General features: G+C 39.9%; 5 protein-coding genes across 12 annotated transcripts; 1 reads left to right on the forward strand and 4 right to left on the reverse strand.

The window, feature by feature from the left end:
- Nucleotides 1–45,813: 45,813 nt before the first annotated feature.
- Nucleotides 45,814–89,282, reverse strand: plcl2 (phospholipase C like 2). Of its 2 annotated transcripts, none has more exons than XM_084944290.1 (7): nt 88,956–89,282; nt 88,080–88,553; nt 62,693–65,173; nt 61,392–61,595; nt 57,004–57,079; nt 51,543–51,652; nt 45,814–50,006 (listed from the first exon to the last, which is right to left on the reverse strand). In XM_084944290.1, the coding sequence occupies exons 2-7, from the start codon at nt 88,329–88,331 to the stop codon at nt 49,800–49,802; spliced, it is 3,330 nt and encodes a 1,109-aa protein (XP_084800416.1). In that variant the 5' UTR covers nt 88,332–88,553; nt 88,956–89,282; the 3' UTR covers nt 45,814–49,799. The 2 variants fall into 2 exon arrangements, with proteins under 2 accessions (XP_084800416.1, XP_084800417.1); XM_084944291.1 differs by lacking the exon at nt 88,956–89,282 and adding an exon at nt 88,833–88,911.
- Nucleotides 89,283–92,758: 3,476 nt separating this feature from the next.
- LOC146378313 (cysteine-rich venom protein) lies at nt 92,759–97,503 on the reverse strand. The gene is made up of 7 exons (XM_084945076.1): nt 97,438–97,503; nt 96,531–96,631; nt 95,684–95,774; nt 95,188–95,330; nt 93,552–93,640; nt 93,153–93,235; nt 92,759–93,049 (listed from the first exon to the last, which is right to left on the reverse strand). Exons 1-7 carry the CDS (start codon nt 97,499–97,501, stop codon nt 92,913–92,915), a joined length of 708 nt encoding a protein of 235 aa, XP_084801202.1. The 5' UTR covers nt 97,502–97,503; the 3' UTR covers nt 92,759–92,912.
- A 12,768-nt stretch (nt 97,504–110,271) lies between these two features.
- Nucleotides 110,272–232,046, forward strand: rftn1b (raftlin, lipid raft linker 1b). The gene is made up of 10 exons (XM_084944295.1): nt 110,272–110,972; nt 128,216–128,399; nt 165,086–165,263; nt 175,684–175,792; nt 184,265–184,727; nt 193,153–193,356; nt 205,443–205,561; nt 220,722–220,825; nt 226,008–226,083; nt 226,835–232,046. The coding sequence occupies exons 2-10, from the start codon at nt 128,252–128,254 to the stop codon at nt 227,480–227,482; spliced, it is 2,049 nt and encodes a 682-aa protein (XP_084800421.1). The 5' UTR covers nt 110,272–110,972; nt 128,216–128,251; the 3' UTR covers nt 227,483–232,046.
- A 5,435-nt stretch (nt 232,047–237,481) lies between these two features.
- Nucleotides 237,482–242,314, reverse strand: LOC146378315 (vitelline membrane outer layer protein 1 homolog). The gene is made up of 4 exons (XM_084945081.1): nt 242,047–242,314; nt 241,070–241,182; nt 238,496–238,799; nt 237,482–237,557 (listed from the first exon to the last, which is right to left on the reverse strand). Exons 1-4 carry the CDS (start codon nt 242,257–242,259, stop codon nt 237,555–237,557), a joined length of 633 nt encoding a protein of 210 aa, XP_084801207.1. The 5' UTR covers nt 242,260–242,314; the 3' UTR covers nt 237,482–237,554.
- A 15,303-nt stretch (nt 242,315–257,617) lies between these two features.
- Nucleotides 257,618–270,242, reverse strand: brd2b (bromodomain containing 2b). Of its 7 annotated transcripts, none has more exons than XM_084944304.1 (12): nt 270,104–270,242; nt 267,437–267,725; nt 267,192–267,329; nt 266,089–266,233; nt 265,075–265,238; nt 264,349–264,849; nt 264,017–264,145; nt 263,653–263,886; nt 263,290–263,540; nt 262,783–263,099; nt 260,595–260,720; nt 257,618–259,234 (listed from the first exon to the last, which is right to left on the reverse strand). In XM_084944304.1, exons 1-12 carry the CDS (start codon nt 270,133–270,135, stop codon nt 259,104–259,106), a joined length of 2,457 nt encoding a protein of 818 aa, XP_084800430.1. In that variant the 5' UTR covers nt 270,136–270,242; the 3' UTR covers nt 257,618–259,103. The 7 variants fall into 7 exon arrangements, with proteins under 7 accessions (XP_084800430.1, XP_084800431.1, XP_084800427.1 ...); XM_084944305.1 differs by having other exon boundaries at nt 263,641–263,886; XM_084944301.1 differs by having other exon boundaries at nt 260,595–260,723; nt 263,641–263,886.
- Nucleotides 270,243–277,610: the final 7,368 nt, after the last annotated feature.

The following is a 277,610-nucleotide window of genomic DNA, read 5'->3' on the forward strand; positions in this document are numbered from 1 at the left end:
GGGAGACCAGGCCTCAGCATCACCTGATGTGTTAACACCAGAGGAAGTTTGGAACTATTGTTGAGTCAGCAGAGAGTTGGTGACTTCTACCCACCATGCTCTTTGGCACTCAGTCACCCCATCCTGTAAATTCATGTGGTCTGCCACCTGGCTGTGGTTCCTATGCTTCCACTTTGCAATAATACCACTTATAGTTGATGATGGAATATCTAAGAGGACTGACATTTCACAAACGGACTTGTTGCAGTGGTGAGATTGTATTACAGTACTGTGCTCAAATTCTGTGAGCTTTCTAGAACAGCCCATTCTTTCACATGTTCACCTATTTGTAAAAACAGACTTCATTGCTACATGCTGGATTTTACCTGTGGCAACAGGACTGAAAGGACCTGAATTCTAACTTTAAGAGGTGTGGCCTAATACGTTTACGCACATAGTGAAGTTAGTGGTGTATCAGCAAGAGGAAGCCCTGCATAACAGTGAAGGTCCTTGCGTCTCTAAAACCAACTCTAGCCCTGGCTCCTCCACTGGTGCCTTCCACAAACTTCAGCTGCTGTTGTGTTCATGGTTTCATTCACTGACCGCCTGCCCTTGAGCATAGCTTGTCAAGGGGTTTAGGTCAAAAATCGTGCGTGCGACCGACCGACCGACACAGAGGTCAGCACCACAGTACACTGAGGGAAGGGCACAGGCCGCGTGATTCTGTGGAAAATGATCTGCAGGGAAACTTTGGTCCCAATATTATTGTGGATGTTATTTTTACTTCTTCTGCAATAGTGTTTAGGTAATAATACTGCTTAACGGCAGTTTCATTGCAGAAGGATAAAATACCCTGCAACACTTCAAAAAATATCCAGGGTTAGTTTGTGTCTTGCTGTGTTCATGTATCTCTACTTTGAGCATAAACGTATTTACACAGACTTACTCTTTTTGATTCAGATGAAAGAACCATATATCTGTACTGTACTTGCTGATCTTTTTTAACTTTTGAAACTAATTGTAACTGAAATAAGAAAGGCAGGAAGTCACCTAAGCCACTTGAATACTGATATATCTTGAGGTTAGTGTGACTAGGGTCTGTTCAAAAGCTCAAAGTTACTGTTGGGATAAATAAAACGGTATAGATTTTAGCTGATAAGCAAACAGCATTTAAAGGAGGATTGGCGTTTGTTAGTGGGGTATATTCTGGCCAGTCCTCAGTTTTTAACAGTGTTTGTTAAATAACTGAAGATTCTTTGTATACATCCTTCTCTTCAGGCACAGTTTTAGCTCCTTTAAAAAAAAAAGAAGAAGAAAAAACACAAAACCTGTTGCCTTCTTCTCTGGACTTGAGTTGTTTAGAAAAATTATGGCTCCTCAGCGCCACCCACTCAGGTTAACTGAATCATCCTAATTATTTGGCCTCTTCAGCATCTGCCTGCAAGAAATGTTTATAGCCTGCCAGCAAACTCCAATCTGTCACAGAGACATCGAATACTATGTGGTGTTATGTGTTTATAGTTGTGTGTGATATATGCTGAATAGGCAGAAGAGAATTATGGTTCTTATATAGAATTAGGAGGGGGGGGGTGTTGCATTTCTACCCCCTGTGTTGTCATTCAGACAGTTATGGACCCAAGAATGGCAAAAAGCAGCTGCTCCTCTGACCATAAAGCCCCGAGCCGAGCCCTTAATTGTTCCCGCTCGCACAGGGAATTATTTCCACCCTGGCCCACCCTTGGGAACAGGAGATGAGGAAAGAAGAGGAGACAGTACGGTGGGAGGGGGGCAGGAGGAGATGTGAGGGATGGACAAAATGGCAGTATTGATGGCAAGGTGTGGGCAGATTTTGGCACAGCCATCTGAAGATGTGGGTGGCAGGTTGAGAAGTCTTCCTCTTTCACAGCTCCTACAAAAACCTAAAGACTTGAGACTGAAACTGGGTCATGACTGAAATTGGGGTGCTGTATATGGATTTTGAATGTTGCATGTAGGCTGCTACTTTTCAGCTGCATGTTTTTATATTTAAAAAAGAAACAGTTTATTCAGTACAGTGCCACTGAGATATAGATGAGTCTCCCTGGCCTAGAATAGCTCCGCTATTGGCCAGGTAAAAATGTTTTAAATGGTTCACAGGTTTTATAACATGACACTTTAAACAAATTAATTTCATGATACACCACTAATGCCAACCTAATTACAAGGTACATTATAGGTTCTTAATACATTGCTATTTTTATTCTGAAAGAGTTACATGTCTGTGCAATAATTCTTGCTCTGTGTTGGAGTAGAATGGACTTGAGAAGTCTGAACCTATCCTGCTTATTAAAGATGTAATAATTTTATTTGTTTGATACAACATAAAAGCTCCACACTTACTATTTTCCAACTCACTTCAATCCTTTATTTATATATCACCAAATAACAACAGTTGTGTCAAGGTGCTTGATGTTTTATGGTAAACACTCAATGATACAGAGAAAACTCCAACAATTAGATGACCCACTATGAGCAAGCACTTTGGCAACAGTGGCAAGGAAAAAATCAATTTTAACAGGAAGAAGCTTTTGTCAGAACCAACTAGACACAGTCACTAGTCGGTACACTGTCTTATCACCCATAGCATGCTAGCAGGGCTAGCTTTAAAGCTGAGCAGATGCTGTTCGAGTTTAATGAACACGTATGATGTGTTGCTTCCCGAGCAGACGTAGTTTGTTAAGAAAGAGAGATTGGAAAGGTCACTTGGTGGCTTTAATTTATGGCTGTGCAGTTAATCAAGTTTTAATCTTAATGACAGTTTAATGACAACAATTAAATGAATATGATTGACTGATACTGAATATGCCAATAGAATCCAGAGCAAAAACGAATCAAATGCTCCCTAATTAACCACCTGACCACGTGCCCACATGTGGTCAGGTAGCACAGGTGTTCCTGCACCGCGCAGCTTGAAGTTTCCTGAGTATAACGCTAAATCAAAAGACGGATATAAAACCGATAACAGACTGTCAAAAACAAAAATCAAATGTCTGGGACAGCAGAAGGCGAAGAGCTTGTCTCTTGAAGCGGATCATCATCTGTTGTTTAGAAATACTTTGGATTTAAGCCAAGTAATGTTAACCAAGAAGAAATCATGTGCAAAGTTGAGTTGTGTCTGCGCCGCAAAGCAAGATAGCGACTTATTCAGCCACATGAAAACGCAACAGACTGCGTGTATAATGATTGCATCAAGGCTGCGAAAGAGTGCAGTGGCTGCTGACGTGAACAGCCCAACATCAGCTCAGACGTGCGTGCAAGAGCGCCGGTAGAACACGTCAACGTGTCCATCAAGCTCACAGACACGCTGAAATCGCCGAGGCGGTCTCATTACGTTTGGTCAAAGATGAGCGTCCTGTAAAGACGGTGATTGGCTAAGGCTTTACGACAATTTAGATTTTTCTGTTTTTCAGATTCATTGAATTTAGGTGAATAAGGAGGACCAGCTTTATTTTGATGCAAAGATTTGTACATCGGTAGCAGTAATTCGATCAGCATCGCACAAGATGGTTGTATAAGCAGTACAATATTTCTGTCTTTCAAATCTGAGAATTCAGCTGTACTAAGTAATTTAAGCTATTAATATGGTGTGCTAATTCTAAAAGAGGGACATACCTTCCAGGTTTGAGAAGTGAAGCCAATGCAAAACTGCCTTAAACCTTCATTCTTTCTAATGACCAGACGGGCATGACTCCTCTGGTTCGTTTTCTATGACACAGCAAGCCTTTACCTCCCTTGATACATGCCCTCATTAAACATTTTTCTTTTGCATTTGCAGGCTCAGTCACTAGTTTCAAGTCTTGTTGAATACAACATGACTTTTAGCTTTAACTGTAACATGTGGGCCTACTTTGTTCAAGTTATAATCCACCCCTCGCTCATGAGTCGGTTTATAAAAAGCTGTGACGGTGATGACAAAAATTACTTGAGGTTTCAAAGATGCGACTTTGCAAACCAATAGGTAACGTCACGTTGGCTGCTGCTGCTCTTTGTATTCAATATGTGGTCTCGATGGACTTTTTTAAAATCATATTTCTATCATTCGTGAGTGTAAACCACTCAGTATGTTGTGACTAAAAGAGGAGCCACGGTGCAGCATTTGAGTGCATTGACTGTTACAGTTAAGCTTGTGGTGAATTGCGCACCATGTTTTGTGCGCGTTTCATCTGTATGGTTTGTTATATATGCCATATGCCTCTCTTTTTGCTCAGTGCCGTTGCTCTCGACTTTCTTAAAAACAATCTGCGGTGGGATGAAACAGAAAAGAAAATTATCTTCTCATCTGAGAAACTGAAACCAGAAGTTGTTTAGTGATTGTATTTTTTTCCTTAAAAAGATAAGTCGCTATCAAAAATCAGTCATTGAATTACAACTAATCTATATCCTGCCTACTCCTCTCTCCTGTTCTCGAAAAAGCACACTATGCTCTGACTTGTGGCTCCATCAACTGTAAACATTAGACTATTTTTTTTTTTTAATTGTTGCTATTTTATTATTGTTGTAATTTTAGTGTTACTCAAAAACAGGTCGCGCTTGTAAATGAGACATTGTTTACCTGTATAAATAAAGGTTAATCACAAAAAATAAAAGACGTCGGTACACTATCAGAGGATTTTCTGTCAGTGATGGTGTTACTGCAGTTCAGACTGCAGCTCCATGTTCAGTCCACTACTGCGCATTTATATCTTACACCTTGGTTCAAGCCTTGTGCACCAGAGGCCTCCTCCAGATACCGAGTCACTGTGCATCTGTGTGTTCCTCCCTCTCATCTCTAGAGGTGAGCTCTAGGTTGCTCCACATATTAGTTTGCTTCCCACTTAATGAGGCAGTGGAGCGTGAAGGTCCAAGCAATCCTAAACGCTGCGTTCATTAAACCAATGGTGCTTAATGATGACGGCAAAGGCGCCCGCGACCCGTCAGCTCCTACTGAGGGCGACCATTAGCGTTAGAGCCAGCCAGCTGGGGGGAGACAGTGGCACGGAGGGAGGGAGCTGTCAACTGTCAACACCAGTGTCACAAGGACGTGTTGGCTTCAGTAAATGGCTGCAGCAGAGTCTGTGAACGATGCTGAAACACTGAGAAGTCTTTAGATGATACTGAAAGTTGGGGGATGCATAAAGCTACAGTTAAAGAAAATGTGAATTTTGCCAATGTGGCATTCTTGATTGAAGTGCTTGTAATTTGTGCTTGTAATTTGGAGCAGGGTTGAACCAAAGGCCTCCTACAGATACAGAGTCGCTATGTTAAGTTTAAAGCTGGTAATTTTCAAGGCTGAAAAATGCATTTATATGCTGGTAAAACTGGAATAAGTGTTTGTGTTTGGTTTTTTTTTTTTTTTATAATTTAAACCCAGGTTGTTTTCCATAACTAACAATGATGGGATATGTTATAATTTCAACAGCAAAACCTCACTGGCATGTGATGAGTAACATAATCAAGCACTACGTGTTACTCTGGATGTTTTACAGATAACATCTGTGAATTCTGGCTAGACACTGAGCCTGAAATTAAAGTACCGGTAAAAAGAATATGGTTTTTAACTTGATTTAGGATCAGGATCATACAACCCACATGGTTGTATGATCCTGGAATGTTTACCCAAAGCAGACTTTGTAAAGATTTAGACTGGAAGTTTTCAGACTGTATTGAGCAAACACAAATCTTTGGTGCCCAACTCTGAATTGTAGTGATCAAATGTGCTATGTGGTTGAAGATATGTACGACGGTTGTGTTGTATCTAAATTGACTGGCATGCAAGGTACTAATTATAGTTATATAAGTTTAGTACAAGTGTTTTGTACAAGCATATATTTAATTAAAGGGGTACTAATTACCAGAGTATGTTTTGCACGATACTTTAAAGAACACCCCCATCAAACAGTAAGGCGACGTGAGCTGTAAACCGGGGTATCTTTTTTTTCCAGATTAACAAAAGAGCTCTGTCTTTTCTGCCGTCATGTTCACTAAACCTCTTAATGTTAGCTAGCTCCATTACTACCACAATCAGCTAAAAAACACCAACTCACACAGGTACATAATCTGTTAAATATTCATCGCTGCAGTACGACAAACATTGACTAATTGCATTAGCACTGATGTTGAGCAAAAATATAGCTGCAAAAACAAACTTGGTGAATACAGAACATTGTAACAGGGACTCAGTCAGACGAGACAAGTGAGCAATCGGAAAAGCTTTGATTTTTGCCTTTGTTCAATCACGTCCTTTGCAATGTTTGCTTTTTCTCAACTGTATAAAAAAAAAATACACTTACAGCAGCATACCAACCTAACAGATTTAGTCTTTTTCTTGGCCTATATCATAAGACAACATCAAGATTGTGATATTTATAGAAGCTTTAGCAATAATAGCACCTCATGTCAACCAATACAAGTTGCTATTTGTCTGATATATTGATGTATTTCCCACGGCCCTCTAAAATAACTTGTGACAACCAAACAATCAGACAAAATACTGATATGACTGACTTCATTACTTAAGATAAAAATAGCCACAACCTTTAGGTGAAAGTACTTTGTTGAATAAAAGTTGAAAAGTGTAAAAATGGATGATTGCTGATGCAGTAAACTTAAGACAAAGAGCAGGACAACAAAACTAATGTGTGTTCAACCCCAAATCTTTTGCGGATGCAATACATGATAAAAGTATTGGACCACATCTTCAAAGTTGAGTGTTTTCACTTCCATCACTACAAATGTATAAAAGCAAGCAGCTAGCTATGTAGTCTCTTTTGAGGAATGAGTAGTTCTCAAGAAATCACTGATTTTTTGCATTGTACCATAATAGGATGCCACAGACGAGAAGTTACTGAGCGGCGTGGTGTGTAAGGGTCGCCAACGCCCAGCTGGCTCAATAACTGGAGAGCTCCAAATCTCCTCTAGCATTAACATCAGCACAAAGACTATGCTGGAAGCTTCATGGCATAGGTTTGCGTGGTTGATCAGCTCCTGTAGGTGTAGGTGGTCCAGTACATTCATCCATGAGGTTTCACACAATCAACTGGTCAAACTGAAGCTCGAAACAGGAACTAAAATAAAACAGGATGTCAGTGATAAATCTGATAATTGTGAAAAACTGGACCAGATTCGGATAACCAGTCGCTTTCTCTGGATTAATTTTGATATTATGTGCAGTTGACTTTTATGGTCTCTCAGCCAGTGTACAGAATTATTTACTAGTCCATGTGTTAGGAAATTTAGGGGAAAGGCGAAGGCCAAGGAAGAGCTAATAACATTTTTGAGTGACTTGAGGTATAGTGTGAGATATGGCATGGGTCTCAGTGGAGAAGCACAACATTTGAGCAGCCTTCTAGTTATTGGCAGCTGAGCTTGACGGTGCATCCCACCGCTGTCTTACTTAAAAGATTATAATAATTCTAATAGTAACTTCTTGCAGTAATGTTATGTGTATTATATGTTTGCTGGCAGTGTGTGAGATCATTTGCTGCCCTGTCGATCAAATCAGATACAGCAGTGTCCATTTTAGAGCATTTCAGTAGTTAATATCTTCAACGGGTTGTTGGTTATATTTTTTTATTTTGTGCTTATTTAAACAACAAGTCACGCCTAAACATAACTACTTTACACATGAGAGTCGCTTGAAAAATCTTCCTAGGACACTTATCTTTTTTTAAAGCCTTGAGCCTTTTGTGTTTTTTGTGAAAATGTAATTATTGTAATAAGGCACTTTCTACTTTGTTTACATTCATGATCTGTCTGCCTTCTTACTGCTCCAGACAGAAGTTTAATGCTGAAGTACTCCATCAAAGGTACTTCATGAGGTATTTAACAAAAGGCTTCTGGCAAACAGAAGTCCACTGCTCAGTCCAAAGCTCTGTTCTGCCTTTTGCTTAAAAGTGTGTGCGGCCACTTCAGCACATCAATGATGCAGGCATGCTCACGCGCACGCACACGTACGTGCACACGCGCACACACACAGGCTGCCAGTGATTTCCATGTGGCCCTCAGAGGACACACTAATGTATCCAAATATATTTACAACAGATGTTGCATTTTATTTTTCATGATAAAAACCCATTTCAGAAAATTTACTTCATAATGGGCAAAGCAAGTTTTTCTCTCTCCCTCTCATATTTTTGTCTTCTCTTGAGGTCCCTCCTATTAACAGTGAGGGAAGTGCACCACCTAATGGCTGCAAATGTCTCTTTTGCCAAACTTGCACATTCCAGCATAGAGAATTGAATGATTCATTAATTGTGAGACAGCGTCAGAATAATTTCAGCAGATCAATTCATTGTTTCAATGCTTCAATATTTAAAAGCTCAAAATAGCATTGCACATGTTTTTCCATGAAAGCAGCTGCAGAATAATTTCTTTATTGAAGAACGCAGCTTTTACTAATTGTACATAAAGCAAACGCCATCATTTTAAAAGGGTATTCTCAAAATCGTTCTGTTTTCTACACTTAACTAAGTTTAAATTGAATAAATTCAAAGTTTTGTTTTGTATGCCATTACTTTTTTTGGTGTTTATGCAAATATTATGTCTCTTTACAATGAAAATAAAATGAAAATTGGTAGACTATGAGGGGTCTGTAGAGCTGGAAGCAAAGCAATGGGTACAACTGTGGAGGATAAATGGGGGAGCAGGGGACCTGAGAGGTCTTGAGCAGAAGAAGAGGAGGAGATGAGGAGGATTAGGTGAGGAAGAGGACAAGAGCGCTCTCCCTCTCAGCCAGCCGGATGGGGAGAAAAAGAGTGACGAGAGAGAAGGCAGGAGGAGGAGGCGAGGGCGTAGCAAAATAGCTGGAGAGACTGTAAGTGTGTGTGCGAGGGCTAAGTGAGGCCTTTATAAATGAAAGCAGATGCCTGGCATTATGAACTTGTCGGGTCGCAGATGGGGATGGCGGTGATGGAGCACTTGACTCCCCGGATGGTTATCACTCACTCTCCTCCTGCCTCTCAGCTGCCTTCCTCATGAGTGTAAGAGGGAGAAACAAAAAGAGACGGCAAGAATATCCACAGAGTGAATGAAATAAGAGGACAAGAAGGTGGACTTCTGCACTAAGTGATTAGTGGCCTTCTTTAAATAAAGGCCATGAATACACTATAAAGAGAAAAGCTTCAAGTCTTTTTCCCCCCTCCTTCCTCTTTTTCGTCCTTTGATTGATCTTCATGTCGGTGTGCGGTGATTGATTGGATTGCCTGCAGAACATCATCCCGCTAACTAGTCGCTCCAAGAAGGGTGTTTGTCACTGCCATTGATCTTCTTGTAAATGAAATGTTCCATTTCCAGTGCATTTTATTGTTAAATGCAGTTCATTAGCTACTCTGAGATTTATGGCCGTGTCTCCTCTCTTGGGCTAGAAAAAGAGGAGCTTTGAAAGGGGCGGGAGTGGAAGGGGAGAAGGGTAGAGACAAGTGTTGATGGTATAGAGCTGCTGTGGACTTGATAGATATAGCTCAAGTTTGCCAAGAGATGAGAGATAATGATGGGAAACTGTGCTTCCTGATATAGTGTAGTTACTCTGCTTGTCATCACTGTAGGAACTTCCACGCTGCCCTTTATCAGTACTGTAAGCCCTAACACATGAGTTCTTGGCATTATACCTTACATTTCCTAATGTTATCGGCCTTTTTTTCCACTGGAAAAGATGATGAGATGGAGTTCTATTTTTGATTACTCAGTTGTGTAGTTCTTAAACCAGTGTGGGTGGACATGTTTTGGACTTAAAAGCGTCCACATTTAGCTACTGCCCAGTTCACAAAACACTAAGCTGTGGGGACAACAGGGCCCTACTCTGCAGCCTGGGTGAGGTTACTGGATTCCTTGATTTCTTCATCATATGGGTCTTTTTAAGTCCTGTCCTGGGATCATTTTGTATCAAGGAACCCTACTAGGAAATATGCCATGATAAAAACTTGATTCATTGAGGGGTGGTTGGTTTGGACATTTCTCTGAGATACCTTGGGAATGCCACAATAATCCCCTGTCGAAGAGCTGGAGTCAGTGAGCAGGTACAGTGAGGTCTGTGCAGCCCCTCTTAGACTGCCGCCCTAATGACCTGGACCCAGATAAGTGGTAGAAAGTTGCTGATGCCTGCGCTGTTCTTTGCTGGGGTCTTGTTACTGCTCTCCTCAAATCCCAGAAGAGAGCCATATTGGCAGAATACTGCATATGAAAGTAACAATCTTCTTTTGAGTCAGTAGTGAGTGAAATGATGCAGATGAAGCATGAAAGTCTTTGTCCATGAACCCTGAGGCCCTACAAGGATTAATTTCTGCCTTTTTAAACTATTGGAAAAAAACCTCAGTGAAGTGCTTTTACATTTGAGTAGCCCTAAAATATGTGATTAGTAGCCTGCTTGTTCAGATCCCCTGACCAGTTTCAAATATCTGAGCAGAGAAAGTAAATGAGCAACTCTCCACACTCCCTCAGCAATTATCGCACATGTGCCCTTGTTCAAGGCACTTACACAAAAGCTCAAGGCTCCACTTACTTCAGTGGAGGAGCTGAGTGGCCAGCAGCAGAGAACTGTGGTTGTACTGGGCAGCTCCCATTGGCATCTCTAAAAATGCTAGTCTTTACTGGTCAGGAAAGGCCAACTGTGCTCAAAGCAACATTTGTTCGTAAGTAATCCGCCTGTCTTACCTGTGTAAATCACATAATTGGGCTACAGCACAGAGCACAGTGTTGTTTTCTGCTGAAAAAGGAAGCTTTTACATGCGCTTCACTCCAAACTGTAAACTTGTGATTTGACATAGCCTTGCCTCTGGTTAATCACTGCTTGTTAAGGAGTTTCTGGCACATTAAAGAGCCACACCACACCACTGTTTGCCTGTCAAACAGTGTAAGAGCAGTGCAATTACAAAAGCAAACTTTACTCACACTCCTGGCTCTTAATGAAAAAGAGCTGTGTGTCTGTCTTCTGTAGATACATACATTTATGCACAAACTGCTGATGCTCTGACTCAAGTCTCCTTGCTGTTACATAAAAATGTGACCCAGGAGGTTCTAGATATTTGTATGCTCAGCTTAAATTTAATGCAACATTATCATACAGTGTACCAAAGAATGTGCATGTGTGACTCCCTGCTTACTGTCACCAGTACTCTTAGAGGAACCGTGTGTGTGTGTAAATGGTAAATGGACTGGTTCTTATATAGCGCTTTTCTACTCATCTGAGCACTCAAAGCACTTTACACAACTTGTGCATTCACCCATTCACACAAGCACATCTTTCTAAGTGCTTTATAGCTAACATTCATACTCCGATGGATGCATCGGAGAGCAATTTGGGGTTAGTATCTTGCCCAAGGATATTTGGCATGCAGACTAGGGGAAGCCAGGAATCGAACCACCAACCTTGGGATCAGTAGATGACCTGCTCTACCACCTGAGCTACAGTGTGTCCCCCACTCGCCCCTGTGGGGTGGTCTTTTGTCCTTTGACAGCTTGAGGGGCCTGCGCAGTATCGCAGTTTCTTTGCTGCTCCTGGGACAGAGTTCTGGAGTTCCTGGGATCTGCTGGACCCACTTGCCCAGTTTCATATCTTCTCTAGCTACTCTCTCAGCCCCTGGTATTCCTAGAGATTCTGTGTTTCTTCTTCTTTGTCCACCACTACTATGTCCGGTTGGTTAGTCAACACCAGCTTCTGATCTGGAAGTCTCACAGGTTCTTAGCTTTGTCATTCTCAACCACCAGAGGGGGCATATCCCATTTTCACCTTTTTTCCATGATAAAAAGACGAATCGCCACAAACTCCTGTTTATGAACAACTAGTGCATGTCGACAGTTGGTGCTCCTTACATGTGTTGCAACATATAAATATGTTTCCTTACGTTAGAGCACATGTTGGGACTGCTGTGTTGCACTGAGAATATAACCCCCCCAAACCCAACAGCATGTAAACTGCACACATGTGCTATATATAATGCTTTTGTTGGATTTAATGAACCCATTGTCTGCCATATTGGAGGGCTCTCGACAGCTGCCTGTTTCCAAAGCCCTGAAGTTAAATCAGAACTTTTGGGTCCTGTTTCAGTAAGAGAACCTCATTTAAAATTTCACCAACTGGTAATAATTCAAATAACACAACCGCATTGGAATGGGGCCTTACTGGGCATTTTGTCCTGCTGTTCTATTCATATATTTATGTACATGAGTAATGGTGGTTTTAAAAAAGCATTGCTTATTCAATGTTTCTGTTTTTAGCTCCTGTTTACACAACCCATTTCCCATAAGTCTAAATGACACAGAAACCACAGCTGTGCAGTAAATATTAATGGTAGCTGTTTTTTTTTATGTATGCTAAAAACTGCATTAGTAGTTGTGGATGAAGGTAAATAAAAATACACCAGGAGAGTTGCACCAGGACTTCAGCGATATAGGTGGTCACAATGTTAAACTTGAGACATGAAGGTTTAGAAGAGCAGGGACTGTACAAAGTATCCATTTTAAGACAGACGTGGAGTTATGTTGTTGTTTTTCCAATTCACTGCCTCTGTATATTTTTTATGTCTAGTTGTCCATCACCATCTTGGTCTTTTGAAATCAGATTTGACTAATGAGAGGTGGGATCAGGCTGAGGGACACCACTGATTTGCCAATCACTAGGTAAGCTCACCCTAAAAGATTTTGTTCTATTTCGACACTAATTGGAACCATAAGAACATCATGTTGTCTTAATTGAAGCATAAATTTAGTGATTAAACTGCAGCATACTGTTTACTGAGGTCATGGTTCAATAGAGCAGAGAGGTCATTTTTTTCATGTACATCTTTAGGTCTTGTGCAACCAGATGAGTCACCACCTGCTGGACTTTAGTAAGAACCCTGAAACTATGTCCATCTTTCATGTACAGTTTGTGGTTTAATGAAATATTCATCTTTTTTTCCCCTGTAGAACGCTTAAGACTTATAGTGGACTTTGATTACAATCATTATGTTTTAGCTAATTAATTGATTAAATAGGATTCCAGTAAGACTGTTTTATATAAAACCACAGTAACTACCAGGTCAAGTACGTACTCCTTACTACTTTCAGCAGTGTCACCTTCTTTTACAATTTTAATTGACTGAAAATAAAGGCTCAATTTTGCCTTTTTAATAGGTGTCATTATACACAGTGGGGTAGTCTCTCTTTGCAAGTTGACACCACTAAGGTTAGCCTGGCATTTTCAGTAGATGTGGTACTTTTTGATGGTGGTTGAGAAAACCAGAGGGACTTACAGATCAACCAAAATGGGAACACTACATAATTGTAAGAACAGAACCTCTTTGGAATTGCAGTTTCTGCAAAAGGAAGAGCAGCACTGGTTACTGTATATGCATGCAGCTTATACGACTGTCTCTGAAGTAGAGATGAGCAGAATAAGTCAAAGAACTCTGAAGCTGCAGGGGAAACAGATTGGGATACTGCCATGAAACCCAGGAGACATTATAGATTATATGCATACATTTCCTGAAGCAAAGCTGCTAACAAGCTTTGGAGCCAATACTTTATTCATTACCTTTTCCCCCTTTTAGCTCAGTAAAAAGAAACTATCTGGATCTTTTGGTAAATATCTTGTTCTCTTCACAATTTTTTATCCTGCCTTTCCCACTATACTTACCCGCCTGTTAACGGTAATTAATGCACCATGGGACTGTGTTCATCATTCACGTCAAACCATAAAGAAAACAACTACTAGTAAATTTACTGTTACACCTTATTATCGCCTCATGTTGTCACCTCAACAACAGCGGTAATCCACAAGATTAATGTTTTGTTTAGGCTTGTATAACTACATACTAGTTTTGATTGCTGCCATTTTTCTGCACTGCAGTTAAATCTGAGTGAGAATGATTGTCTTTTTTGCTCGCCCTGCAATAGACTAGCAGGTCAAATAGTATGATATGCTTTGTGACATGTGCTGGCATGTGTGTGTGATGTTCCAGTCCTCTGATCAGAAAACAAGGAAAGTAAACAGCTGAAAAAGATGACTGTTCTGTTTACTTGCTGCAGCACAAGCAGTAAAAATTAGAATTACACAGCACAGGTAGTTCGGGTCTGAGGATGCTCTGCCAATTTCAGTGAGTGGAAAAAGTTTAGGTTAGATATTTGCATCCATCCATTCGCTTCCGCTTATCCTTTTCAGGGTCGCGGGGGGTGCTGGAGCCAATCCCAGCTGTCATGGGGCGAGAGGCGGGGTACACCCTGGACAGGTCGCCAGTCTGTCACAGGGCCAACACACAGGGACAGACAACCATTCACACTCACATTCACTCGCACATTCACACCTAGTGGCAATTTGGATTATCCAATTAACCTACTGCATGTCTTTGGACGGTGGGAGGAAGCCGGAGTACCCGGAGGGAACCCACGCAGACACGGGGAGAACATGCAAACTCCACACAGAAAGACCCCGGCCTGATGGTGGAATTGAACTCAGGACCTTCTTGCTGTGCGGCAACAGTGCTAACCACCGTGCCACCGTGCTGCCCTCAGGTAGCACAGTAGCAAAGCTTTGTGGGAATGTTGACCATCACTGAGGTTAGATATTTATAAAGTATAAATAATTAGTTAAAAACATCTAGCATTTCTAATACTGATTGGTAAGGGTGACAGTGTTTAATCATTTAGTCCTCTAGTGGTGCAGATCTGTGTCCATTTTCCATGATTCGAAACAGTTTTGCCTTACAGTGCAGATCTACAGCCTTATAGAAACTGTCAAAGGTTTGATTGTGCATGATTAGACCATTTGCATCAGTTCACTTTCAGCCCTAGTGAGCTAATGTCTTTGTCACTTTGGAAACTGTTGAAGAAATATCAGAGGCATCTTTTCACACAGTGGTTGTGGATGAAACCCATCCCACAGAAGTTAGACTCTAATGCCTTTCCTGCATTTCCTCCAGTATGGACTTTTTTTTTGATCATTTACCCCAACCAAAAAAAGTCTCTGCTGCTTTGTCATGTAGTTGCCATGCTCCCTTTTAGCTACAGCAAATGCTGTAATTGATGATGATCAAATAAAGATGTTTTCAGACACATAAATATGACACACAGAACCTTGCTAGAGATTGCCAGACAGGGCTGCAAGATTGGAAATGTCAGACGCAGCTGGATTGCACATTAAAGGACTTTGTACAGAGGAGCTGACAGGATAAAGTTCATATAATGGTTGATTTTACCCATGTGAATATAGTACTGATAATTGTCTGGTGCATTTATAGTGAGACAGTAGGAGAGCCTGGCTGTGCTGACTATTCAGCTAAGTGACACAAAGGACATCTAAAACAGTTCTTATGTTGGACAAACAGAAGCAGACACAAGGAACTGCAGATGCACGCAAAAGCAGCTGCATTTCTCATATGGACACAAATTGGACTCTGCAGTATACAGGGAGTGCAGAATTATTAGGCAAATGAGTATTTTGTCCACATCATCCTCTTCATGCATGTTGTCTTACTCCAAGCTGTATAGGCTCGAAAGCCTACTACCAATTAAGCATATTAGGTGATGTGCATCGCTGTAATGAGAAGGGGTGTGGTCTAATGACATCAACACCCTATATCAGGTGTGCATAATTATTAGGCAACGTCCTTTCCTTTGGCAAAATGGGTCAAAAGAAGGACTTGACAGGCTCAGAAAAGTCAAAAATAGTGAGATATCTTGCAGAGGGATGCAGCAGTCTCAAAATTGCAAAGCTTCTGAAGCGTGATCATCGAACAATCAAGCGTTTCATTCAAAATAGTCAACAGGGTCGGAAGAAGCGTGTGGAAAAACCAAGGCGCAAAATAACTGCCCATGAACTGAGAGAAGTCAAGCGTGCAGCTGCCAAGATGCCACTTGCCACCAGTTTGGCCATATTTCAGAGCTGCAACATCACTGGAGTGCCCAAAAGCACAAGGTGTGCAATACTCAGAGACATGGCCAAGGTAAGAAAGGCTGAAAGACGACCACCACTGAACAAGACACACAAGCTGAAACGTCAAGACTGGGCCAAGAAATATCTCAAGACTGATTTTTCTAAGGTTTTATGGACTGATGAAATGAGAGTGAGTCTTGATGGGCCAGATGGATGGGCCCGTGGCTGGATTGGTAAAGGGCAGAGAGCTCCAGTCCGACTCAGACGCCAGCAAGGTGGAGGTGGAGTACTGGTTTGGGCTGGTATCATCAAAGATGAGCTTGTGGGGCCTTTTCGGGTTGAGGATGGAGTCAAGCTCAACTCCCAGTCCTACTGCCAGTTTCTGGAAGACACCTTCTTCAAGCAGTGGTACAGGAAGAAGTCTGCATCCTTCAAGAAAAACATGATTTTCATGCAGGACAATGCTCCATCACACGCGTCCAAGTACTCCACAGCGTGGCTGGCAAGAAAGGGTATAAAAGAAGAAAAACTAATGACATGGCCTCCTTGTTCACCTGATCTGAACCCCATTGAGAACCTGTGGTCCATCATCAAATGTGAGATTTACAAGGAGGGAAAACAGTACACCTCTCTGAACAGTGTCTGGGAGGCTGTGGTTGCTGCTGCACGCAATGTTGATGGTGAACAGATCAAAACACTGACAGAATCCATGGATGGCAGGCTTCTGAGTGTCCTTGCAAAGAAAGGTGGCTATATTGGTCGCTGATTTGTTTTTGTTTTGTTTTTGAATGTCAGAAATGTATATTTGTGAATGTGGAGATGTTATATTGGTTTCACTGGTAAAAATAAATCATTGAAATGGGTATATATTTGTTTTTTGTTAAGTTGCCTAATAATTATGCACAGTAATAGTCACCTGCACACACAGATATCCCCCTAAAATAGCTAAAACTAAAAACAAACTAAAAACTACTTCCAAAAACATTAAGCTTTGATATTAATGAGTTTTTTGGGTTCATTGAGAACATTGTTGTTGTTCAATAATAAAATTATTCCTCAAAAATACAACTTGCCTAATAATTCTGCACTCCCTGTAGAATCAAATATTGTGAGGATACAGAATGAAAGAAACCTCAACAGATTTGTTTCAATATCTCTAACCTAAATGTGTCACAGAATCTGCTGAGTGAATGTTCAGGGGAAAAGGAAGACTTGGAGACCTTGGAGAGGCAGCAATCCTGTGTTTGCTAGTGCTGCTCTTTATACTAAAGCTGTTGATTGCAGTAAGCAACTTTGGCAGGAAACAGATGTCCAGCATTTAAGTTATTTAATTTTTTGAGGTAATAAACGACATGAAACACTCCTGCAGTTTAGTTTCAGTTTATATTTACCAGGTTTTATCAGTAAACATGAGATAAATATGACGTTTTTCAGCTAGGATAGCGTTACATTACACATTTTTACTAGAACTAACAATCCGGTTCATGCAAAATATTTAAAGTTCCTTCCCTTTTGTTCATCATATTGTCTGGAGCAGTCCGTTATTGGGCATTACACTGGCAAAGAAGCACGGAGGCCAAAGCCACTGAATCAGTTTTATCTTCATTAACGGAAATCTTGCTGGTGGTGTCTACAACTCCACTTCCTCCCCGATAACAAATGAGCACACACCGTCACAGTCTAAACCTGCTACCGGTGGCGACGCCAGGAACCCGAGTTGTTTCTCATCCATATTCAATCCCTCTGAATTGGGGATGGTGACATATGGTTGGTACTCGCGCTACATCTCCCCCTCCTCTGTACAAGAGATACAAATTCAGAATTGGATTTAACACTTCAATTCCCCACTGACCAGCAAGGCTGACACAATTACTATGCTGGAGATGCCACACACACACACACTTGCAAACACACACAGACGGGTGTAATCCAATTAGAACACAGCAGTGTTTGTACTGGTGTGTGAGCTGCGGGATGTGTGAGAAAGCCGGTTTGCTAGAAATTCATATTGCAAAAGTTTTTGTGTTGTCTGTGTTATAAATACAAGAAATTTTAATTAGGCTTGAACATGATATTCTTACGAAATTGAATCATTAGGTGATTCATTTCTGCTTTTCAGCAATTTGAACTGCTGAAGTATCACTGAGCAAGACTGCCTGCTGGTTGCAGGGACAGGTACGAGGACCCAAATCTGACCTCTGACCTTTCTCTTGCTTGCATATAAATATTAAAAAGTGAAACGGATCAAATATTTTATGTTTGATCAGCCTCTCACCTCGTCCATCCATCCTAATTCAAGGTCATGGACTGTGAGGGGTCCTAGAGCCTATCCCGGTTGTCATAGGGCGAGAGATAAGTCACACTGGTGATGAGCAATTGGCTGGTCTATTGCAGGGCTAGCACAAAAAGACAATCTCATGTTTAGTCTGCCGTATCATTTTCCGTGACCTAATAGCCTAATAAAGTTTTAAATTGTCAAATTTCTGCTGTTTCTCAGTTACAAGTTGTCCTGATGTGTTGCTCTCTGGTTTTATGGCATTAGCGGGACATGTCTGTCGCTTCCAACTCGTGTTGGGGTGTGTGTCCTGGTGTGGTAAAATCCATAAAATGTCCTTGTTGCATGTGTTGGGAAGAGGCATAGTATTTAGGACAAGGGTGTCCAACCCCAGGTCTCAAGGGCCAGTGTCCTGCAGGTTTTAGATGTGTCCTTGATCCAACACAGCTGATTTAAATGGCTAAATTACCTCCTCAACATGTCTTGAAGTTCTCCAGAGGCCTGATAATGAACTAATCATTTGATTCAGGTGTGTTGATCCAGGGTGAGATCTAAAACCTGCAGGACACCAGCCTTTGAGGCCTGGAGTTCCCCACCCCTGATTTAGTCCCTTAAATCTAACCAGCAAATGATGTTCAAAGTAAAAAGCGAATAGAAATGAAATAAATCAGTAAGTGGGGAAAAGCATGTACAAAACACAGAAGTCAGAACTGGATGCAGGCGTCAGTTTTGTTAGTGTATTGGCTAATAAACCTGTGACTTATACCACCACCACCACCCCTTTCCTCCCATTGCAGACATGGTAGGTCAATCAGCCAGCGCATCAAGGCTCAGGGGTGATGTCTGACAAAGTTACATTATGTGATCTCCCAGAATGAAAATGTGTTGTTTTGATACCTGAGAATATATGGTAATATAAGTCATTTATGTCATTCGGCCTTTTCTTCATTCCCAAAAAACGTTTTAAAAACACTCTGTGTGACTTGACCATTCTTTACTGTAGCTATGCTGTGAACCTGAAGACTGGTGGTTCATGTTTAAGTGGTATGAATGAGGATTCATGTAGGCATCTTCATTAATATTAACTGTATAACTAGTGTTGCATACCAAATCCCAAACTGTGCGCAGTGATATTGTTCAATATGTTTACGTGGCCCACAGAAGATACTTTAGCAATCGTAAGCTGCTCTTGTTTGAGAGTACACTCATTTCAACGCACACCGTGTACCAAAGGGTAGCGATGCATTTCAATACTTTAAAAGTTGCTGACATTAGAGCTCAACCTTTAGTGCTCTCCAACAATACCTAGTTGCATTGCATTGTGGGATATTTAAGCCAGTGTAACATCCAGTGCTTTCATCCTCCAGTTTTCTCCAAAATATAATATTCTAGGTGTGTTCTACTTGGTATATTTAGTTTTTGAGTTGAAGAAAAATCTTCCTCAATATTTTAGTGTAATAACTCACAAGTGAGCAAAAAATGTAGACGATAACTTAGTTTTATGAATATCAAATAGACTTCTCTGATGAAGAAATCTGCTGTTCTTCACCTCTGAAAACACAGCCATGCTCTCAGATATCCCCTCACAGGTAATCAATGGGAGGGTCAATATTGTCTTTGAGTTGATCTTTGGAAGTTAAGGTCATGAGACAACAGCTAACAGGGATCCCAAGAAAAACACACACACAGAATGTGCTGATTTAGGGGACTTTATAGTCTCTGCTGTTTATACTCTGTTCAGTTCATCTCCTGTTAATCCCCATGGTGGCAATTGGTTTACAGGAGAATAGAGCACCAAATCTACCAGCAAAGTGCATTTTGACAAACCTCCCATTGCGCACACAGTTTAATAGCTGACGCTAGATGATCTATATCCAGCATGCTGCTCGTCCAACTCCTGAGTTCAGTTCCCTGCTGAGTGATAAAAACCACGCTTAATTCCTGTCTTAAAAGTCACTGTGGAGCATCGGCGAGGACGCCGTTAAGAAAATCTGCCACCGAGGCATCAGCTTAAGTTTCACAACATTACATCACCTGTCTAATTGATCCGCTTGCTTGAGCTCATTTCATACCTGCATGGAAGTGCTGATGACGGGGGTCTGGTTTCTCCCCCCTGGCTGTATGTGTGCGTGCGTGCATGCGTGTGTGCAGGGCGGCAGGTATTAGCCCTGACAGATCGCACTGTTAATTGCTAATTGTGTTTCTCATTAGGCGCAGGGGTGACAGGTGTTGTTAGAGTGTTGTGAGTTCTTTCGGCGCTCTCCCATGAATTGCACTCGCTCCCTGCGCACCACATTGCCGATCCGCTCACTAATGGTTCCCCCGAGAACTCCCATCAGCCCCTGGGCTCGGTGCAGCGAGGGGTCGGCTTTAGATACTGTGTAGCAGCAACAGCCGCATTGGGAAGTCTCCTAACAGAGGGATTTGTGAACTAGCACTTCCTTTTCTAACAGTCTGGATATTACTGTGCACATATATATTATTGTACATATTACAGTAACCTTAGTGCATTTTTTTCCTTATTTAACTAATAAATGATCAAGAAAGGTATCCTAATCAGACCGTTTTTGCAGATTTTACAGAATATTTTGGTGGGCTGGGTTGGGGCTTTAGATTCAGAATAACAAAATAGCAGAGCGTGTGAAGTGTTCCTGGTCTTATTCAGGTTGAATTTCAGATCATGTTATCGCTTTCGATTTTTCACTTATTTGATTTCTAAAGTGCTGCTGCTTGAATGTTAAGTCAAACTACTTTAGTGGGACGAGAGCATGAGTGACAAAGAGAATCAGGGTCACATCCTCGCCCTGTCTACTTAAGCTTGAGACATGTTTGACGTCCTTAAGACCACATTTACTTCCACAGTACAAGACAGAGAGGATGCTTATGTGATGCATGTTAAATGTGTGGCATTCATATTTAAAACTACACTCAGCCAGTTGAGCTGAGCAGGTCAGTAATTCCACAACTGAGTCATGTACTCACTGGGGACAATGAAATATGAAAATGTGTGCTGTTTTATTGGATGTGGTAATTGCATCTTGGGCCATCAGTGAGGACACAAATTGTGTCTTGGTGAAGGCCTGATATGTATTTTGAGGAAGGATAATGGGCTTCTGGCTCATTTTTGTTAGATTCCTAACGAAAACATTTGCACTTGCTATGCACTCATTTCTACACTCATCACTGGGAAAAAAGAAGACTATTTGGTGCAAAATGAATAAACACTGAGCGGGTTAGATGCATAATTTCTTTGTGAAATCAGAGCCACAAAAATTTGATCTCTTGCTTTTCTTCATTTTGTTTATGTTTTGTTAGATTATTTCAGCAGGGCAGGACACAATTTGCACAATTGAAACGAGAGAGTCCTGGACCACAATTACGAAAAATAAAATAATAATAATAATAATAAAAATAAACTTGTACTTCATGTGCATTGAAACTGTTACTCCTGCTGGCCTCCTTCCCGTTTGAGCTCTTGGGCAAAGATAACATGTCATTTGCAGTATACTCTGTGTGTGCGTGTGCTGGTATGGTAAAATCCATAAAACGTGTTTGTGCTACTGCAACCGTACACATCAGTAAGTCAACAGAAAGGCATACTGGCGTGCTGAGCGAAACCTGAGCGATAGTGTTGCCAAACATGGCACTCCAATGGAAACAGATGATTGCGTTCCTGAAAAGAAGAGTCGGAGGAATTCTGTGGTGTGGATTTTGGCTCTTTAAAGTCCAACAACAGAGTAGCATGCACTGCAAACTGTGTTTCCATAAAGGCAGGAAACAAGACATGCTGCTAGTAAGCACGGTTGAAAATGTCAGATTTAAGTGGCTGACTTAAATAATTGACCCCTGTTAGCAACTCCACTTTCCCAGCTATACACAGAGTGTAGACGGATAGTTGAACAGCTGTTTTGTGGACCTGTGGTCAAGTCTCGCATGTGAGTCATATACAAACCTCAGTGTCCACTTCATCAAGATGTTCCTGAACTTATGCCTTTTCAAGGCACAGGTATTTATTACAGGTGAGAGAATTTTCAAAGGATGCCTTATTAATTTTAACATTGATTAAGCGCATACTTACTACCATTTATTTTTCCTTTTTTTAAAAATTCTATAACTCTGTGACAATCATAAAGGGTTCTGTAGGCCCATTTAAAATATGTGTGTGGGAATAATGGGCACAGTGTACTTTTATAAGTCATACCAAATTATTTTTGTGGTCCATTGGCTTTGGGTTCAAATGTGTTGAATACAAGCCAATAGCTTTAATGGACAGTGCTGTTAGAATCAGAGGCCTGATTTTTATTTGACACTTAAACTGAGATCATTTCTAAGCTGAGAAAAGGTTAAAGCTGTTGTTTATTGTGCTGCATAATTACATTACATTCATTTATTTATTTATGCTATATATTGTGTTTGAGGGCTATTCTAATGCTACTGTGAATTAATTTTAAGTGGCAACAAATCCTATGAAAAGATCAGAACTCTGATACTTTTTCACTTCCCTACCTTGCTTGTGTCAGTGCGTCGAACTTCTTTTTGGTCTTTAGAAACGGGAACTTGATGCAGCTGTTTGGGTGTGGAGTAAAACATGTTTAAAGGATGTAAAGATGAGAGGTTTATAGGTTCCACAGCTCTGTCGTTATTACTCATATTGGTACATTTTAAAATTTCCAAAGTTGTTTTAATCTAATTTCGGGCTTCGTTTTACTTTTACATTTTTGTATTTGTACTTTGGTAAACTTCACCTGCATGTAATAGATATTTAGCTCTGGGGATTGATTATTTATTTATTATTGCTGCACAGATCCCTGTGTACCTGCTTGGCATGCTGCTTTTTCTCTGTAGAGCTTTGTTGTCACTGGCTACTAATTACAGCCTGAGGACTATGCCTCTGGATGGCCAAGTCTGAGTGAGGCGTGTCCCCATGGTTTCACCTGCCTGTCCCTCATTGCTTCTATTAGCTTACTGTTAGCTCCACTTGGCAGCCATTATTAGCCTGGGTATTAACGTCTAGCTGACTCACTGTGATACCTAGATAAGTGCCTGTCACAGCACCCACGTGCATGTTCATTGTTCTTTAGACCTCAGGGGGATTTACTGCAGCTTGGAGCGCTAATAATAATAATTACCCCTCTGAAGACTGTTGGGTCCCTGCCCGTGCAGCCATGTTTACAGTCAACTCCATCTGGGTCTGTGAGCACTTATAAGGCTTTGCTCAGGGGATTTATTGTGAGTAAGTCCTGATCTATGCACCGATGTTGGCCTGTAAAACTAAATAATGACAGTCAAAGTTATCCCATGCCGATTAAGGTGAGGAAACACTGGTGTTGTGAAAACTAAAAATCATATGTGTGTGAAATTACCAGAGTCCTGTCTCCCTGATGCATTCCCTTAATCTTAGCAGACTTTGTGACGGACAGAGTTCATCGACGAAATGTTTTACCACACACTTTTTTTTCTTTCTTTCTTTTTTCAAAAGTAAATTAAACTTTCAAAAAGAAATGCCCTTTACTCAAAGCCATATCAAACATGAACCCCTGTTGGAACTCATATAGTGGTTGAAAAGGCTTGAATTTTTTCTGAGGTATACCAAGAATATTTTTATTGTGTCTTTATCTGTGGGGATGTCTGCACCTGTACAAAACTATACATTTTGTTTGTGTTCTTCTGTAACACTTGAAGATTCTGACTGGTCTGAATGAAATGTTTGATTTTATATCCCTGTGTTATTTATTTGAAATACTACTGTCAATTTAACACGTTTACTACCTTAATATTAACGTTCTGCACCTCTCATTAATCGCTCACCTTCACGTTGCCACTCCTACCTGCACTCTGAGCTCCTCCTCTGTTACTCTCATTTTACCATCTGCTCGCTCCTATCCATGAGCTCACTCAGCCCTAAAAAGTATATAAAGTCAAATCAGTGATTAAGACCAAATATTAAACATTATTTGATGAAACTGAAAAAAAGTTCCAGATCACCCATATGAGATACTCCACTGGCTGTCTATGCAAATAATTTCTTCTGCTGCCGCTTCTTAAGTTTAAAATAAAGCGTTTCTAAATTTTAAATGCGGTCAGTGGTAATGTTCATATTATTGAACTCCTCAGTTCGTTAACTCGCACTCTCCCTTTTGACCTTTGCTAATGTGTCTGTTTCACATGGCTTTCGCTCCACATTTCATCTAACACACACACACACACACCCTGCCAGCTCCCAGTTGGAGGTGACTTGCGATCTCTGGAGATCTTTTTATTTTCCAGCGCACACAGCAGATCTGTCCAGTGCCAATTAGCTTTTTATCAACGCTAACAACTTCACCAACAACCTGTACACTGGGTGACTGACAAGCTGCCAAGCTTTGTTTTTACAGTTAAATCAAGTGGAGAGAATAAAAAATGTCCCAGTTGATTAAATTACGTCTTTCGAGCATGGCCTATTAATAATAATCTCTGTGCCTTCACACTTTTTATTTCAAATCTAAGGACATATGTTCCCCTGTGGTTTTCTTGAGGCTTGAAATTAAGTAGAAACTGAGGTAGAGATGTAAAGATGAAAGGTTTTCTGCCTAATCGGTTTAAAACTTTATTTATAAGACTCACGACCAATAAGTGAGCCACATCAGTATTCTGTTGTCTGTGTTTGTGAGCAGTTCATGCTTACACTCCATGAATGAGCTACATTGGCCAAAATGCTGTCTTGGGAAAAAAAAACAAAAACATGTAGTTTATGTATTTACAGTATTTTGCAATAGTCTTGAGCTCCTTGTCATATTTGGTTTCCAAGGAGCCAGAGTGTCTTGCATTTATTTATTTATCATTATTATTATTATTATTATTATTATTATTATTATTATTATTATTATTATTATTATTAATTGTGTTTTTAATGGGCTTGAGGTAGTTCTCCAGGCTTTCTGAAGGTCTTTACTTTTGACATTGGTTGCTTTTTCACTCATTTTCAACTTGGCAAAGAACCCATTTTAAATGGTGTCTTCAGGCTGTTTGTTACTGACAGCATTTTGGAAAAACACAGTTTGTTCCCATTTATTCAGTTAACTCTACAAAAAGTGGCAAGGATGCAAGGTACAGAATTCTATACTATATGTTTGAGTCGTGACTTTACTTTGGGTTACAAAGTTTGACTTTGTTTATGCTTTATGTTTTCCCTGTGAATTGAATTTTAGACCCAAATATTTCCTCAATTATTTTGCACTCCGTTGATTTTAAAAGTAGTAAAGTTCTGATGGCAGGAAGTTTGCTGGGTAATATGTTACTTTCACTTCCTGATCTTCTCTGTAATTTGTAGAAAATGTGTGTCTAACTGTTGACATTAAGAATGCAATTTGTTTTTCAGTGAGTGTAGAGTAGTTTGCCTGTAGAGCTGCATTATAAATTATGTTTTGTAAGCCAAAGCAAAAAAACAAAAATAAAAATGATGCTCTAAAGGGGAAGGAGTGATGAGAGCGGGATGAATATATCGCAGGGTTTTTGCATTTGAGCAGTAAAATCAGTGACTTTGCTGAGTGAAATTCTGATGTCTTTGTATTTTTTGTGGACTCATACTGTAATATGTGTGGGATATCTAGGAGCTGGTCCATGGCTGGAAATGACTGTTGAATACGCGAAGGAGAAAGAAAAGCGACTAGACTTAAGTTTCTTAAACACCCTTTACTTCACATCTGAGGAGCTCCTTCAGTTCAGTGGAGAGGCCCAGGTATTTAAGCCCTAGCAGGAGTTTTTCCTTAAGAGGGTCACTGACCTACTATTGATCATGTGCCTCATCACATGATCCAAGGTGTGAAAAAGGGTGTGGGTCATTAGCTCTGTCCCAATTCATAGGCCGCATCCCTCAGAGGACCTGGCCTTCGCGGTATATGTGGGCCGGGTCCTTTGAAGACCCAGAAGGCCGGAAGTGCGAGGCTGTGAAGGCTGTCTCGGTGGAGTTTAATAAACTCCGCCGTCTGCTCCGTGTTATCTAAAATATAACAGGACACTGGTGTAAATTCTCGACCATCTAATCAGTTTTCTGTTTGGCGTTTATTCAGCTGTGTGAAAACTATAACTTTAATCTCAGCCAAACCGATTTACTCAGGAACAAACAAAACACTAAGTGACTTATATATCATGTTTTACCTGAGTAGTGAAAGACGACGTGGGTTTGAAAATTATGTTCCGGGAGTCCGGCGTTCTCACCGGCTCTAGTGAGCCCCGACCTCCCATCTGTAACCGGAAGGTCGCCGGTTCGATCTCCGGCCTCTCTGTCCTGGTCGTTGTGTCCTTGGGCAAGACACTTTGCCCTACCGCCTACTGGTGTGAATGCAAGAGTAAATGAATAGTGGCATTGTAAAGCGCTTTGGGTGCCTTGAAAAGCGCTATATAAATCCAATCCATTATTTTGACCCAGAAAGAGTAATATTAAAACTAAGTAGCTGCTGCCATTGTTGGAAACTGGAATTGGCTATGCATTCTGGGATAGGTTTCGAATTGAGAGAGCCTTCGTCACCTGACTCTGACGTAATCGGCCTTCAAATACGACCTCCGAAGGATGCGGCCTATGAATTGGGACCTATGTATTATCAGCAGAGGTTTTGGGTGAGACCTTTGTGAGATCTTGCCTCATCCTATCGTGTGACCTATTGAGATCAACTGACGCAAGATGTGAGTGGGCGTCTGAGACGTGATCTCAAAACTGGATTGTGGGTGTCATCCTCTGTTCAAGGATGGTCCTTCACAGTGGACTTAGATGGCTTATTTCACTGCTCTTTCAAACTATCGGTCTTCTCTGTACAGTTGAGTTACGTATTCAGTCTTGCAATTTCTAGAGCCACCTCAGGCTCTTCTAGAACTTGAGACTGACTTGAGACGTAGGCCTAGAGGCTGTCTTGTAACCACCAGTTGCTAGGAAAAGTTTGTTAGTGTTGAAAAAAGTCTTGATGCTTGCTTCCTCTGGCTGAGGAAGTCACTTGATGAGTGATAAATGTTTCTCCCACTAAAATGCTACATGCAGATGAAGAGAATCAACTTTCCAGGATGTTAACGTAGCACTAAAAAAAGGAACATTTGCAGTGTGTCAGTTTTATATATTACATTAAACTTGCTCCTTACTTGTCAAGGCGCCAACTAACAACTCTACTCCCAGTCTGTTTGTCCTCGTTGTTTAACAGGCTCTACTTCCGTCGGTCACACTCTCGCTGTTGTAAATAATCTGACAGAGCTGACAGTGATTCAGAAACTATTTTCATTTTCAGTTTATTAAATGATGCAGGATTTTTTTTCACTATGCAGAGACTGTAACAGTGACGCTGACACTGATCCTTACATGATCGCCGCTGTCAACCCAGAGAAGGTTCACCACCCACTTAGTGAGCCGTCCTGGAGCCGTGGCTGGTGTGAATGCACCACTTCGATGATGGGATGTGACAGCAGATCCCTGAGCAAGCCTGAAGTGTCCACACACATCTTTATCCCTGTCATACGCATAAAAATGCAGCCACACTGCACCACTGGGCTCACACTGCTGCTTTTGTTCATGCTTATACTGTATCTTTGCTTGTGGCACACAAGCAAAGATACTAAACGCTTGAGGTTTTTAGGTTAAATGAACTTGGCATATGTGTTGTGTGCTAATACAAGAGCAATTCTCAAATACCTGACATGGTGTATCTTTCCAACTGTATGTAAATGATTTAAGACGCAGTCACGCAGGCCTTGAGACTAGTTGATGAACCTTGACAACCTCTGGTCGCAAGAAACAAATGTGTATTCTACAACCAGTTTATGTGATTACTGGGTGTTGCCACAAAATCGGTGTGAAAGAGAGTGCTTCAGCAAAAACCTTGTGATTTGCTTGCTAGCAGATTGCTAAAATCGCTCATATTTTGGATGAAAGATGCGGACTTCTCTGCAAACGCATGCCGTTTTTTTTTTTGTTTGTTTGTTTGTTTTTGTTTGCAACCTGCTAGCAACCAAAGCAATTGCAGGGAGGTTTTCGGTGCAGCGCCATATACCTCATTGTTTCCAGTTTCACCTAGCAACTACCTGCAACCTTCATCAACTACTTGCCAGACGGTTGCGGAATACAGTTTTCCCTAGTAACCAGTATATTAGTATTAGTATATTATATAGTAACCAGGGTATTATTGACCAGCCTACAGGCCTGCAGCCTATTTGGCAGTGACTATCAGAAATCAGTGGGGAACATATATTTCTCCGTTACAACTAGTGGTTGCCAGATGGTCTCATATTGGTTTTTGGGACTTTGCTAATTGGACTTTTGATGACTTTGATGACAGAACTTTAATTGGCAACAAAGCTCATTTTGTTACAGTCAGAGAGAAGAATTATCTTGTTAGACAGAAGTTGCGAGCTGGTTATAGTGTATTGTAGGTGATTTACAGCCACGTTTTTATGATCACACCCAGTTTCAAAACACCAAGATGGTCACAGTGCAAAACACTTAGTTTGAGGCCTTATAATGGATCTAACCAACAAATGACATAGACATAGTTAACAATGATATTAGACAATTTATTGGTCTATCCTTATTATATCATTGTGAACTGCAGCATATACATTTTCATTTATAAAATTTAAGATCAGGCTTAAATTCACGGACAAGATCAGATGTTCGTCTTGAAGCAAAGCTTCTAGTAACCACCAGTGACAAAGCAACTTTAATATTTAGTAAGAATAGTTTTTTTTTAGGCAGCACAGAGCTGCTGGAACATATATGGATAAAACTTGCCAACAGGCACCACTGACTTCACGTAAATATGATGTTTAGGCTGTATGTCTGCTTTACCAGAACAAAAGGAAAAGAAAATTGCATATTGTTCTGTATTCTATTCACTGCTTTATTGCAGCTTTTGTTTTTAGTGCACAGACATAGACAGTCGACACTGTCAGACTCCATCTGTCATCCAAGGATGTCAAATGGAAAACGGCTGAATTACAGTGTATCCTGGAACCATGTCCACCTCTTCCATTTGAGTGAACCTGGGCAGTGATTGTACCATGCCCACTCTTTACACTTAATTATTTAATTGTGGAATTTGGTTCAAAGTGTGTTAGGTGTGCTAACTAGTAATGTTGGGCACTGTATTAAAATACTCTAACAAGACAAGGTCACCTACAAAACTGGAGACTGTAGATGCTTTTGCTTTAAAAAAAAACAACAAAACAAAACACAAAAAACTAACATGTAGTTAGCTTAGCTAGCATGATTTCCAGGATAGCTTGTTAGCTCAGAAGGTTGTTGATTTCTGTGTGCAATCAGATAAAGCCATGTCTTCACTGCACGTCACTCCAAAATCATACACAATAACCCTTTTCAGTGTTAACAAATCAAAAAGGAGCCCCTACCTCGTGCTAGTATTTAAAAATTGCCGTTTAGAAGATTTTAATTTTTTTTAACCAAACTGAAATCTCAAGGAGGTAAACCAGAAATTAGTTGAACAAAAGTCACAGAAAACCGTTGCTCTCAAAATACCAACCACTACTGGACATGGACATTTGACATCATCCCTGCAAAAAGTGGAGTGTGACTGCACCCTCAGTCACCGTCTTTCTTTGTCTTTCTCTTTAAAATGTTTTGTTTCAAATGAAAGCAACTATGTTTACTATGTGCTAAATGGATCTGAAATTATTACCAGTGAGAATGTGAAGCTTTGGAACAATTGTAAGATTTAAAAGATGAGTATCTACAAAACAATGGCTCATTGGGGTTTGTTTTCTTTCTTTAATAAACCTGACTTCAAATGCCATTTATCCCACAAGTCTTCACCTAGCCGAGGACTCCCTCCTCCTCACGCCTCCACCAAACAGCAGTCCATCTAGATTCCACCCTGTCTCCTTCCAGCAAACACTATTTAAACAACCCGGTAAACATGTCTGTCTTCATTCATTACCCTGCTTCTCATCATGATCAAGCCTCCCGATTTAATGAGGCAAATAGATATTTCTGCGGTGATTGTCTCGCTCTCCCACAAAGTATTAAGACTATTAAATGGACACATCTGTTTTTAATTAGGAGCTAAAGTCACCTCGACGCTGCCTTCCATGTTAATGGACTCTGATTCCATCAAACCTGCCTGACAAACAATGCAGTGCAGTGCGGTTAGCAGTAAACAAAGGGCTCTGGGTGGGAAGTAAAAAAAGGACGGAGATACTAACACACAATTCTGGGCAGACAAAGATGCAAAAGATGTTACATCTTTTCAAATATCTATAGACTATTTTTAGAATTGAATTTCAGTAGCTTACTTAAGTGTGGTTGTAAGAGGCCACAGATTTAGTGACGGCACATGTTCCTGATTGTGTCAAATTTGTAAGAAAACAGTCTTACAAATATCAGTCCAGCATCATTGCTATTCTAGCTGTTCAGTTAGAGCCACTCACTGTTAGCTGAATTATATTCATCTGGGTGAGACAGTTATCTTGTGAATAAAGATGCAAATAAGTCCCGTATTTTCTGTTTTATTCATATGAAACTTGATTACGCTGAGCTTTGATGAATTGCAGGTTGTAGCAACAGTCAGTCTCTCAGAGGATCGATGGTTTAAGAGTTTCACACGGTTACCATCAAAAGTTACAAGTCTCACTTCATATATCTTGCCTTTGAGGAGACGGGGGAAGCTTGTATTCATATGCAAAATTTATATTTAAAAAAAAAAAAAAGGCTTCAGCATCCTTCACACCCTGTGAGCCTCCAAGCCTATCAGCTTTTATATACAGCATGCCATAGTCAAGGTTAAGTTCTGACTTATTTTGTTATTTTTCTTTTTTAAAGAAAGCGCCATATGCTCACAGTGCCACAGCAGTGTTTCCTCACGGAGGGCATCTGCGCTGCATTGTGGGAGCGGGTTACTGCATTCCCCCGGCATGTAGGCAGAAAGGAAGTGGGCAGGTGTGATACTCTGGGAGGCAGTTCCCAGCAGAATAAAACATGATTAGATGGAAAACTCAGGAGCATCTTCAGGGGACGGAGAAACAGGCGGCGATTCTGAGCTCCACCTGCCATCTAGTGGAAATGAGATTTACGTGCAAACAGAAATAAACCACACATTATTTTTTCTTCTTATTCCAGATAAATTTATAAAAACTACAATCATGAGAGCAAGCCAGCATTCTTTTTTTTTATTACCAGGAGTAAGCTGTACGTATAGACAACTCTGCTTTGATTTCTAATACAAAAGGTCTTGTGCCTTGCCGTGCTGCAGACCGTTGGCTGGAATGTGCTGACGCTGGCATGTTCTCACCTGGAAACGGCAAACATGAAAAATTAAAACAGGTCATGTCTTTATTTAGAGTAGGAAGTGCTGTGTGGACAGGGTGCAGTTGATGTGCGCAGCTGTGCGTTAAGTGTCTGACTCCCCTGTGACTGCACATGATTTACACTACAATGCTCTCCTCTTACCACCAGGTGGCAGCAGATAACCACGTCAGACTCTTCTTCCCCAGACATCAGTTTCCTGTCTCAGTCTGCATCACAGGAGACGTTCCAGACAGTTAAGGATCGCAATTCTGTTTTTTCTTTTTCTTTTCAGTGAGAAAATACCAGCTTTAGTTTGACTGCAATCTTTATTATGATCATAACTGCGTTATTTGACACATTTTATGCTCCAGTTCTGAATTATTAGTGACCAAAGATTCACAGCCAAAGGGCAAATGTCAGAACTATGCAGCTGTTACGGGTTAGCCACAGTGTCTATATTCACATCTCATTGTCACGAGTAGTTTTTTTGGCACAATACACAGATAATTGTGGATTTTGGACGCAGAGGATCATTTATCTTATGTTAGAACAGTTTTATAGTTGTTTTTATTAAATATTTTCAGTGGTTTGGTTCTTTGGCTCTTTACTGTAGTCATGTTATGTCCTAACTGACACCATTGATTTTGTTAGAAAAAGATATGAGCAGATTAAATCACTTAGAAAGTTTTATGTCATATTTATTTGTCCAAAAGCGGTCTCCAAAGCTCCTCAGGATTGGCAGGTCTGGTGCTGCTGTTACCCTTTTCTTGGATAGTTGCTCAGCATATTCTATGACCTACTTGTCTTTAAGGTTTGCTGTCATGTTTTCTTACAGAGCAGCTACTTCTTATTGCAGTACAGTTCGGCTGTGTTCTATATTTTTGCTTACTGAAGCTAATGTGTGTGTCTACGTGACCGATGCAGCTCCATCTTGTTTAACACTAGGCTGGTTTTTGCTGTCTTCATCGTCCCTCGTGACTGAGTTACACTGGTTAAGAATTCTAGCTGCAAGCAAGGAGGAAGCATGCCAACCTCTGTGTTTGTGTGTAGTCTTTGTGAATGAATCAAAAGATTGGATATATATTAGAAGGTCATGATGCTGATTAGACCATTTATTTTGATTTATAAAAAGAAACAAAAAACAGAAAAACTGAGGCTTCTGACAAAGTAAGAGATAATTAAATAGGATTCAATTACGAGTCCAGTGACTTAATAGCAATTATAGAAAGTCACTGAGGTCATAATTCACATCCATCTCCTTGCAGATGGCATTTACTAAAACTGTTGCACCCTAAGCTTGGTTTTTTTCCTTTGTTTGTTTTTTTCTACTCGGCACAATATTGGAAATGAATACTCCTCCTATATCCCATGACCTCTTGTGCCTGAAGAGTAAATTTAAATAACATAATGTAGGTGTTTACTCAGTGATGACAGCTGGCCAGCATCCAACATGAATGCCTCTGAGAAGCTGTGTTTTGGTCTGGATAAACACAGTCAATGATGGCTCTCTGCTTTTACTGGAGGACAACTGACAACTGACGTGTGTGAAGCAGCTTTGGTAAGAAGCACAGGACACATGTTAGGCCTTCTTTTATTATCATTGTTTATTATATTAAGAAATAGATATTGTACTAGAAGACTCGTGGATTGAAACTAAAGGGAGAATTTGGCAACAGCAAAGATCTTTTAGTAGAAATATAAATTCTGGAGCTTTTTGAAACTTTATTTTGGTGCAAGGTTATTTATCAGTGTTGACTTTTATGATTCTGTATTTACAGTTTTATATCAAGGTGGCTGTTGAAATTCACAATAATATAGATAATGCTTGAAGATATTGCGCCTCGAGGTGTAGCAATGTGGCTGCTTGTGGTAAAAACTTTCTTTAGAAATCTCTAAAAGGGAATAGTTGCTTCACTAGTTCAACATTGTACTGTATGAACCTACCAAGTGACTCATTGTCAGACAATAAACTCCTGATTAAGGCTCCTCGATTACAGCAGTAATTCTAATCTCAGTTACTTAACATGATTATTCATTAAGTTAACAAACATTTATGAATCTTTATCTTTTTTTTCATGAAAAAAGGTGGAACCCCACACTAGGCTGTGCTTTGATCTTTAATGACCCGAGGTTTCCAGGGGGGTGCCAACCAATCTCTAGGCCTGTGTGACCGGGGCCTAATGAGAGGTTAAAGGTCAGGTGTAGCCGTACATTGAGAGGAAAAGATTTGCTTTACATAAGTCAGATAATAATGTGGCACTTTGCAGCAGTGGTTGGCTGACCTGTGCTGATATTCCAATATTCGCTGCTCAGCTGGCTGCTCAGCAGCTAACTAACATCGAGCACAGTTAATGATCACTCTTGGCTGCTTCAGGACCGCAATTTCAAATCCAAAAAACCTCTTTGGCCACCAGCATTCACAAATGGTGACGCACGTTTCCAACAGCAGTAAGTGTTTGTGAACATGACATTAAAATATCAAACATGAAGGAACATGAGCGGCCTTTTATGGGCAAGAACAGGAGCTCCTGCCAGGTATGAGATGCAGTGACGGTCTCCCTCATTGATAAATGGGAATATTTTAATAAGTATAACATGGACTTCAGTTGTTGAGATAAAAGCCGATGGGACTTAGCGATCAGACACACTGTTTGTCAGTTGTGCAAACACAATTTCACGCACTTCCTCTTTTTCTTGCTCTTTAACAAGTGGTTATTGTGCCATGCTGTTTCCCCTCTTTCTCTGATTCCCCTCTCTCTGGTTTTTCCCCTCAAACAATGGATCATAACCGGAACCAGCTGCTTCAGCAATTACATTAATATCTGTCCCAGACTTTATTGGCTTGCCAGCCACTCTAATCAAGTCAAAGGGAACTAGGCTATCCCTCTTCGTAACAGAAAGTTCACCCTCAATCTGCTTTGATTGAGAATGGATGTCATTCCTCTGCCGTTAGTGCTGTAGCGTGCAGTGTTCCTCTTAACCATTACATCCAGGCGATGTGAGTGTGAGTTATGGTATCAGCCCAGAGCAGTGCCGGAGAAGAGCGGCCGAGCTCATATCCTGCCAGTGTGCCTCTGAGCAAGTCAGGCGAGACGCACGCGCCAGTGCCCGCACCATTACATCAGCTACTTTCACTCCATGTATTCTGGCTGCTGCTTTGTGTGAGAAGAAGGAGCCATTATGTGGTATAGTATAGTCGGAGTTTGTTTGGAGAGCTGGCGAGGGGAAGCAGAATTCTGACAGAGCAGTTATGGCATTAGTCCAAACAGAGCTGCACTGTTCAATGGCAAGAACAAGTCGTTATTGTGTCACACTCTGAGAAATACTGTAGGCTGCACTGTGACATTGTCCCCAAGAACGGGTCATTCAACTCCGCTTCCTTCCTGAAACCTCGGCCAGCTTATCATTCCCACTTTTTTTTTTTAGCAGCAGCACTGATCACATACATTACAATTTGTTGGATTTACTTTGAACCAAAGCCTCTGAAGGTTTCTGTTAAAGAAAAGCTGCACAACGTTTTAAAAAATGATATTTGTGTTGATACTTGGTGTTTTTCCACCAAGAAATTTAACTACATGTTGACAACATCTGTGATCAGTCCTTTTGGTGGTAATATGCCATGTAAACACATTATCTTGATTACGTCTTGATGCATTCTCAATCATCCAGGAAAGTAATTCTCCAAGAAGTTGATTCTGTTCATCTGGACGTAGCGTTTTGTGGGAGAAACGTTTCGTCACTCATCCAAGTGACTTCTTCAGTCTCAGCTGACTGCAGGTTTACCCAATCTTATAAACAGTAAATTTGCATAATGACTGAAACCAGCCCACTGAAGGAACAATGGGCTGGGAGGTCAGTGCCTTAATCATAATTATGCAAATTCTCATGACCATTGATCAACAACCACTGACCAAAACCCACTGATCAAAGACCACTGATCAATGGCCATGAGTGCCATTCACAGAGAGTTGGGGAATGGCTGCAATCACAGCATTGTAAGATGGCGAAAGATGTACCCTTAGGCCCCCGTCCTCGATTCAGAGATGGTCTTTCCCTTTTCACATAAATGGCCTCCTTGACTCCGCACTCAAACTAGCATTCCTCCCTGTCCAGGATGTTACATCCTCATCATTGAAAGAGTGTCCACTGGCCTGTAGGTGTAAATAGACTGCAGAGTCCTGGTTTGACGAGGTAGCTCTTTTGTGTTGTGCCATCTGCTTCGCCAGAGGTTGTTTGGTTTCCCCGATGTATAAATCCTGGCAATCCTCCTGGCACTTAACAGCGTACACTATGTTACTCTGTTTGTGTCGAGGGACCCGATCCTTGGGGTGGACCAATTTTTGGCGCAGCGTGTTTTGGGGTTTAAAAGCCACAGAGACCCGGTGTTTAGAAAAAATGCGTCTCAACTGCTCCGATACTCTGTGGATATCTGTAGTTTTTTTCTTTGTTTTGCTCTGACAATCACTCTATAGATGCAGTTTCTTTTATTCATATTGTTTCTAGGGCAGTAACTGTTGCTCAGTATTTATTAACTCCAAGTCCAACAGGATCCGCTCCGCTTGCAGAGTAATTCACAAAAACCAGCGCACAAGTAGAAGGATAAACAACTGCGACGGCCACTTGCGTAGGCAACAGTATAGGCGCTGCACAGATTCAATGCAGGGTTATAAATCAAGCTTAGAAGTGAGAAGGGAAACAGATCAGTCTTACCTCTGTGAATGAAGTTAATCCTTTAAGATGATTAGTTCAGTTTTGTATAAACAGTTTGCTAGGGTTGGGCTAAATATATTTGCAATCAGCAGCTGGCCTTCCACAGAACCATGTCTCTGTTGTTGTGGCCTTTATGGACGTTTCTTTATCTAGAGGCTTCAAGGCATCCTTCATGCGACTGTGGTAGTCATTAGCTTGTGGGCTTTGACTCTAGCATAATTTATAATAAGTATTGTTGTTCTTTGACGTCTATGAGACATTGGGGTTTGCAAACACACCTTAATGAATAATTGTACAACTGTTGGTTCTTGGACTGATGAATGCCAGTAGGAAAATTATAACAGATTACCCAACCCTGCTTGTGCATTATATTAGTAGACGTTTGGCTCAAACCTGAGTACTGTATGCGGATGTTGCATATGTTATCTGGACACGGAACAGCTATTCCATTCTTTGTAAACTAGTTTTCTTAGCAACACAATCCACATCACAGTAGCTGGTTGAAAAATGTTAACACTTCTCAAAAGGGCATCCACACAGGTGAGACGGGCAACACGTGGCAACCAACAGAGCAGGAAATACTGATGAAATCCAGCAACTTGCAGCGATAATTGTCCAAATTAGTAGGGGTGCACCACGCTGACTTTTTCTATTGCCAATCTGATATTGAGATCTTGGCTTCAGAGTTCTGTCCATCCAGAGTACTGCTCTGATGCCAGTGTTAAATTAATATGCTGTATATATTTCTAAGTACAAGGAAGTGTGGTTAGAGTTATGTCACCATAAGTATTAGGGTTGGGTGATTGGATAAATAAATCCGTGTAAATAAATTTTTACACGGGCGATTTATTTATTAATTTGCCCATGAGTAATTTTGCTAATAATGATGGAGCTAATAGAAGCAGTCAACAGGGAAAAAATAATAATATCGCTGTTTTAACAGCACCTTTTTTCATCTGTGAGCAAGTGCACCCTCCTCAGAGTGCGCCCAGATGTTTGTTGATGGAGCTGCAGAAGCTGGTGATAGCCTAGCATACTTAGATGGATGGTGGACACGCTCATGCTCATGCAAGTTAGTTTGAGTGCTTTGCTCGCACTATACGTCTGCACAAGTGGCACACCGCTTTGGTTACATCTATAGGTTTACCTCTTTCATCTGGTTTAAAGCCAAAGAGATCCCAAAGTGGCGACCTTATATATATATATATATATATTTTTTTTATTATTGTCAGAGTTAACGCGCAATCAGCACGACTAACGCAATTTAACAGTTAACTCATCTGAAGCACAGACTGAGTCAAAATCCCTGAAATGTCTCTGTCAACCCATTTCGGGCAGTTTGTTCATTCTGCGCTCCAGATGGGTTGAGTGTGCTAAAAATTTTAATTGTGTTAATCGTGATGACCAGGTTAACGCCACATTAATGCCTTAACGTTAAATTTTTGGGGGAAATTAGTGCATCCATGTTTGGACTTCTGTGTCGTAAACACGCAAATCAGTCTGTGCATGATCACATTGCTCCACACATCAAAAAGTCTGCGCATGCGCGAATATATTGCCCATCGTCGATTATTGGACTGACGATTGTCGGTTGGAAAATTTCTACATATCACCCAACCCTAATAAGTATACTAAAAGTTTCCAGACAAGTGTTAGATTGCACACAACAACAGTGACAGTATCACTGAAAGAAGCTGTGAGAGAAAGAAAATCACCATCGTGTTCACAACATTTTATAAATTCTTTACGTGTGGATGCGGTGTAAATGCTTCCCAGAATCCCTTAGGCCTAACATGTCGATCTTCTTTTCATGCAGAAATGTGAAACATTAGTTTCAAGCCTTTAACATAAGAATATCATCTCCGTTATAAGCAACACAATAACTTAAAGACTATTTTTTTCAGAAAAAACACAAAATATTCCCCCAAATAACACCAAATGTAGATAATTATGAAGCCCTGCTGTGCTGCTTTGATGTTAATAGCATGAAACATTGTTTAGTCAGGCTAAACCTTCAGTGTCAATAAATAAACTTAACTCCTTGCCTTTGGGCATAAAACACTTCATGGTTATACAAGACACCCTGTAAAACTGAGTGCCCTGATGGCTGTTGGTGATATAAATTTTCCTTCCATTAAGTGTCTCCTGAGATAAGTCTGCCAAACAGTATCTCATCGTTCCAGAGGAGAAAAACGGTGTCATTGGCTGCTGCGTTATCCATGGCATCTGCCCAGTTTCTTGTGCATTCCTCACATCTTTTGAAAGAGAAGGCTTGTGCTTCAGCCTTAAGATGAGCACTGAGAGTCTGCATTTAGTGAACCTTTCCTGAACATGGCCTGTATATGCCTCCACGGTCTCTCCTTTAACTGCACCATGGGGCTCATGACTGGGTCATGATCATGGCAATGCTTAATCTACTCTAAAACGCACTAAGTGCTACTGAAGAGCAAACACTTGCCTCCCACAAAGGGGAAAGATGGCGCTCTGGGACAGGCAGTTTAGTGTCGAGCAGAGCATGAAATATTCACTAAGAAAAGATGTGAAGGATGGAAGAAGTAACTGCTGCAGTGTGTGGCGTTCGTGTGTGCCAGGTCTAGATGCCTCGAGGCGAGGAGACTCGAGAGCACAGACAGAAGTACAAATGTAGTGGGAGTCTGCAGTGATTCGCAGGTCATTTGAATGGTCTGATGTCCTCGTTTGAAAGACTGTCGCTCTCTGGACCTAAAAATAACTACAAAATGTCTTTAAAGGAGTTTTAATCTTTTATAGCTACATGACAAAACCACACTATTATTGAATATTCACCAGGAATTTGTGTTGGGTTATCCTTTGTTGTTTATCTCAATAAGCTTGGGTCTATTGATTAAGTGTTTCTGGTGGTCAATACAGGTCAATAAACAGAAGTTGATAAGTTTATTGAGCTTTTAAATTACCACCCAGAAGCATCTCATTTTAAAATGTTTAATTAAAGATGGACAAACAAAACAAAAAAAATAACAAAAAAACAAAAAAACAAAACAAAAAACAAGTTAAGGTCTCTCTTGGAAATGAGATTTTGAATCTCAATGAGATTTTTTTTTACCTGAATAAATAAAGGCCTAATAAAAATGGCAAATTCTGGTTTATTTATTATTATTGTCAGGATAAGGCTCTGAACCACTTTAAACAAACTATGTTTTTCACTGTACCACAACCGAAGAATGAGTTTGAACCACTAAGGATTGAAACATCAAGGCCTCCACCTGGCCAGTCCAGGGCCAGTTTGACTTGGGAGAAACTGCAGGGGGCATATTGCCCCAGACAACAGAGCTCCTGTGATTCACTGTGCTGTGAGCCAACGTTCCCCCAAAACATTTTGGAATGAGTTTGTGACCAGAGCTGAGGAAATCAGCTATATCACTGTCGTATTCATGAGTGAGGCAAAGAGGGAGCCAGAGAGATGGTGTCTCTTAGATGATTTACAAACACCTCGGTGTTCCCACAGAAGTGTTGGAGTGGGTGGCTGGTGAGAGGGAGGCTTGGGAATCTCCTGTTAGACTGTGGATGGATGGATGGATGGATGGATGGATGGATGGATGAGTGCATTCATTGTATTAAATAGGTTTAGCATAAAGTCCATGTTTATCATTCATTTGACTGTAATGTAGCATGCGTCTTCCTGCAACACACTGATCACTTTCAGTCGTGCCTTTCTCATATTTTTGTATATATTTCTCTTGTTTACTAATTATTCCTGCTGTCTACTACCTATATTTTAGTCCAGCACAGTTGGTGTGGAGCACCCAGAATTTCATTGTAGATGTACAATGATAATAAAGGGCTATTCTATTCTAGTCTATTTAGTAGCGAAGGAAATTTTACAATTGGTCTTGTGGCACAGGTGACATCCTATCACTGTACGAGCTCCTGAGAGCAGTCTGCACGCCTAGTTGCTTGATTTTATACACCTCTGACCATGGAAGTGATTGGAACACCTGAATTCAATAATTTGGATGGATGGAGTGAATACTTTTGGCAATATAGTGTATTAGGTTGGGAAGGCTAGCAGTTAGAGTGCAATCCACACACTAGGAGATGCGAGTTACCCCTTGGGACCAATCAAATGACCGAAGAGAGGAAGAGATTTTAGTAGAACAGAAGTTTTTGGGTTTTTTGGTTTAATTAATGCTATGGAAAAATATCCTCATGATAGTTTGTCCTCTGTTTGCTGTGTGGAACCAAAAATGATAAACCGCTGCTGACTCGTAATACCCCCTTAGCTACAGAAAACAGAATAATCAACCCTGAGCTGTAAAACAATTTCTGCATTGATCAGTGATAATATCTAGCAGTTGATATGGGAATAACCATGAGTTGGATTGTTTCGATTAGGTTTTTAAATGAACTCTTTATTTTTGCCAGAGTTGGACAACAGGTCTCTTTTAAATGCTTTTCCAGCCAATAGCTCCAAACCCAAATGTTTATTCTATTGTTTAAAGTCCTAAAGACAAAACAAAACCGTTTGTGCTTGATAAATGATGCAAAAAATCATTAGAATAATTTTGAGTCAGTCAAATAATCAATTAAACGACTGGTCGTTTCAGAGCCACACGCAATATCGGGTCAATAAAAGGACCAGAGTGCACGCACTCTGTCAATAGCAGCATGTTTTATTTTAGCAATGCATCGTGGGTTAAGGAAGGTTTCTGTGACCCATTACTTTGATATTATTTATTATTAAAATATTAGTGGTTAGTGTCAACCAACAGAAGCTATGCAGTAAATTAATAAAGCGGTCCAGAGAAAATTAATCAGGGTCATTTTTGGTAATTTTGTTTCCAGTATTTAAAGTAGGCGCAAAATTATCCAGTTTCAGCTGCCAAGTGTGATAATCATCCGCTTTTGTATCTCAGATACCTTAAAATGTAAAAAAAAAAAAAAAAAACACATTCATCTTTATCCTAAATTAACAACTAAACCCAGTAGTTCAGTTTTAGCTTTAAAACCACTTAACTTTGTTTTTGTATTGATTAATTTTTTCAGACTGAGCCATTTAAATAAACTTTATGGAAATTACCACATGGAGACTTTTTGATTGATGAAGTTGTGAAATCAAAATCAATTAAAGTCACACTGCAAATGCGTCATTGAAGGTTAATCCTGCTAGTATGCAAGAGCTGGACAATAACTCTTGCACTGGCAATTATTCGCTGCCAAGTTCCAGGAAAACAAATATATCAACATAAAAAGACTTCTGGCAGCAGCTGTTTGGATCACAGGGAGTTCTGAACCCAATGGCATTTATTAAACAGTCCAGGAGTAATACATTAGAACCATTACACCACTAGAGTCATGTGAACATTTTTGTATTTTTTGTGTTTTTTATTTTGTCTGTTGGCTGAATAAAACAAGCCGTTATAAAATGTATTTTTATTTTAAAAATGCATTTATTCATTTTTGTGACTATGAATTTCAGATTAAGTATTCTACATCAGCGGTCCCCAACCCCCGGGCCTCGGACCGGTACCGGTCCGTGAGTCGTTTGGTACCGGGCTGCGAGAGTAGAGGCTCAGGTGTGAAATGTATGGTTTTCAGGGTTTTTATTGGTTTTCAGCGTTATTTTGTTATTGTTTTTATCGTTAACTCGGTTTTCCTGGGTCTTTTCACGTGTGTTATGAATAAATCTTCTTTTTTTCGGTACCGGCACTAGTTTTATTTTGTTGTATTTATCCGCGACACCTTAAAGGCCGGTCCGTGAAAATATTGTCGGGCATAAACCAGTCCATGGCGCAAAAAAGGTTGGGGACAAAGTAAGTGCTTGGCTTTCTTGCTCAAAGCCTTTATTAAATACTTTGCTGTTTCAAATGTTATTGAGTACAACATTATGCTGATGTTGTAAATTATGGTAGTTTTAGATGATAAAGCAAGGACACTTTGTGGTTTTTAAACATACAGTTTATTGTCCCTGTCTGCGTCTTACTTGTTACATTTAGTTTGAAAAGGTGAAGCTGGTGATGGTGACACCAATCATTTTGCATCTTCAAAACAGGACTGTGCCAACTAATCAGTAACGTCGTGGTGGTTTATTTAAAATATTAGCGAGATTTTCCCTGGGTTCAGTGGTGCAGAGTCAAGCAGTGTCTTTGTCTTCACCAAGCTGCTACTGAGTGTACTAAAAGTTCCATCCATCCATCTTCCTCCACTTATCTGGGGCCGGGTCGCGGGGGCATGAGCCTAAGCAGAGAAACCCAGACCTCCCTCTCCCCGGCTACTTCCTTCAGCTTGTCCAGGGGAAAACCAAGGCATTCCCAGGCCACCTGAGAGATATAATCTCTCCAGCGTGTCCTGGGTCTGCCCCGGGGCCTCCTCCCGGTGGGACATGCCCGGAACACCAACCCCAGGAGGCGCCCAGGAGGCATCCTTGTCAGATGCCCCCACATCCTCAACTGGCTCCTTTTCATGTGGAGGAGCAGCGGCTCTACTCTGAGCTCCTCCCAGATGGGCAAACCCCTCACCTCATCTCTGAGGGAGAGGCCAGCCACCCTTCGGTGTCCAGTCCAACACCCACCGGCAACTAGTCCAACTTATTGCCGGCTATGCAGGCCAAGCTCCTGCAACGGTTGAACAAGGATCGAATGGCCCATAGCAATGGGCCAGACACCCCATACTCCCAAAGCACCTCCCACAGGACACTCCGAGGGACAAGGTCAAATGCCTTCTCTAGGTCCACAAAACACACGTAGACCGGTTGGGCAAACTCCCATGCACCCTCAAGTATCCTTGAAAAGGTAAAGAGCTGGTCCAGTTTTCCATGACCAGGACGAAAAGTGCATTATTGCTCCTGTGTCTGAGGTTCACCTAACAGACGGACTCTCCTTTCCAGCACCCTGGCATAGACTTTCCCAGGGAGGCTGAGGTGTGTGATCTCCTATAGTTGGAACACCCTCCGGTCCCCCTTCTTGAAGATGGGAACCACCACCCCAGTCTGCCAATCCAGAGGTACCGCCCCTCATCTCCATGCAACATTGTAGAGGCAAGAGGCCAAGACAGCCCTAGAACAAACCTCGTCCACCCCAGGGGCCCTGCCACCACGGAGTTGTTTAACCCCTAGAGATAGACAGGTCGTCACCCTCATCCCCAGACTCTGCTTCTTCCATGGAAGACGTGCCAGTGGGCTTAAGGAGGTCCTTGAAGTATTCCTTCCACCGCCTGAGAGCATTCTCAGCCGAAGTCAGCAGCACCCCACCCGCACTATACAGAGTGCAGGTAGAGCACCTTTTTCCCCTCCAGAGGCAGTCCGAAAGTCTTTTTCCATGGCCTCTCTGAAACTCTTCCCACACCTGAGTTTTTAGCTTCCGCCACTGGCCGAGCCATGTTCCGCTTGGCCTGTCCGGTACCTATCGGCTGCCTCAGAATTCCTAACCAAACCCAATAGGATAGTGTATAAAAAGAAGTTCCACAGTTAAATAATGTCTCCCATCATTTTCTCTTTTCATTATATTTCCACCATACTGTGTGGTTATGTCTTGTGTATTATCTATTATTATCTCTGAATTTTCTTACTCCTGAAAATTCTGTATCCAACAGGCTCTGCTTATAACAACATGGGAATTTAGCCAGTCTTTTCTTTTCCCCATTTTTAGAGTTAAGCTCCACGCTCCAGGCTTAGGGGTCATTCACACCACTCTTCACATTCACACAGGCTTCCCGTGGGGTTTTAAATGTCATCTGACTGCTGACTGACGAGGTGTCAAAGATAAGAATAGTTCGATCTGTTGAGAGGATGGAGGAGGAATCAATAAGCTGAAGAAACAAGTGAGGAAAAAAAGATCATGATACAGAGTGATATAAAAACAGAAGGATTGAGTCTGATGAACTGATGACCTGTACTCCATCTCAGACCTCATCTGCAAAAGGTATCTGGAGTCTATCACAGCACGTCAACGCTGTTTGGCTGCAGTAAACTCCTCCAACGCAAGCAGGAGGGACACGCACTGTTCTGCCAGCGTTGAGCTAGCACAGGATTCAGTGTTGTCTGCTTGGAAAACCCAAACAGAACGCATCTTCGCTGACAGCCTATGCTGCACTGCCTTTTGTTTTATGCCTTGTCCAAACAGCTTCCCACAGAGTTCGCTTGAGTGCCAGCGCACTGCTGTAAACATGCAGATGATGATTTAGCTTCAGACGTTGCACTCAAAACCCATCCGTCTATCCATTCATCTTAACCGCAGTGCTGTTGCTTAACTTCTGGGAAAGTGTGAGCCAGGCTTCGTCTGCTGATTAATTCCAGACGATGTTTAGTGTCATAACCCTCCACCCTTGTATTGTTTGAGAGCCCTCTTCATTGTAAGAAAGCTCTCATAGGAAGTTGATTTACTCGACCACAAAATTTATACGTCAGGACAGCCTCGATTATCACATCGCCACGTTTCAGGTGACGTTTGCTAAATCAAGCTATTTTCTTTTCCAGAAAGGAGTACTTGGATATGTCTTTTTTTTTTTTAGGGTTTCAATTATGATTTGTTATCTAGCACAAAGATAGAAATTACTAGTAAGATTGTAAAACCTGCAGCCTTGACACTATAGAACAATATTTAATGAGTCCCACTGACAGCAGAGCATGGCTCAGAAAGTGCTGATACCCTCGTTTTGAACTCTCTGATGGCTAATAAAAGACATTTTGCTGTATAAACATTCGGGTGACATGCTAACGCTCGTTAAAAAGCTCTTTACAGAAAGCATTAGAGGGCCATTCGGGTCAGTTTCAGTGCTCTTTACACCCATTTAGCTGATTGTCATTGCCTCCACGCATGGTAGATCATTGAGGTTGACCCCCAATAAAAAAGGGAAAAAAACCACAGCTGATTAATAAATTAAATCTTTTTTAGTGACCATGTGTCAAATCGAGTATTGGTTACTTGCTCTTTTCTCAGTTTTTGCAGTTTTCTCAGTTAGGGACTCCAAACATAATACACTCGTGACTCGCTATATAAATAAAGTTTGTTTGGTAGCAACTGCACCGCTGTCTTACCCATAAAATAGGGTCTGCCTTTGCTTGCTACCTGTGCGCGAGCACTTGTGAGCGTGCATGCTGGCGACAGACCCATCCAAAGCAAGCCTAAGCTTTATTTCCCCAGGCTGGCTCTGCTCAGCTCAACACACAGGGAGCTAATCGATACTGATGCATGTGCAAAAAAAAAACCCGGCTGGGGGAGTTGGAACGAGGCATCTCTGCCCTTGAAAATAGTCACATCTTTGTGGACTCACGCACTGTGAACATGATTGATGTGAATATTAAAAGCGAAACTAACCTTAGGAACATTTAGCATTCTTAAGGCTGTAATGTGACTTGGAATAAGAGCAGCAGGAGACTTGGATTTGATTCCTGGATTAGAAACCTGCAGGGAGGGGATGAAAAATAGGTGGAATATTCCTTTAATGCAAGAGGGATTTTCTTATTCTTTGAGAAGGAGCAAATGGGGATTCAGTATGACGCTGGGATGTAAATTACCTAACAGAGCAACCTACATTGGCAAAAATAGGCAGAAGCAGGGCTGACTGGAGTGGGAAGGTCAGTCTGACACGGTGCAGCCTGAAGAAGAGTGGAGGACGGTTGCTGCAGGGAGGCGGGCGAGCTGATCACTGTGCAGTGAGAGAGCAGATGACGGGAAGTAAGTAAACACTGCCTAAGAATGAGGAAGCCATCTCTGCCCCCAGGTTAAAAAGTATCGAGTAAAGTCAAACACATGATCTATCCAACAATGTTTATTGAGTTCATTTTTTTTTTTTATTTGACAGGTAAAGAGACTTGAAATACAGCTGAAATGCTCTCAACAACAACTGTAAATACGCCAACTGGCACAGCACTGACGTCTTGTTGTAGGTTTATGATCTGCAGGAGGTGTGGACAGCATTTAAAAAAAAAAAAAAAGGAAAAAAAAAAAGAAAAAACGCACATTATCATGAGCAACAAGGAAGAATTTGAAAAAGGATGCAGACATTTATGGATGTGTTTGGCTACACTGACAGCTAGCAGTTAAATCATTTTTATTCTGTGGACAAAGATATTGATGTTCAGCTTGTTTGAAAAGGGCTACCACCCTGTTTTAAAAGAAAAATCGTGCCACAACCCAAGTCATGTTTGTTGAGTGTAAAAGACGGGCAGCTGGTGAGCAGAGTCACACAGTTAAACTTTTTAAGGTTTCAGCTTTATCTCTTTAAAATTTCCTAAATCGCAACACCAGCGTCAAAGTCGCACTGACCTAATTTGTACTCTCCTCAGATCATTAAGCTCTCCCCGTAAGGCAACAAGTCAGATACTTGTTTTGAAAATTTTCAAAAAGAGACCTTCTGTGGTCCAACACATTATTGTTGTTATTGTTGGACTCGTGTAGCTTTCAGAATAATCCTCAGCACTGTCCCTCAGTTCATCATCTGTCTGATCTAAACCAGATTCTCTTCATTGGCTGCCCCTCATGAACAAATCATTTAAATACGTGGGTGAGGCTTCTGTGCGCCTCAGGTGACCACGTTAGGGATATCCGCTCTCACCGTTGGATAGCAGGAAGCCCACAGAGGTCACTCACACAAAGGCTGATCTCCATATTTGAAACTGGCCATGTTAAATATGAACATCCACTATTTTTAATGTGTATATATATAAAAGACGAGCATAACCGGCCTCCTTTTAAAGGCTCTGAAATGTCAAGTGCATTTTACATCATTTTCTAGGGTTAATTATTTTATATATACTTATTATTTCAGGCCGCTTTTGTCCGGTAATTAAAAATATCTACTTTACTATTGTGACATTATAAATAGAGATAATATTGGAGGGACAAATGAAAGGCAAGCCGGCGTGTCAATGGAGCAACGTCACAGTAAAGTCATGTTCAAAGACCACACCGTTTTCTCAGTCCCTGCTTGCACTTGCTTTTAGTTAGCAGTAGCGAGGCACAGTTTAATCAAAGGGTAACTGTGGATCGATTGCTGCTCTGTCACCAGGAATGGTTATGAAACTTTTATTACTTTGAAGTCAGTGTCCTTCTCTACCATCTCTTCAGACCTGAGTTTATATTCTTACAAAGGGTTGTCAAAGTGCTGTTAATCACAGACAGAATCTGCTTGAGCTGTATGATACAGCTTTTCGTCAGGTGAGAACTTAAAAGTGGATAAGTGGAGCTGTGATAACTGCAAAATGAAGCATTTCAGGGAAATATCTTTGTGGCGTAAACTGAATCCATAGCCTTTTGTTTCTTCCCATACAAAGTGAGTGCAGCATGTTCTCATACCCGTGCTGTCAAATACTGCCATTCTTATCAAAGCTGCTAATGTCTCAGACACACAAGGAGTCCTGTGGCACCTCTGCCATGGTGCACCGGAGTACTGCAATAACAAGACAGGTTTTACTTTCAACTAAAGGTTTGTGGAGGACATGGTGTTACAAATAAATGCACAGGTTACATTTTCAGTGTGCAGGGCTTTCTAAATATAGCCAGTCAGTATTTAGTATTGAATGAACACAACTACAACTTGTGACTTAACGTGTACTCACAATGGCTTCCCTGCACCTTGGCCAAACATAACTCTCTCCTACCCAGACCTCCCAGGCACCAAGTGCACTTGAGTTTATCTCAGCATCTCAAACATGGAAAGTATAAAAGATGCGGCGAAGCTAATGTGCTTTAAACTCGTGTTCTTTCATGGCCAGCAGGGGAGCGATGACTCTGGGTACAAAAAACCTCTGATGGTAGGGGAATCCCTGGTAAAATACCCCAGACGTAAACGTAAACGCTTCTAATGACGATGGGATCAATCGCTAGCTTTGGGTTGTCTTAAACAAATGGGGAAAGCGCTCGGCTTCATAACAGGATTTTACTAACCAGCGACAAAGTCACGGGGCTGCACCCAGTCTACAATGTGAGTTCCTGTCTCACAAGCTCCCAACACATGAGGTTAGTGATTTCAAGCATGTTGGGGTTTAATTAGGTCACCTTTGTCTGTATAGATTTCATTACTTAACACAGTGATTGTCATGGAGATGGCTGTTATGGACTGTGTAATGGTTGATGATTTGTTGAACACTGGTTTTGACTTTTGGTTGTTTCAGTCTGTTAAAAATGGTAGATGTAATAAGATGAAGGCTCATCCAGCACTTTTTTGGGGGGTCAATAATTTGTTCTATTTAATTCAGTTCTTTTGTTAATTATTTTTATTTGGTGTTGTTTTCAAAACCTTTTTCAAAATTACCTATTTGTAATTTTGAAGAGTACTACTGTGTCCATTTAATATCACTGTGACCTTTGCACCAAGACACTGAGGCCAAAGGTCAACTTGTGCGCATGTCTTCAGCTGTGTCTTAGAGAGTGGCAGTGTTTGAAGCCTTGAGATGAGTCCCTGTAGGATCTATTCAATGATTCTGCTCAGCAAAACCAAGTAATTACAAGAAAACAGACTGATGAGTTTTCTTTTTTTCCCACAGCCAGAACAGATTTCTCATTTGGTTTATTTTGAATATCTGTGGAATTGGTTTGGCTCTTTTTTTTCTTGGAAGAAATCGAATCTTTTTAATATTTATTACAGGTTTCAGCACTCTCGTGTGGGAGGAGCATGCTCCAAAAATAAAAGCCCCAGATATTCCCCAATGAAACGCTAATGTGATTAAAACTGCGAGCTGTTGAGTGCATTAACGTCCAGTCACCGGTTTCTTTCGTGCAGTTGCTGGTTCTGAATTTTGAGACTTTGTTGTTGTTTGCACCAAAGAAACTGTATGAATACATTCTCTTATTCGTCCTTCTGTCTCGATGTGTTGGCGCGCTCCACCGGGAAAACTCGGGTCACTTCTCCTCGTGATAAACCTCGTTACCAGATGTCCACAGACAAATAAAACTTTGTATTTCCACAGACATATTCATACATCTTTTATAAAATTAATCTTGTATTTCCAAGTGTACAATAATAAAATGATGCACTCTGCAGAAAAAAAGGTAACAGAAAACTCCATATATACACACAGTATACTGTTTTGGCAGACAAAAACATGGACAAGTTCAGTATTGTAAACAGCTCTTTACTCCCATTCCCATGTGTTCGTCTACCATTTATTGACTTCTCCCGTCGGCTTGTTGTTCCTCCTGTCCCGTTACATTCATACAGTAAATCCAGAAAATTGTGCTTTAGGAAATCTCTTACAACAATCCGCGGCTTTTTTTCCTTCATATCTTTTCTTAACACCTGTTCTGCTGAGTAGAAGTGCACTGTCTCCAAACAGTAGCTGAATGTCTTAAACAGTCTGGTGGCTGGTAGTTCACTCATCTCTCCTGGTTCAGTCAGGAGAAGAGTTGGGGTTAGAGGAATGGCAGCAAACTTGTGCAGTGGCGTGGAGGATGTAGAGATCTGAGCTTGATGACTGGGAAGGTTTGGTGGCACATGTGCAGAAAATGCTCCATTAGTAATTTACCAGTTATCTAGACTTGAATTAACTTGCAGTGAAACCGTTTGGTGAACTGAGCTCGTGCCTGGAAAAGCAGCGTTTTACTGATGGCAGAAGTTAGAAAGGTTAAAGCTGCGCTTGGGATGCAGGAATGTTTGTGATGGAATGTGAAGAAACACTAGCGTGCACGGAGCAGTGATGTCTGGGTAAAGACACAGACTGGTGAAGGAGCAAAGCTTTGGGTTTTGAGCTCAGGAGGCAGGAACAGAGTGGAGGTCTGAACGTGGGCGTCAGGTCTGCGGGTCTAGTTGTCCTCGTCCGTCAGCTCCTCCTCCGCGACGGCCTTCTCCGGGATGGCCTCAAGGCTGCATCTGCTCTTGGACTCAGAGGAGCCGAAGGAACCGCTCACCGCGCTACCTTTAGTCAGTTTACAGGTGAGCGCGGCATAGTGGATCTGCTTGAGGTTCTCCTGGACTTCGCTTCGGGCATGCTTGAGTAGATCCGCCTGGCCCTGAGAGGTAAACACAGATCACAGAGTCAGACAGCAGCAAGTTGGGTGTCAGGAAAAACTGTAGCTTGTAAAACTTCTTTCAGTTTCATTTGTGCAATGCTAATTCACTACACAAACATCAAGGGGTGTTACACTGTAAAATAAAGAAAACCATACAATATCAAAGAGCACCCCAAATATTTGATGGTATATTATTAGCATATATTTTATATTCTCTATGAACAGCACTTGGGAACAGTGGGGTTAAAGACCTCTAATTGAACCAGGCTAGTTGAACCAGGCTCATGGAGGAAGCTGCAGAGCTGATCGCTCTTACCTCTGTGTTTAGATTAATGTGTTGTAGAGTTGTGTCAGTGTCAGATTTAAGATGTTATTGGCTCCAAAAAGTTTATTACAAATGCTTTGTGAAGGTCACTGACTCACAGTCCATAAACATTCCAGTTTCACTAACACGTCCCACAAAGTGTCCTCGTGCCTCTGCTGTGTAGTGACAAACGTAACGAATCATCCATCCGTCCATCTTTTTAAACGCTTGTCTAATTCAAGGTCACAGAGAGGGTGGAGCTTATCCCAGCTGTCATTGGGCGAGAGTCAGACCCTGAACAGGTCGCAGAGCTGAACACGTCTCCTGTATACTTTCATTTCACTGCAGTTGGTTTTATAAGCACAACATACAATTGAGTTTTTAATGAAATTTGAAATGTTTTTCACACCTAGTTCTACTTGTAACTTTATTTTTCTTAAACATGTATTCACTGCATTAACATTACCCGAACATCTGTGCAGTTCTAACACTGAAAGTCCACAGCAGGCTTAAATAGTTAATTTTAAGTTGGTTAAAACACAAGTTACGTGAGGTTTCTTTTATACTTGAGAGCCTTTATCATTGTGGAACACGTCACTGTTAAAGCAGCATTTATGGCCGATTAGATCATTTTCCTGACCAACGATCAGATTTCCTCCCAGCAGCCGAGACGAGGGGTGTTTCTCTGTTGTCACTTCCTTTAAATGTCAGAGTAGCTGATGTCAAAGCATTGCTGCAATCATCAACGTGCACTTTAGTTCATCTTGTCAGGCTGACTATGATCAAAACTTTGCACTGTAACACCTTATTGATTAACAGTGATCAGCTCTGGTCCTTAATGTTGCTGTGGCAGGGAACACACTCGGTGCTTTTAGCCATAAATCATACAGCTCACTGTAGTGTATCTATTTATTCCTTTCCTTTGTTTCGTTTGTGTACAGTCTACATGCCATTGTAGCAGGATAAAGGTTAAATAAGCTGAGCGTATACAAGCAATCCCTGTGTCCTGAAAATCTCAAGACTCCTAAACACTTGCTTACAGGCACTTTTTTTTTTCCAACTGATGTCATGATGTCAAAAAGGATTAGAAGAAATGTGGCTTAAAGTGAAGTGAGAGGATGAAGCGAGCAGGGCCCATTGTAGGATAAATAAAGGTTATTATGCAAAGCTCCTCTAAGTAATTTGGTGGCATTGGCCTCCATTAATAAAACTGGCTTGACTGAAAATCTCACCTTCAGAATGGTGATGTTCCACGTGAAGCTCTCCACAGCCTTGTGCAGCTTTCTGCCTTTCAAGCCTTCCTTCACAGCCAGGTCGTGGAGGTTCTCGTGAAATTCCATAGCTGCGAGAGAGAAACAGACGAGAATGAGTGTCGAGTCAGTGCGGTGTTGGTTTAGGAAAGAAGAATAGCTGCTGCGAGAGTGGAGTCTGGGATATGCGACTAGCTGCTATGCTATTTGTCACTGTGAGGAAACGCATGCAAGCAAAGACCCCGGCATGTACTGTCGACATTCACATTTCTCCAGCAGCTGAAAACTTCAGTCTGTGGAAGTACAGAGACTCTCCGGAGGTGGGAGAGCATTACTGTCTCCTCACTGCACACATACGAGGTGATAATGGATCGCAGCGGCCACAGTTACATACATACCAGGTCTGGAAAGCAGGTGAGATTGTCCTGTAGCATAAACTCAAGTGCCTGCCATGAAAATATTAACAGTCTTGTGGAAAGCAGATGTGATGGAAAATGTGGTCTGTTTTTCAGCTTTTCATTGACCGCGGAAGGAAAATGTATCCGACTTTTCTTGGGACTGCTTTGTTTTATTAGAATCCACACAGTGTTTATACATAGATTTTCACTGGGATGTCCCTGTCAGCGGGGAGCTGTTTTATGCCTCTTCAGCATCATCAATGGGAAATCTATATCATGCAGTGACTAGTGTGCAAATCCTGGGTAAACCCTCCTAATACAGGGATGCTAAGGGACAGGAGTACAGATAAGGAGAAGGAAAGAAAAAACTGAGGGGAGTGGAACAGTGAGGCGGGATAAAAGAGACCCAGAAACAGAGAGAGTGGGAGACGGACACGACGCTCTTTCACTGTGGATTAGCATCACGGCCTCCAACAGAGGAGGGATTTGTCTCCTGAGGAGCTTTCCCACCTCTTCCCTCCTATTTTTTCCCCTCCTTCCTCTGCATGACTGAGTCTGACTAAGGACATGTTTAAAGTTGACTTTGCTTAGCAGGGCAGCAACAGGAAACTTCAGCCTGAGAACCATAAACCAAAGGCAGACAGAGCAGAGACTCCATGACTGCGTAACATCTCTGCACTGGAAACTACACATACATTTCCGCTTGAATCTCTGATAACAGCTTGAGCCAGTCGTAGTTCCTGTCAGTGCTGTTGCCATGGAAACATGGTGTGCACGAGAGAGAGAGAGAGAGAGAGAGACACAACAACCCCCCCCAACCCCATTTGTGTGAAATCTCCATTATAGGTGTGTGGTGCTGGGCTGTTTTGGAGCCACTCAGCTGAGGATTTGCGTCTGTCACCAGACTTCTGGCATGAATACAACCTCAGGAAGCTGACGGGACTCAGTCAGTTGAGACACATTTGTCATATGTGAAGCAGATGTCACGTCACCGCTCCCAAGTCCCAAGTTGTTTTTTTGTATTTTCCCCACCATTTTTTGCTATAATCGAATGTGAAATGACATCTGTTTAATTCCAGGTCACTACTGTAACTACAGAGCTGCTGCTGCTGCTGTGCACGTGAACCATGACGGTGCTGAAGAAGGTGCACGTCGCACACACACTTAACTTACATTGAAGGTTGCCTAGCAACATTTTATGGAGTCTGGCAGGCAAGAAAGGGGAAAGCTCGTTCTTAGCAAAGCATTTGAGACTCTAATCTCTGAGGTAATGCTGCAAGACGGCAACTGTACAGTAAAGACCGCTTCGAGAAGGCTGAGGCGTAATGTGAAGGATCGCAGCATGACCTGAATTTTTCAATAGGTTCTTTCAGCAAGACGGGATCATATCTACTTATACCACACATGCCACTAAAACCTAATTTTATCAGACATGGAGTACAAATCCAGATTAAGCAATTATCCAGGTCTGGGTCACAGGGGCAGCAGTCTAAGCAGAGACACCTGACCTCCCTCTTCCCACTATATCCAACAGCACTTTCACAGGACACTGAGACGTTCCCAAGCCTGCTAAGAGACACAGAGCCTCCAGGATGTCCTGGAGTGCTCTGGGTAGGACGTGCCAGAAACGCATTGCATAGGTGGTGTCCGGGAGGCGTGAACTACATCTTTCAGTGTGGAGGAGCAGTGGCTCTGCTCTGAGCCCCCCCTCACTGAGCTCTTCGGCCTGTGTCTGTGCCCAGACCCCTTTCAGAGTACACTACTCCCAGCTCGTGGCCACGGGTGAGGATAAAGCGTATATTGATCAGTAAATCTCAACTCATTCTTTACCACAATGGGCCAGTCCCCAGAGATGCTGCAACAATACAATAGCTTCTTGGTCAATTGCACTTTTTTTTCTGTTTATTGTTTAATATTGCTGAAATTAAGCCTTTTGGCTAAGAACTCACACAACTGTACTTGTATACAGTCATGTGTCTGTATGTATAACTGGAGTGATGATAAAATGTTGACTCTATGTAGAAATGTTCAGAAATCTACATCTTAAAGTAGAAAAGCTGACAAGCAGATAATTAGCCAGAAAATGAAAAGAATCAAAATAATGGTTATTATATCCTTAAAATATCCACTGCTCTACAAACGGATGAAAGAAAGCTTGAAGGGACAAGATTGTTTTAGACCGTTTGATTTTTGAGAATCTGTCATTTTATCTTGTAAAATAAACTTTAGCTCTTTGCTTTGTATTCTGCCAAATGTCACAGTGACTCCACTTTGCACTGAATACTGTAATTTTGCACTTGGCATTTAAAAGAACATCTTCTGTGCTGATCATGTTAGTCTGCAGCAGCTTTAGCCATCCAGCTCCCCCAAATGTTAATTGGAACCTAAGTGAGTATCGGGTGAGGGAGGTGACATCCCTGTTTGAGCTACAACCACCTGACTGAGTTCGCCGACATCACCTACGTCCATTTTTTTTCTCTCTCTCTTCTCCTCCTTCGTCTGAGCTGATGTGATGGATTATTCACAGCTTTAATAGCTGCTCCTGCTGAAACATTCTGCTTTCTGTAAAGGGGGAATTGGGTTTATACTGACCCAGTTTCTACTCAACAGACGCACAAAACCATGCTGCATGCACCGCTGGGATAGAATTATGTCAGTTTGGGATGGAAAATAAATCAATGTTCAAGTTCATCAGTTTGCCATCTGTTGTGTCCTAGTTTGCAGTTGTTGGTTGTTTAATTTTCTCCAGTTGATTTTGGATAATCATATATAAATATGCTTTGAGATTTAAGTCCCCATCATGCTTCTCTGGAAGCTTTTGAAATAAAAAAATATGTTTGTCTTCTTAAATTTGTACTCCCGTCTTACTCGTTTGTTTGAGTATTGTTTCATTTAAAGTGTCCTAATATGCCCTTCCACACAGGAGGTTGGCCGCTGCACCCTGCCTACATTTTTGAGGCAGCTCATGGTTTTCACGTGTACTTATATGCTGTTTCATGTCGTTCTGCGTTTCTATTGGTCGAAATGTATTCCACACAGGCCATGCAGTTCAACGCAGCTGAACCAGGAAACGCTCGCATTTGTCAGGTCGGACCGAGGAGCAACTTCTGCAGCCAAAAAAGCGCCAATACCTCCAGTTCCCCTAGTGGCCACTTGAGGCTGGCTTTGAAAAGCAGTCAATTCTTGTCATGCTCTAAATTTGTAAAATGCAAGGAAACAAAAGCGTCTTTGATCTGTACAGTCCCACGTAAAAAATCTCCAACTTTACGGTGTTAAAAAAACATGTTTACAGTCGATCACTGTAGACAGTTTTCCACCCTCAAACAACTCTGAGGGTCCATTTTTTAAAAAAAAAAGTATTCTGGAGGTGGAGGCGTGCCAGCTTATAACATTTAATCGACTAGTGAACTGTTCACATGCCACACTCAGTCTGTGTCTGACTGAGTGTGGCAGTCAATTTAACAATTTAACTGGATCATAATAGCTAGTTATCTGCTATGAGCCAGGCTGCACTAAAGAGGTGAGAGCTCAACAAGAGTGATGCGCCGTTCTTTACCACTAAAATGTGGTTAATTCAAAACTGGTAACCTGCGCAGGCTTACTAGCATATTCAATTATATGATAATAGCCACTTTTTAAATCTCCTCTAAATCAGTAACAAATCAAGATCAAGCATCTGCCCTGGAACACAACAGAACTGATAATGAAATGCAATTTTGTGAGGTAAAAATGATCTAATAATGCCTGGCAGGCATCTTTTTCAGGCTTTTATCTTTTTAACTACTTTACATGGAAGATAAGCAACACAACAGCTGGCACATGTAATCTCACTGTGGTAAGCCGGTAACAGTAACGTCATAGTCTAAATTTGCAAACTGCAGACAAAGAAAAGCCAAAAAAGAGAAAAAAAAGACGCCTTTTGATGTGTACAATGAAGGCCGTACAGATCACAGGGTGTTATTATGGCTGAGGGACACAAACAGGTCATGCATTTAGGACAGAAGCTGTTCTGAATTGTGCATGCTACAGTCCAAATTGGAGCCAAACAGAAAATGCTCTAAATAAAAATTCAAAGGCTTTGGGGGATCTTTCTGATGTCAGTAAGTTCAAGTACATCTTTAGCCCAAAGCCACTGGCTGGTAATTGTTAAGGTCTGGAAGGTGGTTGAAACGAAAAACACCAAAATGCCTTTGATTCACATTGCTTAAAAAGGCACAGTCGTCATCCTCTCTGATGCAGCAAGACAATAGACAATGAATATTTTATAAGTCATCCATCTGAAAGCCAATAAAGCTGAGCTGTGGTAATGATGGTCCATCTCTGCGCCCTTCCATTCTCACTAAGTGTTTCCAGCAGGCTTACTCAATGTTAAATTAGCCCTCTAGACTACTTGGACAGGATTCATTGCGAGAAAGTGCTACAATATGAATCACATTAGCTTCAAAATTAAGAGGTTTTACCCATATTTTTGGTTCACTGCTGTAGCTGCTTCATGAAACAAGAACTGCCCTAAAATAAAAGGCAGTCCTCTTCAATCATTAACACAGACTCAAGAAGAAACGGTGCCTCCAGAGCCCATCTGTGTGCTGCATCTTAAATCCGTCGAAATGTTACAATCGGCTAGCAGGCCAAGACTCCATAAATGCATGGAGCTCTTACTGGTACTGAATGGCGTGTGTGTGGATAGATTGCCATCTATTAACTTCACACAGTCTTCCCCCATTTCACTCGTCACTCAGTCTCGAACCATGTAATTAGAATACAGGACAGAGGCTCTTACAGGTGTGAATTAAACACCTCTATTTGAATGGCAGCTTTTCAAAGAGAAACAGTGACTGGATCACATTAATGAACATGAATCAAATGGTAATTCCACTTATGCAAATAAGAAAATTCTAATTAATTCATATTGACTGATCCCATGTCACCTCTGTGGCTTCAGAGGAGACATGCGGCCACAGGCAAACACTCAGATGCTGATTAATGGTGTCAGGAAATTCTGCCTTTTAAGGGTTTTCCTCCTCTCCTGTGTGACTGTATCTTACCTGCTTTTTGGGTTTGTAGGATTCTCTCGTACACCCCCTCTGAGCTCTCTAGCAGCGTCTTGCTGGTCTGGATTACCTGAAAGCACACAAACATAGTTGCTCACATTTGCCTTTAGTTTCCACATCAGCAAAACTAGCATCCCACAACAAAGCAGGAAGCAGTCTGTCTGCTAGCAGGCAGTTTCTATCCAGGGAGTGCTTAGAAAACAAGTTGTTATTACAGGGGATGTGAGTGGGCCAGGCTGCTAAATTGCATTTTTGAAAGCCAAAATTAGAGGGTAGGAGACACAAGCAATTAGGTTGTTTATTAAAAGTTACTTTTCTTCCCTGAAACACCACCAGTGTCCTGTTTTAAATGAGAAAAATATACATGTGCAAATCTCACTTTGGTTGGAAAGTATTTTTTTCAAAGGAAGTGCTGATAATTAAGGTCATTTCAATTAAAAACATGTCAGTCATTCTCAAGCAGCAACACCATTACTGTGTTCTCTGTGAAGCTGCAGCTGTGACAGATGCTAAGTTTAGCTCCTCTGGTCTTATGCACACCCCTAATTGAGTGCACAAACTCTGCTGACCTGCAGACTGTTGAAACTCTTGTGGCAATCCATTTACATATTAAATGCCAGCGCTGCTTCTTCCTAACAGTGAACAAAAAAAAAAAGAAATAAAGAAATAACGAAAAACATTTTTTTAACACAAGGAAGACGGCAGCAGCATGTTGTTTCAGGAGGTTAATGGTGCATATGTAGGCTGTCAGAGACGGGGGTAAATAAGCATGGAGTAAACAGGGTGCCTGGCAGACCATCTGGATCTTTTGCCACAATTATTTTAGTAATAGCTTAATTTTTTTCATCTGATGGGGATGCTATTTATACCCTAATGTTACTGCGCTTTTGATTTCAATTAAGTGCCTGTAGGTTACTGCTGCGGCATGGTCGTAATTGACTTGTTCACTCCCGGTGTGACTTAAGCATATAGAGGTTGTGCCGTGAAGCCAGGCGGCCCGGCTCAGCTGCCAAGATGGAAATTAAGGAATGATGAACAGTGTTTTATTGCAGAGATCGGCGAGACAAAGCCAAAAACAAGCATCACTGTGGCCCCAACATCAATCTTTGGAGCCTGCCAGCCAGATCCCAGAGAAGAGGAAAATCAGGGAGGCCCGTACAGAGAGGGATAGAGGGGAAAATATATAGTACTTAATCCAACAGAGGCTGTACTTCACTGCTCTGACAGTCTTACTGTAATGACGCAGTCCCACCTCGTCCTTAACTGGTGCTTAATCTGAACAAAACTTTGCACGAATATTATCACACATACACCGTTTATTCACAGTTCTTTGGATTTTCGTGTACATTATCTTCATCTCATCATCATCCTGCAATGCAATATTACGTATTCTGTTTGTGTCTGCTTCGCGTGTCATGTTCAGCATACGCCGACCATACGTTACTTAGCGGACATCAAAATTTCTATTCGCAACTGAATTTTGTTGCTGAGTTACAAAAAATACGTAGGGAGAATTTGAAAAAGTGCGACGGGTCTGGTTTGTATTTAATAAATCTGTCTCTTTAAACAAAATCAAAACTATGGTACATTTAACTACCATATATCTTCCTTCCAGAAGCACATTAGGCTTTTCTCATTTCTCTGTTTGGTGCCTCGCAATCTTCTCTGTCCTCCTGCCTGTGACTCCAAAATCCATCACTGGACACCACATTGAAGGATGCCTTCATTTCTAACATACTTCTCAAGGACAGAGGAGAGAGGAGTAATACTCGAAGATGCACAGAAGCCATTTTACCATCAGAATGTAAAAGGCGCGGCACACAGCTGACCTATACAAACACAGGTGACACGACGACACCACAAACAACTAGATCTTTGCACCATGTTTTGCATCATGTGATCACATATCTGAATCAATAAAATACAGCAGTAGTTGGACTACAACAAAATTTATGTTGCTGCTGTGCCTAATTTATTCTGGATCACTTTAAAATGATGGCTGAGAGGTGAGGATGTCTCATTTTGTTGAATCCACGTTGCCTCGATCCTTCTCTCCTCGCATCTCTGGTAGGAGGGACTAGGATACAAGGAAAGGAATCGAGGGTGTATAATCCATGAAATTAGAGAGCTTTGTTTGTTCCTACCGTTTTAGTCTTTTCAGATGTGTTAATAAGGAAAATATGAAATAATGCCAGCCTTATCCTTTATGAGCATGTCGACAGACTTGTCACGGCCTGAGCTGCTGTTTTTTCTAATGCACTCTAAGAAAATAAGTGAGAACACAGCAGACGTTTTCTAAAGATAAATATGAACGTGCAGCCTTTTTTCCCCCCGAAGCATGACTATGCAGAGTCATTGCCTGATACCGTGCTCAGTATGGGGGACAGACACCATTGCACAAACCCATATGGTGACTCACCATGTTCTTCTACAGGCAGTCATGACTAAGTGACTGTGGCTGTTTGTCTCACTCTGCAGCTGCAGTTGCGGCACTTAGAGCTGCCTCACACACTGTGATTACTTTCCTGATGGGTAAAGAAATTACTGTCTTGGTGGCAGACACAGCAAATCAAACGTCTTTAAAGGCATATTCTAGTAAGGTAAGTGGGTGGACTGCTCCCTATTTGCACACTAAACTGCATCCTCTAAATGTTATGGCCGTCGTTATTATTACCACCCACATTAACAAAGACACAAACGGTCTTTTATTTTCAAGGTGACGTTAGTTTAATGATACATTTCTGCAAACTAAAACTAAAAAGAGAATATATTGTGAACAACAACTTTGATGTATGCGGTTGAACTGCAAATAACAGACATCTTAGCAGAACCATTCTAGAACAAAGTTTATTCCCTAATAAAAGCCTAACATATGGGTTTTGAAGTCCCCTTGGTTCAGTGTTTCAAAGACTTTGTATTTTCTCCATCTACACTCTGTGCCCTTAGTTAATCTGTTGCGAGTACAAACAGAAATCGGACCATATTACCTAAGAGCTCGAGCTGGCATACTACCGAGTCTCTCCAGCTTTTCCTCTTAGCACACAAATGGGCAGCATTGAGACCCACATTCTATTTTTGCCAATCAGGAGCTGAAAGCCTGGCTACTCCCTGCGGTGGATTTTGACACACTACCAGAATTTCTAATTGTACTTATCCATACATTATTTAACATTATTTTAAGGTTGCACTCCCTCTTTTTCTTACGCATATGCACTTGTCAGCTCATCTTTTGCCGCCACACCTTTCTGCTTGCCATCACTTCTGGCACTCTGCTGATGATCAAGGCCTGCAGCTTCACACCACTTAAGCCCTTGATCTTAGTCCCCAAACACCCGTCATTTTCTTCTTTCTTCCTCTCCAACTCAATTTTCCTGGCGCTCCTTCCATCAGGGCCAATTACATAGCTTTCCGTTCTCATGTCTGAATAGAGCAGAGGGGTCACCTTAATCGGTCTGCATCAGAGTCCTTTTCCTATGTTCGTCCTTGAGATGCAAGGTATGAAGCTTTTGCCATTTCCATTTTTTTAGTTTAATGCATAATGTATCATTTGGATAACAAATAATGCAAATGCACAGGTGTGTGTACCCCTTCTTTGAATCCAGAGTTGAACCTAAAGGCAAAAGAGCCAAGAACTGTAGTTTCTCTATTGGCCACATGGGACTAGTTCCAGAGGTAAGCCAGTCTTGTATTAACACGTCCATCTTTCCAGCAGTAAAAATCATATTTACAGCCTGGTTAAAAAAAAAGATTTTGGACTTTCTTTTCTTGAATGTTCATACCTAATCTATGTGTTTATTAAGTTTTCAAATCAGAGACAAAATTGTTTCTCTTGTTGCTGTGCTTTTGCTAGAAAAATCGCTTTTGCCTCCTTGTTCATGTTGTGCCAAGAATCAATGTCAGAGAACATCGTGTTTTAAGGTTAATGGTGTAGCTGGGAATAGCCTCAATGGCATGTTGCATAACTTGTAAACATTGATTTTATTACTTAACAGAACTTCAGCCCTGTTACCTAACCATCTCTGTGTGTCCCCATTAAGTCAGTAAGCCCAGGTATTGATCTGATTGGCGTTGGTTTGCCTGGTTAGATCATCCCTTCCTGTTGATGGCAAAAGCATGCATGAGTGGAATGGGTTGCTGCCAAATCCAAATTAAGTTTTCTTTTCTATGCACTGCAAAAGAACCACGAGTTTGGACAACAAAGACAGAACACACTTAGATCCAGACGACAAGAGATTAAATTATATCTGCTACTTTGTTTCTAGACATTATTTCAGGTCATGGAATTGAATGCCTCTTTCCTCTTTTTATTTACTATAATTTTTGAGATTCAAGAGTTACTACTGTGTAAATAAAGTAAATGAATCGTGCAAAAAATTGCTCACCATGTCATATGTGGTAACGACTTTCTTTAGGACCTCTGGTAGCAGGCCTTGAGGCTCTAAGTTGGGGTACTGGTCATTGAGGTTGAACACCAGAAGGGGGTTATTGTCAGGCCCAGTCAGTCGAGGGGAAAGGGCCAAGATGCACTGCTTCAGGTTAGCCACCGCTGAAAGGCCGCACAGCTCTTTAAAGGACGCTATGGCATTCTGCAGAGAATAGAGAAAGCGTAATTACAGTCGGGCTTGCATGAACTTATGCTGGTTTAAACTGGCATGCCAAGCAAAACATGCATCAAATGGCATAAGCATTACAAAAAGTCTAAAAGGAAAGGAACCTAATATTCCAGCTTTCGAAAATATGCCCTTCATCTGCCCCACAACCGCACAGAACAGCACTTTCTCAAAGGAAACGCCTGGAAGCTCATTCATTACCTGTGGGAACTTTCATTTTGGCTCTTATAAGCCACTCATAAACACTCAATCCTTTTGGACTGACAGCAGGTTCACAGACACACACAGAGACACAAACACCCTAACCTTTCTGTGAAAGGCCAAATTTAAATCCTACATAAACAAGCAGAGGGAAAAACTGGCAGGAGGGCCAAGATGTGTTATAATCACAAGGCCAGTGGCTTGTTATCACACAACGACCGCAATATAAACAACGCTACCAAAATAAAACCTAATACAACGCCTGAAGAAACACAACCTGAGACCATCCACAGTGCAGAGACACTTGAGCAGTGTATTTCCTATGCAGCCCTTTGCATTTCTTTGAAAGCTTGAACAATGACATAAATGCCTCTTTTTCTGAAAATAGGGATCACAGTAAGTATGTCTGGACTGGAGTCCATTAAATACTGTGGGTTAAAGCTAAGCAGTTAAAACAAACAGCTTTATATTGTTTTTCCATCACTGGTACCATTAAAAAATGTGGTCCAGTTTACACAATAGAAGTTATGAATAACTTCTAAAACATGGATCTCACCATTATGTTTGCTCGTTTCTCTCCATTCTTTGACACACATAAGGACTTGGTCAAATCTAATTCAGTCCAGGGTGGTGGTTTTTGTGTTTCCTTTCCAAAGATAAAGTCTTTTAAATTACTTTAGATGTTTTGTATTAAATCTAGTTATAATTAATAGATTATGTTCAGTCTACTGTTCAGACGCGTTCAGACATAAACTTTCCATGCATATCCATGCAGTACAAAATATATCTTGGATGACACTGTTAATTCAGACCCACTCTAGTTAATCACACAAAAAAAGGGTGGGAAAAAAAATCAATACTTCATGCCTTACCTGCATGTTTTCTCTGAGGTCTGTTGCCTCTCTCAGTGGCTGAATGGCTGTTTTGAAGACATCATCCAGAGCTTTGATCAATAGCACCCTCATGCTTGCATACTCTCTACTCCTCTTGCCTTTTCGTACAGACAGCCCCCTTTTGTGAGGTTTTCCGCCTCCTCTTCGATTGGTTATTGCCACATGAACAAACAATAAGGTATGTGGCAGCACTTCCCCTGTCAGAGACTGCAGCGGAACATGGCGGAAACCTGGCTGCAGACACTCAAACGGGATTGTGTATTGACCGATAAACTCATCGCCAATATAGTCGTCATCCAGCACCACAAAGCGCACCATTGCAAGTTCGGGGAGGTTTATCTGAAACTCGAAGCTCTCGTCAAACAGAGGGTTGTCCCCGTTTTGGTTGACCGTTTTAGTCCTTTGCTCAGCGCAGTCGGCGGGAATGCCGTGTATTTCGACATACACGTAGGGATCTACTACGTCTCCTTTGGCACCTGAGCCTTTGGGTTTTGGAAAGTTTTGTCCACTGATAATCTTGATGTGCAAGAGCTGTGGAGAAACACCAGGCACTGAATCTTTAGTGTTGGCGCTGAAATATGAAACCTGCTCCCTCATGATCGCTGGACGCAGCACATAACCACAGTTCCCATTCTGACGGAACCAGCCAATGTTTAAATCCATCATCAGGCCAGGAGTCTGGTAATTCATTGCTACAATCTGACAGCCACACTTCCAGAAATCTTGTGGATTCATGTTGCTGGAGTCAATCCGCATGGGACTAGGGTAAACCCGTGCTAGGAACTTCTTGTTATAGTTAACAAAGTCACCTGGGAATTCACTGGCACAGCGACTGGCAAAGACTTCATTGAAAGAGCACAGCTCCCAATGCTTCTGTTTTTGGAAAGATGTTGGAAAGTCTTTGAACTCCACAGACTTGCACAAAGTCACCAGATCAGAGAGCTCCTTGGACAGCTGAAATTTCTTGAGTGCAACTGTCTGTTGTTCAGCAGTCTCAATGCTCATCCTTTGAGACATCTCTGCCCCCTCATCCTCATCTGTCACCTCACCTTCTGAAGCAGTGCAATTTGTGCCCAACTTCTTACCCTTCAGTAGGATCTTCCCCTTCAGTTCATTAGGAGATGGAAGGTAACAGTCCTCAGGTTTTGGAGGATCTAGGTGGAGCTTGTCTCCAAGGATTTTCTTTAGGTGCTGGAACATGACTCTCTGTTGCTTCAAGGAACAGTGGTTTTCTAAGCACAGTATCAATGGAAACTCAGAGGCAACAAAGGCATATTTGTTAATGACGTCAATGACACTGCGAAAAACTATCTGTGAGGTCATTGTGTGACCAGTGTAAATTACAGGTTCATTATCAGGTCCGTCCCACACATCCAGCTCTACACTGCGGCAGCCCATCTTGAGAGCACGGATATAGCCTGTCACATCAGAGGGGCCTCTGAACTGATCTTCTATCAGGTAGGTGTTGTGTGATGCATTGATGTAGTAGTGGGACAAGGGTTGGTTCATGTCTTGGCAGACTGATTTATGTTCAGGGTCAAATATATGGCACTCTGAGGACATAAGATAGTTAGAGAACCCGTCCAAAGACAGCCAACCTTTGAGCTGGCCCTCTTTTGATGGCTCATATTTCTGAATTACGTCAAAGCTGGTCTCTTCGCTGACTTGTGCCATTCCCTGTTCTGCCTCCAGAAATATCATTAAGTCCTTGGTATCAAGAAATTCTTTATTACTGGAAAACTGAACAAAGAGAAAATATATTTCTGGTCTGGTACAAAGATCGTGAAAGACTTCAATGAACTCCTCTTTTGTCACATCCGGACCTGATTTGTCCTTAACTTTATGCAGCTCCTTGAATTTCAGTTCTATTTTCACATTTTTGAGTCCCGGATTCAACTTTTTGACTAACTGTACAGCAGTGCATATAGAAAGTTGCTTGCTGTTTGTAGTATCCTCCTCATCAAAAAGCTCACCTAACCACGATGAGCGCATGTTGTTCTGACTGCTCTCAATCATATTTAAGGTATGTTTCCCATAGGATATCAGGTACCTCAGCCCTGTGACCCACGTGTTGGCTACATCTGCAGTGTTCGCCACCAAGTCTAGGGACTCATAGTTCTCCCCAAAAATGACAGAGAAAGCACAGTCCTCCGAAATCTGATCATAGGTTCCATTAGTTCTAAAAGTATCTGTGTTTTTGCCTGTCCGAACCTCTTTGATAGATTTTACATCGATTTTAGCCTTGTCTACTTCCTTCTTTGAAGGCTCCCATCTCAAAGACTGCATGTCAGCGTCAAGGAGAAAGTAGCGATGGTAAATGCGCGAATTGGATCGCACTTTTTTGAGCTCAGACCCATCAACCATGGCACTGATGCAATCACTTGCGCTACTAATCTTCTTCTCAGTGGGCATGCTGCTGAATGAGACAGTCTTCTTTCTTTCCTTCCGCTGTTTTCCATCCTGCAGAGAAAAAGAAAAACACTGTGTATCAATAGAATTTTTTTCATTTAAAGTACAGGAAACAACAACAATGAAAATATGACAGTACGCAGTTATAATCAAGGTTTAACTTTAAAGGGGTAAGCCAGTCTAGGCTTACTTAAATCACGTACTAAAAAAGTACTGTTCCATGTGGATGATCATTTTGTTTTTTCCCCAGGTTAATTTTAGAGTCATCAATCCCTCTAGCACAATCTCCACATTTTTTATTTCTTTCCAACTCAAGAAAAATCTAAATACAGCACCCAGCATGCTGCCCACTCTGGCATACTGTTTGCCCAGATAGTCCTCCTTCTTGGTCCAACAGCAGCAACCTTGTTGGTTGACTTAAGGCACCTGTCGCTGTGTATTATACAGATACAACAAGGAATCTCCCTTAGGAGAGCATCGCCCACACAAATCCAGTCATCTACAGCAGTCACACGTCTGACATTTTCAATGAACCCTGCTCTTTCCATCACAGCAGTTTCCTTCAGTACAGCAGCATTTTACACTTGACATTATTGAAGTCATTTCACAATTTTAGAAAAACCCACACCCTTATTAATCATCCTGTGGCAGCATTGTTCAGCTATATGATGTAACTAGACCACGTTGCAATACATTCCAGTAGAAACATCAACCTTTATTTTCTTTTAATCTAACGACTGAATGAGTGAAATGCTATTGTTTTTAGAGGCACAAAGGGATTGGCTACTCATTATTACATCATGTATATAGAGGTCAAGATGCAGCAAAAGCAATGGACAGTCCTGATAGTTCTCCCTGCTGCCGACAGCCCACACTCAGTGAGATTGTTTATTAGTTTGTACAATTAAGATGTCTAAGTAGCTAGAATGATGAGGATGGAAGGCTGAAACAAAATCTTCTCTAACATAAAAACCATCTATACAACCAAGCGTAGTAATAAACATCTTACATAACAGAAATGATCAAGCAAATCTGTCAGTGGGCGCTTCTGAGATGAAACACAGACCGAAACAATTATATAATGTAATTTTTTTTCCAAATTGATTCATCAGCATCTGTGTGTTGGAGTATAAAAAAACAGACACTGACTCTTATCTTGTGCCCCTGTAACGATCATGGATGGACCTTATTTTGCAGTCTGTTGCTTAAGGTCAGTTCTTGCCCTAACCTAAAATGGGAATTCCTTACATAATCCTTCTGATCTGGACAAAAAGGTGGATTTTAGGATAGTCATCAGTAGGCAGTAACCATAATACAGTCAGTATAAGGAGATAAAAATACTGCACACACCCAGTGTGTACCTATTGTAGTGCACACACCCAGTGCACTACAATAGGTATAGATTGCCAAAGCACCCTTGTCTTACCATTTAACGTTTCCTTAGAAAAAAAACTGTTATGCAACAGTCTTTTTTTCAGTCAGGTGATCCACAATATTTTCCATTGCAAGTGCAGCTTCATTTAGCCTTACATGGTGTTCAAAAGACAACATATCATGATCAGATGGGCTATTTATAGCTACATTTATTTGTTTTATAGGGTACATATTAATCTCCATCACTTATCTCTGTTCATCTGTTTCTTTGCCAAGTCAAAGCACAGCACCAGATCAAGCTAGCTACAATTTCCCCGTAATGTTAGCAGTTACAAGAAAGATGGTTATCTTTCTTTCCCTGCTGGCTTTTAGTCAGATTTAAAGGACCTTTATTTGGGATCCGTGGTCAACAATTAAGGGCTGTAACTTCATTAGAGTAGAAAAGTTCCACAGGACCATATGTTAGAAAAGTATGGGTGTAAATATATATCATGAGCAAGACATTATAGCACCAGTAAGTACAAGCTGTATTCAGTACTTATCAACCTTATCTAACCCCTGCTCAGTCTGTTTAACATCACTGTGTGGTAACAAGGACTGTAAGAAAACACAGAAACATTATTTTCTTGGGTAAGCATCCAAAATACATGACCGTGCCACGCTATTAGTCATCCCTTCTTTGAATCCTCTGCAACAGAACAATACACAGCAGGACAATCGAGGTTCAGGTTTTGAGAAATATTCTGCATTAATCCTCATTTCATTATGTTTATTACAGATGGTTTCGTTTTTTTACTTTTATTACTTTATTAATTTTGTTGAGAGAAGGAAAGCTGTGCTGCATTGTTAGGGCACGACAGTAGAACGTAAATGAGATATTAAATGTTTTGTTTGTGCTTCACAATGCTAAGATAATACCCTGGGTATTACCATCAGACACCCTGAAAAGAGAAGTTAATTCTAAGCCTGTATGTATGGTTTCAGTGTATGTTCGATATCAGTGTGTGTGTGTGTGTGTCGACAGCAAGATAGTGGGGGAGAGAACCAAGTAAGACTGCATATGTCCAACTGCTCAAAGATCCCATAGGAGTCTGAATTCCCTAACGGACGGAAAACTGCATTTTTTTTCTGGCTCAGCGAGCAGTTATGAACTGTCTGTGCAACTGAAGACATCACATGGGACCCATTACTCTTTGCTCTACTGTTCTACCTAAATCCTCCACAACAACCATCACCTCAGTCTCACTGCAGCACAAATCACCTTTTAGCTCGGTGCCAGGACAGGCTTAAATATACAGTAACAAAAATTAAGTGAATGAAATGAATTTCATCTGAGTACAAATGTAACAAGCAGCCACAAATGTGCCCCTTTGTGATGGTGCATGGCCCTTATTTACTGCTAATTTATAAAATCACAGTCGTCAACAAGAATTCCTACAGTGTCTCAACTGTTAGGGGTCTTAGAAAGAAAACAGTATATTATATATATACCTTTACACAAAGCCAAACTGATGTACTGGACAGCTGATATTGGCCTCGCTCAGATATGGCCATATCAGGGTATATCGCATTAGATATGCAACAAATATAAACAATGAGGAAAAATTACCCATTTCTTGCAAATAAATAAATAAGAAATTCAAGAGGAACTGTTTTTTGAAGATCGCCCTCCTTTCACAAAGCATTCCCAAATAGTTGTGGCTGATTTGTTACGTGGCAGACTTTGTCCAAACATAAAATGAGGTCTAGTCCAGAGGTCCAAAAAACTACTAACATTTTTGTTAGTAGTCGTCTTCAGATTTCCATGTGTCCTCTGTTTGCATAGCAACATCTAATCTCGTGCCTGGCAGCTCAAAATGCGTTCTTCAGTTTCAGTTGTTTTGCCAGCTTCCAGATAACCAGATAACGGTAAAAGCAAGGGAAAGAAATATTGAATACAAAAATATTTGCATATTTTAGCTGAGCTAAGACTTGTGCAGCGCTAAGGGACTACAAGAGCTACAGAGCTTCCTGACAAACTACCTGATGTAACTCATTGTTACCACCTGGGGGCAATGCTAAAAACTTGTTGGACAACTGGAACAGGCTTGTGCACGCAACGTAAATCAAAGTGCACAAACACCAAAAACAAAACAATCCACTGGGTTTTATTATGTAAAAAATTATTTTAACTAAGAAAAAGAAACATGAGATATTATATTGCAGTTAGACTGATATTAGCTCACTAATACACTATACAACAACAAACAACCACAATCTTCTAGTAATGAGAATTCGGTTTTTTTTAAAAGTAGCAAATAGGGACTTTTTGTTCTCCAGCTGCACTGCTGTCAAATCCCAGGGGAGTTCAGACCTGGTGCAGACCCAGCTGTTTTTCTGTACCATATGGTAAGAGTCTGTTGGTCACATGAAGTGTAAAAGAGGTAACACAAGAGAAATCTAACAGCTCTGCCATTTCCTGAGTGGATATAAATGAAACTTGTGACTAAAACTTGTTTTTCACACGAGTTTTCCATGCTGAAATAAAAAAGGAATATGTATTTAAAAAGGCCAACCTGCTGTATCTTTCCCATACAGTTTAACAGATTCAACTTTCATTTATGCAGGTATTTGTCTTCTGTTTGTTTTTCTGTGCAGTGGTTCAAAATAAGAACTTTTTGGTTGGGTATTTCAACCATCCATTTCTTAATCTCTAAGAGGTTTTGTGTTGTGTAATCTAACTGACATGGAGCGGATTGATCAGCTGTGGCCTTTTTTGTCAGTTTGGTGAAAAGGTGGCAGCCTGCAATAACTGTACTGTCTACTCTTTTAGGGGCAAATAATAATCCATGCCATTGTCCAAAATTGACTCACCAGACAAGGAGATTAGTGGAAGAAGAAAATCTAAAATCCACCAACCAAGCATATCTTTTCATTCAAAATAGTGAATTACCTATTTTCTATCACATATTAATTTGCTACAGCTGTAGATTGGCAAATGATATCCATTCCCATCCCTTCTCTTAGACTAAGTAGAGTTTCAGTTAGATGATTAGGAAAAAGGTCAGGGTTAGAGAACAGACCTTCTTAGGATACAAGAGGGGTAATGTTTAACTCCCACAAAGTGTGAGTAAATCAGGACAGGGTGTCCACCACCTAGCATGTGAGAAGCTAATCAAAACAGTCATAATGAACTATACTAAGAAGCTCTACCCTGTTAACGGGCACTCTGGTTATGCCCTCGACTTATTTAGGTCACAGTCTGACACACATTTTATTTCCATCTTTTATTCCACCTTTATGGCTTCTCCAGCCAAGACATGATTACTAGCCAGTCAAATCAAGGAATATGATGGGGCTGATCAATTATGGAAAAAAAATCTACTTGCAATTATTTTGGCATGTTCTGAGATCAAGATTAATTAACACCATAGCTGGGTGTTTGACACAATCGTGCATTTGTTGAACTTTTAAGGAAAACTGGCATTTTTTATTTGCTTGTCCTTGCCGGGCTTCTCGAAAACAAAGTGTGTGCGAAGGGCTGAACTGGTTTTTACTACTCTTTGTAACCAAAGCTGATCTAAACCTGCCACATCCTGTAGGGGGATGTGTTTGAGGTTTAACGAAGAGCAAAGGCACATAGCTGTCAAAGAAAGATAAAAAGAAGATGCAAAACAACACATGATTACAAAAAAAACAAACAAAATTTGATAATTGTTTTATCTCAATTGTCTTCTTCTTCATAGTTGTTGGATGCTGCAATTATAAATGGATGTAAATTTTGTTTAAGCTCACATCCCTACACCAGGGCGCAAAGCATCCAAAGGAGAGTGACTGCTGTAGAAAGGAAGATTCTTGATTCAGTGCATGAAAGGTCTACTGTGAGCTGAGTAGATCATCTCAGCCTTGGATATAATAAATGTTGAACAGTTAACATTACCAAACTGCTGCCACACAATGAGAGAAAAGACTTCCAAGCATACTAAGTTTATACAGGGATTGGCAGAGCTGTGAAAACAAGTAAAGGACAGATGCTGCTCTAGCACATTAGCAGCTGCTGTGCATACAGATTTTTACGATTACAGCGATGTGGACGGGTCATTGGCACATGGCAGTGGATCTTTAGAGTCAGTTATACTCATCAGCTGGTCCTGGCCAATCAGCTGAAAACCCACCAATTCTAGTCACCAGCCAATCCAGTGGGTGCATCTCAACACAGGGTACTGCGTAGGTCATAACATGTAGTGCAACTAATCAATATGCAACATCAAAAAGCAATTTATAATTTTAAAGTATTAAAAATATTTTTGACCAATGGACTTTTTCCATCTACTAGTCTGCTTGGCTGCTGAGTCAAAAAGTGAATTTGGATACCGTTTAGGACTGTTTTGGTACATACAGCCACTTGCACAAAATAAACATACATAGGCTTTTATGACATCACATTTTGGGTTGAGTTCAGGGCACTGTGCGGGCTACTCACATTCTTCCAAATACCAAAGTCATCTAACCATTGTTTTGTGAACCTTGTTTTTTGTACACATGCAGGTCATGCTGGAATGTCCAAAAATGTCCTGGTAAACTGAAGCATTAAGATCTCTCTTCACTGGAACCAAAAGGGCCAGCACAAACCCAGAAAAACAACCTCATACCACTATCCCTCCTGCTCCAAGCTTTACACTTGGAATGCTGCAGTAAGGCGGATGTTGTTTTTCTAACATTCACCAAATGCAGACTGCATGATTTGTCAATTCACATAACATGTTTCCACTTTTCAAGAGTCTAGTGGCTGCGTGACTTACATCACTCTGTCAAATGTTTGGCAATGCCTGTTGGCCATGATAACCCATCGCCATCAAGCTCCCAGTGCACAGTTTTTATGCTGATGTTAATACCAGAGGCGGCTAGGAGCACTGCGACTCCTCATTCCTCATTAGAACTTGGCAGTGTTTGATTTTATACACCAGTGGCAATGGGACTGAAAGAAACATATGAATTCAGTGATTAAGAGGTGTAGCCTCACTTTTGCCCATATAATGTAGAATTACCCACCATTGTAGCAGAGACCCTTCTTATCTGCCAAATACAAACTACACCAATCAGAAACAGCTGTTAGGTGAAGTGAAAAGCATATTCATCTTGTTACAATGTAATGTTCTACAGCCCACAATCCAAAGGACTTGCTCTCCTGACAATCAACCAAAATGTGCAACAAAATCCACACAGTTAAAATGTTTCCTCAAATTTGACACTTAAGTCTTTTTATGGCAACATTTTCAGCACTGAAAAAGAAGAGGATACAATTAACAAGAAAAAAAAATTGCCTTGGGTGGGCTGAGTTAATTGCTTACCACCATTTTCTTCCAACTGTTCTCTATGGAGCTGTTCCAGGCTTTACATCATCAGCTCTCCAGGCAGAGAGCGAGCCTATCATCTTCTCAATATTAGATTGAGACATTAGTCACAGTTACAATAAATTAATCTGTTAATTCTGTGATATTAATAAGAATCTTTACTTATTAATAGTACAGAAAGTTAATATTCCACAGGGTTGATTCTTTACTAAGTTTTAGACAAAAGCTGTCACATTTTATTAAACTGTGTGAACTGTAAAGAACCGTTGATAGCATTATCTGCAGTGCAATAACATTACAGGGAGTGCAGAATTATTAGGCAAATGAGTATTTTGTCCACATCATCCTCTTCATGCATGTTGTTTTACTCCAAGCTGTATAGGCTCGAAAGCCTACTACCAATTAAGCATATTAGGTGATGTGCATCTCTGTAATGAGAAGGGGTGTGGTCTAATGACATCAACACCGTATATCAGGTGTGCATAATTATTAGGCAACGTCCTTTCCTTTGGCAAAATGGGTCAAAAGAAGGACTTGACAGGCTCGGAAAAGTCAAAAATAGTGAGATATCTTGCAGAGGGATGCAGCAGTCTCAAAATTGCAAAGCTTCTGAAGCGTGATCATCGAACAATCAAGCGTTTCATTCAAAATAGTCAACAGGGTCGCAAGAAGCGTGTGGAAAAACCAAGGCGCAAAATAACTGCCCATGAACTGAGAAAAGTCAAGCGTGCAGCTGCCAAGATGCCACTTGCCACCAGTTTGGCCATATTTCAGAGCTGCAACATCACTGGAGTGCCCAAAAGCACAAGGTGTGCAATACTCAGAGACATGGCCAAGGTAAGAAAGGCTGAAAGACGACCACCACTGAACAAGACACACAAGCTGAAACGTCAAGACTGGGCCAAGAAATATCTCAAGACTGATTTTTCTAAGGTTTTATGGACTGATGAAATGAGAGTGAGTCTTGATGGGCCAGATGGATGGGCCCGTGGCTGGATTGGTAAAGGGCAGAGAGCTCCAGTCCGACTCAGACGCCAGCAAGGTGGAGGTGGAGTACTGGTTTGGGCTGGTATCATCAAAGATGAGCTTGTGGGGCCTTTTCGGGTTGAGGATGGAGTCAAGCTCAACTCCCAGTCCTACTGCCAGTTTCTGGAAGACACCTTCTTCAAGCAGTGGTACAGGAAGAAGTCTGCATCCTTCAAGAAAAACATGATTTTCATGCAGGACAATGCTCCATCACACGCGTCCAAGTAATAATAATGGATTGGATTTATATAGCGCTTTTCAAGGCACCCAAAGCGCTTTACAATACCACTATTCATTCACTCTCGCATTCACACACTGGTGGAGGCAAGCTACGGTTGTAGCCACAGCTGCCCTGGGGCAGACTGACAGAAGCGAGGCTGCCATATCACTGGCCAACACCAGTAGGCGGTAGGTGAAGTGTCTTGCCCAAGGACACAACGACCAGGACAGAGAGTACGGGGATCGAACCGGCGACCTTCTGGTTACAGATGCGCTTCCCAACCCCCTGAGCCACGGTCGCCACAGCGTGGCTGGCTAGAAAGGGTATAAAAGAAGAAAAACTAATGACATGGCCTCCTTGTTCACCTGATCTGAACCCCATTGAGAACCTGTGGTCCATCATCAAATGTGAGATTTACAAGGAGGGAAAACAGTACACCTCTCTGAACAGTGTCTGGGAGGATGTGGTTACTGCTGCACGCAATGTTGATGGTGAACAAATCAAAACACTGACAGAATCCATGGATGGCAGGCTTTTGAGTGTCCTTGCAAAGAAAGGTGGCTATATTGGTCGCTGATTTGTTTTTGTTTTGTTTTTGAATGTCAGAAATGTATATTTGTGAATGTGGAGATGTTATATTGGTTTCACTGGTAAAAATAAATCATTGAAATGGGTATATATTTGTTTTTTGTTAAGTTGCCTAATAATTATGCACAGTAATAGTCACCTGCACACACAGATATCCCCCTAAAATAGCTAAAACTAAAAACAAACTAAAAACTACTTCCAAAAACATTCAGCTTTGATATTAATGAGTTTTTTGGATTCATTGAGAACATGGTTGTTGTTCAATAATAAAATTATTCCTCAAAAATACAACTTGCCTAATAATTCTGCACTCCCTGTAAAAACAACAGTAACAAATATGCCGAAAGGGGCATACTGATCACCTTATCTCATACCCTGACCAATCTTTTGTGACATTGTGAGGGCAGCCTGCGCAATCAATTGAATTACACAACAAGCGCTAGGACATAACACAGGGGTAACTTCTGTTCAATTTCCTGTAAGGCCCTCACAAAAAGTTAATTTGTTATGGTTCTTTTCAAAATGAGATATGGAAGGAAAAAAATGCAAGACTGAGTAATTAGTCAATTTCCTAATTGCTCATCAAAGTGATGACAATAAGCTAGTAATGAATTTAAACCAGTGGAAATCATACTGTAAATGATACCTGTCCTGTAGATATGAGTTGTTTGAAACGAGAAGCAATAGATTTCTTCTTCTTATCATCAAATGCCCTTTTTCTAAGCCTTTACCCATGACCATGTAACCTTCTGCAACTGGTTTCTTGTTATCTTTATAGCTGGTATGAATTTGATGGACCTTGAGAGAAATGTCAGCCATCAACCAAACATAATTGAGTTTTGATTCATTACCAGTAATAGATCTCATTCCAAGGTCACCACAATATTTTCCATCAGTATGTAGGACATTTCTTTAATCCATGAACACTGCTTGCAGCCTTTCATGCTACTCCGAATAAAAAGGGTCAAAGACCCCCTTTCCACAACACAGCACTTCTTTTCTTTTCTACAGTGGTAAAGTGGAATTCACTAGAATTTGGACCTCCTTTCAGAGAGTTAACAACATAGTGGCTTGCAGTCAAAAGGGCAATCAGTACCCTATGGAGGGAAGAGAAGGCCGGGTTAATTCTTATAAGGAAATAATGACTCAGGGTTTCATCTTTGAGGCTTCTCCAGATTTCCGCAGAGAAGTTATGTCTCTTGCCTTGAAAAGAATTTCACCTCCAAACACCCTTTACGCCACAAAGGAAACTCAATACAGAGCTTTACACCTCATGTTTATCATATTTTACAATCTAGGATCTAAAATAATTCTGGTAAAACAGTCAACAGGACCAGTGATGGAAAAATAAACTGGAACTGAGCGTGGGAGTGACACATGCTCAGAGACATTCCTTCGTAGAAGTGGACCTTTCACCCTTCCTCCAGATCTCCTCTATTTGGCAAATATAAAGACTGGGCCATTTGCTACTCCTTTACACTGTATTGTTTATTGCAAAATCATAAGTTTCTTTAATTTACATTTCAAATTCACAATGTTTATAAATGTAAAAATGTGATACTGTTACAATGCAATCACCTAAGCTTCAAGATCTCAGTTGCTTCCAGTCAATATGAAAAATGGTGGCAAGAAGAAGTAGCCATAAATGCATAGGAGGAAACATAGGTACCTGAAGGTACAGTCACTGCAGGTTGCATCGATGTAGTGTGCAGTTGCAGATGTCGGGCTTTCAGAAGGGCTTGTGGTTATGGCTCACTCACAGTGTAGATTTGATGCAGAAGTATGACTACCTCATTAGACCTCACGGAGTAAAATCTTGGGTTATAACATATTGCTTTCTGAGATTCTACTTTGTTAAATAAATAATCTCTGATCCCATCTCAAACTGCTCCTTCCCCATCTCCTTACTTTGTCTGACTCAGCAACCACTCCAAAGAACGCACACATAAACACCACATGTGGTCTGCTGACTTAGTGAATTTTAGAAAGTTCAGTTGCTTCCTTCATTCCAACATGATTCTGAATTTATTACCATTTTATTGCAGCTGTTTCTAGTAAAAAAGAATTCATATGTTGCTCAAACACCTGCTTTAAATTTTCATTGTCAGGGTGCCATCTGACATTCATGTTCTGTATTCATTTAATGTATTGTGTTATTGTCTCATTTACGGTTAATATAAAATGTTCTATGCATAACATTTATGCATGTGTTTTCTGCAGTTTTGCCCTGAGTCACTTTATACATCTGACTGAATTAATTCAAGTAGCTGATTAGGACTGTTGTGCTTACTTTAAGCACAACAATCTGACTGGAAGAGCAGTTAAAAGGCTCTGCTTACACCAGATCAATGCTATATTCTCCCACGTTAAGCTAATTTGCCTGCAAATTCAGTGGGTCTTATTCAGAGACCAATAAACAAACAGTCATCAGCCGGTCACCTCAGACAGCAATAACATCAAACCACTCCCACATACGCGACATAAAGACAGAAGAACAGCCCACATGCCCACATATTATCTTTTCTACAACCAGTCTGGTGGTTTGACAAATACTCCAAAGCAAAACCTAAACTGTTCAGAGATGCCCACACTGATTTTCTTTACTGACACACATTTTTCATTGCCACAAAAAGAAACCTGAACCTCTGACTGCAATAGGCAGATTTCAACTAAAGTAATGATTCCAGAGTATATTATAAAAAAGCTCTAGTCTAGCCCTGTTATTAATGCTGCTTTATAAATATCACATTTAGTTTTTGTTTGTTTATGACCTTTGGATTCCTGGCTGGGTTAAGTGTGGATTAGATGAACAGGACACACGAGGAAGACACTGAAGAGAAAAAAAAGACACCCTTAATTAAATTGATTAAATTAAATATTTTCCAATCACATTTGTTGCCTCAATAACAGGTTTGAAGTCTCACTCTATACAACATAAAATTCATTTTGTCAATTAAGGTCCCCACTATAGTCAGAAAGGAGAAGGCAATGCTCACTGGACAACAGCTTGTAAATGACAAGTTGTTAGCCAAGTAGTGTCCATGATGTTTGTTTTAAAAAGCTAAGACGGCATCCAAGAACAACTGAACTAGTAACTAAACTGTTCAGTCGACCATGCAGCTGATTTTTCTCGATCATTACTTGGCCTTTTTGGAAGCCACCATATATTTTTCTATGCAGGGAAAACATTGTACATGGAGACCGACAAGTCTGCTAGAATACTCAGTTAATCTGCTGCAAATTTTATTGCAGGTAAGACCAACAAAGTTAGCAAGCAAACGAGTGGATTTGCAGTGAACCTTTAGGTGCCAAAGTTGGATGTCAGACCTTCTCGGTACCCCTTTTTGTTTTAAGTACCACAGACAACCCGTTTGTTCGTTCTCTGAAGTCTTGGCAATTGGGGAAAAAAGACAAAAAGAAAAAACAAACAAACACATTTTAACTGACAAATATAAAAAACAACGTAAAGTTAGACTTTTCTGCAGGATATGTAAGGTTTGGGTAGGTAAGCCTTCAGAGGGTTCTCTGCAATTTTATCTGTGGTAGTATTGGCTGTAGGGGAAAAATTCACAAGAAGCTCCACACGAGGCTCCATAAATATATCATTATATACTCTGTGAGGAACTCTCCAGTCAGTTCCTCCAGCTGTAGAATAACTTCAACATAACCGTTCACAACTGCAGAACTGCATGTCAGGTCCAGCATAGCAGCAAGTAAAACTAGCTCGACAAAAATGTTGGAAGTGGGTTGACAGGCCGTTTAAAAAAAATGAATAAATAAATCTTTAAAAGTATTTGATATATGAAGCTAAAAATTCGCAGCAATCATTATTAATTATCCATATTATCATTATCATCATATCATTATATATCCAAACTTTTGACCATACATTTTGAGGCAAATCTGAGATGGTCAAGCAGAAGAGGAAGCAGGAAATGTGGCGAAGCAAAGCAGGGGAAAGACGTGCAGTGAAGCCTGGGATTAACTATGATTTCAGATTGAAAAACTGGCAATTTTCTTTGGCTCTTTACACCACTTATAGACAAGTCTTGCAATGTTACAGCTCCAAGTAGACTGTAAGACTGTGAAACCTTGAGAAATTCTCGCATTATTGATGGCAGGTCAACACTGCATTTCACATTTTGGTAACAACTCCACCAGGCAATATGAAGCAAAACTGTCATGTCAGAATTCAGTATAAAAAAAGACAGACTGAAAGGCAGTGGCACATTCTCAGCATCTGATAAGGCGTCCATGATGAGTCAGCGCAATGCAAGCAAAATTAACACCGTCCGTTAGCTGGAGATTGCATCATATTTCCACCTTCAGGAGTCGTATTACCATCACAACAGCTGAACTGATTCATCCGTGGACTCTCTTAAGGTTGAACAGAAGGCACTGAGAAAAACAAAGACCTGACTAACTTTGTTTCATTTCTAAAATGACTACAAATGGTTAATATGCAGAATCAATCCAACATATTAATGCACTACTTTTCTATTAATGTTATTGTCATACTAACATCAGTAAAATAACTCAAAGTGAAAGTGATCAGAACTCAAGAACAATGTTATTGATAAACACTCCCAGAGAACAGCTGTTAAAGGTCCCTGCCGGCAGGATATTAGTTTGTGATTTTAATCACACAAAGCTTCCCAGTTTATAAAGTCAACATAAACACTAAATGTGATCTAATTACAATAACAGAAGACTCAGTGTAAACAGAGCTGGAGATAATATACACATTAATATCTTCTCACAGTTTATTTTTATGTGAGTATTAAATATTTACTGTGTAGAAGTTACAGTTACCCAAAGCGATCCACGTTAAAAGAACTAATGGGACAACAGAAAATAAAGCATGAAGTCTATAGTAGTGTTGCAAAAACGGTATTCATAATCAATTTATCTGAGGATTTTTTTCATTATTGAATCATTTGAAATTAAATTAATATATTACAGAGACACAGTGCTTTCACTTGACAAAATCAGCCTTGTTTTCCTGAATTAATGAAAAATTATCTCAGAAATTCCAAGAAAACTATCAAATTTTATTACTCCATTTTTTCTGAATGAACAAGACATGTTAAAATCCCAGAAAGCCTCTAATGCCCTGAAACCTTGATTTCATAAGCAATGAAGAGCAAACCCTTAATACACTTAGGGGTAATTCACTCAAAATTCATCCACAGAGTCTACGTGGTGACCAATCATGTTGGCTCAAGAGACAAAAGGCACAAGTATATCCCAATATTTCAAGAGAAAACTATATTTACAAAAAAAAAAAATCATGTGAGCCATCATTAACAATGAAATCAAGCTTTAAAGTCAACATAAGCTCTTTTAGGATTTTAAGATGTCCTGTTAATTCAGATAGCAAGTGGTTTTTTGTTTTGTTTTTTAATGAAAAGCGCCCTCTTACGCTTCCATAGAAATTAAGAAGCCAAGTAGCAGCCAGGTGCAGCTAATCAAATACAATCAGTCAACAGCAAGAGTGACCAGGGGTTTTGGCAGTTTGTTGGTCTGGGGCATTCTGGTGTGTTTTAACACGCTGCCAAAATCTTCCTAGAAGAAGACCTCAGAGCAAATTCACCTCAAGGTCAGAACGTTCAAACTCAAGAGCTCTTCGGGCCTCATGCATGCATGTAAAATGTTAAGGTTAATAACAGTTACAGTTAGAAAAAGACTGACAGAAAATATGGCTCCTTTGCCAGGAGAAAGTCTTTCTCTCTAAAAAGAACATAGCAGCACAGCTTAGCTTGCCTTTAGGTTGCATGTGAGCAAAGTCCAGACCTCATCTCAACTGAAATGAAGAGAGCTGTGCATTAACAAATGTCCACAAAACTTCAGTTTAGTTCTGCCAAACGTGGTTATACAAGCTACTGAGCCATGGGGTGTACTTAATTTTCACAGGACTACATATCATCCTGTGTAAACGTGTTTGTGAAAAATATGCTTGACTGCATATTAAAGTATAAAATTAATGCCATCCATTACAAGGGCATAGAAGGACTTCTGCCGTTAATGTGGTAGAAATGTATTTGATGCCAAGTTTTTTGAGCTACCCCTGAAATAACTTGGTGAAGCAAACAGCATTTGTGTAAATCAGTGACACCCGACCTGGTAAATTAATAGGCAGTGATTCCGGTAAGTGCTTCTGCAAGTTGCCTTGCATACGTAAACACAACGGCTAGATGTGTGACGCACAGCAGGACATCAAGGACAGCTGTCAAAAAACCATCAATAAATTATACAATCAGCTGCCAGCGGCACTAGTTCAGACAAATGGATAAGACTCCAGCACGCACACCGCATTATTCAAGTAACTTTTTGAAGAAGAAGAATAAATTCAGATTGCATTTGAGAAAAATCTCTTCTTGGCAGATTCAGGCTAAATGATGATGGGCCAGTCTGTCGTAACATTTCAGTTGTACATAGTAGCATGCATAATTAAAGTGACAATGCAACAGCAATAACACCACCACTTGCAACATCATATTTAAAAAGGAAATCGTTTCGCCACCCGCTTTACTCAATCATGCCCTAAACAAGACTTCAGACCTTTTGTCTTTCTTTTTTTTCCTAAACTGCAGAATTTAAGGATTATATCAGTTGGTTTCTTGCTCGGGGACTAGTAAGTTTGTTGAGACTCTTTTTCACACTGCATTTCCCTAATTAATTTTCATACTTATTTCTCTCTGGTCGTTTAAAATAGGACAAGCAGTGACTGTACACTTACACATTCCAGTGTGAGTACTCACATGGAGGAATGTATGGCTGTGCATTCAACAGTAATTATATAGCACAGTTAATTAGAGTGTAGAAGGGAAACACCAGTGCTCAAAAGCTATTAATAAACATGGTAAACACTGATGACTGCAGTATGTTACAGCAGGTATAATAAGAGCATCCTTAGTGTATATCTATCGGTATTCGACTCAAGGAAATACTTCCACAACACTACAAGCCAAGTATTCAGAGAATTTACCAGCTAAGACTGACATTGAATGATGCCTCAGTCTTCAAGTTGTATAAAACCTGATCTTGAAATCTTAAAAGGTGTGCATAATGTAGCATGTGCATTGCATACCAGGAACTGAGAAGAAACAGCAGGAGAGTGCTAGTTGATACTGAGCTTATGCCAGCATTAATAAACCAAACAGTAACAATACAAAATATTTAGCTGTCCCTGAGTCACTGAACTGGACTTCTTCCTGTTGGTGTTTTCTGGAGCATTTTTTATGTAATTATCTGTTAAATGGCGTGTGATAACACCAGTATTATCCAATAAGTTGTGTTTCAGTTTTGTGAAGTGAAATTCTAGTATTTTAATAGTCTGGTACTTAATACTAATTACCTGATATTTATGTGTGTGCATTACATCTGTACACTTTATGCTAGCGGTCCCCAACCTTTTTTGTGCTACGGACCGGTTTATGCCTTTAAGGTGTTGCGGATAAATACAACAAAATAAAACCAGTACTGGTACCCAAAAAAGAAGATTTATTCATAACACACGGGAAAAGACCCAGGGAAACCGAGTTAACGATAAAAATGATTTAAAAAAATAACGATAAAAACCCTGAAAACCATACATTTCACACCTGAGCCTCAACTCTCGCCCGATACCAAGCGACTCGTGGCCCGGGGCTCGGGGACTGCTGCTTTATGGTACCTAACCTTAGCTATTATGTTGAGCTCATGGTCAAATATGTTACCTTTTGCCTCCAAAAACCAACATGGCAGAGACCAAAACTGATGGGTGACATCACAGTGGCTACATTCATCTTTTATATACAGTCTGTGCTCATCACTATAGGGAGAAAACTCTCTCCAAACAGTCTGCTTTTACACAACCAACCACTGCTAAAAAACATTCAGTGTTCTGCATCGACGTAATGTAAAGTGTTTGTGTAAATGTAGATCTTTAAAAATGGAAAAGCCCCGCTGCATGAGTTGCCACTGAAACTAAGTCAGCAATCTGATACAATGATGAAGATCACCATGAAGTAACTTGTTTGGACTCACAGCACGGCTGGTCCGCCATAATTAATGCCATATTGTTTTCCCTTTTAACAGAAGGACATCACAGTTTGTGTTCTTCTCATACCAGAGCTGCAAAAAAAACTGTTGTTTATAAAGCAAAGTAATGGAGTGATTCAACTTAATCGAAAGGGTCTGAGGTGGGACATAGGGGTAAGAAAAGTGTAGCTACGAGATGCACTGCCACCCAAAAGCTTCACAGGTGAATGCTTAAAAAAAAAGAAGAAACTGGTCAAAGTAGTAGCCATATCCCAGTAGATAAACTGGGAGCAGCAGAAATAAACTTTTTGTTTTAAATTTCAAGCTGTCAAAGAAGAGTTGTTCTTTAAACAACCGAACGTGCGCGTACATCTGTGAAGACACAACCTTCCAAACCAGGTATACAGAGTATTTTTAAAACAATCACAAGAACCAGTGCCTAAATGTTTTTACAGCACTCAAGCCCAATAAAAAGGGAAAAAAAATGCAGATGAAATGCCCTCAAACATTTTGTTTTGGTGTCATTGAGGGTCTCCTCACTCTTTGTTATATATAAACCACTAGTATGAATTTTATGTCACAATCGTTTAAAGATGAAACCTACCACCACGCCACTGCGTCCACTTCAATATGTAAACCAGGACAGCTACAGATTACTGGATTTTTAACCTTTAAAAAAAAAAAAGGTTCACTGGCTCCATTTTCCAAGTTATTTAGGTTTTTTATAGCACAAAGACACATAACTACAAGTATTACATGTAGCTACAAGTAAGTACATTTTATCTGAAAGTGTTTCTTTTCTCAAATCCCTTCAAACCTTCAGAGGGTTTGAAACATCACTATAAAAATAAACTTCATCTTTCATAAAGAGGATGTGGCCACTGGACAATGAAATCATAACAGTAAAAACTGTTTCCAATTATTAAGAAAAAACCTATAACCTAAAAATAACTGTAATCTCTCCTGCTGCATTATTTTCCACTGCACGAGTGACTTTTTATGTTTTTCCATTGCGTTCAGCTACGGCTAGGCTTTGCAGACTAAATTCATATTGACATTTTATGTTTCAGTATTTTCAACAAAAGCAACTATGCGAAATGTCACAAACAAAACTCTGGTAAATATCTAGATAATATTTAAACAGTTGGTTTCTTTATTAAACAATTGCTGCAATTTTTAACAACTGTATTAGAACAGATTTGTGGTAGAACAATGGTAGTTTACCCAGTGAAGGGTAAACTACCTCGTTTCAGTCTGTGATAGTTTTTTCTTCCTTCCACTCTGGGGCTGTGTGAGGCACAGATCCACTGATCTTACCGATCTTACCAGGTAGAAAGCCAGCCCCAAGCAGAAAGAAGCACTGACCTGCACAGAAACTGAAGGCATGATCAAGTGTTGACATGGTCAGCAGCAAAACCAATTTAAGTTGTCTACAAGAAATAAATAATATAGTTTAAGTATACAATATATGTAGAATATTTTCCCTGCATCAGCATGAGACTCCACTGGAAAAAACAGGAATTTACTTTGCTAAAAATGAGACATGTTTATCTATAGGTTCCTCAATGGGTTCGTTTGTGATACTCTCTGACTTTGATGACAAAATGTGTTAGTTCAGATTAACCAATAAATTCATTGATGCATCAGCTTTTGTCAACATTATGTAAAATAAGGTCCTACCATCTAGCTTCGTATGTCTTAACTTTTATCCATTTAAAAAAAAGAAAAGAAAAAAAAACACATAATCATTTTAAACACGACTACTGTCTTTCTAGAGCAGGGGTAGGCAACTCCAGGCCTCGAGTGCCGGTTTCCTGCAGGTTTTAGATCCCACCCTGGGTTAACACACCTGAATCAAATGATTAGTTCATTAACAGGCCTCTGGAGAACTTCAAGAAATGCTGAGGACTCATTTAGCCCTTTAAATCAGCTGTGATGGATCATGGACACATCTAAAACCTCCAGGACACCGGCACTCGAGGCCTGGAGTTGCCTACCCCTGTTATAGAGCAACACACTGCAAAATTGCACCATTAGCAGGACTGTCATCTGTGTTACTTTTTACCTGAACTGTTTGCAACTTCTCATCACAGTGTAAGGGATGCTGCAGCCCTGATTAGTAACAGGGAGCTGGATAACATCTGAGACACAGATGTTAACTGGTATTATGAAAAACAGGCAAGATCAGTTTAACTAATGGTATCAGAGTTGAAAAATTTAGTTCAGAGGTTGTGAACTCGTAGCTCTGAACCCACATACAACTCTGCCAGCCTGCAACCCCCAATTCATCTACAGGCAAAATGTTCGATGAACATAACTATAAAAATGACAATGCTAAGTTGAGATACCAACAATCATAAACAGCCCACTGAACAGTAGTCAGGTTTGGTAACATTCTATTTTTATTACAAGGTTCAGACATATTTTGTGGCTCCACACGGAATTTTGTTAGTCAAATAAACTTAAAGGTTGCCGACTCTTGGTCTATTCAACGAATCCATCACAGACCTTCCGAGGGTTCCACAAACCCTCACCGGTTCTCTAGAGGTCCTGGCACATGAAAGTTTTCCGTCACTGGGATGATGAGCGACAGTCTGAGCGTAGATTTGGGGTGGAGTATAGCATTATTCAGCAACCACCAAATTAAAAGCTCAACAAATGGTGTAATTTTGTCACCCAAGGACTTTGGCTTGACTCAGTATGTAATTTAGGAAGAACGGCCCCAACCATGCAGCTTTAGATGTGCACTGGCTTGTAACTCTTAACCACACACATGTATACACACCCACACTAATTATGTGAAACAGAAACCTTTCTAGAAGTCAAGTTGTTAAGCACAGAGGTACTACAAGCTGTTACTATGACACCATGGTGGGTGATGTTCCAACCACATCCTCCCATCGCTTCAGAGAAAGAGTTTAACAAGAAGTGATGGTGTGAAACAAGCCGTCTCGTAAACGCTGGCCTGCTCCTTCGCCACCAACATCTCAGTGCATTACTTGATCAGTCATACCTATCAGGAACAAAAACAAATACCTGCAAGAAAGGATTTCCTTGTAGTCAAGGGCACAGCTTGCTGCGTTCTTGATTTACTGGATGTATTCCTCAGGATATTCAGAGAGAGTTTAGTCACCACGCAAGTGGAACAGTGAATGATTAGCATGTTGCAGTTTTATTTTCCATTCACAGACACATTTACGTATGCAACTTAAATTGGGGTTTTTTTTTTTAAATAATTTTAGCTTTAAAAAGGGAAAATTTGGAAGATAAATTCCACTTTAGTTAGCTTTATTGTTAGTGGGGGTTTTCTCTTAATTCTTTAACCCATTGCTGATTAATAATTTCACTTCCTGTATGAACACAAATCTTTTTACCCAACTAACATCTCCTAATGGTGGCCTACTGTGACATATTTTTTGTCTCCGACTTGTCGTAAGTCGTCTCTGCTGCGATTCACTAGATATTTATTCATCTGCGTACTGTGTTGCTAAGGAAATGCCACAAAACCATTTCAAACTGACCTGAGGTACATTTCACATATTTCATTATGCTTTGTCATGAAGGCTACTGTTATACAATCTGATATGGCGGTTATTGAATTTAGGTCATTGAGCATTTAAGAAGGATTTCTCATCTGCATGGATAGCCTGGCACTGCACCATCATGTGGAAATCTCTACACCAGTTAACTAAAATTGGACAGTTGCATGAAGAGCATCGATCTCTGCCTCTTCTTGAACAAAATGTTCTCAGTTCAATCAAAAATATCTTAGAGAAAAAGTCAGAAATCTTTTCATATCTATTACATTTAAATAAACGTGTCTGAATTCAGGGCATTTCTTAACACGTGCCTTCAGATGTCTCGGGAACTAAGACGGACTCTTGCATAGTGAGAGATTACTTGGAATTTTGCACCATTGATTGATGCCGATATTATCCCCATCAATCATCAGGTAACATCAAAGCTCAGCAGCTACAATTTTCCAAGAATTTGCCTCCTTGCTGAACCCGTTGGCAAAAATGTGAGCACCTGAACCCTGCCCTGCATCCAGAGCAGAGGAACTTTCCTCAGGTATAACATCACAGATCGAAAACTGGGTGCTCATTTTGTGTTAATGCACAATTAGGACACAGACTTCACTCAAAAGCACGCTGCTCTCTGATAGGTGCCTCTGAATAAATTCCTCACATGGCTCATGCATTTTAAATCTGGCAGGCCCCTGAGGAAATAAAATCCCTGGTCTAACAGCTAATTTACTGACCTCTAGAAGCCAAACGTAAACACGTATTTTAATTAAAAAAGCACACATTTCTGAGATCTTTTGGGAGCCATTTTGAGTCTCTGCTAGGTTAACGTTTACCAGGCAGACAGTATAAATAATGTGAAGAACAGAGTAGTGAGCAGTTTGTTCAGTCTAGACAGCATCTCCAGTGCAGTCTTGTGACTCACATTGTGACAACAACCGTAGCAGTGGGAAAATTTACATTACAGAGCTGCTGACATTAGCTAAAGAAAATGTCTTGGGGCTTTCGACATAATGTGCAACGTGAGGAAGTGTCATCATCTTTGATACCCTTAAGCAATATTCCCAACATCTACACCCATGAGGTGACTAAACCAAAAGACAAAGCTTTAGACTGAGAACCAAAATCAAATTACGAACCAGCAGATTAGACCTCTGTATGTGTCAAATGTTTAGTATTTGCATACCTCGCAGAAACATGCACACTTGTGCATTTCAGCAGCCATATTAGTATTCAGAATCAGCACCTGGAACATGTCAAGTCTTGCTCGCAGACTCTCGCTGACCACATGGCTCTCTTCCCAGCAGCATTTTCTTGTGTTACCTTCTACATTATAAATACTATGATAACAGTGTGCAGGACTAATCTTAAAATTGGTGCATAGGTGCAGGATTTTTCTGGCAAAAAACATGCCTTAAGGAACCAGTGACGTTTCTCTTTTTTTGGCGGGGGTGGGCGTTCAAAAGTATGTCGATCATACACAGACATTCAGCATGATGAATTTGATTTATGGTGCATAAGTTGCAGATCATTTCTAATCAGACAAATCAGTGGTTGCTTTACAAATGAATTTACAGATAAAATGTGAGAAGTGGTTGAAAATGCAAACCCAGCCTTCTCAAGCCGCTCTTTGCACAGCTTGAGAAGATTGGCTTTGGTATTTTCTGCTCTACAACTCCTTCCAGTTGGAAACTGTGGCAGCGCTGGTAGTTGGAAGTGGACCAGAGGTGCGCAAGGAGACGACTATAAAGAATAGAATGAAGAAATTCAAATCGGGTATGGCTTTTGTTTTCTACGAGTGGAAGTGCAAAACTTTTTGATTACAACAAGCCACGCAAACAATGCAGGAATGTTCTTCTTGTCAGGCGTTGCTCGACATGCATCCTGACTTTGACAGGAGGAAAACACTGGAGGAGCTGACTGTTTTATGATTCGTAATGTTAAAGCAGTCACACACAAAACACCTCTCTGATTGACAGCCTCAGCAGACTGAGGCAAAATGATTTGTTTGTATTTTGGAAAATGAGGTTCAGTGAATTAACTATCAACTTTTTTTGTTGTTGTTGCTGTGTACCACCAGATGTACTGAAAAATATAACAGGATTAGTAATTAGTGATTTTCAGGTAAGTTTGGAAGCGCTTTGGTGCAAGCCCAAATTCACTAGCTGCCAAGCTGAGGCATGTTTGGTTGAAGTAAGTTCAAGATAGTTCATTGTTATAAAGACATGTTTTTAACCTCAAGCAATGAAAGATGCTCCCAAAGTCAGTAAGTGACACTGAGTAACTACTATGATTACAATAATCTGTCTGATCTGCCATAATCAGACAGCACTAGGGAAACATAAAACATTTTTAGTCGTGCATAACATTTTATTAAGAGCACCAGCTACTATCATTACCCTTCCACTCTCTCATCCCCACTTTACCTCAGTCAGCTTTCATTTACGGGTATTTGTCGTTCTCCAATTTAATCTCTGTTATTGCACACATTAGTTTTCCCTCCTAAATTAGCACAGACAGCATATTACTTTGAACCACATGCTTCACCTAAACGTCTGTGTCTTCCCTTCTGGTAACTGTATCGTGGCTCTTCGGGCACAAGTGCTTTAGTAGCCAGAATTTCTTGACATACAAGCTAAAGTCAACAATACACTCTGCTATAGACATTATATTTAAAGTACAGGATGTGCTTCCTATTACTGGCTCCTATTGTGTGAACATTTCACATCAATCATGGTGCACAAAACCAAAGATGTACACAGAAGAGACTGCACAGTAACTTCCAACATCCTGTGTCCTGCGTAGATGTGCAACACACTGGCTCACCAGAATGAATGGTATAACACAGAGGCTTGAACTTCAGTGTTTACCTTGATAATGCTGCTCCTGCGTGGTATTTCAGATTTGGTGTCCAGACCGGCAGAGGTGTTGGCGTTGTCCACCCCGGTTTGGCTGCCAGGTGCGACGAGGGATCCCGAGCCGACCATATTTTCAGATATCCCACAGTCTCCATTCAAGACCGACACTTCGCAATGCGTCTTACCAGCTGCGTTGTCGCTGGGCACGGCAGTATCCTCGGGATTCAATGGAGGCAGGCTGCCGTCCTCTTCAAACTCCGCCATAGGCACTTCGAGCACACACACACGCTCCCTTTCTCTCTCTCACACACACACAAGCTGACGAGCTGCTGGGTAACAAAGCCGTATGTTTCAGCCGTACTCCCAATTTCCTGCCTGGCCTATTGCCTCGATGTAACATTTACACCAAATCACGCCGTATCATCTCTCGGTGCAGATAGCTGACAGGTTCCTACAGAGAGAGGGGTTTTCTCCGTGCATTGTGCTCTGTGGAGAGAAACCACAGCGATTAGCATAATTAGGCAGCATGACAGTAGTAACAACAGCAACGTGAACAGTGGCAGCTTTTGTACAGAAGGCGTTCAGCAGTGCGCTGAAAGCGGATGTTAACTTGCAATCACTACAGGCTGTCATCACAAATGCAGCAAATACAGCCGGTTTTTTCCCATTTATGTGCATGCTTTCTTGTGCATTTCTGCACAAGTTCGCACACACAGCGACTCCATTACGGTCCATTTAACTGTAATAACAATAATAACAACCCACCCACACCAGCGTACCGGTGGTCGTTAAGGTAAATAACGTTAACAGAAACTTATCAGGTCAATTAACGTCTCCACTAAAGTCACGATTAGCTTCATGTGACGCTCGTCGGTTTTGTGTACTTGCCTTTTAAAGCGCCTGGTCCCACACTATCCATGAATGACCCGTCTTCTTTGAGCACAGCACCCTTTGCTGTCTTTCACTACTGTGTGCCGAGCAGCGCTTAGCTTAGCTACAGCTAACTCCACTCGCCTGCTAGCTGTTTGAAGTTAGTTTTCCCAGCCAACTAAAACTCTAAAAAGGAAGGAGAGAAATGCTTCCCCTGATTTTTTTCAGGTCAGACTCCAGCGGTTCTTACGTTTTCTTAAAAGAAAAATGAGAAAAGAAACGAAAACGTTGATTTCCCGTTAAATCACGCGCATACAGTAGTCTCCATGGAACAAAGTTGTGTATGTCTCGTGAACGCGCAGCAGGAGAAACAGGCCGAGCTGTCAATCAAACCCATAGACAAGGGCTGCCAAACATACGGCCCGCGGGCTGGTACCGGTCCGCCACAGGGTCCCGTTTGGTCCACTTGATGGTTTGGCAAAGTGTAAAAATTGCAGAATAAACCTTAATTACTCCTGTTAATCAATAACATGTACCATGCTGTAGTGTTATAAATTACTCTCAGGAAATAAGAAGTAATACCCCTTATTGTAAAGTTATAAAAATGTGGTTTTTTAATGGTTTTTAAGGTTTTTAAAAAATTTGAGCAAAATTTTTAAAAACTTTACCTGTGCCTGAGCTGAATAGTTCTCAAAGTTTTACTTCATGTCCAGAAGAGAATATTTGGACGTGTAATAATATTTACTTATTAAATTATTAAATATAAACAATTACAGAATGTTTTTACTGAGCTTACCCACTTAAGCTGAAATTAGGTTGCACTTTGACTAAAATAAGTTAGAAATCCGTGCTGTAAACTACCAGGAAATATTAGACCCACACACACACATCAATTACTTTCACTTTTCTACATAGCAAACAAGGCTGCATGCCACACACTGTAAAATACCCACATGCCTTTCACATTACTCTCACATAGTTTAAGTGTTTTCTTGCTGACTTATGTCACATAAGTCAAAACAAAAGTACGTGCAAAAAGGCCACAAAACCAACAGCACCACAAAGTCACCAAGAGCATACAGAGAGTAAACTAAGAATGACTGAACAGCATTTCAATTCCAGGTTTGTATAAACTTTTCAGCCATAAATGGATATAAATGTTGGATGTTACCTATCTGTCTGAGGTAAAATAAAGGTTACAACGTATTCCAAGGAGACACAACATACCATGCATGCAGTGCAAACCAACCCAAATCCTCTTTTTATGGTAACATTTGGATGATTGGAACAGAACTTTTATCATCGTTTCAGCCACGATAATCATTATGTTGAATAATTTGTGTCTTACATGGAATGTGGATGACACAGTGTATTTGTGTTTTCATCTTCATCACAGGGAATTAAGACAATGTAAAGTTGGTTTTCCTCACTTTCACAGAAACTCCCTTGTGAGTGAAAGTAGCTGATTATTGTAATAGCACAACGGCCACCTTCATTGGGCAAGTGTTTCGTGTTATGTCATACCCGGGGAACTATGTGCTAGAGTAGGTCCAACCACCTGGGAAGGGGCTCAGTGTGAATTGTAGAAGTGTTTTGGGGTCAAATGCATTTTTCATGCTTACACCTGCTGTGTCGCTTAGGTCATGTCAGAGCAATGAGAAAATGCAATTTTGATAATGTGGTTTAACAGTTAGAGCTCATTTTCACTTATCAAGTGAGAAAATAAACCCTGTAGTTATACTGTTCCAGTCACCATTCATTCTACCTACAACATTTAACAAGGATAATACAAAAAAAACCCACCAAAAAACATAAATAAGTCTTGCTGGTGTAGTTCTGCTTTCTTTTTCTTTTTCTTTAATTTTATTATATATTTCTGTATCATGTTATGTTCTTTTCAAGCATCATCTGTGAATAATGCATAAAAAGAAAGTAAACAACACAAAACAAAATAAAAGTCAACAGGAGCAAGAAGCAAGTGCACACAAAAGATTCTTGGGCAAATGTCATTAATCTCACAGTTTTATTCATCGGTTTCACATACAGGAAGTCCTTGAAGATACAGGAAATAGATGGATAACCAAAATATTGTCAAGCTGCTTTTAGGAAGAGCAAAGACAATGTTCCATGGAAAGCCTTTCTTCAGCAGGGAATGCTGTTTTCTAACAATGACCAGGCAGGGTTGACTCTACACTTACTTTTGAAAGTAAACAGATTAATGCTTTGAAATATAAACTGCTTTCTCTGCATGACTGTAGGACATGTTCTGAATGACTAATGTTGTTGTTGTCCATCTGAGTGGTATTTATGATGAATCAAAAACAGCTCACATTATGTCTAATTTCCTTGTATTTATATGGACGGTGCTCGGAAGATGTACTAATCTGAAAGGTGAAGTAACGGCTCTTACTACATAACAGTCTCATTGCACTATTGCGTCAGATTTCTTGTGAAAATATTCTCACAGTAACTACTCTTCGAAAGAAAATCGGGTTTTAGGAGGGATGATCAAGCGATTTAAAATATTAGTCATGCATAGTCAATACAGACCTTAAATGTAATTCATAGAGCCTAAATTCATATCCTCCTTTACAAAAAGACACGCAGAGTGAGTGATGAGGCTTAACGTTATTTTACATGGTTTAGTAGGCTTTGTTCATAGTCCACTGCCTCAGATGAAAGCAGGCAAAGCGAGTGTTGTGAAATACAAAAGCAGGAGGTGGGGTGAGTTGTACAACAGAGACATCTGCTGACTCATAATGGTACACTGTCTTTTTTTGTGCAGGGCAAAGTTTGTTCTGACTTTATCCTGTGACCATTCGCGTTTGCATTACAAAACACTTATAATAATAATAATAAAAACAAAACGTCTACCCATGCACCCTAACTGCCAGTGCATTTGTGCTCTTTCTCAGCATTCCCATTTACATTGTTATGTTTTAAATATAAAAGAGCATTTTCCTTTTTCAACATGGTCTTTTTGTACAAGTGTGTAAAACAGTTTAGTTGTTGGTGATTTTCCTTCGGCTCTGGTTCGGCTTAAAGCTTTTTTGGTGGTGCCTCCGAACAGTTCTCTGTGGTACCATGTAAGATGCTACCGTTGTCCCCTTGACAAGAGCTACTATTTGTAGTTAACTATTTGTTTTTAACCAATTTTCTCATTAGTATAAGAAACAAAACAGTCGGGTACATTCAGTATTTTTTTAATTAATATTTATTCATACATTTGGAAATTGATTTTTACTGTATCCTTATTATTGAGTGTGTGTTCAGTATTTCATTTAGTTTCTTTGCTTTATTGATTGTTTGTTTAATTGTTTGTTTTAGGTCATCACTAGTTAATGAGAAAAATGTCATTTTTGCAGCTTTTTAAACAATGCTTCTTGATATTGCAGTGTCATCTTTAACCGTGGGAAATTCTCTGCTGACTTTAATTACATTTGACAATAAAAATGAATGTGAAGGCAATAAATGCATATTAATGTAAACTCAATAAATATGTGTATGTAAATATAATAAAGCTCATGATGACTGTTACATATGGGATCAATTTACTGAAGACTGTTCATATTCAGTCATTTAAAGACAGCTGAACTTCAGCATATGCAGAATATGCTATTTTTAATGTACTAATACTTATTGTATCAGTATGTGCTGAGTCAATATTTAAATGCACCATCTGGTGCTGCCAGCATCAGTGGATTAACAATAACACTTTATTTAATGTTTGTTCCGACAAAATACTGCGATTCATTATGACTGTCTGTCCACAATCTGCAAAGTGTCTTTGATTAAAGGTGAAGTGTTAAAAAAATGTCTTCAGACAATAGAACAGATTTGTCTGTATTTATTTTTTTCCATGTTCTCTTTCATATGTCATTGGTATGTTATCTCATGTTACAGACAGAGAGCCAACAAAGAACATGTGAACAGTACTGGGCTGAAGCTCAGTTTGCAGACTCAAGAGTTTAGCCTTTAGCCTATTGGAATGATCTCGGTGGTGCATGTGCATGAAGCAGGGCACCAAGCCTTCACCAGCTCATTACTGCATCCAGTGGTGTTTTTCAAGATTGGACAGTTGATGTAATGGTCTATATATGGACAGGGGTTGTCTAAAAATAAAGTAAAGCAATGATTAGCTCATTGTCTTCATTATCAGCAACACATTTTACCTGCCCAGTAATTAAACACCACATTTGTAATACATTTACTTACTGCAGAGTTTGTCCACACAGTTGTTAGGACAGGAACCACATGGAGATCCAGGTGTGTAAGGCGGACATCGCCTGAAGTTTCCTCTGTTAAATAAAAACAGTTTATTACAATTATTTCAGGCTTAATAATTGTAATTTCGTGTCATTCAGACTCTATTTTTTGTTTTGTCTGAGCACATATGTCTGTATTTACATATATATTCATATTTGTACATGTAAATGCAAGAATGTGTACTTGTATATATCGTTTTTTCTGTATATGTCTGAAATAAAGATAAAGATACAAAGTGTGCTCCACCCTCAAACTTCAATTTGTTTCCATCGCTGTTAAGATTGCTAACAAAGTGACATGTAAAATAAAGCCACTGTAGGCTTTACGGGTGTGAAAGGTGTCACCTACGCGCGATAATAATGACAGCCATAGTAATAGATGTTGTTAGGGCACAGTGTTGCTCCACAGCCAACTTTGTATGAGCTGTTCCATATGACCTGATGAGAAAAACATAAAGCCGTTGGTTTTAGAGATACTCCAGTGTTGAAATAGCTACTGACTGCTCAAATATGAACATAACTCATGTTGTTTGTCCTGTTTTAACATTACTAATTCTTGACTGCCTGGAAACATTTGGGCACTACACTCTGCAAGTTAATTTGTATTTAAAGCACTACATTAGTTTTAGTTAAAAGAGACAAATTTATCTTCCTAAAAACACAGTGCCTGTTTAAAAGTGATTAAACAACTGCTTTTTGAAATATAAAAATTTCATTTTTCTAAATAGGTTTGGATTCTCTTTTTGAAAGCAGGAAGGGCCACTCGTCTTGAACATACAATCCACCATAAAATGAATACTTAGTAATGAGAAAGACACAAACAGAGTCCTTCGTCATGACATCAAAAGCATCCTGCAGCTCAGATAGCAACATTATACTTTTATTCAACAACGATAAAACTAGAAGGAATTTTTGTACTTAATCGTTTGGACTTCTCTTATCACTGTCTGCACTTTCTACTTAATTCTTGTATTTTGCATAATGTGAGCCAGAGTTCTCATGTAGCGCTTCGATCAGCCAGTCATTAGGCAGTAGTTAAGTGCGTCATTTCTGAAGGGGCTGACCTTTGGGATTTTCATCATAACTGTCTGTAGTTTACTCAAAGTGGTGCAAAAATGTTTCTTACAGCATGATAATGCTTCATGGCAAACAGCAAACGTGTCGGATAGACTTTATTAATGTGTCGACCTTAGTGGGTGATTCACAATATAAATGTCTATCTGACAAAGCTGCAGATATCACTATATTATTACCGCATACTATTGTCAGTGTAGACCAAAATCATTAAACAGCTACCAAGAACTGAGGCTACTTGAGAACAAAAGGCATCCCTGGTGTTAAAATGTTCTGTGATGTACTTTCGGGAGTAACTTTTCTTAGATAAGCTTATATTAGTTCAGTTCAAGAATAATATGTTCACTCAGTTGGAGTTGTGTTGTTTGGCCACCTGATCACTGCAAGCCTAAGATTCATGCTCTTTTGGGTATGTATTCACTTTGTTATTGTGTGAATGTTTTGCTGAGCAAAGATCTGTAAGACTGAAGCAAGACAGTAATAAATGGAGAAAACAACAACCCCAAAGATGCTGAAAAGCTGCATGAAATGAACGAAGTCGTTTCATTTGTCATTTGATCCACAGTTAACCCATTAAAGTCTCAATCACTAATCCATTGCCAAAAAAGGTCTAATTGAAAATGTTGTGTTTAAAAATACGTGATATCAATTTGCATATATGAGTTTTAATTTGTATCATATTTGCTACATCAGCCATTCTTTTTGCAATTTATTCCTTTTGATGTACCATGCAACTTATTTCTGTTTTTTGGGGGGGAAATAAATCACACTGATGATGAAGAAGTCTCAAAAACTCACAAAGAGTCATGTAAACAAATTATGATGCACTTGGCTTTAATGGGTTAACAAAAAGAAGCAGCTATCAAACAGGTAAAAGAAAGCAGAAACCTTTCTGTATAAGCTGTTGTTACCTGTGTATAGTGACCAATAGATTTTCCATTGGTGGATCCAGTGGGGTAATTGTAGTGTTCTACCTCACTATGCCACGCATTGATGACATCAGTCCACGACTTAAGAGAAGATGAATAGAACAGATTCTCGCCCAAGTGATATCCTTTTTGACAGTGGGAAACATGGCAGCACTGATTATTTATTAGGATCTACAAATGCAGGCTTTCGTTTTCATGTCACAGTAGATTTAATTTTTAGTAAAACAGGGTTCATTAAAAGCCTATAGATCATTATCTCCTCGTAGATAATATATTCTACTCTGTGTAATTTGTTATTAAAAGAAGGTATTAAGACTGAAGATAAGATAAAGTTCACTGTGATTCTGACCATCAATCACAGGTTTTCTCAGTTCAGAGGGAACCTTTAAATTGAGTCAGATTCAGATATGGAGATGTGGTGCAAGGTAAAAAAAAAAGAAAGAAAGAAACAGAAGGAATAAAGGGAAGAGACATATACCATTGAGCAGGCGGGTGCTGGGTGCTCCATGAGCCAGAATACACTGGTCAACCCAAGCCTGAGCACTGGCTGCTACCTCCTCGCTATAGCTCTATAAAAGAAAAAGAAAAAAAACCCACAATATTTTGAACATACACCAACAATCCCTAAGAAAAAAAAATCATTCTCTGGTTAGATTTGTGCTGAAAAGCAGCCCATTTGTGCCTGGAAAAATTGGTGAACTAAGAATGCAGAGTTAGAAAATACATCCTATTCTAATGCTTCAAATATGAAATGGCTTTAACTGAAGTGCCCTTGCTATTTGACACAAGCCAGTTTGCTATTCTACCAAAAGCTCCAACGCAAACGTGCAATTTTTCTTTTTACTTCTCTGCTAAAGCCTCACACCTCTGCACCCAGCTCGTTTGGCAAGGACATGAAACAGCTTTATTCTCCTGCTTTCAGAACTTCTGGCTTGATTTCCTACACTGAATATGCTTTAATAAAAGAAACATTAATCACATGTGATTAATATATAAATCATATTTTAGACTGATTAAATCTATCCATGAAATAAAATTGTCTAATGTATTTGAATATGTCAAACAGCTTCGATACATTTGCATACAATCTGAGTTGCTTGAATAGAACTGGAAAGAACTGGAGTCACCTCCTTATCATTAAACTATACAGTCCGGATTTTGCAAAGGCTTTTATGATTTACAGGACTGTGGGTGAGGTGCAGTAAACCTCTCCCACTTTATCATTTTTCTCCCTCCTACAGGGAAGGAGGGAAAACAAATGCTGAGGATTGTGAGTAAACACTTGTGGAGCCACATTCACTGTTAGAGTTGAAAGCACGACTGACCATCATCAGCATGTCAGACGCCGAAGGCTGAACCGCTCTCCTGAACGTATTGTGCACGTCTACGATCTCAGCCTGAACCGTTGCATTTTGTGGGCAAACGTCTGCAGGAGCACACACACACACACACACACACACACACACACACACACACACACACACACACAGAGACATTAAAAATCAATGTGTAAACACCGGATTACAGACATAATAAGGAGTGGTATATACTCCCGTGGTTTAATATCCATGATATGACTCACAAACATATCCTGGTTTAATTGCTCTAAAATGACTCGACATACAAAAAGAATACACAGAGAGAACTGGGCCAAATGCATTAATCTTACAGGGAGACTTACTGGCACAGTTTCAGATGATGATTAAAATAAAATACTTTTGCAAACATGCCTAATGCATTTTTCACAGTGCTTACCTGGCTGTGGACACACCATGGAAGGTAGCATTTGAAAATGGAAGGAAAATTCAAGTTAATTTCTCATAAATGAAACAGACTAAAAATGCTAATTCTACTTGTTGTAGCTATTTTAATGCTAGTATTTGTTTGTTTGTTTGTTTTTTATCAGTTTCATTCACTGCTCTGTCAGTGAAGTTTATAGACAATTAACACTATAAAACCTTTGATGAGTCCCAGTGGTCCCCCAAGATATGACTAATAGTGGAGAACTGTATCCTTGTGCATCATTTGTCTTGCATGAAAAACTTAATTCAACAGTACCAAGTGAATGAAAATAAAGAATATTTTAGTCTAAACTCTGCTGAGGACTCACAGAACAAAAAAGAGGTTTTAAATTCTAAAATATACACTTTTCAGCCCATGCAAAATTCTTGCAGTATATGATAACATGGGTCACATTACTGTGTAGTAGAGAAGAAAGCTTTGCACTTCTACTCACCATAACACATGCTGAGTGCACCTGATGCACTGCCACGATGTAAATGAGGAATGCTAGCATTTTCTCTGAGAACAATAAAACAAAACAAAAATCATTTTTTTCTTTTTATCCATGATGCTTTTAAACATTGTTGCCATTTTTAATTTCTGTGTAGTTTTTGTAGCTTGCCATTCATCCATGAAATAAGATATTCCTTCCAATATATATATATTATTATATATTATATTATATATATGTATATTTATATGCTATAGCTTTGGTTATATGATATATAACAAACTATAAAAATGCTTAGATCTTACATACCTGCTCCTAAGTCCTCAGGACGATGAGGTGAGTTGGCACTTTCCTCTGCCTCCTTATATAGATCCACGTCAAGTGCTCAGTACACTGGATATTGTACAAAGACAAGTCTGTCACATTGCATTAAAGGGGCCCTTTCTTCATAAGAGTACACCTGACTGCGAGTAAATGGGGAATTGTTAAGCCTGAGGGTTTAGCGACTACCTGATGTATTGACCTGTGTTTACACAGCATAGAGTGGAACGGTTTCTGAGGTCAAAGCAAATAAGGAATACTGATGGATTAGAAGATAAAGTTGTATGCTTTTATATAAAAAAGGATTACAGTTTTTCTCAGTTTCTTTGGTGCATTTCTCACAACAGAATTGATCTCTGCACCACTACTAAGGCTTTTCACAAAACAATTAGTGCAAACTGCAAAACATGGTGGATAACTTGCAAAAGTGAGTCACTTCATCAAAAAGAAAAGTCAGTTGTTCAAAAGCAAGTCAGTTGCTCAAAATAAGTAGTCAATGCTTCAAAAGCAAGTCCCTTAATCAAAACCGATAATATATTCATCAAAAGCAAGTACTTAAATCAAAGTGTCAGGGCTGTCACAATTACAAGTCATTACACCAGCACCTTTGGTCACAAAAGCAAATGGTTTGAACATGTTCTCATTGTGACGGATGTCTTTGTAGGTGCTTCCCAATGACATGTCAAGTCTGGACAGCATGCATGGCATGTTGAAAACCATAAATTGTAAAGGACAATCAAGACACTTCATATGCACTCTTGATAATATTTAATTGAAACTGTTCACAGCATTGTGCAACTGGGAAAATACAGTAAATCAAACATTTTACAGCAAACATAAACTCACTTAGACAGTAAACCTTACTGCAGTAGTTATGAAACAAAAACAAAAAACCCCCCTGAAAAACAGACACTGCTGCATATCAATCATTGATATCTAGACGCTCCTGTCTGTCTGCCCACATATTTGCATCAACATCACAGCGAATGTCAGCTCTATCGATGCATCGGGGAAAGGATCTTCTGGAGTGTCGAATCCACCCTCTGCAGGACTCTTCTCTTCCTCCAGGAAGAGAAAAACTCCTCAATTGGATTTAGGAATGGAGCGTAAGGAGGAAGAAACTCCATAAGCATCCTGTCGTGTGCTGCAAACCACTGCCTGACTACAGCAGAGTGATGGAAGCTAACATTATCCCAAACCACTACATACATTGTCCGATTGTCACCAGGATCATCCCTTTCATTTTGTGGGATTAGGTCCCTATAAAGAGCGTCCAGAAAAGCCAACAGGTGCTGTGTATTGTATGCACCAATACGAGGAATATGGGTGTGAACGCCATTTTCTGAGATTGCTGCACACATTGTAATATTTCCTCCTCGTTGGCCTGGGACATCAATGGTGGCTCTTTCTCCAATGTGATTTCGTCCACGCCGTCTGCCTTTTGCGAGATTGAATCCCGCTTCGTCAAGATATACAAACGTGTGCAGGGGTTCCCTGGCCTCCAATTCCAGGATACGCTATACAAAGGATGAGAATAAAGAAGCCTGTAATGGTGCATTTGGCACAACAGATTGTACAGTTTGAATTGTAAATAGGATTACAGTAACATGCATAAATGTAAGTGCAGTACATGGCCTAAACGTTTACAGTAAACAGAGGTACATATGCAAACATGTTTTACCTGTACATACTGGTGACGGAGCTCCTTCACTCGATCACTGTTCCGTTCAAATGGTACTTTGTACAATTGCTTCATGGACACTTCATTCCGTCTGAGGACTCTGTCTATGGTGGAAATTGATATTGACTGAATATTTCCGAAGATGGTGTCATCTTCTATGACAGTTCTTTGTATTTCTCTCAGTCTCAAAGCGTTGTTTGCAGCCACCATTGCACAAATTCTTTCCTCTTGCTGCGGAGTCAACAGTGGACCTCTTCCACCTCTTCTAGGTTGTCTGGCAGTCCTTTTTGAGATGCAGATGAAAAAACACAAACATAAATAAGCGCAAACATGCTTACAGTAATTGTTACAGGACTATCATTCAAAACTCCTTTCTTTACAGCATTACTGTATTGTACCACAGCACACTATGCCACACCTGGGCCAAGTCTGCGCTTCAGTTACAGTACGTCTATATGTAAAGATCTATAAGGTCATGTCCGAATGCAAGTCTCCTGTATGACTATGAAAGTGCAGAGCAAATAAATTTGTGCTGAATAACTACATTACAGTATGCTCACCTGTTTTCCCGACGAAATGTCTGAATAATAGAACTTACAGTAGTTCTCCCAACATTTGGCTGCACCCTTCGACCAGCCTCGGCCATTGTGAGGCCATGGTTTATCACATGATCCACAAGTGTTGCCCTGATTTCGTCAGGAACGTGTCTATGTGGTTGGCCTCTTCTTACCCGGTTTTGTCCTCGTTCTCCACCGATCCTCACCCCTCTTCCACAAGGCTGATGTTCCATGTTCTGCAGTTTTGTAGATTCAGTATGCACCTCATGCCAATCCTGTCTGCTGGTTTACATTATATATATACTTGTAGAGTAGGGGATACTGTAACGCGATTCACCTGTGACTGGGTAGAAGAGGCTTTTCATTGGTTGCAAGTAAGAGTAACACACACCAATTTTCATTAGTGTGAGATAAGGTTCACCTGAGAAAAGTAATTTATGGAGATTTTCATGGAAACTCCTTAAAAGTAGGGTTTTCAAAATGGGTGTGCAAATTGTTTGACAAGATGTTCAACAATTTTGAGTGCACTGACACAAGCAATGAAATGAAGACTATTAGTTGTAAGGACAATGACTATTCAGCCGGTACAAGTATAAATAATTGTGACATTCATGATAAAAGCAAGGAGATAGTGATGAATAGCAAGTCAAAAGTGACCATTCTTTAGATATTTGTACTTACTCAACTGCTTCATGTCCAAAGGCATTTGAACATGAAACCGCCACAAGGTTGTGTCAAAACGACTACATGTTGTGGAGGTTGAACTAACTATTGTGCAAAGTTTAATTCTGTTGTGAGAAGTGCACCAAAGCAACTGAGAAAAACTGTAAAGCTGTACAGCTTGGGTGGGCTAAAGAGGTGCCCATAACTTGCACTTGCACAAAATGCAATACATTAAAAGATAAATTCACAACGGCATGCAGGAGTGGGAACCAGCAGATCATTAAGGCAAATTCAGTTGTACAATTCACAATGATATTATTTTAACCCAAAACTACAAGTGACAAAGACTGCTTTTTGTGAAAAAACCCTCTCTAAACTAAAAGTAAGTAAGTTTAAAAAGCTACACTAATCAATTTAAGATCAGATCAGTTTGTCAAACAGAAAAAGCATTTGCAAATGCAGAAAATCACAACATGCAAAGTCCTTTAACTACGTTTTTTTTTTCTCCTAATATTTCTCTGGGGATGAAATCAAGATTTTTTTTTGCAGTTTGTCTGCAAATAAACTGTGTGAAATGAGTAGCTTACACTGTTAGGGACTATACATAGGCAAAGTAGAAATGTTATCTTGGAGCAACATTTACTATATTAACTATTTACAGCATAACACAATCTTTTTTGTCAGTTCTTGATTGCATGTTTGACTGTACAAAAAGCATTATGCTGCTATCACCCTTATGCTTAATGCATTACTTTTCTCTTTGTTATGCAGAACAATGAATTGCTGGACTCAGTAACACTGGTTACTTTTGTCACTGAAACTGGGAGCACTTTTCAAAATGAAGTGTAATGCGTAAGAGAAAATAGGCTTTTTAAACAATTGGGTAAAACTAAGTGGCTGTTGCATGGGTAGAAGACAAACCTACCAAATTCAAGGTCCTGTATGGTAGAACAAGTTGCCTTTTGACTTTTAATATCATCATAAATGCTACATGATGTTAGCATCCTAAGGGGATTAATTAAGACAGGCAGTTTCTAGTAAGACTCACAGTTGATTTTATTTCAGTCTTTAGCAACCTATCATTATTAAAGTCAATAGCCTGTCCAAGGTGCACCCTGGACGGACAATCATTCATACTTACATTCACACCTACAACCATTTAGAATCAGCAGTTAACCTCCTGAGCAAACCTTCCCCATTGTCAGCTGGAATAAAATCCAGCCACCTGCAACCCTAAGTTGAGTAAGAGAATATGGATGTATGACAATGAGATTTATTAGAGTTAAGGTGGCATGACAGCTTACTGCTAACCACCTGGCTTCCCCTGGTGTCTGTGCATGTTTTCCTCATGCAAAAGTAATAATTAATCTTATGAGGTTTACTTTATGATAAATAAAAGTTAAATAAAAGGAAGGAGGATGTAAATGTGTGCATATACATCAAATAAGCCAATCATTCACTGATTTTCGTAACTACTTATCTAATTCAGGATAAGTCCTGGTGTGTTTTTGTGTTCCACAAGAAAAGCTGCTCTCATTTATTAAATTTTTAGTTAGTTAATGCTGACAAAATGTGGGTGTTTAGCATCATTACAGTCCTGTAAATCATCAGTTTGGTGTGGTGATGGTGCTAGAGCCCTGAGATAATCAGTTCAAATCATTGTTTATTTTGTACCAACTTTTGGATACCTTTTAAGAAACAGGTCATTTTTGACAGGTTTGAAAACTGAATGTTACATAGCCTTATATAACAGACGTTTTGTTTGATTAAAAAAAAAAAGTAGAACCTCCCACAGTGTAATACTGCCTTTGAGCCCGGTTGTTTTGCAGCGACTTGCTTTTCGACACAGTCAACAGTCTTTTATTTCTGTGGAGATGTGTGGAACTAGTTCTTGATAAAACTGGCACTGCATTAGCAGTAAAGAGGCACTGGCACTGCAGCATCTTAAGGAGTTGTCCACACATTTCACACAGACAGGAAGACAAAGGGTTTTAAAAAAAAAAAAAAACCCCACTTATAGCAACATAGCTCTCTAACTTTTCAATTACATGTAGTTCTTGTTCTTTTGAGTTTGAGTGCACTTATTGAAGTCACTTTTGACAAATGGGTCTTCCGGATGAATGTAATTTAATATAATGATGGTCCCTACTACATTTCATAGGATTCCATAATAGCTACCCAGATTTTTCACTGAAAAATACAAATGTCAACTCCATGGTGATTCGAAAGGAAAAGCCAAAATCATTCTTCTTTACCTTCACGGTCCTGTGGGTTTTTATACATTTTGTGATAATCCACCTGATGTAAATGTATAAAGCATGAATTAATGTGAATTAATTTAACATCTAATAGTTTCTAATGTTTTTCAGTGTGAACCAAAGTGGTGGACTGACTAAAATTCAGCACTGCCCTTCTGAAAGCTGTGACACCAACGTGGCTTTACGCTTTAAGTAATGAAATCAAGTTTGCTGCAAGTTCAAACAATGATGTAAGCTATCTTTAAAGAGTGAGATATGTGACGTATGGATACCCAGTTATACAAACTGTAAAGCAATTGTTCAGTCAGAAATACAAACTTCACTCAGTTTGCTCTCTGCTGTCAGTGGTGATAAGTATTCATACAATGATGGATTGAATGGGAGTAGTTCTTCCTGTACCACTGGCATTGTGTACATCCAGAAATGCATATATCCTTGAAACATAAGGTCTTCTCATGAAGTAAGAATAAAAGCACACAATTTAAAGTAATAGTAGCTATTACAGAACAGAAGCAGCTGCAGACGGACACCCTGGGCAGAAAACTGACAGCCTAATGAGGTGTGGCTCTGTGGAAATGTGCAGGAAAGGCTCAAGTCTTTCTTGATTTTAGAAGGAGAAAAAAGGCTACTAAATGCTTTCACTCTGCAGAAAAGTCTGTACAGCCAACATGTAAGAAAAGAAAGAAAATCACACAATGATCAGTTTTATTTCTGCATTATACATTTGTAACATGTACATTTGTACATTTTTGACATATCTTACAACAGCCCACTGTGCACTGACTGAATATCTTACTGCAGCCTTCATCCATGTACATGAATATGTTTGTTTTTGAAAAAGATCTCTGGTGAGAGTACTAATGCCTTTTCACTAATCTTAAGCATTTCAATACTTTAGTACATAAACCATGTTATAATTTAGTCATTTAGTACATTTGTCTTATGATATGGCTTCAGGAGTCTTGCAGTCAAAGAAAATGAAATTGTTATCTGCATATCTATATTAAACAAAAGGTCAAATTTGAGTCAAGCTTGTCTGTGCGTGTGTTGCTGGTGTGCTGTCTTTTTTGACAAATTAGGTCAGGTGTATGGTCTGTAAACATAGCTGTGTAAAAGCATACAAAAAGAACAATTACACTATTGACACAAAATCCTTTACTTATCGAGCTAACAGTTTTATTGAGCTAAAGGGCAGAAGATATTTAATGACTACAGACACAATCCCAGAAATACAACTGACACACTGTACAAGCAGGTGAACACAGCCCCCAGATCGTGTGCAATAATATATCAAGAACAAATGCACATTAAGAGCAATCACTCTGACAGAGAGAGCATTTTTGTACCTTTAAAACTGACTTAAACTGTCTGCACAGGAGGCAGTTCTAATGATTTCAGGTTCTTCTGTGGAAAAAGTAGCAGCATAATTTACAGGCTTTTTCCAAAATACTGTTCTGACTCTGGGGGCAAACATATGTAAAATATTGTGAGAACAAAGGCCATACTACTGACTGTGTTACACATGCATTTATACAGTTATGACAAAAACAAAACAAGACAAAAACCCAGCCCATGCTCAGACTGACGGTCAGAGCAGTTAAGTAACGAAGTACAAATACTTTATTACTGTATTAAGTTTTCAGGCATCTGCACTTTACTACCTTTATTTTTTCTGATAACTTTTTACTTTTACTCCCTTTTTTACACAAATATCTGTACTTTCTACTCCTCACATTTGCATGCTTGCTACTTTTGGTTTAATGGTATCAGGTACAGTCTTTACTCTCGGGGTTAAAGTGAGTCAGAGCTGGTACAGCTGTCCCTAAGTTAGTACTTTATCATTTAGCTAGCACTACAGGAGGGGGGGGCATAACGGAAGTAACTTTTTTTTTTTTTTTAGCTGTCAAGTAATTTCAAATGCAGTATTTGTATTAGCTCGTCAATGTTTGTGTGCCTTTGTCGCACAGTGTGTTGCTAGCTAAAGGTCCAGCTGCTGCATTTCACAGGGACAGAAAGGAGTTAGAGCTAAATTCAAACAGAGATGGAGAAAGAAAAGAAAGACAGGACAGGAGAGGAAGAAGAGAGATTATATTTAAAGGTAAGTGCTCAGACACACTTGATATACTGCAGATTTAAAGAGTACATGCAATGCGTTTTTTTAATCACAGATTGGATCAGTGTGTGATGTGTTTTGATAAATTATGTATTTTCATATTGTGAAACATCCTGCAGAACGAAGTATACTAAATTTCTGTCATTTAAATGTTGCATGAAACTACTCTGTAGTTTGTTTGGGATAAAGAGGTTAGCTTGCTGTCCTGTGGTGAATTTATAGTAAAGCAATATGTTGGACTGGTGCACAGTGGCTATGGTCAGTGTTCAGTTACATCATGTGTAGACTAATTTGCATTTAAGATGATTATGCTTAGATTAAGTCACTAAATTCCACCTTTATACCAACTGTATACAGTCTAGTATAAAGACAATATACAGTATACTGTTAGTTTAGCAAATGCAAATCAGCCAAGATAGCTCCTCACACTGCTGACATCTTGTTCAATTAAGTTGTGTAGAGCCACAAAGAGCAGCAGGTCAGCTGATCACAGCCTGTACACTAAGAAAATCTACTGAAGGTCACATTAGAAAAAAAAAAGAACTATTTGTGAGTTGTGAATCTGTTCCTCATGCTGAGCCACTAGAATACAATCTGTTCTCCCACATACCAGATCTCACTTTCACCCCTCACTGTACTCATTTTCCTGTTTCCTGGCAAAGTCCGTCTACAATTTAGATAACAGGAAAAAAAAAATATATCCCTTTCACTGTTTGTGTCCTACATAAAAGATTCAAGCTAAGCACATTCATTAGAATTAGAATTTAGATTCGATTAACATTTATAATCTACAAATTTTATCATTATATGAATATAGCACATGGTTCATTTACCTTTGCATAAAAATAGATGGTATATTACTCCTTTAAGGAGCTCATTTTTACTTTCTACTACTACTTTGCCTACTACTTTCAGTACATTTGGGAGCTTTTAGCCCATAACTTAGCATATCATGGCAGAAAATTTACATCAAATTTTTAATCACCATGCAATACCAAAAAATTCCTAGACCTTTCCTAAGCTTTCTTGTAAGCTTTCTTGTTTCAGGCTGTGTTGAAGAAGACAGGAGTTCATACCAACTATTAACTTTAAAGCTCATGTGTTCATCTTATGTACTGTATTTAAGTTTGCATGGTTTGTAGTGTATTTTATATTTAAATCAATCAGTGGAAGGTCAAGTTAATTTATATAGTAGATTTAACCACGACAGAAACTGACCAAAGTGATGCAAGATGAAATCTCCAAGCACAGAAACAGAAGCATACAGGGAATTCTGCAGCCAGCAATAAAACGTAAAGAACAGTGGTAAACAGGATCCTACTTCTTCAGATCTGGTACATTCATTAAGGTCAGATAACTGTAATCCGAGTTTCTGTTTGGATGCAGGCTTTTCAATGTGAAATTTAAATGGCAAGTTCTGATTTATAATGTTCAGACTGCTGAACACTCAGTGACTGGACTGACACACACACACATACCTTCTGACACCAAGTTACTTTTTGCACAATGCTCAGTCTTTGTCTTTTGCATATTTCTATTGCACTGTTGTGTCTGCACTGTCTTGTGTCTGTACTGTTCTGTTCGGTTTGGTGTTGCACTGTCTTTGTTTTGTTTCTTTGCTATTTTTGCACACTTGCACTTTATGTAGTCCTGTGTTGATTGTCTGTTATATGTCATATGTAGCACCGTGGTCTTGGAGGAACGTTGTCTCGTTTCACTGTGTTCTATACCACTGCACATGGTTGGAATGACAATAAAGCCATTTGACTTGACTAGTGAAATTTAGATGGCAGTGTTAAAAATAAATAAATAACAAAAATTCACTATACAGGGCAGAATTATGCCTAACTATATTTTTAATGTCTTTATACATATACAAAAAAGAAGAGGGCACAATAAAAATCAAGGCCACATTAAAAGCCACGTTTATGTTCTTTACCATTCAACTAAACACAATGCCATCTTACACACCGAACACTAGGGGGCACTGTCACATCTCTATTTACAGAGGATATGGGAAGGCAGTTGATGACCAAAGACAGAACACAAATGAATGAAACCTTGAGTAATAACAATAAATCCAATGATTGAACATTCCTATTATTTTACTGCAAAATGAGGGGACCTATTTATGTTCCTTCATTGATGTGCTTCGCTCTACTCATTTTTCCATCCAATCAGCTGTCTGTCTAAGTCCTCAGCCAGTCATGTAAGACTGATGCTTCCACAAACACAGCTTGCATAAACACTATGCTTGGCTGCTCACCTTTATAACTCGTTTCACTTTGTGTGTCCCATTTCCATCGTCCCACAGTTCTCCAGTGGAAAAAAACATTCTGCAGCATGACCTGTGTGTTCGTTTTAGTCATTAGGGTCAAGATTCCCATGAGTTTCAGACATGCCTAACTGGCACCTAAACAATAAAACCACTAAAGTGTAAGGTCTGAAGATGGCATCATGTAAATGTCATCTTCTGTGTTGTTTTTTTACTTTCTGTTTTTTTAGCTGTTACACTAAGTTAAATCATGTTGACAATTACACCGTGGGTGATCATTAGTGCCATTCAAGTCTCAGTGCCAGTCGGAGCGGCTCCAGCATTTTGGCATCTGTTTGATTTCATTCAGTTAAAACAGCTGGAAAACCAGTCAAATTTATGCCAAAAATTAACAATTAAACTTTCTTTTATGCTGTGATTTCAACTCTAAGCCTCTCTCCAGTGTTTGAAAGATATGATTTACCAGAACAACCCCTCACACCGTTTTACTCTGGAGGTGAAAAATGCCCTTCCAAAATCAGACTCCCATTTCCCAGATTAAGATATGGGTGTTGGCAGTATCTCTGTGTGCTTTCGAGAAGGGAGATTAAAGGGCAAACAAAGGCAGGACATCTCCATTTTTAAGAGAGACATGTCATTAATTTGCAGCCTGGAGGCTGATTTTCTTTGAAACATCTTAGCAATATGATTAGCGCTCCCTAACAAATGAACAAGTAAATCACCTCTCAGGCTAAACGTGACATTGACAAGAGCCCAATGTCATGACCGCACTGTATAGGACTGGGAGCATAGTTTGTTAGATACATTACAGAATATCTAAAAATGACTTCTTACTGTTGTCATAAATTTTTACATTTATTTGACAGCAAACTTTGATTGGTTCTTTCTTTCTAATGAAAGTCTCACTGTATATGCAGATTAATAAAACTAAAGTGTGCAGCATGTTAGCATTTCTGTCAGGCACTATTGTCAGGTGTTGTGAGCTAAATGTTAACTGTGTGCTCACCATGACGGTGCTAACATGTTTGATGTTTAACAGGTTAGTAACAGTGCTTATGATGACTCTCTCTCGGGTTAATGTGTTTTCATTTTGCTGTCTTGGTCTATTCAAACAAATTTATTACAAAGCTGGTATAAAAGAGTTATTTGGATTGTGAACAGTGGTACAGAATCTATCCAACATCCGGTAAAATATTCCACTTTTAACCTGAGCTGTGATTTAACAGACAGGAGACAAGCATGGCTTAAAAACAGCATAATATTTTTTGTCTAATACCCGAGAGCTGCTGTGGAAACAGCTCTCTTTGTCCAAAGCTTTCTCCACAACCTTGAGAAACAAATGCAAAACTCAGTTAAATTAGTGGCCTGTGTAAAAAATCTTCATTCGGCAGGTATTCTGAATCAGTGACCTCAACACCTTGTTCTCGAATTCAACCAAATGTATTTCGCTAAATTGAAAAAATCGCTCTTGTTGTCTCGTCCTCATTCGTTAGTGACAATAACTTCAGCAAAGGTGAACATGTTTTTGTCAGCATTTATATTAAGCTTCAACGTGAACTTTATTAAGTTAGTTATGGTAAGAAAATAAAGCGACAATAATCATACTTATTGTAAGCCTACATATCAAATAGGAATTTTAACACGAATGCACGCCATAAAAATATAACTGACATTATATTTAATCTGATTGTTCTCTCATTAAATTTGCACACTTCTGTTAGTGCGATATGAATGTACTGGTGTAGTGCCTGACTCAACAAGATTGTGTTATCTTAAATTAAACACAGCAAGTTTTGTGCAGACAGGAAATGATGATTGCTACATTAGATGTTTTTTCTTACCCTAGCTAACGGTTCCAACTTGACTTTTATCTAATACTCTATACTTGAAGATGACAATCTTTCACCCCACCCCAAGTTTCACACCACATCTGTCCTCAGGGCTTGATAGAACTGTTAGATAGGTAGTTATAATTTCCTCATTAGTGCTGATAATGTTTCCTCTTAATGCATAAAAACTGTTTAGTAGTTTCTCCCCTTCTGCTACAAAGCCAAGATGATGACCATTGATGGTAAGGATTTTACAGTATTTCACATTCAGCTTTTTGCCAGTTATAAACGTTTAAATAGTGCTGTGTAAACAGCACGCAGCGCTGTGTCAGCGCACTAAAAATAGCAAGTTCAAGTACAGAATTACGCAATTTAAACACCACCGTTGTTTCTAAAATTGCCCTTCCTCAGCGGCTGCTAACTTGGTCATGGAGTTATTGTAGTTGTTAAAACAGGAATATCAGATATTAGAGTGAAGCAGAACTTTAAGACTGCGGTCCAGACAATGAAAGCAATTATCCAAAAGGCTCGATAAAAATCTACACTTGCCTCTCTTTTAGAATAGATTTTGATCTGAATGACACTTCCTGGAAAAATACAGATATTAAATTACAGATTGTTTCTGTCAATAAATGTTTTGCATTGCAGAGGCAATGCTCAGACAGACGGTCCCAGCATGAATCAACAGTGTTGTTGTTGTGGAAATCATGGTTTATGTATCTAAGAGCTCCTGTTTCCCAGACAGGAGTCCAACATACTAGCTAGCTTAAATAATAAATACAGAGCTCTAACGGGTTCTGACCCAGACAAGTGAAATGCTGAGAATCAAACACACACACACACACATCCATATTCAACAAATCAACCATTGCAGCCCTATTTCAGTCAAACTTATCACCAGCTCCCAAAACTCTTCAGTCATTCCCACAGCATGCAGGTTTGAATATATCGACTATGTGGCACAGCATTCGACTGGTTTCCTTCTACTTCCCTCTCCCAACAAAATATTGATCACTTTTTCTGTCTGCCCTCGTCTCTTAAGTCTTTTACTTTCTAAACAACACCCACCACCCTTCCTCCTCCCCCTCCCCCTACTCCTCCCCCCTCTCTCTAACTCTGGTATTTCCCAATGAAGACCCCCCTTCCCGCTTCCCCTCTGTCATTCCCCCTCCCTCTTTCCCTTTCCTCTCCCTCCCATCTCTTCTCCCCCGTCCTCTCCTCAGATGGATTCTTCAGTCAGTCGTGTGGAACTGGTGCGGCTGCCGGAGAGACAGACATTGAGGCAGAGAGGCTGCTCTGAACAGACGCTGGGTCAGAGCGCTCAGTTGCTTCAGACAATCACAGGGGAGCGAGAAAAAGACCCAGGAAAAGAGAGAGAACACTACATAGAAAGATAGGTTGAAAAGGAAAGGAGAGACAGGAGAGGGAGGTAAATATGTGACAGGATGTGGTTTCCCTGTGCTTGCAAAACATTGGTATACAACAGTCATACTTTGAGCATGACCTAAGCACAGTGAGCGTGCAAGTGTGTTTGAGCTCTAATAGGTGGTGAAGAGGAAGACGAAGCAAACCGCTGGAGCTGCTGCTGCTGAACCCACAGAATCAACACTCTTGTTTCTCTGCTGCCTGCCTGCCTGCCTGCCCGGAGGATTGTGGTTCCTTTAAACCAACCAGCTCCGCGGCAGCCTTTGACAGCTTGTCAGACAGGACCTGAACCCATCCTGTGTTTGAGCTTTTCTCCCCCCTCGAAGTAGAATGCGATTCTCTGCAGGAAGCACTGGTCCAGTTGCTGCGTTTGTGTCCAAGCAGTGAACTTTTCAAGGAGATTGTGAAAGAGGTACGTTTGTTTTGTGTTTCCATGCTCCTGAGCATGTGAATGAATTTGAACTTTCAAGCAGATGTGTTACTGTACGCACGCCCGTGTCTCTGGACAGCAGCCACTGTAAACTTGGACTGCATGGTAGCAGTTGTTTACTGCTGAGATTTCATTCATTAGATGTTGCCGCATGCCACAAGTCTGACTTTTGAGCAGTGTATTAAGCAACAAGCTATAAATTTACTGCTGCCAAACACACATGCACTCATTTGAATGCATTCATTCACTATCAGTGCCGGGTAAAAGTATTGTACTAGACATCACCTAATGCTTTTAAAAAGTAATCCATTATGTATCTACTCTGTAAAAAGTACCGTGTCTTGCAAACCATGCTTTACTTTTTCTTTATCTGGCAGTTAACAATATGATGTTAAACTGTACATGACAGATATCGGCACAACTCCCTATCACAACCAGAGAACTTGTCTTTAAATATTTAAGTAATATCACAAAGCTGTTAACAAGGTTACTAAGTTATCAGCCAATAGAACACAGATAAATGTAATTTTAACAGTGATTCTACTGCGGAGGCAGCATTTCCTCTTCTTTGTACACTGGTACAAACCTCTTCACCACTGCTTTTTTTTACCTGTTGAAAATCAAGTTTTGGCTCCTTGGTTGAGTTTGGCACATGATCACCTTGAAAATTGCTGTTGATCCAGTGTTCTAGCTTCATGTTAACACGTTACCTGTTGCAGCTGCTTGTAAACATTTGATGTTTTGTTCACAGAAGTACATAGCTCCTTCTGTCATGCATAGATGTGGTTTGCACCGACCTGACGGTTACACTCATGGTTAGTAAGAAACGTACATCTCCCCCCTCAGAAGTCGTATGACTTCCCCGAAATTATTGTCTCATATCCCTGAGAGTAACTGAGGTCAAGCAACTGTTATGCAAATGTAGATGAAAAGCATGCTTCATCTTTTTCTTTTTAGATAATTAAAAAACTTCTATAATGCAAGTGACACGACTGATTGTCACTGATTTTAGCAATTATGAGTTTGCCAACAAAAGTAATGTGAATGTGTTACATTGCATCCCCACACCTGTTCATTACTCTATTAATAAACCCTTTATTTAAACATTCACATCAATAGGTCATGCTGTTTTCAAGTTGCACTGCATGTATGATGGATGGTACGGAGTTGTGCTGGGAATGCCAACTATCTCAACCAGGATCCAATCACAGACCAAACCCTGACAGTGCCTTCTATAATAGTGAGGAGAAATTCAAGCAAGTGCGTGATTTGTGTGCTACTGTACTGCACTGTGTCAAGGGAGTGGGTTTCCTCATGTGTTGTGTTGTGCAGCATGCGTGCTGGTAAATCCATGTCTGTCAGCACATGTGGATGTTTACATGCCTAGACTATGTGATCCACTACATGCATGTGTGCATGTATGAGAAGAGGCGGTTTAAAGGGAAAAAACAAGCTGAGGGATGGCAGGAGGTAAAGGAAGGGTGGGGGTTGAGGGAAGGGTGGCAGGGTGAAGGAAGATGAGGGCATGAGAGACAGGAAAAGCTGGGGGGGTGAGGAAAAATTGCTGTTTGTGTGTGTGTGTGTGTGTGTGTGTGTGTGTGAGAGAGAGAGAGAGAGAGAGAGACAGAAAGTGAGTGAACTGCTGTTAATTAGTTCCAGCTGGTGAGTTGCGGAACGTCGGGGTGTGTTAACGCTACAGCGATGGTGGGTCAGGAGTTCTCTCCGTCTCAGACTGTCTGTCTCACACACATACACACACACACACACACAAACAGCACTTTTATTGTTGTGATGACCCTCATTGCTGCTATCTTAAAAGCTTTCACCCTCAAACAGCCCTTTAAGTATTTGAAGACCTGCCAAAATATTCCCCTCTGATGCTTTTACAGTAACATTTTAAAGAAATGTGTGCACCCACACACAAAACACATACACACGTTAACACTGACTTAAAGACATTTAAGTCTAAGCCATGATAATTTATTGAGAAAGATCACAAAGTATGTAAACAGAAGGAAACTATAACCACGCAACAGCCATGTGGTCTGTCATCACACTGTGCACATCAAAGTGTATATGTATTAACATGCATTGAACACATGCTGTGCTGCACATGTGAGCATGCATACATACATATGACTTGAGAATATGAACACACATGCAGCGAACACTGTTAACACAAACACACACACAAAGGAAAAAACGTTCTCCAGGTTTTTGGAAATGTGGAAGCGCTTGTGGTTTGGAATTCACCCTGCTGTAATATGACATTGGAAATAGCACAATTTCTTAGGGCAAAAGGTGAAGTAACCACATGTCCAAATGGTTAATTCACTGAAATTACAAGAAAACATTCTCTCCGTACCACTAGTGATAGGAACTGTATATGCAGATAATTCTGGTTTAATTTGTACAAATATCTACATCTAGTCTTTGTACATTAGATATTAATTTGTATTCCTTACACCATTAGAAAACACACACAAAGATTTCTGAAGTTTTGCCACAGTAGCCAGCTTTATAGATTAGTTGCCAGTAATAAAACAATGTATGGCTATGAAAAATCCCTCTGGCTGGTGTTCACCCTCTTGCATGACATTTACGGTGCCTTTGTTTTCTGTCTTAGTACAATTCACACATGCGCACATGTAATCATTCCTCCTGCTCGTATGTCCCCACTCTGTGTTAAAAATGCTTTCTAAAGTTCATTTGAATTTAATATCAGGCTTCAGCAGGTCGAGTTTGTTAATAATGTGCAAATATATACATATAAAACCTCTTCCTTCAACATTTACACCTGCAGCTATGATTGATTATTGTTTTAAAAAAGCCTTTATAAATGATTTATTAACATTTAGAAATGCAAATAACTTGCTAACCTTTGGTGACAGCTTATTAGAGTGTGTCTAATGACTCTTTATTAATGACTTTGACAACATTTATTCTACTGAAATGATTTTTTTTAAATGGCAGATTCATTAACCTTTATTGATGACTTGCTAACATTTATAACGACAGATTTATAACTTTAGTAATGATTTATTATTATTACCTGAAGAAACTGCAAACCTTTTGTACATGAAACTCAAACTTATAACAAAATATAAGAGCCATTTTTATGTCTTTCTTCTACTATAAAATCAATGCTAATTTTGATGTAACACTGATGGAACATTGCTAACTAATGAGGCTAATTATACTCAAGTGGGAATATAAAAGAACATCCCAGTGAAGATGAGAAGTGAAAATGGGAAGGATTCATCACTCTGTGGATGATTGCTTAGGAAAGTTTTTGCTCAACATAAAACTGCAAAGAATTTGGGAATTTCATCATCTGCAGTACATAAAGTCACTTACACAGTTCAGAGAATCGATTGTAGTATCTATATGCTTAAAACCAATACTGAATTGCAGATATCTCTATTTTCTTTTAAATGCAGGCACAACTATAGTGGAAATGACCACACTGGATTAGGAACACATCCGAAACCAGTGTCAATAAACACTACAGTTAAAAATCCACCATGCAAGGAAAAAATATATAAATAAGACTGCAGTCTTTTCTGGGGCACAGCTCACTTTGCCTCAGCTATTAACAATCAATTGATTGTTAAAGCTAAAAGGCTAATGGTAACGTTTGCTGGAAGGGTTAATAATTTAACAGACAACTGTTCAAAAGTGTGGCTGATACACAAGCTTTACTGAGCTCACAAAATTCCTCATAAAATGTCCATTGGTTGTTTTGAATGTCAACTACTGTTTACGTGTTTAGCTGCTAGTGAGGGGAGGGGCTATAAGGCTGCCTGTACCTCGCCTCACTAGCAGCTGAACACATGAACAGTAGCTGCAAATCAGTAACTAATCCGAAAGTAGTTTTTAGTATTACTGGGGATACTGGTGCTCAAGTATTTATAACCTCAGTATCAAGTTTTTTGATTAATGCTTAGTGCAGCGTTAATGCTAATCGATATATACAGGTTTTGGAGCAACAGATTATATAATCCAGTCAATGTATTCTTCTTGTGTTCCAGCAGCATTGCAACAATAGACTACATCAAAACTAGCACAATTGGTATTGCCATTCATCAAATGCTTACGAAGTATTGTTTAAAGAAATGAGTTGCAGTTGTAAGCACGGCTCTGTAGCAGCTTCAAAAATATCTTCAGCAAACATTTGACGTGTTGTTTTTGTACTATTTTTGGTAAAATCAGGTGAACAAATCAGTCTGATATTGTTCATCACTGAACCATTTAAACCTGTTTTCTACAGCACACAGTAGCAGTTATATATTTTTTTCAGATGTTTTTTCATCCTCTCTCTCAGCCAGCAGTTTGTGTATTTCCTAAAGCTGTGTTGATTTTCTTTCGCTCCAGTCTTTTAGCAAACATGTTTTAATCAACTTATGTTTGCTATCTGATCCGGGCACAGTCTATCCCCCTGTGGGGTGTGAAATTTGATTAAGGTAATTGGCAAACGTTGGTTGGTACAAACCATAATGTGCACACTCCTCTGCACTGAGTATGTATGGACAAACAACCACAGACAGAATAAACCATCTATCTATCTATCTATCTATCTATCTATCTATCTATCTATCTATCTATCTATCTATCTATCTATCTATCTATCTATCTATACATATGTACAATTGGATTTGGATTATGAAAAACAGTAAATATTCGCTATGCTTGACGGTGTCTAACAACCTTAATATACATTCAGAAGGAGAAAATGGATACTAGGGGATATTTAATGTATAATTGCAGATATTTTCATGACAATGCGTATTTAGGACTCAAACTGATGTCATTTGTTAAACAAGAATTCATAATTGGCATAATTTTAATTGAATGATTAAACAGTAAACATCATGTGCTGCTAGATAAGGCAGGAGGTTTTGAAGTTCTCATGATGGAATCACACTGCAGGTGTCTGCGTCCTGTTTTGGCTACGACACGACCGCCGGAACTAATTGCGTCCACTGAGCCAATGCCTGTGATTCCACTAGATGCACCGCAGCGCATTTCAGAAACATCCCACAAGCGCTTCTTTGCTCTGCATCACTTATACTAAGCACCAAGGTTATTTTTGATGGAAGCTTCGTCATGCTGCATAGAGCTTATGAAGAGGGTAGGAAGTCAGACAGAGGAATGGTACAATCTGATCAGTTTTTGAAATTAAAAATAAAAAAACAACCGCTATCCAGACTAAATGCTCGACTTCTGAAACACCCCCTTTGTGCTTTGAAGGCAGGCGATTATCAGACAAAACTGTTTTGGAGGTACAATGTCACCGACTCTCTATCAGGGTATTCACAGGGTCAGGAAGTCATCCCAGTGTATTCTCATCCCCAGCTGTAATATAATACTGTTTAAACAGAAACTACCAGCATCTCTGCATTATGCAAATGGTGTTCTTAGACCTCATTGCCCTGATGCATCAGCAGCGATAATATTGGCCACTAAGAGATGAAGAGGCATGGTGGTGAGGCATGGTGGTGGTAGGTTTGTCAGTCAGGGATTTCAGTGTTTTGCACTGCTTTTCTTTATGCTGGTGTTTTTTGTTTTTAATTTTACGCCAGGCTAAGTTAGGATTTGGAACTAAATTACTTGGTTAGATTTAGGAAAGCACACCCGTGCACTGAAAAATGCACTGAAAATGATGAGTTGAGAGTGACAGAACTGCCTCACTCAAGCCTTAACCAGGTGCATTAAGCTCTGACACCAAAGAACTCCTTTTTTCTGTAAATGAGCAAGGCCAGCAGCTCTGGCAATACGGCACTAACTGGTGCACCAGGAATGAGACTAGGCTGGCCATCCTGACTGCTCCTGACAGCCTTTGTTGGAACTCATATCCTTTCTGTCTGAAATGCTCGGTTACAAGATTTTGGGCAAAGATTATTTTCCCTCACTCGGCTGCAATATGACAGTGATCGTGCTTTTGAAGATACAAAGTTATTCAAGCCTCTGGCTTTTTTCTAGACCTGAGACAGCATATTAGGATAAATCCTCCAGGCAAGACGGCAAACACCAGAGAGCCAGTGTTCAGCCAGTTGTGTTGCAGCTTACCCTCAAAGCACAGAAAAAGAAAACAACACCCCTCTTGATATTTCTATAAGGCAAATTGACTTCTGTTGTAATGGGTGGTCAAGAAAATTGCAGCAGTATTGATTGGTTAATGTCCAACACGGACATGTCGATAGGGTGTCTGAAAATCTCAGAACTTAGCTCCGGCTGGCTTTAATAAAAAATTACCTGCCTGGAGCAAGTTCACAGAAAGCAATGAGTCACTCACGGGAAATCTCTTCAAACCCCTCCGTGTTTAAGGAAAAAATAGAAAAGGGGGCAACCAGCAAGTTTTCTCTGTTTAACAGGATATTCTTCTCTCGTTTTTCTTGAAATGACAAGCTTTCTTTCACCATGTTTCTTTGGCTACAGCGCAAAAACAACCAAGACAGGTTTTTGTGCAGGTTGACTTGAAATAATGTTTTGCTTTTCACTTGTGAGAAATGTACAAATCCCACTGTGGATAGATTATGCATGACAAATCAAACTCATGACTGTCAAAGACATGTGGGAGGAGAGGAGGGAAACAGGTGGAAAGAGGAGACTAGGAAACAGGGAATCAGTCCAGGTGATGAGGTGGGCTGAGAGCTTATAGCAGCCAGAACAAGAGAAGAAAGAGAGAATCTGACAATAAAAAAAGCGAGAGGTTGGGACAGATTGGTGCCTATTCTTCTCCTGAGAAGGGAATAGTCATAGAGGGGTTGGTTCCCATGGCAATAGCTCCCTCGATGAATGTGTTTGTGGGGATATGTGTGTGTGTGTGGATGGACTGTAACCGGGCCTTGAGACCATAAGGAGAGGTTGGCCAAGGCTGTAGTAAACCACATAGATGCTATGGGCCTTGAAACGGCTGAGATTCTTGGCTAGACTGCGTTGCTTATTTGACGATTTTCTCTGCCTAAACCCGTTACCCTCTATCTTCCATTTTTACTTTGTGCCGCGCACTTGCCATTATGTATCGTCCTTGGGCATTCAAAGGAAATATAAATTCAATGAGTTGGAAGAAGTAAAATGTCTCTTTTAGTAACCATGGCCATCTTTTTGAGAGTAAGTAAAGGCTTGATTTGGAAACATTTCCAATTTGAAGCTTTTTTGTAAGATTCAGTGTTCTTTGAATGTTACTCATCACTTAAATCAGCTTAATTTTTGAAACCAGTTTGTTCTATCTTCTGCAGCTGTTGTAACACACTGCAGCATCTCCTTAGTTCAGTACTGACGATTTCCATCACTGTTTTTTACCAGTTACTAATTAGAAATGGAGCTGCAAATAAATGTAATGCACCTTCATGATGGTAACTTGTGATTATCTACATCCGTAGTAGTCACCAGTGCTCCCTAAAACTGTTTTTAATAATGTACAATAGTATAACTCACCTTCTCTGTCAAGCTGTGCAGTTTTACCCAGAATAATTTAGAATTTATGGGAAAATAACCCAGAAGTTTCTGGGGATATAACAGAACTTTCCTCTGAATGCAATATATATTGGAGATTGCAGGTCCGCCATAGGGTGCCAGTTTAATGTTATATAAACTCATTCAAATGTAACTAAAGCATTCATAACTGAAATGTAGCTACATAATGCAGTAAAAAAAAGGAATTTCCCTCAGATGCTAGGCAAGATGTTACTACTGTTGGTGCTTTAAGAGAACTACAGTAAAAGAATTACTGACCAAAGAATGAACATAATCAGTACTAAAACATATTAATTTATCTCAAAGTCAGATACCCAGTATCATGGTGAACATAAATATCAACGATCAGCAAAAATATCAACTCGTGCATTATGATCCAACTTTTCACTGTTCATTTTTATGCTTGCTATGATCCAGTTCTGCTTTTACTAACATAGGCTGAAAGACACTGAGATGCTAGCTTGCGAGCCAGATTGTGTTTTTCTCTGCTTGTTTTCATGCATGATTCCCAAAACACTTTTAAAGATGGATGATGTTAAGACCTTTCATAATATACCAATAACGACATTGTGACTTTGCAAACAGTGAAAGAGCAAGTATCAACTTTTGTGGTCATACTAAAATCCCAAAAACTGCAGTTCCTTGATCAGCCACTTGAGGCTTGCTCCAAAAGCGAGTCAATCCCTATAGACCACCATTTTAAAATGCCCAACTTTACAGCATGTAAAGCACTTTTACAGCCTGTTACAGAAACGCGTCTTTGGTTTCCATGTGAATTTTCTCCTCTGCCTCATAATTGGTTAATATTTTTATGTTTAAAAATAATAATAAATTCACCCATTTGGATTTTGCAACGGCTTTTAAATAGGAGGGGCCATGATTGTGGTGACTGAGATGTGTGCTGAGACTGTGTGTGTTGACTGTGGCTCAGTGCTGTCTGCTAGGCCTCATCATCCACCAATTCAAATCGCTAAACCTGACCTCTCAACCGTTTTTGCGTCTTCTGGTTCATATTTAAGTAAAATAATTGGTTACGTTTTATGCCTTACTGTGTGGTGCCGCCCATCCAAAGTGCTTCAGTATCAGTGAGTGTCGAAATGTATACGTGTAGTTCATCGATCTAGTTGCTAGCTTTAGCGCTGCCCTCTCTGGTCAATACAATAAAAACAAGCCAGCATGGCAGAAATGAAACAAGGCTTTAGTATGTGGAGTCAACAAGGAATCTGTGCCACTATGGTGGCTATGTGCGGCTTTTATATACATACTATGGAAAAGGAAACACAGCTTAAAATAAGTGATGCATGCAAGTCCACCTTGTATAGTGCTCTATATACATCTAAGGAAGTATTTTGAAAGCTGAACATTTCAGCAGAGCCTAGTTCTAGCTTTCAGCTTGTCTGTCTGTCTCTTGCTGTGCTTTACGTGGGCTCTGGAACATGATAAAAAGACAAAAACGGGAAGCAAAATTTACTGTTACTGTACACTTTCACTGAACACACAATCTGGTTTCTAAGGCATTGAATGAACACAAATTTACCATAACCATGATACTACAGGGGATCTAAACGCTTTTAACCTGATTCTCTGAATAACCTGGTTACTTAGTGCATGTAAACGCACTTAGTGTAGGTCGTTCTCTTGAAAGGACTGTGTCATTACAAAAGGTCACAGCATTAACATCCTGCCTGAGTGTCCATTGTCTTTTTTCTTTCTTCTTTTCCATCCTCTCTGTTTTCCCACAGTTGAAGATTCAGGGTGGCAAGGGCAAAAGAGGAAAGAAAGGGAAGAGTAGGGGATTTCCAACAAAAGTGTGCAAACCTTCTCAGGCATTTAGCTCATGCTGTCACCCGAAGCAGCAGAAATGAGACAGAAACTCAGAGGGTTAGTGAAGGACGTTTTTGAGGCCGAGTTATTGGAAAAATCAGTTGCTAATCTGGTGATCTCTCCATGAACAAGGCTTTTTGTAAGATTCTGTTCCCAAAAAAACACTCGTGAAAGTCATGTTAAATTTAGGCAACTGGTGCTTTCACAACTAAGTTGTTTAGTTCAATCAATATTACCAGTTTCGACTAGTTCATTTAGACCGATGCCAGCCAGTCACTGGTGGAGACTAGATCCAGGGTCAGAGAGGGTCAGGAAGGGTTTTGGCCTAGCTAGTAAACTCGTGAGTCACATAAGACTGTTGTATAAAAGTAATGCAGAGAAACTGCAGGATTGTGAGATTTTTCAGCAATAGCATGATGGCAAATGTGAATCTGCTGATGGTGAACTGTTACAAAATCATTATTCAAATATGTAGTCTAGCCCGGAAGTATGGTTAATGCGGTAACCATGGTAACACGTACACGTGGCAGCATATGGTAAAGGGGTTTTCCCAAATATACCAAAGACTGGCAGTGACTTAAGTCAGTGTGCTGAGAGTGTATGTCATCAGTTTTTTAACAGATCACCAACTAAAGGTGAGTGAAATTTAACCATCCAGCAGTTATTATTCTATGGTATTCACTGTTTATACATGATGACATAATTATAAATGGGGTCCAGGTGCAGTCTCAGCTAAAAATTGGACGAAATTAATCGACACTTCAAACGTACAACAAAAAGGCGACTCGTGAAAGTCAACCACTTGTGCAAAACCACGCTGAAATTATGACAACAGCAGTTGTTGGTAGTTGAGCAAAAGTCTCTTTGTTTAGCTTAAAGATGTCACACCCACTGAGCTGTACTCACTTTCTTTTTGCTTCCACCTAACAGAGTCAACGCCATTTAAGTGTTTAAGAGTATATCCATCACAATATGTTTTTAAAGCCACAAGCAACCATATTTTAATAAAAGTGTGCAGTGCAAAGTTAAGATAATGTTAGCAAGAACTACAAGTTATTAGTTTTTAGGCTCAACAACTTGGATATAGGGAGTGTCTGAGGATAAGAGACAGAGACACATCATATAGCTTATTCATTTCCAGCCTGAAGACAAAGTTGACAGTTGAGCATGTTCAGGTAAAGCGGTAAATCATTTAATTGGATCAGAGTTGCTAGTGTTAGCATAGTGTATGGCAGAAAGACACAGAAACAGGCTAACAAAGTATTGATTTCTCTTGTAAAGTTGGGCATTTTATCACAGGAGATTGGAACCAGCCTTAAGCGGCCATTCAAGGGGCTGCACTTCCACATTGGTTTGTTCCAACACAGTTTTTTGGACTTTTTGGACAACAAGCAAATGCATTTTTCTTAAGATAAGTCATTACGAGGGGTTGATTGTCAAGAAAACATAGCCATGAGTCACTCAATGCATTTCAGCCAACAACCTGTGCCGTTTTTCCTCATGTGAGGCCGGTCTTGTCCGCTCATTTTCATGGCGGTCTCTCTAACCACTCAGCCTTGTAGAGCTCTTGACAGTACTCCTCACAATACCCATGGATGATACTGGATCAGCAGTACCCATCACCATACACAGTCAAGCGCCCCTTTACTTGTCAGATTGTAAAAGATCAAAAGTCAGAAGAAGCCAAAGAGGGTGAGGGAGACAAAGCGAGAGAGAGAGTGAGAAAAGAAGAGAGTAGGCTTAAAAGGGAGACTACACAGGGAAGAACACACGAACACAGTGTCCTAATTAATGTCTTCTTGCATTAATCCACTCTGAAGCTTCCCATGCTTCTGGGTTTGATCTCAGCAATGTTACTATCAAAGCCTTGTAACACGGTCCTGTAATGTGGGGAAGGTCTCAGTCAGACAGCATTAAGTAACTCATTTGGTATTGTGAAGCCTGTAAGCTGAAGACGGGGTTTTGTGCGATCATCGTCCACACTGATGTGCAATTTCCTAATTATGAAACTGGAATGTGAAGCTTCTCAATCCAATATTTTCATTAACAGAAGATTAATAATGTTCATATTCTGAAGGCTGTTGGGTGTATTGACAAATTTACAAAGACTTATTGTCTTTGTACATTTCAGGAGGCTTTCTGGGCACTTTAGACTATTTCATTGTTTTGGTTTTACAGATAGAAGATTTTCAATTGTTCCATAATGTTCTGAGTACCAAATCCAAGACACATACAAGGATAACAATTAGAATTTGGTAGAAAGTGAGGCTGTTTTCATAAGTAAAAGATTTTGATCTCCACCTTTTAGCGTGTTATCCATTTTTAGTTGACTCTGCAGCGAGAGTACGCCAACAAAGACTTACCCAGTCTACGGGCTACTCTTCAATGAATGCTTCGTAAATGCAGTTTATAGTTTAAAATCCTTCTGCTGAAGTTCTGAATGATCAGGTCCCATCATATCTCAAAAACCTCATATTATACTTAAATGCTCTCAGACGGCAACTTTCTTGTGCCTTCAGCTGTGAGGCGCCTCTTCTGTGGGCTCAACTATCAGTTTGGGAGACAAACATCCTCTCTACATTAGGCCACCATAATCCATTCCTGAATTTTGCTACCACAGACTGAGGCTACTTTTCTGTTCTCTCTTCTAATGTGTTTAACTTTTGTCTGTGTTATATTCTTGCTTTGTGTTTGGCCTGTTTGTTGGTGTTTCTGCCTTCTCTATGCTTCTTATTCCATGCTCTTTCAGCCAACCAAGTGCTTTCTTTCCAGTGCTTTGTCATTTACTGTAGGTTCTCCTTCTAATACTGTGGGGTCTTTACCCTATGACAGTAAGCAAGTAGAATTGACTTTTGAGAAAGACCAAAACAAAGCTAAAAGAACAGTGAAGTTCATGGCTGTAGACTTTCATTTGGTGGCCAGATGTTTAGCTTTTCAGAATCCTTACTATTTCAATAAGTAAATAATAATACTACTAATAATAATTTAATAATAATAATAACAATGTGCAATAATCAAATGCTAAATTTACAGTCATAAAAAATGATAATATGTGCTAGGTGATAATATATCTGTGGAGATTTCAAGCCCTTAAGTGTCTGAAAATCAATTTGTTTAGGTCTAATAATGTGCCAAATCCTAAGAGGCAACAGGCGATGAACTCAAGGGATCAATGTGAGCACAGAAAGAAAGGCAGACCTTTGGACTGAATCATTGTTGTTGATTGACAGATGGGGAAAAAAAGCAGCAGGACAAGGGAAACGTCTCCCCTTATGTTGTCTATCGCATTCAGCACAATACAAAGTGCTATGGGATGTTTTTGTTGTAAGGGCCAAAACTAAGTGCATCACAGCCACAACAAAGCATCTGAATGTCAATCTTGGCTTATGAGAAGGGAATCTTATCGAATAAAACCTCTTATCAAATAAAACCTCAAAATGCCATTAGCAAGAGAAAAAAGATGGAGCAAAATGGCAAAAGGATCGTTGCTAATTCAGCAAAAGGGAAATCAATGGCCCTCTTCCTGTCTTTTTTTTTTCTTTCCCATAACTACCCAGTATCTGTCAGCCCTGTAAAGCATCCCTAACTCTCTGTTTCAGAGGGGGGGGGCAATTTCAGTGCTACAACTGGCCAGAGCTTCAACCTCAGATGAGAGTTTCCTGGCAAGAAAGTGCCTCAAAAATTATAAACAAGTCACATTTCCTCCATTGGTTCAACTCTAAAAATACTCCCATTTGGCTTCACCTCACATTGCCTCCTCTCTGGGCTCAAGGAGCTATGCAAATACGAGTTCCTCCAGTTTTTACTTTGTTTTCCTCTAACACCCCTCCCACAACCCCCCACAACCTATCCCCTTTCCTGACTACTTCTTCTCCATCTCGTGTAGACTACATGACAGAGCCTCGCCTTCCCTCTTGTTGTTCCTTCTCTCTCCAGGGTAGAGGGAGAAATGATAAAAGCTATTTACAAGTAACTGTAGGCAACAGTAGGAATCCAACACTTGAGAAAAAGTTATTTTCTTTTTTTTTTAACTTTGTTTTCTTTGATGGCAGAGTCATTTGTGATGCTGCGCGATGAACTGTAGCACTGTGTAGTGCAGTCCTGAGTGACAATTTAAGGGGAGACTGAAGCGCTTTTAGAGACTTTGACTGTGCCATCTTCTGCAGATTGTGCTTGGCTTTTGTGTTCTTGAAACGGAAGCAAGACACTAGTCCTGCTTGGCACGTGCTGAGTGGGAAACATATAATGCCTCAGTACATAAGAAACATGCTGCAACTATTTAGAAGGCTTCTGAAGCTTTCACTGTACAAAACAAGAGGACAACCCCCCCTCAAACATGGATACTGTTTTCTGGGCTAAAGCTGATTGACCGGTTTCTAAAGATTTCACCTTTATGTCTAAATCTGGTTGAGAGTAAAATGTAATATTTTCAGGATATTAAAAGAGAGTCAATTCAGTATAATTTCAACCGTTCACTAACATCATCCTCTGTACATTCCTCTTGATTACAGGTGTAAAAATGTCTACATTAGTAACATTATCACAGCAGTTTGTATAAGTAAAAACCTGTTTATGCTATTTATCTACTTTCATACACATTTTGTACTCATTATGTGTTGTGTGGGGATCTTTTCTCAACCTTTTGTTCTTGCGTGTTAGGTTAGCTGGTTAGCACCATTTCTTTAGAGCTGGACAGTTTGGGGTCTAAATCTGCTGGACATCTGATATGTTTGCAAAAGTATCGAGGAAAAAAAAGTGTCCTTTCACTTTTCAAGCAAACGTAGGCGTTCAGGGATCCAGTGAAGTCATCCTTAGCGTCTTTGCAGTACGTTTTTGCTGGGTTGGTAGCTGTGTGCTTGTGTTCTGGTATTAGCTATAAATCCATCAGCTTGCGGTCCATTTCTGAGCGCTATTACAAGGCCTGGAGAAATATGACTGTTATACACGTTGAGATTTATAAAGCCCAACAAAGACGTCCATGTCGGTGCCACTGGAAACACTGGCACGACAGCCGTGATGAATCTCACTCTTTCTCTCTCCCTGCTTCCATCTTGTATGCTGATCATCCTTTTTCTATTCAGCCGACTTTAATTGCACGCTCCCTTTTTTCTCCGGACTCTACTTGCCATGCATTACCCGCTGCCCCCCCACCACCCAAACTCCTTTTATGCCAACAATCTCCAACCCGGCCACCCCTGTTTCCTCTTTCTGCCTTGATTGATTCTCACCTTTTCATTCTTGCCGTTCACCTCATTAACAGAGCCCCGTCTGCAGCTGGTTCCTTTTTTTGCCTCCCACTCCTTCCTACGTCGGAACCCCCTGTGCCCCTCCTCACTTCCTGTCCTGTCGTCTCTGAAGCAACGGTCAACTCCGATTCTGCCAAACCCCTTCGATGTGCTGTAATTAGTACAGAGAATAATGGAGTAATAGAGAGGGATCTTCATTAGGCAAGGTGGAATAAGAGGGCGCCACTGCCATCCATCTATCCATCTGTCCATCCATCCATCCGTTCTTGAGTTTAATCAGTGGAACACAATGAAATGTCACCTATTCCCAGATGAAGCCACTGGAGAGAGGCAGTGGTGCTGGCACAAAGCATTTGGGACACGGTGGCATCTGTAGTACTGGCCCTTTAAGGCCTCTCACTCCCTGGTTGTTGCTAATTTGGCCTCCCTAGGAATCAGGTTATAAGAATATTTATTTATTCATGTACAGAGGTTTACCAAACATGCTGTCCTTTATTAGTTATTAGTTTTCCATCTGAAGAATCTTTGTTTTCCTGCACGTGTGTATACATGTCCATGTGCATGTCTGGTCCTTGCTTAGGGATGCTCACTGATATCAATAAGTGTGTTATTTAAACACTTTGGTACACTATCAGGTACTAGTACTACAATGGAGGTTTTCTGTTTCTAAACAGTTGAGATCCTGTGTAAAATGTTAATATAAACTGAATGCAGTGCAAATCTCATAAAGCTGTTTGTTATTCACAAACATTTTTTTTAATGTTGAAACTGAGACATTTGACTATATCATGAAATAGTAAAGCTATATCATATAGAATGGCCACACACTAGGCATTCACTACAGATAAATAATTATCACCTAAAATTAGAATAAAGAATCAGTGATGCACAAGAACTACACATTCTTCACACTGACATGGTTAGAAAATCTATTTGTTATTTAAACAGCTTTATTTTGAACCCTGGCTCGTTGAGGACCTGTGAGACTGTACCTGACCACTTACTTAGGTTTGCCAAAAATCCACAACGTAATCCACAATATTTACCAATGAGATACACAAACCTCTGCGCAGTAATCACTGCTATTGATCCGTGCATTGTAAGAGATCCGTTAAAGTGATTTTGCCCTACTCGGTCATAAAAATCTAAACTAATGCTCCTTTCATATGCATAGCTGACATTATAAGAAGAGCTAATATTATAAAATGCTTTTGCTGCATTATATCAATGCATGATAAGAAATGCCTCACAAGCTTTCTAGGAGAAAATACACAACTCTGTGCTACGTGTTGTCCTTACAGAAACACAATATGGAATTCCCATGTGGCAGACATTCGCTAGAGATAAATAATTATAAACTTCTAATAAAGAATGAGTGATGTACAAGAAGTGGAAAATGTGATCACATATGCACTGATATGGTTAGGAGATTTGTTTGTTATTTAGTCAGCTTTATTCACTTCTGTAGGTCAGCACCCAGGGTTTTGTCCTCTTTACTGTGAAGAGGTTAGTACTCAGTGAAATCTTAACTTTTTGGTAATTTCCCAGATGTAGTAGTCTTAAAATTCTTAAAGTCTTCTTCTTTTGGGTGACCACCACAGTGAATCATCTGCATTTGTTTGGCATTGGCCATTCAAACGTGTGTGATCATTTAAACACATAAAACAAAAGCAATCATAAAATGAGCGGTAAATCAAATTTGTACTACAAATTTATCTAATGTAGCAAAAAAGGTCAATAACTGGACTACCATACGACACTTAACCCCGACCTTCCTGTTTCATTCAGTAGAAAAGACCAAATTACACATCCTTTATTTTTATCTGCTGACATTTTTAAATCTTGAGGAATTTTAAAAAGTTGAGCAGCTTTAATAACTTTTTAATTTCATTGGATCAAAACAGTTACCTCGTCTGCAAATTAATCAATGGAAACAGCCTTATTTTAATAGGGTGGTCAACAATGATGGTGATCAATTGAAACTCACAGCAGAAGTGAACACAACAAAATTATACCCATTTTGATTATAGTAGTAAGAGCCAACATTGTACTTTTGGCTATTTGCAAAGCTTGGAAAGCCAAGTTATGGTTTGTAGCTATATATTGTTATTGTATATTATTGTTTTTGACCACTGGTGCACAAAATCCTGTGCACGGGCATTGTTTTTTTTGGGGTTTTTTTGTTTTTTTTTTGGGGGGGGGGTTACAGTTAGTTTTACAGTTCACATAATTTGCTATTATAATTTTTCAAATAAGCAATAAGTTGCAGTTTAAAATCCATCCATAGTTCCCGTTCAATTTGTTTCCATAGCACAAAACAAAAATTAACCCTCTCTTGCAACTGTAGCTCGGTTAGCGAGATGGAAAACAGAACACTTATATCTTAGAAGTCTTTGAGTCTTTGAGTTATTTGACTTACTTTGAGTAAGTCTTTGAATTATTCTGAACTTGTGAGTGACAGAGACATCACAATGGAATGCTAATTGTTCCCCAGTGATCACAAGAGCCTGTCAGCTGTTAAGAGCTCTACTTTAAATTTGAATAAGTCTTCGCTAGCTTCTTCTTCTTTTTTTTTATAATCAATTTTAAATCATGCTTTTTATTGTTTTTGTTTTTTGCAATGCAATGTCTACTTTTTAGCTCAGCTAAAGAAGCACTTTGTCCATTTTTTTGTAGGGTCTTTGTAAAGAGTGACCTAAAAACTGTGGCGCCATGGGCTGCGGGTTACGCAAGATGAAACCAGTTTCAGAGGAGAACAGTCCAGGGAAGATTTACTCCACCCTGAAGAGACCACAGGTGGAGACCAAGGTGGGCATGGCCTACACATACCGCTACCTGGACTTCCTCATCGGCAAAGACGGTAAGACGGACAACCTTCTTTTAAATGTGTTCAAAGAAACCCTCGATCCTTTTAATTTCAGAAACCACTGCTAGAGTGCAACCCACAATATTTACCACTGAGGTACACAAATCTCTGTGCAACAATCACTGCTATTGATCAGTGTATTGTAACTGATATGTTAATGTGTTTTTTGTGCTGCTGGGCCATAACAATCTAATCTTTCACATGCACAGCTGAAATTATATGACTAGCTCAAAGCTTTTGCTGCATCATATCTCTGCATAGTAAGGGATCAGTGTGCCTCACACATTTTCCAAGGGATTACCTGCAACAAAATACACAATTCTGTGCTCTATGTGTGATTTTCTTTACCTCCAGTACAATTAATCTGTCTAGTCCCCTTCTAAAAATAGTACAATATCAAACAGCCAGTAATAAATAAAATATATTCAGGCACAGAAGAAATCTATCACTCGTGGAATAAAAGCTGTCATTTTCATCAGCATTTTCTTGTAATGACAGAGTGTTAATTAGTGCTTGTTCCCTGTATAGCAACATCCATTATAATTTCTTTTCTGACAATTAGTCAGTCATGCTTTCACGTCATGCTACTGATATAGAACTTTCCAGACCAATCCATGTCAAACTTCCTGCTGGCGACCATCAATTATGGGAGGTAGACTCCAAGCTGCTAGCAGGGGATGCAAACAAAGTAAAAGGTGGCCTGCTGCGGTGATGGACTTTTTTGTTCAAGGTCACAAAGCGGTTTCTCTTCAGCTAGTTTTACTGTGATTTTAGAATGATTCAGCTGCCCTGAATGTCTGTGCTCTCCGACCTGCCTGGTGGGCTGGAAAGAAAGTGGACATGCTAACAATGAAGATTACGCCTAAAGTCAAACTGAGACTGCTTGAGCCATGGAAAGAAATATGGAAATGATTCATTTGTTTTTACAGGGTAGAATCCATATACCGATGCCCACATATTCACATAGATTCAGGCAGAAATCCCCCGCCTCTACTTCCTGTCCTAAATGAAGGTTGGTGCTGTTTCCTGAGATGCAGAGACCAAACTTCATGGTTTGGCTATTACATTGTATGTTTTGTAATGCATGTGAGGAGCACACATCTTCACTTTTGTTACGGCACGAAACGTCTACTAATAAGATGATTTGTGTGAAAACTGCTTGGATTTCAAGTAAGCGGCACAGTATTCTAGGTACAGTATTTTAAATTGAACTAGTTTTAAGCAATGCGATTACACCAGCTGCAGCTGTGGCGAGAGTACTCACACCACATCCATCTTTGACCTATCTGGTTTAACTTAACCTAAGTTAAATCAGATAAAGATAAACATTATAGGGAGTCTAAAGTGCAGGGAATGACGGCACAGGGGTCAGACTAAACCGGTCTTTAAAGTGTGTTAACAGAATCTGTCCACAGGCAGGCAGAAGGACAGAAGGACACATAGACACAATGCCACTACACTCCAAACTGCCTCTGTGGTAGTTCCCACTACAGCAGGTGTCTCCTGAGCTGCATTTTGCTGGCATGAATCACACAGACTCACAAGATAAAGAAAATATGTGCTTAGTTACGGTGGCTGCTAAAAAACACATTTTTACACACTTTGTTCTTCTGTTTGTTTACTTGGTGCAAACATGTATGCACACACACACACACACACACACACACACACACACACACACACACACACACACACAATGTATATATAAATACATATATTGATATATATGTTATGGTCATCTGAGGAGACAGCATTAGTAGTCTGCACGCACACGGACAAGATTTTGGTCCTAATTAAGTGTGCAATACTAATCAAAGCATGCTAACATAACCATTATTCTTCATGCTGTTGTTACAGGAAAGTAATTTTGCTAATGCCCCCCAAAAGCAGAGCTCTCTCCTCTTTTTCAACTGCAAGGCGTACTTTTCATTTTTCAAAGACTCAACTTTGCTTCCAGTTCACTCCCATGACATTTTGCAGCTTGCCCGCAGAATCAAAACAAAGAAACCGCACTGAAGCATACACACACCTAGGGCCGTTTAGAAGACTAATCCCACATTATTATTAGGCTATTAGTCATAACCTGGGTGAAACTTTTAAAAACAGATAAAACATAGGCAAATGGGTATTGTGCTTTCAATGATTAGAATCCAACTGTCGGACTCTGTGTAAACACACTGAGCTCACTGGTTTCTGTGTTGCTGGAAAAGACATTCATTTACAAAGTGTAAACTTACCTGCCGACCTGTAGCTACTGAATAGACAGACGCTGACTCCAGCGTTCAGGTGAAGGTTAATTTAACATTATATCTAGAATTAGGATTAGAATAAGGTCACACGCATAATGGAGGTCATAAAGGTTAAGGTGAGCTAATGGGGAATGAATGTGCGCAGGGACAAGGCTGTGCGTTTGTGTGTATGTGTATGTACTAGGCCAGCGGAGAGTCAGGGTGCTATATATAGCTATCACTCTGTTATTTCTGCCCCTGACAGTTATAGCTAAAATGATTGTGGGAGGTGAGTTTTGGTGGGGGTGGCGGTTGTTGCAGTGGAGGCGGGGGGATGGTACGGGAAGCAGGGAGATGTAGTGTGCAACGTGTTCGTCCTGGCAGTTGATTAGTCTCCATTAGTTTGTCAGGCGGACTGGACTGGATGGATGAAGGAGCCGGGGAATGTGGGCGTCCGGGGGGCAGGGAGGCTTTCTATCCTCCATCATATGGGACCTGACATGAGGGTGGGGCTTGAAGGGGTAGCGGGAGGTGGATGGGTGCCTCCCTTTTGTTGAACTGCGTGCGTTTGTCATTGGTTCATGGCCACATTATTATCTTCAAGTATGCTCTTTAATGATGGGGGTTGGTACTTACTGTAATCAGTTTTGTCTTGCCTTATTGCTCTGTCACTGTCAGTGCGCCTCTGTCTATGTTTCTGCCTTTGTTCATCTCTTAAAATATATGTGTGTGTGTGTGTCTGCCGAGTTGAGCTAGGAACACATTGCATTTGAGAAATAATCCTGGGAGCATGGTCGAGTGTCTGAATCACTTCATGCATCAGCAGATTTTCAGGCTGAAGGGTTAGTGTGTTACTCATGGCTGTAATTACCTTGTAGCATGTATGTAAGTGTAGGCAATGATTCATGTGTCTGGCCTTTTCTCCAGGAAACCTGTAAAATATTTAAGGCAGAGTCAAAGATTATGAATATGAAAATAGTCTCTGGTAGAGCTGTGGGGCAGGGACATAACTATGGATACTTACATTGTCAGCGCCAACAGAACATTTGTTACACTACATCTTTAGGTAATTACACATACTTTTCTTAATTAATCACTTATGACTCTTAAAATCAACTGTCTTTACTGCTCTTAAAAGGTACCCTGTGGAGTTTTCTGATGTGGGTTTCATTCCAACCCAGTATTGTACCAAAGCATGTACCAGCCCCGCTGGTCCTGCAAAGCATGCTGTAGCCTTTTCCACATGTTCAAACCACGGCTAAAGAGCAGATAGTATGAAAGGAAAACGTCTGTTTGTTTTGGGCAGCGGCTACAGCGTGCAGGGGCGGGACACATTGGGCCCACTATGAATTCTCCAGACAATTACCTCGTCTGCATTTTGCACATACTTTCACTTTTTATACAATTACTGGTGAATTACTGTTTTACTGTAACTCCTTACGCTGACCATAATTCTTGGTTTGTGTAATGTATTGATTTGTGAAGCCAGCAACAAATTAAAAAGAAAAAACAATCCATCATCTCAGACTATCTGGAGATCAAACCGTGAACCCTCCAATTAGTGGACAACCCGACCTTCCACCTGAGCCACAGACACACAGACAACAATCTTGTGTTGCAAATGTATCTCTTGTGCAGTAAAAGCACTGATTATGTTTTTTTCATGAAACGCTTTTAAACATTTGTTTAAATCTACGATCGCCGGCTTGTCGGTTTCTCTTCCATGGTTTTGTTGTCTCGTTCCGGCGTTCGGTAGCATGTGACTGCCACTTGTTAATCAGCAGAAGAGTGAGACCATTACAATCAATGTGCACCGCATCTGCTGGATACTCACGCACAAACAAAAGAGATAAACGTTGACTTCAGTGTTACAAGTGGCCAAAACACTTGAACTCATAAGTGATTAAAGCCACAACTGTGCTGCACTGCTCTGTCAAAATAGAACAAAAAAAACACCAACGTGTTTAACCAGGAGTCATTTATTATTTCCTGTTTGACCTCAGTTCACCTTCTTTGTTGCAGTACCTTACTGTGATAGTTTTTAAAGCAGCAGAATCAAGAATTCCGAGAAGTGCGTGCCATTTTTACCTCCCTTTCAGCTCAGTGTTACTGTAACTTTTAAGTGGCACCCTATAATGATCCCCCTGTGAGCGTTCCTCTTGTTATCTTTTGATGTCGGAAGCCGAAACTTTAAACTCAGAGTCAAATTCAGATCGTGCTGGCCTGTGCTTATCTGCTTTATCTCCAGCTGTGGTGTTCTTTTACTGTCACAGTTTACATAAAAGCTGATTTATATGTACTGTGATTTCATTAAATATGGCCTATCATTGTGTTTCACAGCTCTACAATTTTATCCTACTAGAGTAGCTTTGCATTAACAACATGCACCTTGTTTACCCATTAGAACTAAAACAGCTGTCTGAAACAAGTTGTTTTACCTTTGTTTCCTCCTCATATGGGCCGCGTTTCTTCTGATTGGTTGCCCCTCATAAACAACATGTTTGAATAGTAGGTAGTCGGTGGTTCAGTGCCCACAGGCTGTATACATACAGAGACAAGGGGAAGAAAAACTGTGCATTCACTGTTGTAACAGTGTACTTAAAACTGCAGCACAGGCCTCAGGCTGCTCTTAAAAGCTGTTTCAGCCAGTTTTTTCTACTCTTGGCGCTCAGTGACATCATTGAGAGTAGATATCTTTAATATGGTCATCCTACAGTTCTGGCTGTTAGCGTGTAAGCATCACGCACCACATGTTATAACATTTTGCTTGTGAGGGGAGAGCACTACAAAACACTGTGAAAGTCAAGTGGTGATTCAGAAACCATTATCACTGTCTGCGTGAACAAATCTGACATAAGACAAAACCTTTCTTGTGGAATAAATGTGGCAAAGACATCGGCCTCTGTGTCGGTTTTATTTTAACCTCTCTCTTCTCGAATAAGGCCATATGCCCTCATGATGTTGAGTTTACATTACTAATGACTACTGCACTGTGAATAATGTTTATAGTAATTGCTTGCCACGGTGTTAGATCATAGTTTTCTGCAACTCCCGCCCCAATGGCCCCTCAGGCTACTAACTGGCTACCAAATGTATGAAAATAACACCTTCTACTGCAGAAAAACGGTGATGAAAGAAAGAGTAAATCAGTGGAAAGCTGTACGTAATAAAAGCTCAGCACTAAGCATGAGCGTGATGAGTTGCTGCTGCCGCCTCATGTTTCTTTATCATTTTAAAGCATGCATTCAGCTTCACGGTCACTCTGCTGATAGCATTCAATCGCCTCTGAAAGACCTGGCAAAAAAACAAAAACAGAGAGTCTGTTTGATATTGAGATCATGACCCCACGGAGAACTGAGAGAAAGCTCGCGTTAGATGGCGTGGAAAGAAGCCATTTGACTGTGAATACAAGCGAACACACTCAGGGATGCGTGGCACGAATCTGATTTCCCAAAATGTGATTTTTGAAATGTTAAAAACATCAGGAGGAATGAAAGATTGAAAACATGCTCAATATGTTGCAGCTTTGTGGCATGTGGTCGGGAAATACCGGAGAAATAAAGATGTCATCCTTGAAATCAAAACTGGTGAACAGACATAAGACCATACACGCACACACACACACACACACACACAAAGGACTAGACACACCGTTTGATATCATCTCGGGAATGAGACACATCATTTATATGCAAAACCCCTGGAGCCCTGAGTCCCCTTGTTAATATGAGCTGTAGCTGTGGCGGCAGGTGAGTGACACACAGGAGTAGCTCCCTCCCGTCACTCCACTCAGATATAAGACAGAGCTGTGGGAGAGGTCAGCAGGAACGCTGCATGCCGGAGTGGCTTTCCGAGGGGAGATTAGTCCTTGGATGGCGGGGGAGCCTGGATTTATCCCCTGGCTCCCCAGCTTGAGAGGTGGAATTGAATCGCAGCTATTGGAGGGGAGAATGACATTGAAGACAGAATTCACGGTCATCTGGTTTTTACATTATATTTCCATTATATTCCCAGTGCTCAGAGTGTGGCTGTACAGCTGAAATCCAAATTGTAAATTAGATGCAGCCCAAAGTGAATTGAATCGGAAATGTATTTCTGATGGTCTGAGAAATCAAAAGGGGCAAGTGGTGATTATGTTAGGAAAATAGTGAATTTATAATCTGGACCTCCTTAAGAACAGTTCGTCTATCTCACACTGAGAGCTCCTGATGAAGGTATTCGGCGTGATTAGTGGAAAATCGTGGAATCTTCCATGAATCGCCAAACCAAGCAGTGCAAATTCAGGCTTGTGTCACAGCGTCTTCTCTCTTCCTCCATCCATAGTAAGTGGCACACTTAGTGGGTGCTGCTTGTATTGTTTCGAGCCACTCAGGCAGCAAAATGCCAAGCCATCGTTTGCTGAGACAAAGATGTCAGAGCAGCATTTTAGGCGTGTGTGACAGAGCCGGAGCTCAGCAGGTTCCATTCGTTAAGCTTCAAACAGCTGCAACTGCTGACAAAGTTTTCAGCAACAGGAAACGCAGATTTCTGCCTGGTTCCTTCCTCTTTCTTCCCCCACCCCTCACCCTCCCTCCCTGCTCAGCAGTATGTTTAAGATTAGCTTTTCTGGTAATGCTGCATACTCTGTGCAGGCTGCTACGTGTGTTTGAAGGCTTTGTTGTAGTTAACCCAGATCAGCTTCAGGTACATGATGTGTGTGTCTTTTATTTCTCTCCCTCTGCACACACATACACACATTATATATATATATTTATATATATAACATCCCACTCTAAAATATTCTGCACCTGTTTTGAATCAGATTTTTCGAGCCTGCTCACTGAGTGTGTTACAGGTTTCTCAGCTGGCAGTTCTTATTGTGGGAGATGGGAGGGTAGCGAATAAAATGGGAGGTCAGAGGGCCAGAGAATAACAGAAAAAACTAAATGGAAGCAGGTGTACCATGGCAAGTGAGATTTAGAGAGGCATTTTAAAGTTTAAAAAAGCTGCAGAGGCATCTGGATTTTTATTATTATTTTTTAATCTAAAAATCCCAGAAGATTTATGAGATTCCAGTCATAACTGCGCTTTCTAAAAGGCTTGTTATCAAGACTTATCCCAGTGCTATGGCAAAATAACATATCCTGGGGCTCTTTGGGTTTTATTTTTGAGATATTAATTCTGCATGTGGGTGGGGAACCTGTGTGCGTCATCAGATGAGCAAGTGACTGTGAGCGTCTTGAAAAGAGAGGAAATGAGGGGAAGAGATAGAATCTGAGATAGGGACTGTGGGTGGTGTTTGAGGCTCCTATATGTATGTTTGTACATATACACATGTTTTTGGGTGACATATCTGTTCAGAGCCTCTGTGTCTTGGTCCACGTCGGGTTGTCTCGCGTTTAGCTGTGTTTGCACGCGGCACAGTTTTGTCGAGGCTTCCTGTTTATTGCTTCTTCTAACGCGGCCTCTGCTGTTTTCCTGCCTGCCTGACAGACAATACGCCCGAGCGCCCCCTCAAAGCTTTATTGGCTCTTATTGCCCTCTCTCTCAGATCCAATATGCCAGTATTGATTGTGTTGAAATGCAATCAGGGTCTCCACAGCAGAGGAGCAAACAATCTAAATTTAACAAAACACCTCCACTGGTCTCTGGCCTGGCCCTGGTAGCACCTCCCGAAGAGGAACAAATGTATTTATGTGTGTGAAAAAAAATAAAAAGAGGCTCTTTCATGCAGCCACAGCTATTGTTAGACAGTGAGGAGCCTTTGAAGCCACACAAGCAGAATGTACAGGAAGTGACCTTAGCCTTGACCTCACTTCCTGCCTACTGGCAACAACAGAGCGTTGCCCAGGCCAAACATGTTGTTATTCTCTCAGATCTCAGATGATAGGTATTGTATAGATGCTTAGACAAATTAGACAAGTTATCATTGTGAAAAAGTAAAGATATTGGCACTAATGATCTGAAATAAAAAAGGTTGATTTTATCTTAAGGAATGCTTATGCATTTCTCCAGTGGCTGCGAGATGATTTAATGAGCTCAAGAGGTCGGACAATTTTCTCAGCTCATGAAGGAGTCACGTGATCTCTCAGCCAAAGTGAAAACAAACAATCATCAAAATCTGAGTGATGATTTTTCTTCCAGCAGCGAGTATTTGCTCAGTGACATTACAAAGCACGGTCTCACCATTTCTGTTCTTTTTCTTAGGAAAGTGAAAATGCTGCAAACACTGTGAATCACTATGATTTTTCAGCTTTATATTGAAAATCTCAGCTCTCTTCCAGCTGACATAGAAACAGTTTCAAACTTGCTCTTTCAGTTCAACACTGTGTCCTTCACATCAGCTTGGAATGGCTTCAGCTTTAAATAAAGTGTTGAACATTTGTTATTTTCTGTTTAATGCCATGAATTTATTTTGGAAAACAAGCAGCTAACCAAAATTCCGATTTTGAGACAAAAATTACTTATGACATTGACGGGAGCCAGCCTGCTTTTCACTGCCAGCAATCACTGTATTAGAAAAGGTGTCATTTTCTGGTAGCACTTATCTGAAAATGAAATGAAAGTCTTCAGTTTTGTGATAATAGACACTGACAGGAAAACAAAGGTTGTTTTTTTCCTTCTTAGATGAGGTGTAGTGCATGTGCTGGAGCTTTTCCATCAAAACTGGAGATAGCAACACAGCACAGCGTATGTCTGGTGTTGGCTTTGGCATCAAGATAAAATTGCAATTAAGAAGCACCTTCACTTCTTGATGTCTTCAAGAGTACAGAGACTCAAAACAGCCAAATAAAGGTAAATAAACCAATGACTCTAAAAGCATATGTCATTAAAAACAGAAAACAAGAAATAAAGAGGGAAATTATACGACTAAAAAAGAGTAATACAAAGAAAAGAAACCATAAATAAGCATTTATTTTCATATTTTGGCATTTATTGGCACAGTAGTGTATGTAGTGATGAATATATTTATTTATAAATGTATTTTTCATTTTGGTAGTTGTGGCCCTCCATAGAAACAGACATTCATTAATGTATTTAACGACTGTCTGCTGGACGTAGCACAATACTCGTCCCCTCAATCCAACTTCTGGGCTTAGTTTGTGCGAGTGCTGAATCACCCGCATGGATGTAAGACAATGATTTTGACATATCCCGACAGTTCCACTGTAAATGGTTGTGGAAGTCTGTCTCCTTCTGCCAGATGTTTTCCCACTCCCATTAACCAACTTCAGCTAAAACTTCCGTATCTTCTGAAGTCGTCTTGACCCTTCCCAGCGGACGTGTTAGGATTTGGAAAGCAAACGTTTTTCAAAAGCTTGTTTGAAGTTTTTACTCGTTAGAAAGAATTGGCAGAAGCAGTGCATGTTTCTGTAGCACCGCCCCTCTGCGAGACAGTTTACTCTGAAATCAGTTCTCCAGTAAGGCCTTCACTACTCATGACATCAATAAGTGAAAAAAGCAGCTGCTTTATTTAAGTGTATTTGACAAACGGGGCGAGAACTTCACGGAAAATGTTTGCGGAGCAAAGCTGAATTGAATCTTTGCAAAGCAGATGAGAGACGGTGCCGCGAGTTACCTATCTGCGGGTACAGTGCGCTCGCAGGCCTTTAATGTGATTTCACTCTTGCCGGCACGGAGTAACAATTTGCCCAAAGCCACCGTCAAATAGGAATTGAGATGCTTCAGACCTGCTTATGTTTTCAACCCATCACATCAATGGGTGGCATACGTAACAGGGTGCTGATTGGGGTCGACTTGTGTGCACGTTACAGTTTGATTGCGCTCACACCCACATGGGATGCAGGGAGCGATTTGTCGATGTGATGAATTTGCAGTCACGGGAGAGGGACGAGGGGAAAGCAATCAGAGTTCATCATCCCCAGCTGCAACATGGATGTATAATTCTCTGTTCTTCTGTGACTGAGGGCAAAAGCACACTGATTAGGTAGAGTTTACTGTATGATGATATGTGTAAACATGCTGTGCAGACGCTATCACGGGCAGGGGAATGAAGGTTGCGCTCGTCACCTTTGTGCAGTTTTACCTGCGGTAGGTTTACAGCTGAATGTCAGTTGAACGATTTACGATAATATTCTGTATTTTTTTAAATTAAACCTCGGTTTTAAAACCATTTTGTTCAGGTTTTCTGTCCACATGCACCACAGCTGTGAAAATATGTCTCATTATGTTCCTATCAAGCCACAAAATTTATAAAAAAAACTAGAAAAATCAAATAAAGTACTAAGTATGTTGAGTGCAGGCACTGTGTTTGGTTCTTTTGACTCCTAAAAACAGAGCACGACGACTCCATCTTTCTGGACTATGACAATGTAAGGCTGCCATTTGAACGCACTGGCTTTTTGCATCCCTTTTTCAGCCCATTGTTAGAAACACAGACAAAAGACACAGACAGGTGTCAGAGTCACAGTAGGTGGTTAATTATGAAATAGATATCACACGTGTATGCTCGCTCCATCATAATTATGTACGCGTCTCATATTTCATGGATGTCTGGCTCCTCTGGTCCACCATTGTTTGCAGGGATTCAAATGACAGTGGTGGGATGCAGGTTCATATGAGGAGAGGCCACCTGTTGTATGGCAGGGCCCCCATCTGGAGGGAGATTAAGGTGCGGTTGCAGGGGTTGTCTATAATTTGACTTAATTATTTCTGTAGAGACTGGGTGATGGATTAGCACTGTGTTCCTATTAGCATACGCCTGGTCCCTGGTTCCCAATGGCCCTCCAGTGCAGCCCAGTGAAAATCTCAATTGTCTAAAACCATCCATCCATATACCTCCACCTCAAAGTCTGAATGAGGATTAAATGATATATTGTCTAGTTGTTATATAAGGCTGGAATTACCTTTCTTTGGCCTGTAGTGAAGCTTTGATTTGAACTGAAATGTCTCAAGAACTCTTGAATAAATTGGTTCGGACATTCATGGCCATCACAAGATGAATTACAACAACTTCGGCCATATTAAAATCCTCAAAGCTCACAGATACATTCGGTGTTGTTGAGCTGAATTTAGCTGCAGTCCTAGCTGCTACGCATACAGTGATTTAGCTAAAATGTGTGCCACATGCATCAATGAATACTACAATAATGTAATTTGTGAGACAGTTAAATCATAAGCTCTTTTGACACAGCTGCACTAACATGCATGTGCAGGATGAAGTGCCTTCCAGGTTGCCTTTAATAGAAGCTTCTCCATAAACGTCCAACAGATTTGAACTGTCTTTGTTTCTCCTTGCCTCGTGTTGTTCTCCTCCAAGTTTATTTTGCCAGGCTGTGAGGTGCCAGCACTGAATGATGATAGCAGAAGCAAAGCATGATTCAGATAAGATAGATGGCTGTGGCTCAGGTGGCAGAGCAGAGGGGTGTACTAAGAAGCAAGTTTGCTCTGCAACCTCAGATACTGGCTATAAAGTTTCTTTGTAAAACGTTCTTCTTCAGTTCGGTGCACGCTCACATAAAACAGGAATCTGATGCACCTCTTCTGTCACACAAAATTGATCAATCAAGTGCTGCTAAACACAGACTAATAGGTCATGGAGAGTTATGAGGAAAATGAAAACAATATTATGTTAAACTGTAATACATGCAAGAGCGGATCACAGCAAAAAAACATTCTTAATTCTTGATGTATGTATTGTACGTCTCAATGGAGTCTTGGTGCTGCAGTTCTTTCCTAATGTTACGTGTAAAACTGAAAGTCTAAATAAAACTGGGTTATGTGTTGAGGGACAGCATACCTCACTAACCCATTGCTTTTATTTCATAGTCTACCCCTCAGGTTGGGCATAAATGTCTGGGCTTTGAAGTTCCATCCCAGCTCTGCCACATGCCAGTGTTGTAGTGTTCAGTGAACCTCAAGTCTTCTCCACTCAGAGCATCAGATAATGCTGTTCTGTCAGATCCTGTTGGTGTTGCAGAGATGTGGACAAGGGGTCTTTGTCAGTGGTGTCTTAATAATATGGGTGCTGACAGACAATGTTGCTCTTTTAAAGAGCGGCAACGATTGCATTTGGAATACGGAGCTCACAAGTTTGTCAGTCAGCAGGCTGCGGTTCGTGCCCCATTTGGGAGCTTGGTGTTTTATACTTTGTTTTCTACTTTCAGCTGCTGGTTAGGCTTAAACACCGATAAGGAGAAGTAGAAAAAGTTAAGAATTTGGGTTAAACGGCGCCCCTTACATTAGAGCTATACACTAAATTGATGCTTTACTGTGCCTTTAAATTTGGTCCAAAAGACATCATCACAGTCATCCATTCATGACAAAAGGGGAGTGAGACATCGGTCTCACTGTGGCCGGTGCATCACAGCACATCGGCCAGTGGGCATCACTTTATCTCTCTAAGACTTTAGTGGCTTTGACAGAATTTGTATTTGATGCTGTGAGGATTTGAACGGACTGCTGTGTGAATGCTTTGTAGAATAGCAAAGGTGCTGTTTCAGTGCAGACAGTTAACCATTTGTCTTGTCATATATAAGTATAGAATAAGTGTTTAGCATGTTTCATTTTTACCATATGAAAATAAATTCATCTCATTAAATGCCTGCAAACTATGGTGTTCCTATCAGCCTCAACTGTGCTTGTGCTAATTAGCAAGTGCCAGCTTTTTAATATTCAAATCTACAGTAAGCATGGCAGGATAGTGCACAGTCACTGTTACTATGTTAGCTGTGTGAATGTTAGCATTTAGCTCAATAGAAAATGATAGTTATCTAAGTATAGCACCTCACTGAGCCGCTGAAGATGCATCAAGTAGTATCTCATTAGTTGTTAAAGGTTGGATATTGATCAGTGATGGCATTCAAGCTTAATAAATGGATGTTTTCTCCCTGCCAGGAAATTTAATTTACTGAATTTTTATTGTCAGTATAAGCAAATCATGTAACATTTGAAGAATAAGTAACTGTTGTGACAAAGAGAAAAGAAAATTAAGCAAAGTCCACCTTGGCAGTCAAACAGCAATTTGGCTTGCTTGGTGCTGCAGGTTTATCGTGCCAACTTTACAACTCAATTTACTTTGAGAGAGTTACCTGACCTGCATCTTTCTATAATGTAAATCACTTGGCTTTTAACCAGAACCACTTCATCTTTGTATTTCGGTTGGATTATTATACATTAATGTACGGTCTGAAGGCAGATTAAGAATAACAGGAAGAAGACGGGCGTCTCAGGTCGAAAGTCGGTTGAGTGTTTCGAGACTTGGACAGAAAAAAGCTTGGATGCAACTTTAAACTGCTCTGTTCTGCAACAAGCAGGTCACCAGAGCCCTTGTACAGTTTCACAGTCAAGAGCAATATGCAAGCCTGAAACCATTTCACACTTTGTTGTTATTTTTAGACTGACTCCGCGACTTGTAAGTGTGGAACAGACTAACTGTTTTTATGTTCCACTGATGTTATGGCACCTTTTATCTGGTTTTTAGTGGTACTTTTTGTCCATTTCAGGTGTATTTACATTGACCAGTGTTTCCACTCTTCACCCCTCCACTCCAACAGGAAATGATTTCAGTTGTAGTTACTAACCCATGAGCTGCAGTAGAAGCGTAGCTGAGATGTCAGAGGTGAGAGGAAAATGTGACAAGTGCGTTTCTACAGGTGGAAATTCCCAGATGTTTCCCTGAATCAAGATCACAGCACATCCAGCATCAAATTGTGATGTCCCTAAAGCTACCTTTGACACTCCTACTCATACCTGCGGTACTTGTCGCAGCTCTACATTGACACTGAACCTCTCCCAGCCAGGTAGTTTGGACAGGCTTTCTCCTAGCAGAGTATCTGAAGTGACATGTCGGGTTCTTCTCCCGTCAGGGCCTCAGTAGTAATTGAGGAGGCAAAAACAGCTCTTGCTGCAGACATTTCAATGGTTGAGCTGGAGGAATGTCAAGGGCTTGGGGCTTGCTGTAAGAGTGTTTTTTAGTGTGTGTGTGTGTGTGTGTGTGCGTGCGCTCACCAAGTGCTTCATTTTTTCCCCAGTGCCCATCTTTACTCCTGTGTTATGGTGTTACATCAGCAACGTTACTACTATTTATCAGCTGTAGTTAGTTCATAGATAAGATTTAAGACCTGTTCTCCACATATAAATTACGGTATGTGACAGCTTAAATTGTGCAAACAAAATATAAAATAGTAAAAAGTTAACACATGAAAAGCTGCTATAAGATATATTATCATAAGAACAGTGTACACAGAGGCAGTTCAGAATACTTTAAATAATACACTAACAGAAGCAGCAATAAGCAGCAATAAAGTGAAAAGATTAACCAATCAAAATCTTTCAGAAGTCCAGAAAGGGCGACATAAACTTAAGAGAAGAAGAAGCCAAAATGGGTAGTAAAGGTCAAGTTTCAACCTGGAATTAAAAGATGGCCATGATGGGAATGTGGCAAATGTCCTCTGGAAGTTTGTTCCACCTCTAAATGCCACTTCTCTGTGTTTATCTTGCACTCAGGGAGTAGTTCACAGCCCCTCTACCTGGTGACCAGAGAGGCTGAGAGGATTATCTGACAGTTGCCACTGACAGACTTTTAGACAAGCAGCAGGAAAAACAAGGGGCGGTGTGTGTGCATAATGACTACTTATGCATTTTATATGGAACGGTAAATGGACTGCATTTCCATATAGGGCTTTTATTCAAAGCTCTTTACAATTTGCCTCTCATTCAAGAAATTACCACAGGGGGACAGCATGGGTCACATCAGCCGCCAGTATATGAAAAGAAATGGTAAATTGTCCGCTTGCGCATCCCTAGAGTATATTTAAGGACCAAAGATTAAATGTCCCTAAGAGCTAAAAGACTAGAATTACTGCACTGTGGTTGCACGCATCTGCCAACCAGTCAAGTAGCACTTTACATTAATGTCAATTCTGACTCGTATAACATTATCGGTAGTAACCAAAGATTAGCATCGCATGTCTCCTTTTGTTTATGAGTTTGAGCAATGTAATAGAAGTGTTTTGGTAGAACACTATTAAATGCATAGACAGAATATAAAAGACTGAACTGTAAAATTAATGGAGGAGCACTTTAAATCTGCACTGAGATGGCAACTTCTCTCATTAAAAAAAGATGTTTACGTATATATGTAAGCTTATATCTGTATATAAAAATCTATGAGACAACAATGCTACACTCTAATTATCTGTGGCCTTAATAAACATTTTGCTGATGAGTTTGTGGTCTAAGTGACCAGACTTCAATCTTATTGCATGTAGCATGATGTTCATTTTACAATCTTTGGGCCTCATTAGAGTAAAAATGGAGGATAAGGCAGGATGTGCTTCCGAACGGGGCTTTCTTTGACAAGTCGCTGCAGTGTGAGTGTACTACATCCCTCAGGTTTAAAACACCAAGATTGTAACTGCAAAAGTGGAACCTCACAAATCAGTGGTTGACAACACAGCGGCTATGTCCATTGCTCATATCGGTTTCAGAAATTTTTCTATAAAAAATATAACATTTTGGTCATAATTACTACACAGCCAAAACAACGTCTTTCTTTTCTTTTTCCTTCTTGATCTTTGAACCTTGATTCATCCTTTAGTCCAAACTTACCAGTGATTTGGATTCACTAATCATTCAAGACCTCCCCTAAGTATCTTTATTTTAGGAATTTACATACAAAGAAAGAGCAGAACGTGAGGTTTTTAAAACTATTGCGCGATGGAAAAACACCGATTGCTGTAATATTTAGACACTGCTTGGTAGAGTGTTAACGATTACATTCAAAAACCTTTGACTCACAAGCACATGGCGAGATTTTCAAGCATACTGTTGCTTACTGGCCTGAGAAATTTGGGGGTAACCCTACAAATAGTCATTGTGCTGTTCTGCGTGCTGAGACATAATGCTGATGTTGCTTTTAAGATGCAGCTGCAACTTTTGCGACTGCGCACTTCTGATTATAAGCTGTGCAACTTTGATAAATGCCAATGCAGACTGCCATGAAGGAAAACAAGTTTTACCTGAGCAACATGCACCTCTTCACGAAAATTGAAAAATATCGGAGAAGCAAATTGCAACTTTGTAGTAAACATTTTATGCTTTTTATTTCTTTTGGTAATTTTTATTTTTATGTTAAACCTGATTAAACTTTCAAATAATAAGGTCAGGGTATGCAAAATCTTGTCCCTGTGAACCAAAATCTCAGATGTCAGTTTTTTCAATAAACTTTTTAGTTCAGGGACGGTGCCAAGCAGTAGACAGCTGGCTTAATGGGAAGGGAAAGGGAGCTAAACCGAGAAGCTGAACTGAGCATAATAGGTTAACTACCTGGCCTAAGCCAAATGGCAGTTTTTTCTGGTGCAAGCTGCAATTCAAGTGCCATAGTGCACACTGTTTTCTCTATTGTAGACCATTAGGTCAGGTGCTGAGTAGGATAGTAGTGGCTTGTGGTAGAACTTATGGTAGTTGTTAGCTGGAGGGACATCACTCCACCTTGCTGTTTCCTATTTTAAATACAAAGTGCTGTTACTGGCCAGCAGATACAGTTCCAAGTGTAGATGCATTGCTTACTTTTACTTGTAGATGTTTGAATGTTTGCTTTCCCACTGGCAGCATACACACCGACCAGACTCTTACAGGCATAACGGTGAAAAATCCTCAGGAGCATTTTATCATACAAGACAATAAGGAGCTGATTTTCTCCTTACCAGCAGTGAATTAGTTTTTTTTGGGCTGACAGGTGACAACAGCAATAACAACAATTGTTTGCCCTGGTTGCAGCCTTCAGAGTAAATTATGCACCATAATCAGCAGCTCAAAGCATCTAATGGCAGACCCACGGTGCCACCAAAACATCCCAAGCCTGTCAGAGAGCTTAATCATCGCAGAACCTCATGTTTTAAAATTCAAATTTGCAGTCTTTTGCATTGCTAATGGAAGAACCCCCCACACCCCACCCTCACCCCCAATCAAGCCGGGACGTCTTGGCAGAAAATGCTTCAAATGCAATTTGACAGGAGGCTAATGTCAGGGTGTACTGTATGGAAAAAGCCCACAACTTGTAGTTAGCAGAGAACAGGAAGCGAGAGTGGTGTGTGGCGCCTGAGTGGCGCGCTGTTGAGAACGCAGCAGTGGAGCCGTCGTGGACTTTGATCAACAACCTGCTCATTTACCGCAGCTTGTCTCTCAAGCAACGTCTCCAGGCAACTGAGGGCTGTCAGCGGAGGAGGTGGCGTCGTGCGGACAAAACGCACTCTGGAGGCCTCCTGTCAGCCAGAGGATTGGTGATGGAGGCACACTTGAGTTCCTCAGAGAAAGGGAGCGAGAGACGGAGAATAAAAGAGAGCGAAAAGATGCAGACCTTTTTCCTTTTCTATATAGAAACCTTATTACTGGCAGAACAAATTACAGGTAGTTTTCCTCCCATCAAGAGATTCCATGCTTTCTCATTAAGCCGTACAGCGTTCAAGTCATTTAGCGAAGGGAACAGTAGATGAATTTCACTTGGTTTTACCCCCATCTCCAGTAAAAGCTTCTCCTGGCGCTCTGGATACAGAGAAATGCTTATGTATTTAGACATTCGCCCAAATAGCCTTAAATGCTGTGTCTAGACAAAGAAAAAGCAATTGCATTAGCATGTAGCTGGCCATCCAGGCTATTTGTTTTTATGTTTATTTACCCAGAAACCTCTGCTGTGTGCTCTTATCCAGCAGCGCCCTTCACACTCACTTCGTTACGGACATTAAGACCTAGGATTGGTCCAGAACAACTGTAGTCTGGTGCCAGTCAGCAAAACTACCAGGGAAGCTGGCCGTTAAGAACCTTGCTCAAGGGCATCTTAACAGAAAAAAAACATGTCTAGTTTGTTTTCTACTTTGAGATTTTCCTCGCTCCTCCGGCCAAGACTTTGAATTTTTCCCCAGGGCAGATGCTCCACCAATTTTTCATTTACCATTTTCCTCCTGTTTATTCTGTGTGGTTTGATTTTTGAGCACCACAAACCGCAGGAGTCAGGATTTGAAGGAAGAAAAGTGCAGGAGAGTTTTTGCCAGTGTTTGAAATTTCAGCTATTTTTTTTTTTGCATTCACTCTCATGATTAACAGTATATAATCCAAATTTGTCATAATGAACAAGTGTGTTAATTAAAAGCAAAGGTCAAAGGAAAACAACTTGATTTTCATTCCGGGAATGATTTCATTAGAGCAGGAACTCATTTCTCGAATAATGCCAGACTGATATGAGTGATGTGAAAAATCAATAGCTCCCTGAAAACATGATTAACTCCTGTTTGTTTTCAGTGTAATCGTTATGCTTGAACTGGTTTAATAAAGAGCTTCATGGCTTTGGGATTCAGCCCCTAGAAGCAGTTCAGTCCCACATCATTAGCGCATCTATGTCCACTCGCAGCATCTAGGAAGCGAACTATTCTGTTCTGCATGCAGGTGTGATCCCATCAGTTGTGTTACTGTGAGAGTGTGAGGCGGGAGAGCGCAGAAGGTGCAAAAGCACAGACAGAGAGTGCGTCTGGAGTCTAGAAATTCTCTGTAATATAATGTGATTTTATTAGAATAACTGCGCTCCGACATTCAGTATGTGGTCTGCTGATTAGGTGCTTCTGATTGATTCTGCGCACGTGAGCAGAAGCAGCTCAGTGATTAAGTGAGTGGTTAAGGGGCTAATAGCAATACAAAGCAGGTAAGAAAGAATGAGCTGGTAAAAGAATGAACAAGCGAGCGTAAGTAGTGATTCAAATCAGGAACTGTGCTGCCGGGCAGTGTTGCCTCAGGTAGCAAATCCACAGAGTGCGACTGGCTTTGAAGACTTTTCAGATGACAAAACACAACACAGTGGTTTATAATGCTGCGAGGGGGGATTCTACAAATTATTACTGCTCTTTTTTGGCTTCTTTACCAATTCAATGCAGGATTCACTGAATAAATAAATCTGTCTGCAACCACAGACAGACAGACGATCTAAACCTACCACACTGTTTCTCAGGTTTTGGCCTCCAGCTGCACAACAGCAACACTTTTTCACCAAAAAACAGTGTCTGCAGAGTGGAAGCTTCTGGAAATGCAGGCATAACATTTTAGTAAGAAAATTAATTGAGCCTTAGCAATAAATCCAGCATGCTCAGTGTCTATGTGGTAAAAAAGCTAAGACAATAATGAACCTTTTATTGTAATCATCCGTTATATAGTCAATATAGTTTATCACTGGAGATAGGTGCTGTTATTTACTTGCATTTGTGGATGTCTGTATGTCAGCAGCAGTCCTGGAACTGCTGTTTACCAAGTTATGTGAGCTGCAGTTTTATGTCTTTTGGCATGAACAGAAAGATGTTCATGAAAACAGCTACACAATGAGTCCTCTGTATTTAAACACAAAGAGAAGAGAGGTTTATTCAGAGTCAGCAGAGTAACTGGGCTGTACGAATCCATCACGCTGCCATATGTTGTCTGTGATGTGCCGTATTGTTGTTTGTCAAATTAAAGAGGATAAAGGAGATTTACCAAGAACTGTTTAGGTGTTTAAGTGAGGACAGGTGGTCTTTTTAGTAGTTTCAGATGTGGCCGGTTATGTAGAACACAGTCCAAGAGTCCAAACAAGTAACTGAAAACAGGAATGCTGTTGCTGCAGGAATGGTGACAGAACCAGCAGGTTTTAAGTTGTTCAGCACCATACAAAGACAGTTTATGTTGGGCTTTCCTTTGTTTCTGGAACTCTACTGGAGGAATGACGCTAATTTTGCAAAAGTTATTCCCTCATTTGACATATTGATGTTAGTGGAGAGTGATATCTAACAAAGATATTCATCATCCCATTTATTGAGCACCTTGTGGCCTATGGATGAGGAAATTGTGATTGTAGAAGAGACCACCCTCATCAGGATAGAAATTTTTCATCATCATTGAATGAAGGTGATCACTCACAACAACTCTGTATCGATTTGCACTGACTCTGCAAACCCATCCATCCATTTACTTAAGTGCCAGTTAGTATGGCGAGGGGACTGGAGTCTATCCCAGCTCATTTTGCGCAAGCGATGGTACACCCTGCACATGTCTTCCACAAGCAGCCAATTCAGAATCACCAATTAAGCTGCCACACGTGTCTTTGGACTGTGGAAGAAAGGTGGAGCAGCAACTACATGGACGATGCAGACGACACACCAACCCGGTCTGCTCACTACAGGGGTCAAAAGTTCAGATTTTTCCTTTAATTTGTCAACCATCCACATGTAAACCAGTGAGAAGGCGAGAAAGTGAGTGAGTGAGTTAAACTGCAGTCATTAGGTGGAAGGAGCAAGAGCAAGTGTGAGATTATATGTGTGCGCACCATAAGTGAGTAAGCATATAAGTCAAAGGGGAATGAAGTAAATACAGTAAGTTTGTGTGTGTGTGTGTGTGTGTGTGTGTGTGTGTGTGTGTGTGTGTGTGTGTGTGTGTGTGTGAGAGAGAGAGAGAGAGAGAGAGAGAGAGAGAGAGAAAAGAATGAGGGGGAGAGAGGGAGGCACCAGCAGGCCCAGTGACTTTCCCAGTGACTCATTAGGTAGGTAATTAAGGCACAAAGCTTTGGCCCCAGGGCCTGACCGAGCTGCACTCTGAGCTGAGACTGCTAATGACGGCGTCCTGGACGAGAAAGAGAGCGAGAGAAAGAGAGAGAGACATAAGATGGAGAGAGAAACATGGATTAGTCCACACAGCAGGAGCCCTAGCTGCTCCTTACATCCTCACAGACAGAGAGGTGAAAAGGCAGAGGGGTCGATAGTGTTCACACCCTGCAGGGATGTAATGGACAGTAAATCCAACTTAACTCTGTCTCTTTTCGTTTACACAATAATGTACAGTTTACTCTCCTTTGGAGGCCACACAATGAAATGTAACACAGATCTTTAAAGCTGAAAATGTATAAGATCTACATTTTTAAGGATGGCTTTGTTAATTTCTTTATCATGTTTAGTGCTAATTACCAGATGTCAGTGTAAATCAAAGATGGTTCACACAATGAACGTATCTGCTAAACATCTGGAAAGAACAAGCCTGAGACAGTGCTGGAATTATGGGGGAGTCGGGGAAGAGCACACCCCTCAAGAGAGAGCTGAGTTTTCCCTAAAAGCAACTGAATTTCAAGTTGGAGAGCTTTCGAGACAATCAATATGTTCAATTAATAAAGTATCAACAAAATATCAGGATCAGATTTTCATGCAATTTTAAATGTGTCTATGCCACTTTGTCCCTTTCAGTGCAACTAATTTTTTTAATGTCATTAATGAGCGTAACACAATCAGTCTGGACATCTGTGCAGTGTTTTTATGCATCGCAGCTCAGGAGCTGCTTCATGCACCGTTCTGTGTGTCTGTGCATAAGAATGGTGTCAGATTGGCTCTGCTTAAAGACTAAAGTCTACTAAAGCACATCTCCTCAAACAGCTGACAAAAGTATCCCTTCTGTCTATCAGTGCATCCTGAGCCACTGTACTTTGATGAAGTTGAACTCAGCACAATCACAGAAAAAAATAGAGTCAATAAAATATCTTTGTGGGGATTTTTTGTTTTGTTTTTAATTAAACTACTGTCTGAATTTCTCTGTGGTTCATACAGGTTATTAATGATCCATGACTGATGACCTTTTTATTCTTACAAAGCAGTAAACTCTAATAAACTCCAAACTGTCTGCCTTGCCAGAGAAGTTTATAAAATATTGATGCCCACCGACTTCTTTGTTTTTCTTACTACACCAGAATTTTAAACCCTGTGTGGGTGCGATGGTGGTCAGATACTAACCAATGTAAGGCAATGTTTCTGCTTTCTAGTCACAGTGTGGAACTGTGATCGAGCTTAAATATTAAAAACTACCTAAAAAGATTATAGATTTATGATTACATCCTGTGATATTTTAATTTAAGTGACTTCTCCAACTCTTTAGTGTTGGGAAACTGAAGGTAGGTCTTGCAAAGACTATTACAATAACTGCTTAACCTGTTAACTGTGATTTAAGCTTGAAAGCTGAAAATCCAAGAAGCTTACCAAACATCAGCACAATCTTTTTGTACTGTGTCACAAAATTCAAAAATAAGTGAGAAAAACGCACCAAAGGTTTTTAGGCTCACCTTCCACCACCCTCATCTAGTGATAAAATAGTTTCCTAGTGTTTCTTTTAGCTGTGTTTTTATTTTATTTGTAGTAGTTTCCATCACATTCCTCTAAAATATGCATAGCTTGTGACTTTGTGGTTACTTTCAATTTTCCCAATGGGTGCAGCACAGGCGGCAGAAAAGGGTGACAGATTAACCTGCAGTCGACCCATAATGACAGCCTTCGCTGCTTTCTTCACAGAAATAGTTTGGAGCTAGACTTTAAGGCTTTAAGTGTTTCCTGCAATTCACTTCAATTTTTTATAGTGCCAGTTCACAACAACAACAGTAATCTGAAGGAGCTTTGTATCGTAAGGTACAGTGTTTGAGAGAGAGCCTCAATGATCGGATAATCCCCCGAGAGCAAACACAGTGACAACAGGGAGGAAGAAATCCATTTTAACAGGAAGAGACCTCCAGCAGATCCAGCATTAGCGAGGAGCAGACATGTGCCCTGACTGAAAACTCCAAAGGAATGAAAAGACAGGAGTGAAGGAGACATGCATCAGAGGTTACCTAGAAGTCTGGTTTGAAAGCAGCTAAAGCAGGCTTCAGATGTTTCAGAGTCACCTTATCCAGCCATAAATATGAGTTTTAGCAAAAATGTCTAATCCTAAAAGTGGAGTTGGAGGGATGCTGTTAACAGGCTACAAAAATTAAAATTTCTGCACAGTCTCACATAAAATGGGGCAGCTGGTCAACCTTATGGGATGGGCGTACCAATTACTGGTTTATTAACACTCAAAAGGGGCTCAACCACAGTGACAGACACACTGCAAGCAATGAAGTAAAGGCTGGAAAGAAAAAGAGGAGGATAAATAAAATGATTTTAGCATTCAGTAGATGATTATTGTCTGAACAAAAGAAATTGATCCAGTAGGACGACAAACAGGGATTATTATTATTGGAGCTGTTCCTCGTTTGAGGCTTATAAGGGGCCATACAAGTTCTGCACTAGAGATTTAAGTTTGATAATTATGCCACACAGGCCTGTCCGCAGTGTGATTTCGTATTTTATATTCTCCTTGAAAATGCTTTAATTCCATAGGCTTTTTGGACTGTGCACAACTTGTGACTTACAATGAACAGCAAATATTGGTTTTGGCCATGCTGGCCAAGTTGAGGTCTTATTGCTCGCTGTTTTTTTCATTTCACTATCACGCTGCTGATACCTTCTCCTGCCTTGAACCACTATCTGGACATTAAGGACAAGAAATGAGAGGAAAATACAGAATATAGACTCTCAATTGTAGAGGCAGAGAAAGAGGTTAAGAGCAGAAGAGACCCTTCAAAGATTTTGCTCTTCTTAACGCAGTAGGGAATGGATGGCGGGGGTTTTTGTAGGAGGGGAAGCAGCAGAGAGCAGTGGTGGTAAAAGCGAGATAGAGAGAGCGAAGGAGAGTAGATGGTAGTGGGGTAGATTCCCTGGCGAGAGCAGAGGCAGAAAAATGGGCTAAATGTACAGAGGACGCAAGCAGAGAAAACTTCCCCCTCCTGTGGGAGAGGGATGAGAGAAAGCAGAGCAGGGGGAGAGCAGGGAAAAATAAAAGAGGCGGCGGACAGAGGAGTTGCTGGCATTTCCATTTTGAGCTCGTATGAAGGCTAATGACTCAAGGCAGACTGCTGAGGCTGAGAGAGGGTGCTGCAGGTGGTCCTCACAGGACTGGAGTGCTCCTGAGGAGACTAAGGCCATTTTAATTGGACACTGAATAACGATATGACTACTTCACAGAGAGAATAGCAGGGTGGTGCCTTCAGTTCCAAAAGGCCAATTACAGTATATTCATGTTGCTTAGCTTTTATTAAGACTTTATGAGAGAGCACAGACTTGTAAGAGCTTATAATTCTGCTTGGGAAACACATGTTGCAGCACTACATGGTGGTTTCTTTGGAACAGAAAATAACTAAATAACGCTCCTAAAAACAAAGTGTCTCCCTGCTGTGTTGTCGAATGTACACAAAGCCATATATGCATAGATAAAAAGAGCCACACAGTCACCTCTGGAGTTATAGCTGGGTAGCCAAAAACAAGGATTTCTGGAGATTTTTATTTTGCAGTTGTGTTCAGAAAACAATTCAGAAAACAATTTGTTAAATGTCAGTCATATGTGAGATTGTTTTCTTGATTGAAAAACTATTAGTTATGCTTTAAAAAGCACAAAGTTTTAAATCTGCAATATATATATGTTTTGGGGGTTTTTTGGACGGGGGGCGGGGCTGTCCCAGCTTCCGCAGGGTGAGAGGCAGGGTGTACCCTGGACAGGTCGGCAGTCTGCTGTTGCAGGGCTAACAGAGCAACAGATGATCATTCACATTCATATCCACACCTATGGGCAATTTAGACTCACCAACTAACCTAACCCATTAAATGCATTTCAGTGGACTGTGGGAGGAAGCCAGAGTACCCAGAGAAAAAAACCCCACACACGGGAGAACATGCAAACTACACACAGAAAGGTCCTGGCCAGATGCTGGATTCAAGCCCAGGACTTTGTTGCTGTGAGGCAACATTACTGCAGTACTCCAGGTGTCCCAAAGAGGACAACATAACAAAGGACTTTACTTTGGAAAAAACAAGCAAACAAATTTTTAATATTATTCACGTTTTATTATCCATCTAATCACCCGCTGAGAGTTTACGCCTCTAATTAGGCCTTGCTTTTTCAACGAATGTGCCTCCATGCTATAACAAGAGTCCTTCATGAATTTGTGCTGGAAATGTTGTCCTAACTTTCATTTAGACTTGCTAATGCAGACTCCTTAACTCTCATTCAGGAAAGAGGCAGAAACATGTGTAGAGGACACACAAACTTCCAAAAGTCCCAGTTGGCAAAATATAGTACGTTGTTTGTGGTGTGATTTTTACTTTACAAGTTACAGATATGGCAGACTTGTGCAAGACTAAGTTCATAGTTATCACTCTGTAGTTATTATAAAAGACTCATCTGATGCAAATTCAACTTTAGAGTAGACAGTAGTAACTGAAGTATTGAGGGACTGTGATCCATGACCGAAGAAGAATGCAGGACAGGGGTGTAAAGCTGGGTGACCAGTAACCCCCTGAGACGCCTTATTATTGATGCCATTTTGGAAAAATTTTATCGGTCTTTGTCTTTAGGTCTGAGAAAGTAGATCCCAATATTTTAATTGCAGCTACGATAAAAATGAAGCTAAAACCAATTTTAAATTTCTGGGCTGAAAAACCCAAACAGTCAACTTCATTGTTGCTGTGAAAATATTCATTACAGGTACATTACATGAAACAACGCTGAGAATCACCAGGTGTGAACTAAGTCTACGTGTACCCTGTCTGTGTTAACGGGTACTAAGCAACGCTGATGTCGTACCAGGAATATATTCCCCCCGTCCCCAGTGGCACAGCAGCATTTTCAATGACTTCTTTTCATTGGAAAGAAAATAAAGACACTCTGTCCTCTGCAATTCTATCCACCAGTATGAACACATCAGCCACTAATTGAGCTGTTAGTATTAGCAGAAACAAACAATTCTCTAATCATGATGATATGAGTCAATATCACCAAATGAGAGATGTGACAGATAGGAGCAGCAGGATCAAAAATCAGTTGCAGTGGGTGGATAATATATGCTGGGTTATTTTCTCCCCCATGCAAATGTGGTTGAACCATTTCTCCCAGAGGCGGTGCGTGACGTGTGTGAGCGCACAGCCTCGGCACTCCAATCTTTCAGCTTATTAATTTCATATTTACTCATTTATTTTTAAATGTGGTGAGTGATGGAAATGCGGCAGGCTCCAGCTCGGAGGTGCTTACATGGCAGATGGGTTTATAAGGGGAAGTGAGCCAGTGTCAGAGGCAGGGATTCAATTCAAAGTTGACAGATTTATTTTTTCATTTTTTAACTTTTATTATTCCGAGAAAGTCACATTTATCCATGGAAAGTAGAATAAGGATACATGTGTTGTGCTGTGCTCGGGACTCAATACAGAAGAAACATTTATCCAGTCTAGGATTTAGTTCCCTGCTCAAGAGCATACTGACAAAATCTTGGAGGTACAGGAAAGTGTTTCTAATTTTGCACAAGCAAACAAAGCCTTACCTACATGTATCCTGGATAAACCATGAACAGAACACAACAGAGTTTAAATATGCGGTCAACCATCCGAAACAACAGACGATGCACAAGAGAGGTGGAGAGCTGAGTATATGCAGGGTGGAGTTGGTGGAGATGGGTGTCCGCGGTGACTTGTTTAAGGAGGATAGCAGCAAGCGTGAAATGCAAGGTTTACAAGATGGTAAGCAAGAAGCTGAAAAGTGTTCAAACCAAAGAGTTTTAGAGGCAATCATATTTCTCAAAGATAGTATTGAACTGAAGCGACCTGTTTAATTTGGTTTGTGCAAAACTGACAAAAACTTCAGTGGGCAACATCGTGAGTCAATTCCCGTAATTGGTTAAAATTACTTTTAAAATAGCATGTTTGCATATTGGTACCAAATCTGAGTTTAGTCCCCATAGCTAAATTTTCCTTCATGAGAGCTATATGGGGATGAATCATTTTCTTCTGATTTTTTTCCCCCCTAAAATTCATCCGTTTGGATATTGTTAAAGCCTAGAATTAGGAATGTGGCTGCTTTAACTGACGGAAGTGGGGGCAGAGGTAGCTCAGTAGATAAAGTGGTTGCCTGTGATCGGAAGGTCGGGGGTTTGAATCTACCGAACAGCTACTCTGAGGTACCTCTGAGCAAGGTATCGTGCCTACACACTGCTCCCCGGGCGCTACACTGGTGGCTGCCCACTGCTTCACTGGGTGAATGGGTTAAATACAGAGGAGTAATTTCCCTATGGGGACTAACACATACACACACACATTGGAAATGCTGACAGGCTGCTGTAGCTGATAGCTGCTAAGTCTGCGTCATCAAATTGGGCCGTTTGTGCTGTTGGTACCTTTTGGTGGATTTTTGACAGAGTTATTTGATAGTACAACATGACTTCATGGCTTCCTGTGAGGTCTAGACTGTCCAAAAAGTATGTGCTCTAGTTTTTGGTCAGTGAAAGTCCCATATTTTACTTCCATAATGTGCTAGTTAGCACTATATCTTGATGCATGCTCAAAACATGCACGTTCCTGAAAATAATACATCAAAATGAACGGACTCAACTCTCTGGGACTACTTAGCACTAATTAGCAAATGTACAGATCTGTAAGTTTCACCTATGCCGTTTAAGCAACCTGCTAACTGCTCATTAGCATCAGCTGAAATGTTAGCACTCTGCTGTCTCGTCTAAAAATGGTCTTTTATGGGTCCAAAAATAATTGCACATATTGAACGCGATGCTAACGATAAAGTTTCAAAACATGTAGTCCAAAAACAAATGGGGGATGTCGCACTACAAATACATTTTACACACAGTCTATGATCATATTGGGTTGTAACAATGACTGTGTTTTCTACAGTCATTGTGTTGTAATCACAATGAGTAGAAAGTAGAATTTCTTTTTAGGTTACTAATCCAATTGAAAGCTGTAAATGTTTAGATATGTGTTTAAGAAGATGCATATTCACTACATAAAGTCTGCTATGTAATGGCATGACTTTGTATATCTTACACAGACGGTAACATTGCTTTCTGGGACAATCAAATATGTGTGAAGACTGTGTTTTGTTGTTGGAGTCAAAACTGTTACTACAAAAGGTAAAAATGGATAAATAAATAAATAAATCTGTCTGTGTGTCCAGAGTTGTAAAAACCTGTCTTGCTATGCCACATGCTTTCAGACTCATGCCTCTGTCTCTAATCCTGGATTGCATTTTCCAACAAGCCGTCCAACCACATCATTATATTGGCTATTTGTGCTTATCATGGGCTTTTCTAAAATTACATAGGAGTGTTTCCACTGCAATAGTAAAAGGTCTGCCTGAGGTGGTAGGTGAGGTGAGGTAGTTATGGCACAAACACTGGGGTTTGACTCATATGTTGAACTATTGTAAAAGGTTTATTGGATGGCAATTTTTTCACTCTCTGTTTGGTTAAGGTTAGACACTGAAAGGAGCTGATTAGGAAAATATGATAGTTTTACAATGTTAAATACATGTTGGAAAGTTCACTTTTAAGGCACCACTGTATTTTAACCAATCTCAGGGTGATAACACCAGTACATAAACAACTGTGGTTGATGATGTCGAGCAGGTCATCTAGTAAATCAGAAGGTTGGTGTTTTGATTCCACCAGCTCTTCCAGTCAGCATGTCAAAGGGGTAATGATATTGAAACCCAAATTGCCACTGATGCCAGCATTTTGAAGGGCGAGCAACACTAGAAAAATGCTATAAAAACACCAGTCCCAGTAGGTCATCTGGGTCATATTCAGGGAAAGGACACATTAATCTTTTCTTGTTGTAGCCTCTTGCACTGATACGAGCAAATATTTAGTCTGAATGCACAATGAATGTTGCTGAGAAAAATTGGAAGGCATTACCATCCAATCGCCCAAACTACCTTAAGTAGATGCTAAGGAGGTGTATGATGCATACTTAAAAGGTAATTGAATGCATCTCAGTAAGTGGGATGCAGAGGTTGCTACTTCCAGGTTATTGACACTGTGATAATAGCATTTAAATAATCAAATTGAAATTTGCATATGTATTAACTTTTAAAAGATGCGACAGAGCGGCTCCAGCATTCCGGCATCCCCGTCCGTGGGGTGTTGCATGTTGTGATGATCTTGGCAAACGCTGAACATCACGGTTCGTGTTGCTTAGATCTCCTTCGGAGCCCTTTCCTGTTCGTCATCCAGGCTGTCATTTTTTGTGTGACTGGCAAACAGCTTCAGTCACATCTCTAACACATGGGCTGAACTCTTTTATGGGTCTGTGGATTGGCAGGACAGGAAAACACAGACAGATGCGATCAGATTTGTTGGTGTAAATATAAGTCTTTTAAGCCATATCTGGATCTTTTCCAGACATGGAACATGTGAAATGGGGGCTTCTGCCAGTTCCAAGTGATGAGTCAGTTAAATATGTGTGGCCAAGTGTGAAAGGTCAGCATCACAGGAACACTGTAAGTGGAACGGGTGTTTATTATTTACTCTGTTCCTCAGCTGAACTCTCTCATTTACGCATATTCAAGCTGTTTACATCTTCACTATGAACTCTGCTGAACTCACTCACACACACACACACACACACACACACACACACACACACACACACACACACACACACACACACACACACACACATGCAGTATATCACAGTTAGTTCCAATTGTTTCTTCCTTATTACTTGTGCTAATTGCATTTTCTTTATAACTGATATTCTTTTTCATCTGTGAGTTTGTCATTCTGAGGCTTCAGTCCATTCCTACGCCTTACTCATTACATGCTATTGCTCGCTCAGGACCTCTTTCTCGATTTAATTTGAATGCCTATAGAATAATTTTTTTGATATGTATAGCGCACTATGAGGATAAATGACAAGCAATATGCAATAAGTTTTAAGAGGTCAGCGAAATGGTGGCAATATAATCACATGCCGCCCGACCAGAAGGCAGATGTTTGAGTTCTGTCTGGGAGAGCTATTTTTACATGTTCAATTAACTTTGGCTTTTGACATATCTTCTTCTCTCACTCTTTTCTTGGCTTTAGGCTACAAAACTATTTGATTAGGTTCAGCAAAATATATTGTTTGTGATTAAAATATACCCATTCATAATGTTAAGAAAACTGTGCAGTTCAGACTTCTCCCATTGCTGCAAACCTCTCTGAAATGTTCCTTCAGCAGTGAAGTGTCCCTTGACAGCAACTACACCAGCAGCACACATTTGCCTGCAGTCTCATCCTGTCTATCACAGACATTTAGGGACCTCATGAAGTATATCAGACGACAAGGCAAAATTTAACTAAAGGGAGACCCTGTGCATTAATCTCACACTTAAGGGTCCTCATCATGATGTGGGGAACAGAGAGTGTGAACAGTTTAACGTTTAAAAGTTTAACATTTTTACATCATTTTGCACTGTAATGAGCAAATGGCCAAATCCATTGAACTTTGAGGACTGAGGTTTATAACTCATTTTCAACTTTAGCCACAGCAGCAGCAGAAAAGAAATTCTATAAGGTTCATTAAGTAGCTTTTGTAAAGGTTTATGCTATAATCTAGCAGTTATTAAAATAATTATCCACAAACTACATATAAAATATGGACCAAGGCTCCCTGACATTACCCACCGGTTTTCTGGACTTTACATATTGAAGCCTCAAATATAGCTCAAAGTGACGATATTTAGATGAGAGGGTATAGTGCTACGTTAACGCTTGTAAGCAGTAATCACAATATAAATAAAATACAAAAATGTAATACAACACAATTGAAGCACACATCTCACATTAGGTCATAATATTTGCCAGATGATTCCATCAAAATGCTCCAAAAAAGCACCAGTCCAGTGGAATAAATAACATAAATAAATACGAAATAGAAATAAAAATAAAACATTTCAACACGTCACCTTTTTGAATTAAAATTTTGTTTCAAACATGTTTATTTCGGCTGTAAAGTGAAACATTTTAACATGGGAGTCTATGGGGATTGAGTTACTTTTGGTGACACCCCCAAGTGGCCACTGCAGGAACTGCAGTTTGTGACACTTGTGTATGGACTTCATGTACCAGCCCTGGAGGCTGCCTCATGGATATGTTGGAAAGCTTCCAACATTATAAACTTTTAACTTCAGTCAGAATGTTTAATAAGTAAGAAATACACCATGGCTCGATAAATTTTATGGGCCTTTTCCACAGTTTTTAATTTTAAATGGCTTCAGTTTTTCCCTCATCTGCCTATAATGCTCAGAGGATCACTGCAAAACTCTGATATTAATAAGTAGTCATACTCATGCAGCACTAAGTTATTCTTAACCATGATCTGTCACGCACAGCAAATGGTAAGTAAATGATTTTGCATCTTCTTGTTATCCAGAGGACACAGCCATCATTCCCCATCCATACATCCATACATACATTCACGCCTTTCCTTTGTCTCCTTCTCTGTGTTTAATGGCAGTCTCTATCTGACAGCTTTGTGCTTACACAATTTTCCAGAAAACCAATTTGTTGGTTGTCAGCCAGAAGCTCTTTTTTTTCTCATTATTTGTCACAAAGCGATTTGTTCCTGTTAGTTTAGGGCTCTTCTCTGTTGATATGTGCAAGAATTTTCTTCCAGGGTAAACAAAAAGATGGAGTGAAGTAATTGGCTGCCAGTTTGCATGTAAGGTTTACCAGATTCGTTGTCTGATCGACCACTGACTCCTTCAAAAAGGCCGGAATATTTGCAGTACAAAAACAACTTGCATAGAGGAGTTATAAGGCGGCTAATTTACTCTCATCTACGCAAACAAAGCGATTCTCCTTGGCTAACATGATTTTAGGGCAGAGTAAACATCCTTACAACAGCAAGAGATTCAGAGAAACTCAGCACTGGGCATCATATTGCTTTGGGGACAGCATGATAAATAAAATTTGGTCTGATAAATAAATGTAGAGTCTCTGTATTTAAAGGCCTCTGGTTGAGATTATTAGCAGCTCACACAGTGATTAAAGCCAACTTAAGAAGTTGCCAGCGGCAGTGTTCACACTGCCTAATTGAAACCATTCCTTATTTACTCTTCTCAAATAAGGGGATCAGAGAGCAAGCAAAGTTGGTTTCATTTTCCACATATCTAGCACCTCATGAACCACATGCACACGCAGTAGCATCCCTCCGGGGAAAGGACAGGGTGTTCGTGTTGCACCAAAATGAAAAGGGAAGGAATGAAAAAGCAAAATCACAGATCACAGAAGGATTAATTCCATTTCTGAAGGCAGTCAGCAGTGGAGGAAAGCAGCGAGAGAGGAGGAGGGGAAAATACGTTTCGCCCATTTGCAATGGCGGCCTATTTCTTTGTGTTAATTCCTCCACGCCTTTTAACTTCTAAAGCTCCTGCATTGTGGCACAGTAGGACAGAGCGTGATTGAGAAATTTGGAGGAGTATTTTTAGCCGAAGCATTCTTTTTCCCTGGAGGAACAGCATGTGATTTTTTTCTCCCTTTCCTCGTCTTTTTCTTCATCATCTTCTTCTTCTTCTACTTTAGCCGTTCCACAATGAATCTCTGGATTTGTACCCAGAAGGAAGAGTTGCGGTTTGGACTGAATCAGCTCTGTATCTACATCACAGGAGCTGCTGTCTGATTGGCACGAGCACGGTTGTTCCACAAATCCCTTGTGCCTCTGTTGCAAACCTGATGATATAGCGTAGCCAGTTTATAGCACAACGCATCATTGTTGTTATAGCATGCAGTGTCACATGCATGAGCTTTAGATGACTTTGTCTGCAAAGTGCAAAGACAGGGCAGTAATGGATCACATGTAATTGGGATAACATTATAAAATTATTAAGAAAATACAATGATCCCAGAATACATTTGAGCATATAATTAGATTATAGCTACACAAATAAGATTGCATAATGATTTCATACTGTAAGCTCACAAAAAGCACATCCTGAAATATTGCATATATGTACCACAGTGCTGGTGTTATAAAAGTGTTTTGGGTTGGTGAAATAAATGCTGAATAAGCAGGCATTGCATTGTGTTGGTATTGAAAATGTTTTTTGTTTTTTAATATCCAAAAGTACAAAAAAATACAGAAATCACATTAAATGTTTGAAGGGGTGATGTCATCCAGCAGCACCAGCTCTAATTGCTTTTGTCATTGTGATAACAAAATATATTTTTTTATTCACATACATGCAGGAGGTATGTCATAATTCACTGCTTCACAAGCATTCACACAATAACAACACTGACTGTGTATGACAGTGTGAGTGTCACGAGTTTAAATGCGCGGTGACTGACTGACTGACCCTAATTTGGCTCCTTGTGTTCTTGTGTTGAACTGTGAGAATAAATAAGAAAAAAAAATCCCCGCATCTTGAGCACAGGGAATTCAATACACAGAGAGAGGCTGGAGTATTGAATAGACTATTAGTGTTTGTAGATTTTTTTAGTCTTTGCTCCTTTGATGTTCAGGAACATCAGAGCAATTTCTACACATGAACTTTGGACAACAACGAGATAATCAGGTCAGAATATTTTCAATTGTTGTCGAGTCTTTCATGCAGCACGGAGCAGGAAGTCGTTCACTCAGAGGATATTCTCTGTGTAGTTTAGAGCGTGCTGGAGGCAGGACGTGACGGTCACACTGCAAGTAGGGAGCTGGCAGATTAAAGACTGGCTATGTCAGACTCAACTGTGATGGGCATGTTCTCACGTGCACGTTTGTCTAGTGATGTCTTAAAAAGCTCAGAGCCGCATGATTACAAAAAAATAGAATGTGCATTGTATAGTTTGGGGTTTTCTGATGTTTTCAGTGAAAGTGACAGCCCCCAGCGTTCCTGTAGCATGGACCAGATAACTTTAAAATGACAAAAAATAATAATAAAATTAAAAACAAAGTGTTAGCAAAAGGCTAATGAATAGGCAAGTTTAATCATTTGCTGATTTAGTAGTAATAATGCTAACTCCATATGGCTTTTGAACCCTGATTTATCACTCTTCTCTACACCTTCTTTGCCTCCTCTGATAACTTTTCTTGTTGTTAAAGTTTCCACAGATACTCTACCATCTGCCACTTCAGCTACATGGGCAAGTTACCTATAGCTACCGGGGAAAACAAAAGCGCTATCCTTTTCCTGTTTTGGTAGTGCAGTCAAGCCTTAATTTTCCTGAGAGATTTCGCACACGGTGGCAGACAGAACCGCATAATGAAAGCAAGGCTTGCAGGGAGCCAGTCTAAATGCTGATTATGCCATTATTTCATAGCCACTACACTGTGCAATCAAACTTTACTTGATAAGTTAAGCAAAAAAGCACGTTGATTACCTCTCTAAAGATGATTCATTCTTTTCATGGACTGTACTGGGATCATTTGAAAGGCTTGTTAGCATTGCTGACTCTACCTGAGACCAAACACAAAAAACCAACACTGCTGGCATCGTCAGTCAGGTGAACCCACACTCGCCCTCGCTCTGACCTCCCATTGAACTTTAGCAGACTGACTTTTCCCATGGATCTGAACCTTTCGTTCTGTGTAGTTTCATTGACTCTAATTAGCCAAAGTGACATTTCCCATGTCTTGTGACAGCTTGTAAAGACAACCAGACCTCCTCATCCTCCTTTTTTCGTCTCTGTCCTCCGCGGTCTCTCATTCTGCACCCAGCTCTTTATCTTGGCTCGTTCCCACTCACCCCAGCTGTTTAGCCTGCAGTAAATGTTGCCACATACAGCGTACTGCTGTGATCCGAGCCATCATCCATCCAGGCCCAGGCCCCATCTTTACGTCTTTATGACTTTCTTGTTATGTGGTCACTGCTGCTGTGACTCTCCATCATTCCTCTTCTTCATCCAGATATTAAGCTCTATTTTCTAATGCAATTACTTTCATCCCTGAACTAAACCACTCTCTCTTCCCACACTCATTACCATACATCCAAATTGGCAATGTTGTCTGACAGAAGCTGTGTGTGGCTTGTTGTATTACAGCTGGTTGCTCTCTGAGTGAAACCATTGACAGCTGCTGTCTGCTGCAGGTTTTTGTCCCTCGAGTGTATGTCTGGGGTCCTTGCTGGAAGAACATAATGCTGAGAAGGAGCTTTTAGCAGCAGCACTGGCCTTAACTTTCTTTTTTTAGAAGCTCAGTGATTGCTGCTCATTAATGTCGGGGCTCCATCCTCTCTTCTTGGACAGTTAAGTTGAGCTGAGAGCAACTCCGAGTGTCAGAACATAGAGGGCTGCTGTGATACAGAGCCATAGCAATCAGCTCTGACTGGATTTTGCTTAACTCACAGATTGTGGAGCTGGAGCAAAAAGCTAACTGCCAGGAAAATGGAAATGACTCTTAAATCAGTATCTGAAGACAATATCTGTTATGCTTTCTGGTATAATTGTCAATAGATTTGTAATTGTAGGCAGGTCTAACTGGACTAGAAACTTTGTACAGTGACGAAGAGCTCAAGTGAGAGAAAAAAGGGTGAATCAAAAGGAGCTAACAGCCGTGACAAAGGATGGTAATTTCTGTCATTAGGTTGTGTGACAGAAATGGTTCAAACTCCAAGAACTGCAGTGAGAAATATTTCTCAGTACTTCCATTAGTATATTTTTTAACCCCTTAAAGCCTCAACTGTAAAATAATTGCCATAAAAATGCAAAAAATGGAAAGTTTATTGCAGCATCTGACAAATTTCTTTAAGAAATTAATTACATTTTAATTACTATGCTTGACTTTCAATTTGTTACAGATTTTTTAATTGTTCAAAAGTGTATTGTGAAATTTATTTAGATTTTTCAAGAGAAAAAAGTAGATGAAGTAGAAGTCCCAAAACCTCAAAAAACTGTATGTATTAAATATGATAGCCCAGGCGTTAAGGGGTAAACTCCCTTGTGACCTTAGACATTTCTTTGTGCTCTACACACTGAGCTGCATGAAGGCTAGAATAAGTGTTACAAGTGTGCATGTCATAGTTGATGAAGAAAATGGACCTAAATGAAGGCACAGGCAGAATGGGTGAGGTTAAAACATACTGCTATACTTTGTATGCCGGGATCCAGAAAAATAAACAGGTGTGCAACAGTGAGTCAGCGATGGGTGAGTGTGATGAAAGGAAGAGCAAGAGCAGGTGATTCATAATGGAGGAAAGTCTGAGGACATTGAGTAGAAAGGTAGAGAAGAGCCAAATATGGAAAGGTTGAAAAAGGCCAAGAGACTAAATGGGGGAAAAGGAAAGCATCTGTCACTGTGACAGTCAGTTTCAAAAAGTTGCTATTGCAAGTCTTTCTGTTAATGGCTTAAAATTAACTATTGCCTCAAAAATGTACATATACCTTGTGTTACGATCAGTCGATGAGGGAAATCTGATTTTGTGTAATTTAGATGGCTTCAAATTACATTTTGTGTAAATTCCTGTGTGAAAATGTGCACTAAAATGATTTGTGAACAAATAAGTAAATTTAATTTACTTCATACTAGAGGAAATTTAGTTCATCTTTGTCGTTTTTGCCAGGAGAAAAACCACTCTTGCAACAGCCGTGATTGCTTTGGAGAGTCTGTAATTTGTTCAGAGTAAACAGAAGAATGGCTGAATTATGAACATAGGCAGTGGTGGCTGACAGGAAAACACAGAAAACTTAAATGAACACAAATACAAATAGTCCTGGTTGCTTTGTTTGACAAAGAAATGACACTTAACCTTCATGAGAACTTTTCTGCAGCCATCACTAAGCTGTAAGCTCTCACATTAAACCTGTTCCACATGCAAACATGTTTCTCTAACACATTTCTTCCCCACTTCTTTTCTCAGGTGGGACCTCCACTCTGCGCCTCTCATCAGTGCGAGAGCTGCCAGGTCAGCTGCAGGAGCTTTACCAGCAGGGTTTCATTCTGGCTGCTGTTCATCCATTCATCCACCCCTGTGGTCCAGAGTCTAACAGCCCACAGTACCAGCTCTACAGGGCCATACTGGTCCGATTAAATGACGGGTAAGAGAGTCATTTAAATGTGTAACTGACTGAGCTAAGAATATTGTTACATAGGAGAGAGTTCAAATATTAATTCCTACTCAACCAACATACAGTTTTCCTCATGTCCCGAAAAGATGGCACACTGTCAGTAAAGTGTTTCTGTTAAAATTGCAAATACAGATATTTGAAAGAGGATGTAAAAAAGTAAAAATATTTCAGTATTTTAATGTTTACTACTTTAAAGTTTTCTGAAGTAAAAAAAAATACTGAAAAAAAGGTTTTGTGGGGCGTTTTTTGGACAAGAATCGGCCTCATCATTAAACTGAGGGCTCTTATTAAAAGTATTTTACCAAACAAAGACTGGGGTCTGGCCCCGAGGCAATCATCTTTCATGGGCCTTAGACATCTTAGCCACACTTGTGGGAATAAGACCTTTGTTTGCACAAAATGATGAAGCCATTATAGTCACTTAAGAAAGCCTGTTAAGATTACTAATGTACCTTAATTGGTGTCATTATGCAGAAAAACACTTAGTGGGAATCAGGTTTTGCTTCATCTTCTGCAAAAATGGTAGCTTGGCTTGTTGGTGGCAGACATCAGGGTCTACATAATGGTTATGTTTACAGCTATTGTGTTATAGTTCAGAAATGACTTCTTTTTTGGAATGCATAATAGTAAAAAGATTTTCATCATTGTAATCTGAAAACACACTGTGGAGGCTCATATTCATTGTACAAGCTTCCAGTGTTGCTATATTGACAGCACAGCATCACAACATCTGTTTGCAGCTCTGCAAGCTGTCACATGGGATTTTTCAGTGCTCAAGCCAAAACTGGCTGCATGGCCCAAAGTCACCACTGCCCCCTACATCTGCCCTCCAGCCTCGTGTCTGAGCCCCGTCTTTTTTTTTTCTGGGAACTGTGGGTGTGGGCGCACATTTCAGTTGAGGCAGGACGCCAGGGAGCTGGTCCAATGGTGGTTGAAGGACATAAAGGAGCAGTGAATGACAGCACGGGGTGATGGTTACTTTCGGACCGGTCTGATTTCTTCTTAATATCGCTTTTCCTGTAAATAGAAGAACACTGAGTTTTGACTGGATTTGATGGCCCCAAGGGTCATGAAATGTGATCAGTTTATTCAGGACCACAAACTGTGAAGTCAGTTAAAATAAAAACATGACAATCCAAAAGACAAAATCTATGAAGAGAATGTTTTTTTTGCTTTTTCTGGCAGCAGTGACATGCAGACAGGTTGAAGCCCCAGTGGCTGCTGTGTCTGGCTCTGAAGCCCAGCTAAGAATTCAGGCCTGTTTACCAAAAACTGTCCACTGGCTGCAGGGCATGGACGTGTGTGAGTGTGTACGGGTTGACAGACAGCACTTGATCCTTTCGCCTGTTTTTTGGATTGTTTGTTGAGCCTCGTTGACTTGCTATCTTTACATTTGCGCCTCTACTAAAGTGGCTTGATATAAATGTATGTGCATGACACTCGGGATAAAGATGACTCTCTGATCTACCTGAGCTGCATGAAATTCAGAAAAATCAAATTCCTCACAGCTTAAAGGAAGAGTACATCCAAAATCAAATTATGCAGTTTACCTCCTGCAGTACTATTTATCTTGATTATTTGGATATGAGTTATCCAGGTTGTAGAAGTCTCTGCCTTTCCCAGGAATGCAATAGAGCTGCGCACATCTTGCAAGTACTGGGTTGGACCCCCTTTTGCCTTCAGACCTGCCTTATTTCTTTGTGGCACAGATTCAATAAGGTGCTGGAAGGATTCCTCTGACATTTTGGTCCAAATTCACATGATAGCAACACACGGCTGCTGCATATCTGTTGGCTGCATCCATCAGCGTAACTTTGTGCTGAACATTGAGGGGGGGAGGGGTCAAGATCTCAGTCATAACCCCCCTAACCCCCCTGGAAATTACGCCCCTGGCTGCATCTCCAGGATGCAAATCTACTGGTCCATCACACCTCAAAGGTCCTACTGCATTGACATCTGGTGACTGTGGAGGTCAAGTGAGTACAGTCAACCCATCATCAAGAAACCAATTTAATATGATCTGAGCCTTGTCTCCATTTTACCTCGTGTTGAAAGTGTGGACTTTAAACTACAGTATTACCAGTTTTGATTCCTAACAGTGCAGATTTTATTGACAATGTGTTGCATAACACACAAAAATAGATTGCAGCCAACAAAATAACCATGTTTGCGTCTTACTGTGAATAACACAGAAATTGGTGAATTCCAGATGGTGGATTCAAACACAGGACCTTCTTCCTGTGAGGCAACAATGCTAACCACTGTGCAAATCAATCTGAGAAACTGAAGAAGTTGTTGCTAAAAAAGCTATCATGTTCAGATCATTTATTATTTTCTGTTTGTTTTAAAGCAGTTACACTCTAAATCCCTCATAAACACTTCAGCTCATCCCTGCGTGATGGTGCCACTAAAGTGCTCCATTGTGTCTCCTGTGGCTGCTTGTGAGTCACAGTTGTCATGCAGACCTGGATCTCGCACAGATGGAGCAGAAAAGACAGTTGGAGGCATATAAGGATATAATCTAGTTGTCACATTGTTTTTAATTCCTGTGTCACACGAAACAATGTAAATATATAAGTTCAGAGAAAAAAAATTGCTAAATTTGGAGTGAGCTGTTCCTTTAAACCACATTCCTAAATACTGACAAACTGTTCCTGCAGATCTTTACTTGCTGAGCAAAAATGCAACACCACAGTCACTAATCTACAGTGACATTTCAGTCATTTTGCAACTCTTTCACCCACAGCGACAATGCAATAACTGCAGAAAACCAATACCCAATATTACAAGCAACCAAGAGTAAGGAGTGTAATAATAAGAGCTGCCGTGCCCCAACAGTTGTTCCACAACCACAGAGTGATCATGTAAGAAAAACTATAAAACTAAAGGGAGGCTTACTCTGACAGGAATTTATTATTGATGTTCAAAGAAATAAATATTTGAAAACAGAAACAGGCATGCAACCAGGAAGGTGACAAAGTTTCAATAAAACAACATGAAATGAAACTTTGTTTATCCTTATGGAAAATAAAACAGAAAGGAAATAAACAAGCAAACTAAGCATTGCACAAAAACAGAACAAAAGATAAATGATGCAGCTCAAAAAAAGTCACAAATGAGAAGTAAACAAATTAGTTTGTGCAATTGTATGCTGATGATAATTTAAATTAATCGGAGGAGTGAGCCAGTCTTAAGATACCTCTTTCTTTTTCCTCATCCCAGTGGCTGTCACTCACCTGACAGCCACTGGGAGACAGTGACGTCTCTGCCAGAAAAAGGGAAAAACATTTTTAAAAGACTTAGTTGCTATACGGTCATTTGAGGCATGCTTGCTCTGGAAATAATGAATGGAGAGGAGAGGTCGAGAGAGCGTTTACAGTAGGATGCTCGTCAGAGCCTGTCAAACAAACTCGTTTCTATAACGATTACCAAAACAATGACATATTTTCTGATGCGTCACATCTGTGTTAAAGGTGCAGGTGAGAGAGTGAATGAATGAAATGCTTTAATTATTTGTTAACTCAAGTTCTAACTGAGGTGACACCTAAGAGAATGGAAAATTGGAGATTTCAACAGGAATTGATTTTATTGACTAATTTATTGATTTTATTTTTGGAATGGATCCCAAGTGGCTGCTTCAGGAACTGCAGATTTTGGCACCTCCATTTGGCTTCATTTTTCTGCATCATTGTTTAGCACTTGTTAAAACCACAGTGATAAAATATATTAGGCTTATACTGAAGTGCATTGCATATGACATTTGTATCTCATAATAAAGATCCTTCCTATCAAAAGGATTGCAAAATAGAACTGAGTTATTCATTTTAAACCTGATGATTAGAGATGCTTTATTTTCTGTTTATGCAGAAAATAAAGCTGACTTTTACTCTGCTAACACCAAATGCATGGATTATATTACAATTACACATTAAAGAAAATTAATGAAATGCCCCTATATGATGCTGTGAAACCTTCACAAGCCAAAAAAAAATCACAAGTTGAATTTTATTGAAATAAAGGTCAACACGGTAGCATCTGCAGATTTGTCAAAAATCATATTTATTCAAATTAGTTTCAGTCCTTTTTTCCCCAGGACACCCATGCCCCACCTGCAGGGGTTTGGTGTAGTTAGAATGCATGGCACCTTATCTTCCCTCCCTTCTGCGTCCATTAGTAATCACCTCCGATGCTGTTGTATAGAACACTTCAGGCTCACTTTTGGCATGCACAGATATTTGTGCACATGGTCTCTGCTCCCCTTTGCTCTGGAAAACTGGACAGCAAAAATATTGACTCATTGAGTGAAAGGGCAGCAGCTGAATAGACTGCATTTCTTGTATTTTTTTCTTAAAGACATGCTTGCCTTGCTCCTGTGAGAAGGGACACCATAAGGGGGAAGAGGAATGAAAGAGAATCACAGCTGGATAGAAAGAAAAAGACAGAAGGAGGCTGAATGCTGTTTTAAAAAAAAGGAGAGACAGAGATTGAGTGAAAAGGGCAGGGAAGTCTACCATCCTTTGATGGCCTCAACCGAATGCAAGGCCCAGGCTTTATCTGCAGTGTCTGTCACCGTGGAGACAGCTGCTCACATCAGCACCAGCCCAAGGGAATCCAAAACTCCACCAGGGGATCAGGGAAGAGAAATCAGCAAAACCAGAAAGGAGAACATCTCCTCTGCTGTTCGCTTTCCCTGTCAGGCCCAGGGATCAAAAGAAGAAGAAGAAGAAGGTGGGGAGGGGTGGAGGGGTTGGGGGGTTGTGGAGGGTTACAATGAAAACATGTCAGCAGGCAGCCATTCATCCATCGCTCCAAAATGAACAGCTTTTTGTGACTATACAGAAAACAAAGTGAAAGTCAAAATAGAGGAGCTGACTGGTGTACAGCAGCTATATTTATATTTGACATGCACAGTATGTCTGCAGACACAATCCCAGTTAAGTCTCTACAGTATTAACCTCAGTGTGAAAGGCTCAGTCAACGAGGCAATTCAAATGGACGGGGTGATGCTGTGGGAATTTAACAAAGAGCTTGTGTACATTCACCGTTATGTCATCTACACATGTTTAGATGCAGTCACCTGACTGACATCTTGTTGGGGGGGTAAAACTTTAAAAACCCTATATTTTAATTTGTCACTGGTGGTGTTCAAGCCCATTACATCCTGCAATGGGAAAGAAGAAGAAATGCATACAAAATGGATTGCACCGTTTGAAAATTTAAAATGTCAACTGTCAAATTTTCCAGTGTTCAATTTGGTCACGATGGAATAGGGTTACAGTTCAGCAGGCAATGTCTGATGGGATATATTCATCATTATTGGGTAATTGCAAAGAGCTCCTGTGTGCTTGCAGGGAAAGTGAGAGATGAAAGAGAGAGATGGGTTGAGAGGGAGGATAAGGATGGAGCGTGTGCAAGAGGGATGGAGAAGGAGGAAAATAAAGAGGTACGGTCTGAAAACCATTACGGGGGGATTCGCTCTGGTGAAATTATTCACGAACCTGTGAAAATGTGACATTAGAAGAGTTGTGCTGTATTATTAAAGCACCATAGTGGCAGAGTGCTAAACATGGGTTCAGATGCACCCTGACTGTGTCGTCATAGCAATAGATGAGATGGGGTGGGAGAGGACTGACACGACTTTGTTTCTGATGCAAAAAGGCCAGAAGGAAATTCATATTTTGAGTCATTCGCTGACTTTGCCGTGGAATGCTTTTATGCACCCTTGACTTTCTTTCTGCCGTGTGAGTTAAAAAGCTTTTTTTGCATACAGAGAGTGCAGTTTAACTATTCTCAAGCCATTTCCTCAATTGGGTGATATTAAAGTAATGATTTAAAGCATTTTACTGAATGCACACATGCTTACTTAGTGTAAGTGAAAGTATGTTTTAGCTATATATTTCTTAGGTTATGATTTCAGCAATGGTATCAGTTTTTGTGGGCAAGTAAAAGAGGGGATAAGTCATTTGCTGAGAGGTTTTCAGGTTGCTGGAGGCAAGTTTTGCCCACAAGTTGAAGAATATCCATCCAACGCTGTAATCAGGTTTTAAGCAGATAAGCAACAGGGTAACGAGAGTGACAGCTCTCGTGGTTATTATGTCCACCACTTTGGTCAACAGTGAAGCCACAGCTCCCCCTTAACAAAAGAACTGAGTTGTTAAGTGTCCCGCTGTGGCTCATGAGGTAGAACTGGTCATATACTAACCAGTCGTTCAGTCAGCAGCTCCCTCAGTGCCACTGAGCAAGATATTGAACCCACAAATAATGTGTGAATAGGTCAATGTGGCTTGTGTGGTTTGCAGCAAAAAGCACTTTGAGCAGTCATTACATTAGAATTCGATTTAGAAGAGTGCTCTGTAAGAAGCAGTCCATCTACCTTTATTGTAAAATGTATATTTTGGGTGTCAGCATCTGTGAGGAGGGCACAAGATGTTTGGTACTGGAACCTTTCTGGTTTGTCTTTGTAGTCACTCGATCATCATTTGTCCTTGTGCAGAGCAGAAAATATACAACATTTGCAAAAGTGAAACCTTGAAAACACTGATTAACACCTGGTGATGATTTATCATTTGCTTTGTCTTAAATGCATCCATATTTAGTGCAGCTTGGGGCTGCTGTGGTTAGCAGTGTCATCTCACAGCGAGAAGGTCCTGGCTTTGGATCCACCAGCTGGCTGGGGCGTTTCTGGGTGAAGTTTGCACTCTCTTCCCATGTCTGGATACTCCAACTTCCTCCCACAATCCAAAGACATGCATGTTAGGTGAAATGGTGAGCCCAAATTATATCCTCTCCCTGTGATACCCCTGCAGCAGATTGGCGACCTGTCCTTGGTGTACCTTTCCTCTTGCCCTATGACATCTGAGATAGGCTCCTTCCCAAATGCATCTTTAAATTGGATAAGTGGAAGAAAATGGATGGGTGGATGGATGTGTCAGTATTTATAAACAATGACAAGTGAAAGGCCTCCTGCTACACTAAAAATTTGCCTGTTTTCCCAAGTGGTTAAGTCATCAGATGATGGCCAGTGGGCTCTCAGACTGGATGTTTCAATACCTAACTCTTTATTGAGCAACACTCAGGGGTAAAAAGTCTGTTTTTGGTTTATGGGAGACAGCTATGATCTCAGCTATTACCAAAGAAGTAAGCGGTTATTGCCAGGAATTACCAATCGCTAACCAAATATCTTCTTCTTCTTAATCGAGCTGTGAGTCGCCAAAAGTTCTCTTCAGAGCGTTGTTCTGAGAATAATATTTTGAATAACAGACAACAACTAAACTTGTTTTGGACATTTTTTCAGTTTGGTGTCCACTGGAAAACAATAATGTATCAACAGAATCACTTTTCATACTTCAGTGAACAAAGTGTAATTGGAAACCACAGATTTACAGATGATGTTGCCACTACAATGCTAAAACAAATCCCAAAGCAAGCCATTAACAGGTAATATGCAATTAGTTTCCATGTGAACGTTCAGCTCCAGTGGGAGTGATTAGTCTAACAAAAGATGTTCTACGGAGAAACAAAGCATGTGACCCGTCTGTGGCAAGAGACAAGAGAGGATGGAGTGGAGCAGGTGTACTCACACAGGAGGGAGCTCCACATAGGTGGGCAGGCATTTGACACCCGTCTAACCACACGAGGCTTTAGGGGTTGACAGCTGGTGCTGCAAGCTGCATGAAAAGTCACCGTTTCACACAGTGAAGATGGACTGCAGGTGATGCAGCTGCTATTTTTAACCCAAGGCCTCCCTCCAGGACTGAGAGCTCAGTTTGAATTGTTTTCCCCTGCCCTTTCCTTCTCTCTGCTTGCAGAAGTCTCTTCCATGAACATTTAGTATTAGTTTTCCAAACCTCCTCCATAGAAAACATTTAATAGCACAAAAGTAAAGGAAATGATTGCGCTTCAGAGTGATTTATTTATTTAAAAGTCTTTTAGAAGGACTGAATCACTTTTGTTTGAATGGCAAATGATTGGACGTTGTTTTAATTTTTCTTCAACATCCAATAAAGTGAAGGACACTTTGTTTCATCCTTTGAAGCTGTCTTTTAACTTCCGTCACATAACTGCACAATAAACTTCTGGGTGTTTTCTCAAAGCATGTTTCATAAGGTCGAAAATGTGAAATCAGATTTTAAAAACTGAGACTGTAACAAAACAAATGCTTCCCTCTCTGCTGCACCGTGTAAACTCTACTAGCTGACAGCATCTCTGTCTCCATTTCTCTGTTTTGTTTCCTGAAGAAGTGCCTGAAGCCCAGCTGAGCTGGTTGGTTCAGATTTATGTCGCAACCAACAGAGGATACATGTACCTTTTCTGGCAGTGCCACCAGGCTTTTGCCGTTGTGCCTTTGATTGTTATGACGCTGCAAAAAAAAAGAAGAAGAAGAAGCTCCCAGCTCGTCGTAATGAATGTTTCACAGAGTGTGTGAAATTTTTGCTTAACAAGTCAGCCGGCCCAGTTTCTGCTCTGCTGTATGCTGCGGCAGCAGTATACACTGAGCGATGGGTGTCAGTGACAGTCGAGTATGTGCGTTCCCTGCTTGTTTTTTTTTTAATCGATCAAGTGAAATGACTCAGTAATCCCTCATACTCTGAGGTCTAATATGCAAATAGGCCTGGATTTAAAGTGAAAATGCAATACAATATTTTACTTTACATGCTCGATGTTTTTGACAAGGAAGAAAAAAATAGCTTGAAAATGAGAGTGAAATGAAAAAAATATATATAAATGAGCTCTTGGGTTCCCTGTGACTATAAAAGTCTTTTATGCCTAAAAAATCTGACAGTTTGGACTTTAAAGGGGTGCTATTATGTTCATTTTCAGCTCTGTATTTTATTCTGGGGCTCTACTGGTGAAACCTTTCATGATTCACAGCTCAAAAATAAGTGCGCTTTTCATTTTTTGCTGGCCATTTATGCAGAATCTCAGTACATTTTCTGGCTGAAACAGTCTCAGCTTCTGTCCCTTTAAGCCTATGTGCACTTAAAGTTTGCTTCTGCTATCTCAGACGAAGTTAGCAGTTCCCTGTTCAATCCTGAAATTCCCACCAACTTGTTTTGGAAATTTCAGAAAAATAAGGACATTCGCGATAATGTCAGCTTGGCAGAAGGAAATAAACTGGTTGACAAAGCTCTATAGATGTCATTTGTTCAGAGACTGCAGTTGCCATTTAATTTGTAATTTTCATGTAAGTATGACCCCGAGACAAACTGGCGACCTGTGCAGAGTGTACCCTGACTCTCACCCTATAGCAACTGGGATAGGCTCCAGCCGGCCAAACATTAAAGAAGTATTTTGACATTTTGTAAATGGGTTTATTTTCTTTTTTTGCTTAGGGTTAAATAAAACTATCTCTGCCACTCATCTGTGAGCTGAAGAGCCAGGTGATGGCTAGTTCACCAGGGGAAAGTGCAGGGAGCATAAAATAATCCACCAACAAGCATATCTTAATACAAATTCACATTTATTAAATTACCTGAAGAAAACAACTATTTGTGGTCTGTTTGCATTGAAAATATATTCTGATGTATTTCTTAGCACATCTCACCAAAAACTACTCCTTTTGATACATCCAGTGGAGCCGTGGCAGGAAAATCACTGCGATAAAGCATAAGGATCACACAGCGACACACAAAGAGGATGAGACACGTACGCTCACTCAGAGCCTGAACTGAGAAGTTGCAAGGGCAGCCCCTAATACACACAGCAGCTTGCATGCATGCATCTTTTACCCTCCTGCACATCAGGTGTCCGTGTAAAGCCAGAGCTCATGCAGAGCACAGACGTACAGCCTTTGCACGCAAACACGTACTGTATGTGCACACTGACTCAGCTGCACCCTGAGCAAAACTGTGTGTGGGGCTTCTTCGCCTTGTCAACAGGATGAGAAGCTGGGAGATAGAAGCTGGGGCATTAGTCTCTTTGGGGCTGGCTCTGGGATTTCCTGCAGAGGACAAAGTAGGAAAATACAATATCATATAAATAGATTCTCTGCGCTCAAAATACTGATATGGCTTCAAAGGGGAGGGCTGCAGGGGGGAGGGGGGGGCAGATGAGATTTGCATTGAAATTTCTGCCTACTGTGTGTGTTTTCTTTCATCCATGTGGATCTTTGCCTCACTTAAGTGTTATTGTATTTTTCTTTTACCTCCCACTGGGCAACAATAGCATTAACAAAGCTTCTTGATGCAGCATAATTTGTTGATAGAGGGTTCTTTGTATTTGATTCCTGGGTCTGTCTATAGCACCCTGTTTGTGACTGTAATTTTATCATTTTAAGCTGGCTGTGAAGGTGGGTTTCCATCGGTGGCTTTATGTATTCTGAGCATTTGCTCAACAGGCCGGTTCACTGCAAGGCTGAAATTCATTGTCACCCCAACTGTGTTGCATTCAGGGTGGAAAGGAGCCAGCCAGTCAGCCCACCGTGCAAACTACAGCTGGAAGAGTGCCTGTCTGCTGAGCAGGTGCCCACCCCAGAGCTCATCCAGGGCTACGTCAAGAAGGTAGGTCTGTTTTACAAATGCCAAGCTGAATGTCTTGTTAGGTTGTGCCCAGCTAGAAAGAGGATAGCAAGAGATAGGGAGGGATGATTGCAGAGAAATTGCGGTGGCTTTTACTCCAAGCAGATGAATGTAGTTGGTGGTTTCTCTAGACGTCATTATTTCTGCTACCAAACCTTAAATTGCTTTATTCAGCATGTCACCTTGTCTGAAGAGCCAGAGAACACAACACTTAAATGCCTACAGCTCTGCCAGCAAGCAATCATGTTGTAATCTTTTAATAACACCTTATCACCGAATGTTTGGAGCAAAGTTGCCAATGAAGAGGAGTGACAAAGTTTGATTTATTTATTTTTAACATAAATGCAACCTTACACCTTGATAAAACGCAGACAGTAGCAAGATGGAAATATTCCACAAATTAATAGCAACATTACAACTTTCATTCTGTTTCATTCTTTCATTCAGTCATATCTGCAGTGTTGAATTGTTATTGGTAAAATACAGTAGAGCCAAATGGATATAGGATACCAATGTTTGGTGATTTAAATGTGAGATAGAATAGAATAGAATAATCCTTTAATTGTCCCACAAGGGGAAATTTGGTTGTAACAGCAGCCAGAAAGACACATGTACAAACAAACAGTACACAAGACGCAGAACAGAAACATACACAATTTTTCTTACATATTTACATATGGATAAATGGGCTGATATTTTTGTTTCCCTACAGATTTCCCTGATGTTTGCTATGTGTTGCTCTTTTTTAGCAGCCAGTAGGTGCTCTTTCTATACTCTCAACATCATGTCCACATTCTGCAATCCTGTCTGTTTTTCTTTCGCGAAAAAATCACATTTCTGCTCTGATGTTCAACAATTTTTGCCATGAGTATGATGGTAAATTATCTACAAAGAAAACTAGTTGTTCTGCAAATGGTGACTAAATAGTACAAGATCCACAGTCTTTGCAAAATATTATAGTTTAGGATTATTAACTAAAAGCTATGACACATAGAGAGGGCACCAGACCTACAGTAAGTAATTATGTCTAATATGAGCATTAGTCAGATTAAAGAATGGTAAAAAAAAAAAATCTACCTAAATCCAAGATAATTATTTTATAAAAGAGGGGTCTGATCAAAGGTTACCCGAGCATCTCCAGCCTCGACCCACATAATTAGATCCAATCCAAAATGAGATTAGCTGACCCAAATACTGGCAGACCACCAACAATTAGCAAATAATGAGCAGCAATAGAGTCATTTTACCTGCACCTCCATCTCACCTCAGAAGAACAGATTCTTCTCCTGCTTGCTAATTTTGTTTTACATTGTTTGGTATAAAATACAGAGTAGCTGGACTGATTCAGTGTTAAACAACTGATGTATTAAAATAGTAACAGCGTAATTGGCAGCTGTCTTAATTAGTTGGATAATTGCACCACATAACCATAATTGTAAGATTTGTTTGTTTTTTAGTTTTGTTTTTTTTATTAATGTCAAAGTTTAAAATCATTGTTACATTGTTGTTAGAGTTGTATTAAGCTCACTTCCTATATAAAACAATTTTTCACCACTTCAAGCAAAAACACACTGTTAAGACCAACAAGGCGATGAAGGAGAAGACACATGCAGTAAATGTAAGCAAATAATTGAACAGAGCACCACTGGTGCACTTGCTAGCTCCACTTTGTTCATTTTTGTTCAAAATGAATGGTGAATGGACTTTATTGATGGGGTTACAGGGTGGAAAAGCAGGGAGTTTAAGCAGATGGTTAAAAAGCTTAACCCAACATACAATGTCCCTGGTCGAGAATATTTTTCAGCTTTATTATGTGACAATAGAGTGCAGCTCCTGATTAGTTACAAGGTTCTCTTAGTTTAGTTTCTGTTAAACTAAAATGTTAATGAGTTATTTTATACTTAAAATGACTTCAAATACATTTGTGCTTACGTTTGACTTACGCTGTGTCACTGTTGCACTCTAAAGCTGCTGCTGCTGCCACCTTGTTTCAATAGTTTCACACTTCAAACTTGAAAGAGCGTCATTTCCACTGAGTTCAGTGGAAAATAAGGATGGAAAATACTCTTTATTTACTTACACTTAGAAAAGCTGCTGTCAGTAAGCATCAATGAAATGAAATTGTCATCAGAAATTTCATTGAAATATTCTGGTATAATTTTATGTGACACCGGGCGTAAACACCTGCTGTCTCATAAATTATTTTCTTACAGTAATAAAGGAGTAAACCCAAATTATTAGAACCAGAGTTGTACATAAAAAGTTCTTTTTATTCATTTATTTATTTAGTGAACGTGATGTTTTTTTTAATGAGAACTTGGTATCAAACTGTGGTCTCATTCTTTGAATCTTAGTCAAAAATCCGCTCTATTTACAGTTGTCTTTTGCTCTCCACTGATTCTCTGATTGGTTCTGTAGCTGCTAGCTTGTCCACGAGCTAGTTGCAAACAAGCTAGCACTTCAGTGGGTTTTGGTGTTTATGATTTGTGGTATTGATAATCCTCTGCTGGTCATCATGTTGAGATATGAAGCAGAATAAATGTTACGATAACTTTAAAATACAGAATATTGCCCCCGTGTCTCAGTGAAGCTGCACATATCAATCTGTGATAAAAGCCGTGCTTCCCTCATGGTTCACGTCTAATGTTAATTAGCAAACCAAGCAGCTTGCATAGATGTATTTTCCATAGAGAAGATGAAAGCAGCAAACAGGAGCCAGAGATTTGAAATCACTGATTTAATAATGAATTGGCTGTGTATCATATGTCACTGTTGTGAATACATTGCTGCTGAAAGCCTGCTTGAAATGGCACTTCAGATGATATATACGACACACCCTCCTCTTTTGCAGGCTGGTAATGCTGCGTCATCATGATTCAACTCTCCTGCCTAATCTATATATTACCAGCCCGATGCCGGCCTTTTGAGCCCCGCTTCTGAACCTTTTCTGCATTTTGCCCTTCGATTAGTCATGCAACTGCAGTCCTGTAGGACCTCATTACTGTTGGTTATCATTTTAATCTACCGAGCGGCTACACGCCTGCTGAAGTAGGAGCAGGAGGCCATGCTACAAATCTATTAAAAGGAGAGTGGACATGGATGAGTGGTAGAGAAAGAAGCAAGGGGGCAGTTTTCTTGAGATACTCTCTTGGATTCTATTGCTGCCTCCATTTTCCTTTCTTCGTCTCCTTTTTTTAACTTTCATATTCAGTCCTTTTTCTTCCGTTCTGTCTCAGTCTCTGTCATTATCCCTTTAGCCTCTGTCATTTCTACCCTCACTCTGTCTGCGCTCTCTATCTCTCTCTCCGGGGTTTTCATCTTGACCTTCAGACACCTCCTCCTGGTGCCACTTTAATAACTTACGGGGGAAATAGAAAATGTGGTCTCAAGTCAAAATTGAAATGGGATTTTCACTACAGGCTGTTGATATTCTGGTGGCAGTATCAGGGAAGCTACTTCCTGAATATTTTTTCATCAAGTTTGTGCTCAGCATCATTTCTCTAATGAAGAGAAATGATGTGATTTCGACCTCAATTCCTCATTTTCTTGACCTGAGGTGGCTCCATCTGGGCCAGAGTGACTTCTGTGTTCATTTAAAATGAGAAGTTCAGAGGAATGCTGATTTTTAATTTTATTCTCCATTTACTCTTTTATCCCCAGCAGTATATGCAAGACATGACTCCTGAATTAGCAATTGTTCTCATTTTCAGAAATAGCATTAACCCTTCTTTGATGTGGCCAAACAAGCAGTCTTGTAGTTGCAGTAACTCTCAAACCACTTCTTTTTTTATCTAAAAAAATCAAACTACTCTCATTAGTAGACAGTGCTATTCCAATAAGTTCAGTTTTCTTATGAAATGCCCTGAAACTGAGTAAAACAAAGACATTTACACACAGGCATTAAGGTACAGTTTTTAGGTTTAAGCTGTCAAATTGCTTTCTCTGTGTTTAAGTAAATGTAAAGTCTAATTACAAAGTAACTATTCATAATTATGCTCAATAACTGTTAAACGTTAAAGCTCATTTGTTTTCTAAACAAAGAAAAACTAACACTTGAAGACTGGACAGTTTTTGACAGAAACACATTTTCACCATTATTAACATATAAACATACGGTAACAGTCAAAAGTTGGGAGACATTTTAAGGGGTTTTCATCACATTTTGCATTGTGGATCATTGCTGAAGATACAAATAGGTTTGTGGAAGCTGCAGAAAGGTGTCAAAATAGATTCTCCAAAGAAACCATTTCAATGACTTTGAACACTTTAGGCTCACCTGGAGTTTTTTCAACAGTTTTAAAAGAGTTTCCAAACTTTCTCCACTCTTTAGTTCATCTCATGCCAGAACAGTTGAAGCTGCGCTGAAGTTGGGTAACGTCAGAACATCTGATGAAGCAGCCCATCACCGTCCTTCTCAGTTAAACATCTCTTATAGAGCCTTAAGGTGCATTTAGGTCTTCCTCAGTAGTGGCTCCTTTGAAGCAGTTGAACCTTAAAGGCCTGATTCACACAGACTCCTCCCAGCAGCTGGTGCTGATGATGAGTTCCTCCTGCTTGAACTTATGAAGCATTGACTCTAATCTGAGACACTGTTAATTGGCAATTTGTGATGCTGGTAACTCGCTGGACTGACCCTCATGTCATAAACTAATGATGCACTGTTGTTTCTCTACTCATCCAAGTTCTTTCCATTGTTACTGGATTGCTGCTGTAGTTAACATAACTTCAATACAGCACAGCTGATGATCTCAAACACATTAAGAAAGCAAGAATAATGTTAGTTTATTTATTAAAATCATTCCAAGTTATTATTAAGCTGCTCAAAACATTGAAAATAGTGTACAAAGCTGTCACCATGTAAATAGTTGTATTTTCTTTGTGAATTCTTTTTTGTTTACATTTTCTTGCCAGTGAACACTTTCATTTCTGCTGTGTAGGAAAGAAAAGAAACATACTAGTATAGTGTGTGTGTGTGTGTGTGTGTGTGTGTGTGTGTGTGTGTGTGTGTGTGTGTGTGTGTGTGTGTGCCTGCCTAGCTATCTTTGTGAGGACTGAAATCTGCATTCTACTATGCTTGTGAGAACCAACAGTCACTTGTGAGGACACACACACCGGTCCTCACAAATTTGAAGGCATTTAAAGGCATTTTTGAGGCTCAAAATGTGGTTTTAGTGTCAGGGTTACAATTAGGTTATGGTTAGGTATAGAGAAAGTTTAGTTTAGTTCTCTTTCACTAAAGCTTTAATGCACGGTCCTAGGGGCCGCTGGATCATCCAGACTCTCCTTTAAGGCTCTGTCAGTCTGGCGGTGGCAGACTGTATTAATTGTGAAGAGTGGACCCAAAATGCAGACACGAAGGAACTTGGACCAAAGCTTGAGCCGTTTAATAAGGCTGGTAAAAAAGGTACAAAGGAAGGGCAAGGCAAACTGAAGTAAACTAACATCAACCTAAACTGGGAGAGCTAAATAAACAACAAGAAAAACCTAGACATGAAACTTGGAAACATGACATGGAAACCTTGGCGTGAACAACTGACGACCGGACAAAGAATGACCAGAACACACAGACTAAAAACACACAAGGGTGATTAGGGGAAGTGGAAACACATGAGGAAACAGCTGACACTAGTCTGACATAACGAGACAAAGGAAGCAAAGCTGACTACACTGACATAGGACACAGACCTTCAAAATAAAACAGGAAACATGCGACGCAGACATGACAATACAAACTTGATAACATAAGAAACACAGTCAAAACAGCCTCACAGACAAAAGGTGAGGGAAACTTAAATACAGGGGAAGAAAATACAAGAGGAATCTAATAACCAAAAGAACTTCGCTGACCTAAAGAACTTAAACATAAACCATAAACATCAAAAATGAACTAGAGCTCAAAACACTGGGTCAAAAGACCCAGGAACGTGACAGGCTCCTGTTAAGCTTTTCTGCTCAGTTGGCTGGTGTATCATTTGTTTGGCTCTAGGGAAACAGTGTTAGACCTACACCCTAATGAACTGAGTAATTCTCTAGTAATAATGTGAGGTTGACTGTTTTTTTGTTTGTTTGTTTGTTTGTTTAAGTATTTCAAATGATGAGATGTAACCTGTGATCTTCTGACTTTGCATCTGTTTACATTGTCAGGTTTTTTTTTATTGTGTCAGAATGTGCAGCACAGGACACTGAAGGCATTCAAACAAAAATGAAGCATTTATTCAAACTGTAAACAGAATGATAAACTAACAAAATACCCCAAACCCACAAGAGATCATAGAGCACACAGAGAAACATAAAAGCACAGCAATATAGGGGCAAGTCGATACACAGAGGACTTAATAGACAAGAGACAGGTGAGAGAAATAAGACTCAGGTGCAGACAATCAAAACAATCAGGAGGAAATAAAATGTAAGACAAACAAAAGCGATGACACAAGGAAACACAAAAACTGAAACTAATGATGAGAACAATCAAAATAGAGCAAGGAACCAAAGACTCGCGGTACACTTGGAATAATAGTGAAACCAAACAGGAGCCAAAAGCTAAAAAAAAAAATCCCCGAGATCAAATCAGTATTTGTGGTATGTTGTCTTACTGTAGGGTCTTTACCTCACAATATAAATTGTCCTGAGGTGACTGCTGTTGTGATTTGGTGCTAACCCCAGCAACACTGTATACACCTTAAAAGAAGTGGTAGCATGGCTTTGTACAGATTAACATTTGTGTTCAAAGCACTTGTGTTGTTAGAAAAAGACAAAGATTGTATATGCACATGAGGAGCAGAAATAAAGAGCAGCTGGACTGCAACACAAAGGAGGGAAAAAGACAAATAATTGATATAAGGATGCAATGCAAGCAAATGTTTGCAGTTTTGATTTTCTAGTGAATGGAAACTACTCTTTTTTCACTCTTTTTGACATTATTTGTGCATGCATTGCTTTGGCTCTGCTGTTGTTGTGTAAACGCACTGTTAGTGACTCTCATTTTGTCATTTATCTTTGTGGTTATCTGCAGTCTTAACAAAAGTCCCGATGCTGGTGGTCTATTGTCAAGATGTCTCTTGAGAAAGAAATCTAATCTGAATGGTTCTACATTGTCAAGCAAGGGGTTTAATGAAATGATGATGATAACAATAATAATGGCACCAAAAATAAATTCAATCATTACAGCCTGCTGTTTGAATCTACTGTTCTATCAACTGCACCAACATTATACAGTCAGAGCCATTCATTTCTCTCTTTGACTGCCTGCATTACCATTAAATGAGATACACCAGTTGCTCCTTTTTATCTCAGCAATTCCATTTCAACATATTGGTATGGGGAATATGATGTGGAAGCACACAGAGAGCATTCAGCTGATATTAAACAATATGGCTGGAAACAATGTGACTGTTTTCCAATTTAATTTCATAGTGAATAACCTGCAATTTGATTTTTATTTTCTTCCCTCAATGTTACTCGAGATAGAGACGGGTGCCGCCTTGGCTTGGAGAGGGGGTTGGTTGGTGGACCGGGGCAGAAATGGAGAATGGCATCATTAACATTCCCTGACAGTTAACGTTTCAATCTCGCTCTGTAGCAGAACCCCAATATTGACATAAAAGGCCAGACAACAACAAGACAGAGAAAACAATAGAGCGCTGAATCTGGGATGTGGCCCAGGTCTGAGTACAGGGTTGTGGCTGTTCCAATCTAATCAAAACTGTGATTGGAGAAGCTGCCGGAAAGGAATGAAGAGAAGTGAAGGAAAAGGAAAAATAAAAATTTAACAGATGCAAACAACTCCATGAAGCCGTGGAAAGAAAAAAACTATCAATTCAAGTCATCTGATTTCAAACCAACTCCTGAAGTTTAGTTTCAGCTCTCTTGGGAAAGATTTGTTTGGGGGTCTCCTTGTTCTTAATCTGGATCCTGATCACTGGATACTGTTCAAGACATTTCAAAGGCTAAAACAACTATTTTTGCCACTAATTAGTCTGCAGATAACTTAATTGATCAGCTGACTCATGTTGTAGCTTCCAAAATATCAATAAAATTACGAGTGGACATCTTCATCTTGCATGTTAAACATTAGAATAATTAGCCTGCTGACTTAGCCTCTGGCAGCAATGGTCATTTTTCAAGGTTTCATTTCGAGTCATAACTAAAAATAAAAGTCTGATAAAACAGTTTCTGTGATGAGATGTAACCAAAAATTATGTCCTGTGATCACAAATACAGAGATAACGTCAGATTTGGTACCACCAGGGTTCCAGAACCTCAAAAAGATAATGTTTTATTATGATTACATGTTGTTGCCTTAATAATACTGATATAAATCAGCATCTGATTTATTTTCTGTCAAATCACTGATTGTTTTTACTTGAATTTAACCAAAAATAAGGCACTGTAAATCATTTGTTGTCATCATTCTGGCTTTTAATATTTTTTCTTCATTGTCCTTGCTCCCAACAGCAGATACAGGATGCCGCTGACCAAGGGGTGATGTTTGTAGGATTTGTCCAGGAACCATACGGAGCCCCGTGTACCAGGATCAGAGAACCCGACACCCCCTCTCTGTCTCTGCACTCCAGCCCCTGCTCTGTGCTTGACTCCCTGGGAAGCTGTAGCCCCTCAAACCCCTCAAGCCCCACCAATCATGCAGAACCTCAAGCTGGAGCTGATGTGGTGGAGAAGGAAGGGAATGACGAAGCCTCTGGCAAGGCTGGGGAAGAAGAACCAAGTGGGGAGAAGAATCAAAGTGAGAACACTGGGAATGAATCAGGGCCAGGGGTGGAGGAGGTCTCACCTGCAGCATCTCCTGTGTCAGAACAAAGTGAGGCACTGACAGAGGAGGATTCAGCATCTCATAATAATAACAAAGACAGCAGCACGGACACAAAGGAGAGGCCAAGATACCGGCTGCGGAGAGGTGACGGTAAGTGTTCTCCATGGTTACCGTCATGCGCTGAAGCTAAGAGGGAAAAGATGTGTTAAGGAAAAATCATGTAAATGAGGACTTCAGAGCTGTGAAAAATAAATGAATCTGGGGAAAGAGTGCAGAAATGTGATGATAAGACCTGAAACCTTTTTTTTATTTTTCCACAGAGATTCAAAGATAGTCTGTTTTTTTCAAGTAGTGAGTTGGTTTTGACAAACTGGCAATACATATCACTACATGATGAGAACACTTTGGGAAAGCAGGGACACATGAGTACCACTTTATGGAAGTAGCATCACTGCACTCAATCATCAAGGAGAACACAAAAGACCTATTGATTAGAACCAGTTCTAAAGGTTCTCCTCCATCAGGAGGTCAACATGTTATCTTCAAGCACAACAGCACTGACACAACTCAGATTAACACACTACAGAGGCGACTGGCTCACAAAAATGTTACCGGCAAATCAGTAGCCCTGTTTTAAACAAAATATATCTGTAATAACAACTTTATATCCAAAAATCACACATAAAGTTTCAAGAGTTTTCTTGAGTAATGAGGATACAACTATCTTTTCTAAAAAGAGGTGATAGGCATTTTTAAAAATGTAATACTCACAAAGTCCTGGCATATAAAACAAAAAGCTTCAGCACAGCTGCACATCATTTTAGTCAGTTGAATAAATAAACAGTTTTGTTATTTGTGTGAATAGACCCCTTTAACTAAATAGGACTAATTGGTCCACTGGGGGAACAATAATTAAAGGTCAAAATTTCAAAACTTCACAAAGCTTTCACACTTGACAAGACTCTTAAGTCCAAATGACACGAGACCCACCGCACAGCTATCCCTACAAATTACACAGAAAAGCCTAATGAGGGAATGATAATTAAGATAATTAAAGGTCAAAACTTCAAACTGTGAAACGCCGTAGCTGCTACTATGTTGATGTAACCCAGGCTACTTCACTATGACTCATTTCATATTGCAAATGCTGGATGAATGATATTGAAGCATTTATCACTTCCCAGTAATTGTCTAAAAACACGCACTTTGCGGGTTCGTGTTTATTCCTGTTCACTCCTAATTTCTGGCCCTATATACTTGGGAATTTACTAGAGTAGCTGTGCATGATTAACGTTTCAAAATAATCTACATTATTGTTGTCCTCGATTCAAATTCTCTAGTTTTTTGTTTTAAGCATTTAACTAGACAAGTGATTAAAAACACATTCTTATTGACAATTGAAGACACTCAAAATGTAAAGTCACTTGAGTAAATGGCTCATCCTCTCTCTGAAACAAGCCATTTAAGTTCCCTTACCACTCTCTTTAAGCCAGCCTTCCTCTGGACAGCGTCTTTGATCTTGTTTAATATGAGCATCCACCACTGTAACAGTATGTAAATGACAGAAAACACATGAAAGCATAATAGATCTCCTTTAATCAAACTATAATCGATAACCAGCTCTGCCACATTAGTTACGGGCTAAATCCTGCTGTCTCTGGGACCGACTAAACCGAAGCTTCTTTTGTCACACAGTTTCCAATCTTAGGCTATTATCTGTCTACATGTCTGTATGGCTTCATGTTTTGATTTTATCTACCTTTTGGCTGTTTAACTGAAGAATAGCACTGTGTCGTACATCCCTCCTGAAACACTTGGCAACTGCGGAGGTGTCATTTCTTGTGATTGCCTCAATGTTACACAACAGTGTGCTGCCTTGGGATGCAATCCTCTCTATCTGTTACACAAAAAGGAGTCATCTTATTTACGAATTCACACTCATACTTAACCGATGAAGTGGAGTTCTGAAGTTCTGGGAGGTGCACATTTCATGACTCGACTGATGTCGTTCCAGAAAGTGAGCAAAGCACAGCTACACCTATGAGCTCCCCCTTTCCTGTATGTTGAAATCAGCACAGACATTTATAGTTTCGGCTTTATTTGAGCATTTCAGATTAACAGATGGAGACACCCACCGCTATCACCCCCTACAGTCTCTCATCCTTCCACAGAACCTATTTGTGATATGTGTCGGCGCAATGTGCAAACTGTGCATTAGACACACGTCCCAGTGGGAGTGTTAATGCATATACTGCATTTCAGTATGCAGCATGTTTAGGTTCAAAGCACCTAATAAGAGGTGTTGAATAATAAATGCACTCATTGATATGGAAGATTTTGCTTTTGTCTGCATGTATTTTTATCTATATGTGTTTGCGGTAACACACACTTGGCATCGCAGCAAACCACAGCCCACTGGTCCATCTGGGCCTCCATGTAGTGCATTTTGCAGTGAGATAATCCCCCACTGCCTCGTCCTCTACCTCCCTCAGCTTCACAGCTCTCTCTATCCCCCACCTCCATCGCCCTGAATCTCTGCGGCAACGCCAGCAGCGCCGGCGTAGCAGCCAGCCGGGGTGTTAGGGGAGCCTGCCAAGCTCCCTTGTCGCTCTTTACTAATGCCCAGCCTGCTGAGGAGGCCCAAGAGTCTCTGCTTCTGCTGGCTTGTCCATGCTAATCCTCAGATCTCGGGGTGAACGCTGTGCAAGTGTTGGCAGTGAAGATGGCAAACGTCTGTGGATTATGATTGAAAGAGGAACACCCTCCCTCAGACCAAAGCTCTGGATAGAAACTGAGCCTGTAAGTTTGAAGACTGAAATGGTTTAGTGGAAGAGCAAATGGAAAGCGTATCATGATGGCAACAGCTGAATGACAACTGTGGCTTGTGAAAGTAACTTTTGAATTCAACAGTTATTTTTTTTAAGTTATCATTTCCTGCACTAATTAATCCTGGTCAATAAAGTACGATATGTTTATGTTTGGGCATTTGAAAGCACTTAACGCAATCTGCAAGTAGATGCAGGTCTGCTGGGGTCTGAGTGATATAAATTTCGATGTTATAGAGGGTGAACAAAAAGCTCAGTGCTAACATCTGTGTACTCTCCAGTTTCCCTCATCTATAAAAGCAAAACTCCCAGGGCAACAAATGTGCATTAGTCCTTCAAGCAGACGTCAAACTGATTAGAAATTGTAGCTGTCCATATTCACATCAACACTGGAGTATAATTGCCCTATAATTGTCCTTCCCCCACTGACTTTTCTGGTTGTAAAAAAGACAATACCTCTAAATGCTGTAAAACTGACAGTGATTGTGTTTTAGATAAAATAGGAGAGCAACACATGGATGCCATTTTTTTAACTGAAATTTACCCTGATCGGTGGAATCTGCTGTCAGCTGTTTAAATGCCTGAGATATCTTAAGTTAAATAAAACTACAAATGTGTACATGAAATTCTAATTCTGACACATACAAGTCTCAAATCTTCATAATGCGTACAGAAGGAGTCTTTCAGCTGCTCGGTTTTCATCACTGAGATCAGCATTATCTCTGCTCTGATGGGATCAGTGTCCAGCTTTTCAGATTTAATGATGACATGCAGAGTTGGAAAGCTGCGCTGCTAAGATCACGCCAGTGCCGCTGCCACCGACCTCGTTATTTGAACAGTAGAGCTGCCATGAGATGAGCCTTTGAAGCAGCATGCTTTCAAACTCCCAACCACATTCATGCGCTTGTTTTCTTGTTAGCTGGCCCCGTCAGCTGCAACAAAAACAGTCGAGTTAGCTGCACAAACTTTATTCTGAAAGGCCTAGTTGTTGCCTGTTGATGTAATGCGTTCATGTGATTAGGTTCAAAGGACTTAGTCATGCTCTCTGTATCTGTGTGTTTCAGAGATCGTTTATTAGGGGATTAATTAAATTTTTACTGCCCAGCAGCAGAAAAAAGTGACACAGGATGTATCTGAAACATTAAGAAAAATTATGGACTAGGTGCATTTATTTGCCCATAAGGTGACTTTTCTGGCTTTACAGTCTTGTTCTCGGCCTGAATCCAAAAAGCAAATGATAGTCCTGCTATTGTTTTTTATTGTGTGTCATTTACAGGCCACTGAGCACAAGTGCTCGGTCCTGCTGGCTTCAGGAGGAACTTGGCAGGAGATGTGTTTTAGAGATTGATGTTGGTTAGTTTCTTGAAAGATTGCTTAACCTTGTGTTCTTCCTTCAGAAAGTAACTGCTCCCATGCAGTTTACACAAGGAGGATTACAAAGTGTGTGTGTGCATGTAGTGTATCATTTTCCTTGTCGTGTAACTGGTATGTCAATGTAACTACCACAAAAGCAAGTAAATGATTATAGAATAGAATAGAATAGAATAATCCTTTAATTGTCCCACAAGGGGAAATTTGGGTGTAACAGCAGCAAGAAAGACACACATACAAACAAACAGTACACAAGACACAGAACAGAAACATACACAATTTTACATATTTACATGAAGGACAATGGTTACCAAAAACAGAGTACTGTACCGTTATTAAATTAAATAAAATTAAATACAGATAAGAGGAAAACCCTGGTTATAGTGTGAATCGGTTGATAAAATAGTGCCAAGTTACAGCACAGATGTAAACATCTATGTTTGTTGGGAGCAGTTTTGATTGTACAGTCTGACAGCTGCAGGGAGGAAGGACCTGCGGAAACGCTCCTTCATGCATCGAGGATGCAGCAGTCTGTCACTGAAGCAGCTCTGCAGTTCAGCAACATTTACATGCATGGGGTGGGAGACTCTGTCCACCAGAGATGTTATTTTGGCCAGAGTCCTTCTGTCTCCCACCACTATGCACTGGGTCCAGGGTGCATCCCAGAACAGAGCTGGCCTTCCTAATGAGTTTATCCAACCTCTTCCTCTCAGCTGCCGATAAGATAAGATAAGATAAGACTTTATTGATCCCACAACGGGGAAATTTTTGCGTCACCTCAGCTCAGGTACAGATATCAGAAGGAAATACAAAAATACAATAAGTACAATCAATGAAAAAAAGTAAGATAATACACTATATACAATGGTAGCATACACAGTATGTGATTATGGATATAGTTGGAAATATGGAAGACATAAACTATATAGCTTGATATAGCTATTGTACCACTACTATTCCTATTTATAGACATGTACACACACACATGTACACACTAAATATACATATGTCTACATATACAGACATATATACCTGCACATGTCCATACACATGGAAGGTCCATTATGTATGAATAAACTGCTGCTCCAACATACAACACTGTAAAAAATGACAGATGCCACCACAGAGTCATAGAAGGTCTTTAAAAGCGCTCCCTGGACTCCAAATGACCTGAGCCGCCTCAGCAGGTAGAGTCTGCTGTGACCCTTCCTGTAAAGAGCATCTGTGTTGAGTCCACTATCTCAATGTCCACTCCCTGGATGTTCACCGGTGTCAGTGTGGTGGGTCTGCGTCTCTGGAAATCCACCACCAACTCCTTGGTTTTCCTGGCATTTAAAATAAAATTTGCCTAGTGCAATCCGGCTGGTCCAAAAATCAGCCATATTCACAATCTTTATGATACACTGTAGCAATATAACTAACTATAACTAAAAGTAAAAGCCTCATGCAACAATGATGCTTTGAATGCTTTGTCATGGGTGTAACTGCCACGTGTCTCCACATAATTGTTTCTGAAAAACTCAAGAATCCCAGATGAAAGCCTTGATTCCAGTTTGAGCTACTGTTATCCACCATGATGGACATCTGAAGTCAGTGTTCTTATGTTATATTCTGGTACATTATTCCCTGCCGTGTTCTGCTAAATAGGCAAGGCTCTTAATTCTGTGTGGTTTTTGTGTATTTCCACTGAATAGAGCACTGCTTAAAAAGACTCTTAGAGGCTCAGAAAATGAGGTCCCTACCGTTCTGCCTGAATTATGGTAGCCTTGAAGCCATAATTGTAGCATACTTAGACAGTAATAAACTATAATGCATTAAAAAAAAAACAGTTATTACACAGAAAATGACTAATACTGTGAGACAGACAGAGGCCATATGGCATGTTTCTTGCTACTGGCTCTTATATTATGTCAAGCCGTTATAAATGACACATGTAACTACTTTCTACAACACTGCCATCAACAGAAATGAAGTAATCTGTGTTGAATATGGTTTTAATGTTAGTTATCTAATTATGCTGCGGTTACAAAAATTTAGAGCAGTAACCCAAAGCGATTTTAAATCACTAAGTTATATGACAGAATTTTTCATTCATTCAATTTTTCAAATCTTCATGGCCTGCCTGAAGCTCACAGAGATACAGAAAGAATTGATGGGTCAAACTACAGTGATGCACCATCTCAGGCTCGTGCACATAAACTGTAAAGCAGTTAATCCCATGCAGCCCTCCACAAAACCATTCACACTAAGAAATTGTGTTGTTTTGGCAAATCAGAGGTGTGCTGAATGGGAAGTCACTTTGTGGTCACATGTTGTCCAAGATTTCTTTGCCATATTGCCCTCGTTGTAGCACGGGTAACTTGAGGGGAGGGTGTGTGAGTGCACTGCTGCTGATTTGACTTTTCTCAGGAGTGACAAACGACAAGATTTAGAGAATTTGGTGGCCAGCTGTCAGATCAGTCAGAGGAGCCAGACAAGAAATGGTTATAAATTATTCATTCTTCCTGGGTGTCTGTTGGACGGATGGACAGACAGAAGAACCAAAGCAACTGAGCCATGACTCCCCCCTACCGCCATCATCCCACCCCAAGTGCGTGTGTGGCTGGGTGGGTGGCACTGCCGCACATTCTGCTCACCCATCTGGTTCACTTGGGGAATGACAGCGTGATATTTGCATTGGAAAGAAAGGGGAAAATGTTACCAGGCTAGATTTGAAATGCTTTCGGCCCGATTCGAACCCCCGCTCACATCTCATGTTCTGTGTTTTTTTCAAAGCTAAGCAGAGCAAATATTTCACTCACACACATCACAACAAATAAGGCTCTTTACACTTTGATTTAGTATGATATGAGCAAGGAGCAGTGACATACGTACTGTGGGCAAATTTCCAAGCCTGTTTCTCTCTCCGGAGGCCCACTGCATTATGCATATTTCTGCTTGATGTAAACAACAGCTAGCTGCAGCGCTTTTAATGCATTATTCAAGGTTATACTATGAATTAACTTGGTTACAATGAAACGCTCCCTTTTAAGTTCTGCATCAGCAGAGTTACATCACTTTTGGAAAACATTAAAAAGAAGAGGAGGATAAATTGTAGCTTTAAAATGCTTTTGATTCAACTCACGTTTGTTTTTGGAGAAGCAACATCCTTGGAAAAGATTTCCAGCGTATTTGTGAGTCCAGCTTGGGGCATCATAAATCTCTGCTTGTATTACTTTCTCATTTCTCGTCTATTTCGCACCTGTCAGGTGGAGCCTTTGTTCCAGATATGGTAATGTTTACATTTTTTACCACAGTGTTTTGCATACAGATTTATTCTACACACCGGGTCGCAAGACAACCCAAATCTAACACAAAACAATGCAGAAAGAAACATGCACATTTTCCTGAAAAATACTATTTTCACACAAGTTATGTATCAGATTCTTAAAATCTTCTTGACCACCACAAAATGAATGTAACTTTAACTTTAACTTTTATGTGCACTCCAGTTTTGTTGTTGCTTACGGTCATAATCTTGGCTTGTTGAAACAAAAGTAGCGCCAAAAAAAGGCCTTAAAAATTAAATTGTTGACAATTCAGGGTGATGTTTATTGAAAAGTCTTTTTGATTCAATGTGTTCGTATTAATACACTAAATTCCACATCAGTGCTGGCTCATTTTTTTGAGCTCAGCTTTTGTATTTTATCTTTTTAAAGACCAACGCAAACCCTCCCCTCTACTGTATTGTTTATTTAGTAATAGACAGCTTCATGTGGAGAAGTTTCATCTTTTCAGTGGCACATTTTTTTCCCAGGAAATGAAAATAAACTTGCTGAAAAACATGAAAGCACACAAATTGTTATTTGCCGTTGATGGCTCGTGACCATGAACACTGGAGCCAGCTTTTCTTGGCCAAGAAGCTTGTTGACTGTCCACGCATTGGCAGAGTTTTCTTGATAGTTGTTCTCATAGGAAATAAATGTACTTCCAATTTATTTTAACTATGTTTTTTTTTTTTGAGTTTTGAAAAGTCTCAGGAAATAGAAATTGTCCAAAGTAGTCATTAAAGATTGAGAAGAAATGCTTCATTTCTACATCCTTTTATAGCTGAATACAGCAGACAGTCTTTTGCTTCACAGCAACAAAACAGGGCTGTTTCTCAGGCAGCCATTTACGCAGATATTTCGTATAACTTCTGGCAGCTGAAGAGAAGGAAAGTCCTCCTACACACAGTGCCAAACTACATTTTGGATTGCAGCCAATGTACAGCATTGATTCAGTAATAATACAGTAAATTCTGGGGCTTCCATAAAGGCTACATCTGTATTGTCATAAACCTTTGTGAGTTAAAACCAATAAAACTGTGACTGGTTTTGTTTTATGTCTTGCCTAAACAGGGGTCGATCTGCTGGCGCTGTACAACCACCCACCGGTCCGAGAGGGCCAGGTGAAGTACTACACTGTCAAGGTGCCTCTGCGAGTTCAAAATTGTGACGAAGGGGTCAAAGGGGTGGAGGCCAACTGGTTGGATCACATGACCCAGCACTTCAACAACGGAGCCTCGCTGGTCGATGGATATTTCCACCTGGGCAACATGAATGGTAAGCAGGTTTGACTCGCTGTTCCTGCAGCATATACATGTTTTCTAAGAAAAATGATTTTTGGAGAAAATATTCAGTGTGGGGTTTTTTTTTTGTTCCACACACTGTGATTTTGGGTGAACTCCACATACACACAAGCAGAATGATAGGTTTGAAATGTAAAAACACTTGAATAATGCATTCATATTCCCTTAAATATCAAAAGAGTCTTTATCGTTGCTTGGCTTCTTGGCTTCAGCAGAATAATTCTTCCACTGGCATGCTCAAAGCTATTACAGTTATTAAATATAAAAAAGTTTCCCAAATTACCCCTTTTCCTTTCACTGTATTGCCAGTAAAAATGTGAATGTCAGGCAGAAGCTCAGTTCACTTCAACCTCTATAAAATGAAAAGACTGTGACAGGTAATGATGCACCTTGCCCTGTATGGCACTAATTATGCATTAGCTAACATTTATTTTCTTCCAGACAGCAATGAAATTATATTTGATTAACACTTGTAAATTGCTTTTGTACTTTTTCTCCTTCTGTGTCAAGAAGTGGTGCAATCCTGTAGGATGGAAACTTCACATAGACGCTATGTGACAACTGCAGAAGAAATCACTATTGTGTTTGAAATTCTGACCCCAATTAAGGATTATTATTATTTTTTATAAACATTTGATAAAAGATCACTGGCTATACTCATAATGAGTTCACAGACAATTCTGAAGTCTTTTTGCACAGCTTTTACCTATTTTATGCCATTTTTCTGTCCTCTCGATGACACAAGCAACACAACTGTCTTTGCCAGTCTTATTATTCCAGTCACCTTCCACCAAGTTAGCTCAGTGTACTGCACAATGATATACTGTATTGTGAACAGTATATGAGTGAATGCTACGACAAAACAAAGAACTATTGACTTATGACGCAAACAATTTGGATTATCAGAAAAAAAGTTGTGCTCTTAATCACATTAGAAATTATATCTTACGCAACCAGTAAGATAACCAGTAGGGAAAACTGTGCATTCCCCAACCATTTGTCAAGTGGTTGCTGGAGGTTGCTGGCTGGTTGCTAGGTGAAATTGGTTGAAAAGAGGGTGTTGCTCTAAAAGCCCCCCACATGGTTGGTTTGCCCTAGGTTGCTTTGGTTGCTAGCAGACTGCTGCAGATGCTAGCAGTTGTTCTCCATAGCCCATAACAACTACTCAACAAGTAGTTGGCAAGAGTTTTTGCAGAAAAATTGACTTGAATAATGAGTTCAATTAATTCCTAGTGGAGAAAAATACTTTATGCAAATTTCAGTATCTCAAGCCATGGAACCTGTGCTAGTCGTATGACCTGAGTCTGGCAGTAGGTCAGTCTACTATATTTATTATATTTATTTAAAATTTTATGAAGATATTTAAAGTCTCCAGAGTTTTTCACTTCTCTGGTGAAACATGCTAGCGTGATCCGGACAGTTGAGATTATCTATAAAACACAGGGAAACGGTAGCTGGGTGAAACACTAGCAAACACACTAGGATGTTGAGCCTGATTATACGTGTTTAACATTGGCATTGTAAACATTCTACATGATTTTGTAGAATCTGTTTTTAAGTGACCAGAGTTTTGGTAACAGATCCTTCGCCCAAAGACTAAATCAGAAAACTAGCCGAAATGATGCTTATTTTACTCATTCTATTATAATATTAGAAAAATCTCAACGTTTAAACTCTGCATCACATCGTAGCACACATTGAACTTTTTGAAATACTTTTTCTACACATGAATGAAGATGAGATACATCACATGGCTAACATTAGCTGCTGGTCAGCACTGTGAAATGCTAGAGGCCTTGAAGTAAATTAAGACACTGCATCACTGCAGTTCCATCAGTGTGCTGTCTCTGACATAATCTTCATACATTTGGAAGATGTAAGTCATGAAGCTGGTATCCTCTTTTAAACTATTTCCTGTTTGGGTTTTCCTCTTCCATCAGACCCCAGCGGCTCTGTGCTTTACTCTGACACTGGAGAAAAAAGCCAGCCAGAGTAAATAAGAGTCATAATTCATTAATCTAGGAAAGTGAACGCCTCAGTAACTCTGAAACACAGATAATTAACCTGATAACAAGTTAGTGCCTCCTTGCATATTTTATGTCCTGAGAATGGAGTAATGAAGTGTATTATTATGATTCAATGTTTTCTGCCTGTTAGGGTCCTCTAACATATTTTGCGTTTTTCTCGTGCTGCTAAGATATGCATCTCTTGAACAGTGAATTTACACGTTAGGATAGAAAGCATATCAGCTGCGCGCTCTACCTTCACTGCCTCACAGCTTATGCTCAACCACTTTGGAAAACAGACAACTTTATAGAGGTGAATGCTGTACTTTTTGGATTTTGGTCTCTTGAGAGCAGCTGGCAGTATGACATCAAAGCAGCACCCCGTTTGTTGTTAGCAGCTAATTACATCAAACAGCCGTGCAGCTTAGGGCTTTAGAATTGGTATCCATTCCTGCCGTCTCCATATTTAGCAACTTCTTTGAAAAGAGTTTCTGAATTCAGAACGAGACAGTCTACGTGTTGCAGGGGACCATCTCAACCTCATTAACAACGTGTAAATGTTTGACAGCAATACAATAAAGGAGACGGACTGACAGATATGTGGTTGGATGGGAGGATATAGTGACAGTGACAGCCTTATTTACAGCCTCGAGACAGAGCGGCTAGGTTGTCATGTGTGTCTAATGAGTATAATTATTCTATTTTTTTAAGACTGACCTTTTGCCCTGTTTTTTTTTTCACTTTAATTTTGTTGTGCCGCTTTGAATTCTACATCTTTTATTACTTTAATAATACTGAGCTGGCTTAGTTTGTATTAGCTTCATTATAAAATGTCTCACTGAATCAGGAAACGACATCCAGGGTTGAAATATGGAATCAAGTTTTTTATTTCATTTTTCATTTTTTACTTAACCTTTATTTGTACAGTTGATCTCTCTTGTAAATGAGACACTGAGTCTCATTAAGAGCTGTTCCCACATGGGTCTCTAATGGTCATTTGAGGCTGCATCTATTGCAAGGGATCCCCAATAGACTCACATGTTAATATACTCACCTTTACAGCAGAAATGAAGAGCTAGGTGCACAAAGTCAGGCTTTGGTTGCTGCACGGGTGGTGGAGGAGGCCATGCATAAGTAAAGCTGCAGCCCTCTTGGTCAGGTCTCTCTTGAAAAAGCGATTTTCGGTCTCAATGAGACTTCTACCTGGATATATAAATTATATATATGGAGGGAGATCATTTGAGTGACAAGTGGATGTTTTCATAACTTGTTCAGGGTTCATTTATTCTGAAATATACTCAAAGCAGTTGATGAGTTTTTCTTGTACACACATTTTATTTTAAGTCAGTATTTTTTTAACTCAAAATTCACATCACATACCAGAGTAACCAAGTTAAGAAGAGCTAGTAGTAGCTGACAACTCCCTAGCTCTGCTTTAGGCTTAAAAAATGTCCAGTGGCAGTGTCAAGCTAGTTGTGGGCATATTGTATATAGAGTTTATAGTTAGAATCCTGATGATTTGTTTATGCCCTGTGTTTTCCTTGATGTTGAAGTCTTATTTTTATAGTAATGTCTCACCTGGATCGATGGATGTTTTTACTTTCTATCTAGCACTATTAAGGCAACATATAAGCTAGACTTGTGACATTTTTTAACTTCACTTGGTAATGTTATAAATACTGAAAACTACTCAGCTATAGTTTGTTCAAGGGATGTTCACTCAGAACTGAAGCTAGCAGTGCTGTAACTGCCAGAGACCTTAAAATATCAGGGAAACGTCATGCAGCAGTGACATAAGTAACCGTTAGTGACATTAAGTGGGCAGGCACTGGGTTAAACTCACCTAAACTTTAAGGCGTGTGATTGAAAGGACCAATAGAAATGAAGAATATTGCTAAATACATAGCAAGTTATCCATGCAGCCAGAACCTGACATATCTAGTAACCAGCTGTCAGCTGCAAAGTGATGTGCGACATGTGCCATGGGTCTCACTTGTTGACGGGGCTTTAGAATAGTGACACTGAGCATGTCACCATACTGATGTTAGCATGCAGTTGTGCCAACTGCATGAAGAGCAGCTAGCATGCATAAAGTTCTTACAATATTTTCAAGTTAGCTTTCAGAGACGTTGTAGTGAAAGCTTATAGCCTTTATCTGTTTCAACCAAGTAGGGTTCATAATATGTTATAGTAAATTTGTGGTTTTAGCATGAAGTCAAACGCTAACCTACTGTTATTCAGGAAGTGATCCTGTAATTAATCTACATATTAATATAAATCATTTGTTAATCAAAGCTGCTGCCAGTTGTGTTTGCATTTGAAGTAAATTCATTGATTCAATTAAGAAAGCAGAGTAATCCCACAGCTATCATTCTGGAAAGTTTCTTCACAAGATGCCTTGTTTTCATTCTCTCTACCTGTTTGTTATTATTCATAACATGAATTGATTTGCAGCCAACAGAAAAATGACCTGCTAATGACAAAGTTTTCCCCCCAGGATTTTTTCAGCAGCTGTGTGATTATGCATGTCCATTAACATTTGACACAGAACCCTTATTTATAAGCACTGCCAGAAGAAAGGCTTTAAACAGCCACGGGTTCATTATACTTAGGTTATTTTTGTTCCCTTTGTGATGTGTATATTAATTTACAGGCAGCTTTTGACCCCTGCTTTACGCGTGTGGGGAGACCAAGTCCCTAATAATTCACACACAGTGTGCAGTTATATTTTGTGAGGTCTTTATGCCACCACAATATAAAAATACATCATTCAAATTGGATATTCCCAAATTAGTTCCAAAGTCTGTTTGTGTTAGACAGATAAGTCCTTTCTTTCAGAAAATCTATGTGAATATAAAACTCAGACAGCTCCTTACAAAATAACCTGAATAAAATGAGATTGGGATTGTTACAAAGTTACAAAGTCAAGCTCTGGCAACTGAAGAGCATCTGCCGTGCTTACAGGCAAATAGCCTGAAGGCAGGAAGAGCGTGGCATTTTTTACCCTGGGGGAAAAATGCTCAGAGCATCAGCTTAAAATCTCACAAATGTGCCTGATTGGAAACTTCAGAGCAGTGGTAATGCTGTGTAATCCACAGCAGATTATAAATGACAAGTTGACATTTTTGAAAGTACAACGTGAATTTCATTCTGATATTTTTTCAGTAAAACACGGCTGTGCTTGGAGTAATGACCCATACCAAGAAAACCATGCATAACAAGTATTTATCACCAGCTCCCAAAAGAGCAAAACTAAATTATGGTGAAATAAGGAGTTATGAACAATGAGACTGGCCAGGAGTCAATATTATACAAAGGTTTCCAGAGTGTTTATCAGATTATATATTAAATGATTGTTTAGGAAGCCTGGCACAGATGAAACCATCTGTCAAACGCTGGTGGAAAACCAGTAATCAGGTCAGATTACTGGTCAGTAACCAGTAATCATAGAAATTCCCAGTATTTCTCATTTTTGTCTATCATTGTGTTCCAGTTCTATACTTCTATTAGTACACTTTAACTACTTTCTATTGCATATAGACCAAGTAATGCCAAGATACATTAAAAATCACTGTCTGAAAAAAAATGACCCTCATCTTTTTGACCATTGTCACCCATACATGGGTGAGGAAATATCATTGGCTTTTGATTGGCTCTTTGGGTACTTTAAGGTACTTTTAGTATATTTCATGTTGTCAACGTGAACACGTGTATGCACTAAAAATATAGTGAAATGGGGCAAGATACATGTCTTAGTAACAAAAGAGTCCTTGTGGATTATTTTGAAGCAAGGAGATCCGTAACTTAAATTCCAAGAGTTACTGGGACGTGAAACCACAAGTACAGAGTAGACTGTTGTTGACTTTGCCCCAAAAAAGGTTTGAAATTACTTTTCCTAGTATATGCTCAGTCACCTGACATTCATCCAAGCAGAGGTCATAAAAAGGTTGGACGACCGCCGTGTGTGACTTACAGAATTGTTATGTAGATTTTTATCTATGATTTTATCATCTATCGCTCTTATAATGTTTGTGATCTTTTTAAATTGCTGACACTTTCATATTGTGGTAGAAGTAGCTCATGATTATTTTGTGATACACTAGTTTGATTGTGTGGTTGTATGGTTGGATAACTAATGATTTAATACATTTCCAAACCACAGAATATTGATAAAATATCTTAGTACATAGCATTAATAAGGCTTGCATATCTCTGAATTGTTTACCTATATGTATAGTTCCAATTTACTGACCTTCATGCATTCACCATTCTCATATTTAGACAAGTTTAACAATTAATCGGTACCATTAATATGGTTTCTCTGTTTTGTAGTTCAAAGACCTTCTGCTTTTTGCATGAAGCAATAAACCCGTGTATACTTATAAAAGTACAGGTTTGAAGTTTAGCATGTTAACCAACCTGTTTCACTGATTGTTGAGCTGGACTTTATAAATTGCCAGCCTTTGTTTTTAGCAAATAAATCGCTGTTCATGTTTCTTCAGGCCTCGTGTTCTAAGTGCTATGTTACCTTGACAGTCAGGTCGGTCCCAAGGGATGCGCACTGTGTCCCCATGCTACTTCTAAAGAAGGGTTTCCATGGTGAAGCTGGATGAGAAAGCATTAAGTGGCATTGTTTGCATACGCATGTGTATGTGTTTGCATCAATGAATCGCTCAGCTGGTGAAAGTGCCGGCCGGTGTGGCCGCAGTGTTTGTGGAGACCTCGCCTGATCACAAGGTCGATTATATTATAGCTGTATTAAATTTACAGATTCTAAGCTGCATACAGCTCCAATCTTATGACGTGCATTAAAGATTCATTCACACTGGGGAGCTTGCTGCAAACAGAAACACACATAAGCCTATATCCGCACAAACGCATGCATAAACACAGCATACAAATTTGCACTACCTCCCAGCTGGAACCAAGGTGGGGGGGCCTGAGTTTGTTTACTAAAGAAATGACAGTAATGGTGTTGACGAGGAGTTTGCTTTTGTTACTTGTATAGCTTAAGCTATCTCTAGAGCCACAATGAGGATTTGTCACCCGGTTGTGAGACATTGAGCTATTCATATGCATGACAGTCAACCTTTACTGCTTTCTAAATTTGGGCAAAGCCAACAGAGGCAGAAAAAAGGGAGAGAGACAGAGAAAGTGAGAGGCAGTGAAGATGAAATTCCAATAAGTTTCTTTTTTTAATCAAACTGTGAAAGAAACTCAGAAAAGAAAAAGAATTGGTGTTTGTGGGTGTGTTGGCACAGGATGCATGCATGTATTTCAATACAGTTTCATTTAACTGTATGTAGGTTTTGACTGAAAATCTCAGAGTTCCAGTGAGGAAACAGATTCACACATTTGGGAGCACTTCAGTGTCTTTGGGCATGAGACCAAATACAAATGCACTCAGATGGCTCATGCTTCACACAAGGATTCACTATCACACAGACTGGTTTGATTGAAGAGTAGATTTTTAAAGGAGTTGCATTAAACTTGTTCATCATGACCTGCAAGTGTCTAAAATGACTTGATTGGATTATCCTTTTGTATGCGTCAATATCGCAGCGGGCACACAGGTAACAAATAGTCTGACAGTAGTGAGGAAGCACAAATGTTGCTGATGTTTACGGTGGTTTCTGTGAGAAATGCTGTCTCCCACATCAGCTTTAGTCACAAAAATGTAGTTGCATAATTGCCTGTACACGCATGTAATTCCCAAAAGGATGGAGAATCAATCCATTCCACAGCTGTCAGAAAAGAAAAATGGCCACTTTCAGAATTTCTCTTTAGCTGGGTCCAAAAGAGCATTTACAGAGTCTCTGAATAACTCCCATTTGGCTTTATTAGCATAGCAAAAGATGGAAATGAAGGGATGATATTACCGATCACAAATTCATATTTCATATAAAATACATATTATTGTATAAATAAAGTTGTTGTATTCTTACCCATATGTAGTTGTGACCCATGTATCTGACACTCTATGGCATTCCAGTCACTAAGCTGCCCACCCTCTGTTCCCTCCTCACCAGCTGAAGTCTGCCTGGTAACCCAAAGGTGCAGACCTGCCAGCTGTCATGCATCTGGCTCTATGGGGAAGAGCCACATCCAATCCGCACGCATTAGACACTGAAATCCCTTTCTCCAGTTGTCCCTCGCTGTGAATGTCCACTCGTCCTGTTTGAAATATGGATAAGCTGTCAGCGGTTTGTCTCCAGCTCTCTGAGGCGGCACCTGGCATGCATGTTTAAATCATGTCAGCAGACATGACCTGGGGCATGGTCACTTTCCAGCTCGCCAGCAGTAAAGTGGGCTCACTCACATTCACTGGTTTGGCTAATAGCGCTGAGAAAGGTTAAATATTCACAATATGAATTTTTAATGTAATAATAGCAACTAGATTAAATGTATTAATAAATACATTTGGAGTCAGAGATACAATTCAGCTGTTTGTAAACGGGCTGGTTCCACAACACACACAAGCACTACTGTTCTACTCCTAAGTGCTTTTCTATCTAACATTCACACGAACACATCAGAGGCTTGGAGTTCAGCGTCTGGGCATGCTGGAGTGGAGCAGTCAGGGATCGAACAACCAGCCTAATTAGTAGATGACCTGCACTACCTCCTGAGCTACAGCCACCATTGTAAACTACCAACATGTCTTAGACAACTCCTACAGCTCAATTAACATCTCAGCTATTGATTCACTTGTTCGACCTGTTCCAAATAGTTGCCTTGTTGCCAACAGATCATAAATTATGCAACATTTTAGCTGTTTACAGTTTATAATTGAGTCAGCTAAGAAACACCACATCTAGGAATAGCTATATGTAGGGGCGAGAAAAAAAAGCAGTCAACAGAGGCAGAAAAAAGGGAGAGAGACAGAGAAAGTGAGAGGCAGTGAAGATGAAATTCCAATTCTTTTTTTAATCAAACTGTGAAAGAAACTCAGAAAAGAAAAAGAATTGGTGTTTGTGGGTGTGTTGGCACAGGATGCATGCATGTATTTCAATACAGTTTCATGTAACTGTATGTAGGTTTTGACTGAAAATCTCAGAGTTCCAGTGAGGAAACGGATTCACACATTTGGGAGCACTTCAGTGTCTTTGGGGATGAGACCAAATACGAATGCACTCAGATGGCTCATGCTTCACACAAGGATTCACTATCACACAGACTGGTTTGATTGAAGAGGAGATTTTTAAAGGAGTTGCATTAAACTTGTTCATCATAAGGAATAGCTATAGGTAGGAGCGAAAAAAAAGCAGTCAAGGCTACAGAGGCTCTCAGAACCACATAATTGGTTTGTGCCTCTGAAATTTCACTGTACACTAACTGATCAGAAGCAGCAAGCAAACAGATAAAATGTCATCAACACCCTGATGTAAAATGTTTTCCATTTTTTATCGTTTTCCACCTGAAAAATGGACACAAGTTACATTGCTCTGCTACCACAGTGAAAACTGTCTTTATATTACTAATATGTTTATCTACTAATTTAACCAACTATGTCTTGCTAGACTGATACAAAAATACACAAATATTAATTAATTTTCTTCTTTTTAAAGTGTATCCATCATCAGTTGAAAAATGAAGACATTAGGATACGTTGGCGTGGACAAACATGTGGATTTGTCCAAAGGGGACATAGAGGTGGAGTCAGCTATGGCTCCGCTCCACTCAGAGTCCCAGAGAACCACAACGGTTAAAACGGCTTGCACATGAAACAAAAGAATGCCTTCTGCCAAAAAGAAATAAAATCTGATGTCTAACAGATGTGATAGACTACAAAACTCAGGCCTATTTCTAGTCTTCTGCTTAGTTTGCATATTGAATTGTATGGAAACAAATGATAAATGGAACGTAGGGTTAGAACATTTTCTTTTTAATATAACAAACAAAACCTTTAATGAGTCTGTTAATTTCAGGTTATGACCTTATACGTCTCACCCTGTTGTTTTCTAGATAGTAACTCATTTTTGTGTTTGCAGCAGTGATGCGCATGAGTTTATTGGAAAAACATCCAGAGTGCTTTCTGTTCCACTGTTTGCTTGATTTAATCACCGTGTGTCTGAAATCAATCCACAAGAGCAGGTTTCCGTACATGCCGATGAATATTAGGAACAAGCAGCTTCCGAAGTGACTTGATGCAGGCGAGGACCTCGCATCTACATACAAACACCTGCACGGCAAACACTAAACACTCAGCACTTTAAGTTCCAGTCTGTGTGTGTCAGCACTGTCTACACCCACTAGGTGCCTGCTGTTGATCCTCTCCTGTATCATTTGGATGCTGGTATCGGCTGGTGCGTTTCACTCGCTGTCACCTTGCCACTCCAGCTATCTGACTCTCCCCTGCCATTTGCTTCTTTGTCTTTTAGCCCCGACACTCACTCCCTGTTTTTAGTGCAGCTGTATTTGCATGTCTCGCCCCACGACCTTGAGTGTGTGAGTCACAAGGGGATGGAGAACAATTTTACTGAGGCCGCACGGTGGTTTTTTGCAAGTGTAAACAACTTATTCTCAGTCGGCCCGCTGGCTGCTCAGCTCAGCTCTCAGTCAATAGGCACAAGATAATGTTTATTCGTGCACGCAACCAGCGCATTCCCCTGACGGACTCAACGCCCCCAGCAACCAGCTCCTTCTCTTCCACTTCCCTGGTTCTCGCTCTCTTTCTCTCCTCTGCCAAGAGTCTGTTTGCATTATCACCAGAGACAGGCTGCTCCCTGTAGAGCAACGAGACAGAAACCCTGTCGATCTCACCTGAATGATCCCTGTTGCATTTGCAGAGAACCGACATCAGTCCGTAGTGTGTTACACCTTCCAGAAAGGTTTCTTTGCAGCAATATGCCAAGCAGGATGGGCCAAAGAATTAAATAAAGTGCAGGAATGGGGAAAGAAGGGGGATGATGGAGGGAACAGAGGAAGAGCAAAGGCAAAGTGGCAGGAGGGGGTTAACACTGACCACGTCTGCATTTGAAAGATGTCTTCAATTGTGCATGCATGGGTCCAGAATGGGTTTTGAGGGTGGTAGAAATAAAAGAGAATGTCATTCTCCACTCTATCTCTCCCTGTGTCTTGCTTACTTCCTTCTTCTTTTTCTATCTCCCTGTCCCCGCCTTTCTCCACAGGCTCTCCAGCCACCTCTCATCCCCCTATTATTAGGGCCCAGTAATGAAATGTGGAGTGTCTCGTATTGGTGCCTGGGCCCCAGCAAACTGTATTAGTGTGTAAATGGTGTAAGAGTAATGAGAAAGCTCTCAGGCCTGCTGGGAAGACTGGACCACGAGGCTCGTGTTTTGTCTGTGTGTGTATGTGTGCCTGGATGTAATGTGCATGTGCATCAAGTGAATAACAAGAGACGTTGGGTGGAGAGGGGTCCTGGCTCATGGGGGCCAGAGTGGTGTTTCTTTCTCAGATGCCAATCCTGCAATTGTTAGCCTCCAACAGAAGAGAAGCTTGGAAAATCTATTTGGTCAGGAGCACACAATCTGAAAAGTGGCCTAAAGCATCAATGTCAGTGTCTCTATGTGATTCATTCAGTTTAAGTCTTTTTAAGGTGAATAATGCAGGCTTAGCAAAAGGATTTATGCTTTGTTCCTTAACGCCCGGCTTCATTAAATTGGTTGCTACATTTTGCCATCGCTAAAATATGTCCACCTTTCTTAAAGCAGCGTTTCTCAGTCCTCTGGACACCAAGTACATCTAGTTTTTAATCCTATTTAGCTATAATTAGCCTCTGTTTAACCGTCAAGCATTAAGACCAGCAGGCTCTGGATCCTCGTAATGTTTCATCTTCTTTTTTAACGTCCCAGAAGGGGAATACCTGCTCCTTTCTTCAGCACTGTCTCCTTGCATAATGCATAAGTGCCTAATGCTCATACAAATGGCTAGGACCACTGGCTATGTAATAAAGGGTTGTGTGTGAATGTGTCTGGCTGATATCATTCCATTTCCGCTGGCCTGGAGGCCCTAACGGAGAAGAGACAAGACAGACACGCTCCATCCAGTAAATACTCTTTTCATGGCTTTACTTTTTTCCCCTTCTCTTTAGATTTGCTGCCTAAGTCAGTGGAAAGTGTCTTCATCTTCCAGGAGGCGAGCGAAGGTGAGCCGAACACGGCCACCCCGGCGTACGATGCCATCGTTGTGGAGCAGTGGACCGTCATCGATGTGAGTGGAGGGATTTTTGCTTTGTCCTAGTCACAGGTTATGTTCTGTCTGTCACTAGTAGAGGGGAATTTATGCTCTTGTACATTTCATACATGTGACTGTTTTGGAATTGCAGATTTTGATATTTTAAAGGATGTACAGTCACACATTGAAAGCCAGAGTCCAGTCTGTGCCCCCCTCTCTAAGAGTATAGTCCTTTAGCAATGAAATCAGCTATCGCTTAGATATCGTGTCCCTTCAGCCAACCGTTTCCTTACAACCCAAAGGCAAATCGGACAAATCTCAATTTATGGGACATGTGTCGCAGTCGCTCCCCTTATCAGGAGCAAACAAGCCTTTATCTACGTGATGATTAGTGTCTCTCCTCAACAAGTTCCGAGCTGGAAATTCATTTCTGTCTGGAGTTGAAGGATTTGTGGCCATTTCGTTGCCTTTCATCTGTATGTATGTGTGTGTCTGCATGTATACATGCTTGCGCATGCAGCTGAGTGTGGACGAGCTCGGTTTTGTGTGTCTGTGTTTTCAGATGCTATCTCTGTAATTGAATTTAGACTTTTTGCAGCCGGTAGCTGTCCAAGTGTGAAAGGAGACTTTTGTCCCCCAAATGTGGCTCTCTGATTGACCAGCCCAGCACCGATGGCCATATGTGCCACTAAAAAGACTCCTGCAGTCATCTGGCAGGAGCAGTACAGCCTCCCCTCGTCTGGGTGAATGGTAATACTGTTACAGCTTAATGGCTTTCAAGACTTCCTCAGACACATTAACCGAGAATGATGCCAAACTAACGCCCAGTTTTCCACGAGATCCAATCACCTCCTCCACTGGGACTTTATCAAAAACCGTTTCACCCCACCGATCTGCACCATGCCAAATCAGATTGACAACACACTCTGTCAGGGCGATCAGGGCTGCACATCATCCCCATTATTTGTGATAACTGCCGAAAATTGATATGCAAAGTATCCTCACAGCTCATTATTGTTTCGGTGCCAGGATAATTAAAATGAAAAAAAAAAAAAGGCTGAATGTTGATTGAAGGTGTTTTTCTTCTTCTTTATATACGTCAATTTCTTTTCCCCTCAGTGCTTAACATACTTATTTATCCAAAATACTGACAGGTTGTAGGATTTATGAAGCTCAGAGAAAAAGAGTGATAAAACAAATCACTTCAGTGAGGGCATGTGACCATTTATATTGTCATTAAGTAGGAGTGTATCATCTCAGGAATGTCAGTGCTCATCAGTGAAGGGATAAAAATGTCTTTAGTTTCACTTATGAACGAGCTGAATCTGGATGTGAGTTGGATGTGAAAACTGAGCTTTTAATGCTATATCTAAACCAAAGTGCAAATAGTAGACCCTTTTTTCTACACCATTAAAAGTAGAAAAACGAGTCTACTATAGTAAATGTAATAATAACAAAAGTCATGCAATTTTAAAAATAATTGGGGAACATATTTTCAGCATTTTCTCATTCAAAAGCATCAAATACTGCCACTGTCAGATGTTACAGAGATACCCACAAGATTTTCTTTGGCATTGTGGCTCGCTCACCGGGCAGCAGCGTTGGACATCGAGTGTGGAAAAGCGCTCATTAAGAGGATGGAACGACAGTAAGTTAGATTTTTGTGAGCCAGGGTGATTCATAAAATGTTAATTTCAGCATCCAGAAATTATAAAAAAAAAAAAAAAAGTAATAATAAAAATAAAATATTCAGTCATTTGTTACATTATGTTTGTGAAAGCTCAAACTCACTGTTTAGTTCAGCTGGAGCAAAGATGCTACAAAGAGCGCATTTGGCCAACAGGATCTATAAAGGAGAAGCAAAAGTCATAGAAGGTTTCAGTAGGTGGACTTGCTGAAGGATCATTAACAGATGCCTGCAGATGACTCCGAGGGTCTCTCACCCAGCTGTGTGTGACGGAGGTGATAGTTGGTTATCAGCTTTGACTCTTCAGTGCTCATCCCGTGGCTACTGTACAGGCCTCCCATGATGCTGCCGCCTGTGCCTCTTGGTTCCCCCATCCATATGCAGGTGCAGGCATCCCGCAGTGGAGACTGCAAAGTGACAGGGATCAAAAAAGCCACAATAGGGAGTTAGGCAATCTATTCAAAAACTATGGGGCCTAACTGCCTATTGGAACTTACCTCTTTTTTTTTAGTTATTTGTTTTTAATTAGATTTTTATTATGTTGTTAAAATAGCCGGAACAATGACACTAAGAGGCTACCAATTAAATGACAAAAAAACGTTTGTCTTATAAGGACATTCATTTAGTTTAATGCAGTTTTAATAAGAAATTATTTGACAAAAACAGCTGTGAGAGACAAACAAATATTCATATGGCAAAATATTCTGACTTCAAAGCAAATTAAAGGAAAGAGAAGAAAACAACCAAGAACAATAAATGTCAAACTGACAAACTAAGACGTAAGTGCTATGGGAACAGTTTCTGTTAAATGACAGCAGAGCAGCGCCTTGAGGGAAACGGCACAAAAAACAACAAAATGCATCCAGTGACAATCAAGAGAAATAAATTGAAAGCATGCGTAAAGTGGGTGAAGCATGTAGACGTGCATAAAAATGCCATCGGTGCTAAAAAGCTCCTGCAGACATTTCCTTTAGCAAACAGATTTTGGTCAGGTGTCTGATGCATACTTGTTTCAATATGAGCAAAAAAAAAGACTCAAATATGAAACATATGGATTGTGGTGAAGTGTCTGAAAATGAATAACTCATCAAGAGTCTCTGGTATGAAACTCCAATTAGGACCAGTTTCTCATCTCTCATGTCCTATGGGAAAATCAATACAGACACTGCCTCGAAACAAATGTAGTGAAAGCCCTCCTTTCTTTCACTGAGCTTCACAGGAGCAATAACCAAAGAAAACATGTGCATCTGCACACTTCAGTCAAGGTTGGTCTTAATATGTTTGCTCGCCATGAGTCACTGCAGGAGAATTTATTTATCAAGAGGAACAAAGTGCATTAGCAGGACAGTGTTGTGCTTCAGTCTTTCTGTATATAGATAAAGCAGGCAAAGAGAACCAGAGCCACAAAAACACCTGTGCGTGTGTGTGTGTGTTTTATTAAAAGATGAAGTGATATTCAGCTTAGTGGACCTGATGTGTATGAGGAGTGTGATGTTGCTGAAAACCTTTCATACCTCTTAAAATGTTTTTTTAAATAGTGCCATTATCCACTTTAGCTTAGCTGGACACAGTGGTAGGTCTATTATGATGCATGCATGTTGTGCAACAAGTGATATTTTAAATTCTCAACATGGTACAAAGATTTTATGGATAGCTCTAAGATGCTGTGGGGAAAATATTTGTTAGATAGTACATGCAAAAATGTTCTATCTAGCCCAAAGGTTAAGCCTTTACAAAATATCATATTTATATTAAATATGGAAACTGAAGTGGGGAAACAGAAATGGGACATGTGATGCAGCTGCATTTTTTTCCTTATATCCTCCCTACCTTTTTTTTAAATTCAGGTCCAGCAGTTTTCAGTTATGTGATTATTGCCCAATGCGCAGTCACATGACCCAAATGTGCAGGTTTTTTGTGGTTCTACAAAAGCACAGAAAACTATTTACACCTCTTTAAAAGGAAAACTATGACTTGAAAGGTCTGAAATCAATATGAAGCCACAATAACTGACATTCGTCTTGAAAGGATCATTCTTAAAGGGTCAATTTACCCAGATCCCAAAAGAACACATTGACCTTTTTCACTGGTATCCAATCATGCACATAATGTTGGTTTTATATGCTTTGCTAGTATGTGGTCCAATTCAATGAAGGTGAAGGAATTTGAACAGTACAATTTCTCCAAAGGTCCAACTATCAACATAGAAAATTGAAATTACACTTCATGGTCACATACAGTACACTGGAGCTATAAGAGAAAATTTGTTTTTGCTGCTGACCCTTTGAAATACCTCTTAGCAGAGCAATAACATTGGCACGGATGTTTGCTACTCTAATTAGGTGCAGCAGAGATGCAGAATGGCTCTGCTACTCCACCTATAATCACAGCAAAATAAATAAATAAACCTTTCGAAGGAATTATTACTTCTGTGCAGGGGTTTTCAGCGTTTCATACATAACTTAGAAAAATGATAAGAGGCTCTCTGGTTACCATGAGAAACTGCCTTCTTTATGGATATTATTAGTACTGCAAGACGATAAAACACAACTGTGTTCAGTGGCTTTGCTAAATAATTTGAAGCTGAAAGAGCTCATTTTTCACAGAAATAGTTGTATATAAAACTGTAACTATATGTATTTTCATCTAAGTTCCTTCCTACAGGTATTTATTGGTAATTATTTGATCTATGCCCAGTTAGTAATTTCTACATGTTTAGACAATTTCTTCCATTTTGAGGTGTAAAACAGGAGATGGTCTCTGTGTTCAGTAAACATGTAAAATCTAAGTCGAATGAAAAACAAGTTTTATTCTCTGTCTTTCTTTTTTATGGACCACAGGGTGCTGCAGACATTAGCACTGCTCTGTTTCCTTCAGGTAATTCTGTCTCGCAGTCCAAATGCATGCTTGTTAAGTTAATTGGTGACTCTAGGTTGGCTGTAGATCCAGATGTGAGGTGGATAAAGCTGTTAGTTGTCCTTACAACCAGACTATGCTGTACAAGCACCCTATCAAAAGATGATTGTTTACCGCTATATTAAGGAATAATGTAACATCTCTGACCAGATATTCAAAACTAGTCTTTGTAAGGTACAAATTAGAGTACAAATGAGCAAGCCTTGGCAAGTGCAAAGTGCCATAGAGTGACAGGCTGTACCACCAACAGTATAGTAAGAAGCTTTATTTTTGTTTGATTGATTTGTCCATTAATTACAGGGGTGGCGGTTTGATTTCCACCCCCCCTCCTGCCTGCCTGATTGTCCTTGGGCAAACCAATGAACCTTGAGCAACTTCCCACTGCAGGTCAGCACCTCAAATAGCTCCCAGTGGGACGACTCATTTTGAAACTCTTTGTCAAACTTATCTAAGGTTTAAAAGCACTATATTTGTGCAGCGTTTTTACCATCTTATGTGTCTGACTTAAGATTTTAAAAGGATCAAACAACAGATTTTTAAAAGCTGGTTTTTGTTTTATTTTTTCAAGAAAAGAAAGCAATCTCGAGCACATACCATTTGTAAACAGTTTTTGTTATTCCTTTTGAAAACTATGGATATCATGGTACAACTGCCACTGAGTAAAATGTTCTCTTCGCCACTTCAAACACTGATATTGCCTGCTTGCTCACGCCTTGATCCCAACAACTCCTAACCCAAAAGACAAACCAGAAAATCTGCAGGGGGACTTTAGAGAAAGTGTCTACTCCTACAGAAAAACATTAAAAGTTAATATCAGTGAAGTTCAAATTCTAGGAATGGCAGTCCAAAGCCAAAGGAAGCGAAAAGGAGCTTAAGAGCGCCAACATTGTTGTCACTCATTCCAAGAATTCACTTGCATCCCTGGCTTTGAAGAGCAGCGCTTCACAGACTCCAGAAACTAAATGATGTCTAAAATGGGATTAGGGCCCCACATCACAGCATCAGTATGGCAGTAAGGAATCTTTGAAGAAATGGTTTTAACACATCTCAGAAACACACACACAAACACACACCTATTGTGTCTGTGCTCAGTCACTCCTATCGTCTGGCAATCAGGTGCACACAAAATCCATCTCCACCGAGTTCAATAGTTTACGTTTCACATTTTATTTGTTCCGCTCGTGGTCATGGACTTTATTTCGATGGCCCTAGAAACAAAGGATACAGATTTTAATTATAAAATTACATACTAAAAACATCTGATTTGGTTTATGTTCTGCGAGAGCTGTGGCCTATGGCCTGGATGTGTACACGTACTTCAGAGAGGCGATCGTTAATGTGAATCACCTCTCCATGATATCTCTATTTCCTCAGACTGAGGTGAGAGAAGAGCTGACCTACATAGAAGGAGAGTAATTTGCAGTGTTCCTGCAAGTGAGAGGTCGCACCCGCTCCGTCAGGCAATGTGTCGATGATGCTGATAGCTGCAGGACAGAGGGAGAGGTTTGGGCTTATAGGGTGCAGTTTCTATAAGGTATACAAACAGTAACATGTACCATGTAACAAAATGATAGCATTACTAAATGCACCAAGTACTATTTCAACATCTTTGTATTTTTACTTACTGTTTGTATTGCCTGGAGACTAACCAATGATCTCCTTGCTTCCATGAAACACCTCTCTCCCTTTAAATTTCTCAGATGGTTTCCTTCAAATACATTTCGTATCTCTATAAGCCCCCAAAATGAAGGACTCAGTTGTAGAGTTTTCTTTTTCTTTTTTACTTACCAATTAATGGTCTCTATCACATTGAAGCGTTATGGAAAACTTAAATCAAGCACATTTTGTTCAGGTCAGCTTAGCCACAATCCCAGCAGATTTACTCATCTCAGTGACAGCCCACATCAGCTGAAGGCTCAGTTTATACCCTTCTACACACCCAGTCTATACTTCTCTGTAGTCAAGTCAAGACACATTTATTTGTACAGCACTATACAGATAATCCAGTGTACCTTCCAGAGAGATGAAGTGGAAAACAAAGAGACATTTAAAACATCTATGCATGTCACGATATGTCACTGTCACATGTCACATGCACTGCAAGAGCTTCTTCCCCCGCAGTCAGAGCCCTCAACTCACTACCACCAAAGGACTGATGTACACATACACCTCTACAAACACGTTACAACACTCACCAAAAGACTCAAAAACAACAAAAACTTTCACAAATCCACTACAAACTGGATCTGGGAACAAAATGCTTATTTGCACACTCAGTCACATAGTTACTGAACATACATCTAAATTATACTACATTTGCACATTTTGCATCTTGCACATGTCTTCGTCCTGTCTCGTGTACAATATCCTGACAATAACTTGAACCTGGTGTTTAATGCCTACTGCACAATCCACTTTGTATTGTCTCTGTCCTGTCTTTGTTTATTGTACAGTTAGTATTGTATAATTATTATTATAGTATTGGATAATTAGTAATTAGTACGTTTTGATCCCTTCATTTTACCAAAATTTAGCATGTTATTTATTTGTAATTCCTAGTTTTATATCTTATGGAGATATATCGTTTATATACTTATAAACCATGGGGGGCTTGGGGTGAAACAGCACACTGGTTCGGTACGTTGTATACTGTGTATACTCTTGTATTGACAATAAAGCTCTTGAATCTTGAATTTTGAAAATAATCATGATAGAAAAACAACAACAACAATTAAAAGTAACAAAAAAAAACAAGACTAGAGTTGCTTCTCATGCTCACAGATGGCTAGTTATATATATCTGGTGCGCTAATGTCTGCTGTAGCCCAGGTTGTTTCTGCTGCACCCTTAAAAAAAGCAATGTCAAAGTGGTGATTAAACTGTGGGAGAACCCCGTCCTCTATGTTGTGTCCCTGGGACAGCTGTTATACTCTGCCTTGTAATGACTAAATCTTCAGACCATATGTGAACACAGGGAACCATCCACTAAACAAATCGAGGATTAAGTTGCAGAGGAAGTTGGTTCATTGATCAGCGACTTCAAATAACACATTTTAAGCCCAGATTTAAATTAAATAACAGTTTAGCTTTCAGGTGTTTGTTTCCATAAAAACTAAAAGGCACTTCACCTTGTTTTGGTCTAATTCTTGGAATATATATGTAATTAGGTGCAAGTCCATTTAGTGCAGACTTATTTTTAAAATCTGTCTTTTGAGAGACAGGACATCGATCCAGAGATTTGGGAAATGGAGCAAAGTGCTCGATCTTTTAGAAGCTTGTTGAAATTCTAGCTGCAGCATTCAGATGAGCTGTAAACAAGTTTTTCTGTGTCAGCTTTAGACACACTATTTAAGCCTGTTGAGAGTCGCAGTGCATGTGCAAGCCACTGTGCAACACGTGTCAACCCCAGCTACTACATTTTAGTGTAGTTTCGATCCATGTCATATCTGTTTCTACTGATGCCTGCTGACTGTACTGTACTGTTCTTTACTGTGGGTCTATTTCAGTACGGCAGGTAGATGTGCTCCTGTGTGAAAGGGAGGTCCTAGAGCTGAAAATGCTGCCAAATAATGCAGATAGAAATCTGTTGCCTGTACTGTTCCTAACTTAACTACAACTTCATAAAAAGTGGCTCCACATCAACCAGCCATAGCAGCGAAAGCTTCTCAGGTGATTATATATTCAGGCCGTACAAATTGGTTCAGTTAGTTATTTCTTTCTTTTGGGGAACCATGCACAAAAGCAATAGCGTCTAGGAGAAGAGATGCCCTGTTTCAGATTTACCAATTAGCTCAATAACCTGTATTCAGTTCAGTTTTATTTATACAGCACCAAATCACAACAACAGTCGCCTCAAGGTGCACAACAGCACTCCCTCATTTAATCTTCCCAACTGCGATATCATAAATAATAATTAGTTAAATATCAAATACATTTTAAGTACTTTCTACGCAAGCGTAGAGCTGCCACCCGGGCAAAAGAAAAATAGAGCTCTATCACGTTATAACGTGAAAAGTTTATTGTTCTAACAAAATACTTTTCATTTTTGTACAACATAATATCACGTTATTACAATATACATAATTATCATGTTCGTACAATATAATATTTATATTGTAAGAACGTGAAAGGTTTTTTTGTTATAACGTGATAATTATGTATATTGTAATAATAATGATATTATGTTGTACAAACATGAAAAGTATATTTTTAGTACAATAAACTTTTCATGTTATAATGTGATATAGCTCTGTTTATCTTTTGCCTGGGTGGCAGCTCTACGCTTCCGTAACTTTCAGTAAATTTCACTGATAACAAATAATTTCACTTTCACATTTTTAATTGTGGGATTTTCCTTGTAATACCAGATTTGTCTCTCACCTCTGCCAATATATTGTAGCATGAAGGGGTGATGAGAATAGAAAAAAGCATTATAGGAAAATAGGTGTCAAGTTCAAAGTGTCTGAAGTATCGGAAATTAATCCCTTCTGATGTGTTTGTACGTGTCTGAGTTAAGTCTAAACCTTCACTGTTTGTTCCTTTCCTCTCCAGTTGTCTAACTGAACAGAAAAACAGCGATGCAAAGAGAAAAACAGCCTTCCCTATCACAGTTGTTCTCTTGACCTCTCTTTTTTATAACATAAATTAATTGAATCTGCTTCTTTTAAAGCTGATGGCTTTTCTGATCTTAGACTGATTTTTAATTGTCGGCTCCAACCATCAAATGGCCATATTTTCTGTGTCTTCTAAAGTGCATAATAAAAGCCCTCACTGACATATGATGAACACTAACATCTGCACCAGCTGATCCTTTGTTTGCCCAACCACCTCATCATGTGTTATCAGGTTACATGGCCTAGTCTTGACTCAAAAGTAGGCTAATGCCTTGTAAAAGCCAAAGATTGAATGCACTCTGTAAGCTTTATTATTGTTGCAGTAATCCAGTTTTAAGCTCAGGAAAGGTTCCCCGAGGGACAAGGGAGGAAAGGAAGAAATAAAATTATAAAAGTAAATGCACATAAATGATAACAGTAGAGTAATGGCAAATAAAATCAATTAGGTAATATTAAAAATATCTTGTTTACCAATGACAGATAGTATTGTTAAAGACTGTGTTGCACAGTCACAAGTAGTACTAAGTGGATCTACTGATTATATTCTTTCATAAATGTATGTTTAGAAGGTCAAAACTGAGGTTTGAACCTCAGGAAAAATTAAAAGTTGAACATTAGTGTAAAAGTGAACGTGAAACATGATTTTCTGTCTGTTAAAACTGCATCTTACACCACACCCGTAACGTCATTAGGTTGCCTTTGTAGGTCTTGAAAATGGGTCATTACCTCTCAGCCATCAATGTTGCCCCAGCTGGCGTCACCAATGCCCCAAAACACCCTGTTTGCAAAGGTGAAATACATCTAACAAAACAGCATTATGTGGTGCCTGAAAACACACCGGACATGTGACGTGCCTTAATAATTGCACTTTGTGTAGGCTCAAACATAACAAAGTGGACACAATGTGCCTGTTTTATTAGCACCAATGGGTCTGTCTGTAGACGTACACTTTCTAATGTCACAATGCGTTTTTATGATTTGAATTTTTTGAAGTCTTTAAAGACCTCTTGCCTCTACTGGAGGAGCATGGTTGCATGGTAGCTTTTCCATTAGCAAGCTGAAAAATTGGACATGAAAAGCATCTAAGACCAGCACTCAATACGCTGCTATTCAGTGTTTTAACACTGAAGACAATACCTTTAAAAATCAGCTAAAATATTAAATATTTTACTTTTGCGATGAAGGCTGCTGACACTCAGAAAAGGTTGTTGCAGGGCTTTAAAAAGTGGATGCTGAATCTTCTGTTGCTGTGACAACACACCGGGTTGAACGAACCTCTCAGGAGCTGCAGAATCTGAATGTCTTTTTATTAAATGGTATTTGCTTCATTATTACTGGACTGAGTCTGCAAGCCTTTTGACCTCGATTGCCTTCAAATATAGTCAGAGACGGTGAAAAACAGAATTATGGGCTGTTATGTTGTTCAGAGTCAAGGGTTTAAAGAAAAAACAGCCGAGCTGTGTTTGCGTACCACTGATTCACAGAGTGCACGTTAAACATCGAGCTGATGTGAACCCTCGTCTGCCGCAGGCCCAAAAAAAAACTTTGTCTAAAGGTCTATGTTCACAAAAACTGGGCAGTATATCCCCATGCCTTGTCTGAGAGTGGTAGAGGGGAGGTTAAACAGCAAGAAACCAGCTTTTAAAGGCTGAGAAAGAGAAGGACAGAGTCCTTCATTCCTGCTAAGATAGCCCAGCTACCCTATTACAGGATAAGGCGTAAATGTTTTTAGAAAAAAATGGATTTAATTTTAACTAGCTTTGACCATGGCGGTTAAAATACTTCTTCTCTGTCCTCTGACTGTGTGGCCCTCCTTTATAGTCACACTCAGATAACATCGAAGGCAAAGATGGCGGTGTGATTGCTTTGTTTTTCAGCCTCACAGGTTGGTGCTGGAGTGCTGATGCAGCGAGGTGGCCCTGCATAATAAGTCAGGGAGAGCAAGAGCCACACTCCAGGGACTGTGATTAACTTTCACCCACTCCAAAGAACAGCAAGCCATTACAGAAAAATTATTTCTCAATTTACTTTCTGGGCAGGCTTTGAAAGAGAGCCTGTTTCTGGGAGTGGTTCCAACATAAACCACCGAAAAATGTAGATGCACCGCTCCCTGTAGGAACTTAGAAAGTAATGCTTGTGTAAATAATGTCTGGAGCTGTGTCTTGTATCCGAACGATTAGCTCTTTATAACCTACAGCTTGATGTGTGGCTGCTTTAGGTCTGTTTGTGCATGTTGCTTCACTCTGATCAATAAGAATCTCTGGAAGAAAAATGCAGAGTTGCATAATGGGATGGGTTTAAGTGTTTTTGCTTGAAGTCTGTCTCATAGAAAACAATGAGCATTGTGTGCTGATCAGTCTTTTTGTCAGTGATGCGCTCATTCTTCTGTATGATTACCATGAAATCCAGTCGCAGTCAGCAGGGGGTAGTAGTAGTAATATAGTCACAGCAGCTGGAATAGTTATGTAAATTATCCAAGTTTCTAGATGTGGAATTATAATTAATCAGCTGAAGTTATATACACAGATTGTATTAGTCGAGGTAGTGGTAGAGGCATTAAAAGTATCAAAGTAATAAACTATCAAAACACTTGAGCTGAGTATTTTTAGTTATACACAGTGTGCATTAAAACAACAAATGCTGGCCATAAAAGCTAGTCAAATAATAGCATTTCAGCTGTAGCAGCTGTATTAATACTAATAGTAGTTCATGTAATAGTGGTTGTTCACATTTAGGGGATGTGGCACAGCAGAATTGGTTATCTAGTAATCTCAAAGTTGGTAGTTTGATACCTGGCTGCCCTTGAGAAAGACACTAAATCCCAAATTGCTCCTGTTGTATCCACTGGTGTATTAGTGTGAGCGTGTGAAAGTTAGAAAGTGCTGCATGATGTCTGTCTAAACGGGTGAACGTGGCTTATACGAAAAAGCACTTTGAGTGTTTAGAATAGCGAAGCAGCAAGTAAGTGCCAGTCCATTTATCATTCTCATGGTTGTTTCTTTTATTCATATTTGTGTGCGATTATCGCACAATAAGTTAGTGTTTCATGGTGTGTTAGCATTGTGATCCCTTAAAAGCTGAGCTGTTACTTGAAACCAGCCTGTACTTTTGGCTCAAGGGGATTACTTTTACTTACTCTGACCTCATTATTTAATAACCTGGTTATGTTTAATGTGAGTATCCACATTAAACATTGGAAAGAAAATTTGAAAGCTCAGTAGATCACATTTAAGCGTTGGTCACATTTAAGAGTTATTTCCCAAAATATGAATGCTACAAAACAAAATCAAATTCTTACAGTAAATATACCTTGACGATAATGTCTTCTGCACAGTGGTCACTTTTTACTGTGTATACATGTGTGTTACATCATTATATAATGTAACCATTGTATGCCACCGCTCAGAGAAATAGACCCAAAAGCAGAACAGAAAACAGGCAGGATAAAAATAAAGTCAAGTACGCCAGGTAAAAGTCTCTTACAGGGTGAAAAGCAAGCTGGCAGCCAAGAAAAAAGAGGCAATATGAGCAAAAAAAGTAAAAAAAAAAAATACAAACAGATGAGGAAAAAAATTGCCATGCTGAGGGAAAGTGCATAAATACAGTCTAACAAAGGAGGGAAATGTTGCCGGTGTATATGCAGGGACTAATGAGGTAAGGCATGCAGGTGAACAGAAAGGTGGGAAAGTGTGGAAGGTAGGAGTGTCAGGCCTGAAATGACATGTGAGTCAGTTCATGATAACAGGCAAATAGACATAAATGAACAACATAACAGCAAATCAGGACAATTACACATGAAGTAGACAACTGATAAGAGCAGAAGAACTAATATTATGAGTCCTCTCATTCACTACAAGTGTGACTGTTGCGATTACTTACATCACAGTTATTTTGTGAATACAGAAAAATGCAATCATATCTACACAGCCTAAAAACCCATTATATAACATAAATATTCATTATACAGCATAAATATCTTAAACATGCATCATTTCACCTCCTAGGACCTGGCGTCCACATATGTGGACATCACATTTTGGGTTATTTAGACCAAAATAGTCAATTTTGCTCAACAAGGGCCTGATATCCACTTACGAGGACATTATACTGCTACTGTTCTATCAAAACTTTAAATGAATATCCTCATATGTGGCTCTCATTTTTCTTAAAAACAAAAATAAGGTAAAAAAACAAACAAACAAATTTGGTAATTCTTTGTTTTTACATTCATCAGGCCCCAATATGCCCAAATATCAAAGAGAAATTAAAAATGCATGCAGTGGAAGAGTTCGGGTCTTAGGAGGTTAAAGGCCATCAGGGGGGAAATCCTCTGGTTTAAAAAAACTGATTATATAGAGGTCTGTGAAGAGTTTAGTTCCAAGACTACGTTTTTAATATTTATGTTACATGCAGACGTCTGTGAGAATTCAAATAAGAAATTACAGAAATTACTCAGAAATTACAGCTTTGTGTGTGGCCTCTAGATTGCCAACTCGATCTATTATCATAAAAAATAATTCATCACCAGACAAACACTATCACCGGCAACATTGCAGTAGACAACTATATACAATCCCTGCTACAAAGCAGGGGTAATTAAAATAGACTGCCTTCAGAAAATGGCATGATTATCATAGCTCATTGATTTCTTTTTGTACTATTACCAAACAAAGGAAGAGTTTTTAAAAAACAGCTGGTCTGCCTCTGGTTTGGATTTCACTGTGAAGCCTATATTCATGAATTTGAGGCAGCTCGTTCAGTGAAAAAGGGACACTCGTCTGGCACAACATCTCTGTGACGGAGGCTGAAGAACATTTTTGCTGGTGCAGCTTTAAATAGAGAAGAGCCTCATCTTTCTCATTACCATGACGTCTAATGCAGCATGTGTAGGTGTGAAATATTCTCAGGTCTCTTGTACAGATGATCGCTGCACTATGAATAGACCCTGTGGAGTTCTGTGGTGTAGTTTATTCATGTTCGCTGCCTTCTTGACTCATATCAGACCTCACACTGCACCACTGAGCTTAACAGTCTGGAAATGATGAACTGTAATGGCTTGAATGCTCTTTTGTTTTATTTTTGCCTTTCAAGTGATCTTAATTATACATAGCCCCTAATTTCTAGGAGTCCTGGTGAAGATGGGGTCTTTCTTTGAGGTGTTTAAATAAGTAGTAAATCTGTTGGTGTGTGTGTGTGTGTGTTTTGCATGTGTGTGTGTGCGCGTGCAAATACATTTGTTGTTGAAGGTGTAAAAAATCTGTCTGACACGCGTTGCGGTTTTTCATTTTTAGAAGACGTCTAACATGGCACGATGGCAAACCACACACACTTCCTCTCACAAAAGCGTGTGTCCATGAATTTGTGCGTGTGTGTAGGTACGTGTGTTTTCAACGTACCGTTGAGACCGTTAACGTTGAATAATGTGCCCCACCCCGAGCCTAAATAAGCTCCTGTGTTTGATTTAGATCCATCACTCAGAAAACATGGATATGGTTCATTTAATTGTATTTTAATAGCTCAAATGGTATTAAAATGTTTTCACAAAGTGAGCAGTGTCACATGAGTAGTGTGTTTGCTCAAGGACTTACAGTGCTGACAAATACCTGTTGGGAATAGAGATGGTTGCAATGTTGACTCATGGCAGCCGGGGAGTTTCTGTAGCACTTGATTTATGTCTCAGTTTTTATTCTTTCCTGTGTCCGCTGCGGTTGAAAACCACCTTTCAGACATACATGGTATGAAAGCCATCATATCTGAGAGGGAGGCAGTTTTTCTAAATGAGACTTGAGTTCTAAGCAAAGCTGACAGCTCTTGATTGCATTTCATAGCTTGATGCTTCACAGCTGTAATCACAGTTGCACTCTGGAATATAATATGCTCACTTATGTGGCGTTTAAGGGATAAAAGATCAGGATTATGTGCATTTTTAGGGCTGTTTGAGTTGATTGTAAGTTGTAATGGGCATCTTATTTTCTCCACAGGGTTTGCAGGTCAAGGCTGATTATGTTCCTCTGCTTCAGTCTCTGGCCACATATGGATGGAGGCTTACTTGTGTGCTACCAACTCCTGTAATCAAGACTAACAGGTAATCCCATTGTCTGACTATTAAAGGGGGATCAAGTAATCTGTGACATCTAATGACCTCTGTTGGCAGCCAGGAGGAACTGCAGCAACTATAATGATGAATATTGCTTTAAGTCCATTTACAAGTGTGAACTAGAGCTGCAGGATTTCAGTGTCTTCCAAGAGGTTAATACTTACAACTATATGTATGTATATATTGAAATCTAAAATCTGTTTCGAGAGTTCTACACATTAGAAAATAAACACTAAATCCCATTTCCTTAATATAACCTTGTACAACCTAAAAACGCTTTATTTTACCCCATATGTGTGCATAAATCCCATGGAACAGGACTCCAACCTGGCCCACTGGACAGCTTTAGAAAATGTGAAGGAGGGGACTGATTTTGAACTTTTAACTGTATTTTAACTGTTTTATAACTTTTCCTACTAAAGAAGTTTAATATCATCATAACTTTAGCATGAATAACTAGATTAATTTCAGTAGGCAGCAAAGTAGTAACATAATATCTCACGTGTAACAAAAGAAACATCAAATGGAAATCTGGGTCTTGTGTAAAAAGCTTATCGTACAAGTTAAAATTCACATCTAAGGTTATAAACTTGCAGTTATATGCTACATTCCTGAAAACTGGCACATGGTGCGAAATATAATATGCGCAAGTTATTGTACAAAGAAATATGACAGTTCTGGCAGAAATTGACCTAAATCTCTGCTAATGTAGGCTGAGCTTTGAGCAGCGCAGCAGCTGCAGCTCTGACTGTTGATGGAAAATCTCTTCACAGAAATGTAACGGTTCCTCATCTAAGCCTGTGCTGACTCATCACTCATCGTTGCTGTATGAGTGTACATCCGCTTATGGTCAAAGGCCTCGCATGCTCTCAGTCACACTGAAGGCTTCACTTCAAAACAGAGTTTGTTCCACAACACGCAGAGGATGATTTGTGCCGTTTGTGTCATCCAATTCCTGAATGTTTTAGTCGTTTATATTTTTAACATTGTTGTAACACAATTTATAGTTTGTGTGCAACAGACGTTACATGTAAAGATGACTCAGTTCACACATAACATTGTGAAGACATGAAGCCTATATAACTCAGCATTTCCTGTAAATTATCTACCTGTTCCAATCATTTGATTGCATTTTATTTAACAGCCTATTTAACAAGCTACCAATAACAGGCATTGTTTGTGTGTTAACCTCAGATGTGAAAGACAAGAATTTTTAGCCTCCTAATTTAGACATTTTCTTAGCATTACCTGATTATTTATATCTCCCACTGTGGTTTGTAGCGCTAGAGAAAGCATATGACAGGGTGCCCCAGAGAGGAACTTTGCAACAGTAGCAGAAAAGTATGTGAGGACGGTGCACGACATACATGAGGGGAGGGACTCAGAGCCATCAGGAATCTTCTTCTTTGCAGTGGTGATGGACAGGCTGACAGATGAGGTCAGGCAGGAGTCTCTGTGGACTCTGATGTTCACAAGCAACTTTGTGATCAATAGTGAGAGTAGGGAACAGGTGGAAGAGAGCCTGGAAAGGTGGAGGTATGCTCTGGATAGAAGTCAGTAGAAGTAAGACGGATATGTGTGCGAATGAGAGAGACAGGTGTAACAGTGAAGATGCAAGGAACAGATGTAGTGATGGTAGACGAGTTTAAATGTCTGGGTCAACAATCCGAAGCAATGAAGTGAAGAAGAGAGGGCAGGGTGGAGTGGATAGGTGTGAGCAGGGCAGCAGCAAGTGGGACACGGTTGGGGCACAATCTGGTCTTGAGGCCTGCTATAATATATGGTTTAGAGATAATGGCACATACAAGAAGACAAGAGGCAGAGCTGAAAATGTTAACATTTTCATTGTGAGAGACCAGAATGGACAGGATTAGCAAGATCAGAGAGACAGCTCAGGTTGAGTGATTTGAAGACAAAGTTAGAGAGGTGAGGCTCAGAGGAGGGATAGTGGATATATTAGACTAATCTGCCAGGCCGGTAAGAAAAGAGGAGGACCACAGAGAAGATTCATGGATGTAGTGAAAAAGGACATGCAGAGGGTTGGTGTGACAGAAAATGAGCCTAGGTGTAGAGTGAGATGGAGGCAGATGATCCACTCTGGTGAACCATAAAGGAACCAGCCGAAAAAACCCAACCAAAGGAATACAAGGTGCACGAGTCCCCTGATATTACAAAAGTGTGTATGAGTTAGTCCCATGTGACCACAACTGATCTTTCTTATTTTTACATGTCAGTTTGTGTGATGAACAGCTCAGCAGTGTCCCTATGCTTTGTCATTTTTGATATACAAAAAGCTTCAAATGCTTGCAGATCACATGCAACATGTGCCAGAAATATCTTGATATAGTACACGCAGCCCCAAAATGCCATGTAACACTAACCTCAGCACAATGTCTCTGTGGTGCTACAATAAGACACATCCGCTAAAGTAATCTTTTTGAATCATGAGCCATGTCCAGATGCAGGGACAGGACACAACGTGTCACATAGTGTCAGGCAGGGATCTCACTGCATTTAGATGCTTCCCATCCCAGCTGATGAATTTTCATTCAAGTAAGGGCTCCATCTTGGGTAAAAAGTTTTAGTCCAGATTCTCTCTTTCTGTCATGCCCCTCAGCACCGAAAAGAAGTGGAAGAAATACGAAAAAGACTCCAGATCATGCCATCTTGATTTGTCAAACTTAGACTGTTGGCATCTAATTTATGCACCCATTTCAATTTAGAAAGCAATTTAATGCAGAGCAAGAGCTGCAGACAACTTACAGAAGAATCGCTTAAGAATAATCTCTCTGCACCCAGTATGAGGTTCAGTATGGGCTTGAGGAATGACGTCAGCTGACAGTAATTCTTTTAATGTGTATACAGACACGAAGCATCGTTTTAAGATCAGCTTTGAATAATGTGAAGCTGTCCTTTCGTAATATAGGGTACTTTGATGTATGCAGTAATTCTATGAGTGCAGTTACCGATTGTTTGCTCTGCCCCCACCTCAGCTGGTCATGTTTGCTGTTGTTACACTGCATCGCTGATTAATTACCTCTATTTTTTCATCCTGTGTTTTTTTCCTACGGCCCCCTCTCTCCTCTCTTTCAAAATGCCACAACACAACAGCACAACATGGCTAATTAATCAGAGTCGGCCTAGATACAGTACAAGACAGCGCTCATTTCTCTCCCTGCCTGAAAAACATTTTGCGCTCCAAAATAATGGTTGATGATCTATTTCAGATTAGCAGTAGTCATTACACTTGTTTTTGTGCTGTCGACTCCTCCATTTTTAAATGCAAAATTTGCAAATGCATGCTTTGCATAGTGTGAGGGTTTCCAGGCTGCACTTCATCTGGAGGGTTTAGATAAGTGTCACTGATCTCAGCAGCGTCTGAAATTAATGCTAACTGGTGCTCAGCGGCTTCTCCACACAACATTAATTCATGTAGTTGTCTCAGAGCATGCGTTCATGTTCTCCACATTCAATTAATGTAGATGGTAATTACATTTTAAAGCCATTCACTACAGTGACTGCAAATTTCTCTACATTAACTGGGGGGACAACAACAAGGGAGACAAAGAAGGTTCTGACGAACTTGTTCGTTATTGCAGGTATCCAAACGTATTAAAGGCTTAATATCGGGAATAGAGTGTGTGTTTTACACAGTGTGTTAGTTTTGTGGAGCAAAAATTTGCACCACTGGTGTTTGATTGCATGTGTCAGGTTTTTTTTGTTCTTTTTTTATTTCAAGAGGCAATTTCCAGCTGAGTTCTGTAGCGGGCTTTTCCCCCTTACAGATGAAGCCACCAGCAGGTACATTTACACATAAAAAAAGGCGCAGGCTATTGCTGTTCTGTATAGCTTCAGGTTATAATGGTGCAGCTGACACTGACAGCCAAAAGTAGGTTCAGTAAAGGCCTGTGATTTTCTAAGCCATCCACTCCTTTCTAACTTAATGGGCTGGGGCTTTTTGCTGGAAACTCCAGCTAGTTTTCAGCTCTGATTCACCAGTAAGCCATTCAGCATTCTTGACAGCTTAGAAAATAGCTTATGTATAAATGGTGGAAGGAAAGAGGTAATGGAAAAAAAAGAGGTTGTGGTAGGCTTTGGATGGTTTAGATAGTAAGCCTTCTGCTAAAGGAGTCTCAAGTCTATTTGATGTTGGGAAGGGGGAGATTTGTAGCAGGCTCCTAAGGTTCTGCAGTGATCATAAACCTGCCATCTTTCTTCAAGTGCAAAGTTGAGCAGGCGGCTTAAGTTTAGAAAGCATCCGACTTTTATGTGCATGTGTTATTGAACCTGTGGCAGATACTATCACGGGACATATCTCCTTTTAAGCCATATCCAATCATAGCAAGAGAAAATGGATTGAATAACACAGAAACAAACAATAAAACTGTCACAAAACAGGCTGTCACATGAGATAAGAGTTAGAACTGAGCGGGCAGCTATTTACTGAGAGCACAATGGGCTGAGAAAAGGGCTGCACATGACAAAATATGAGCAGACTGGAGAGTGAATGTGTGAGACAGGAAGCCCACTCAGAAACAAATCTGCATTTCCTGCCACAATTAATCTGTCAGTACTGTGCGAGTACTTCTGCAGATTATCCTTCTCAGAACACAGGAGTCAGACATGTGCATGGGAAGAAGGATTATGTCGGGGGAATACAGAAATAGAGAAGAAATGCGTGTTTAGAGCAGCAGAACATGTTCATAAGTTGCAAAAAGGCAGGCTGTCTGCTTACATGTGAGCTGCTTTTCTGCATCTTTCAGAGGCAAAGTGGAGAAATGATACTTACAGATGACAGCAGGGAAGAGGTTGGGCTACAAATGTGTGCCTATATCCTTAAATGTCAGATAAGAGTGTGAAGCATGAGCAGTGGCCGGCAGTTAATTTGACTATCTTGATGAATGGTCAAAAAGAGTGCGTGTTATCTCAGCATTTTACTCCAATCAGTTGTGCATATTTATCTTGGATTAAGAAAGCACTTTTTCAAGCACTCAGAAAGAAGAAAAATATTGAAATAAGAAAAATCTGTCTGTGCATTGCAGAATTTCTAAATGTTTAAACGTTGATGAGTAAAATGGTTTTTAAAAAATCATGTCTTGTTGAAGATCCAACAATTTCAGCTGATGGTCTGTTCTCTTTCCCTTTCTCTTTTTGACCCCGTGTCCTTTAGTGATGGAAGTCTGTCCACCAAACAGATTGTTTTCCTGCAGAGGCCCGTTTTAGGCCGAAAGAGGAGGGAATCAAAGGTACGTGACCTCACATTCCTCTTTGTATCTCTTGGATATCGTGGGATCTCCCACTAGTCGTTCTATCACCTGCTCTTCATACATCCAAGGTCAACATCACCTTTTGCTACCTCCAATACCACAATTTTTGTTTTAGCCGGCCAACACACAGCACTGGATAAATGTGAACCAGCACCTCTTTGTTTTAGATATAAGGCGCTTTCTAGCAACAGACAAGTGTGTTGTTTTGGGGAATGAGGCTTATAATTCTTTCTTGGCTAGCTTAAATAACAGTGATAACCTTTAAAGCTAACCTTTGTCTGCAGTGGAATGAATCTATGCTGATGCTTTCTGTGACCCGAATTTAAACTGGCATCACAGCAGCAAATTTAACAGACGCAAAGAGTCAGGGATTTGCTATCGTTAACAAGATTTTTTTTTTTTGCTTTTTCTGTGCAGTTTATCACTATCCCTGCAGTGTGTGTGAACCCTTCAGGAGTTGTTCAAGTAATTGAGGACATATTGCACTCAATTTTTGCCTGTTTGTTTGGTCAGTCCGAAGGCCTCAAGGCCACCAATAATTTCCCTCACAATAGCCTCAATTTCCTTCTCTGCATCAATGAGACTCGTCTGAATTAGCTAGTTATCCCAGCGCTATATTAGATCTACAGTGATCCATTCTTAATTAAGTCTGCCTACACTGCTTTGTGGCCAAAAGCATATTTGCAGAGTTACAATGCATTCCACTAACATACTAATGTAAATGTTTCAGAAATTAATCTTCAAGCCCCGAAGCAAGTCCAACAAGAACTGCATCAAAGATAGTGCAAAAAATAAGAAGAAAAAGAAAACAAAAGTTGAGAAGGAAACAGAAGATCCCAAGCCTCTTGATGACAGAGAGAAGGTCGAAAAGGAAGAAGATAAGAGTAGGGATAAAAAGGCGAACACAGCAGAGGGAGAGACAGCAAGAGAAAGTGAGACAATGACAGAGAGAGAGGCAAGGTGTGAGGAGGATAGAAAAAATGATGATGGTATTGAAATCAGTATGGAGACTGTCACAAAGAAAGATGGAGGAGCATCGACAAGAGACAAAGAAGCAGAAAATGGCACTGAAGAAGAAGCACTGGATGGAGAAGGATCAAAAGTGAACGGAGAGCCTTCTGAAAACAGAGAGTTCAAGGAAGTGATGAAAACCGTTGCAACTGTCGAGAGCAAGACCAAAGAAAAGGAGGACGAGGGCAGAGCGGAAGTTGAAGTTGTGATAGAAAATGGGATAGAGACAGATGAGGAGAAAGATGAAGGTGGAGATAATGCAGTCAGATGCAAAACGGAAGAATCAGTACACACGGAAATCATTGCCAAGGAGACTGTGGTTGATCCACAGGCCACGTGTCAAAGCCCAGAGGAGACCCAAGAGTAGCCCCAGTTGTTAAAGTTAAGATTCATTCCCCACCCTACCTCTCAAAGTCCCCATTCCTAAGAACTGGTTCCCAGTGTTGTCCCTAATCCAAATTAACAGGGCTTTGGTCCCCATCGCTGCAGCATTCTCCAAACCTCCCATTGCTCATTGATGATACCCCTCACATCCTAACTCAGTGTAGCTTGGAAAGAACTTCATTTAAAACCACACATACTGAATGTATATACTATCTAAAACAGGTAATGCTGATGCGGGGTAGTCAGGGTGGCGTCGCTGGATGAGGACGACCAGAGCACTGAGGAGGATGCCAAAATCAGAGCATGTGCAGAATGAAGCTAATGTTTAAAGGCCTGGTCACCCAGCATTTAAAATGTTTTCTAATGTGGATTCATTTTGATTACTGGATTTATTGTTTGCGAGGAGTGTTGCTGTTGACCAAATTGCTAAGAGTAAGATCAAACACTGTCTTGGACTCACTGCTAAAGGCGTTCCCCAAAGAAGCTTATTGGTAGCTTTCCATCTAAATTTACATGAATTTAGCCTCATCTATCAGACTGTAACCTGCTCCTGATAAATTGAATGGTTTGTTGACAGTTTTAGTGAAACAGTTTATAATGCAAATGCACCTTTTGAAAAAACTAAATGAACTTGTTTCTTACTGACAGCCAACCTAAGTTATATTTAGAATGGCTGCTAGCTTAAGAGCTTTTTTTACGCTCCCAGTGATGGTTTAAAATGCTGACAGCAAAACAACAGGGAGCAGACAGCCCAGACGATCTTATATTAAAGATGAAAGACGAAATGAAAGAAGCTGATTTAGTTAATGTGACTTAACTAATGCATTTAGCTAACAAGCTAGCAGCTTCTCAACAGGAACTGCTGCTACTGCATGTTGCTAATCTTCTAAAATCAGGTATTCAAAAATTAATAGATTCACTTTTTTGTGTTACTTCCTGGTGTTCCCAGGCCTTTGACAAGGCCAGGGGCTTTGTATTATTATTCTTGTTGCAGCCCACTTTTCAAATAGGGTTAAATAGCTAGCCTAAATGATGTTGTTTTACACAAACACAAATACATATAAAAATAAGTCCTAACAGAGAGAAAACAGAGCATGGTGAGCTTTTCCTGTCTTACAGCGATAAAGTTACCTGTTTGACCAGCTCGTACTGCTTTATGAAGCTGTGAAAACAGAAAAAAAAGAGGTAGGGTCTTGGCTGCCTCTTTAACCCATCTGACAATGTAAAGGGCAGGTAGGCTTAGAAAAACATCCTGAATCAACCTAAACCCTGCTCTTGTGTGAGTTCGAATGTGAAGGGATGAGAAAGCTCATAGAGGTGATGGGAAAGGCATTTGTTGCGACAGGCAATCCAAAGTAGGCTGAACAGATAATTGTTTACGCTGAGCTCTAAGCCATCAAGTGCTTCAAACAGAGCCGATAATCACTCTTTGGTGTGCTCACCTTGCATACAGAATGTTCCATATTCAAAGCCAAGCCAGATAAGGATGTGAAATTCAGCTGAATGTTTGCACCTCGAGGGCCGAACTCATATTCAGAGTTAGCTTTTACATACAGGAGATCTATTCCTGCGCAAAGTTGCATTTTTAATTACATTCCAGTCAGTCGCTGAAAATGAAAGTAGTTGTCAGTGTGGAAACGAGGTTAAGCTGTGTGGTCAGAACATGTCGTAGCCTCGTTGTTTATTGAGACCAGATTTGAGAGGTAGAAATTGAAATAAAGAAGAAGGCTGCAGTAAAAGAGAAAGACCACAGAGTATAAGAGTCAAATAAAAGAAATGAATAGGCTCATTTAAAGTAACAGCCGTTTGTGTCCCACATTCCCTGTTGAGATTTCCTTCATTATTTTACCTCCAGCTCTTTAAGCACCTCTTACCAGACATCATTTCTGACAATAACCAAGTCCTAATGTGCTGTTTCATGGCATCGTGTAGCTTTCCATTTTAAAAGGTGGAACAGGAGGGGAGGGAAGTGGCAACATTCACGGTGTGGAGCTCTCATTAGCTCACTAATGGATTTTGTCAGTGGGGTATCTGTCAGTAATCATGCATTTATAATGGGGGGTCACTTATTGGGAGGAGATATTGACAGCAAAACACCTCAATGTGAAGCAAATAGCCTTCATATTAACAGTGATGTCATGGGGAATCATTTGCACTGAGGAGGAAGAGTTTGTGTTAAAAAAAAGTGTTGCATTTTTGCAAAGAACTTACATCTCATCACAAAGATGTCAGAAAGCCTATTTATTAAAGCGTTAGCATTTGATTTATAAAGAACTTAAACTACCTTCTGTCTGGCTTTATACATAGTATAATTTGTCACAATTTGGATATTTTGTTTCATGAGAATAAATGATAGCTTGGTCAAGAAAAATGGATCCTTCCTGGAGAAGAAACTCTTCAATTACACACAAGTAAGATCGATTATGCTGAATAAGTGCTCTCCTTTCGGGAGATTAATCCACCCGCCGCTGAGATTTTTCAATGTAAAATGGCAGATGTTTTTGTGTAGAGTAGAATATAAAACTGTGACCAGTTTAGCCTTATCACTATACTGTAAATGGCCCACAGTCTGCTATTAGAAATGTCTTTTAGAGGCACCATGGTGATTTAAGTGTTTGTTATAGTCAAACGGGAACGTTTTGCTACAGTCAGTGTTGGTATTTTGAAGATGTTGTTAAATGTTTTATTGCTGGGATTCAGAACGACAGGATAAAGATGTGTGTGTCTATATGAAGGTATTATATTTTGGATCATTCTTAACATGTTTTGAACATGTGTTTTTTTATTGTGAATGTTCTGTTTTTGGACATTTTTATTGTGGGCTTTGTGTTGCCTCTGCTAAAGCTTGCAAAAATGTATCGCTGACTGACGCTTCCAGCTACCTCCCGAGGGCTGTTGTGGGTTTTGAACTGAGGGGTCGCTGCATGCGTGACCCCCCTGAAGCATATGCTCCTTGTCCTCTCGCCCTCCACTATGACGGAGACCAGAACTGTGAGCGTGAGGTCACCGCTAATGGCAGACGAGGTCGAGGGTCATGTTTGAGCCAGAATGGATTTTCCACAGCTGTACACAGGAGTTTGCACGAGCACGTGACAAATAACCACTCCGATATTGAATGAAGATATGAAGTCATATTATAGTCACATTATAGTATTCTCTTTTATTTTCTTTCCTTCTCCTTAAACGTCATTGACTCAGCTGCTTTTGACTGTTTGAACTTTAATAAGCATAATAATAAGCAAGAAATGTTTAATGCCACCTCTTGTATCAGAGAAGCTGACGAGCAAATAGGACTCAGTTGTCACTTTCACAGTTTTAGTCGGAATACGATAAATATAAATTATGAAAGGCAATACCAAAAGGCATCTTTTGATAGCAGACAAGATCTTTATGAATATTTGAGAAATTCCCCTGTTAAATCCTGGTCAGCTTATTTCCTCAGATTGAATAAATTTTTTCTTTCTCCCCAGTGTCACACTAAACATTTTAACTGTCATCCATCTGTTTTATGAATATGAATTTATTTCAGCGTTCCTTTCTTTCGCCTTTTTTGCATGTCTGCACATTTTTAATCTAAAAACTGTGACATATATTCCCTTTGGCATCCTGTGAAAACACATAGATCAGATCCGTCTTTATCTATGGGAACAGAGTTTGGAAAATGAAAACGATGAGATGATCTCAGCTGACACGAGTGCTTTGTGACTCCCGCTGCATTCCTGTTGTTCATCCACAAATATGGATGATCATAACCTTGACAAAAAGTTACAGCCGGCCCTGTATCCGTCCATCCAGCGTGGGGCCGTGGCCTTAGGGGGCTCCATCTCCCCCTGATAAGGGCTGATTGGTTGCTGTGCAGTCTAACCTCTGACATGAGTACACTCCAGAGACTCTGGGTAATTGTGATTTTTGTGGTCTACAAAAACAAAACGAAAAAAAAAACAGAGACAGGGAGAGAAAAGTGAGATAGGATCTGACACTTCATCAGTTAAATGATGTTGAACCGTGTTAACTTAGCCGTCTGTGAAAAGAAGGAGATCTAACGTTAGTATTAAATATACGGCCCTCTCCCCTTTCTTGTAAGGAAAGGTAACATACTGTCTTATATCAGCATAATTGTCTCTGAGCCTCAATAGTGGCGCTGGTGCAATCATTCTTGGTAATGCTGTAAAAAGAAAAAAAAACGTAATGGTTCATTTCCTGTGTGCTACTATGGTGTGTAATGGGCAGAGCAGAAAAGGCAGAACATGATTTAATAGGATGCCGTCATTTATTTGTTTTTGTTTTTTCTGTGTTGTCACTTTAGCTTGCTCACAGCCTCTGCAAAATGTATTCTTAGATTTTTGTCTCTGATGTGAGTTTTTTTTATCACCTCAGCTGCCATCTTGAATGTTGAGTATCTTTGATCATGTGCCGTTGTCTTTTGCATTGCTATCGCGGAAGAAAAAAAGTATTCTTTATCTTTGCTATCCTGAGTGTGTCAACATTCCTATTGTTCATGACATCTGTACAATTTGTATATTATAAAATGATTTATATTTAATGTGTACACGTGTCCGTGCTTCTTTTATGTGAAAGTTTTAAAGGAGCCTTGCTTAGTGAGACAGCTGCAAATAAAAAGTAGTTAAGGGGCAAACATGCTAAAGCATTTTCATATATTATACTTTATTTATGAGTATGATTTATATATTCATTGAAATAAAACAGTGAAAGGAGGAAAAAAGCTTAAATACTCTGGTGTTTTTGCCCCGACATTAGATTTAAAATGCCCTCTTCTCCAAAACTTTCACTTCTATGTTTGTACAGCATTTCGTATCATTATGGCTTTGTTATGACTCCTCCTGTAGGCCGACAGTCAGAGTTCTTCATTAAAATTTGAAGCTAATGAAGATTCAGGTTGCAGATACAGTAAAACATAAGTACACTTACCTCCATCTGGCCTCCTGTAACAAGTAGATCTATTTGTCACCACACTGCTGAAACTGCCCTGAACCTCAGATGTGAGCTTGGGGAAAGACCTACAGAGAGCCATTACACACTTCCTATTAATCCCATTGTATAGACATTGACTGCAATTTAGCCAGAACTCAGCAAGGGACACTCATGACAAAGTGCAAAATGGAAAGTCATGAACAGAGTTAAATAGCTAAAATAATATTTACACCAATTTCCAAACAAAAGGTTTGAAAGCTTGTTTTTCATACTTTTTTTTTTTTTGTTACCATCCAGGAGTCAAGATCTTGGGTTATTATCTCAACATTTAATTCAAACATCTGAGAAAATAATTTGAAATTTCAAGTGATTAAATTAAAACATTTAAATAATCAAAAATTCTGGCTAAATTCAGTAGCAGAAGGTTCCGTTCAAAAAAAGCCTTTTTGTTTCAACATCATATACATTATATAGTATAGTAGTTTTGTGAATATAGCATTGATATGTAAATTGAAATAAAATTAATGTTTTTTTTGTAATTTAAAAAAAAAAAAAGACAAGGAGCTACTAGTGCCCCAAAAAGACTAGGTTTTCTGCTAAAGCATGCTAATGCATGCACAGCTGTGTGTAAGAAGCAGGAAGGTGTGGTGGTCAACAGCTCACTGTATAAACTGCTTTGAGCAACTTTCCTAAATAATAATAATAATAAAAATTCCCCACAAAATGCTCAGTTTTGGGCAACAGCTCATGCAAGAAATTCTTGCAAGCAGGCCCTCCTTTGACTTTAGAAGTCCAGGGAGTGGGAGCTTTCCTGTTTCAGTTCCTGGTGATTTACTCATCGATGGGAGGAAAGCAAAAGTGAATCCTTCCATTCATCAACCACTTGTTCAATTCAGGGTTGCAGCTGGCGCTTGTCCCAACTGTCACAGGCCAAAGTAGCAGAGTGCACCCTGATTCGGGTTGCCAGTCTGTCGCAGGACTAATACAGAGAGAATGAGTCATCCACACTCATATTCACACCTTTGGGTCTTTTTAGAATAACCAGTTAAATTAAGAAGCATGTCTTTGGACTGCAGGAAGGCACAGGGAGAAAATGGAAATGTTACACAGTTTTTCCTGTGAGGCAACTCTCCTAACCACTGCACACTGTGACTAAATTCTTCAACTTCTATTAGAGATTCTTTGAGTGCCACGTCTATCTCTTATAATGTCTCCTATACCAATTTAGTTATTCAATGTAACAACATAAGTTTCCTCTTCTGTAAAACTACGATTCTGAGAAAAAATGTATCTGACCACAAAATATTTCTGCAGAATGTTAGAAATGGAAGTTTAATATTTCAAATGACACCTCAAACACAAGGATATTCATACACAGCACAAGTCACACTGTGGCATATAGACATAAGATCGTGTAAATGGCTTTCAAAGGGTACTAGCAGCAGAAAAGAATTTGAGCCTTCCAGCCATCTACGCACACCCTGCAGAATCATGAAACACAATGGCTGTCCTTCATAAAGTGCTCTGTGTAAGAACCCAGAAAAGAAGTTATTCAGAACGCAGAGTTCTCGCTCTGCACAAGGACAGTCTATCCTTGGAGGACTACAGAAAGACGTGAAATGACAACTTCAGGCCACTGAACACAGAGAAAATGTTGAAAGAAGCATAATGCAGCAGAGAATTATAGCCTCAAATTAAGATTTTCTCTCTGTGAAAGGATCATTTTTAAAGTTCTGCTCCATCTGGTTATTACCTTCATTACTGTGTGAACCTTAGAATAGATCAACATGATAGTTATTACACACTAACACCACAAAAATACCACTTTTGTTCTCTTGTTCTTATATCAAAACAACCCAATTCAGGCTGAAAACTGTCCCTTATGCATCACAGTATCACATAAAATCTCTGACCGACACGCATTATAATAACCCTATGGTGCTTCTGAGCTGAACTATATTTACAGTTGATTCAACACAGCCGGTGTGATCTATAAGTCATGAGCTGAGAGCCCAGGGGAGAGTAAGGTCATTACGAGGAAGGCTTTGCCTTCAACCAAAACACCATATCCATTCTCCTCACTGCAGGAGGCATTAATGGCTCTTGAGGCAGATTGGGGACCCACCGGAGAGCCACTAAAATGGTAAGGAACACAGTGATCCTGTGGTTTGTATATTAAACTTGTGACCTCAGGGTGCTACATCCACAAGGTTCCACTCCAGGGCCCACAGGTAATGACATAAAACAGTTTGCTGAGGGAAGCACGTTTTTGAATAAGGAGGTTTCTCTGTGGCTTCAAAAAATGTTGTTTTCATGCATATGCTGGGGGATGCTGTAACAGTGTTCAGGCAGGGGTTGACGCTGTTCCAATGCTGTCCCCAAAGGGTCTCTGGAGTGGAGCCTACAGCGCTGCAGTGTTTTCAGCTATGGAGTGATACATCTAGAACTCACAGCACTCAGTGAATAAAATCAGAGTACAATGTTTATGTTGCCAGCATCTTGCCATAAAACTCACTGTTACAGGTGAGATGTTGGTTAAAGTCCCTTTCAGTGCAGCACTGCCATCTAGTGACTAACTGAGGCCTAATGCAAAGAGAAATTATTTTCAAAAGACTGAACTCCTAATGGTTTTGTTAGTATTGGTGCTGAAATGATTAGTCAGTTAATATTTATTTGATTGAAAAAATCCACTGTCTAACGTCTATTCTGTAATTAGTAGAGTCAAATCCAATTCACTTAAATCCAATGTTCATCAAAGAGAGAAAAAAAAGTCTAAGAGTGTTGGCAGCACTGCTGTAATACACAGAACAATGACTTTACATTTTTTCAGTTTGTGGAAAAATGGCAATGTTCATCTTTTCATAATATGAAATTATTACAAAGAAAGAATCTTTCGGTTTTACAGAAACATAATGTCCAGACTTTAACTTTAAATATGTCTAAAGGGGGACTTTAACGGTCTCATATATATAACCAAAGCCATTTTCACACAACCCTGGACTTTTGGGGGTTTTTTTTAGAGAAGCAGAGATTACCCAGCAGAGGTTCATGTCAAAATGTGAACACCTGATTGAGTGAGAATGGACATTGTTGTCTTTAACCTGCCAGCTCCCTGCTACAAAGTCTGTGTGGTGTCCAGTTGAAGCCATGTGAGAAATAGAGCATTCGTGCTGCCTTCTGCAGACTCTATCCATGCAGCACGCTTATATGAAAAATACTCAGAATTTCCACTACATGTGAGAGAGGACAACTGTGGACAATATTCTCACCGAATTAAAGACGGTTTCTTTTTTCCTTTTAAAGTTGCATAACTTTATTTGAATATTTATTTTCGTAACAACATCAATGAAGGTCGACTCTTTCAACCCAAACTGAAATCTTTCCTCAAACCTACCTGTGATGTTTTGCCCAAGCGGCAACACCCGCAGCCATAAAAGCCAATGTGTGATTGCCAACAACTGCAGGTCCTCCAGGAGGCATTTGAGACTGACTCAATCCCCAGAGACTCCTATGTTAAAATGTTCAACTTTAGTGCTTTAAAAACATTTTTACACACACACAAAAAAAAAAATAGAAAATAAAAAACACTTTGAGCCTCTATGGATCATTTACTCCTTCAGAATAACTCTGAGGAGAGTAAATGGTTTTTAGAACTACTTCAAGCCAGTACACAGAACATCTCCACTGTGTTAGTGCTTTTTGAAGCATTTTTAATGGATCATCTGATTTACATTATAACTCAATGTTGCACAGACCATCTAAGAAGTTTATGCTTTATTTTTGCTGAGTAGAATTCTAGTCAGTGGCCAATATGTGTGTCTGTGGAGCTGATAACTTATCCCTTTTATAGTAGCTTCTTGCTACAAAAGACCAAAATGCTAACTTCCAAGATCATATTCAGGGTCTATCTTTTATACCGTCTTTAGTTTTATATTCAGTGTGATGACTCAGTGACTGCTCAGGCTGGAGCACCTATCGTAAATGTAGAAGCAGCTTTGAAGCTTTATCCAAACAGTGGCTTAGGAAATAATCAGTAGGGTAATTTAAAAGTTTTGGGGGTTTTGGATTATTGCACTCATTTCTCTAAAAATCCACCTTGTGTTGCTGGTGCCCTTAGCATATTCATATCTCTAGTCTAATCCATTAACTTTATCACTTTATTGTTTTTTAACTGAGTTTGGCTGCATATAGCCGAGTTTATAATGACTTTCACAAGAAAGATGTTATAGACAGAAAATACGTTTTTTGCACCTTAGGCGATCTGGGCTCATATATATCATTTCCCTTTACTTTTTAGACATTTAAGGGAAAATGCAAATGATGGATGAGATGTATTTTTACTTTAAACACAACTATATGCCATGTGACCCCTCCTCCTGTCGAAGTCAGCATCTCTGTTTTTCTGAGGATGCCAACAAGTGCACTTGAGCATCAGCACCAGTAAGTACACTTTGAACTTAGATATGAGGTCAGCACTGCTGTATTAATTATCACAACCAAGAGGCCCTATGTAGATGAACCCTACGTGAGAGGCTGTAATCGCTTTTCCTTGACTTGCAAAATGTTCTGAAAACCATTACCTCGGAGTTTGATAACATCCTCCACTTCCCTCCCCAACACTCCGTACGCACTCTGTGTTAGCAGATTAACTGCTCACCGATTAATTAGCAAAATTACCTCTGTGTGTGCCAATCGGTGTCTTATCAACCTTTGTCAGGCCTTAAACTGTAAATTAATTAATACCCCTTCTCTTGTCATTTCTTAATTACCTTAGTTCCAGTAGGAATTCTAGGAAATGGTTGTGTCAGCGGCTCATGCTTGTTATGACTTTACTGTGAACTCATTGGTTCACTTGACAGGATATGAAAACATGCCGCTCTCATGCTGATGAGGGGATGACATGGTGGATCTTCAAATGAGGGCTTGATCTGAGGCAGAGCTCCTTAATCGTTTTGTTTTTGATGTTGAAGGTGACACTCGGCTATGTTTTTGACAAATGAAAAAAACATAAGACATTGCAGGTCCTGAAAAAACATCACAGGGAACGTCACATTTCAGATGAGCTTTTTTATTATTCATCTTCTTTGAGTTTTAGATGTTGGACTGAGCTTCTTAGCTGGCAGTCACTGTGGAAAAAAATACAAATCATGCATTTATAAAGCAACAGCAACATTTTGTATACACGACCAGTTATGTGACATTTAAATATTTCACTTCTGGCTTCATTACTTTGCTCTAAATCTCTGACAACTTTTGTAGCAATAATTAATTTGAGTATTCAGTTGTGAAGGACTTTGTGCATACGGAGAAATTTAAAGTTTTGTTATGAGCAAGTACTTGGAGACAATGGAGAGAAAAAACTACCTTATAAAACCAGCTGAAATTTCAGCCAACCTCTACTGAATAATTCACCTCTATTGTCTTTCAGAACATACGGTACAAAGAATGGCTAAAATCACGTAGATTTCAGCGCCTAACAGTGGCAAGTTAGCAATGTAAGCAAGAAAATATTCTGAAGCATTCCTGCGTGTTACACTTTTTTCTCACTAATACTGACTTGTGAAATATATCGGAATGTTTCCAAACATGTGAACATCTGGCGGTAAAGTTCCTCAAGTAGTCAAACCTCCATCTCCATCATACAGAAACATCTGGAGAAAATTTCATACGATCATCAAAAGCTCTTAAGCTAATTAGAAATCCTGAGGCAGAGTCACTCAGCTGGCTGCGATTTTAAAAACACTCAAAATACCACATGTGTAGTGTTCTGGGATACAGACATGTTCTCTGTTTGTTATTACATATATGTGCAAAGGCATCATGTAAAAATAGCTTTTTTTGCAGCTTTTTGCAATTCCAGATTTCATTGAGCTGATATTATGTCTGTAGGTTAGAGTCAATGTTACCATTTTACCATTTTGGTTTGGTAACATGTCTGAAATAAAATTGTTCTCTCTTCCACAGATCATCTCAAATATAGCCCTTCACACACACATTCATGTAAATCTTCACAATGTGTGCTTCACCAAATATTTGTAGTCTAACAATTTAACCTTCATCTTACCTGTTGAGATGCACAGCAGTGGAAACGCACATCATTCAGGGTGGAGTCGTCCAGGCCATACTGGTATTCTTCCATCTTGGTCTCGATGCCACAGATCCCTCCACCAGGGCATTCCTCACTCCAGTGGCCATACTCTCCCCATCCCATGCCGGGCCCCTCCAGTGTTGGGTTACTGCTGCAGCGGAACCTGATGTTGTTGACGGCCGTGTCATCACCAAACAGATCCTGATGGGGTTCCACACGAATCTGGAAAGAGGTTAGCACTCCGCTCGGGCAGTACTGAGGCTCGGACCAGTCACCGAAGCTGGGCAGGAACATATTAAATAAGGGAAAATGAAGGGGAGGAAAATAAACTTGACATTTAAACATCCAAAACATATTTATGATTGTGGCAGAAGCAATGCTTTCATTTCCTCTCTGAACGTAGCACAAAACTATTAGCCTCCAGCATCCTGCTGCTTCCAAAGTACCTGTTGAAAGGAAGCACCTTGAACCATAAAAATTACAAAATATTACACAGATCATTAGAAAGTGTGGATAGCTCCAACCTCAACATTTTGATCATACCTCCTGAAATAAAACTTGTACAAATGAGGCCACTTTCCAATAAGACACATAAAGTATTTATTAGCCGTACCAACCTGAAAATGGTAGTAAATCTGTTGTGAACAGGTTAAATGAGATCTTCACAACAGAGAGAATCCAAACTGCTAATGTGAGTGGCACAAACAATCAATGCCATCAGAAATATGACCACAGGGATTTATGCTTGATCTACTGTGGTTTTTCTACATAAATGACTATGGAATACTTAAATATCATTTTTATGCTTGTTTTTGCTGATCACACAATTGTATCCATGTATGCCCAATTCAGGAACTTTAGGGAAAAAACTAAATGCAGAAGGCACAAATTGTAAATGGACAAGGAAATGAAAGGAATGGGTGGCATACACTCATGAGAAACTAAAAAGACAAAGAAAGACAACAAAGCAAAAAATATAACAGGGACCAGAACATAAAAAATACATGAAAAGCATGTCAGCTTATTTAGATAAAACTGAAGGCTGTCTGTAATGTTTCACCCATAAATCTGTCTGTCTGGCTCAGATTATGAAAATACTCTGTACTGTCACACTTCTCCATGAATACTGAACAGCAGTGAACCCTTGTCTAACACAGTGCATCACAACTTTTCACATCTACTGCTCATTATTATCTGTATGAAAAGTTTGGAAAGACTCGCCTACACTTAAGAAGAAAGAGCCCTTTCATATTATTTATTAATGGAGATCTGCTTCTGAAGCTTTCAAACTACCTTGTATTTCATCTCTCATTTCAGTCTGGTTCAACAGATATTCCACATATGCATTAACTTTGGTAAAACTGGTTTTCTGTACACTTTCACATGGAAAGACATTCAGTCTATTCTCAAGTTAGAGATATATATGCCTCTATCTCACCCTAGCATCATCCACTGCTACATCAACCATTTCTGCATGTCCTCTCTCAGTGCATCCATCTTCTCTGAGACCTTCGTCTTTTCCTCCTGCCCGGCAGCTCCAAATTTATCACGTTTTGCCCAATATATCCACTATCCCTCTTCATCACGAGTCCAAACCATCTCAGCATCACCTTTCTAACTCTGTCTCCAAACTGCTTGATCTGAGCTGTCCTGCTGATGTTCTCGCTTATAATCTTGTCCATCCTGACCTCTCCGAGTAGAAATCTTAACATCTTCAACTCTGCCACTTCTGTTAGTGCCACCAACTCCAAACCATAGATGACAGCAGGTCTCACTATGTGTTAAACTCTGTATCTACTCCTTGTAGCTTCACTGTTACACCTGTTCTCTCTCTCTCATTCACACACATGTATTATTTATTGCTTCTACTGACTTTGAGTCTTCTCTCTTCCACCTCCTCCCTATTCTCACTAAAGACTACAATGTCATGTTTATTATTATTGTTATGATTATTGCTATTATTTCATAAGTTAGTCACATTTTGTGTTTAATATGTTGTTTTGCTGCCCATCTGTTTGTAGAGAGTTTGTGGAGGGTTTTGTTTTTCTGTGATGCTTCAAAAATAACCAGAATGAGATTATTCATAAAATAATCTAAAAATCTTGTTCTTTTTAATACATTACAATACAAATTTATTTCATTTCACTGTATTTTTCTTTTGTAAAATCTTCAAATATATTCTACCTTTGTAATTTAATTTGTGTCAATTTATTTTTCACATTTAATCTTTATTGTGTATTGTATTGTGTCTTTCTTTATTTTGGGGTATCTTTATTATTTGAGACCTGATTTGAAATATGTAGTACTTTTTGGCAAGAAAATTTAGGTTAATATATAAAAAAAACTTGTATACCAGGTACACAATGGTATTTCTTTTAAAAATTGCTTTTACATATGTTACACCTAACCTAGACTAAAACACCTCCAAATTTCATAATCTGGCAACCCAAATTGTAGTTCATGGCTTATAACTGAGATTTAATGCACGAATAAACAGTTCAGGCAAATATTAAAACTGAATGGATATTAGTGTACTTCATGACTGCTTACTAGCCAGTGTGGGACTCAATAGTGTACAGGAAGTTGCGGTTTCCATCTTTTGCGCAGACAAGGCGAATCCCATTCAGAGCAGTGTCATCACTCCCGTACTGGTTAGACTCCACCTGAGAAAACAGAGGACAGTTCCCAGAAGCAGAAACGATTTTCATCAGTCCAGTTTGTTATCGGCTTCTCGGTAAAGCAGCTGATACATTGAGGATAAAAGTTCACATCAGGTTACACAACACTTTCAGGTTCCACTTTCATCTTTGCAGAGTATCTGAGGCAGTGAGAGAAATCCAGTATCTACACTGCATGCTGTTTAATGCACAAAAAAGATTTCGGCTTTCATCTTCTTTACTAGAATCATGCGATGAAGAAATCATCAGGCCAGTATGGAGAGAATGAACAATTAAGTTTATGGTAAATATGATCTGGGAACCAAAATTAGATTTTTAATTAAAAATTTCAAGTTTATTTATTTCATATCAATTTTTTCATTTCTTCTGACAATAAAGGCTCATCAAAAGTCAATCAAGCAAACATATGAATTAACCAGTAAAAGGAACAACAAAGAGAGATGAGCAATAATCCAGAAAACAAACATCTAAAATAAATAAAGTATCATAAATTGAAGCATGGAAGTAAAATCAATTCCTCAATTCCTGTTAAAAATGGTGAGACAAAAAACAAAAAAACTGTGTAAACAACAGCATGTACCAAAAGTATAATAATGGCTACGATATCTTGATCTTCATGAGAAGTTTTTTGAAGAGTTTTTTTTTCAGGGTTTTTTTTGGGTGGGGTGTTTTTGGTTTTGTGTATTTTTATTTAATATTCAGTATTACTGGGTTGGAAAAATAAGTGAAATGTGAAATTGCTGGAAGTGTAAAACCATCAGATAATGCATTCGTTTGTCATATCAGCGGCAGTAGATGCATTTTTAATCAAAGTAAAGTTTTTAGCATTTTTGAGAGACGTTGTTTTACCCTGACACTGAATCCAGCAGCAAAGAAACTCTCTGGGCACATCTCTGGCCAGGTCCAGTTTCCAAACCTCTCTCCGTTGTTCACAGTAAGCAGAGATTTATACTCCCTGCTGTTGAAAGCCACTCCAGCTCGCTGCAAGAAGTTCTCCTGCTTCTCACAGAACCCAGCGGACAGCCCAGCCAGCACGGCCACAACGGCGAGCAGCCTTGTCATATTGACAGCAGTGAGTCAGTGTTTCAATCTGAAAGGCCAACTAACAAGTGAAAGGGGCCTCGGGCTCAAAGCTCTTATAGCTTCCCTGTTGATTCTGAAATACACCACTTGTAGCAGGATGAATCATTTACAGAGGAACATTACAGAGTGATGTGGGAATAAACAGCTGGTGTTGGAACAAGAAAAGATTTTGATTTTAGTGACATTTGGAGAGATGAAGGCTCTGTTTTTTGGCTTTCAGACCACTCATCTTTTACTTCACAAAATGCATGGAACAGAAACTCTATAAGGACATATTTCTGCATAATCAAACCTTTGCACTTATAAATTCTTGAAGTTGATCTTGCAAGGATTAGAACTGTTAAATACTATTCCCAACAAATATAGACTGCAGAGTTTGTCTGCTACAACTACAACTGCTACAACAGAAACAGTGTCTATTAGTAATGTTGACATACGCTGCTGTTCATTTTGTACAAGGCTGACACAACACCATCAAATCCACTAAAATAATAACCAGGTTCCCATAATTAGACTCTTTCTTAGAACTATTGCTGATGCATTTCAGTTTGGAAAGGGCTTTTAAACATCCCCAAACTACAAATCTCACAAATTTAACTGGGTTAGGGTGTGCCAGGAGAAAGTCATTTCTTTTCAGAAAGAACATTAAAGGATAACTGGAGTTAGTGAGTAAACCTACAGGCAACTCTTTAGGGAAAAATCTGCAGTGTACAGATGACTCAGAGATAGAGCTGTTTGGCTTCAGTAACAGTAGGCACATTTCAGAACAGCCTCAGACCAGCTGTGAGCCATGGCGGGAGAAGTGTTGCTTTGTTGCCTCAGGGCACCGGCTGTTTATAAAAGATGAACCTAACCACCATGACATCTTTCACTGGTTTGTGGACTACTGTTGAAAACCATGAATTGAGCATTTTGTCCATCACTTTTTTTTTTCATTAAAGGTTGAGCTGACTGAAAAACTGAGGTCAGCACACACACATACAGTAGTGGTTTATCAGTCTGAAAGTAGTGGTGCTCATTTAAAAGAAAAATCATCCTGTATTAATTAATATAGCATGACATAATCCATGTTTTCACATAGATTTCTATACAATCTGGCTTCTTTTTGAAAACAGAGCAGTCGCTCCCTGTTGACCCTAGAAAGAAGTTTATGGCATCTTGTCTGGTTTCATTCCCAGAAACTACATCAGTCATGTTATAACCGTTCCTTGAAATGCAGGGCTGTGTAAATTACATAAAGAAAAGCTTTACTGGAGTAAATTTATTTACAAAGTAACAATAAGTAAAAACACTTTAAAAAATGTAAATGAAAACAGAAGCACATACACTTTGGGATCTCCAAGCCAATAACAATGAACATAACCACTCCCACTCTTTCTAGAAACCATAGTCTCTTTGGTTAACCACAAAACAGGCGAAAAGGTTGTTAAAGATAAATTGACAACTGCATTATAGGCATTAAAGTCACTTTCCAGAAGCACATTTCAAGCTATGCTCAACAAAATCCAAACCTAACCACCACCCAGCACAGAGCCCAGCAGCCAAAAGGCAAAGCCCACCTGCTGCTGGATCTAGATATTGACTAAAGAACAGACCGATGTTTGCATGTCACATTCAGACCTGGAACACACGAAGAAAGCAAAGAGAGGGCCAGCAGCTCTGTTCCAACAAAAGGACAAAAGATCAGAGAATGTAACACATTTTACATCCAGTCATTGATTCAATTCAAGTAAAAAGAGCATGAAGATAATCTGAGCGCATCCCCTGAAAGCTGAACACAGAGTGGAACATTAACCCTCATCCTACTGACATATTTAATATACACAGACTACTGATTGAGGTCCTCCAAGAATAAATTAAGAATAAACCTTATTTCTTTTCAGAACATCATTAATGTCATCCAAGGGAGAATAGTATCCAAGACTAGTATTATTACAAAAAATATATAATTAATATGCAAATTAGAAATTACAATTTTACCAGAACTGCAATTACCTAAAAGCTTGTTTAATATCCTCTGACTCTGACATCATTTATTTTTCAGAAATCTCAAGTAAACATGATTTGTGTTGGATTTATAAGATGAAACCAATCGATGCAATTCTGACCTCAACATGAAATACTTGAAATAAACACACAGTAAACATCGTGAGGCCCAGACATCTCTCGGGTGAGTCCTGGTCTCCCCCGGCGCCTCCTCCCAGCAGGTCGTGCACCTCAGCTGGCTCCTTTCAATGAGGAGGTGACTCGGCTCTACTCTGAGACATTCACGAATGACCGAGCTCCCCACCTTATCTCTGAGACTGAGCCCAGACAACCTTCAGAGGAAACTCATTTGTGCTGTTTGTTTCCGCAGTCTCATTCTTCAGTCACTGCCCACAGCCCATGACCACAGGTGAGGGTAGGAACATAGATCAGGCTTTAAATCAATAGTTTTGCTTTCACACTCAGCTCTCTCTTCACCGCAACAGACTCGTACCACATCTGTGCCAATCTGTCTGTCAATCTCCCACTCCACTCTCCCTTCACTCAGGAACAGGATCCCAAGACTTAAACTCCTCTACTCTGGGAAGCAACTCAGGAACTGCCTAGATTTGAATGGAAACTCCATTCTTTTCTGGCCTACAACCACAGCCTCAGACTTGGAGGTGCTGATTCTTATCTCAGATGATTCACACTTAGTTGCACACCACCCAGTGTGCAGGAGGAAGCTGAGAGAACCACATCATCTACAAAAAGCAGAGATGAAATCTTGAGCCCACACAATCTGATACCCTCCAACCCTTGGCTGTGCCTCACAATATTGTCTATAAAAATTACACGACCAGGAATGAGCATCATTTGCAAACCAAAGGCTCTCTATGGTTGCACAGGGACAAGAAACAACTAAAATATGACAAAAAATATACCTCTGGGTTCTACATATTTTTTAACCCTCATCCCAGTCAGGGGAATGAGGGCTGGGGGTTAAACAGCACACTGACCTTTAATATACAGTATAAACAAAGAGTTGTGCAAAAAGAAGAAATGGAGTGTGATGGAATGAGCTAGTAGACGCAAGGATCTGAATCAATTTAAATCTTGTGATCAATTTGGAAAATGTAACACATGCAAAACCTTAAAACATCTCACAGCTAAAATAATTATACATGGAAGAGTGTTCATTGCAAACCTAAGGTGACTGGGGTACGGTTATGCATAACGCCTGCAAGAGGGCATTTCTGCTAAAGGGAGAAATACAAGGCTCTGATGCCAAGGCTTTAGAAGAATACTATATGTATTGATGTTTTTATAGAATAAATCATGGAAAACCTTGTTTTCTTTGGGATTCTGTGGGATTCTGTATCCCATCTTTATCCTTAGGTGCTGTTTAAAAAACAGTCAATTTCACTTGTCTACATATATCAAGGGGGAAAAAAATCTAACAATCCAACAGCTTCACATGACTGTAAGAGATCACGAGGAATATTTTAAATAGTTTGTTTGTCTTGTCTGGATGTGCTCAGACATCCAACCGTATCGCTGTTTTCAGATAAAACCCAACAAACCCATTTTTCTTGAATTAAGGAGAACGGCCTTATCTTATGAAACAGACTGTCAGTGATAAAGTTTTAATGCATTCATACATTCGTACATTTATCCTCGCACACTGATGCTCATATTTTTACACCAAATATCTTAAAGTCCCTTCGTGCACAGACAATTGGTAGCCGATTTTCAGTGGAGCAGGATAAGAAAAGACAGAGATGGATTCTAATTTGAATTTGAAGAACTTTTAGTCAACTACACTCTTGTATATACCTGTGCATATATATAATCATACTACACCTGTTCATACACATAGAGCTGTTGTTACTAATAGAAAAGGTCATATCCACAGATTGGTGTTAATTACACAGCCTGGAGAGGAGTTTTGCTCCAATTATGTGTACGTTGTGTGATTTTGAAAGATGAATATAATGTTATTTCACTCAACAGCATTAGACTTTGAATTAGTCGAGCTAATTCGTTTTTGGGGCCTAATTACATATCAAGAAGTAATAGAGCAACATCAACATGCATTTGGAGTAGCTTTTCTGGCCAGTGTTCACTTTTCTTTAGACGTTCTTGGTCTTTAATAACTTCTCACAGAAATACTGAGTTCTTTCAAGAAGCCAAGCATGACTTCAAGCATAAAAACGGATGCATGATTTCAGTAGTTACAATTTACAGCTAGTTATTACATTATTTCACATATGAATTTATGATCATTTTTGTTGATCTGTTTTTTTAACTTTGTCTGTGTGCCATTTGGTGCTCTGAAGTTTTTCTTTGTTTTTCATGAAATAACTGCCTGTTGTGTCCATATTGTCATATACTGTGTGGATGAAACTGTCATAGTCCTGATTTTTTTGTTGAGTTCTGGTTGCAGTTATATTTTTGGGGTTTTGTTGTGTTTCTAGTTTTTATGATTACTGTTGATCTTGATGTCTGAGTCTTATTTGTCTTTAGTTGTCTTGTGGGTCTTGTGTCTTGTTTGTTTTGGGTTCACTTCCTGCTGTTGGTTCCTTTCCCTTCTTTGTAATTGTTCGGCCTGTCCTCATTAGTTTGATTGTTCCCAACTGTGTGGGTTTATTTCTGCTTCATGTGCTTCAATGTGTTTTCGACTCTTCTCTCTTTGGGTTGCCATTTTTGTTTCACCCTGATATTTATTTATTAAGTCTAATAATAATTCATTCATTCATTCCCTCATTTAGTTTTCATGTCTTGTGTTTGTGTCTTGTCTTGTGTTCTCTCACCTTCACCCCGACACCCCCCTCTTCATAAAGCTGAAGGTGAACTGCAGTCTGGTGATAATTCTCTGTACTAACATACTGTGTAATATTCAGTTGTTTAAAATCTATTTATGGTTAAAATGGAACAGAGAAGCTTTCCAACAGCATCACGGTTAGAGGAACAGCTAAATAACAACAATACATTATTGCTATTGTTATTATTTTGTGATTAACTGTGACTTGATTATTTGGTACCAAGTTAAAACTTTTTAGATATGTAGGAGGGAATCAATTTCCAGCTGTAGCTGAGCTTACCAGTACACATATTATCAGACACTACTGCTGTATATTTAAAATTAGACTACTGTCAAAGTTTGACTTTGAAATGTTCTTGTTTTTTAATGATATCAACTTTATTTAATACACAAGTGTGAAGACAGAAATCTTATGCTAAGGGGAAAAGTATTGTGACAGGTCTGACACTTTATTCTTATAAAATGATTATAACACAAAGCCAACTCTGGTTCTGGCTATTATTCAATCTGGTTCATTTTTTTTGAAGGATAATGTGTCAGTCGAGTCCTTGGCAGAAATGATCAAAGAGGAGCTCTGCCATGTCACAAGGTGAATTACGCAGAAAAAGAAACAGCAGAAACAGCATGTCACCTTCCCACAGTGCCATTTATCTTTACTGTGTAGGTCAGCTAACTCAACTGCATATATATAATACTGCACTGCTCACTTTTCATGTGCATCAAACAGAGGTCTAAGGCACTACTACATAGTTACATAGGTAGTTACATAGTTACTATGTAACTACAATGCTTCCTTAGCCATTCATCTCAGAGAAGTTTATAAAACTTAAACTGTGCCCTGTTATCTGAGACACAAAGTTACCAGAATGTATTACATAACTGGTTACACTGAGCTGTCAGGACGCCAGGACTGCTTGTAGCATTTGGAGAGTTTCACATTTCATTTTTGCTTCCACTTGATGTTTGGTTAAATTTCAGAAAAACGGGTTTTCCTTCAAAGTAAGAGCTTTACAGCAATAAACCACTGTTAGGATTTGGGTCGGGTTACATAAAGTCAACAAATGCAGCAAGAATGTGTCCTGAAATGTCCATTTATGACAAGCTGCATAATGCAACACCAAATCCAAAGGACAATCTTTTTGTATCTCTCTGATATTAGCATTTATAACAAAACTGCAGTATTTCATGAGATTGGCAGCTGCAGTAAAGCAGATCCAAAACAAACTGCCTTCTTCGTGTATTTAGTACTGCGCCTAGGGCAAAATGACCCGGTGAAATCTCAGTGTAGTCACAGAATGAGCATGTGATTTTCTGATCCAGTGCCTTTTCAGACAGAAATATTATATTATTAAGACCAGCAAGCATTACTTACACAGAGATGCAGAAATACTACAAAGATATTCAAGACAACTACATCTTAGGCTGAGTACATAATAAATGTGTGGGAAAACAAATTTAAAAAAGAAACCACATAGACATGCACAATCCATGCTGGAAGCAGTGAAAGGTTGGCAGGTATACAACAACAGCTGCTGACATAGAATTTCAATTTCAGACCACATAGACAAAATGGCTGGGAGAAGATGGAGCTGGTGTAGGGAAGGAATTAGGGGCAAGAGAGCAGGTAGGTGTGGAAGCATGGCAACACAACAGGGACCACTCCTGGAGAAAATGTGAACTGCGGCTCTTTTGAGAAGCTCATGTCTGCCATGTTAAGATCAGCACTGAGTTACTATAATTATGAATTTCCCATGGATGGCATTGATGTCAGCGGAGGTCTAATGACTCTTTTAAATGTGCAATTTGAAACCTAATGATCCTGAAATGTCAGCCAAGTCCACTATTCAGTGTAAAGTACTGTAATCTCAATCGATATGCTGCCAATTTTAGTATTTTTAATCATACAATCATAAGAGCTTCTTGAATAGTCAGATAAAAATGAATGCAATAAAGCTATATCCATGATGTGAACGCACCAGCAGACTCAACACAGAGAGCAGATCACAGAAGCTGTCCGGTCTCCTGGAATTATGGTCCTGAGTTTAATTGCCTACACTTAACTCAGTTTTGTGAGTACTGTTATTCATTTTCAATGAATCTATTATCACTGCATTTTCAATTAAAGCACACTTGAGATAAAAAAAGACACATGTAAGTCTACTTATATTTGGGAATTTAATCTCTCTGAATAAAGTTCTTTCTCAGTCAGCCTTTTTCACTCTGGAAAGTATTCGCCTGTCTTAGGTGGCAGCTCCAGGTATGATTAAAGTCTTGAGTCCAGTTGGCCGAGAAACAAATGAGAGCAGACAGCTCATAGATGAGGACCGCCACCTCTCGGCCAGCTCACTTCACCTTTTGAGGAGAAAATCCAAAAGAGCTGTAATCAAGCCAACTTGGTCAGATGGACCTCAACATTTTGGAGGCACTGGGGTATAAAAAGGATTAGAGCAAAAATTGGCTAAATTAGCTGCTGGATAGCATGTTTCAAAGCAGAGTGAGTCAGGACAGAGAATTATGAGTTAAATGATTTTCTTCGAGCAATTTAATGAACAAAATGGACGGAACGGAAGGACTGCTTCCTTTTTTAATAAAGAAATCATACAGATGAAGAGGCACCGGCAGTAAGTAAGTAAGTAAGTAAGTTTATTTATTAAGCGCTTTTCATAGACAGGTAGTCACAAAGCGCTGCACACAGAGATTAAAATAAACAGTACGATAAATAGCAAAATGCACAATATACACAATATAGAGTTTAAATGTAAATTAAAAATATAAAAATGTAAAAAGCATTGGTCAACAGAAAGCTTGTTTAAACAGTAAAGTTTTTAACTGTTTTTTAAAGGATTCCACAGAGTCAACCAAACGTAGTTGTAGAGGTAGACTGTTCCACAGCCTTGGTGCCACAGACTGAAAGGCTCTGTCCCCTTTCGTCTTCAGACGTGTTCTGGGAGCAACCAACAAACTCTGAGACTGTGAGCGGAGACAGCGAGCAGTAGTGTATTTTGTGAGAAGCTTGGATAAATAATCTGGGGCCATTTAGTGCTCTGTACGTTAAAACAATAATTTTAAAACGAATTCTAAAATCTATTGGGAGCCAATGTAAAGAACATAAAATAGGAGTGATGTGAGCTCGCTTGCTAGAGCGAGTTAGTAGTCTGGCTGCTGCGTTTTGTATAGCTTGGAGGCGAGAAAGAGATGATTTATCCAAGCTGGTAAACAGGGAATTACAATAATCTAAACGCGATGACACAAATGCATGGATAATTTTTTCCAGTTCAGCTAAGGAGACCATATGTCGCAATTTAGAAATATTCCTTAAATGAAAGAAACAGGAACGAGACAGAGATTTTACGTGTGAGTCAAGGCCCAGAGAAGAGTCAAGTATTACTCCAAGATTTCGAATATTTGGCTTAGCAGAAGAACAGAAAGGGACAAGAACCTGACTGATTTTAGAATATAGATCAGGAGGAGCTATGATCGGCAGGCATGTAGAGCCTTGTGTTCTGTGTCCAGGATGTATTTATTTAAAATATATATTTGGCAGTTTTTTTTCAGTGGTTGTCAAGCATGATCATTCACTGAAGAGGCCACCTACAAGACCTAAGACTAAAACAGATGTAGGGCAGGTTGTGGTTTATTTCTACTTGTCAGAGGTGAAGCTGAAAATTTTTAGAGCAGGTTCAGTCTCATCAACCGTAAAACGATGAGTCAGTGTCACTGATGCATTGCAAAAGGAGGTTTAATGTGCCTCTCATCCATAGAGCTCAAGGTTGCTCATTTAGGCTTTCATTACTGTTTTGCAGCTGTTACTGACTAAATTTGGGGATTTCTTTTTTTTTTTTTTTTCTTTTTTTTTGAGGTAGAAATCAGTTGAAACAAGGGCTTAATTTTTAGGAGGAAAGAAAATGCTGAAACACCTACATCTATATAGTGTTTCCTTTGATACTGGAATGAGTCTCCACTGCTTTCCTGACCCGGTTCTCATAATGAGCTACATATATACTTTTTATGTTTTTGTTTGTTTGTTTCCACAAAGACAGTGTCTGTGATGTTGTCACCATTCTCATAGTCATATATCACCTGGTACACACAGCCACCTGTAACAGTGAGAAAATCGCTTAGTACAGACAACTGAGACACTATGATCCATCATGTTTTATTGCACATCTGCTAAACAAATGTTTAACAAAGAGGAAGCATTTTGCAAAACAAATAAAACATTTTTCTTTTTTTAATCCACACTTTCATTGTCATGTTGGTGAATGTTAAACGAAGGCTAACTGATATCTTGTGTCAATGCATGTCACGGGAAATGAACAAAACAAAACAGACATCTGCCAATAAGACAAAAGGAATAGTGGTAGGTTAGGTGTTTAAAGGAAGCCACTTGTTACTTCATCAAGCATACTCATACGTACTAGGAGAATGTATGTAGTAGTAAACCAGAATTAATTATTAAAGGGTTTATTAGGCTTTTCTGATGTGCTGTTAAATTAGTGGATGCTGGGTTAAGAAGTTTCAAATAATGAGGTCAGTGCAAGTACTGCTTAAAATACTTGATTTTGGACTGTTGATTCTACTCTTGGAGATGTATAATATAAACAAGAGCCAAAATATCATGTCATAAGCCCCAGCCACCTCCTGTTCAAACCCTCTGTGTGTGAATGTCAGCCAATCAGAAGACAGCTGGCTTAGTTAAAAAAGGAATAAAAAGAGCTTGTTTCACAGAGAGGATGAACCGAGGAGCTGGACCAAGGCCCAAAATACGACACCACTCTGGAAACAAAGTGAAATTAAAAACAAAAGAAAAATTATGAGAAAATATAAAACTGTAGATACCATGCTAATAAATTGTGTGATCTCTAAAAGTCATGATGACATATGTCAGAAATATTGCAAGCAAAAATGCATGTTACATCAATAAATCAAAAGAATGGTTTATAATTTCAAATGTAAAACATAAATATAAGTTATGACTTCTTGTGATTCTTTTCATCTCCAGTATTATGTTGGAATTCGTTGTTTCTTTACATTGTTCTCAGTTTTTGTTTGTGGCTTCCTCTGCTTTCCCTTCTGTGTGGTTGCTCTGCCATCATTAGGCTCACCTGTGGTCAGTTAAACAGCCAGTCACCTCAACCTACAGTGGCTTGCAAAAGTATTCGGCCCTCTTGAACTTTTCCGCATGAATAAATTTTATTGGAATTCCACGTGAAAGACCAATACAAAGTGGTGTACACGTGAGAAGTGGAACGGAAATCATACATAATTCCAAAGATTTTTTACAAATAAATAACTGCAAAGTGGGGTGTGCGTAATTATTCAGTCCCCTGAGTCAATACTTTGTAGAACCACCTTTTGCTGCAATTACAGCTGCCAGTCTTTTAGGGTATGTCTCTACCAGCTTTGCACATCTACAGACTGAAATTCTTGCACATTCTTCTTTGCAAAACAGCTCCAGCTCAGTCAGATTAGATGGACAGCGTTTGTGAACAGCAGTTTTCAGATCTTGCCACAGATTCTCGATTGGATTTAGATCTGGACTTTGACTGGGCCATTCTAACACATGGATAGGTTTTGTTTGAAACCATTCCATTGTTGCCCTGGATTTATGTTTAGACTCCAAGAGGTTTTCTTCCAAGATTGCCCTGTATTTGGCTCCATCCATCTTCCCATCAACTCTGACCAGCTTCCCTGTCCCTGCTGAAGAGAAGCACCCCCAGAGCATGATGCTGCCACCACCATATTTGACAGTGGGGATGGTGTGTTCAGAGTGATGTGCAGTGTTAGTTTTCCGCCACACATAGCATTTTGCATTTTGGCCAAAAAGTTCCATTTTGGTCTCATCTGACCAGAGCACCTTCTTCCACATGTTTGCTGTGTCCCCCACATGGCTTGTGGCAAACTGCAAACGGGACTTCTTATGGTTTTCTGTTAACAATGGCTTTCTTCTTGCCACTCTTCCATAAAGGCCAACTTTGTGCAGTGCACGACTAATAGTTGTCCTATGGACAGATTCCCCCACCTGAGCTGTAGATCTCTGCAGCTCGTCCAGAGTCACCATGGGCCTCTTGGCTGCATTTCTGATCAGCGCTCTCCTTGTTCGGCCTGTGAGTTTAGGTGGACGGCCTCGTCTTGGTAGGTTTACAGTTGTGCCATACTCCTTCCATTTCTGATTGATGGCTTGAACAGTGCTCCGTGGGATGTTCAAGGCTTGGGAAATCTTTTTGTAGCCTAAGCCTGCTTTAAATTTCTCAGTAACTTTATCCCTGACCTGTCTGGTGTGTTCTTTGGACTTCATGGTGTTGTTGCTCCCAATATTCTCTTAGACAACCTCTGAGTGTACACCACTTTGTGTTGGTCTTTCACGTGGAATTCCAATAAAATTGATTCATGTTTGTGGCTGTAATGTGACAAAATGTGGAAAAGTTTAAGGGGGCAGAATACTTTTGCAAGCCACTGTACATGCCTCCTGTCTTTCATTTGCCTACTTGTCCTCTTTTTTCCCCCAAACCTTTCAGGGATTTTCTCCTGTTTTCCTTCAATTTGCAATTGATTTGCTTGTGCATGCACTTTGAGACTTTTGTTGGATTTTGCCTTTTGCCCGCCCTGGTGAGCCTTGCTTTGCTTCCTGTGTGCGACCTTGGCATTGATAAAGAATATAGATCAACTCTCTCTGCCTTTTGTGTGTCCTACATTTGGGTCATCTTCCCTGTGGTTTGTCACAATTGTAAGAAAATCACTTTTACAGTTCAGCATTTCTATTCCATTTTAAAATATGGCTGTAATTTCATCAAACTATCTAATACTCTAACCAGGAATACATGAAAAACAACACCACCTCATCACTCCTGCAAAATCCTATAGATACAATCACATTCCTAAACCCTCTTGTGCTCTAGAACTAAACTCCATCCTGTTCTCGCAAAATAAATAAACCAGCGGATATGCAAGGGCCATGCTGCAGTGAACAAGTGCTTTGGTTTTGCACAGCTGTGTTTGTGTTGTCATGCCTAAAAATACTTAATAGCAGCACTTACCTGTAAATGAGCAAACAGAAAAGTCGTCAGTCTACTTCGATTCTTTCCCATGTAATATAATTGCCATGATTGCGGTACTCGGCACTGCTACTTCCAGACACCAATCTGCTGTTCAGCATTTGTTCTGTCTGCTCCATCAGTGGAGTCCAATTGAAATATTGATCTTGTTTTACAAAGCCCAAGGTATAAAAGACTTTAGCCCTTTGAATATATATGTTCTGTTAATGCAAAATCAAAGCTGCTGAATTTAGATTTTTGGGGGGGTTTATACACAGAAATTCATTCCTCAGAAGCTGCACACACTCCCATATTAAAATGTGGCAGCTATCTCATCCATCACTGTGAAAATAATTAGATTCAGGCCTGAGCCAAATAAATCCAACAGAGACAGAGGCAGTTTGGAGCCGGTGTTAAAACACAAGCAAGCAGACACGGCAAACATTATTTACTGATCATTTGTGTCAGGCGGTGACTGCAGGAGCAGAGATCTGCCCAAAAGCTTGTGATAATTGATGATGACTACGTGAATGTGCCAGTGATCACAGACTGTTGTGATGAAGGGTTAATACACACGAGACTCTGTAATACAATTGTCCTCTTTCGTTTCAATGTGTTTTGCTTGCAGTGCAGAATAAAGGAATAACATTTTCCACTTCCCTTCATGTGTGCCATGAGTTCATGACAAATGCAATAACTTTAAATGCATTACAGCACAATATGCCAAAGCACACATTTGCTTATATTTTATTAGATAAATAAACACATTGTGCCGCAAAGTGGAAGAACACACGTTAAAGTGTCTGCATCATTGGCGCTTTCAGTCTGAAACAGTAATTAAAGTAACAACAAGAAGTTTGATATTACTATTAGTAATTAGTAATTAGTATAGTTCTATATTGAAAGCAGATGCACAAAGACTTTGAAAGTGTGAGCCTGATTCCTCCTAATAGTGACAATATTCATCTCTAAAACTGATTTATTATAAACAACTGACAGTCTAATATTTCACAGTTCATTTATTCAGAACTACTGCTTTGTCATTAGCAGTGATATTGGAGGGTCACTGGTCACTTCATTAGTTACAGTTTGGTAGTACCAACAAGGTGCTGGAAACAGATTGTTGAGTATCAGATATTTGGGACATGATAGAGTCACACAGTTGCTGTAGATTTGCCGGAGCACATACATGACAGTGATCTCCCCTGGCCAGTTAACGTCGTCTCAGCATCTGACTAGGTGAGGTTTGAGTATCTGTGCTTGTACTGCTCTCTGCACGATAAGTTAAAATTAAGAAGATCAATTAATGCCAGGATTTCATACTTCTTTGAAAACACAGAATATATAAATATTTTAAGAGTCAATAGGCAAAAGAGTCGACACAGATTTTTAATCATAATGATTTTAGTTTAATCTGTGTTCACACCAAAAGAAGGATGCAAGATAATTCTCAAGTGCAGGTCTGCACAATAAACAGTGGGTTTCACTTTAACTTGCACTCATAATATAAGTACGATTACAGGAAGATTACCTGCAGCTTGGGGATTTTTGCTCATACCTGCTTTTTTATCAAACATCAGAATGCTCCTTAATGACTCCTTTCAATAACAACACTACACTCTTTTGCTCCCTTCATACTGCTACAGTTTAATTTGGTAGAAAACTGATTTTTTTAAATTAATAGTGGCCCATTTCCAACAATTGTCTAGACATTAGAATCATTGTTTACTCACAACAATATGATAACACAGAATATGCCATTATTATAAAGGTGGAACACCTTTACTTTTGATGCCTTTAGTACATTTTCCTGTTGCTTCATTCAACATTTTTTTATTATTATTATTTTTTTTTTGCCAAAGAAAAACAAAATCTCTATTTAAAAGTTAAATTATTTGATCAGTCACTTCAAGGTACTTTGTACTGTAAGGTCAAAACCCTACAATAACACAGAGAAAAACACAACAATTAAGTGACCCCCTTTCAGCAAGCACTTGGCGACAATGGGAAGGAAAAAACTTCCCATGAAGAAACCTCCAGATAACCAGGCTCGGGGTGGGATGGCCATCTGCCGTGACTGTTTGGGGGGTTAGGAGAGGCAGACAGGAAGATTAGACAAGCACTATGAAAGAGAGACAGAGATTAATAATAACTAATTATTAAAGATTAAATGCAAACTGATCTATAAACACACAGAGAGTGAAAAGAGATGAGTGAAGATGCCAAATGAAATTCTCTCCTCACATATGAGTCTTTGCCAGTCTGCGGTGACACATCCATTGCCTTGCAAGGTTTCAGGACATACAACTTCCTACAGGTGGTAGGATCAACATAACATAACTGATCACTGGACTCCGAGGACCTCCTTGCTGTGAGGTGACAGTGCTAACCACCACCTTCGATATTACATGATAATATCACATATTTTTGTGTGCAGTCGAGCTGTTTAAAGCAGCTTTTGTGAGCAATACAGTGTCTGTGCACGAGCTAAATATGGGCTGAGAATTCAAATAATGTGGAGCATTACTTATTAACACCAGCCAAGCTGCTCCAAAAATTGTTAGCAGCCATGCTTTTTGGCTCCATTAGACACTGGCAGGTAACCAACCATGATGCTTTCTGTTGTTCAGATGTAGCCTGGCTGGAAAAATATTCAAATGGATAAAAATAGTAACATTAGAACAAGAGGCATTCAAAAAGTCTCTTGAACACTAGTTATAATACAGATGCAAATGCCCCTGCTGATAAATTTTAACTGATCACAGGATGTATTCACTTTTTTACAGCATACTCCATTTCAGCAAAAACATGACTGTTGTTTTTGCTTCTTCTTCTTTCTTTTTTTTTTTTAAAGGTTTCTGATATAAAAAGTTGCTCCAGCACCATTATGGGTGGCAGTTAATCAGCATCACTGGCAACACATTAAACACCTTCTGGTATTTTTGAGCTTCAAAATAACCAACAGAGCAGGTTTCACCTTTTCAAGGTCGTCCCTCCCTAATATCAAACTGGGTACCAGTGGATTCGGAGATGACCGTCTTAACATGAACCAGTTGTTGGTTTTCACTGAGATTTTAATATGAATAACTGCTGCCACCTGCTGGAGCAATTTCCTTGTTATTAATGCTGAGCTTCTAAATGTCAGAATATATTAGTAGAAAGGGGGGGAAAGGCAAACCGCTATCTAACTTTATAGTTCATAGCCCACATGGGGCCATTAATCTTGTTATGCTGTCACACAAATATGCTCTTAACCTGTTCATCACACAAACCAAGGCTCTCAAAACATGAAGCCACACTGCTGCTCACTGATTGTCGCATCGCTTAACAAAATAAATAATAAAATATTTATTATGAATAAAATGAATATTTATATTATTAATAGAAATTAAAAAAATATAATAAAAATAAAGCTTTCCCAAAGCTTTTTGGTTTGTCTGATCAACTTTATCCATATGCAGTTATTGCAGCTGCGTAGCTAACAAGCTTCAAAGCAAAACTCCCACATCGCACATTTGTTCTACAGAAGTTATTTTTAATAAACACCTGTCAAATGAAAGGTTTGCTTCTGAGAGGCAGCATGTGAATCCTCTTCAGAAAACAACCAAGACAACTAACTGGAATGAGAGATAACATGTTATTTTCTTAAAAATAAAAATAAAAAAAGCAAAAAGGGTAACTGGAAGGGAAAAAAGGAGACCAAACAGCAGAAATACATTAGTTTGTGCAACAGCAAATACAGCTGAATTATATACAAGCATATCTTTACTGAACATTCATCAACAGCTTCAACTATGCATGTACAATGAGGGCTCTCCTATCGGTTTACAGGAAACGTGTTGTTTTCAGCTTGAGTTTAATCAGTCGTCACTATTTGTTCCAGTCAGCGCTGAGCAGCCAGTGTTTTCAAGTGCTACAGAGGTCTGCAAGAAATGGTAATGCAATACTTCAGATGTTCAGGAAATTAATATGGAAATTAGAAACTGTAACATGATAACATTCAGCTTGCTTTCAGCTCAGAAATAGACGGACACTCGAGTCACTGTTTGATGTAATGAAGGATGAAAACGTCAAAGTAAGTTGTAAGAAATGAGTTCAGCTTGAGACGTGTTTATAAGACTTGTCGGTCTTAAAATAGCTGGTGGCTTTTTAGGAGAACAGTGCAGCCACAAAACTCTGTACAAATTTAATGAATATCTATCTTGGCTGCTAAACTTTGTATTTATAGTACATTAAACTGTTACTCTATACTGTACTAAAACAGACTGCAGCATAAATGTTATTGTTAAACTGAGAACTTATGTAAACATAACAGAGAAATCTAAATCTCAAACTTTAAATTCTGACCTGAATATGGAAGATCCCATAGGCATGCTTTGAAACGCAGCTCAGAGGCTGCCAGATCTGTCAACAGTATCGGATTTCTCCAAATATTGTAACCGTTATGAACAATCGTTAAGGCTGAGTCTAGGGGTTCATCTAAAATTGTTAGAAAAGCAAGGCTTGAGACCAAAAGGTTGCTGGTTTCAATTCCAGTAACATCTGAGGAAATGTGGGTGGGAGGAGAAAGCAAATAAAAATATGACGCTCTTCCGTTCTTTCACCAAAAAGGAGACAGTGTAAGGCCAGCCAAACAGATTTTTCAGTCAGGCCCGTCTTTCCACATCAATTTTTTAAATTATTACTCCACCTCCCTCTTCAGGGATCCCCATAAAAATCTTCTTTATAAAAGAAACATAAATTTGTACAAGTATTTACAAAGGGAAGGAAGGGGAGAACAAGGCATTTAGTGTTTGGGTTCTACAATAATCCACAAAGACATTGTTCCACATCCCTCAGTCCAACATTCAAAACATTACAGGATTACAGGAGTCCATTTGGAGTGTTTTTGTTGTAGTGTTCAATCTCAGCCAACTATCGCTTCAGGGCGTGATGTGTCCTGGGCCAGCCCAAGTCCCTGAGACATTAGCGTTTGACTTCTTAGTTTTTTGCTAACAATCTCAACTCGAGTCTGAATCACTGCTGTCTGAGGAAGAGGATGAGGAGGAGGAAGAGGACGAGTCTGAGCTGGAGCTGCTTCCGCTGAGGCGTGATGGCTGGGCGTGAGTCTCCACTGCACTCGGCTTTTCCACTGAGGAGAAAGTAGCACAGAGAACAATGTTTAATTGATGCACCTGTACGAAAAGGAAGAAAGCACTGAAGTGTTTCTCAGCGTCTTTGCCAAAACAGCCCATACGTGCAAAACCTCACACATTTCATCTGGTTTTTACAGACAATTCTGCTTCTACAAACAGTCTAGTGATGGAGAGTGTGAACCACTGGAACCAAAGTTTCCTAAAACAAAAGAATAGCTCATTTATAGCCAGATGTGATATAATGGCCAGGGGATAACATGTAAACAGAAGTTAAAGCTGTAACTCAAATACACACAGGGTAGAAAGATGGATAAACTCCAGGGGCCTGATGCATAAAACTCTAGATTCACAACTTAATCTGTGTAAACACAGAAATAGTATCTTCTTTCCATCTAAAGCCAGCTGTACATATCGTCCTCTTTTGCAAATCAAAAGAGGAAAAACCTTAAGATGTACAGCCTTAAATATAGTCTAAACGTCACCATAACAGGCTTGAATCGCTCTAGAAAGTGTGTGCACACGGTTTAAAAAGGTATGTTTTAGCTCAACACTTTCTAAATTCCTGCTTGTGTGGGGGTACAGGCGCACACATGTCTAATACTATGCATCCCGCTTCAGCACACAATCCTGGTGTTTAAATACTTTGCCATTTTTCTCGCTCATTCTGATCTACACTCCTGGTTTAATCCCTCCCTGCTACTAATGCATTTGCAGGCCGATGAATGTTCTTACTCTTCATACAATCTTTAAGCAGCAGGAGAGAAGAAGATACTTTAATGAAATTCAATTTTAAATTCAATTGTATTTATATAGCACTATATCACAACAACAGTTGCCTGTTATTGTAAGGTTAAGACCCTAAAATAATATAAAGAAAACCCCTACGAGTGTTTCTCAAATAAAAGCCCATTATGGTATGCAGATAAGCGAAACAAAAGCCCTGTCCACACTTTAAAGAAATAAACAAACTGGTTTTCTAATGATCAGCAAAAGTCTCAGACACCTTCGCACACGAGGCATTCCATATTATTATGATGGCTTACTGTAGATTTACACAACCAAAACACATCTCAGAGGGATTTTTAAGGTAGTTTGTCACGTATTAAGTATAGCATTATATGAATAGACTGTCTGTCCCGACTATACAAACTAGAACACAAGTCAAATCCAACCGTTCTGTCTCTCCCAATTTAGAATCACTATTTAACCTAACATGCATGTCTGGAGTACTTGAGGGAACTCGCACAGGGAGCAAAGGCAAACTCTACACTTGAAACGCTGTGCCATCTTCGCTGAATTATTGAAGTGCCAGACATGTTTGCATCCACACAGAAATGTGATGATGTGAGAGCTTACCTTTAGGTTTTGTGGGTTTCTTGACTGAATTGAGTTGTCCGCTGACATCTTGCAGCCTCCTCTCTAGCTCCCTCCTCTTCTCCAAGGTCAGCTCCTCTTTAGACTTGCCAATGCTGCCTTTCTTTGCTGCTGCAATATAAGATGATAAAAAGGTTGTTACAGAGCTGGGGACCATACAGAAATACAGTGGCAAGTATACTGTGTCACACCATTAATAAGTCAGTACTGAGTAGTGCTAAGTTAAATACAGAGATTAAATTTCTTGCTCTCTTTACTAATTTTAAGTAGCAGTTTCGTAGTGCTCTGGTAATAAGTCAGTGCTACGCTGAGCTCTGCAGTCATATCTACATGCTGTAGTTGTGACCAGTCACCAGGGGGCAGTGTCAAATATTTGCAGAAACCATCAACTTTAGCTACTTCTATTCACTTTGTTGGTGCTTTAGCTTAGCATCTGCTGCAGAGAGAAGTTATAACATACAAAGAAATGATTTGTAGTGAAATTAAGACTTGCAGTCTCAAGTCTGTCTCCACAGACTCTAGCTCTTTGGCTACACAGAATGAAAACCTGATGGGTAAAGGCCAATCAAATACACATCAACTCAGAACTTAATGTCAAGAGGAAACCTAGCCTCTCTGTCACTGACAGACATGAAGGAGCGCGCTAGATAGAAAGATTTGAGTGCAACACCAAGGTGATGTGGTTAAACGAAAACACATGCCTGTCAGATAGGCGTAATCCTCTGCTACAGTTTTATTTCTCTTGTCAGTCCAGTCAGGCAAATATTATTGTCATGAAAACCAGATATTCTTGTGCAGGAAAACTGTTATTTTTACTGCATTAAAACAAGTGTACCACCGTTTCCAAGTCCAAACTTAGATGGCACTGATTAAAGGTTCTTAATTTTTTATTTATTTATTTTTTAATATACATTATTTTTTCTATATCTACTTATGTATCATTTGTTGTTAAGCACCAACCACTATGAACGTTCCTGTTAGCCCTTTACAGATGTTGGATGCTGTTTATCATAGAGCACTGAGATTCATCACAGGATGTAAAACTCTTACCAACCATTGTACTTACATACTCTTTGGTTAACTGGCGTTCACTGTCCACCCACAGACTGTTGCATTAGTACATTGTCAGTCATAAATCAGTAATTTGTTTACTACAAGTGTATCTAACTTACTATGTGTCACCTGAACAGAGTAACTAGAGCCTCCGCTCACAAGCTTTTATTACATTCACTGTTCCTTCAGTACGCACAGAAGTTGGGAAAAAGGCATTTTCTTACAATGATCCTTATACTTGGAACAAATTACAACACAATCTGAAGCTGTGCAACTTAACTGAACTGAGGGGTTTTAAATAAATTCCAAGGATAATGGAGAAACCATCACTGGATGGCTGTTCCTGTTCTTATGTTTTATTGCTACTGTTGTTTTTTTTTTTTGTTTTTGTTGTTGTTGTATTTTAACAGTTAATTGGTTATATCAAGTGTAATGACTATAGTGTGTAATGACTTTAATGTGCTGTAGTGTTGTACGGATATTTAAAAACAGGCCACTCTTGAAAATGAGACCCCGTGTCTTAATGAGATTTATCTGTATAAATAAAGGAGAGAAAAAAAACCTACTAGGTTCTTGTTTCTGATGTCAAATAAATGTAATACTAATTGCAAACTTGTTTAGTTACAGCAGTGCAATACATACTGGGTTTAGAAATGCAGAGGCAGAAAGTATCCACTCAGCCTTGTAGAGCCTCTTTCCAAGAATTTGATTATATTAACTGTGAGAGCAACTATACTGTTAACTTTCAGGAATCAAAAGCATTTGTGCCATTTAACCTCAACACTGGATCAGGTTGTTTGACTTTGGGAACTGAAGGGGCATTTGGACGCAGACGTGGCTATCAGCCCTTAACAAGAATATATAATTGCCCTCCGTGTGTGGCTGCATGAGTCAAAACTACAGATTCTTTCTTCAGCATCAACTTTACTCTCCATGTTTAACAGTCTGTTTTTTCCTACATGCTAAGATGTACTTAGCCATTACAGACTTTAACATATGCCACATGTTAGGTACTGATAGTATGTTCTGACACTCAATAACTTGTCAATTACAAAAACATCCAAGATATTGCTAAACAGGAATATGCTGGCGTTGTCTTGGTGGTCATTTTATCTACCTTGTTCAGCATACGGCTTACGGGGCTTCTTCCTCAGACATGTCATCACGTAGCGCTCGAGCTCTTTCAGTGTGGATGGTTTGAGTGTTTCAAAGTCAATCTCAATCTCCTCAGGGTTGGTGTCCCTCAGTGAGGGCTCCCTGGACTGTATGATGTGGACCACACGACCCAGCTTCTCGCCTGGTAACTTGTTGATGTCGAGGCTTAGCTGGCGCTTCTCATCGTATGACATGGGCACGATCTCTTCCTCTTCCTCCGAGTCATAGTGTGGTAACATGGAAGTGGCAAGTGGAGGGTAGAAAGGCTTCTTTGAAGTCCTGAAATAACAGAAGAAGAGCACAGCTATCAGCTGTTTTGCATTCAAAACATTTAACTGGTTGAACAGTATAATTATTTGTTTCACTAAACCCCAAAAAGGAAGGATGATGAAGATGAGATCAAGTTAAAAAAAAAGGAAAAAAAAAAAAAAAGAAAAAACTGGTGTGGTGGTTCACTATTTATACTAACTTGCTGTTCTTGTTACTCTTCTTCCCCTGGCTTTTCTTGGCCTGGGAGCCACCTGCTTTGGCAGATTTGCTCTTCAACTTGCTGGGCATCTTCCATTCCTCAGAGCCTGCTCTGCTTCGGACTCCTCGATTTCGCTTCTCCAGCTTTTTCTTTTTCTTCTTCTCCTTTTTGTCCTTTTTCTCTTTTTTCTTCTTGGGCTTGACGATGGGGCCTTGGGAGAGAGCAGCTAGCTGCTCGTGCACGGCTCGGAGCTGAGAAAAATATACAAATTAAAGACGTTTTTGTTTCCACGTTTAGTTTGATGCAACAAAGACCCTCCAATACCTCAATAGTAGCTACTCAATATCTTACTTGTGTGCACACCTGGTCCTGTAATTCAGCCAAGCGATGTGCTCGCTCCTCCTCGCTGTCTGAGCTTGGGCTGCTCTCACTCTCCTCACTCTCGCTGCTAGGCTCACTCTCAGAGGTGGAGGAAGATGAGGAGGATGAGGAGGAGGAAGATGATGAAGAGGATGTCTGATGCCCACTCATGGACATGGCTGTGTGCTCCATGTGTGGTTCATCTGGCATCTTGGCGAAACGGAACTCAAAGACATCCTGAGGCATGGGGGAAAAAAATAAATAAAAAAAGTTAAATGGTAAGAAAGGAGGAAAGTGAGTAATAAAGTAGCAAATATAACTGAAAAAGCCTGTGTGAGGGCGCCTGGTCCGTGTAACTGCTGCTCACCTGTAGTTTCCGTGCCATCCCCACAACATCGTGATCAGGTGGATTGTACTTGTAGCAGTTGGAGAACATCAGTCTTACATCACTGGCAAACTGTTGAGCATCTCTGTACTCACGACAGTCCATCTTCCTCTGATTGTAAAAAACAGGAAATGGACATTTTTATTAGATTTTAATAGAAGATTTTTTTTTCCCCCCCACTGCATTTTACATTCACATTTAAAATCCTTCCCCATTCTCCCTTCTGTGTTTTATCGTTTCAACATGGTATGTTTAGTGAAAAGAAATATTACTATTATAGTACTGCGAGCACACTTTCACGCATTCAAAGTCACCTTGATGGTGCTGAGGTCCATAGGACACTTGATGATATCGTGATAGTCATGAAGTCCAAGTGCAGCTGCATCCACAGGTGTGTAGAAAGGCCATGCATACGCAGCATGTTTCTTTGATAACATGTCCTTCAGCAGCCCACTGCAGTACCTCAGCTGCGGGCTGAGTTTTCCCTTCCTTGAGGGCTGAGGTTGAACAGAATCGGGCAAGTCCTTCTTGGGGGGTTTGATGGGGCGTCCGCTGCCAACTCTGCGTCCAGTGCCAGCCATCATTGGCTGGAGCAGGACAGGGCCTCCAGGACTCCTGACAAGCCCAATCCCAGGTGGGGTCTCCAAGCTTATGCTTCCCATTGAGGAGACCGTGTGCATGGACGTGTCATGGATTTGACCCCCGTGTCCCCCTTTCCCCAAGCCCACCATGTGCGGCGTTCCTGACATGCCCACAGTAGTGAAGCCCATGGTAGAGGGTGTGGTGGTATCTGCTTTGCGTTTTACACCTTTCTTCTATAGAAAGAAAAAGTTGGAAATTGTTGTGATCACTTTATTATGGCTTTGTTACACGGCTTATAATCCTCACAACTGAACAACTGAAATACTAAATCTTTAACAAAGGACAGTTTACTTTCACATTTAGTGCTGTTAAAAAGGAACTTAAGTGTTTCAACATCGATTTTGCATGCCAAATTCTAGATATGCAAATTATTCTAATCAGCATTCTGTCTTACATACCTTGGTTGTGGGCTGTGTAGGAGGCAAACCCATAATGTTAGCTGGTGGCAGGCTTTTAGTTAGCACAGTCTGGGGAGAGTTGGCCAGCATGGAATCCCCTGTGTCTGAGGATGAGGGGGAGTAGGCTGACTGGGACACTGCTGGCACCTGCTGAGCCCTTGATGCTGGTAGATAAAGAATATTAAATTTAAGAGTTGCAATTCAGCTACACAACAACACCACCTCAATCATAAATGTTGCTTTCATAATGCCTTCCTGCTTGTAAATAAATACATCTTAACATCTTTAATTGATCAAATATGGCTCAAACTAATTTGCATATCTGAAACAAAATGCTCCAGTTTTTAGCAGTAAATTGGAATAAAGACAATATGAAACTCTAGAAGCCTGTATCGTGATTTTCACAATTACAGGTAGAAATGGGAATTTTGGATAAGAATTTAGTGATTCTGGTTCCATTATCGATGTAACTTATTGATTCCTTATCACTTTTTTGATCAATTTTGGGTTCTCACAAGCTTGGCTCTGAAAGTTACCACCATCGCTAAGCAGCAGAAAGACATCACATTTGTGCAAATTAATTGTACGTTGTGTGGTCAAATGTTTGTACTTGTTGGATGTATTTTGCCTCTTTGTTGTGACCAGTGTTGGGTCATTACTCAAAAAAAAAAAAAAAAAAGTAATGTATTACACATATTACAGGGAACACTTTTATTAAAAGTAATGACTAAGTTACCTAAATTACTCAGAGAAAATAATTCATTATGCTACTCATAACATTACTTTCATCCTACTCTGTAAAATGACCCTAAACGCACCGTCTCATAATTACCCTTTAACAATATAAACCTGAGGCTACAGTCACTCACACCAGCATATTTGCAGTAAACTGCCCAGCTATTCTCCACCTCCGACAACTGAAATCAGCTAATTGTAGCGCAAGTAGAAGAACCGATAAGCAAGCAGACTAACTATTCTTGGTAGAACCGGTTCTCGATTTCCATCCCAACTTACCAGAAGATTTACGACCTCTTCCCCTGCTGTTTTTGTTCCGAGGAGCTGGAGGAGGAAGTTCAACTTCCTCTTCGGGCATCTGGGCCACCTTCTGAAGAAAAATCTTCTCTAGGGATTGGGCCATCAGCACAATGTCATCTGTTGGCTAACCAAATAAATAAAAAAGCAACACATGAGCACAAATAAAATATAAGAAGTACTATTTTTTTGCATAAATGTCATTTCAGTTTAACAATAAAGGTTTTGTATTTTTTTGTATATTTGTTAACAGACTGACAGGAACATTCATGCAATTTTAAAAACATCCCTTTTGATTGTTATGTGTAAATAGATCAAACAGATAATTAGATTCTTGAAAAGAATTTCCTAAGATTAGTGCTTACATTTCATAAATAATAATATAAACTAAACCACTGTTTTCCCACATAAAGATGTTAACAATCACCATAGAAATCCCAGGCTAAGACACTTCATATGGTTGTCTACGAGACAACTTAATGCAAAATGTAAGTTTGTATAATCATTGAAATGATCTGTTACACACAAGCCATTGCTTAATTTACATATCTAGGTTGAGTTGAGTCTGCTTTGCAAAATTATTTACATGTAGCACATTTCTGCAGTCATTAGGCCTTTTGTCTTTCACTTTAAAATTTTCCCTTGCTTCCCTTAAGTTATGCTGAGGAGCACATGTAGTACATGTTCTCTTGCTATGAAGGATAGCAGAGAAATCACAGGGCATTTTGTGTAAAGTTAAGGGAAATGGTGAAGGGTTTAAAAAATAAATAGCCTCTAAAATTTCTGTGCCTCTGCTTGGATCATTAACAAAAATACACAACTTTGGTCAAGTCATTTAAAAAAAACAAACACCAAATCTTGCTAGATTTCCCCACTGGTTTGCTAGAAATCATTAAACACTGTACTTTAACACTTATTTTTTCACTCTGAGCTGACAAAACACAGTTCTACGCCTGCTCAGTGTAAGATCACTGTGTTAATAAATGCAACCCAAAGGGAATGCTAGCTTGTGAGAAAGGAACAAATATCAATTAAAATGGAATAAATAGCATGGATAAAAATGTGTTTTTTACCTTTTGACCTACCTTGTTGTAGATGTAGCAGTTGGTGAACATTGTGTTGAAGTCCTGTATGCACTCACTTGCACTACGGTAGAAGTTATTTTCCAAGCGTTTCTTAATGGTCCCCATGTCCATGGGTTGTTTGATAATTTTATGGTAATCCTTGGGGCCAAAAAAATAATACAGAATATTGGATATTTATCACAGTATCTGGAAGTAGACACATTCAAACTCAGAGCGTTTTATCAAAGCACTTGGATTCAACCCACCGGCAGGTTAAGCTTGTAGGCATCCACAGGCTCCTGAAAAGGCCAGGCAAAGTGGTGCCTCCAAAGAGACTTCATCAGGGTCTTCTGGAGGTACTGCAGCTGGTTTGTCATGCGGCCTGGTCGGGTGGGATCCTTCACTGGGGGCTGTGGAGGGGCAGGGGGACCCTGGGGCATTGTGTGGGGTAGGGAGGGGCTCTCAAAGTCCTCGTACAGCAGGGAGGGCTTACGAATGCGTTTGCCCGAGCTTGTGTGTTGGTCCATCATACCACCGGACAACCCAACCAGAGAGCTGGAGTGAGGAAGATGTAAAAGCACAGGAGAAGAATTAATGACAATGATTAAAAAAAAAGACAAAAAAAAAAAAAAAGACCCTGCATTCACATTACTAGGAAAAGAAGGAAAGAAATGCTACCTTAATACCTCATGTGGAAAAAGCTGGCTGGCTGTAAATAAACTTTTAAAGGTGGGAGAGGATAAAGAAGAAAAAAAAAAAAAAAAAGGAAAAAAAATAAGAAAAGACCCCCCAAATGGTTATCTAGGAAACCAGGATTTCATCAATAGGTTGCAACTTTTAGCACTGTCATGGGAGCCATGACTGCATGGCTCATCTCATCTCCAGCCAACACTGTCCTATAAGAATGCTGCTGATAAGGCAATAAAGTCAATGTCATGTAATATGCAATTCAGCAAGAAACATACAGGCAGTCTGGATAATCTTCAGAAGTTTGGGTTCAGTTTCTTTGAACACTATGTTTTGACCGTTTCACTGTTGCACTTTATCAAGTTGTGACAGAGAATCTACTAAAAAGTATAAGAGTTGTACTTAGCTAGATAAATCTTATAAACAATAGCCTCAAAGTCAAACAACAGTGACACACTAGATAAGTACTTATAAACATGATTATCTTTTCCAGATAAAATGTTTCCTCTGGTTTTCCACACACACACACAAAGGAATAAATGGAGGATACGCCAATCAATGCCTTACACAAGCACTGTGGTCTCCCCTGGAGATGCACCATAATAAACAGGGCAGAGAACAAATTCCCCCATGGGCCTTAAGACAGTTAATTAAAAAGAAAGCAATCTTTTGGAGATATCAACATCTCTGCAAGTTATGATCTCCAGTTTGGATGTAGTCCAACAACACCATGTTCCACAAAGAGCACTTTTCAATGCACCGTGCGATGACAGAGGTCGCCTAGTTCATGTAGTTAAAGGACACAGAAAGTCGGTCCTTTCTCACCTCCATCTGAGCACCACAGCTTAATACACACATGCCCTACTGACACACAAACAATGGCTAAGCCTATGAGCCGGTTTTCTACATCAAACAGAATACAAGCAGCACAAATAACTACTAAACAGCATTAAGGGTGCCGGGAAAAAACAGGAATTTGCAGAGTAGTAAACATAAGAACTTTTCTATTTCCAGGCAAATGTTTTTAAGCTCTACTTACTTTAGTGGTTTGAAGCATTTAACAATTAAATGAAAAAAAAAAAAAAAAACAACAACATCCAAATATACATCCAATAACACACAGAGAGAACAAAAACATTCAGAATGCCTGTTTTACTGAAAGCATTTTAAAACTTAACGTGCTTTTCTCGAAATTAGTTCTGAACACAAGACTATGTGAAAGAAAATATAACTAAAGTCGCAACATTTGTGCAAAAACGCAAACACCGTTTAATTATCAACTTGGCTCCATGTGACTATTATGGCTTTAGTGTTTGAACCTGCATTTAACCAGCTTCTGTTTTTACTAAACAGAGACAAATTAGCGTAGGCTAAACAACCCGTCGTTATTATTTAGTCAAACTGATCAAAGACTCTCAGTCCACCAGCTGCTGATCGCGTGGTTGGACGCCCCGCCCTCGCTGTTTGTAAACACCACTTCACAACGACAGAAGCCAATATCTGACGAGCATAAGGGGTCCAAAAAGACACAAACGCCACATTTATTAAAGAGCACTGCTCGGAAAAGAATTTTTTAAAATTTTGATAAAACCCTCGGGCCATCAGGCAATTTCAGCCATTTTGCCACAGTCTCAGGGCGTTTGTTCACCAGCACAGAAGCTGCGAGCTGGAAGCTAAGCTTGCGAGCTAGCGGCGACAGACTGCAACAGCGCTTTATAAATATAACAATACACCTGGGACTGCTAAGTTGCAGTTAAGCAGAGGTTGTGTGTGGGGGGGAGAGGGGAACAGTGGACGGGTTATTTATAACTAGTTTTCTTATGTGATGTTGTTTTACATTAGCGACAGCAGGTTGCATGAGCAATGAATGACACGACAGACAGACAGACAGCCGGCGGGAGCACCCGGCTGACCTAGCCGATGGAGATGCAGCTGTCATTTGCCTGCTAATTAGAAGCTAAACGCTAAAGAAAACGGAAATATAGGCTCCACAAAACCAGTGTGCAAATATTAAGATTCAGAGGACTTCAGAAATATGTGCAGAGTTGATAGTCTCCTGTGTAAGCTAGCGTAATCGGGCTGTATCATAAGACTGGCTGACGAGGTAGCGCTGTTTTGCTACTCGGAGGCTAACGGTAACGTCACCGTAGCAACAATGTGGTTTTTATTATATAATTCCCATCCTCACGCGGACTACAAAGCCCAGCAAATGTCCTCAGTTTGACCCGAAACACTGCGGACATTACCTGTCGTGAGGTGGGTTGACGGCGGCTTCCATTGGGATGAGGGCGGAGTGTTGTTACGATCCAATTTTTCGCCGCTGTTGACGCTGCACTTCCACTAAACGCTCAGCGACCAACTCCGCAATGAAATGGCGACTAAGCGCTTCCGCTTGACCCTATATAAACCCCTCTCGTGGCAGTGCCGCGTCGTTCCTGTCACGTGGACGATGATTCTGCGCTATAATTGGCTGTAAGCAGGTGTCAGTCAAACAGCACAGTCTGTACATCTTGTACTCTGAAAATGTTGCATGTTTCAGATTTTTTTATACAGTAATGAGCTATCTGGCGTCGCACTGCGTTAATAATTGCTGTAATTTTCAGGCTAACGCCTTTCTGTCTATAAGGATTAGTATGTTTTGTCCTCAAGAGAGTTTGGATTGTCATGCAGGTGATCTCCGTTTTATTAAACCCACTGCGGAATACCTGGGTAGCAACTGTATTTTTTTTTTTTGGTGAGATGTTTCCATTTAAAGCGGCACATTCATGAAATAAACCCCCCTAGCTGCTTTGTGATTGATGCCCTCAGATAAATGGATATCTTTTTTTCCAACTCCGTGACTAACCGCTTTAAAGAAGCTATGTTTAACAGTATTCTGCAGTCTAGATAGATAGAAAGACAGATACATGTGCAGTTTCCCAAAAAATAAAAATAAAATAAGAGGAGCCTGGGATTGTTGACAAGCAGTGGCAACAGGTTTCATTCGTCACTGCTGCACCATAGAGCACATTCTCCAACAGACTGATTCAATACCACAAGGACAGATACAATAAATCTTTTATGCCTCGTGCAGTATTTCCACAATGCAACACATCTGTATAGCGATGAATCATCTGTGCTTCAACAGTTTATTTCTACCCTGTACTGTGCGCACGACTTTCATTACAATAGGGCTTTGGAGCGTGATGTCACGGGGGTGGGCGTGGAAAGGATTTTGGCCCGATCCGCCATTTTGGGGGTCTAAACAAAGCGCAAGCGAAAAGGGAGCGAAGGCACACACAACAGCCACCGTTCATATTTGCTGTGTGGTCGGCTGCAATGTTCGATCGCACAACCGGCAAGAGAATAAGCTTGAAAAGGGTTTGTCTTTTCATTCTTTCCCCACCTGGAAGCAACATGAGGCGGCTCGTGTATCGATGTTAGCAAACGAAGGCGTCTAGCCTGGATAGCAGCTGTGAGACGAGCTGATATCCAGTTCTCTTCCATCTCCAAATATCTGTTGGTGCTCCAGACATTTTCATTCCGGTAAGTTCTAAATATGTTCATATCACTCTTTATAGCCTATTCGTTTTATTTTCGATGCGCTCTGAGCTCATAGCAAATTAGAACAAACATCCTACTGAGTGATTTAGCAGAACTACCTTCTATTTATAGAGTTGCTAATTATTTGGCATTATTGCAGCAAACCAGTCTATGAAATGGATGAAACACATCGTGACTGGGTTCCAGCGCTACACAAGGGACCTGCTTTAAACAAACCACCATGCCAATCAGATTACTTCTTCCATGTGAGGGTGAAGAGGTGACCCTTCTGGATAAGATGGTGAAGGTTTGCTGCCGTTTGTTTAACAGTGTGATACTAAAACCAGGGACAAATGAAACCTGCTCCTGTTAAATATTCTTAAGTCTTTTGCTGTATAAATAGCGGTATATTTTTTTTTTCAAAAGATACAGTAAATAAAGTAATGTTAGTAGTGGGTGATATCATGTAAACACTGTCATGATTTTATGTAAACATTTTGTCATTTGTAAACTATAAATGACATGGATTCTACACTGTAACAGATGTGATGTTCTATAAGGTGGTTTTAATTTAAAAAAAAAAAAAAGAAAAAAAAGAGGCAAAAATTAGTTTGTTTCTTTATTCAATTTTTGAACAGTGGGACTCAGTCAGTACATATTCAGTAAATGCAAATTATTTACACGACAGTGCACTACAGGCATAAATCTAGACCCCTAGATAAAACATTATGGCATTATAGCAGTGACAACTCCTCCACAGTAGCAAGTGGGATTTTTCTTTTTTGAGGACGGCTCCTTTTACCTTTCAATACGGATGGTCTGTTTATGTTTTGATCAAGAGCCTTTTTTTGGGCAGCTGAAGAGGAGAAGTCTATCTTATAGCCAACCACTGACTGTATCTTGGTCACATTACCCAGCAAAACCCAGTATGCAGGTTCATCTGTAACAGTCCTTGTGCCACAGATCAACACTGTTGCTTCTACATTAAACAGAAGAGCAGTGACGTGGGTGCAGGTCTCCGCGACTCCGGACATACAGGTGCAGTGGGCGGCTTCAACCTTCCCTGTGATGCTCACAGTGACCCATGGCTGCAATGCTGGTTCATTCAGTCTTTGAGAGTGCAGGACCTGAAACACACACAGACAAAGTTCATTTAAAGACAAGAACTATGAGCCAAGGCCGACATAAATGTGTTTTATCTACTTAAATGTAACAAAGTGTTTAGAAAGTTAGCACATACATGTAATTTTTCATTTCTTTATGTGTCCATCTATAGAACGCTGCATGTTATAGTGTAAATCTGCCTGTTCTCTGTCAGAAACCTGCCTGCAGAAAATGAACCTAAAGTATGTAATGCAAGGATGTCATCACTTTAGAAATGGAGAAAGCATAAAGTGACAATTATGAATCACTTAATATGATAAGGAGATTCTGCAGGTCATTAATGTATAAAATTAAAATAAAATGTATTTTAGTGACACAAGATACAAATATGGAAGCAAGATGTATAATTAGAATTATTTATAATAAATATGAATAAATCATTGCAATTTCTTTAACCATAAAGAATAACTAAATCCTTCAGGACAATGTCACATCAATGCACTGAACTCACTGTGTTATCCCTCTAACAGCCTCCACATGTTCTCACTGTAATTTCCCCTCATGAATGAATTTATGCTGCACTAATCTGAATGTTTGCAGGGAAATCAAACGCATTTCACACGCAGTACTCGAGCTGACTTACCTTTGTTTGAATGACGACTTGTACGCGCTGATTCCACAGATAAGGTACGAAAATATGTCAGGCTACGTCAGTAGCTGTTGGTCTTCAGGGTTTCTACTCCACGGCTGTATTTCATACGGGTCCACATTTCCAATGCACGCTATTTTCTGCAAGTACCGCTGCTTCGCCTCTGAACGAAATCGGTCTCTATGTAGTCCATTCTCTTTTGAGCTGCTTTTAAGCATCTTGTAATCGTCGTTCCAACACAGTGTGTTTGTTTTGATTCGTAAACCCCGAAAATGGTGCCGCGCTCCCACAATGCATTGCGGCGTGACGTCAACTCCAAAGCACTGTACGCTGACGATCAACGACGATCCACAGTTGTTGTGATTCAGTGAAAGTTGTGTGGTGGATGTCAAACATGTAGCCTACTGGTGCACTGCTTTAACCTACACCAAACACTTTTAAAATCCTCGGTTTAAAGTTAGAATGTCAAGCGACCCCCCCCCCCCCCCCCACTGTGTTCTTACCGGGTTTTCCATGATGGCTGGAAAGCTATGCTAATGTAAATGTTTATGTAGCTTCACTGATTCACCTGCAGATACAGAATGGTCACATGTCTGTCTTTACATTACAAGTGATCACGCGCGGTGAGTTTCAGCCAGCAAAGAGTCCATTAAATTTTTGTTGATAATTTAATTGAATCTTGTTTTTTATTAAAAAATATTTTCATTCCAAGTCTTTATAGCCTATAACAAACTTACACAACAGAAGCTGACCCAAACTCCTTTAAAGACAGCACATTTACATTTCAGGTCTCTCAAAATCCACAGTATCGATACACAAGAAAACTGTGTTAACTAGTATATTACTGTGGGTTGTTAAACTTACAACATTGTTGTGTTGGTGTTCATGAAAATGTGTTTCCGAACTTGGCAAATGTACGATGATTCAGCTCATAAATAATAACACACTGCTCTCCCCTACATAAGCTCCCTTTATAGGTTAAAAGTATCGGTATCTGCAATACTGCTCTTAATTTACTCGATAACGAAATTTGCAGGATGCACAGCACTGCTGCTGATGAGTAGCAAAATAACTGAATATGTCAGGAAATGGTTCACTAGATATATAAATAAGTAATTAAAATATACATTGACTTAGTTTAAAATGCTCTGTATTTCTATTTTTAAATAATTAATTACACATTTTTAATTAATTCTAGTTTTATTCCAGACCCCAATATACTGAGGGTGGGCTTGCACTTTGGGGTCCCCCAGTTGCTGCCCTATGTATTTGCATAATGATCTTAACTGCTTTCATAGAGAAACACCTTATAAAAAGCCTTATAATTTAACTTATAACTTTCTTACAAGTGTGGTGTGTATTGTCAACATAAGAATGTACAGCATTAGGATTTAATGCCACATTTGACCTCCGACCTTTTGTTCTGACTTGTCATACAGACTATAGTGAGGGTCAAAAAGATGATAATGTTATTTAGAGCTATGTTCCTTACTGCCATTGGCAACATTTAGGAGATTATATACCAATATATGTGGATTCTAATATCACATATCCTGTCATCCTGTATCTCTGTGAGGTCAGAGGTCAAATTTACAAATAAATACCTCTTATCTGTGACCTACTCCTACATAAAGTTTGTGTAATCAGAGTAAAACATCTGCCATATTTTAATACAATAGTTGCTACTAAAATGTTTGATTTTGAATAGAAGACAAACACACATGTCACAATGAAAACATGCAATATTCACAATATAATCTTTTTAGGACTTTATTAATGAATAAAAAAAAATCAATTTGGAATGCCCAATAAGATCGCAGGGCTCGCAAAATCGCCCGTCGGGCTATATGATAACCCGACGGGCGGGGCTGAGATAGATTTTGGTCGCCCGACCGGAGATATCGCTAGCTCCGGGACGTCGGGCTAGAGATTTTGCGAGCCCCGAGTTGTGTATTAGTTGACAAAAAATAAATAAAACCCCAATAATCTGACAATTCCCTCTGAGCAAGCACTCGGCGACAGTGGGGAGGAAAAACTTTCTTTTAAAAGCAAGAAACCTCCGGCAGAACCAGGCTCAGTGAGGGACGGCCATCTGCCTCGACCGGTCGTGGGATTTTTAAAGTGACTCATTGGATGTGAAATAAATTAGCTTGTTTGAATCGTTTGTTGTTAGCCAATTTAAAGAGTCACTTTGATGTCAACTAATACACTTAAACTGTCCAAATAATTTTAAAGAAATATTTAGAGTCAATCCTGATGGATTGACTCTAAATATTTATTTTGTTTTGTGCGTGTGCGAACCCTACAGCTCGACCCACAGAGGAAAAGAAGCTTCCGATGAAAGGTTGACTTTCTAATATGGTTACAGCATGCTCTTTGAAGACCCTAATAATGAGCTCGTAAACATATCTGTGGTCTAATGCCATGAATGTCAGTATTACATCTGGGTCTTTCCACTTCTCTATGAGAGAATTGTACACCATATTACTGAGGAATATCACATGTACAGCGGGGATTGGAATCATTTTGATTCGAGGCCAGACTTTACTGAACAGCTGTTTGGCGATGGTATCAGCTTTTTCAGAAGAGCAGGGTGAGTCTGCATTTTCGACAACTTGCTTCACCAAGTCCTCAATACACATTTCCGCAGAAGACTTGTACTTTTCAGCCTCTCCAGCTGCCCTAAGGGCTGGATTCTGCAACGATTCGATCAAGTGATTTTTAATTGTATGAACCGTCACCCTGCGCATTAAGGGGTTGCTGTCATTCAGTAACTTTAACAAAGGTTTTTCTTTGCAAAGTGTTTGGAGCTCTTGGTAAATGGCCTTATCGAGACCTTTTAATTTTTTTTCATCTACATACAGGTCTTTGATGTTGACATCAGACACCACGTTGTCAAAGAGCAGCTTGTGTAGTTTAGCTGAAGGTTTGTAGCGGGACGTTTTTTCAGCATGTGAGAGTACACCGTGAATAAGTGCGCTCACATGCTCATTTTTGTCAGCATCGCAAGATCTGCCAGTAACTCCAGATGATGATTTTTCTCCCGGTATTGGAAATATACTATCTTTAAATTCGTTCAAAAGTGTCTGGGAGATATTGTCAGTTTTTGGTAGCTGGTCTTCATCGTCCTCTGTTTTTCCACACCATGCGAAAAACCTTGTAAGTAGGTTTCGCTTTTTTCGGAACAGGTGGTCTTTGAATATCGAAATCACCACTTGTTGGTACGGCGAAGCTACAGCCAACGCAATGATAACAAGGTTAGGTGTAATACCCAGTACCTTTGTAATGTCTTTGAAAATTGCCTTTTCAAGACTTTTGATCCTCTTTTTTTTTATATTTAGAGTTTCTTCTTTAAGTTGCTCCCACAGAGCTATGAAGAGACCCTGCTGAATCTCATCAGATGGCGACACATTTGCCTCTCTTGAGGCATGTGTGATTACTGCCTTTATGAGCTCTTTAACAAGCAACTGTTCCTCTGACAGTGGAGCTTCCACTGTCACATCATTACAAGGTGCAGAGGGCTCAGCCTCGCACACGTCACACTCCTTTGTGGAGTCCTTGGTGGGCTCAGGCACTGGTGCATCTTTTGGCCCCTCATGATTCAGTTGCTGGGTGCATGAATTGGGGCAACATGCACAGTGCTCCGATTTCTCCCCCAAGTTGACACCCGGCCCTTGGCCGAAACCACCCTCACAGTCCTTGATCATTGCCATGAGTTCCGTTAAGCCGATGTGAATCACCGACGATGTAATGCTGCCAAGTGACCGCATGGTGTTTTCATGTGGGCACCCTGTTTTCAGTGCACCCCACTGTTCGTCTGTCATAGTAATAAAGAAGTCCCTAATTTTGTCTTTTATATTTTCCCTAGTTTGACTGAAACAATTCATGTTTATATTTTCAGGCGTTTTCTGCAAACTGTTGCGTTTGGCTGTGAAACACTAATGCTTCTTACTAAACCGAACGGGTAACTAACCCTGTATTTAAGGTTGTATTTAGGGGGTTTGAGACGTCAAAGGATCAAAGGCATTCTAGCGCTAAGCTCCGCCTACATCCTATATGACGGCAACGTGCCGTTACCTAGCAACCGCTATAGGGCTTTGGAGCGTGATGTCACGGGGGTGGGCGTGGAAAGGATTGGAAAGGATTGACTGTAAAGTTTTTACGTAAACGTAAACGTAATCATTAGTAAGCATTTTAAATTAAGTTTTATTTTTGCTGTGTTAAATAGATATTTATCATATATTTTAAATTGAGATATTTTCTTTAACATATTGTTATTATTACGTAATATTACTTTCATATTTGGGTTCATATTTGTTTTGCCATGTTGCATATAAGCCAAAATAATGGCATTTATATTCTATAATATTTAAGCTATTTTGCCATTTTTGTTGTCTCGAGCTAAATTTTCAAAACCTTTGGAGTAAAAAGGATAGACTGTTTACCTTTCCCTAAACTGGAGAGTTTTAACATATGCA

Source organism: Perissodus microlepis, chromosome 11 (genome assembly GCF_051167445.1).
Source record: "Perissodus microlepis isolate ML-2025 ecotype Zambia chromosome 11, ASM5116744v1, whole genome shotgun sequence".
Classification (NCBI taxonomy): Eukaryota; Metazoa; Chordata; class Actinopteri; order Cichliformes; family Cichlidae; genus Perissodus; species Perissodus microlepis.

Excerpts from the sequence above, each read along its gene's own strand:
- plcl2 (XM_084944290.1), bottom strand. The coding sequence starts at position 88,331 with ATGGCGGAGTTTGAAGAGGACGGCAGCCTGCCTCCATTGAATCCCGAG. Across the intron at positions 57,080-61,391 it reads TCGTTACCACATATGACATG|GTAATCCAGACCAGCAAGAC; the intron begins GTGAGCAATTTT and ends GTGTGCTTTCAG. Across the intron at positions 51,653-57,003 it reads CCTACAAACCCAAAAAGCAG|CTATGGAATTTCACGAGAAC; the intron begins GTAAGATACAGT and ends TCTCTCTCGCAG.
- LOC146378315 (XM_084945081.1), bottom strand. The coding sequence starts at position 242,259 with ATGACAAGGCTGCTCGCCGTTGTGGCCGTGCTGGCTGGGCTGTCCGCT. Across the intron at positions 241,183-242,046 it reads CTGCTGGATTCAGTGTCAGG|GTGGAGTCTAACCAGTACGG; the intron begins GTAAAACAACGT and ends CTGTTTTCTCAG. Across the intron at positions 238,800-241,069 it reads ATTGAGTCCCACACTGGCTA|CTTCGGTGACTGGTCCGAGC; the intron begins GTAAGCAGTCAT and ends GTTCCTGCCCAG.
- LOC146378313 (XM_084945076.1), bottom strand. The coding sequence starts at position 97,501 with ATGCTAGCATTCCTCATTTACATCGTGGCAGTGCATCAGGTGCACTCA. Across the intron at positions 95,775-96,530 it reads CGTCTGACATGCTGATGATG|AGCTATAGCGAGGAGGTAGC; the intron begins GTCAGTCGTGCT and ends TTTCTTTTATAG. Across the intron at positions 93,050-93,152 it reads CTGTGTGGACAAACTCTGCA|ACAACCCCTGTCCATATATA; the intron begins GTAAGTAAATGT and ends CTTTATTTTTAG.
- rftn1b (XM_084944295.1), top strand. The coding sequence starts at position 128,252 with ATGGGCTGCGGGTTACGCAAGATGAAACCAGTTTCAGAGGAGAACAGT. Across the intron at positions 128,400-165,085 it reads CTTCCTCATCGGCAAAGACG|GTGGGACCTCCACTCTGCGC; the intron begins GTAAGACGGACA and ends TTCTTTTCTCAG. Across the intron at positions 193,357-205,442 it reads CCACCTGGGCAACATGAATG|ATTTGCTGCCTAAGTCAGTG; the intron begins GTAAGCAGGTTT and ends CCTTCTCTTTAG.
- brd2b (XM_084944299.1), bottom strand. The coding sequence starts at position 270,135 with ATGGAAGCCGCCGTCAACCCACCTCACGACAG. Across the intron at positions 267,726-270,103 it reads GTCAACCCACCTCACGACAG|CTCTCTGGTTGGGTTGTCCG; the intron begins GTAATGTCCGCA and ends TCCTCACTCCAG. Across the intron at positions 263,887-264,016 it reads GGATGGCACGGAAACTACAG|GATGTCTTTGAGTTCCGTTT; the intron begins GTGAGCAGCAGT and ends CCCATGCCTCAG.